This window comes from Eumetopias jubatus, unplaced genomic scaffold, assembly GCF_037043125.1.
Source record: "Eumetopias jubatus isolate StellerSeaLion01/CBP00866 unplaced genomic scaffold, mEumJub1_p1.0 scaffold_3, whole genome shotgun sequence".
Lineage (NCBI taxonomy): Eukaryota > Metazoa > Chordata > Mammalia > Carnivora > Otariidae > Eumetopias > Eumetopias jubatus.
Genome location: NW_028274809.1, coordinates 34,554,163 through 34,772,752, shown reverse-complemented (window position 1 = coordinate 34,772,752; position 218,590 = coordinate 34,554,163). Strand labels below are relative to the sequence as shown.

Here is a 218,590-nt window from a genome sequence, read left to right as displayed (position 1 = left end):
CAGCTGCAGACATGCCTCTCTGACAGCTACCTCCTACCAGTCCATCTCACTTTCTCTAGGACCCTACCCACAACAGTCTTCGGTGCCCCCGGGGCCTCTGGTTAGTCCATTGACCCTATCTGCCATCTTTCCAATGTCAACACCACCCCTCACTTCTTCCCTCCCTCTTTATCCAGCTGGAGTCCCATGTGTCATCATTGAACTCACTTTCTCATGCCCACCCTCTAAACCCTTGCCTTTCCCGCAGCCCTCATGGGACAGGATCCAAGCTCTGGTTAATCCCATATGCCTACTTACTCCCCTGTTTGTACTGGAGTTCCTGGTTGAGGCTGGTGTAAAAACATAGTGTTCCAGGCCGGTCTCATTTAAAACCAATGACCATAAACTTCAGACAGGCTTTGGGTAGTTCTCAGCAATCCTGTAACATTTCCCTGGTTATGTCACCTTCTGCTTTCTCAGTCTATTTTACACTTTGTTTTGAATTCTCTTTTGCATTTTCAGACCTCTATCATCCTCCACTCTCCTCACTTTAATTTGATGGTCTCAGTGGCTTCACTAAGGGAAGTAATCCGAAAAAGTTTCTACCTTCCACCACCGAGTCCTCTGATCCACCTGCACCCTAACCCTATTTACTGCTTTCTCGCCTGTCAACAGTGGGTGCGCCGTCCGGTCCATGCTTCTCCCAAGAGTCCGTGTTTCCATCTTGTGCAGGACTGTCCCATCCTGCTCACTCGAGGACACCACTCATGTAGCCCTTCCTCCTCTCTCCTGCTCTATTAACTGTCCCTCTCACCCAGATCATCCCCCTCAGCACACAAAAACATGCTGTAACTTCTCTTCCTTCAAAGCTAAAACTAAAACAGAACCGAAACCCCTAAATGCAGATCTTGTGTCACGTGCTCCGAGTCCAACCCCAAGAGGAGGATTCGTGTGCGAGCGATCTGTTCAGGAATTGCTCTCTATCCAAAAGGAGTAAGAAAACTGGGCTTCCATCCTCCCTCAGCCCTCCATCCTCTCCTAAGAGCTGCCCCAGGTGGGAGACCTCAAACTTCCAGGCGCTTCCCGTGGTCTTGATACGGTTTTGGAATGTAGGTGAGGTTTGGCGGGGTGAGGTCCAGAGCCGACAGCCGAGAAAGAGTTCTTGAGACATCTTTGGTGCAAAATGGTGGTTTTATTAAAGCCCGGGGTCAGGACCTGGGGGCAGAGAGAGCCGCTGCACCGGGGTCACGAGGGGTGACTGATTATGTACCTAGGAGTTGGGGGACATAAGGAAAAGGGAGGTTTTCAAAATAACTTTTGTATGCTGAAGAGGTCCTACCAGATATTCGGGGCCTTGCCGTTGTCAAGTTAAGGTGGTTTTTCCCTCTAGTAAAGCATTAACATTAAGACAGTTGGGAGTTTCCTGGAGGAATGTTCTATTCCACAGGTCCTTGTCCATAGGCTGCGGGTTATAAGGAAATTTTATTTTATTTATATTCCCTTCTACCTTTGTTCCCACATCACTGTGGATGGGTGGGTGATGTTAGGGCTCCAGGAAATTGAGTCTATGGATCTCTGGAAGTTAGGCTATGGATAAGAATGCTTTTTTCTTGTAAATTGCCAAGACATTTTGTAAACTGAGGGAGACTCCTGTCTTGCAGGACTGTGATCTCTGTCAGTTAACCATTGGTTTTTCCCTTCCCTTAGCTTTAGGGCAGCCAGGAGTGCCTGAGGAACTTCACACATGTCCCACCTGGGAGTGGGCGCGGGGGGTTGCGGGGTGTCAGTTTGTGCTGGTGCGGGGTGTCCTCAGCTTGCCTTCTGCTTCCTCATCAGTCTGACGGAGTACTCTCCTGGCACAAAGGTGTGAATCTTTGGAAGCAAAACCCCCTACAATCTGGCAAGCTGGCCAGACTGGCTGGCAGGTGGGGCTGGGGTGGGGGTAGGCAGAGGGGGATTAAAATGGATCAGAAGAGATCTGCCTGAAGCATGACTGCACCTTCTACACCCCTCTCGACCCCATACCTTATCTTATCCTCCCATCCTCAACCTCATCCAACCTGTGCAGGGCCTGGGCAACAGTATAATCTGAGGCCCATAACCTGTATGTCAAAATAGGAATACCAACAAACTGTTTTTTTTTTTATTATTATGTTATGTTAATCACCATACAGTACTTAATTAGATTCTGATGTAGTGATCCATGATTCATTGTTTTCGTATAACACCCAGTGCTCCATGCAATACGTGCCCTCCTGAATACCCACCACCGGGCTCACCCGACCCCCCACCCCCCTCCCTTCTGAAACCCTCAGTTTGTTTCCCGGGGTCCATAGTCTTTCGTGGTTTGTCTCCCCCTCCGATTTCCCCCTCTTCAGTTTTCCCTCCCTTCCCCTATGGTCCTCCATGCTCTTCCTTATGTTCCACAGATAAGTGAAACCATATGATAATTGTCTTTCTCTGCTTGACTTATTTCACTTAGCATAATGCCCTCCAGTTCCATCCATGTCGATGCAAATGGTGGGTATTCATCCTTTCTGATGGCTGAGTGATAGTCCATTGTATATATGGACCACATCTGCTTTACCCATTCGCCAACAAACTGTTGTACTCTCCTACTCTTGCTTTGGAATGACTTGAAAGGCCACGTTAGAATTTATTGTTGTTACGGTGTGTAGAGTGTCTGCCTCTGGTCCACAGCCTGTGCCTTTCTCTTCCCAGCCCTAGGTCCTTCTAGATTACCTGAAACCCTAATAGATGCAAAAGAACATGAAAAATGTCGCACACAGTCGGATCAGTGTACCCTTCAGCCCAGAATTTTGTGAAAGAATTTTTTATCTCAAACTAAAAGGTCAGAGCGCTTTCTTGGATAGGCCCACCTTTTTCTTTACTAATTCCCTATGGATCTGTCATTTGTGAATTTATCTAAGCAAAAACGCCCTTTCTCCTTTCAACAATTTAAAAACATCAAAAACAATGTTGAAAAACTAAAGAAGGAGCCACAAACTGGGATATGGTATGTACCACATATATAACCGACAAGGGATATATAAATACATATAAATGTACGTAAGTATATATATTCTGCAATCCTATAAAATAAACAGTCCAGTTAGATGGGCAAAGAAAAGGAATACAAATGAGCAATAAACAAATGGGAACATAATCTGCTAAATAATCGGAGAACTGCAAAACTGAAGCCACAGTGAGTTACCATTTTGCACCCATCATATCGACAACATTTAAAAACCTGTCAGTAGCAAGTACGGGTGAGGATATAGATCAAAGGCGAGTCGATTATGCTGCTCAGAGAAATGTAAATCAACACGATCACTTTAGAGAACAACTTGGCAATATCTATAAAGGTTGAATATGTACACATATTCATATTCATATTCATTGTGAAAATATTTCCTGAGAGGCAGGGGGCAAGCCTATATGAGTAGTATGAACCAGCAATTCCATGTCTGGGTCCCTGCCCCAAAAGAAACTCTTGCACCTGTGCGGGGAGACACGGAGGAGAATTTTCAGAGCATTATTGCTTGTGAGAGAGAAGAGAGAGGGGAAAAAAAAAAGGAAGCAGCTGAAGCAACCAAAATACCCATCGATAGGAGGTTAGATGAATTGGGGTATAGTCACACAGAGGAGTACCACCAAACAGTGAAACAAAATGAATTGGGATTATTAGGTTGAACCATTGAAATTGCCATTGCCTAGGTCAGACACAAGTATTGGCAACTTTGTATGGGTCAGTCATACACATGCACTGCAGCACGATGCTTTCCGGAACTGAGCAGTGGTGGATGGGAACATTGTGAATGTACTAAATGCCACTGAACTATTCACTTTAAATTGTTCAAATGGTAAATGAAATTAAAAGTCTATCAAAAAAAGAGCATATGCAATATGATATAACTTATACAGAGTTAAAAACCCACATGACAGTCCTCTAGGTTGCTTATACATTCATATCCATGAATACAATAATATGTGTGGGGGTGATAAATAAATTTTGGCTGTTACCTGGGGTGGGTCTGGGATTTGGGGAAAGGGGGGAATAATGCAGGGGCTTCAGCTGCACTGGCCATGTTTATTTCTTCGTCTGGGTGCTGGATCTGTGGGTCTTCTCTTCTAAAATCATTTTGTGTTGCCCCCACACTTCCACCCAGGGTCAGGCTTCTCTGCTCAGCAGGGAGTCTGCTTCTCCCTCTCCCTCTGCCCCTCCCTTCCGCTCATGCTTTCTCTCTCTCTCAAATAAATAAAAAATCTTAAAAAAAATAAAAATAAAAAATAAAATCTTTTTGTGTGGTCGATGCTGGTTAATGTAATTTGGCCACCAGACAGGGCGATCTCTCAGCTTGCCGCACTGTGAATATTTGGCCAGCTCAGGTGCACAGGGTGGTTTTGCCCTCTTGGTTGGGGCAGACCGAGTTTCTTCCACTCTGTACCTGTCTGTATTTTTGGTGGTAGTTATTTCTGTGGCGGCGATATAACTCATGTTGCCAAGGCAGGCATGAGGGGCATGGGCTCACTTCTTAGAATCATCATTGCTGCATGTTTAGTCTGGAGCAGGAAGCAAGCTGCAGATGAGAAACCCCCTTGTGATGCCTCTGAGTGCCCCACACCTGTTCTCATAAAATCAGCTTCAAATGCAGACTCAACCCTCTTCATCTGTGACCCCCATTCCCACCCCAGTTGCTGCTGACATTTTTCCACCCCCAGGGGCATGCACAATCAGAAGCTCAGGACTACATCTGATCATCCTACATTTCTGCTTATTCTACCACTTGAAAGCACCGTTGTCCCTCTCCTCATGTCTGCCTGGCTCTCCAGCTCTGGCGACCCTTCAGGGAGATGGTGAGCCGCTTTCAGCGAGGTACTTCTTGCTGTTACCAACTTAGCAACTTCAGCCCTTGGGTCTAGTCGCTTGCCAATGTTGAAAATGATTACTCTGTGAGCATGACAGAGAAGTGTTACTGTGCCCATTTTATGGATCAGAAAATCAAGGCTCAGGAAAGCTAAATAAGAAACAAGGTCACATGACTAGAAATGGGGAAGAACCAAACTTGAACTCCATTTGGCTGACCTCCACGTCCAGGGGCCTGTCCTTCCTCTCTGTACCACACTGTTCTTGTGAAAATATTTCCTGAAAGGCAGGGGGCAAGCCTATATGAGTAGTTTGCGCCCCGTCTTGGGGCTTGGAGACGGGAGACTGTCCTCTCTGCTTGAGTTATCACCCTGAAAAGTCCTGGAGAAGCCAATTTTATCAACAGTTTCAGGCTGGTAAAAAAAAAAAAAAAGGGCTTGGCCTAAGTTAAAGATTGTGATCAAATATTAAAATAGTTCTATCACTTACAAGAAAGATGATTGATTCTGCCAGTAATCGAAAGCACATGTGTATGCAGAAGTTAGGCGGGCCCACCCTCCTCAGGTTCCTGGCACTGTTCCTGTAGGTCTGGGATCCCTCTATGTGACCAGTCCACTCAGCCAGGTGCCCCCTTTCTTGCTCTATGTTCGGGAGGAGGTTATAACTTCTGGGAAGGACAAGGAAGTGAATTCAGTGGCTGTCAGAGAACACGTATCGGGGCCTGAACAGATCTCAACAACTTCCTTGCCTCGGCCGGCCTTTGCTCAGATGACTCGACCCGGCACAGGCCGGGCGGTAGCTGCTGTCAGTCTTTTCCAGAGGCTTGCTCCTCTGGCCATCTGCCAGCCGTGGGACCTGCCATCAGCCTTGTGCCGAGCCCCAGAGCAAGACGTGTACCTGGCCCCTTGCTGGCGCCACCTTTCCGTTTTGGAGCCGTGGAGTTTAGAATTCCGAACTTGTCACGCTTCTTCCCTGTTTCTCACACTTTTGTTTCATGTGTCTATGTGTCTATCTCATTTCATCTTTTAAGAATTCCTGTATTCCGGCGCCTGGGCGGCTCGGTTGGTGAAGCGTCTGCCTTCGGCTCAGGTCATGATTCCAGGGTCCTGGGATCGAGCCCCACATCGGGCTCCCTGCTCAATCTGCTTCTCCTTCTCCTGCTCCCCTGCTTGTGCCCCACCCCCTCTGTCAAATAAATAAATAAAATCTTAAAAAAAAAATCCTATTTTCTTTATTTGGGAATATACTACAAGCATCTGGTAAAACATTTAAATAGTGCCAAAGGATACACAGGGAAAAGTAGGTTTCACACGGATCCCCATCCCCCAAATCTCCAGTTCCTTCCACAGAGGAAATTGTTGTTGTTTTTAAATTTTTAAGTAACCTTTACACCCAATGTGGGGGCTCCGACCCAGAACCCTGAGATCAACAGGCGCATGCTCTTCCGACAGAGCCAGCCAGGTGCCCCCAGAAGTAATTATTGTTTCCAGTATGTTGAATATGCTTCAGAGATATTTTTTCTTATACAAACACATATGTGTCTGTGTCTTCCTCTCGTTTTTCCCTTCCCAAATGCTAGCAGACTGTTCTGCGCTTGGGTTTTTAAATTCAAGAGATCCCAGAGAGCCAGTTCTATATCAGAACCTCTAGGTCTCCCTGATCCTTTCCACGGTGGCCTGTGTTCCATCACATGCATGTGTCATGGTGGTCTCACGAGCCTCCTGCTGATGGGCACTCAGGGATTGCAGACTTCATGAGGGTAGGAACCAGGTCTTACCCCTCCTGTTTCCTATGCTCCAACCTAAAACAGTGCTCTGCCAGAATCATTTAGTAGTCAATACACAAATACAAACCACAAACACGTTCATTCATGCAAACTGGGGAACAGCTCTTATTTTTTCTTAGCCCTGAGTTCTGCATCTGCTGTTTGCTGCTCTGAAAATGAGCTAGTTCTCACTCAGCTTTCTCATCAGCCACACCATCAACCAACAGGTACTCAGCTCTGCCAGGTGTCAGGCAGTTAGAGAACGGATGGATGCCAAAAATGTCCCTGCCCTCTGGGAAATTATAATCTGGTTGGGGAGAGAAGAAAGGTGGTTTTTGGCAAAAGTGACATAACGACATGATCAAGAAAGGATGGATGGTGTTAGGACAATTGATTCTCCACCATCAAGAAAAAAAATAAAGTTAGATGCCTACCTCAGACTATACACAAAACTCCAAAACACACAAAACTCCTAAAATATAAATGTTAAAACAAAACTATAAAGGCATTAAGAGAAATATAGGTAATAAAAGACCAGAGAAGGCTTCCCTGAGCACCACACAGAAGCTAGAAGTCACAAAGGAAAAGACAGATACATTTGACTACATAAAAGTGTCAATCTTCTGTGTGATCAAAGCTACAAAACTGCGTTAAAAAGAGAGGCAATGACATTTGGGAAGACGAAAAAGATGCCCATCATATCTTGATAACTAAAAAGAAAGCAAACTGTAAGCCATGTATATATTGATATAGATACTCAAGAGTCCAGTGTGAGACGGAAACCACACCTGTAATTTGAAATGGAAAATTTAACAGGAAGCATTATTAACCAGTAAAAGAAAGTTAACTACTGAAAGTAAAATCCCTTTAGGGCTGAAAGAGAGTACCCTTGGAAGGAAGACTTTTGGAAGACTCCTCCCCAGCCCGCCAAGGTTGGGAGTCAGCCCTGTTGAAGAAGATGTGGCCGTGCCCACTGACGGTAGAGAAGTTCACGGGCATGTCACGGGTCAGAGGTCGGCAGCAGCATGCAAATGGAGGCTGGTGAGCAGGCTTCCTGCTGGCACGCTGACAAAATTCTCTGGAGTGTGAGCCCTACTAGGTCTTTTGCAAGTGGCTAGCAGCTGTGCCTTAGAAGCAGGAAGAAAATTGCGCTGAACTTGGAAGAGAAGCCCTTCCTCGGCTCTGCCTTGTGCTCTCCAGCGTGCTCTAGGAACAAAACCGAAAACTGTACCGGTGGGCAATGGAGAAATTGTCACTGGGTGTAGCTACAGGGTCGCCAAGCAGGTGGTAGGAGAGGGGATTTGGAGCTGAGAGGCAGTGCTGAGTGGATTGATTCTCATAGTAGACTGAGCCTGCTTTTGCAAACAAAATAGTATATGGGATGTATGTGCATATTCACACTTCTTAGGTATTCACTCTGTACACCAGGAGCTGTTCTAACTCTTGCATGTATTAACTCATTTGATTTTCACAATAACCCTCAAATTCCTCAAAGGAATTAATATTAACATTAATATTAATGTCAGGACATGGAAGTGCCAAGCTGTGAAGTGACTTGCCCAAGGTCACACGACTGGTACGTGGCAGAGCAAGAATCGTGAAGGCTTCATAGGCACAGGTGTAGACGGAAAGAATCAAAGTAACAGTGGGATCTCCGAAGTCCGTATCGAAGAGGTCACGGAAGAGGCTTTTATTTTAATTTATTTTTTAAAATCAGTGCTTCAATACACAACTACAATGGTAAACGACTGCTTTTTATTTTGTTTTTGTATATGTGGGTGGGCTTTTTCGGGGAGCGGGTTATTTTCCAAAGAAACAAGAAGAATTGATAAATGACACCTGTCTGTGCTGGGTGGTAAGAACCAAGTGTCCCGAGAGCACGAGAGAGCTCTCGGTGGGAGGAGGGCATTCCTGGAGGGAAGGGCAGGGGCCTGAGCAAAGGTTTAGAAGAGGGTGAGTCACCCAGTCCCAGCCACAGGCTGTCGGGTCTGATCCGTGGCCGGTTATCCACCCTGAGCTGTCTGCCCTCCTCAGCCCGACAACTTCAGGGAAAAAGGTGGCCAGTGGCTGCCTGAGGGAAGCGGGAGGGCAAAGGAATGAGCAGCACTTCCAAGCATCTGCTCTGTGAGGTAATACATGCAAACGCCACAGATACTGCTTTACTTATCCCTCGCAACACGCAGCAACCTCAGAGAAGTCATCAGTATTGCGACTTCCCACAGGACGAGATCCAGGCTGAGTGAAGCAGAGAAAGGTATCTGGATCCTCAGCAAAAGGCAGAGTCCGGGCTGGAATCCAGATCCGGTCTGATTCCCAAGTCCAGGCTCAGTCCACCACACGCAGCGGCTTTCCAGATGGTGAAACACCAGGCTCCTTTCCCTAACGGCCCGCTTCAGGAATGCTGCCCCTGGTGGCCGGTCAGCAACTTCAGATCCTTCCCCAGAGACAGAGGGCTACAGGTCAAAGGGTCAGTGGAGAGCCCAGGCGAAGGGCGGGTATTGGCTTTCAACTCATCTCTCCTTCTAGGAGTGGCCCCCCCGGGCTACACCCACTTTCAGACTGTAGGGCTGGGCCTGGGCAGCCGAAACGCAGTTGGCACTTGAAACTTGGGACCACTGAGATGAGCCTGGAATTTCCAAGATGGGCTTAAGAGAAGTGGTGGGCACTGCTGCCTGAGGGGCTGACTGAGAAAGGTGCTAGTTGGGACCTACCCACTGTCTGTTTCATTAGGAGTCCACTATTGTTACCTACGGGCTGGGTATGCATGGAGGGGGCGCTCTTTAGCCACATTCTTGATACCGGGGCCGATGAGCTCATGCAATGTTCCCTTCTAGCCTGGGGCCTACTGGTGATACTGGGCAGTGTGTAGTCATTATGCATTAAACAAGAGTGGATCACATAGTGAAAAGTCATTCTCTTTATAATTCTCTTAACATCAGGGGGAAAAAATCCACTGTCAGTGCTAATCTATCTTTAACATATTTCAAAACATGCTAACTTCCCTTTTTGACAAAGGAGAGAGGGGTCAATAATATCTAGCTAGAAACTTAGTTATAGCAACGTTTTCATTTTATTTACTCTTATAGTTCCTCTTCTGTAGCAAATGTAATGCTTTTCCATTTATGGTAGTGATATAAAACTTCCTTTTTTTTAAAAGATTTATTTATTTCTTTGAGAGAGCGAGAATGAGAGAGAGAGAGTACATGGGGGGGGAGGGTCAGAGGGAGAAGCAGGCTCCTCACTGAGCAGGGAGCCCGATGTGGGACTCGATCCCAGGACTCCGGGACCGTGACCTGAGCCAAAGGCAGTCGCTCAACCAACTGAGCCACCCAGGTGCCCAAAACTTCCCTTTTAATAATAGTTATTTATGTAAATTTTTATTTAAGGAAAGAAAGTGAGTTAAAAATTACATGAGTAAGAGAATAAATAAACAGGGACTATGACAAAAATTGTCAAAGTCATTTAGAAATGACTGAAGGGAGCAACTTGGTGCCATTCATGATGAAGGCCAGCCTGCTGTGACAGACAGCATCTAAACTGCCCAAGTGGTGATTCAGCTACAGAAGCCCAGACTCTTGAGGGGAAGTTCTAGAATAAGCCTTGTGTAGAGATCAGTGATTTTAGGATAATATTAAGGAGTTCTTTCATATCTGTGTCTCTCGCTGCCCATGTGCTTTCTCAATCTGGGGAAATTGAGAAGTGTGGAATGGACCAGACTATGAAAAAGTGGCAGGAAGTTGGTGGTTTTTCTAGTTGGACACAAGGAGTGGGAATTAGCAGATGTCTTAGCTGTTCGCGAAGAGAAGGACACAGCAGCATCTGTTCACCAGTGGGACATCCCACAGTCCCCACCTTCCAGCCCTTCTCCCTGTGGTATCACCTTTGGACGCTTACACTTGTTTTTCTGGTATTTAATTCCACATTTCTATGTAACATGCTTATCCTTCTAGCTTTTGATTAATCAGTTTTGTCATTTAGGTCAAGATGGTTAATTGCGTGATTCAAGTTGCCTCTTCCTCTGTCTTGTCAGTTACTGAGAGACGCACAGATACCTCCTGCTACAATCATGGAATGACTCTCATTTTAGTTCTGACACTTTGTTCTAGGTCTGCTTGGTTTGGTATTAGTATAATGATACCAGATTTCCATCCTTATATTTTCAGGATTTCATGTGTCTTTATATTTGAAATGGGTCTGTTGTAAACAGTTGTAGGGGAGGAAAATTTTTCCCTTTTTTCCTTGTAGGTTCTCTGACTGGCTTAATAATTAAAGTGATACAGGACAGACTAACAGAAGAAAAACAAAGTCAATTTTGTATGTACAGGAGCTCACAAAAATATCACACTCAACGGCGTAACCAAAACAGACAGCTTTTATACCTTTTAGACAAGGAAACAATAAGTTTGTGAAGAACTGACAAAACAAAGAAGTTTGGGGTTGAGGTAGCAGATTAGTGAGAAAGTGGCAAGGTTTGTTTATATGCTCTTTTTGGCCCTGAATTCTCTATTTCCATAGTGATAAGGACGTCTCTCTACCTGCTGGTACAGGGAGGGTACCTTTCACATCAGAGATTTATTTTCTGCTGTCAGCGGGACAAAGGAGGGTCAGGGGGTCTTTCTTGCACTGGTTGTTTCTTAAGTAACTTTAATTCAAAATAACCAATATGCTAAGTGGCATATTTTGGGATGGCATATTTTGCCCTTCCTCACAGTGTATTGTCAGGTTTTACAATTTTTGCTTTGTTTTTGCTTTCAAAATCCAGTCTGGTTTCTTCTTAAAGTTAAAATATTTAGTTCATTTTCATTTAATGTAATTATTGATATAATTGGGTTTAAAGCTGCCATTTTTCTAGTTGTTTTCTATTTGTGGCACGAGTTCAATTTTCTCTACTTAGATAAATTAAATAATTTTAAAAAGTCTACCCTACCCTTTTTCTAGCTTGTTAATTATCTATTCTTTTGGTTTTCTTTTCGTGGTTGCTTTCGATCTGCTTCCGAAAGTGCGGCCACTACCCACATGTTGTTTTTTAAGATTTGACTTATTTGTTAGAGTGAGAGAGAGAGAGAGAGTGAGCAAGGGGAGGGGCAGAGGGAGAAGGAGAGAAAGAATCTCAAGCAGACGCCACACCAAGCTCAGAGTCCAACTCCCTGCTTCTTATATGCATTTGGTGCTATAAATTTCCCCCTAAGAAGTGCTTTAGTGGCATCCCACAAATTTTGATACATTTTGTTTTCATTTTAATTCAGTTCAGAAATACTATACCTAATTTCCTTTTGATTTCTTTTTTGACCCATGGATTATTAGAAATATGTTACTTAATTTCCAAATATTTGGGAATTTTCCCCATATTCTTCTGTTGTCCAGGCCAATAACAAATTTCCGGCACTTGAAGTCAGAGATCCTATTCCTCAGAGGGAGGATTATACCCAAGAACCACAGGTATTTCAATATAAAACAAGTAAGAAGAAGGATGTGACATGATTTTTCAAAGAAAGAATGAATTTAGTAGAAAAAGTGTCAGTTATTTCTAGTCTCTACTTGAATCTTGAGAGCCTTTGACTTTCTTCATCAGGTTCTTAACTAGTTGGAGTTTTTTCGATGTGTCTAATTTCTTTTCTCCAGTAGAATCCTTTTCTCTATCTTTATGAAAACATCCAGCAAGGCCTAGGAGCGAAAACAGAGAATCAGGAGACGAGAAATGAGTCATGTTTTATTTTTTTAAATTTATTTTTGAAAAAGAGCGAGAGACAGAGAGAGAGAGAGAGAGAGAGAGCATGAGTGGGGTGAGGGGCAGAGGGAGAAGCAGGCTCCCCGCTAAGCAGGGAGCCCGATGCAGGGCTCGATCCCAGGACCCCGGGACCATGACCTGAGCCAAAGGCAGGCGCTTAACGACTGAGCCACCCAGGTGCCCCTTTGTTGGTTTTTTTAAATGTAAACTTTTCCTCAAAATACTCCATAAATACTGAAGATGCACAAGAGTCATAAATGTACAGCTTAAATCATTTTGATTTTTTGGCAGTTTCCGCCCCCCACTTACTTTTTTCTTCTCCAGACCTAGAGTCTCACTTTTTTCACCAAGTACATTGTTCCCCTGTTTTGTTTGGGGGACAAACTAATGCTCAGAGACCGACATTGTCTTTGCCAGTAGTTCATCTAACACAGGTTCACTGTGGGAATTTTACAAGCCCATATAGCATATAGGATAATATCTCTTAATAAGCCAATAAAGAAATAACATACTCCAAATTAATGATAGCTTATTCACACTATTGTTTCAGGCAAGAGGAGATGAAAGAGAGAAAGTCCAAATTTAGCTGGGATGTACCTTTATGCAAATTGGCAATGGGGAGAGAAGGCTTAGCCAACAGCAAGCTGACACCCGCCAGGGTGTCAAAGTCAAAGTCCCCTGTTGCTGGAGCACATTGATCGGGAATGTGCCCCAGTACTGATGGGCAAGACTGCTGCATGGTTCTCACCCCTGCAGGTAAGAATTGCCTTTACTGTAGCAGGAGCCAAAGCCCCAAGGTCTTTGGAGCACTAGCTAGATTAGCAGAATCGCCTTCCCAAGACTGAACACTCTCAGACGGTCCTCACAAGCTCTCAGTATTTAAAGTCTAAATGTCCCCTGGTCATAGTTGATTCCTCTAATTTTTTTCTTTTTTTAGAAGAGAGAGAGAGAGAGAGAGTACAGGGTGGGCAGAAGAGGGGCAGAGGGGAAAGAGGATCTTAATTAAGCAGGCTCCACGCTCGACATGTGGAGCCCGACATGGGGCTCGATCTCACCGTGACCGTGAAATCATGACCTGAGCTGGAATCAAGAATCAGTTGCTTAATCAACTGAGCCACCCACGTGCCTCTCCTCTAATGTTTTATTGCTACCGCTCAGGAGCTGAGCTATTGAGTGCTTATCAACAACAGGAAAGATGAGGGTATCCTGATACAGCTTCCTTCACTCTCATTTTTTTTATCTTTGCCATAAACAGGTGGATTTAAAATCATATCTGACCAATACAGAACATCCCCCAAGAAAGCAGGCTGCTTTGTAAAGTCATTTAGTTTATCTGTGCCTCAGTGGATAGTTCTGTCGTCCAGCTTCATCCTGCTCAGAAAGACAGAAGAGGTGAGAATGATAGTCTTCGGTTCTGTGCCATGGCCACCTCTGGGCCAGCTTTGTGGGATGGTGAAGCAGCAGCCTTAGACGTCAGGCATGACAAGGGTTAAAAGGCTAGCCTGGGGAACAATGGAAAGGGGCATTTTGCATTCTCATCAAACTGCCTGTGGGGTCCTGAAGTAATATGTGAGAAGAACTTGGACCGAAGAGACAGCCTAGGCTGGAGTGGTCCTAGAGGGCTTCCTGGAGGAAGTGAACAGTGTTGTGTGGATTCACACTTTGGAGTATCAGATGGAGAGTATTCCAAGCTGGGACAACAAATAATGGGGACAAAAGAGAGAAAGGTGGGTGGAGTAGCATGATACTACCAAGGAGCCAGTTCTGAGCTGGAGTTGAGATGTTGTAGAAGAGTCCCGAGAAGACTTCGGTTATCTTTTGGGACAAGCAGAGAAGTGGCTCTATTTGAAAACTATGCCTCGAATATGTGGGATATCACTGAAAGTTCCCCAGGGTTATTTATGAGGTAATTTCAGGGGAGAGTCACTCCCCGTTCCACACAGGGGCACTTAAACTTTTATTCTCTTTTGTCTTCTGAAATGCATTTCTCCTCAACTGTTAGGTATTGTCACCTAATTTCTTTATTTTGTTGCCTGAATTGCTTTTTTATTTTTTGGTTAATAACAGACCTTTTTCGGAGTTTGTAGACACCTTATCAGCTTACTTTTCTACCATGTTTGCTCCTTAAATCTCAGGTCTCTTGGGCTGATTGTGCTGTGGGCTAATTTGCTTTCCCTTAGTGATCACGTCTTTCTGTTTCCCTTCCCTCCTGGCTTGGCAATTTTCACTCTTTTGAAGCAAGAGACTCCTCCCGGTCCGCATGTCACTGGCAACGGGAGATCATCGCCCCATCGTCTCTGAGTTTGCTCTTGTGAAGCTCCCACTGCAGCAGAATTGTGAAGCTTTTGACCTTGTCCCTTGGTGGCTTCAGGTGCAATCTGGTACAGCATTTGCCTGTTGATAAATGAAACCAAGCTCATGACCGGACTCTCCTCTGCTTTTTTTCCCCAATACCCCTACTCTCAGAGCACTAGGGAGATTTTTGATCCCCTTTAGCCTATTTATTTGTCTCTCTTCCTTCCTGAGAGGTTAGTCTATAAATAAATGATCTCAAATTATTGCATAGATATTCCTGAAGTCCCCACGTTACTGAAGCCAGGCCCGTTTCTAGCATGTGGGAGGTAAGGCCTAGACCTGCAATGTCTCTTAAGGAAACAGACCCAACCCGGTGCAGGGATACAGAAAAGAGGTACTCTTCTCCTTCAGGCCCATTGCCTTCAAGAACAGAGAAGAATTTCAAAGCTGATTTACCGTCTCACATTATCTGTTACTTTTCTGCTTCTTCCTTTCCTCCTCTACCTCCAGAGAAACATCAGGAGTCATTCTCCCTGAGAAGAGCAGACATAAAATAACGCCTCCTGTCCTCAGTCTTATTTTACCCTGTGAAACAGCTTATGCTGGTCATCTAAGAGGGGGAAAGAAAAAAATAAAAAGAACACAGGAAAAAAATTAAGCTTATATTCTCCGTTGACCAGATAAAATATAGACTTATAGTAATGAAAAGGCTAAGAGAAGAACTACATGAACAGAAAAATGGAACAGAGTAGATAGCCCAGAAATAATCCCTAAAATATGCAAAGGTATCATAAAGGCAAAGGGGTAGCACAAATCAACAGTGAATATGGGAATACTAAGTAAGAGGTGCTAGACGACTAGTTAACCACTTGGACAACGAGTCAAGCTAGACTCTCACTTTCCATTGTACATCAAAATCAAATCATTGAACTGGATATTTAAATTTAAAATACAGGGGCGCCTGGGTGGCTCAGTCGGTTAAGTGTCTGCCTTCAGCCCAGGTCATGATCCCAGGGTCCTGGGATTGAGTCCCTGAGGCTCCCTGCTCATCGGGGAGTCTGCTTCTCCCTCTCCCTGCTGCTCCCCCTGCTTGTGCTCTCTCTCTCTCTCTGACAAATAAATAAATAAAATCTTTGGAAAAAATTTTTAAATACAAAAAAATCAATTAAAATTTTGATTGAATTTCTTATCTCTGTGTAGGTAACATCTATCTAGGCTTGAATACATTTAGAGAAATTGACAAAGGAATATAGTGAGGGGAGTGGAATACGCCATTCCAAAATGTGCCACATGTGGATTATTTCCAGCTGAAGACAATCGGGGCCCAGCGGACTCAGGAGGAACTTTTTTTTACCTCCCCGCTTAACTGCTTAAAAGAACTTAGATAGGGAGCCTGTACCAGGAAGAAAGCTAATACCAGAAATAGCTTTTTATATCAGAAAAACTTATATACTTGGCACCGCAAACATTTCTTTACCAAACATTTGCTCTGCTCATCTTCCTGTGAACGGTCTTCCTCCACTTTGAAGCTCCAGACCCCTACCTGGTTCTCCTTAGCTCAGGATGATATATAAACCTCAATTACCTGATTGCTGAGGAGTCTAATATTTTTATGGGGCTCCCATATGTAAGAAATGTGCTCCTCTAGGGACACCTGGGTGGCTCAGTCGGTTGAGCATCTCTCTTCAGCTCAGGTCATGATCTTGGGGGTCCTGGGATCAAGTCCCATGTTGGACTTCCTGCTCAGTGGGGAACCTGCTTCTCCCTCTGCTGCTCCCCCTGCTTGTGCTCTCTTGCTCGCTCTCCCTCTCTCTCAAATAAATAAATAAAATCTTAAAAAAAAGAAATGTGCTCTTCTACTGTTAATCGGTCTTATGTCAGTTTAATTATTAAGCCAGCCAAAGAACCTAAAAGGGAAGAAGGGAAAGGTTTTCTGCACCTACAATAGATATAATTTCATAAACACAAAGCATTTTGGTATACCTAAAAATCTTCATGAGTGACCAATTAGAGATCGGTACCAGAGATAAAATAAATAGGTTTCAATATCCAAAAATTTAAACTCTGTCTCTCTCACAATAAAGCAAAAGAAAACAACAAAATTGGAAAAATATATGATAATGGAAAAAAAGCTTAGTAAATCTATATTAAGAATTCATATGCCTAACAAAGCCAATACCTCACATCCATTTAATAAGTGACAAAAAAATAAGTGACAAAAATAGATGAACAGTCAATTTATATACAAGAAAATTTCTGTTGTTGAAGAAATTATAGGATACAGAAAAAGAGATTTTTTTCAACTCATTTTGTGAGGTGCACATAGCCCTGGATCTATAAGCACAATGGAAGCAATTTATTTTTAGGAAACTGAGGTAGGAAAATCCTATAATCAACATCAAACATCCTGAAAATTCTTTTTCTTGATAATTTAACACCCCTTCCTGATTAAAAAAAATGCTAGGGAGCTTAAGTTGGAAGGAAGAGTTCCTAACTTGAAAAATAACTGTCAAATCCAGATGACCAATTGACACATGAAAAGATGCTCATCATCACTCATCATCAGGGAAACACAAATCAAAACCACAATGAGATATCACCTCACACCTGTCAGAATGGCTAAAATCAACAATACAAGGAACAACAGGCATTGGTGAAGATGTGGAGAAAGGGGAGCCCTCTTGCACTGTTGGTACGAATGAAAACTGGTACAGCCACTGTGGAAAATCGTATGGAGTTTCCTCAGACACTTAAAAATAGAACTACCCTATGATCCAGTAATTGCACTACTGGGTATTTACCCAAAAGATACAGAAACCTAAGTTCAAAGGGATACATGCACCCCGAAGTTTACAGCAGCATTATTTACAATAGCTAAATTATGGAAGCAGCCCAAGTGTCCATTGACAGATGAATGGATAAAGAAGATGTGAGATATATATATATATATACACAGTGGACTATTACTCATTCATAAAAAGGATGAAATGTTGCCATTTGCAACAACATGAATCCATAACACTCTAAGGAATATAATGCTAAATGAAGTAAGTCAATCAGAAAAAGACAGATTTCACTCACATGTGGATTTTAAGAAACAAAACAAATGAGCAAAGGAAAGAGAGAGAGAGAGGGAAACCAAGAAACAGATTCTTAACTGTAGAGAACCGGTGGTTACCAGAAGGGAGGTGCGTAGGAGGATGAATCCTGGAAGAAAAGTAAGACACTGAATGAAAAAAAAAAAAAGCATATCATTATGTACTCATTAAATGTTTGGACTGAAAGTATTCTTAAAGATTGTCCAGTCTAACTCCCTAACTCCCATATTTGGGAAGGTAGACATTGGGCTGAGAGCTGAGTTATGCAGTTCGGGTACCTCACTCTCTGGTCTGTGCTCTCTCCCCTCTGCAACGTGGCCTGTCCTGCTGCCATGACATGGAAAAAGGTGTGTCTCATTTCCTTCTCAGATCCTCACCCTCTCACATTGATTTGCTGGGTCTGTTCTGCCTGCAGAAATTCCAGACGTTCACAGGGAACACTGGCCAAATATTCTTTATTAGACTTTTGTTACATTTTTGGAGGCATTTCTTGGAACACATCCCAGAAAGAAGCATCTATCTTTGCCCTCTGGTAAGAGTTCTTAAAAAAAAAAAAAGATTTTATTTATTTATTTGACAGAAAGCGAGCGGTCATGAGCAGGGGGAGTGGCAGGCAGAGGCAAAGGGCAGAAGCTGACTCCCTGCTGAGCAGGGAGCCCTATGCGAGACTCGATCCCAGGACACTGGGATCATGACCGGAGTCGAAGGCAGACACTGAACCCACTGAGCCACCCAGATGCCCCTTATTTAGGATTTTAGGAAGGAACCAATTTCTTCTAGAATTTTCTAGGCTGGTAACCACTGACATGTTCAGGTGATATTTTCTTTTGAACTGAATATATGTAAATTACAAGTTGCTTTTGTAACCAACTGGGTTGTCAAACCCAGTTGAGTCCTTGTAGTTTTCAGGTTGGGTGTCCTTCCTCCTGGCTCTGTCCTTTACCCTCAGCTCTACTTTCCCCCAGGGGTTGCTGGACTTCTCAGAATTCCCTTGCACAATTGATTAATCAATAACAGCTTCAATTTTTGAGGTCCAAATACCCTATTTCCTTAGTCATGGTAATTATTTCTCTTTTCCCCCCACTATTTAAATAATTAACAAGATAAAGACAAATATCCAGAACAATTGGGTTCAATTAATTTGCTAGACTGTCTCGAAGACCTCAGGGAAGCACTTTTAACTGGTTTACCAGTTAAAGGATATGATAGAGGATACAAATGAACAGCCAGATGAAGAGATTTAGAGTGAGGTCTGGGAGGGTCCCAAGCACAGGAGCTTCTGTCCTCATGGCATTGGGGTGCATCACCCTCCTGGTGTGGATGTGTTTGCCCATGTGGAAGTTCCCAGAGCCCCCACCACTGGGATTTTATGGAGGTTTCCTCAGGGCCTGATCAATTATTACTCCATTTCCAACCCCTCTCCCCTTTCTGGAGGATGAGGGAGGGGGTTAGGCAGAAAATTCCAAGTTTTTAATCACGGCTTGGTCTTTCTGGCGGCCAGCCTTCAACCAGTAGCCCCCCTAATGTCACCTCATTAGAACAAAAGATGCTCCTAATGCTCATAGCACTTGGGATTTATAAGGGGCTTAGGAGTTCTGCGCCAGGAACCAGGGTAGAGACCAACGTGTATATTTTTCTGCTATCTCATAGATGGGGACATGGCTGACTGAGGTGGCTGTGACAATGATCAAAAGTGGCAACATGATCTGTTTAGGTTTTCAGCTTGAGTGACTCTGTCAGTTAATACTCACCTCAAGGCAAGATGCAAATTTCCCCTCAGAAAATCGTTTGAAGGTTTTTCACTCTAGAGCTATGACATCAAAGGGGTTGGGATGCAGGGGAGATGTCATTATGTGTTTTCTGGTGACCACCCTGTACGTAAATGTTTATTGTTCTAGTTACACTGCTCTGCAACACCCCTTTCACTTATCAATGCATCTGGAAGATTGCTCCCTTTCCTACCATTTCTTCACCTACTATCTGGCCGGCCTTCATGCTCTGAACAGATGCTCTTAATTCTCAAACACTCCAGCTGATCAGGTTCTCCTTTATGGTTAGTACGTTTTGTATCCTATTTAAGAGCCTTCGTTTACTTCAATACCATGAAGACCTACTCCTAGGGTTTCTTATGGAAGCTTTATTGCTTTCCCTTTCTTATTTAGATTTATGATCCATGTGGATGTGAGTTTTCTTTAGGTAGGAGATAAAGGCCCATTTTATGTTTATATGGCTGGATCCAATTGATCTGTCCTTATTTATTATAAAGACTATCCTTTTTTCACTTCACAGCAGTGTCATCTTTATCTGTTAATCCAGGGATCGAGAATCTGTGAGACTTTTTTTTTTTTAAGGAATAGAATTAATTTTTTAATTTTAATTTTTTTTTTTAGGGAGGCTCCACACCCAGCATGGAGCCCAATGTGAGGCTTGAACTCATGACCCTCTGATCGAGACCTGAGCTGAGATCAAGAGTCGGACACTTAACCGACTGAGCCACCCAGGCGCCCCAAGACTTTATTTTTTAAAAAAAGTAGTTTTAGGTTTACAGAAAAATTGAGCAGAAAGTACGGAGTTCCTGTGTATCTCTCCCCCGCCTTTCTTTCTCCACACACTTTCCTCTAATACTAACGTCTGCCATTAGTGTGGTACATTTGTTACAATTGATGAACCAATATTGACACATTATTATTAACTAGAGTCCCTATTTTACATTAGGGTTCAGTCTTTGCATTCATTGTACATCTCTAGTGGTTTTGTCAAATGCAAAATGTCAAATGCATCACAGTATCATAGTTTCACTGCTCTGAAAATTCCCTGTGCTCCACCTACTTGCCCTCCTTCCCCTAAGCTCTAGCAGATGCTGATTTTTTTTTTAAAGATTTTATTTATTTATTTATTTGACAGAGAGAGAGACACAGTGAGAGGGGGAACACAAGCAGGGGGGAGTGGGAGAGGGAGAAGCAGGCTTCCCGCTGAGCAGGGAGCCTGATGCGGGGGCTCCATCCCAGGGTCTTGGGATCATGACCTGAGCAGAAGGCAGACACCCAACGACTGAGCCACCTAGGCGCCCGGATGCTGATCTTTTTTACACCAACCTCTACCCTCCAAAACTAATGTTTATTGTATTGATTGGCCTGAACTCACTGGCCTACCAATAGGAACTGCCTTTATTTTTTTCCATCACTTTCTTTCTTTCTTTCCTTTCTTTTTCTTTTTCTCTTTTTTTCTTTCTTTCATGTATAGTTGACACACAATGTTACATCTAAGTATAGTTTAATGTAAGTACAGTTGACACACAATGTTACATCTCCCGTCATTACTTTCAGTGATGGTATGAGATATCTTCTGTGACAGCGCTGACATTGGGCAGATCCCACAGCTTTCGGTTCTTTTTTGGTTATAAGAAGGATATTATTTAGTAATATTTAGTAATTATTGCTCATTTTCACCCATTAAAAATTTAGTTCAGATATTTCAAGATTTCAATCTCAACAGAAGTCAAAGGATCTCCATTACCCTCAGCTCAGGGGTGAATCCTAGCTAGGGGACCTTCAGTTGGGGAGGGGACTATTTTCTTTGTCATTTCACTCTCCACCCATGCCACGGTCTCTGGCACCCCCAGAGTGGTTCAGGGGGAGAAGGTAAACAAGCAAAAGCCCTTCTGCTTAGTTGTAGATCTCTCTTATCAGTCAATGTCTGCTATCATGATAGGTAACCAAGTTCTGACAATGTCACACACAGATGTGTGAGGAATTCCAACTTTCCACAGTTACAATGGAGTTTTTGAGAGTGAACACAGAATCCTGCTCATCACAATCAAGCTCCTAGCCCTTGGGATGAACTCCACAATATCAAGGCCCTGGGAAGCAGTTATTCTGGTTGGGATTCAACCAGAGGTTTTGAGCCAGGCAACTTTTGTCACATAAGAAAATCCTGAATTGTACCTCATTTCCTCCCTGGCTTCCTTCTGCTGAGTAGTGGTAACGTCAATAATTTTTTTTACCTTCTTCATGTTCCAAGTGGGATGTAGGCACCAGTCTACACATTCATGTTGCCCCCAGATACCAGGGATTGCAAGCGAGGCTCTCCCCAGAACTTCCTCAAAGCATTCCACTTCAATGGACTTACTATAATGGTCCTCTGAGCTTCTGTGGTTCATCAAGCTTCCTGCTAGGGAGTGAGGCACAAGTCTTATCTTTTTTTCAAGCACCCTGATCAACTTAAGTATGTAATAAAGAATTGAACTTTGCCTAAAGAGAGGGCTGAACTTTACCTTTGGCCGCCTGGAAGGTAATCTCTGTGATGTGGAATGTCCTGCTTGATAAGGTGTCTTTTTTGTCTAGAGGACTTGAACTAAGCCAGAAAGTTTAAAAATGTGATTTATGGTAGGGGTTTTGGGTATCAGCTCAACCTCCCAGAGGGACTGGAGACTGAGGTCATTCATGCAGGCTGATGGCCACAGATCCCCAGTAAAGACTCTGGACACCAAGGCTCAGACGAGCTTCCTTCATTGGCCATGCTCAGTGTATATTGTCATACCTCATTGCTGAGAGGATTTAATGCTCTCCGTGACTCCACAGGGAGGGGACAACTGGAAGCTCAGTTTTTGGAATCCTTCTGGACTCTGCCCCATCTGTCTCTTCCCTTGGCTAATTTTAATCTGTATCTTTTATAAAATACACACAACCACAACCATGTAATAATACCACAACCATGAGTATAACAGCTTTCAATGATTAAACCTGAGGGCGTTTTGGGGAACCCTCTCTACTTGCAATTAGCGTCAGAAGGGAGGGTAGTTTGTGGACAGTTCCCTAACTCTGGTGTGTGTGTGTGTGTGTGTGTGTGTGTGTGTGTGTGTGTTTCCCCACACTACCAAGCCATTTACTCAACTTTCTGTGGATACTGACTGGATGTCCCACAAATTTAACTCATTTCTGACACTATCTACCTGGAGATAGGGTCAGATTCCACAGGTGAAGGGCTCAGTTCCACAAGCCTGCTCCCTCCACCTCCCCATTTCAGATGCTTAAAGCAAGTTCTGGTTTTTACCTCTGCTTCTGACCAGTTATAAACTAGAGATTCCCATAATCCCTTCTTTGGGTTCAACTGACTTATTAGAGTGGCGTATGAAACTCAGAGAAACATTTTGCTTACTAGATTGCCAGTCTATTACAGAGGATATTAAAGGAAATAAATGAACAGCCAGATAAAGAGATACACAGGATGAAGTCCAGAAGGGTCCTAAACACCAGAGCTTCTGTCTCTGTGGAGTTTGGGGCCTGGTATATGGATGCATTCTGGCTCACCAACCTGGCATCTCTCCTAACCCCTTCCTTTTGGGTTTTTATGGAAGCTCCATTATATAGGTATAAGTGATCAGATCATTGGCCATTGGTGATCGGTCCAAACTCTAACCTCTTTCCCCTCCTCAGAGGTCAAGAGATGGGACTCAAAATTCCAACCCTGTATTCATGGTTGGTTCCCCTGGCAATCGGCTCCCCCATCCTTAGGGGATTTCCCAAAGTCACCTGATTAACATAAACTCAGTTGGGGTTGAAAGGGGCTTGTTATGAATAACAAGACACCCATTTCACCTTCATGGCTCTGAAGTAATTTCAGAACAGATGACAAAAGACCAAATATTATAACAAAATAAGCTCTTATTGCTTTTATCAGAACTTCCAAGTGTTTTGCGAGTTGTGAGCCAGGAAGAGTGAATGGAGACTAAACTAAATATTTATTGTAAATCACAACATCACATTAACTTTACACGAAGTATTCCCCCATCCCCCTCCTCACTAGGACACTGTGGAAAAGTGCGAGTCCTTTCTCTCCCACTGGACCCCCTCTTACCCACGCTTCACTTGTCCTTTGTTAACCTTAAAAACAAAACTGCCAGTTATTTTACCAGCAAAAGATGGGTTTATTTGGGAACAGCAGAGAATTGCAATCCAGAGCAAGCAAGCTGTGGCAAAACCACAGGCAAGTCCACAGAACAAAGGAGAAGAACACTCTTTTATAGAGGAAAGGGGTGGGGGGGGGGGAGTTGGGAAGGTCGTTTTAAACAAAAAATCCATTGGAATAAATTGGGAGTTTGAAGTATGGTAGCTTCTCATTGGCTGGGTTGTGACAGTCTCTCATTGGCTGGGCTGTTGCTGGGGGAGGAGGAAAGCCTTCCTTCCTCCTGCTGGGATAGTAAAGTAGTATCCTTGTGAAGATCTTCCTCTTCCCCTTGGATTTGCAGTTGACAATGAGTGGCGGGGCTGATTAGCCTCCTGACTCCACTCTAAACAAGGTTTCCTTTTATTAATTTTCACACCTTCTGCCATGATTCTCTCTCAAGGAACTTCATCTTCTGCTCCTGTAGACTATACAGAGTGGGGTTGAAAATGTTAAAAAGCCAGGGTGGCTGTCTTTGTGAAGGGTACCTGGGATTTGTTTTAGTCCGCTATAGGAAGACATGCAGACCTGCAAATGATGGTCTTGAGGGAAGAGTTTCTATTCACAGATCCCAAGAGGAGGGCCATACCACGCAGGTCCACCTGGGAGAGTACCAGCCTGCTCGAGAGGCAGAGGGAGTGAAGGGGAAATGTGGGCAAGAGCTTTTATTGGAAGGAGTGGGTAAGACAGGGTAATCAGGCTTAGGGTGGGTTAGTTTGCATAACTTCAGTGAACTAAAAGCGGATGTAGGGCTGGATGTAGGGTCTGTCCCTTCAGGATGTAGGGACCATTCCTAGTCATCTGGTACCTGGCCTCCAGTGAGTAGGGCCGAAGAATAGTGGCCTGGAGTAAGAGATCTCATGAAAGAGGTGACTGGAGGATATGGACTCTCCATTAGTTGATATGCATTTGAAAGACATGCTCATAGGCAAGTTGTTTGCTCTCTCTAGGACTTAACTAACTCTGGGAGGGGTATTCTCTCCAGGATCAGCAAAGCCTCAAAATGTCAAAGCATCAAAAGTACAAAATAAAAGACATGACTAATACACTGTCTTTGACTATTACTATGAGGATGTGTCTAGCATATCCTCTAGTATTTGGGGATACAACTGTCCTTACCAGTGAATATTTAGCTGAAAGTCTGAGCCACCAGGAAAATTTCATTTACAGCCCTTGCATAAAAGAAAGAAACAAGATGGAGAGACAATAGGCCTGGCCATGATACTTTGCCTCTCCTCTGCTCTGTCGGTGGGATGATTGTTGGCACTGTAGAGAAGGAAAAAGTTCTCTCTCCACCCTACTAAGTTCTCTCTCTGGGGCCCTGAAAATTAGACCAACAAAAGACAGATGAACAAGAGAAAAAGAGTTTATTAATGCATCAAAGCACATCAAGTAGGAGAAACCTCAGTGATTGGTAACTCAAAAGGGTGGTGAAAGCCAGGGCTTTTATAGCATCTTCGCAAAGAACAGTATGTACAGAAGTGAAGGCAAAGGCTTTTAGGCTTCCAAGAACAGCAAACTGTAGGAAGGGAACTATATGGGGCAAACTAAGCCGGTGTCAACTTTCCTTCTTTTTCATGGCCATGAAAATTCCCTGAGAGAGGGATTTATAGAAGTTCTCATTTCTCAGAAGCTTCTACTTTTAGTCAGAAAAGGGAAGCTCCAGAAGGCTTCCCTTTTGCCTCTAGCTCAAAATAATCTTTGTGCCAAACTGGCATATTTTGGGTTGGCATATTTTGGTCCCCTATATGTTGTGTCAGGTGAGAGATGACTCATTCTCTCAGAAACCAGAAGTGTGTAAAACAAATATGGTAAATCACAAAAGAGTTAATTTTATAACCTAGCTTCTATGTCTACTCATGACCTTTTCTTTTTATTTTGTGAGACAACACACAAGTACTGAGCGCTTAATCAATGTTTGTTTAACAATGAGTGAATATAACTTTTATCAACACCTCTAATATGTTATTTGGAATGACTATCATCAGGACTCTTTCATTTAATCTCCTTCTGAATAGCTTTAGAGAAAAGAAAAAGTCTAATTTGGAGAGTTCATAACATGTCCAACCCTGGTGGCAGAAGACCCATTTCTAAAATCTGGCCCTTTTGCTTACTAACCAACTGTAACTGACTGTGAAGGAATCAAACAGCCATGGTTCCCAGGGTCAGCCTCAGGGTCAACATGGCATTTTTACTCTTTAGCACTGTTATTCTAAGGCTCCCAGGTGGGCTCAAAGAGACTCTGAGTTAACTGCACGTTGTCCCAAGCAGTGTCAAACTTTAGCCTAGAAACACGGCGGTGGTAATAAAGGATTGAAATGATTCATAAGTCCTGCTGTGGAAAGAGCTATAAGATGGAGTTAGATGAAAAAATTGTAGAATGCACATCTTTATACAAATATGCAAATCATTTGCACAGAAATTAGAGTTAATGCCAGTATATGTTTACTTTTGGTTTTGTATAGAGTATCTCAAGAAAGATAAATAAGGAACTGCATTAACCCTCCTAATACAGCAGGTGAGTTGTCATTTTAGTTGAATGTCTATGCAGAGCAGGATTTGGTAGGAATAGGATATGGACTGTGAACCTGCGAGGACACCTCTGGGGGAAAGAACAGTGTCCTGTGTGGGGAAGGCACCAAATACACTTCGCCTTCTCAGCTGTCTCACCCGGGGCTTGCCGGTGCCTGCGTGCCCACTGTCCTACTGAGGACGTGTATATTGTTATTTTTACTAATCGTGTTGAGGAAAAAAAAATCATTGCCCATTTTTCTAATTGAATATTTTGTAATTGTTACTATTATAGACATTCTTGAAATCCTTCTATATGGAGAACAAGTGAAATGAATGTCCTTTATCTTTTAAGATAAAGAAAATATTGGTTTCGGAGAATAACCCACCCATCTTTTTTTAAAGAAGCAGTCCCCAGTGCTGGATGTAACTCCAGTAGCTATGAAGCCCAGTCACTGCACCTTTCTGAGCTTTGGTTTCCTAAATGTATTGGTAGCACCTGCCCTTCCAGCCTTAGACCAAGAAGTGTGGTTACTGACTAGGATCAAATGAGATAAACTAAGAAAAACGCTTTAAATGAAGAGAAATTTAAATTTAAAGGAAATGCATTGGGGCACCTGGGTGGCTCAGTCAGGTAAGCGTCTGACTCAGTTTCAGCTCAGGTCACGATCTTAGGGTTGCGAGATCGAGCCCCACATCAGGCTCCATGCTCGGCGGAGATCTGCTTGAAGATTCTCTCCCTCTCCCCCTCCTCCCACTCGTGCTCTTTATCTCTCTCAAATAAATAAATAAATCTTTTTTTTTAAATAAAGGAAACTGCATTGTGCCTAATGAATATGTTGTTATATTACTAAAAGTGGCTCCTGGATTGTGGTGATGGTTGTATAGCCATGTGAATGTACTTAACGTCACTGAACTGTACACTTAAAAATGGTTAGAATGGTAAATTTTATGTTATGCATATTTTACTATAGTAAAATAATTTTTTAAATGACTCTTGACACTTGTCTGCAGGGTTTGAGGTGCCCCATTTCTTGGGTATGTGGCCATATAGTGTAGCAAGAACATGGAGGACCCTCACCTTGTTTATGCTCAGGCCTCCAAGAAAATATGGAAAAAGTTAGGTTGGTGACATGGATATTGGCATTACACCCCAACAAATACCTCAGTTTCCTCCTTTCTAGATCAGTGGTGTGTGTTCTTGTCTGCAGTAGTTTCTTTTCAAAAAGTTGAGGAGGCAGGGATTGGCAACCAGCAAGTCAGAATATATAAACTGAAATCAGTGACTCTCAATTCTTCTGTCCATGACTGCCTGTCTAATCATCTCGATATCAAAACAAAAATCAAAAGACTTAAAATTCCAACTGTTAACAAATTTTAGATAACTAATTGAGTCCCCCCAAGGCCCAGGAGGGAATGAAATAGACTGATTGGAATGCAATCGCTTTTCTTTTCTCTTCCCACTCCCTAAAAAGAGTCTAGGGCCAGAGCCAAGGCCAGGGTCAAAGAAGGGCAGAGAGGGGTCCAATCGAATCCCCAAACCAGACCACCTGGCCTGTGGGTCAGGTATAACGACTTAATAAAGAAGCAACAAAAGCAACAAACAAAAGAATATGTGTGTTCTGGGGATTTTTGTTTCGTGGACAGTATTTGTCTTGGACTAATGTCCTCTGGTGTAAATCTAGATCAATGGGAAGGGTGTGTCACAGTTGGCTGGAAGGAGCTTTAATCCTAGACTTTCTTAGGGATATTTACAGGTTCAAACTTGCTTTTAGCAGATTAGTAGACACAAGTCTGTGGAATAGGCCTTCAGGTGGGAGCTGAGATTCAGGAGGGTGGAAAGCACTTGGCAAACAAGGCTGTCCTTACCCTGCGCTGGGCGAGGACTGGCTCCCCCAGGCCCTGTTGTGGGGGCAACGCCTTGGTCTGCCACCTCCCCTGGCACAGAGGACTGTGGACATCATTCATTTTGATACAAAACCTCACACACACATATCTCAAGATGGAAGCAAGAAACTGGTTAAAGCAAGTGAATTAATAATGATCCTTGCAGACCGCAAGAAGAATTTAACCAGCTTGAGGTTCACATTTCCCTTGTTAATTATTCATCTCCCCCCATTTTTTTTTAAAGATTTTATTTATTTATTTGACAGACAGAGACACAGCGAGAGAGGGAACACAAGCAGGGGGAGTGGGAGAGGGAGAGGCAGGCTTCCCGCCGAGCAGGGAGCCTGACGTGGGGCTCGATCCCAGGACCCCGGGATCATGACCTGAGCTGAAGGTAAACGCTTAACGACTGAGCCACCCAAGTATCTCCTTTTTTAGAAAGAGCTAAGACTGGGAGAGCCTAGGATCCATACTTTACAAATGACACAACCTGAAGCCCTTGAGACCCCTCTGTTCATTCTCAGCACAGCCCCCTGGATGCCTCCAGCAACTCATCCATTTCTGCCAGGCTGGGCCTGGGTGCAGACGGGAGAACGAGCCTCTCAAGTGAGACCTTCCTGGGTTTGTGTGCTGACTCTGCCATTTATCAGCTCTTTGACACCGAACTGTTTGCTTCCCCGTACAATATGTCTAATAATTTATAGCCATCATACAGATGTTGTAAACTTGTGTAACAATGGCAGCAAATATTTATTGACAACTGTTGAAGGCCCAGGCACTACTCTTAAGTGCTCGATCTGTTGTATCTCTTATAATTCTGCTCAGGTTGGAATTCCAAAGCTGGGTGGGTCTGAAGATTGGTATTTCTTTCAACATTCCCAGTTAGTTCTCAGATCAGTCATGTTGAGAACCGTGGTTGTGTATTAATGTGTAGACATTGACAGACAGCTTAGTTTAAATTTATTGCTCTACCATCCACATTGTTCATTTCAGATTCCCTAGGGAAGGGAGACTAGTGTGTTTCAGTGGAAAAATCCTTGTGTTTGGTCCAACAGGATTGAGTTTGAATCTGCGTATGTGTTTGAGCCTCAGTTTCCTCATCCGTAACACGGGAGACTAATCCCCCGCACTGTGAGGCAAATTAGAGATAATCCAGTTAAGGGTACAACGTACAGGAATTGTATTATTGCCAGTGTTTTGGTTCTAAAATGTGCAAGATGTGAAAGCAAAAGGACAGAAAGCCCTTAAAAACATTCAAACAGGAAACAGAGGCAGAGGGTGGGGAGGAGTTAGAGGGTGAGGGAAAGCTGGGGAGGGCCTGGGAGACAAATCTGCATGTTACCACGACGCCAGGCTCAGTGGTGGAGGAAGCACTGGTTACTACTAAACCTAAGAGCACAACCCAAGGCAAACAGTGTTGTTACCCCTACTTAGGACTGGGCCAGACCCACCCGTTTTCTTGTGCAGGATCTCCCACTTCAGCTAGAGGCCCGTTTGGACCCTAGAAGAGCCCCTGCCATATGAACCCATGGGTGGTGTGTGTGTGTGTGTCGGGGCGGGTGGTGGTCCATGGGGTCAGTGCTGAGGTTTGAGAATAGAGGACAATTCCTCTCCCCAGACCCCTTTCAAAGGAGAATGGCATTTTACTAGCCACAGGCAGTCTTTAAATTACAGGGGTTTGAAAATTACAGGGGTTATTAATATTAAGTGTAGTCAGTATAAATGCTTTCTGATAAAGCATGTCCAGCTTCCAGGTGTAGCAGGGGGGAAGCTTTTCTCTTCTTCCCTCCTAGGTTCTTTGCCTGGTTTAATCATTAAATTGACCAAAGACAGAGTAACAAGAGAATAATAAATTTAATTTCATACGTATAAGAGCTCATAGAAATATCAGATTCAAAGAAATGACTGAAGCAGTCAGCTTTTTTTTTTTAAGATTTATTTATTTATTGGGGGGGAGGCAGTGTGGGCACATGCACACACGCATGTGTGAGCAAATGGGGGGAGGGGCAGAGGGAGCTGGAGAGAATCTCAAGCCGACTTTCCCCTGAGCCCCATGCAGGGCTCCATCCGATGACCCTGAGATCATGACCTGAGCTGAAATCAAGAGTCAGAGGCTTAGGGGCGCCTGGGTGGCTCAGTTGGTTAAGCATCCGCCTTTAGCTCAGGTCATGATCCCAGGGTCCTGAGATCGAGCCCCACGAGGCACTCCCTGCTTAGCCGAGAGCATGCTTCTTCTTCCCCTCCCTACTCATGTTCTCGGTCACTATCTCTGACTTTCTCTCTCAAATAAATAAATATAATCTTTTTTTTTTTAAAGATTTTATTTATTTATTTGACAGAGAGAGAGAGAGAGCACAAGCAGGCAGAGTGGCAGGCAGAGGGAGAGGGAGAAACAGGCCCTCCACTGAGCAGGGAGCTGGATGTGGGGCTCGATCCCAGGACTCCAGGATCATGACCTGAGCCGAAGGCAGCCGCTCAACGGACTGAGCCACCCAGGTGCCCCTAAATAAATATAATCTTAAAAAGAGAGAGAGAGAGAGAGACTTAACCGACTAAGCAACACAGACGCCCCCAAGCAGGCAGCTTCTATATCTTTTAGACAAATAATAAATTTGTGAAAAATTGACAAGAGTAAAAGTATGGGCTTGGGGTAGTAAATTAGTGAGGAAGCAACAAGTTTTGCTTACACAGTCTTCTCAGCTCTAACTTCCCTATCTCTGGTTGTAAGGATATCTCTCTACCTCCTGCTAAGGGAGGGTAGCTTTCACATCAGAGATTTATTTTCTGCTTTCAGGAGGAAAAGGAGGTTCCAACTGTCCTTCTTGCACTGGTTATTTCTCAAGAAACTCTAATTAAAAATAATCCATATGCAAAGTGGTATATTTTGGGGTGGCATATTCTGCACCCCCTCACTAACCAGTTAGTTTACATGTTGACAAATTGCCGAAGTCCCTCTTCTAAATGGTTGGAAATTGGACATCTGTTCCTTTAAGAAGCATTTCTTGGTCAAGTGAGTCATCTCTGTCCTTTCGCTTTGGGAATCAAATTTATTTTCTAGATCTTTCTGTTGAGGAATTTTCTTCCTTGCTTCCTGAAGACCAGATTCTGCTCTTGTCTCTTGGGACTTTTATTTTTTTAAGCCCTGCTGAATTCACTGCTAAATTCTGAATGTGGAGAACAAGAAGTGAGTCCCCTGAGGGAAGCAGAAAGTAGAGTTACTGAAAGTAAAAGAAAACTTCCTGGAGGTGTTTCTATCCTCACCCTCCTCATCCCCACCCTCTTTCAAGGGACTTTTCTCTGGCTGGGTGGACAAGACTTAAGAGTGGGTGAAATTGGGCAGTTCAGGGGTCTTGGCACCGGGCACTCTGTGATGTCGCTGGGACAGGGTTGAGCAGGTGAGTGCCTGGTGCAGAATGGCTTTTGAATACCATGTTTCCGGGACTCATTCCATGGGCAGAGTGGGGGACACCTCAGGATCCTACCAGGGCCCCACATCTCTAAGTGGGCTTTCTCTCTGCACCACAGCCGAGGTCCTTGCTACATTTTAACTCTGAGGGATCTTCAATACTCTGCTACATTTCTCTTCTTAGTGTCTCCCCTGCTGCCTCAAATACAGACACAGTGTCTCTCTCCTGCCGGATCAGTTTGGAGATTCCAGGAGATAGCCTTTACCTACTTCATTGGTTTTCTTTTCCATTTGGGCAGAGGGTTGAGTTAATCTCTCAGATGCCGCCCACCGCCTCATTGGCACTTTCTTCCATCTCCTCCCCCCCCAACTTCCTCCCCCTCCTCCCCCGCCCCCTGCTGCCTCCCAAAAGACAGCTCTCTAAATCTTTTGGTACTAGCCCTGGATTGATCTGTATCTTTGCAAAATGTATCGTTGTTTTGTGTGAACACACTATTTTTTTTAACTATGAGCTGGAACAAGTAAGTAATTTCTCTGTGCTTCTGTTTCCTCAACATTATATGGGATTCGTACTACCTCACGAAGTGGTCCTGAGGATTTAATGAGATAATACACATTAACCACTTGCAACAGTGACTGGCGCTACTAAGTTCTCAGTAAGTACTTGCAATTATTACTATTTATTAGTATTATTTGGATTGTATTTTGCTCATTCTGCTTCTTTTTTTTAAAGGGAGCACTCTGGCACTTGAAGTTCTATGTTTTGCCAGGTCCCACTTTCTAAGCCCTATGGGGTATTATGTGCTGGACAGTCTTCACAATCATCTATAAGGACGACATAAGAACTTGCCCACCAATCCTTGGTCTGATCCCACTTGCAAACCTTGGCCAATCTGATGGGTAGAAAGTGGGTATCATGTTGCTTTATTTTGCATTTCTCAGATTATTAAAGTGTCTGAGCTTCACCTCGTACACTTTGGCTTTGTAAGCAAGTCACTGTGAAGGAACTCCATGCTCAGACCCATTGTCTCTCTACAGGCTTTCTTCTTCTCGTCGATTTGTAGGAACTGTTTGGAGGTCATAGATATTGCTCCTCCTGTGGTAGGTTCTGGGAACACAGACATGAAAGGTGTGCTCCTGCCCTTGTGAAGCTCACAGCCCAGCACAGGAACTGGTCACAAAACCGTGGAATGAATGCTGGGGGGGATGCTCTGGAAGAGCACCAGGGAATCCCTCCTGGGTTAGGATTTAACTCCTTACAGGATTTCCTTGTGTTGCTGTGTTCTCACTCAGACTTGATGGGCAGAATCAAGTGGGAGTGAAGGGCATCGATAGTACTTTACCTAGCCCTCTACAGGTGAAGAGGCACTTCCAGACACCCCCTTTAATGCTCTCAGCTCTAAGGTGGGTCTCAGCCTTCTGAAAGCTTATATTCTATTTGGGGAAAGAAAAAAGACAAATTCAAAGAAGAGCAGTGTTTGATTTTTTTTCTTTCTACTTTGAACATCAGAAAACATTTCAGTTGATTCACAGCAAAAAGGCTGGGGTAAGTGTGTTTTGTGCAGTTATATCTCCAGGGCCCAGACCATGCTGAGGACCCTAGGATTTGTTTGTCTCTTTGGTAAGGTCATCTGGGCCTTTCAGGAGAAAGGGCTTTGATTCTAGAGTTTTCCAGGCTGCTGAGGGTGGGATCTGGTGGCCTCGGGGCCACCATATTCTAGTGTAGATGGGAAACCATGAGAGTTAGCTGTGGGGGTTAGCAGACCCTCTGAGAGCCATGATGAGGACCCCACAGTTTTCAGATCTCTCAGAAGTGCTCGATCAATGTTACTGAATGAAAACATTCAAGTCTTCATAATGAACCCGGAAAAATCTGTAAATTCCTGAAATACGGAATGAAGGGACTCTTAATTACCATCCAGTCCAACTTTCTCATTTTGGAATGTGGTAAAAGAGGCCCCAAAGGTAAAATGACCCATCCAAAGTCACACAGCCAGAGCCAAAGCTCAGGTGGCCCAGTCCCTCCCCCCTCCCCCCCCAGAACAGTCTGTCCCCTGTTCCTCTCAGATTCTTGCGTTCTGGGAGGAGGTGCTACTCAGGCGCAAGCCGGCCTTACTCAGCCTAAATGAGTCAGTCGTTTCGTAAACAGGAAGTAGAGCAAGCGGTGCCTATTCTTCTTCGCCCTTCACTCTTATTTCCGTTGTGGTCCTTCACTCTTGTTTTAGTCGCTTCAGGAGAAAACAGGCCTGTGAAGAAGCTGCTGCCACTGTGAGGGTCCCAGGATTGGCTTTTTTGGTAAGGTTGGTTGGGCCTCCCGGGAGAAAGACCTTTGATTCTAGAATTTTCTAGGCTGCTGAGGGTGGGAAAACCGTAAGAATTAGTAGTCCCTCTGAGAACCGTGGTGAGAGCCCCATAGATTCCAGAGCTTAAGGCCCTGTCCAGCTTAGGTGAGGTTTTTCTGGAATGCTCCAAGTACGACTGTTTGTACAGAGACCTTATCCTTAATTAAATCGTGGCCTAAGCAGGGGTTGGGTTGGGACTCTGGAAGGCGGCGACACCATCTAAATCTGGGTTCTGGCACGTACAGCTCTGATTCGTCAGGTTCTGTGGGGTCACTCTCTCTGCCGTAGTGGATTTATTAAGAATTCCTGGTTTTGTGTTTTGGGAGTATTTTTGTATTTCAAAAAATTTTTTATATTTTAATCTTTGAAAATATTATGATTACATGTCCTTTTTTGGGGGTTAAATTCCTTCACTGGCTTCCAGCTGCAAGCAGAATGAAATCTAAATCTTTGCAGGGCCTGTCATTGAAACCTTCTAGGGAGATGCTCAAATCTGAGCCTGACACCTCTCCTACGAGCTTATTTCTAAACTGATTTTTCACAATGGTAACATGAAGACGATAATACCAGTTTCTTCAGAGACTGGTAGTAAAATAAGTCAAAAAGATATTTTTACGTTGACATAGATATAAACACCTGTATATCATAATACAAACATTTATTTATATCAAATACTTCGGGGCATAAATTTATTATTAAAAATATTAAAGATACTTATTGTATAATACAAATCTATTTATATAGAGTTATGATTTAACAGATAGCATATAATCGAAAGTGAAAGAAAACTTCCTGGCGGGATCGCGTCCCCTTCTCTTTCTTCTGCCTTGTATGCATTATATATGAAAATATTCCAATTTATATCTTTCATGTATGTATATGAACACATTTTATATAGGTCTTTACACACACACGCACACGAATATAAGTGGAAGGAAACCACTAACTGTAATAAGAGTTCCTTCTAAATGGTGAGTTTGTAAGTGATTTTTCTTTTTCTTTTTATACTTTTCTGTACTGTCTCTAAGGAATAAGTGTGACTTTTATTATTTTAGGATCAGAAAAATACAATAAATGCTCTTTTAAAAATATTACTGTAACAAAGTTTCTAGCCCATGATTTTATGCAGTAAACTTCGGTCCCAGAAAACAAGAACCATCCCACGGTCCGTGTACCCATGGATCTCAGTGCTCAGAGGCGGCCCTTTATCAAAGGTGTAAAATTCTGTTGCAGCTTATTGCTTTTCCAGGTACTATGACTAGAGAGATGTGTGACGTAAACAAACCAAGACTGAATATTATGTCCTAGTGTGTCCTGTAAAACCTGGACCAGAAAGAGGCCTTGCCAGCATTTTCCCTACTAACTCTCCATTTTTGTGTGATGCAGAAGTCATTTAGAAAGCATTTTCTAATTACTGCAAAGATAACAAAATGAATGACATGAGGCAGCTAAAGAGGACAGGAGCCAAGTGCCAGTCATGTTATAACCAAACTCATATCATCCTGGCCTTGGATTGTATTATTATTGTTGTTGTTGTTATTATTATTATTATATACTGTCAGAAAATGCTATTAAATATGTAACAAAAGACTTAAACAAGGTTTATTCCTTTGGGCTCAGTAATTACTACTTTTAGGAAATTATTCTAAGAAAATAATCAGAGGTGTACATGGAGATTTACATCTTAAGATCTTATTCTAAATATAAGCAGAAACTGGTTACATACATTATGGTTCAATCCTATGATTTCATACTTTACAAATTTTAAAATCTGTGCTGTAGAAGAAAAAAGTGACGATATCAAGATGTACTTACAATATTACCAGTGAAAATTCCACTTATACCTCAGAAATGTGGTATGATAAAATATGAGGGAAAAAATATATAAAATGCTTGGTAGGAAAGATAGTAAAATATTATTAGGTGATTATCTTTGGATGGTGGAATTATAGGTAATTTTTATTTTTCTTTTTATCTTTTCTGTACTTTCTAAAATGAATACAATAAGCATTGTTATCAGAAAAAAATATCGAGGGAAAAAGATTCCGCTTTCATTTGATTCTTTGGTTCATTTAATTCTGTAAAAGGAGATTTTAACAGAGGTTAGAACGGATTTAAAATTTTAAGGACATTGGAGCTAATGTAGTTTAGATCCTTTCCAGCTTATGAATGAAAATGGGTCTTTAAGTAATGATTTTTGGGGCACCTGGGTGGCTCAGTTGGTTAAGCGTCTGCTTTCGGCGCAGGTCATGGTCCCAGAGTCCTTGGACCGAAACCCTGCATGGGGCTCCCTGCTCGGTGGGGAGCCTGCTTCTCCCTCTGCCTCTGCCACTGCTTGTGCTCTCCTGCTCTCTGTCTTTGTCAAATAAATGAATGGAATCTTTGGAAAAAAAAAAAAAAGTAGTGATTTTCATCTACATATAAGTCCACGTAGAATAAGTAATACATGCACCTCCTAAAAATTCAAGCGGCAAGCCTCACTTTTTTGCCGCCAGGGCCGTCCACTCCACCACACGGCTTCTGGTTCCTCTCCTCCCACGCAATCACTGACATAGCTTCCTGTGTGTTGGTTCTGTTCAAAGATCTAATGTGAATACACAAATCCACGCACCTTCATAATACCTTGTATAGATCACACAAATCCAATCATGGTGGTCTTCCTATTCTTTTTAAATATATGAGTAAGGTTTCATTGAACTTCTGATACTGATAGAGTGGTTTCTGCCCCTTTGTTCTGTCAAGCAACACTGCCCTGAATAAGCTCTGTACATGTTTTTAAGTACATCACGTTTAAGCTAATGTTGGAGAAACTTGTGGAAGTTAAATTGTAGGGTCATTTTATATTTTGACGATAGGGGCCAAATTACCCATCTACCTATTTTTTTTCCACCATCTCAAAACACTGGGTATTGCAAGTTTTGTGCTTCACCAGTTTGGTAGTTGAAAAATGGTCTTTTGTAATTTCAGTTTGCCTTTTTTTTTTTTTTTTATGGTGAATGAAGTTGAACATCTTTTCAAATGTTTAAAACCATTGGTTTTAAAAAATAAAGCCACTGGTACTTACTTTTCTCTGAACTGTGTACTTAGGATCTTTACCTGTTTATGCATTGGATCATTGGTCTTTATCTCTTTTTAAAAAAAAAAATGACTTTAAGAAAAATCAGTCCTTTTTCCCCCAAGTGCAAGATTTATTTATTTTTAAATTTTGTCTGGCTTATTTTGGCAGATTATTTTAGTTATTATTTAAGGACATTTATCAACCTTTCTGTAATGGCTTCCAGGTTTTCTGTTGTACTTAGAAAGGTTCTTTACCACTGCATGATTATTTTAAACAATTCTCCAATTTTTCTTTCCTTAGTATTTTAATTTTCAGGTTTGAGGCTTTGATCCATCTGCAGCTTATTTTAATGTGAAGAGTTCAGTTATGATCCATTTCAGTTTGTTCTAGAAGTCTGCCCAATTGTTCTAACACCACGTGTGGAAAAAGCCACCTCAATGTCGATAGCCCTTTTTGTAGGTGTGTTCAGTTTGGTTATTTTTCATTGTTAACTTCTAATTAACATGTTAATTTCTAATTTCATCGTTAACTTCTAAAAGAGAATATGGACTGTACTATTTGTGCTCTTTGGAAATCTCGTATTAAGATTTTCTTTGTGGACAATTTTTGTGACTATTTGGTCTGTGTTTGAAAGGACATGTATTTGCTACTGGGAGGAAATACAGTTAGAGTTTTCACTTGGGCCACTTCAATCTTCCAGTCTTCTTCTACTAGATTTCTATTTTCTGAGAATGGTGTGTGGAAATTTCCTGCTATTTTGGGGGCATATAGGTTCTCTGAGTTCTCTTAAGTTCTTTTTTAAAGTTTAAGTTCATCTAATACCTTCTTTTCTTTTAAGGACACAAATGTAAGGGCACCTGGGGGGCTCAGTCAGTTAAGCAACCGACTCTTGATATCAGCTCAGGTCTGCATCTCAGGGTCGTGAGATTAAGGCCCCTGTTGGGCTACACGCTGGGTGCTGGAGCCTACTTAAAAAACTAAATGAAACAGGGGGCACCTGGGTGGCTCAGTCATTAAGCGTCTGCCTTTGGCTCAGGTCAGGATCCCAGGGTCCTGGGATCGAGCCCCACATCGGGCTCCCTGCTCAGCAGGAAGCCTGCTTCTCCCTCTCCCACTCCCCCTGCTTGTGTTCCCTCTCTCGCTGTGTCTCTGTCAAATAAATAAATAAAATCTTTAAAAAATAAATAAATAAAATAAAAAACCCCAACAAAAAACAAAACAAAACAAAACACAAATGTGGTTGTGTTGCTTGCTCTTCTGATCTGGTCTCCTTTCCTGGTTAATATGCCCATGGTATGTCATTTCCTGTTCCAAAGATTGTCATTTCCTGCCTCCTCCTTCATTCAGCCTCTTACACAACTTTAAACCCAAGAACACACTCAAGTATTTTAACAGTAGTTTCATTTACCTGAGAATATCTGCATACATTCTTCTTACCACATTACAGGAAAAGAGCAATTCTCTTTCCTCACTCCTTCACCCCCAAGTTCTAGTTTTCTCCTTCATTCCCCAGAAGAAACTTTTGAATTTGGTAAGTCTCTTCCCAGAACCTTTTTATTTTCTGCTTTTGCATATGTATCTGTAACCACTGAAAATCTAATTGTATTGCTTTGAGTATTTTTTAAAAAGTAGATGTATTTTTTTATATTACAATTGCTTTTTCTACTTTTTTTTTTACTGTCATAATAACGTGTCTTGGGTAACTATCGTTTTTATTTCAGAAGATGGAGGGCATTTTCTTAACTGCTGCACAATATTCTGTAGTATGACTATACCTTAGTTTATTTAGCCATTTCTATGTTGATGGACATTAGGGATGTTTCCAGTTGTTCAGGGTTACACACTGTATTGTGGTGACCGTCTGTGCACATATCCTGTTTAGCACATGTGTGTTTCTATGGAGTGTGATTTAGGGAATGAACTTGCTAGTTTGTCCCCTTATATGTCCGGTAGGTTTTGTTTGCTACATTTTGAACATATGCTGTTTGGTGCTAGCCACATATCTAAGATGTCTTTTCTAAATAAAAGTATTTTTGTGATAATTGCATTGTGAAAGATTTAGGCTCTGCAGGCTTTGGGAATCCAGTGCAAAGTGTATCTGTCCAAAACACTTCCTTCTAGTTTCCAGAGTCAAGAGAACTTGTCTAAATAATGATGTAAATTCTAGATTAAAAGGGAGAAAAAGGGTTTTGCCCCATAATTCCAATTCTAAGAGAGAAATAATCAGAGATATGCACAGGATATGTGAAAAAGCTTTGCAATACAATATTATTTTTAAGAGTAAAGAAATTGAAAATTCCTTAAAATAAATTTTGATATATCTGCATGCTGGAGATCAAGAAACATTAAAAATATGCTAAAGAAGAATATTTAATGGTGGGGTAAATGTTCATTCTAAATATTAAGTGGGGTAAAAAAAATAGGTGTATACACATGGATAAGCAGCCTGATTCTGATTTTTATATAAATGTATCTTTGCGTGTATGTGTGATGTATGATATCTTGTGTGCATGTGTGTGTGTGTATGATAACAACTGTGACCATTCTATAATTTACTATATTCTCAATTTTCACGCACACAAAAAACACTGCTTCTACAATCAGAGTGGGCTGGGGGGAGGGAAGGTGTTTTTTTTTTTTAAAGATTTATTTATTTATTTTGAGAGAGTGAGAAAGAGAGAGAGAGAGTACATGAGAGTGGAGAGGGTCAGAGGGAGAAGCAGGCCCCTCGCCAAGCAGGGAGCCCGATGCGGGACTCGATCCCGGGACTCCAGGATCATGACCTGAGCCGAAGGCAGTCGCTTAACCAACTGAGCCACCCAGGCACCCAGAGGGAAGGTGTTTTTAAAGGAAAAACTAAAAATTTCAAAGTCTTTCAAGGTACTTTGATTAAAACTTAACTTTATTGTGCAAATAAAAAATATTTCTATTTAATTAATTCATTAATTTTTAGAGAGAGAGAGAGCCATGTGCCCAGGGAATGGTGGGAGTTGGGAGGAGCAGAGGGAGAGGGAAAGAGAATCTTAAGCAGGCTCATGCCCAGTGCAGAGTCCTATGCAGGGCTCGATCTCATGACCCTGAGATCATGACCTGAGCCGGAATCAAGAGTCGAATGCTTAACCCACTGAGCCACCCAGGCGCCCCCAAAATACTTCTATTTTAACATCAGATATAGAAAATACATGGGTCCTGGTTCACTTGATCATTACCTCAAGTGATAGAATCAGGATTTGTGTTTTCATCCAAGAATGTTAGTGCAGGGAGCTTAAGGACCCAGGAACTCATCCACTTTGCTTTCAGGAGGAAAGAGGTACAAACAGGTTAAGGTCATTTGAGGTTAAGGAAAGTCCCCAGGAGCACAGAGTCTGTGAGATCAAGGAAATGGTGGAAGTGGACGGGAAGTTAAAGGTTTTCTAGTTCAAGTTTCTCAAACTGCAGACCTCCGGGACCACCTCCTAAGGTACGGGAGCATCTGAGTAAGGAGTCAACCAAGAGTTCTTCAACTTTACAGAGTTTGAAAAACACTACTTCCCAACGAGTTTTCCACTGGGGAAATGGGAAACCAGGAGGCTGAGGAAAGTACTCAAGTGCCTAGTTCCTGTTGGGTCTGCACAGCCAGAATCTGTTTCCTTCTTTTGGGTTAACCCTCATTTGTTCATTAATTGCTGACCATCACTGCACATGCCTTACAGGACTTAGTCAAACACTTTAGGGGGTGGGTGTTCTGATCCCCATGTTACAGAGGGAGCACCTAACTCTCAAAGGACCTGAGCTGCCTAGGCCTGGGGCCATTGCCCCAGACAGGTTCTACCTAAGTTTTGTCAGACCCTAGTGCCCCCTACTCTGAACCACTGCACTTCCCCCTTTCCCTGACAGTCAGCTGCAGGTGTGCTTCTTGGCGTTGACGGTGATACTGCAGCCGTCTTATGGAGCTGGGTCCCACACCTGCTCCTCTGAAGAATCCAGTACAAACCCTGCTCCGAGGGCTTGTTTTGTCACCAACATGGGCCTATCAGAGCAGAGGAGGAGGGGTGAGTCAAGGGGCTCACGGGAGGAGGAACCCCAGATTCTGGGGTGTTTGCATGAAGGTTGTCCGGGCTTCCACAAACAGTGCCCTCTCCTTTTCTATCTGCTCAAACATATAAGTGTGTGAAAATATCACGTCATCTGATTCGGAGACTGAATTGGAAGGCTGATAAAGTTGACTTGGTTTCATTTCTGCATTGGAAGGCTGATAAAGTTGACTTGGTTTCATTTCTGCATTGGAAGGCTGACAAAGTTGACTTGGTTTCATTTCCAGCTGTGGGTCCTTGGTCGGTTGTGGGGGCTGATCCCGAGGCCTTTGGGGGATGGCACTGCATCATGTTTTCCTAGCACCATTATTTCAGTCAGACCCCATCACTTCTCCAGCCTCCAGCCCTTCCAATCTATCCTCCACACTTTTTTTTTTTTTTTTGAGAAAGAGAGAGCGTGAGAGAGTGCATGAGCAGGAGGAGGGGCAGAAGGAGAAGCAGACTCCCTGAAGAGCAGGAAGCCTGACCAGGACCCTGAGATCGTGACTTGAGCCAATGGCAGACGCTTAACCCACTGAGCCACCCAGGCGCCCCTATCCGCCACACTTGAAATGTTAATCCCAAACTGGATGACATTACAGTCCTTTCTTAGTTCCTCATCACCTCTGGGACAAAACCTGAGCCCTTGCCCCCACAGTATGAGGCCCTTTGTAATGGTTCCTGGCCATGGCTTCATCCCTTTTCCCACCATTCCTCTTCCCAGAGACTTCGTGGTTACTTTATTGAGCTCCTTGTGGTTGCTTGAATTGACTTGAACATTCTCACCTCCATCTTTTGCATAAATTATTTCTCGCAAGAATTGTCCTTTCCCACCTCCTTCCCAAAGGTGCCTTCCCTCCGGGAAGCCCTTCTCCCTGGTTGAGTTAGGGCTCCTTCCTCTATATTCCTACGGAGCCCTGGTCACAACTCTCTGACTATTGGCTAATTTGTGTATCTACCTTCCAAAATAGTGAGCTAGTTGAGAGCAGAAACATGTCCTGTTTGTTTTTTTTCTTCCCTGTGTCCTCAGTAAAATGTCTAGTGTATAGTAGATAATGGCACTTAATGAAGGAACAAACTGGTAAATGGTACTTCTCTTCCTCATCTGAACATAGTATTGTATTTTGACCTAGGCTACAACAACATTCTCCTGATACTTGACCAACATGAATTTCAGCAAATGCCTCTATAATATTGGAGAGCAGCTGGACAGTGATGAGCTGGCCTCCCTCAAATTCCTTAGCATGGACTGCATCCCACAGAAAAAGCAGGAACCCATCAAGGATCCCTTGATGTTATTCCAGAGACTCCAGGAAAAGAGAATGTTGGAGGAAGGCAACCTGTCCTTCTTGAAGGAGCTGCTTTTCCGAATTAATAGACTGGATCTGCTGGTCACCTACCTGGACACCAGCAAGGAGGAGATGGAGCAGGAACTTCAGATACCAGGCAGAGCCCAGATCTCTGCCTACAGGTGGGGACAACGTCCACAGTTCAGGCACTGGGAGGTGTGGGTGCAATGGACACATCTTTGTGGGCAGGGCTGATTGCGGGTGTCTGTGCCATATGACTTTGGAAGTTCCTCGAAGATGTCCCACTAGGACCAGATTAAGAAATTTAGAGATCTTATATATAATTCAGAAAAAAGTTAAACCATAAAATAAAAAATTTGTTTCCAAAGTGAAATATGACCTATAGGTATGCTGATATTAAAACAGCCATCTTCTGAATTGTCTCTCTCCCCATTCTGTCTACTCTTCTGTTTGCCTCTGCTCTGTTGATGTCCACGTCCTGTGCTTGCTTTGCCCATTACTGGATAAAGCATCCCTGCTGCTTCTCCGAAATCCCCCACCTGCATGTGGATGACTGTGGACATTCTCAGTGGGGTTCTAGGCTTTTATTCCACCCTGAAAGACTTGCTTCATAAGGTTCTCCAATGAGGGCTGTGTGCTGCCCATCGTGCTGGGCCGGACAGGCTGGGCTCCACAAAGATTGCCGAGCCCCTGTGTGCCCAGCTGCTGCCAGGAGGACAGTGGCGACCTCAGCCGTCTGTCCGGCCGTACGCCTTGCAGCTGGGCCTCTCCCTGCCTGTGGGGCAGCGGGACCCAGGGCTGATAAGAAGCCATGTTCTCTTATGTCTTCACGAGTCGGTAACAAACTTTGTGTGTGTGTGTGTGTGTGTGCGCGCAAAAAGGTGATTTTTATTAAAACACAGGCAGAAAGAGCAGCACCGGGGTTGTGAGGGATGACTGATTATATAGGTAACAGACTTTAAAAACAGGCACACATTACCAACTTCTGTCTTTCAACATGCCCTCTTACCAGACACTCCTCAGCGTTATTTTTAGCTTCCCTTCTGAAAACTTCTACTCCAGCCTTAGCTGTGGCCCATTTCCCGGCCTCTTCTCTCTTGTCAGTAATGATGGCCAGTGTGATGGTATGTTCTCACAGCCAGGGCTGGAAGCCACTATCCCCTACTAGCCTGGCCTATTTATGAATGCCCCGGTCCTCAGTCTCAGAGACCTGAGATTCTGGCATGTTCCTTACCATATCTTTCTCTGCTCGAAGCTTGAGCATTTTGATAAGTGACAAAAGAGATATGCTGGGTGTATGAGTTTCCGAAGGCTGCTGTGACGAAGTCCCACAAACTGGGTGGCTTACCACAGTAAAGACATTCATACTCTCACAGTTCTGGGGGCTAGAAGTTTGAAATGAAGGTATCAACAGGGTTGGTTTCTTTGGAGCTCTGAGGGAGAGTCTGTTTCATGTTCCTTTCTCCCCTAGCTTCAGGTATTGGCAGGCAAGCCTTGGTCTTCCTCATCTTTTCGATGCATCTCTCCAATCTCCGCTCTGTGCCTGTTTTTCTGAATTTCCTCTTCTTGGAAAGCCACCAGTCATTGAAGTAGGGCCAACCCTGATCTAGTGTCACTTCATCTTAACAAGATTGTATCATCAAAGATCCTTTTCCCAAATAAAGTCACATTCATCCATCCAGGGTGGACATGAATTGGGGAGGAGAGTCGGGGAGAACATTATTCAATACCAGATAACTTTGTTTTAATGGGACTGTGACATCTTCCAATGATTTTCTTTTCATTAAGGTAGCAATTAATCTTAAAAAACAACAACCCTAGAACTAGGAGGGTCTTGTGCCCACCATCTTGCTCTTCTGAAGGTTGCCCTCCTTCTGTCATGTAAGCAAGGCTAAGGCAAATAGTCAACGTCAGACTGTGACCTGTACTTCTCTGGTGGAAGGCTGAGTCCCACACAAGGGAGGATCTGTTAAATTTTTTTTTCAAGATTTTATTTATTTATTTGTGAGAGAGAGAGAGAGAACACAAGCAGGGGGAACAGCAGGCAGAGGGAGAAGCATGCTCCCCGCTGAGCAAGGACCCGATGCGGCACTCAGTCCCAGGACCCCGGGATCATGACCTGAGCCAAAGGCAGACACTTCACCGACTGAGGCACCCGGGCGCCCCTGTCTGTTAAATCTTTAACACATTAGCTGGGGAACAAAAGGGTCAGCACAGATACAATCTACTGTTCATCATTGTTGGATATTAGCCAGGAAACAAAAAGTATGCTAGAGTGGCCACTTTCCATTTAGAGAAAGCACTAGACATTTTTATTTTAAAATTATAATTGCTGCCTATGAAATAAGTATCTCATAAACTACCCAGGTTTATTTCCAGACAGTGATGGTACAAGAAAGCCGGTAGGTTTTAGTAATGAGGAAAGTAAGAGGGCAAAACACCTTATAATAAAGATAAAAGGGCTGGTAACTTTTGACTGGACCCAATCTTGGCCAAACTGAGAAAACTTTGGAGAAATACTTCTAGGGTAGAGATTCCAGGAGAGGAAGGATGAAATAGATGATAATACTGAGAAACTTCTGTTTGTATACTATTTTTATTTTCAGAACTTTAATTTTCTAATTTAATTTGAAGTTAGCATGTTTTTGTGTTATTTTCCTTTACACCACAATGGTGAAAGGTTTGCTGACTTATTAAACATTCCTTTGTTCCTTCAACAGACGTATCCCAAGAACCTCTCATGGATTAGGAAATAATAATGCCTGTTGTGTATCGAACACTCAATGTGTTGCCAAAGATTGGTTTAAGCACTTCAGATAAATTTATTCATATTATTCTTAATATGTCCCAATGGTATATTTTATCCTGTACAAGTTTACAGATGAGGGGAAAAGGTGTACAACACGTCTACAGTCACACAGCTCTTAGATGATGGAACCAAAGTTCCAACGCCAGTAGCCCAGGCCCTCTGCACTTAACCTCTGCACCTCATGACCCACCGGGCTTGTGGAAACAAAAAGGGCACAGACCCTGCTCTCAGGGGACTCAGAGGGCTTCATAAGCAGACAATTATAACATGTGTGGAAACTTTCTGGCGATACAAAGGCACAGTGTGGTGAATGCAGCCTTGAGGACACTCAGGCAGTACTTGAGCTGTTAGTGGGTGAGTGTGTCTTCAGATGGGACAAGGGAATGGGGGTGTGAACAGCACAGCATACAGGGGTGGGGGCAGGGCAGCTGGGTGTGTTTGAAGAGGAGAGGCGGGCAGGTGCTGAGGAGTGGCTAGAGAAGTTGAAGAGGTAGGCTGGGCTCAGTGCACAAAGGTTTGTATTCCAGAACCAAGTGTGGGGCTTTCCTACTGAAGTTGATGGTCAGGAGAGCACTAACAAGTTTTAATTTAGGAAGTGATGATCCAGGGCACCTGGGTGACTCAGTCAGTTAAGCGTCTGCCTTCGGCTCAGTTCATGATCCTGGTGACCTGGGATCAGCCCCGCGTTGGGCTCCCTGCTCAGCGGGGAGCCTGCTTCTCCCTCTCCCTCTGCCTGCAGCTCCCCCTGCTTGAGCACACACACACTCTCTCAAATAAATAAATAAATAAATAAATCTTTAAAAAAGACCAGGAGGTGATGATCCAGTTGCATTTTGAAAAGCATAATTTCCAAAATAAAAACTTTTTTTTCCTACTGCAACAAGCTCCTGATTTTATAGTGAAGGACCAAGGAAAAACAATTCATTTAACTGAAACTAACTGAACGGCATAGTTAGTGGACCTTAACTCTGTTAAGGGTGGAGTAGCTGGGCATGAGTCAGTAGTCTGTCATGTCACTGCAGCAGTCTCTTTGCAAGGATTCAACTAACAAATTATGTCATTAGCTGTCTTTAATTTAAGGGGAGGTGACCAGAATCAAGTTTCCACTGCCACTCCTTTTATCAAATGGGAAATTATTTGAGAAACCATTTCTAAAGTGTCTCCATTTCCCACCACAGGGTCATGCTTTTTCAGATTTCAGAAGATGTAAGCAAATTGGAATTGAGGTCCTTTAAGTTTCTTTTGAGCCAGGAGATCTCCAGATGTAAACTGCATGATGATTTGGTAAGACCTGGTGTTTCACCAAGATTTGGTCCTGAGGTTGAGTTAGCCGGTGGGGATTGCTGTGACTGGAGAGTGGGCTGGTCCAGTAAAAGCAACCTGGACTCTCACTTTTCAACCAGGGGAGAAGAAAAGAGTGGCTGGACAGACAGCAGTGTTGCAGATACGATTCCTTCGTATACTGAGAAGTGCTGCTCACATTGTCAGGAGCATGGCAGGGTCAGTAGCTAGGGAAGAAGACTGGTTGTGGAGGCACAGCCCATTGCGGGACCCTGCAGAGCCAGGCAAGACAGTGGTGAGCTGGAGACATCTCCCCTCTTCTACAGGCTCTGAAACCACCTAGGACCTGGAACTCTGTGCGTGTGCGTGCGTGCGTGTGCGTGCGAGAGTGCGGACTCTGTGCGTGCATGCGTCCGGACTGGAGGTGGATCACGAACCGGAGGCAGTGTCGGGAGGGACGCAGTCCCCAGGGCTGTGACTCTGGGGACCAGGCTACAGTGTCTCAACCATGCACCTAGGCTATTTCACAGGCGTCCCCTAAAGGTGTCCCCGGTTGGTTGCAGCACAGGGCTTGGGGCCTGGGGCCTGAGTGACACCTGATGTCACTTTTCCTCTACCTTCTCATTTCTCTCTTCCTGGGCCAGAAAAGACAAAATTGCTTCTCTAGTGCTCTATTGGCTTTATAAGACCAGGATATCTTGTCAGGAGGGTTAGCTTGGGAAGCTAGGGTGGGCCCTCTCTTTGGACAAAGTGGACTTAAAAAAAAAAAGAAAATCTCATCTAAAAGCCAGTATGTCTCAATCCAGTCTTCCAACTTTATTTCTCTTCCTTCTAGAACTTGCTTGATATTTTCATAGAGATGGAGAAGAGGGTCATCCTCGGGGAAAGAAATTTGGACACCCTGAAAAGAATCTGTGACCAAATTAACAAGAGCCTGCTGAAGAAAATCACGGATTATGAAGAATTAAGCAGAGGTAGAAATAACTTGACAGCTGTGAATTAGCAAAATGTATTCTTAAATTTACAAATCCCTCTATGTTGAGATTGTTTCTAATCAAATATGTGTTTCTTTTTTAATTCAGAGCTAACAATGAGCCCTCAAAGAAGTCTAGATGAAGTTTCAAATGGTAATATGCGAAATACGTATTTAAGACTTAGTTAATTTACTATCGGATACCCTCATTGCCTCCTCTCCCCACAACCTTCTCACACAGCCACATCTTAATGGTCTTGCTCTTCTAAAATCAAGAAGGCTGCATGCCTACTTGTCACCTTCTTTACACATTGAAAGATACACACCTGCTGTCAAAAGACATAGACCTTGCAGCTCCAGGCTGACAAGTTTAAAATAGGTGAAGAGTCAGTCAGTAAAAAGATTTTTATTCTGTGGACTGCAAGGATATTATGTTCAAGGCAGTCTGTGAGTTTTCATTTTAAAGGGGACCTTATGATATCCTGGGTGCTCTGTGTTTCTTTACCAAAATCCCTTCTCTGCTATGTTTCATTCCAGATATGTCTCAGTTGCTTATAGGGGAGGAATCCCTGAGGGTACCGCCAATGTCGGACTCTCCAGGAGAACAGGACTATGAATCAGAGGTGTGTAGAAATTTGGACTTCTTATTCTCTTTAGTTGCTGATTCTAGTTCTTGCATTCCTCAGCTTTTAAGTGGTCAGATAAACTAGTAAGGGGCAGATGCTTACTGGAAATTTTGAGAACTACAGAAAATTTTCAGAAACAGATAAATTTAAAATGTGATTTTTTAAGTTTCAAAAGTAAAAAAGTGTTAAAATTTTATTTTATTTTATTTTAGATTTATTTATTTATTTGAGAGAGAGAGAGAGAGAGCGCATGTGAGCAGGGGAGGGGCAGAGGAAGAGGGAGAGAGAGAATCCCAAGCAGACTCCTCACTGAGTGCAGAGGCTGATGTGGGGCTCCACGTGGGGCTCAATCCCATGACTTGAGCACAAATCAAGAGTCAGATGTGTAACCGACGGCACCACCCAGGCACCCCTAAAATTTTATTTTATTTTATTTTATTTTATTTTAAGATTTTATTTATTTATTTGAGAGCGAGAGAGCACATGAGAGGGGGGGAAGGTCAGAGGGAGAAGCAGACTCCCTGCTGAGCAGGGAGCCTGATGCGGGACTCGATCCTGGGACTCCAGGATCATGACCTGAGCCGAAGGCAGTCGCCCAACCAACTGAGCCACCCAGGTGCCCCTAAAATTTTATTTTAAAACCAAAGACAAAGGCATTGGAATAGTTGGAGGGCCGAGAAAGCAAGAAGCCTCCTGGCAACCCTTTCAGCAGCTGCCTCAGCCGAAGTGGGAGAAAGCTTTGGGAGAAAAGTCTAGCAGACCTGGGAAAAGAAAGCCTTTTCTTTTAGGCTGACATTTCAAAACTGTTTCTCCATGGTGATTTAGGGGTAAGCAGCAAAGGATCATGATCTAGCCATCTCTATGCTCTCATCTCAATGAGCCAGTGCAAGAATTGCCTTTCTAGACAATCACTTTAGTTTATTAACCTTCAAAGATTCACCAGCCACATTCTGATTCATTAGCCTGTTCACTCCTCTCTGTTATGGGAAGCAGAGGAAACCGTGAAAGCTATCAGTCCAGTGGGAGACTTGAAATTAAGCTGAGAGAGACCAGTTACAGGTGGGCTCCTGAGCAAATTACCAGACCTCTCTAGGTCTGAAAACCAAGGATTTGCCAGTCATGTGGCACTTTGCAAATAGCAAAGCACTCTACTGAATGTCGTCCCCACTGACCAGCTAACCGTACTGAGTGCCAGAGAGATTAGGTAACTTGCACAGAGTCTTAAGGTTATTACATAGTAGAGCCAGGAATTTGAGCCCTTCGTGCAGAGCACTTTTCTCTACCTTGAGGAGCGGCATGGGTTTCCCAATAAATGCTGAGTATCTCGGCATTGAAACAGCCCCAGGAAAGTCAGGACACAGGGCCATCTCTGACTGATGCTCTCAGGTACTAGAGTCTGGATACTGTAACCTGCAACACAGCCAAGACCTGCCTGACTAGTCCATCTCTCTCCTCCAGTCACTGTGGCCCTCAGAGCCAAATTAGGTTGTCGGCTTTCAAAGTCCTGGGACCGTGCTGTGTCATGTGTGAAGGGCAGGCCCTCAGCTGTTAGCCCAGAAAAATAGATGAGTTGACTAGATGGCCAACAGAATAACAAGGTGACAGACAGGCAGCCCAAAGACAGCATGAAGACGTTCATTCATTCAGCAACTCCTAACTGAGCTCTCACAAATTAATAAATTCTAGCTCCTGCTGCAAATGTTAGCTGCCTTGAGCAGAAACAAGAACATATGAAAATATGCTATGATGACAACAGTATTAATAGATGTGCAAAGTGCTCAAGAGGCCCAAGCACTGGGACCCTGATTTTACACACTAACTGTGGGGCAGAAGTCTGGGGATCCTGTGTCAAGGGAACGGGTGGAAACTGGTTCACCAGAGAAATGACGTCAAGTTGAGCGAGGGCTGGTGAAAGGACCCTTGCATCCTAGTTTGGCTAAGGGGACAGCCCAACTTCTTACTAGGGAGTTGTTTGTTCACATCTCAAGTGTTTGACCCTCAGAGTCAGCTCCTGGGTTGGATTTTTGTCTTCCAGACATCAGAGAAAGTTTACCGAATGGAAAGCAAACCTCGAGGATATTGTTTGATCTTTAACAATTATGACTTTAGCATAGCACGGAAGGAAGTGCCCAAACTTCAGAGCATTAAGGATAGGAATGGAACAGACTTGGATGCAGGTACAGTAGAACCCTGAAAAGAAGTGAAATATTTCTAATACCTAAGTTTTTTTTATCAAAAGGGGAGAAACAAAAATTGTACCAACAGGGCTTCATGTTTCAGAAAAAAAAATGGATAAAACCACATTTCCTTGTGGAAATGAAGAACATTCTTATATATTTGCTAATTTTCTGCTTTTGTTTTTTTAAATTAATTTTTAAATCAAAGTAATGTATATAAGATAAAATATCAAATCTTACTAAAAGGCTTATAATAAAAAGCAACAACAATAAGCTTTGCTTTTAATTCAACTTAATGAATAGTGTTTCTGTAGACTGTATTAAGTATTAGGTGAAAACATTGCCTTGGGATCAAGACCACATATTGTATTTATAAAAGTTGGGCAGATGAAATTGTGAGTCTTTAATAGAAATACCATTTTCAAATATTAAACTAGCCAGAAATTCTTTTGTTCAGCCTCTTTAGAAGGAGCAACTTAAAAGAGAACTTATAAGAACTTACAAGTTAAATGAAAACTTGTGAGAACTTATAATTTAAATGAAAAAATAATTTTCAGTGTATGAACATAGAAATGGCTACTACTAAAAGTGATAGAAATAATGCAACTCATCCAATATATTTTTGAAAATGGTTTCTATGAGTCATAACATCAGGTAATGCCTTATTTTTTTAACTGAATAAAGTTTAGAAAATTAATTTAGGTTGATTTTAATCATCAAGACTCTGCTAATGGTCTCTTAACACATATTCAAGCAAATCTATTCTAAGATTTCAAAAGCCACAGAGCTTTAAGTCCATTGGCTATATCACTCATCATCATATACCTTGGTCTTGAAGAAGAGAATTCAGGCCTTTGATTTACATTCATTTATTATCAAAACTTTTTTTTTTTTTGTAGACAGAGAGCACAAGCATGGGGAGGGGTAGAGGGAGAGGAACAGAGAGAATCTTAAGCAGGCTCCACACCCAGTGCAGAGCCCATTGCGGGGCTCCATGTCGCAACCCTGGCATCATGACCTGAGCTGAAATCAAGAGTTGGACATTTATGGGGGCGCCTGGGTGGCTCAGTCATTGAGCGTTTGCCTTCAGCTCAGGTCATGATCCCAGGGTCCTGGGTTCAAGCCCCGCATCGGGCTCCCTGCTCAGCGGGAAGTTTGCTTCTCCCTCTCCCACTCCCCCTGCTTGTGTTCCCTCTCTCGCTGTGTCTCTCTTTGTCAAATAAATAAGATCTTTAAAAAAAAAAAAGAGTTGGACATTTAACTGACTGAACCACCCAAATGCCCCACTATCAAAACATTTTTATTAAAATAATATTTGATTATATTTCTGGCCTTTTGGTCAAAGGGTAGGTACAAAGTTGCAGATATGTAACTTATTTAGAGATCTAATGAATGACATAATGACTATAGTTAATAATACTGTATTGAATACTAGAAATATGCTAAGAGAGTGTATTTCAGGTGCTCTCATCACACATACACACACACAAAAGGAATTAAGTTTGTGAGGAGATATGTTATTAGCTTGACTGTGATAATCACTTCACTGTGTATATAATCAGTTTTATGCCTTAAGTATATATAATTTTTAGTTAAAAAAAAATCAGGCACCCTGAAAGTGTTGAAAGACTTTGACTAGATCTTAGAGAACTTGGAAAAAAAATAAGGTTATGCATATGGAAAACAAAGCAATGAAAAAATAATGCAATTACTAATTCCAGGAAAGACAAAAAATTTAATAAAAAAGGAAGCATAATTAAAGAATATTATGTTTACATAGTACTATTGATTCGATTAAAAGTTGTAAATAACTGTATGAGAGTATCAAATGCTCATCCTCCATAATAAGAACTCAATACAAAGTCTAAAATTTATAAGTAAATAAATAGCAAAGAGCTCAAATTCATTACAAAATGGAGGTGAATACCAAAAAATAGTTGTAAAAAGTTGAAAGTGGTTGCCTTCATGGAACATGACTGGGTAATAGGAAGAGTTAGAGAAGTGATAGCTTTTTGTAATAGGCCTTTTAATTCTACTTGATTTTTTAAACATTCATATCTTGCATTTTTCTTAAAAGATTTATTTATTTGAGCGAGCAAGTGCAAGTGGAGGGGGGAGGAGAAGAGGGAAAGGGACAAGCAGACTCCATGCTGAGCATGGAGCCTGATGTGGGGCTCGATCTTCACGACCCTGAGATCATGACTTGAGCCCAAATCAAGAGGCAGACACTCAACTGACCGAGCCACCCAGGTGCCCCTCATGTTTTGTATTTTGATAAACAAATCTGAGAGTTCAAGATAAAATAAGTATGAAGCTTCTATTAAATTTTTTTTTGCTTTTTATTTTGATTATGTAAGTAATACAATCATTATTTAGATTGGTTTGGTAGTAAGCCTAAATAATAGCTTACCCATCTTATAGACTAGTTGAGAAGACAGAAGGCCAACAGTAGCACTCTCCCCTTTCTCATTTGCCTCAGGACTGGAAGTATTTTCAGCTGGGGGCAATAAATATTAGAAAACTATGGAATTCAGCCAGTGATATAAAAGGTCTTGTTCTTCAGTTCTGGTTCAGATTCTTTGTACTCTATCATCTCTCTCTCTATCATCTATCTATCTATTAGAGAGAGAGAGAGAGAGAGAGACAGCGAGAGAGGGAACACAAGCAGGGGGAGTGGGAGAGGGAGAAGCAGGCCTCCCGCTGAGCAGGGAGCCCGATGCGGGGCTCGATCCCAGGACCCTGGGATCATGACCCGAGCCGAAGGCAGACACTTAGCGACGGAGCCACCCAGGTGCCCTCTGGTTCAGTTTCTTAATCTGATCAGTGTTCTCTCTAGCTCTGGACTGTGGTTTGGGGCTTATTGTGGTGTAATATGACTTTTCTTGTTTCACTTTTCAGATGCTTTGTGTCAGACCTTTAGTGAGCTTCATTTTGAGATTGTGCCTTTCCGAGACTCTACAGCCATGAAAATCTGTGAGGTTCTGAAATCCTACCAAAGCATGGACCACACTAGCAGGGATTGCTTTATCTGCTGTGTCCTCTCCCATGGAGACAAGGGCATCATCTATGGCTCTGATGGGCGGGAAGTCCCCATCTATGAGCTGACGTCTTACTTCACTGGCTCAAAGTGCCCTTCCCTTGCAGGCAAGCCCAAAATTTTTTTTATTCAGGCTTGTCAAGGGGATAACTACCAGAAAGGTATAGCTGTTGAGACTGACTCCGAACAGAAGGAAGCCTATTTAGAAATGGACTCGTTGTGGCAGAAGAGATATATTCCAGAAGATGCTGACTTTCTGCTGGGGATGGCCACTGTGAACAATTGTGTTTCCTACCGAAATCCCATGGAGGGGACCTGGTATATCCAGTCACTTTGCCAGAGCCTAAGAGAAAGATGTCCCAGGTAATTTTTGCCTACTCTGCCCTTCATTCGTTTCTAAATTTTTGGTTATGGATGACATAGCTGTACTTCCCAGGTCTGTCGCAAAGTGGGAGAGGGGGGCAAGTGTTAACATCGTTAGTTCATAGAGACACTTACAGCAGAGTTTCTTTTATTTAGTACCTGAAAGGACAGTTGGGGTATCATAGAGCAAGGAGTGATGGTAAAGTCAGTTCAGCTCTGTTTTTAGGCAGAAACATGACTCAGCCAACTCAACTAGTTTTGGAAGTCTTCCAACAAAGGTCAATGGTTAACATCCTCCCAACTCTGTTAAAGTTCTATCATAGCTAATCAACCCTCTTGGTGTTGCTACAAAGAATAGAAACCCTTTATATTCCCACTAGTTTGGCCTGCTGTGAAGCTACAAAATATGGGAAAATATCCCTACCTCATTTATTATACCCTATGCTTCCTTTAGTTAAATGATGGTTTTGTAGTCACAGTTCACCCAAATGCACACATAATTGACAGGTGAATAGCAAGAAATCTTCTAGCTCTATATCTCATCATGCTTTAAGTGTATGAAGAGTAAGAATTTCCCATGGCAGATCGAGGAGTGAAACATAACATCAACACCATGTTTTCCTTTTGTAACTTAGACCACGAGTCCTACAGAGGCTGGTGAGAAAGGGGTGGAGTGGTTGCAGGAGACATTGGGTTTTCCCTTGCCCAAAGTGATTGTAGATGATCACAGAAGCAGAGGATGTTTTTTGGGGGGGGGCATTGAGGTGATTATGGGGGCAAGTGGCATAGTACGTGGAAGAATAAGGTGCAAACAGATCAGGAGGGAAAGAACCCAAATCTAATGTTGACTCTGAGGTTTCTGACGATCAGTAGAGATCTTGAGTAAACCAAAGGTAAGTTATTAAGCTCTGAAACTACTCCTTTTCCTAGAAAGCTTTGACACGTCTTAGTTTAGCAACTTATGATTGATAATGCCTGGCATTTTGCGGGAAGGAACTGTCACTAACTAAGTAGAGCGAATGGAAGGGTTTGCTGGTATTGTTTCCCCACAGATGGTCACAGTGTTGTTGTTTTTCAGGGGTGAAGATATTCTCACCATCCTTACCGAGGTGAACTTTGAAGTGAGCAATAAGGATGACAGAAAAAACATGGGGAAGCAAATGCCACAACCTACTTTCACACTGAGGAAAAAACTCTTCTTCCCTCCTAATTGATGCTACTGTTTAGCTGTATAACACTATGCTTAATTTATTTGTCAGTAAAATGCTGCTTTTTTTTTTTTGGATGGCAGGAATGGGAGAGGATCGGAGTCAGGACAACCTAATTCCCATGCAAGTTTAAGCCTAAATCTCTGGCTTTGCAGTAATAGCTAGAGATTTATAGCCCTAGGTAGGATTTTAATTTTATTTTTGATTCGATGAAAACGTTTTTAAAAAACTTAGAGTAGATAAGGAAATATAGAAAGTTTAAAAAACGATGGCAGAATGAGTGTTCTTGGCACATCTCTCATCTGCTTCCAGCCTGGAATCATTTGATTCCCTTCAAATTGTTAAGCATTTAAAAAAAAGTTAAGGATATTATGCTAAAGCTTTAACCTGGAACACAGAGTTAATGGTGGTGCAGAGATTTTATAAGGCATAAGAATGGGAATGAGGAAAGCAATTTCCCACTTGAGGCCTCAGAATAAGTGAATGTTGTTCAAGTACTGGGAGACAAAGTCAAAACCATAATCCTCCTCCTTTCTGTGAAAGGGCTGATTCCTCATTCCTGGTTCTTATGAGAATTTGTCATATTTACATTCCTGCTAACTGGATGTGCTTCTGTGGAGCAGAATGTGAGGTACAATTGTTAAAAGGTACTGTTGGACTCTTTTTTTTAAGTAAACTCTATCCACTCCCCACCCCTGCCGACCCCCCACTTCACGACATGGGGCTTGAACTCTCAACACCAACGTCAAGAGTCACAAGCTCTATGAACTGAGTCAGCCAGGCACCCCTAAAAGATATTGTTAAAAAGGAGACAGGGGCACCTGGGTGGCTCAGTCATTAAGTGTCTGCCTTTGGCTCCAGCATCTGTCATGATCTCAGGGTCCTAGGCTCGAGCCCCGCCTCAGGCATCCTGCTCAGCTGGGAGCCTGCTTCTCCCTCTGCCCTTCACGCCACTTGTGTTCTCTCTCTCTCTCTCTCTGTCAAAATCTTAAAAAAAAAAGAGAGAGAGACAGCAGCTCCTAATGGAGTCACTTGTGCTAAACCCCATGTCAGCAAACCAAAACTTAATACCTAACCAAAATGCAGTTTTAATTCCCCAGGAATGTAATTTTTAAGCAGTCAACATGGAATTACCTGGTCAGCACTGGTGAAATAATCTGCCTGATAAACTCCTTCCATTCCCCTTGGGAAAGTGACCTAATGCAATTTGATCCAATCTGATCTTTAAATTTACTCAGTTGAATTTCTGCTGTTTAACGGTTTGCAGGGGGATGCCAGTGACCCTCTCTCAAAGGTCACTGAGGGAGATTTTTGTGATCTGACCTAGCTAAAAGAAAACCTCATGTGTAATGCTCCTACATCCAACCTGATGTCTTCTGATGTATGTGACAGGCAATCCCAGAAACACCTGAGCCTCCTCTCCTAAGCTACGAGGAGACCTTGTTTCAGTGGTAAAAGACACCCTAACTCTGTTTAGATTTAGATTTCACAAAATCCAGGAATTAGTTTCCTTGTTCTTATTATTTATAAATACCATTAAATCCATATTTGAAAGGACATGTTAATAGCTCATTAACTTTATCTTTTTGTACTTCCAGTCTCTCCCTTTCCAAGCCATCCTCTACACTAATTTATAACTTTCTTAAAAAAAATATGTTTCAAGATGTTATTTCTTATGTTAAAACTTTTAACAGCCTTTTCTCTTATTATTTGCTTCTATATAATCAATACTCGATTTGCTCTTTTGCTAGTGATACCATTCATGCAATTGCATTTTGTTGCTTTATGTATTTAGTTCATTCTAAATCTGCATGAATGTCTTTTTTAAAAGATGCTTTTTTAAAAGAATATTTTTTCAATAATATTTTTTAATAATATTTTTAATAGAAAATAGAATTTTAACTTACTGTTACTTAGAGATTGTTTTTGTTAGTTTTGTTTTTATTTTTTTACCATTAATGTCTTACAGTTGGAAAACATTTGGCTCATATAGTCTCTCAATGCTAGCTCACTCAGTTGTATTTTTTATTGTTATGTTAATCACCATACATCATTAGTTTTGGATGTAGTGTTCCGTGATTCATTGTTTGTGCATAACACCCAGGGCTCCATTGGGACATATTACATAAAAAACCACAATACTGGGGTGTCTGGTGGCTCAGTGGTTAAGACTCTGCCTTTGGCTCAGGTCATGGTCCCAGGGTCCTGGGATCGAGCCCTGCATCAGGTCTCTGCTCGGCAGGAAGCCTGCTTCTCCCTCTCCCACTCCCCCTGCATGTGTTCCCTTTCTTGCTGTGTCTCTGTCAAATAAATAAAGAAAATCTTAAAAAAACCCAAAAAACCCACAATACTTTCTTTTGAAAAATCAGAATATCTGACCACATCGATCCCATGCTCTTGTGTGGCAGCACTGGAATGGGTCCACCCTGCTCAATCCCCTACATTTAGGCTGCTGCCAATTACCATTGATCACCGTGCTTGTCTGTGTGGTTATTTTTCCTTATGTCCAGGCCACTTCACTTATTTATATTGCCTGCACTGTGGGGATTTGAATTCTGGTGATTATTTAGAGAAGGTGGCAAGAATCATCAGAAACTTTTCCCAAATCATAGTTACAGGAAAGATGATTGAGAAGTGGAGCAGTGGGGACACACATAAGAGAAAAGGTTTTTGGAATTGAATCAATAAATTATCATTCTTGCTAGCTAAATGCCCCTGGGGGACAAAAGCTAAACTTCAAAGTACAGTCAACATTTAATAGGGAGAAGTTCTTCAGATTAGTGTTTTCATAATGAAATACATAAATGTGGAAGAGAAAATAGTACAATGCCCAGAGAAAGCTCAGATCCAGATACAGAGAACATCACCTTTCATTGAAGAGTCTTGAAAATCTGTATAATTGAGATGAGAATTCAAACATTCCCAACCACTTAGAAGAAAGCAAATTGTGAAAAGACAAAAGTAGAACCAAGGCAACCCAGGAACTAAACTCATAATACACATTTCTCAAGAAAACCTCACCAGAGTTCTCAAAGTCTACAGAGATGGTGTTCCTACCATCTTTTGTACTGGAGAACAACTTTTCTGCTCACAATTCTTGTTTTTCATTTTTGTCATCTTCTAAAGTGTCAGAATTATCCTCATAAATAGAGGTTGATCTCCCAGATCGTTCTTCATAAATTTCTTCATTCTTGGCAATTATTTTTTGCCTATAAAGAAAGAGAAGATGTATCACTATAGACTCAAAGGGTAGAAGGGCCTCTAGGATATCTGGGGGGAGAGAAATATGGTTTCATTCCTTCACTGGGGGAAGTCGCACACATTACTTGCAGTGGTTTTAAATTTAGTGAGATATGATATTTATGTTACCAAATTCCCAGATGAGGAATATTCTTCTGAGGGGAAACAGACTATGCCACCCAAAATATGCTACCTTGCATATTGATTAGTTTGAACTACAGTTACTTAAGCCAACAGCCAGTACAAGAAAGATTCTCTGACCCTCCTTTGTCCCCCTGAAAGCAGGAAATAAAAGTACCCTCCCTATACCAGAAGGTAAAGAGACATCCTTATCACCAGAAATAGGGAATTTAGGGCTGAGGAGGCTGTGTAAACATACCTTGTTACTTCCTCCCTAATTTACTACCCCGAGCCCAAACTCCTTTGTCTTGTCAATTCTTTACAGATTTATTGTCTTTTTGTCTAAAAGGTATAAAAGCTGCCCACTTTGGTCACTTCTTTGGGTCTCATATTTTTATGTGCTCCTGTACATTCAAAATTTAATTTGTTTTTCTCCTGTTAATCTGTCTCATGCCAATTTAACTATTAGACCAAACAACCTACAAGGGAAGAAGGGAAAAGCTTTACTCTCCTATACCACCAAATCAGTGCAATGAATCACTTGCCTTTATTAAAATATTGACCAAAATTTATCTCAGTCATTTAAAAAATGCATCTTCAGGTAACAGTATAATTTCTGACCTAAAGTTGATTTCCACAGGAACTAAATGCAGCTGTATCTAAGTGTAAAGCACTGACACCTAAACCCCTAAACTCTCAGGGGACATGGTAAAAACTCGGAGCTCACATGTGTTATCATGACAGTTTCCAATCATTCATTCAACAAGTATTTATTATATATCTACTATGGACTCCACGCATAGGACATTCTGGAAAAGGCAAGACCACAGAGACACTGAAAAGATCAGTAATTGCCGGGAGTTGGGAGGGGAAGCCAAGCATGAATAGGTGGAGGGCAGAGGACTTTAGGGATTTAAAATATATTCACAGAACTGAATAAACTCAGAGACCCTCAGATAAATTTCCTGTGCCGTTCTGCATTAAAACTAAGATGTAGGTAAGAGAGAGGAGTCTAGACACATTCCCAAAACCACCTCAGATGAACTGTCTGACCTTCGCAGGTGATTTCTGTGGCCTGGCTCTGAGTATCTCCCTCCTGAAAGTCCCTGTGCCTTGACCTTATCAGGGAATACCTGGGTTCATCTTCATCTATTCCTCACCCAAACTCCCTCCCACTTTCTAAGGATAACTCAGCCATATCTTTTTGAGCAGCGTCCTTCATACCTTAGATGAATATTTTCTTCTGTCAGAAGCTGTATGGTATATTTAAACTTTTCTTCAGCTTCAGCAAGCTTGATCTGGAACATTTTCTCCAGATTTCCCACTGTAGCTTTCTGAAGGACATATAAATTTTAATAGCCGTCTTTCCTAAACCAGAGTCACCCAGAGCAGAGCTATATGGTAGAGCCGCCCAGAGACCTGGATTCCTCTGCACAACCCCCATCCCCACTCCAGCCAGGACTTGCCTCTCTCTGAAGTTCCATCTGGGTTTGGTAGAGGGTTGTGTTAAGTGTTTCTAGGATAACAGCTTGTGTATTCAATTCTTCCTCCATGACCTGTGTAAGAAGAAACTTTCAGGACAACATGACAATATCTACCCATTTATTCTCTTCTGCAGGACACCTGGACTAGAAGATGAAGCCTCAACTTTAGCAACTCTTTACACTGTTCAGTCACTTCACCCTGTTAATTCTACCTCCTGTATGTCTTGCCCATCTATACGCCCCTCTGCAGACTCACTATCACCGTCTCAGATCCAGCCCTCACTGGGGCTTGCATGGGTTGTCACAATAGCTACCAATCACTCATTCATTAAACAAATACTTATTATTGGAAAAGGCAAAACTACAGAGACAGTAAAAAGAGGAGTGATTGCCAGGGGTTGGGAGGGGAAGCAAGGGATAAATACGTGGAGGACAGAGGACATTTAGGCAAAGAAACTACTCTGTATGATATTGCAATGGTACATGGCATGCTGCATTTGATGCATTCGACAAAACCTATAGAATGTGTGACACAAAGAGTGAACCCTAATGTAAACTATGGACTTTAGTTAAAAGGGATGTATCAATAATGGTTCATCAACTGTAACAAAAGTAACACAGTAAGGTAAGATGTTAATAATAGAGAAAATTGTATGTTTGTGTTGGGGGAGGATATAAGGAATCCCTATACTTTCTGCTTAATTTTGCAGTAAACCTAACACTGCTCTAAAAAAAATAGTCTTTTAATTAGGAAAAAAAACCCTCCTGTTGTAGGCACCAGGAGTATTATGATGAACAAGAAAAATATAATTCCTACTCTTATGGATGTACATTCTAGTGAGGGGGTGGAAAAATTAAATAAAAGTTAATAATTACAATAATAAATTTAAAACAAACCAAGGATAAGATAGAAGATGCAGTGTAAGTGCAGGGAAGGGACAAATGTGGAATCTATGTTAGATAGATGCTGAAGAGACTATAAGAATGAACCAGATGGGTCTCTGCTTTCAGGTGTCAGCTCCGTTTAACTCCTACATGTCCTCAGAGCTCTTCCCATGGGATAAGCATCCTCCCAAGATGTATAGACTAGAGACGTACTATCACTTACTGCAACCACATTGTACAAAGCACTGTACCAACTCACTTAGCATTCTTTTATTTACTTATTCACTCAAAAAAATCAATTGGTAGTCACTGTATGTCTTGATGTGCCAGGCATGCTCTAGAAACTGGAGATTAGTGGTAGAGAAAACAGACAAAAATCTCTGCCTTCATTGAGTTTATCAGGTTAGACAATTATAAATCTGTAGAGAAAAATAAAACAGGGAAAAGGAAGTGTTGGGTGGGTTGTTAAGCCTTTAAATAGAGTGGCCCCTCAGAAGTGGCATCTAAGCAAAGAACAGAAAGAGGTAAGGAAGTTAGTCATGTGGATATCTGGGAAACAGCTTCCTAGGAAGAGAGAATGCCAACTGCAAAGACCTCAAAGTAGAGGATCCTGGTGTGTTAAAAAAACAGCAAGGGGTCCAGTGCCACTGGGGTAGCATGATGGAGGAGAAGATGTAGAAGGAGGTGAGGATGGGGGAAAGAACCACGAGCATGGAGCAGGTAGAACAATCCCCAGGGTCAACACAGGGCTGGGAATAGTTATATTCCCACAAGCTAGAGTACACAGGGTATTGGGCAGACTACTCAAAAGGGTATTATCTCTCTGTGTGTGGGGGATTAACCTTAGACCAAAGACTGCTTTAATTCTGCCTAACAAAGCTTAAAGGTAAGGCTTGAAAATATCAAACTGTTTCTAAGTAACTTAATGGCTTCCCAGAACAAAGTACAACTATATTTAAAGGAATACAAAGATATTCAGCACCCAAAAAGTTGAACTTCACAATGGCGGTTGTCCAATAAAAAATCACCAGGCATGCAAATAAGTGAGAAAATATGGCCACAAATGAGGAGCAAAGTCAATTAATAGAAACAGATCCAGAAAGCAATGATAGAATTAGAAGACAAGCTCAATAAAGCAGTTATTATAATACACTGGGTCTTCCTTGTTCCTTGTTTTGACCTATCCCTCTACCATGCAGGGCACTGAGGTCTGTTTACCCAATAATGATGAAGCCTTGCCTAATCTCTAAGATATCATTCCACGATTGTATAATGGCTAGTCTTTTCCCAAACATGTCCATTCTGGATCCAGGTTAAATTCTCTGTGAAAGAAAACCACAAGGGGGTTCATGGGTTTGAACCTTTTCCCTTCAGGTGTCTGCCACGTGGAAGTGCCATAATTTGTCCCAGAAGAACAGAATTCTTTGAAGAAACTGTTGGACATGAGGCACACTCAGAATTTTAAGGAGAGGCTTGGAGTTAGAGTTCCCAGAGGCAGTATTGTAATTTTTAGAGCCTAAAGGAAGAATTTGGTATTTCAGAAGTCAAGACTCTTGTGGTTTGAGCCTTACTAGAAATGGAAGGCATTTGACACTGAAGATCACAAGCATATTGCTTATATATTTCTTCAAGTCACTCTAAAAAGATGCTAAGGGCTTTGTTTTACAGATGACTTTGTATTATAGTTCTAAAGCTCTTTTTGACCTGTTGAATCCAGCAAACTCAGCTTTAGATACCCCCCCTACCCTTTTTTTTTGGTTTTGGAAAATTATTATAGATTCCATTTTATTGAGAGTACACAATTTTATTGATGCATTTGTAAGATGCTAATTCCACAGGAAAAATGAAAAAACTTACCTGTTTGGTCTTTCTTAGCTCCTCTAATTGTAAGGTATCCTTTTCATGTTGTTTCAGTAGCTCCTAAAAATAATTTTATTTGGAAAGGGTCAGCACTGCGGTTTCTAGTACTTCTTTCAGAGAATTAAGAAAGCCAGAGTAGAATTCTGGAATATCATATTCACCAAAGTTTAGATATTGGTATAATGAAGCACACATTATAAACTAATGAGATGACATGTTGAAGTTAAATTTTGAAAATCTTACTTATGTGCAACCTCGGTAGGGTTACTATTGTTGAATATTGTTGACATGGTTGAATATTCTGTTTTGCCACAGATTGATCTTTATATTCAGTACAATCCCAGTCAGAATACTTTCTTGACAAACTAATTCTGAAATTTATATAGAAATGTAAGTGATATAGGAGAGCCAAAATAACCTTGAAAAACAAGAGCAAAACTGGATTTTTACTCCCTGATTTCAAACTATAGTAATTGAGACAATGGTTGTCTTGACCTAGGTATGGACAAAGAGTTCAATGGAATAGAATGGAACAACTAGATATCTATACAGAAAAAAACGGCCTATGACCTCTACCTCACTCCATACATAAAAATTATTAAAAATGGATCATAGAGGAGTGCCTGGGTGGCTCAGTCAGTTAAGCGTCTGCCTTCGGCTCAGGTCATGATCCCAGGGTCTTGGGATCGAGCACTGTGTTGGGCTCCTTGCTCAGCAGGAAGCCTGCTTCTCCTTCTCCCTCTACCCCTCCCTCCACTCATGCATGTGCTCTCTCTCTCAAATAAATAAATAAATAAATAAATAAATAATCTTTAAAAAGAAAACAAAACAAAATGGATCATAGAATAATAAAAACTAAAATTATAAAGTTTTTTTTAGAATAGAAGATCTTTAAAAAATATAAAAATAAACAAAATAGAAGATCTTTGTATTCCTGGACTAGGCAACAATTTCATAGAAAGGACACAAAAAGCTGTAACTTTCCTGTAAAAAGGAAAAAATTAATAATTTGGTTTTCATTAAAATAAAAAACTTCTGCACATCAAAAGATAACACGAGCAGAATGAAGAGGCAAACTACAGGCTAGGAGACTGTGTTTGTGACACATGTACCTAACAAGGAACTTGTTACAGTACATAAAGTACTCCTACATATCAATAATAAAAAGATATACAATCTAAGTTTTTTCAAATGGCAAAAGACTTGAACCAGCATTTCACAAAAGAAGACATATAAGTTGTCTGATAAGCATATAAAAAATTGCCCAACATAATTAGTCACCAGGGAAACTAAAACTACAATGGAATATCACTTCATACCCATTGGAAGGGTCAAAATTAAAAGGATGCCAACACTAGTTGCTGATGATGTGGAGCAACTGGAATTCTCATGTTTAAGATGCAAGAGTAAAATGGCACAGCTACTGTGGAAAGTGGCTTGGCAATTTCTTTCTTTCTTTTTCTTTTTTTTAAAGATTTTATTTATTCATTTGAGACAGATACGGAGAAAGAGAGCATGAGCAGGGGGAGAGGCAGAGGGAGAGGGAGAAGCAGACTCTTTGCTAAGCAGGGAGCTGGACGTGGGGCTTGATCCCGGCACCCTGGAATCATGACCTGAGTTGAAGGCAGACGCTTAACCATCTGAGCCACCCAGGTGCCCTGGCTTGGCGATTTCTCATAAAGTTAAACCTATAACTACCCTAGAAACCAATAACAACACTGCTAGGTATACACCCAAAGGAAATGAAAAATTGTGTCTACAGAAATACTTGTACAAGGGTGTTTACAAAACCTTTATAAAATAGGGAGGACAACAAATGGAAACAACCTACACCTCCAAAAACAGGAGAATGGTAAACACGTTGTGGGGTATTCCTACAAAGGGATGCTAATGGGCAATAAAAAGTAAGAAATTACTGATATAAACAACAAATGGATAAATTTCACAGACATTGTGTTGAGGAAAAAGAAGCTATATACAAAAGAGCATATACGGCATGATTCCATTTATATGGAGCTTAAAAACAGGTAAAACTAATCTATGGTGGTAGGAATCAAAATAGTGGTTGTCTTGGGGCAAGTTTTGAGGGAGAGAGGGCTTAACTGGGAAGGAATACAAGAGCGATTTCGGGGTTGATAAAATGCTCTAGATCTTTACTTGGGTGTTGGTTACATAGATATGTACATTTGTCAAAACTCATCAAACTGTATACTTACGATCTGTGCATTTTGTTAATTGTAAACTATACTTTCATGAGAAAGAGAGTGAGACACAGAGCAGCATTTACAGATTTATAGTCAGCATCACTGGAGAGAAAATAGGAGAGAGGAAAGGATGCATGCAGATGATCAAATCTCTCCCCACTAGAGGAATTGCTCCTCCTTATTCAGATGTCTGAGCCCTCCAGACCCCAGAAGCGCTAGCCACACTGCATAGCATGCCCCATATCCTCATTACTGTCTTGCTCAGTTATAGTGAATGCCAGAAATGGGATTTGATTGGTGAAATTAGTGGCTTTTTAATTAGCATGATGATTGGAAATGGGCTCTTAAAAATGGAATATTCAAGGTAGATACTATTTTAGAGACACGGTCCACTTTGCAGGAAAAGAGTACAGGAATCTAAAAAACCTGTAGGCTGCGCACTCAGGAATGGCGTCTAAGACTTGACTCCTAGATGGTCCTATGTCTGCTTAGGAGGTGCCCCGGCTGCCTGAGGCTGACTCCAGGAGTTGCAGAATCCTATCCCTGTCATGCCTTTGCAGATAACTCCAATGAATCTTTCATGGACCGAAAAGTTCAGAGAGCTGGTGGTATAAGCGCTTGGGGCCTGCTTGCTAATGCAGGTTTGTTTAGTAAATGCCCATATGTCTGAGACCTGCTTTCACGATGACCTGGTAGCAGTATCAAGGTGGTGGGGGAGTGATGAACAGGAGTAGCTCACCCTCACCCCCCTCTAACTTTGAGGTAGCTCCTCTTATTTACTCAGAGCTGTACATGACCAAACTTGCTTAGTTTAGTTTGCTACACTGCCCTTTCTCTTCAGCTCCAGTCAAGGATGAGGAGGAGCATTCAGAGACTGGGGTTTTGGCAAAATAGGGAATTCCGAGTTCTGTATGTGTTTAGCATTCTATTATTCCCTGTTAGTTCAAATTTTCATTCCACCATGACCCTGTGGTAAGACTGTCTAGATAAGGACAGCAAGACTGCCGGTCCGCTTGGGTACATTTCCAGGGAAGCTGGGAAAGGAGGAATATGCCCATAAAGACAAAAAGCTCGCCTAATTACTGAGACACCCCTGGGACCCGGATGTCTCAGCAAGGCTGCACCTTCAACCCCTCACGTGCATGGGGCCTAAGTTACCTCCTTCTCTCGAATGAAGTTCTCAAAGATGGCACTGTAGGAATCATTTATTTTCTTCTTTTCTTCTATTGACTCTAACTCAAACTTTTTTGTCATTTTATGTTCTGTGGAAGTGAGAAGAAATTACACGTATGAGGAAATGTGGGGAAAGCAGATGCGAGGGAAACTCCAAATGTTTGAAGATAATAGAAATTCTGGACTGGGTCAAACTCAAGTTCCTTTCAGCCTGGCGTTCGGCTTCTGACGTTTACCTGGAGATGTGTGAGAGTCAGGTGAACATGGCACTGGTTTTCAGGGATGTCAGTCATATGGGACTTGCCCCAATGTCTCTGATTTTTCTGTGTATGTGTAATTTATTTTAGATCTCTTGATTATTATTTTGTCCATTCTCACCGCCGAAGTAACCAGTATGCTTTCTTCAATATCCTTACCTTAAAATACAGCTCTTGGCTAATGTGATGCCTCCAGCATAAATATTTATTCTGTACTTAGCCCTGGGGTAGAGATAGGCTTAAACTGTTTCTGGTGCAGGGGAGCTTGCCAACAGAGGCCCAATACCAAACAGGGGGTAGTAGGGGGTGGCTGACACGCAGCCTCATGGTGTTGGGGATGGATAGGGAGGCAACCTCTAGGCTCACAGGATGGGTCTGGGCTGAGCTATGCTGTGCACAGCTAAAATCTGCTTTTTCAAAACTGAGTGAACATCTTTTTTTTTTTTTAAAGATTTCATCTATTTATTTGACAGAGAGAAAAAGAGAGGGAAACACAAACAGGGGGAGTGGGAGAGGGAGAAGCAGGCCTCCCGCAGAGCAGGGAGCCGGACGCGGAGCTTGATCCCAGGACCCTGGGATCATGACCTGAGCTGAAGGCAGACGCTTAACGACTGAGCCACCCAGGCGCCCCCTGAGTGAACATCTTAACTTAGATTTTGACAACATGGAATGGGTATAGTATGGGAAGCTCGAAGTCTGGAAGAAGACAGGGTCCTGCCATACCAGGGTCCTAGCTAAAGCCTCAAATAGGTGCAGCTCTGCATTCCTTCCCTCAGCTTAATGCCAGGGTCTTCATGCTGCCTCTGGCAGTCAGAGTCCCCAGTGGGGTGGGAATGGCCTTGAGGATCTACTTCCCCAGGGGGTTTCTGCACTTAAATGAGTAATTTGTTGAAATCAAACAAATCTGATACAAACTGGGTTGAGGCAGGATGTGGTATAGGTTTGTAGAGGCCCTACTCCCACCTCAACCAGTCCTCTAGGTCAGGGAGCAGAGTCTCTGTAAATTCCTCTCTCCTTTTTCCATTTATGAAAATGCTCGGAGTGGGTAGAAGGCTCATCTATAAATCACTTTCTATGATCCAAACTCTGTGCTAGGTGTTGGAAATATTAAAAATATAAAGTAATATATAAATGGATCAAATCAACATGTACATTTTAAACATATGCAATGTTATATGTCAATTGTGTCTCAAAGATTGAGATCCTTTTTGGGGGGTGGTGTGGGAATCCAGAGGCTCTCAGGATAATAGATTGTGTTGTCCCTCCCCCAACAAGTGAATATTTGAAACTCTAATTCAAGAACATCTTTTCTGGAACTTTGGGGTCACTTGTATCCAGGTAACAAGTCAGCACTCCTACAGATGTCCCAGAGCTTGTTCCAGCACGTGATGGCCAAACTTGGAACGAGTGAGCTTTGGAAGGTACAGGCCTAGACCCTCAAGTGGCTGAACTTTATAAAGACTCCATCCTTGTTGTCACTTTCTTGAAAACTCCATGCACTTCTGATTCAGGAGTCCAGCCATGTGGCCGTCACCCTTAGTGGATCCAAGGCTGCCTTTCTAGTTGAGACCAAACTTAACGGCAGGTTGTTTTTGGTGCACGTGCCATCAAAAAGACAGAAATTTCTGTACTCACTTTGCTGTAGCAGGATCTTTTCCCGCTCTAACTTCTCCTCCTTTTCCCATTCTGCCTTCTTCTTCGACCACTTGTCCTCCATTTCATCATAAACGCTGTCCTGTGGAGGCACAAAGGCACCATGAAGAAAAGGGTCCTGAAAAAGGCTGCACACCAGCTCCAGGCACAGCATAGGGCCCTTTGCAGCTTCCCTCACCTGGAATGCTTGCTAGGAGTCCCTCTGTGGGTGGCTGGTGGCAGCAAATTCTAGCCCAGCCCACCTGCGAGCCTGCAGAACCCTCAAAGTCAAGGGCAAGCTCTGCCTCGTGTTTGTCCCACTGGAACTGGGTTTTCTTTGAGGACATGTAGGATTCTCCTGTCGAAGATTCACATGCCAGCTCCCTGCATCATCAATCACTCATCAGTAGTGCATGGAGAAACAAGGGAAATGCCTAGTAGTTAATTTGAACACTTAGAAAACAATGGCATGATTTTCCAGAGTGTGTTTATTTTTCCTCAGAAAATCCAGCTTCCTTTGTGGTTGAGGTTAAATAAGCCTAACCCGATGCCAGTCCTATTGGTTGGCTCAGACTTCATGGGAGTGGGACGTCAGGAGGAAGAAGGCCTAGAACCTGGATGCTGCCAGTAAGGTCTCAGGACCCTGACCCCCTTTTTTCCAGGTTAGCGGTACAATTCACACTGGGGCCAGGCATCAGAGCTCATTTGTAATTGCTTGTGGCCATTTAGATAAAGTTTCTCTCTCATCATTTTCAAGACTCGTGGGCAGATAGAGGTCAAGCTCTCTGGAGAGGTCCAGACTGAAGCAAACATTAAGGCCTACCTAGGAAATTGGGGCATCAACCTGATGCTTCTCTTAGGCTTTGCTCTATGATGTCTTCCCTGACTGTATCAAGACACATCTTGAAAAACAAGTTTTAGATAGAAGCTCAAAAGTGAAACTGTGGTAAATAGAATTTCAGAGGTGGTGCTGGTGCTTAATTTGGTTTTCTCCTTTTATAGGGTGGTTAACTGTCCTTGTTTGTTTGAGACTAATGTGTGTCCTGGGTCTCTGAACATTCAATGCTAAGATCTGGAAAGTCCCAGGCAAACCATGACCAGCTGGTCACAATAGGATGGGGGTTTGCTGCTTCAGCCTGTTCTGTCCGTTCCTCTCCTCTCCACTCTCTCACCCTCCTAGGAAGAAATCATGGCCTGTTTCCCGGCGGCTCCATCAGATTAACCAATTTAAATGAATGAGTTATATTCTGAGATGGCCAGAGCACCCCATGCTCTGCTTGTGGGGGGTGCAGTGATAGAGTCTTTTTGGATGGTAATTTGGCCAAATGTGTCAAAGGCCTTTAAAATGTTTATCCCTTTTGACCCAGCACTCCACCAAAATCAAAGGTGTTACCAAGTACAAACACGAAGAGTGGTTGTCTTGGGGTGGTGATTATTCTTTCTTTTTTGTTGCTGTTGTTGTAGTTGGTTTTTGTATTTCCATTTTCTAAAAAACAATGAGCAGGTATGACTTTTGTAATCACAAACATATTTTTCAATGGGCTTCTTTGGCGTCTGAGAGACTGACTTGTCACACATGGAAACCACCACAGTCCACAGTTCATGCTTCTCCCTGGGTGTACTCAGTGTTACCTAGGTCCAAGGATGCTGGGAATCTCAGGACATGATTTTCTGGGCAAGAGTTCTAGACTTAGCCCACTGTCATCAGCCAGGAATGAGCCTTGCCTCTCTTACTTTCATAATCCACCAAGGAGCTCTGAATCTCACCTGATACATATGAAACATATTCTTCAAATACTTATATTCCTTTTCCATCTCATCTGGACAAAAGGAAAACAACAGGGTCATCATTATTCCTCTGAATTGCATGTTTTCAAAGTCAAGTATGAGCTCTCCTGTATACCTTTTCCACCTCAAACTCATCCTCTACGTGTTAAAACCATCTTGTACCTTTGAAATCACTCTGGAAGCTTATTAGAAATCCAAATGCCTGTGCTGCCCACCCCCCACCCCGGCCAAACCTACTGAATTTTGGTCTCAGAGGCCCAATATCTGTTGATAATATGCTTTTTAGGTGATACTGATGCACACCAAATGTGAGAACTAATCCCTGGGGGGAAAAGAGGCACAAAACTTTGTAGTATGCATCTGCTTCTCTCTTTTTAAAATAATGTTTCCTAGCGTACATTGATTTTGAAAATGATAAATGTTCTCCTTAGAAAATTGGAAAATCAGCAAGCTATAAATAAAGCTATAAAGCTTTATTTAGCTATAATATGTAAGCTATAAAATATATAGCTTATAATATATAAGCTATAAAAAAAAGCTTTTAAAAATGTAAGGCAAAGGAAAGAGAGAAGATTACAGAATTTCTCCTTCTCCCTGTAGAGATTAGTCTATAACCTCAGAATTCTGAAGGATATACACTTTGCCCTTCCCAAGGGTAGCATAAATAATGGGATAAATGGCCAACACAACCCTAATGTATTATAAGGCCATACAAATCATAGTGTGTCCATTAAAATATAATGAAACACCATCATTTTACAGGTGAGGTAACTTGCTGAATTATAATAGTATATTTATAGAATTAAAAAATATATTTTAAAAAGTGCTTTCACAGTCTTTTCTCTCTGATGGAGGCAGGTATTATTGTTCTCAATTCTTAGATGGGATAAATGAGATTAAGGGACTTGCTCAGATCCCAACACTTAGTCACAGGCCAGTCTATCTCCTGGGTGTAGGAAGGACATTGGTGACATGGTTTCCCTCTTTGCAGTTTCATTCTCAGTCACTCCCCCTCCCTGAGCTTTAGAAGGACATCTGGAAAGCTTAGCACAGCCCATCCACCGCCATGGTCAGCCTCTCGCCCTTCACCAGGGTCATTCTCCCCAGTCCAGACAGTACCTAGTTTTTCTTGGGCAGCCAGCTTCTCTGCCTTCAATGATGCTTTGTAGTTGTTCTCCAACTGACTGAGCTCTGTTGCATGAGCCTCTTTGAGCTCCCTGTGTGACCCGGGGAAAAGGCTACAATCATCAATCCGTGAAAAGAAGTCCAGAGCTGAGCCGTTACATTCAGTGGATCCTACTCTCACATAGGAAGCTGTGGGCAGCCTGCAGGGCCCTCGCTTCCTCATGCGTTTCTCCTGGCATCCACCCAGAAAAAGGTGAGAAGACTGGTTTTTACCAACCATTATTTGAACGGAGCCAGGGGGCCATGACTCCCTGCTAAGAGCACAGTCTTCGTTTATGGCTGTCTTGGGAATCTGTGGGCTGTGTTAGCATCCAGGATAATTTTAGAGCCCAAAGTCTCTCTCTCTTTTTAAAGATTTACTTATTTATTTTGGGGGAGGTGCAGAGCAGTGGGAGAGGGAGAGAGAGAATCCCAAGCAGACTCCCCACTGAGCCCAGAGCTTGGAGCAGGGCTCGATCCCACCACCCCAAGAGCATGACCCCAGCTGAAAGCAAGTCAGTCGCTTAACTGATGGAGCCACCCAGGTGCCCTGGGCCCAAGGTCTCTTTAACCTCCATTCCAGGAGGCAGAAGCTGGCAGTGTTCAAGTTGAGGGGAGTGAGAGGCTATCTGAGCGGCCAAGCCAAGAGAAGACATGGAGGAACATGAGATGCATATTAGTAAGTGGCCAAAGCCAATCCACAAAGCCTACATACTGTACAACTCCAGCTATATGACATTCTGGATAAGGCACAGCTATGGAGGCAGTAAAAAGATCAGTGGTGGCCAGGGGCTACTGGGGAGGGAGGGATGAATGGGCAGAGCGCAGAGGATCTTTAGGGCAGTGAAACTACTCTGCAGGATCCAATAACGGTGGACACTGTCAATATACATTTGTCAAAACCCATAGAGTATACAACACCAAGAGTGAACCCTAATGTAAACTACGAACTTTGGGTGATAATAATGTACCCATGTAGGTTCATCAGCTGTAACAAAGGCACCAGAGGGGTGCAGGAAGATTACTCAGCTTGTGGGAGTGTGGGCTCAGCCTGTCTATGGCGATTCTTTGTACTTTATGTTCTATTTTACTATGAACCTTAAATTGCTCTGAAAAAATAATGAAATCTATTATAAAACCAAGAAGTTACTCATTATTTTTTGAAAGCAAGGCTATGACTCAACCATGTGTACTTCTTTCCACCAGGACTCCTGAGGCGGCTCCGGTGCCCAGCATGTGGGGGCTTTGTAGGTTTCCTCACCCACAAGACAATACACCTCCTTTTACTTCCCCTCGGCTTGTCTTTGTGACTCTGCTGCCCCTCCCATACCTTCTTCCCATTCTGCCCACAGCCCGGGAGCAGCCAAGGAAAGTAGAGACGACAGGCCAAAAAAAAAAAAAAAGAGAGAGAAAGAGGGGGAGGAAGTAGAGAGGCAGGGGAAATGGGAGGAGGTGCCTGGGCTGAGAACATCAGTTGTTTACCACAGAACTCTCATAGAGAACAAAAAATGGCTCTCCTCAGCAATCACCAAAAAAAAAAAAAAAAAAGGGAGATTATAATTGAAAGGAAGTGATGGGATGAGAAAGTGCAACGCCAGGAACAACCTTCTCTGGGCTACGTTTGGGTGGCTTCAAATCAAACCGTCCTGCCCATTTCCCCCACCTGTGGCCACCCAGCTCCACTTGGCACCGTCTGAAATCCCAGTGAATTGACATCCCTCCCACAGGGAAGCAGAAGCCTTAGGGCTTGTCCAGAAAGCATACTTGTTCTTGTTTTCGAAGTTCTCCTGCATCTCAGCACAGTGGAGAGCCATTTCATCGGAGAGCTGGAAACAAGGCCGGCATTAACAATATAGGATGGAGGACCCCACTCCCACGCAAGCTGCAATTTCTGAGAAGCCTTCCCATTCATGGGATATGCCCTACCCCTCTGCCTCCCCTGTTTGTGTTCGGCAGTCCCAGAGAGCACATCGCTACTGAAGGGCAGGCCTGCTGGAAAGTGACCTTCACAAGTGAGTTTCAAAAACCACAGGCAAGTGGGGCATGGGGGAGGCTGTTTTTGAGCATTGCTCAGGTTTATCACTCCAGCCCAGGCCAGCAGGCACCCCTGCTTGAGGTGGGGAAGAAGAGACTTTTATTAAACAGATGGTAAAATCTAAAGGAAGTGTCACCAAAATCCCCAGGAAACATTGAGGGTGCAAGCTGACATCAGCAGATTCCAAAGTAGGCTTTGGCAATTTTAACAGCAACGGGAAGTGGGTACTGAAGGCTTCTGGGCAGCTTTTGGACCACGGTGGATGCATTAACCGCACTGTTGCCTTGAGGAAGAGCCTTAGCACTCTCTGAAGTTTAGCCACAGCAAGCCCAAGGGGAAATGGCCGCCACCCCCTGGTGTGGTGAGTTTGTGGCAATGAACACACTGGAAGCACCTGAAGAACTCCTGGAAATTGAGTTAGCTCCCACGAGTAAAGTGCTTGGTGTCTTGCCTGGAACATAGCAGCTGATCTGAAAAAGCTGGTCTTTCCCCCACCCATAGAGATGTCGGCTAACTCAAGGATCACTCACCAATTTCTGGGCAGACAGATGGTCTCTGTTCATTTGCTCAATGATCACAGTCAGCTCTGAGATCTGCTCTTCGAGGTCAGTAATGATATCAGTCCTACAGGACAAATCATCCTTCCATCACCCACCGAGTTTCCATTCCGTGCCAGTCAGGCACCTCCTTGTCTGTGACTGTCTCTGGCAGGGAGCCAGGTGAGAGCCAGGCCATGTTCTGCACTGGCTGCATCATCATGGGGGTGGGGGCCAGGGTGGAAGGGTAGTCTGGGAGAGGGAATCGGGCAGCAGGGTGGTTGAGCCTCAGACCCAGCCCTTTTGGGTAAGCTAGCCGGAAGTGGGGGGAAGGGCAGTAGGGTGGAGGAGTGGATTGGTTACCTGTTGAATAGAAAGGAAAATGCCAGAAATCTGTGAGGGTTTGACTCTGATTCAGTAATGACAGTTGAAATGGAGGAGGAAGAATTCAGGGGATTGGGAGATGGGAAGGTGGGGGATGGGATCGAGGCTGACAGTGAACATAGACAAGGAATTGTTCAGACACAGGATGAAGAGGGGATTTCAGAGCATGGTTTCAGAATAGATAATGATTGTTCTGTGTTTCCGGGTCTGAAGCCTCTATGATGTCTGGAACTTATTTAGCTCTATTTGGTTGAGCTGGAGTGGACAGGGCAGCGGGCGGTGCTGTGTGTGGGGCAGCAGAGATGAGGTCCTCCATTCAAGAGGGCGAGGAAACAAGAGAGAGGATGAAGGAGGAGATAGGGAGGGAGGGACATGAATGAGAGATCTAGGAGTTAGAATGGAAGAAGACGTGAGAACTGACTTTCTATGGCATTGGAGGATCGAGTGGGTAGGGCCTGAATGACAGAGAGGATGGCACTGGGGGGGACTCAGCCAGAGTCTTCCACACTGTGCCTCCCAGAAGCATGAACTAAGTGATCTTTGGGCATAATGAGTAAGAGATGCATCTCAGCCCCCAGAAACCCTGACTTTACTCTGACTTTTCACCTTCCAAATTCAGACTATACTATTTTATGAATATTTCATCTGTTCATCACTCTAGGAACAATTGCTTTCCTTTAGTACAAACTATACTACACCCGGTCATTTTCCAGATCAGCTTCCTGCTTTGACCTTCATCCTGTCTCTAATGGGATCAGGCAGAGAGGTGGGCGTGGAGAGGAGCTCACGGGGATGAGGAGTGAAGTGACCTTGCACTACCTTCAGAACAGGGACTCGGTGGACTGGGCGTGGAAGTTAGGGGCTTCTCCTTGAGGCCAGGCCAAGCCCAGTGGGGATAGCTCTGAGGAGCTGGATATATAGGTCCAAGGATATTACCTGGAAATTTTGATTCTGTCCATGATCTCTGATTTCGACTGCTTTTTCTTATCAAACATTTCATCTCCCAAGGTGACGTAAATCTGCTCCCTATTTCGAATGAGGCGATAGCCAGGTGACACATTTATCACTTCCTGGGCATCAAGGTGGAAGGTGAGATAATATTGCAGACTTGGAGTGCTGAGATTCCTCTAAATCTTTCACTAGAGTGCTACTCACATCTTAAACAAAAGACGGGGGGTGGGATTCCAGAGCCCACGTCTCTCCTGCGCCCTTCCCCAGAAACCACTCACCCTCATACCTCCAGCTCAGATGTCTCTCCTGAGATCCAGTTGCAAGACTCAAGTGGCTCATGGATGTCCCCAAAGATCCCTCAAGCTTAACATGTAGAAAACTTAACTGCGGACGCCCCATTAGGCACTCTGCCCCAAGCCCTGTACCTCATCTGCATTCTCCACATGGCCAGAGGCCAGGAGGAAGTCAGGTGCCACGGAAATTGCTCAGTTTTTGGAACTAGACAGGCCTGTGTTCAAATCCTGGCTCTGCCTCCAACCACAGTTATTCAACATCTGTGTGCCTCAGTTTCCGCATCAGAAAAGGAGGATAATAACTCTTCCTCCAAGGACTTTTGTGAGGAAAACCAAAATAACATGAGAAACTGTCTAGCACAGTCATGAAAACAAACAAACAGGCCTATTTTGGTCAGTTCTTCCTCTGTTCCCCACTAGATCAAAGTCAGGAATCTGGCAGGGTTCCCAGCCGGCGGGGACCAGGGTGAGACAGTGCCTTCTCGAGGTGTGCAGGGCAGCCCTAGGCACCACTAGCCCTGTTATCTCCTAAATGTATCCCAACTTCCTCTTCTCTCCATACTCCTGTCCCTGGCAGAGCCCGAGGCCACCTTCACCTTTCTCTTTGGCTTTGGCCATACCTTCCCAGCTGGCCTCTCTGCCTTCATTCTGGCTTCCCAAAAGTTCATCATCCTCTCCATCTGGAGGGCAATTACATTTTTGTTTGTTTATTACTTTTTCCTGACTATTAAGGAACCGCATGATTTTTGTTAAAGGGGGGGGAAGAAAATAGATAAAAGCAGAAAGTAGTAAAAAGCATCAATAATATCCCATCAAATAATGTTTGTTTCTAGAAGGTAAATCTTACCTGGTGCTGGACCTGTGTCAGACCTGTGAAGGCTCCCAGACACCAGAAGGATTAGGCCCAAACTCTTTGGCAGCTATCGAGATCCTTCGGGTTTAGTCCCCATCTCTTTCTCCAGCAGGGTCCTGGCCCTGCTCCCCTTCAGCGCCCTGATGCCCCTCCCCCCCACATGTGTGGGCTCCCAAGTGCGGCAGCAGTGTGTGACGTGTGGGCATGAGCTGGACCCTAGCCTGGACCGGTTGTCAGTGCCTGGTTTCCCCGGCACACTCTCCTTGCCCTACACAAGGCAGTAGAGCGTGGTAATTAGACGCCCTCTCTCAGGTCTGGCTTTTCTGCCACTTACCAGCTACGTTATATGCAGTAATTATAGCCCCTCCTCAGAGGATCATTGCAGAGATTCAATGAGGTAGGTACGTGTAAAAGGCCTATGCCTGCACACAGCAGGCACTCAATAAATGTTAGTCCCATGGCCCTCTTGCTGTTTTTACTCACATTAGGTAATGTGTTGCTCTCCTCTTGTTTTCCTAAATCAACTGTCACTCTGCAAGAAAAAGGCATGCTCAGAAAGCACCCAGGGAGCAGGGAAACATTCAAAGCTTAGAAGCTACACCCTGATCCCACCCATCTGTAAAAAGTGACATTACCAGAATGATCTCTGAGGCCCCTTTCAGCTCTCAGAGTGTTCTACTCAGGGACTAGGGAATGTTCAATGGTCCAGGGATCATTGGCATACAGATTGTGATCAAAAGGCAGGTAGTAAAAAAGTGGGGAATTGACTAATCATGCCTATTAGAACCACTCCTAAAATAAGAGCCAGGAGACTTGGCGTGAGAATACAAAGGGCTCCCATGGCGCAAAATCTCAAATGCACACATGAGGAACATTTACATTGTCTGCACAAAAGCCTTTCTTATTTGCACCAGAAATTGGTGATATGGGACCTGAAATGGTCAGTGAAGTGAATTCAGGATAAGCAAATGGTTACTATTCTGAGATCCGGTGTTAATCCTGGTCATAATTAGTTGTTTTCAAGTGCAGAAACATGAACGTATCTGGTGTCCACATATCAAGAGTAGCTGTAAGGGAGCTAACCTGGAAGGTTGAAAGATTGGAATAAGAGTAACTAGCTTCTGATGTGCTGACAAGAATAGTTAGGCCTCTTCCCTCTGCCTCAACACACACACACACACACACACACACACACACACACACACACACCCACCACCCCTCCTTCAGGCAACTGCTGTGAAGAGAGACAACTGAAGCCTGCTTTAAGAATTCCATTTTTCCCATGATAAAACACAGTATCTTTAAGGGTCGTGGAGTGGTTACCCCGATGAGACTGTTCCCAAGTCTGCTGGGTGTCGGGTGTGGGGTTGGGAGGATTTTTCCTGGTGGAGGCAGTCCCACCTGGGTTAATAAGGTCTGGTTTTGATCCCATATCTCCCACCCTGAAAAGGGGCCTCCAGAGAAGCAGTGAAAACTCTCTTGAGAAAACCAGCCCAAGGATTTGTCTACTCCAGACCACCAACCTTTTAACTGGCAAATACATTACTCTTTGGGGTAAAAAATGGGCACGAATGCACAATATACACTAATAATACAATGGGGCTGGATGCCTGGGTGGCTCAGTCGGTTTGTCTGCCTTCAGCTCAGGTCATGATCCAGGGTCCTGGGATCGAGTCCCGAATCGGGCTCCCTGCTCAGCGGGAAGTCTGCTTCTCCCTCTCCCTCTGCCGCTCCCCCTGCTTTTGCTCTCTCTCTCTCTCACTAACAAGAAAAAAAAGGTCTAAATTAAAAAAGATAATACAATGGGACTTACATGTATTTAAAAGATTTAAATTTAAAGAATTTAAAAGAATTTTAAATTTAAACTAATTAAATTTAAAAGAATTAAAACCACTGGGGCGCCTGGGTGGCTCAGTTGGTTAAGCATCTGACTCTTGGTTTCAGCTCAGCCATGATCTTAGGGTCCTGAGATGGAGCCCTGAGTCAGGCTCCGTGCTCAGTGGGGAGTTGGCTTGGGATTCTCTCTCTCCCTCTGCCCTCCACCCCCTGTCTCTCTCTAAAATAAATAAATCTTTTTTAAAAATTAAGATTCAAGGGACACCTGAGTGGTTCAGTTGGTTAAGTGTCTGCCTTGGGCTCAGGTCATGATCTCGGGGTCCTGGGATCGAGTCCCACATTGGGATCCCAGCTCAGTGGGGAGTCTGCTTCTCCCTCTCCCTCTGCCCCTCCCCCCGGCTTGTGTGCTCTCTCTCTCTCTCAAATAAATAAATCTTTTTAAAAAAGATTTAAAACCACTTAAAATACAACTCAACTCCTATCAACCATATGCTCCCATCCATAAACCAGAAACTCTTTACAATGCAAATTTTTTTGCTTACTCTGAATTTAGGGAAGCCTTGGGGTGATGGTGGTGGGGGAATCACTGAGTACCCTGGGTCTTTAAAAAGCTGACCATGGATTGAGTTTATGTTTTTTTTTTTTGTTGGTGGTAGATCTCCTTGAGCGCAGAGACCTTCCTCAACATCGCACTCACTTCAGAACTGCTCCAAGGGTCCGAGTGTGGCTTATAGGCACTTATTTTGTTGGGATTGTATTTCACGCTCTGAAAAGTAAAAGGTGTGGTCGGTCCAGAATGACTCTTCCTTGACTCTTGTTTTTCCTTGTCAATCTACTCAGATTACTCCGATTACACGAACCAAATTTGAGACTTTATTGATGCCAGTCAAAGGGCTTCATGTTTTCTCATTTAATGAATTCATTGAGTGGTTAATGTATGCAAACCACAGTGCTCCATACCAAGAGAAATGGAATGAGATGTGACACTTTTTATTTAATAAGAGAAAAAAAAGGGGGGGCACATAAATACTGAAAATAGAAGAAGAAAAAGTTAAGTGCTATAAAAATTGCAGATAAAGCAATTTGCCAACTGTGTCTCCCAGGAGTTGAGAGCAGTCAGCGTACTGCCATTTTTCAAGGCGACTGATATATTAAAAAAAAAAAAAAAAAAAAAATTGCCGAAACAAGGTTATGACAATTGTGTCACAGTTCACATGTAAGAATGAAAACTTTTGAAATACAAAAAGTACATGGTATGTTTGCAAGAAAATTATAGGATTGGCAAAAATGACGTAATTCATAGAGCTGTGTGTTTGAGGCTGGAGGCCCAAGTTAAAAGTTGACTGGTGAACAGATTTTTCATGTTCCCATTTGTAGGTCATGTCAACGTCTACCTGAGCCCCTTCCTGAGAGTGAGGCCCTCCTGGCTTCCCCCTGCTCCATTTCCCAGCCTCACTCAGTGCTGACTCAGCAGGACTTGGAGACTGGCTGATGTGGAGCCCCAGTAGGGTCTCACTAGAAAGTTATAAATACAGTGAACAGATCTTGGAATTTTAAAAGTACCCACAAAGTGTCCCTCACCATATTGCAAAGCAGGACCAGGACAGTGTTAGCAGGGGCTAATTGGTGGGCAGAGTAGATATGAGTGAGGTCGCTCCCAACAAGAGGCACTGGGGGACTGAGGCCTTGAGCTTGACTATGAATAGGGGTCAGATAAGGCCTACAGATGTGATCATGCCAGGAGTGCTAGCTAGCACACAGAAGGCAGGCACTAGGAACCAGCTCACCTACACGGCCATTCAGTTGACCCCTTTCTATGAATGCGTCCCCCTCTCTAATCAGACTTTGTCACCTCCACCATTGAAACAATCCTCTTCACTGTCACCAGTGACCTTCAGGCCATTCACTACCCCCAGGTCGTGTGTCTGAAATGGGTCTCACTGGGCTAAAAATCAAGGTGTTGACAAGCTTATAATCCTCCCAGAGCCTCCACAGGAGGCTTCATCTACCTCACTGACCACTCCTTGTCAGTCTTCCTTTTGGGGTCTCTCCAACCTCTCAACACTGGAGTGCTCTGGGTCTCTGTTCTCCCACCTCTTCCTACTTCTGGCTCCACTCCCTGCCTTGAAGATCTCATCTGGGCCCAGGGCTCTAAGTATCCTGTATATGCTGATGACTGTCAAATGTGTATCTGCAGCCCAGACCTCTCTCCCAGACCCACATATCCAACTGCTTACTTGACATTGCCCCTTGGATAGTACGAGGCATCTGGAACTTTCTATGCTCAAACCCCTACAAATGTGCACCTCCCGCAGTCTTCCCCAGTTGCAGAAAATGGCAACTCCATCCTTCCTGTTGCTCAGCTCCAAATCTTGAAGTCATCCTTGACTCCTCCTTTTACTTAACACCCATCCCATTAGCAGATCCTACTGGATTCTACCTTCAGAATATATCTCAAAGGCAACCACTTCTCTCCACCTGTGCTATTTCCACCAGGCCTAAGCACCATCTTCTCTTGCTTGGGTCCCTAGAATTACATCTAGATAAGATGTAATTGGCCTCCCTGCTTCTGCCCTTGGTCACTGTAGTCCATTCTCAACATAGTAGCCAGAACAGTCCTTTCAAAATGCAAGTTGGATCATGTCACTCTTCTCAGAACCCTCTGATGTTTTCCCATCTACAATGGGCTGAAAATTTGTGTCCACCGAAATTTCACATGTTGCAACCCTAACCCCCAATACCTTTGAATGTGACAGTATTGAAAACAGGGCCTTTAGAGCGGGATTAAGTTAAATGAGGCCCTCAGGGTGGGCACTAATACAACCTTACTGGTGTCCTTGTAAGAGAGTCAGGACACACAGAGAGACACCAGGGATGTGCACCTGCAAAGAAAAGACCGTATGAAGAGGCAGCCAGTAGGTGGCCATCTACAAGCCAAGGAGAGAGTCCCGAGAGGGAACCAACCCTGTGGGCGCGTTGGCCTTTGACTTCCAGCCTCTAGAACTGTGAGAAAATAAATTTCTGTTGCATAAGCCACACAGTCTGTGTTTTTTTGTTTGCTTGCTTGCTTGTTTGTTTTGGTACGGCGGGCCTAGCAGCGAATACACTGTCCCTTTGGAAGTAAAAGCCAGAGTCCTTACACTGTCCAGAAAACTTTACTGTATGAGTTTCCTATTGCTGCTGCAAAAAATTACTACAAGCTCAGTGGCTTAAAACAAAACCAACTCATTACCTTACAGTTCTAGAGGCCAAAGGCTGAAATGGGTCTCACTGGGCTAAAAATCAAGGTGTTGACAAGCTTATAATCCTCCCAGAGCCTCCACAGGAGAATTTGTTTCCTCACCTTTTCCAGCTCCTAGAAGCTTCCTGTGTTCCTAGTGGCCTTTTTTCTTCCATCAAAGCCAATGACCACATCACATCTCCTCTTTCTAGCATAAGGACCTTTGTGATGACATTGGGCCCACCCAGATAATCCAGGGTGATCTGTCCATCTCAAAGTCAGCTGATTAGCAAATATCATTCCATCTGCAACCTTAATTCCCCCTTGATGAGTAACAGAACATAATCGCAGTTTCCGGGGATTAAGAGGTGGGTGTCTTTGGGGGGCCATTATTCTGCCATCGATGTTCATCCTCTCCATTGCTTCTCTGACCTCATTCCCCACCACTGTCTCCTTATGCCCTCCACTGCTGCCACATGGGTCTCTATGCTTTCCTGGAAAAGACCAAATGTGCCAAACGGGTTCCCACTTAGGGCCTTTGTACCTGCTGTTCCCTCTGCCAGGAGTGCTAGCCCCAGATATCAGCAGGCTTCTGCTGTCCCTTTTACACAAGGGTGGCCCTGCACTCCCTATATAAAATCACAACCCCACCCTCAGCATCCCCACCTCCCTTTGCTTGTGTTATTTTCTACCTAGCCCTTGATGCATTGAGTGTATGAACTTGTATAAATCTATTCTCCCCACTAGAATGTAAACTCTAGGAGCAGAGACTCTGCTGTGTTCACTGTTGTTTCCTTGCACCTGAAACAATGCCCACAAAATAATAGGGCTCAATAAATATTTTCCAAATAAATAAAGACATTGAATACAAAGATTCATGCAAAGGCCTAAAACTAAGTTATACTTCTAAGTTTACAAAATATGGATAAAAATTTAATTTTTGAGTAAAAGCAGATCTGCAATCTACAGAAAACCGTAGACATAGAAAAGTAACAAGTAAAAGGGGAGTCACCACCATAAATGCTAGGGAGTTTCCCCAAGGCTCTTTGCCTATGATGTGCATCGCATATTGTTTCCTTTTAGGGCAGGAAATAGCGGCTCTCAGGGGCACCCTAGAGAGCTCATTTGTTGTGACTTTGAAAGCTGTGGGTGCAGAGGGCCACACAGTTTACATGTAGGATCTGAGGTTTGGGGGAAATCATAGCGGATTCTGGTAATTCTTGCCCCCGTGGACATAAAAATACTCACTTTGGGGCAACAACAGGTTTTGTTGTTGGTTGAACACAACTTTGTTTTTTTGCAGCTGGAGGAAGAGGAGTTAGCCTGAAAGTGAAAAATAAATAATGGAAGAGAGAAAATTAGAAATTCAGAAACCTCTTTTAGCACTCCCAGTGCTAATCATAGATGGCCATGATTACCCAAAATTAGACTACATGTTCCAACTGCTGAAATCTTTAAAGTCAGGAAGGTCTTGGGGAGTCTCTAGCAGGAGGAGGTTTACTTGAGGCGGTTCACTTTCCAGGGGACCTGGGGTTGGCAGCATAGCTTGTCCCCCAGCTCCCAAAGCTCTTCATCCCCCATGGGGGGCTCTGGGGCCCTTTGGTTGGAAATTGCCCTTTCCTTGCTGCACTCACTCTGAGATTTCCTCATTTAAAATGACACTGAAAAAAAAAATGACACTGAGCCTAAGGAGGACTGGCAAGAGTGATGTGCTGCCAACAGTTTGGCTGGAAAAGCTGTGGAAAACTAGGCTTTCTGGTCTTCTTGGGATTTTGTTGTCTAGTCGACTGGAAATATTGTAAGAGAAAAAAGCCTACAAATGGAAACCTAGTCCCCAGGTCCATCTCCATCCTTATCCTTACTTGGGCTTCCCTACGGAGGTCTTGGTTGGTGGCCGAGGGGTCTTGATTAGCTTCCGTGGTCCCAAGTTCCAGGGGTCCCAGCAGGTGCAGTAGATGAGAGGGTTGGGGTACATGGCAGGAGGTCAGAGGCGGTCTTGGCCACTAGATCAGGAGGCTCTTGCTGAAGTGGGAAAGTAACAGCAGAGGGTTACACCATTCAGAGTCAAAGCAAAAACACTTAGAAACAAATTAGGAAGGACCCAGCAAAGGTCCAAATCACAGATGGTAGATTCTGGGAGCTGTTGATCTGGTGCAAGGTCTTGACTCTAGAATAACATCTCACCTTTTGGTACCCCGTAGACTTGACTGGAAAGCAATTTAAATTTTGCCACCATTGAGTGCTTACTGTGAGCCAGGTGCACAACAAATGATTGATTATTGTTATCCCAATTTTACAGGTGAAGATCCTGAGGCTCAGAATGATCACAGAGGTAGCAAGTTGCAGGGCTGGGAATAAGCACAAGTCTACTGGACTCCCAAGCCCTTGTTCCGTCGGGCTACACTAGCTCTCACCGAAATAAGAAGAAGTTTCTACGGTAGGTCTTGCACAGAATTTCCTAGAAAATTAACTGTTACTCAAATTACAGTGCAAGTGAATGTCTTAGTTTCTCATTCCTGTTCACCTGCCTGAATTATAGATCAAAACTCTTCCTTCTTGGCTCCGTGAAAACAAAACCAAAAAATCCCTATTATAAATGTCCGCATGGAAGACAACTATCAGATAAACAGGGAGGCTTGATCACACTTGTTTATCTTCTTTATTTTCCAGAACACCACTAAAATGATAGTATAGGATTGTGAGATACTAGAAAAAATATATATTGGTCTCTGCCCCCAGTTCCCAACACAGGTCTTCTGAAACCCTCGTGAATCCCAAGTGATAAGAACACTAGGAGCATCATTGTTCTAATGAGGCAACTCTGGGTGGGCTCCAGGACGGGGGCTGGTCACCCGAAAAACCAAGACATGATTAAAAAGTTAAGAGTTTTCAGCCTCAGTCCCTGCCCCCATGCTGCAAGGAGGGGAGAGGGCCTGGAAATGGAGTTAATAACTGATCATACCATGAGAAAGTCTCCATAAAACTCCCAGAAGTATGGGGTTCGGTGAGCTTCAGAGTTGACAAACACATTCACATTGGGAGGGTGATGCACCCAGACTCCATGAGGACAGAAGCCCCTGCGCTTGGGAGCCTCCTAGACCTCACTGCATGTACTGATTCATCTGGCTGTTCATCTATATCCTTTATCATATCCTTTAATAAACTGGTAAATGCAAGTAACTTCTTTTCCTGAGTTCTGTGAGCTGTTCTAGGTAAATTAATTGCACCTAAGGAAGGGGTCATGAGAACCTCTGATCTATAACTGATGGGTCAGAAGCACAGATGACAACATGGATTTGCAATTGGTATCTCTGGCAGATCAGGCAGGGCGTGGTGTGCAGTCTTGCGGGACTGAGTCCTTACCTGTGGGATCTGGAGCTACCTACAGGTAGAGTGTCAGAATTGAGGTAAATTATAGGACTCCCAGGTGATGTTGTAGAGAATTGCTTGGTGGGGGAAGACCCACATACATCTGGTGTCATAAGTGTTGTGAGTGTGGTAGTCGTGTGAGAGCAAAAGAGACACATAGGAGGAAGGACTGGCTTTTTTCCTAATTCAAGGATTAAAACAGGTTTAATTTGACAAGAACAGGGAGAGTGGGAGAGAAGACAGAACTGTACAAGGGTTGTCCACGTAAGTTTGACACAATAACTCCCCCACTCAGCACGCCATTGGAAGCTGAAGCCTACACGCCTGCAAAGTGGGTACAAACCAGAAGGGACTGATTCATGCATCAAAGGCCCCCGAGACTCGGGACTTGGACCTGGGGGATTGTTGGAAAATATGGACAGGCCTCTGGCAGGTCTGTTAGAGCATGTGGTAGGCCAGATGGTGAGCCCTCCCTGCAAACATGTCCATGTGTCCATCCCTGGAACCTGTGCAAAAAGAGGACTGGCAGCTATGATTAAGTTGAGGATCTTGAGAAGGGAGGTGATCCCAGATTATCCGTGTGGGCCTAAGGTAATCATAAACCTCCTTATAAGAGGGAGAGTCAGAATTAGAGAAGAAAATGTGGTGATGGAAGAGGAGGTAAGAGTGATCAAGGAAGGGCCACAAGCCAAGGAATGTGGGCATCTTTAGAAGCTGGAAAAGGCAAAGAAATGATTCTCTGCTAAAGCCTCCAGAAGGAACCAAGTCCTGCCAACACCTTGATTTTAGCCCAGTGAGACCCATTTCAGACATGTGACCTCAGAACTGCAGGGGAATAAATTGGTGTTGTTTTAAGCCACCAAATTTGTGGTCATTTGTTACAGAGCAGTTGTAATAGGAAACAGAGCAATTGAGGTGAAATTACCAATAGAAACATAGAAACCTAAGAAAATAAAAATTGCATAATGACTCCAGGTTACAAAATATTATGGAAGAAAGTAAACATGGTTATAGTAAGGTACACACTCATATATATTAATGTAAACACTTAATAGTGATTTAACCAAAAAGTGAATTGGGACTACAATTGGCAGAGAGGGGGAGGGGATGGGAGGGAGGGCATATAAGGGCCAAATCCTTGTCTACCACACCAAGAAGTCAATAGACACTGGCTCAAACTGAAAAATTAACAAATGGAGTGGGCGCAAATTATTGAGAAGTACGAAGTTAAATTCCAAAAGAAATAGCTTCAAGAGTTGAAAATAGTTGCCCCTAAGGAGGATGCCTAGGAGTAGAACTGAGAAGTGAGGGGTGGGGAGAGGAAATGCTAACTTTTCATTAATAAACTCATAACACAATTTACTTTTTAAATGATATCAGTGGATTATTTGATAGAAAATAAAAACCAATGCCCAAAAATGTTAGGAGAACCAACAGAACCACAGAGGGATTACAACGACAGCAGATTTATCTCAAATTTCTAAGTCAGTGGCTGGTTTCCAATAGCACACTGGAATAAATTTGTTTAAGAATCAACTGAAAAATGAAACAAACCTTTTTGTGTAACGTGACCAATGCTTGAGAAACCCAGTTGCATGTTTTAATGACTTTTAGAGCCAAAGGTAACCATAAGATAGAGTCCATTTTACAGATGAAGAAACAGATTCAAAATGAAGTGACTCCTGGGCTGCCTGTAAATGCTCATTTAACAACAAAAACACTGGGGCGCCTCAGATGGTTAAGCATCTGCCTTGGGCTCAGGTCATGAGCTCCGGGTCCTGGGATCGAGTGCCATGTCAGGCTCCCTGGTCAGTGGGGAGTCCGTTTCTCCCTCTCCCTGTGCCTCTCCCCCCGCTTGTGCTCTGTCTCTCTTCACTCTCTCAAATGAATGAATAGAATCTTAAAAAAAATAAATAACAGCAAAAAGACTTACAGGTTCTTGCCGTGAGGACCGTTCTAGTTGCTGCGGGATACTGCACGCTTGCACCCTGCCCTTGGGGAACTTGTGGTCAGGAGGGTAGCCATCAGAAAGGGAGCTGAGTGGGCTGTGGAGCCAGGGCAGGAGACCCGGCCCTGGGAGAAAGGCAGGATGTGCGGGTGGAGGTAGGCCTGCCGGATGGGCTGCGCCAGAGGTCTGGGCCCAGCATGCCCCCCGGCCAAGAGACTGGGTAAACAGCATGCGCCTAAAGACCGGGCGACAGGGCCCCCCACATCTAGCTGTGTTCTGTGTGCTTGGGGGCCTAGTCAGGAGATCTGAGGGAGACAGGGTCAGGGAGGCAATTGGGGTGGGGCACCCAGGTCGAGAAGGCGATGCCACAAGGGCTAGAATTCAGGTGAGAGTCTGCAAGGCGGAGGTAGCAGTGGCAAGAAGGAAGCTCTGCTGCTGCTTCAGACCTGGCATCTGCTTCCTGAGAGGACAGGAGCCAATCCTGAGCTTGGGCGACTTGGCAGGAGTCCCTGGCACAGGTGGTGAGAGGCCAAGGCCAGCTCCCAGCAACTGCCTTCTTTATTCTATTTCTTGCCTGACCAACCGCACTGTGCGGTTCTTGAAGGGCGGTACTCCACCAGGTCATTCTCTGTGTCCCCATGGAGCGTGGCCCAGTGACTTGTCCACAGTGGGTCCTGGATAAATATTTATGGCCTGACTGATAAACTGAGTGGCTGTCACCACAGGGGCCGACGTGACAAGGAGGAAGGAGATCCACAGAGGAACTGCAAAAATGTCATCATTGTTACAATGTTATAGATAATATGAAAAATTGGAGTTAAAAAACCCAAAATGATTGGTAAATTATTGCACAGTCACTCAATGGGAGTTTAACACAGATTTTAACAGATTATTTGAAAGCCTGTGGGAACATGAAGAAATGGTTAAGAACAAAGATATAAAATGGTATATATGCAATGGATACAATTATGTAAAAGTATGTACCTATATGCACAAAAGTTAGAAAAGAATATGGTAAAAAAGGAAAATTGGGTTAGAATACCAGGATTGTGGGTTTGTTTTTTTCTTCTACAACATTCTTTACTAAGATTTTCCTTGGGTTTTGGAGTCAGGTGGGCCTGACTTTGCATAATTACTCCTCTACTTAATAGCTGCAGGACCTCAAGACATTTACTTTTACTTTTCTGGGTCTCGGTTTCTTCATCTGCAAAATAGGGACATGGGAGTTCCGCCTCATTGGGAGGTCATGCACATGAGATGAGACCATGTCAGAAAAGCTCTCGGTCTGCTGCCTTGTACACATGAGGTTCTCAAAAACTGGTAACTGAGTTTAGGAATATTACAAACCCTAGTGATATTTTTGTATACAGAAGCTTTATTCCTAATATTTGGAAAGAATAGGTTTATGTGTGTGTGTGTGTGTGTGTGTGTGTTAAATTGAAATAGGCTCACTGTAAAGAAAATCATAATACAGGAAAGCCTAAGGAAGTAAAAATTATCTGAAATACTAACATGATGACCACTGGAAATATTTTGGTTAATAACTTCTAGAATTCTCTCCAGACTAAAGAAACAGATTTATATAATTTTCCATAAATGGGAAGAAACTATTCATACATTCTACATATACTTTTTATCAACAATGTCATGAGCTTCTTTTAATGTTGGTAACTATAGACGTATCATTGTTTTTTAAACTTAAGTTTACTGTGGATACATTTTTTAAATGTACAAAAGTAGGGAAGACAGTATAATGAACTCACTTGTCACCCAGCTTGGACAATTAGCAATTTGTGGCTAATCTCATTCATCTATACCCAGCCCACTCCTTTAATACCAGATTATCTGTTTAAACAAATATTTTAAAACAAATTTGAAGCAAATCCATAATTTTAATTATATTAAGGCAAATCTATAAAACAAGTCTAAGATTAGTTTCTTTATCATAACTGTATAAATTTCTATGCTACAACCGTACCCATTATATTTTTAGCCAGTTGTGTATTGATGAACATTTGGTTGTTTCTTTTTTTTTCTATTGTAAACAATGCCTTGGTGTATATTCTTTTGCTTTTAAAAAGTGAAGGCCTCTCCTGCTGAACACCGATGGGGATAAATACTCAAGATATTTAACAACTAGTAAGACAAGACTGTTGAACAATCAGAATAGACATGGACTGTAGGGCTGGAACAGGGCCCTGCAGGACTCCACTCCTACCTTTATTCCGGGCATTAAACCCTTAGTTGCTTAATCATAGGAGGTCTGGGGGACCAGAAGAGGACCTGGGCAACCAAAGTGGCAGGGAGGACATTTGATGGGCTTGGATAATCTCCCTCTCCTTCTGCCCCTCCTCCCCAATGCTCATGCGCTCTCTCTCTCAAATAAATAAATAAATCTTTTAGAAAGAATATGTGTTAATCGACTGTATGTTATGGATAAGGCTTCTGGTCAACAGTAGGCCACCAGGTCAACATTTTTAAGGGGTCTAAAGTTATACTAGGATTTTTGACCGCATAGGGGTCAATGCCCCAACCCCTGGCCTTGTTCAAGATTGTTATTCAAGGGTCAACTCTGTATACAACCAGTATGGCAATATTTCAATATTTCAATGACTACGTACCAGCTAAACATCAGCCCTCTACTTCCAGTACTCTCCATGAAGGAACCACTGTTAACAGGCTTTTATTGAGGGTATACTTCCAGATATGTTCTATGAAAATGACTACATATAATATATATAAAATCCCTAAAAATTTTTACATAAATGAGAGTATACTTTACACACTATGTCTTGGACTTGTTATATAACAGGATATCTAGTAGATATTTCCATATCAGCATAGATAGATCTATTGCATTCACAGTGGCTTGATGTTGCATTGTATGGCTTTAAGAATATAGGGGTGTGTGTGTGTGTGTGTGTGTGTGTGTGTGTACGCATGCACACTCATGTGTGATTTAGGATTCTTTCTCCCTACTCTTTTCCTTTCCTGTATTTCTCTCTGATGATTTTACCTGAGGCTCAGTGGTAAATGTGTCACTGAATGTGTCCAGTGGTGACACTGTAGTTACCAGTAAGCCAGCTGAGCCTTCAGAAAGGTCACAAGTTTGGACTAATAACCAGACAAAAAAAATTACATAAAACATCTCCTGGGTGGCTCAGTCGTTAAGCGTCTGCCTTTGGCTCACGTCATGATCCCAGGGTCCTGGGATCGAGACCCGCATCGGGCTCCCTGCTCGGCGGGAAGCCTGCTTCTCCCTCTCCCACTCCCTCTGCTTGTGTTCTCTCTCTCGCTGTGTCTTTCTTTGTCAAATAAATAAAATCTTTTTTTTTTAAAGATTTTATTTATTTATTTGAGAGAGAGAGAGAATGAGAGATAGAAAGCACGAGAGGGAAGAGGGTCAGAGGGAGAAGCAGACTCCCTGCTGAGCAGGGAGCCCAATGCAGGACTCGATCCCAGGACTCCAGGATCATGACCTGAGCTGAAGGCAGTCGCTTAACCAACTGAGCCACCCAGGCGCCCCTAAATAAATAAAATCTTAAAAAAAATAAAAAATAAAACATCTTTCCAAAGAGTTTACCTTGGACTGCTCAAAGATTTTCTCTCATGTGATTCTTTTCCAAGTCAAGAGTCTTAAAGACACCACAAGAGAAACTGTTTTTCATCAACATAAAATCAGCATTCATTTTAGATCAAATCCAGAGGTTCCAGAACCCAAGACGTTAGTGGTCATTCCAAGTGATTGAAATGCCAAAGCAGAAAATCCACAGTATGTGTAGGGCGAGGAGACAGACTTTCAGTGAATCCAATCAAAGGCTTTCACAAAGGCTGAACTGGCATGAGTACAAATTTCCCAACTAAGGACAGTCCAGGTTGAGTCCTTCAATATTGCAATGAAAGTCAAACTGAGGAGAAAGCCAGCTTACCATTCAGACTCTCTTGACTTGGGCCTTGAGTTGTGAGGTTTGTCCTTGGGAGGTGGCAGGCAAAGGTTTGTTTCTTTTATTGCTATGGAAACAGAAGGCAGCACCTCATTGGCTCAGGCCCTCTGCTCTCAAAGAGAGAAGGCTGAGAGAAGCAGCCAGTTAAATTCTCCAAGACACAAGACAAAATATGCTTAAGCTATACTTTCAGAGGAAATAGAATTAAACAGCACTCCTAAGCTTAATTGGCCTGTGACCGTAGTTGCAAGGCAGGATCTGTGGAGGATTTTAAGTTCTTTTGTCTTTGCTTACAGAAACCTAAAACCTAGAGGCAATTTCTTCCTTGAATTTCAGGCTTTGAAATCTGTAAAAGTACAAATCCCCTAGGGCAAGAATCCTTTTCAGTCACCAAGGAGTTGGACAATTTTTTCCCCCTAAGTTTTTCTAAGCAGAAAAGCTGCTTTTTCTTATTACAGAAAAAAATGCTTGCTTATGATAGGTCAGTGGCTTTCATTTTTATTCAACTGCAACTCATTATAAGAAATATATTTTACACATTTATAATAAAAAGTTGCATGAAATAATATCTTTATTACATACTATTCTCATCTATTATTTTTTCTTCTATTTAAAATGAAAGCTCATTATAAATCCACTTGGTTGATTTCATGATCCACTGATGGGTCACAACCCATAGTTTACAAAAGAATGTTATAAATTCATTCATTCATTTGACTTCACATTTATTATCTACTGTGTACCAAGCACTGTTGTGAGGTGGGGGGGATATACCTCAGTTCCTGTGCTCCATAGAGCTTAGAGACTGGTGGGGAAGCAGACAATAAATTCAATAAAAGCACAAAGAAGCTTACATTACGGGCATCACCAGATGCAGTGGGAATGGACAGCAGGGACTTCTTAAGAGTCAAAGAAAGGGATTTGACTAGTTTTGAACAGAAAGATCATTTTTCAAAAAAGATTTTATTCATTTATTTGACAGAGAGAGACAGCAAGAGAGGGAACACAAGCAGGGGGTTTGGGAGAGGGAGAAGCAGGCTTCCCACTGAGCAGAGAGCTCGATGTGGAGCTCAATCCCAGGACCTGGGATAATGACCTGAGCCGAAGGCAAACGCTTAATGACTGAGCCACCCAGGCGCCCCCAGAAAGATCATTTTGACTGCAATGTAGAGAAACAACTGGAGAGGCCAAGTCAGGAGGCAGGGAAACCAGTTAGGAATCCGTGGCAGTGGTCAAATGAGACACAGCGGTGGCCTTGGCTGGGGGAACAGCAGTAAGGATGGAGAGGAGAGGACACAAGAAGACTTGGAGATTGATCAGATGTCACAATGAAGAAAAGGAGGAGGTAATGATGATTCATGGGTTTCTAGCTCAAGCAATTAAATAGACGGCAGTGTCGTTTTATTAAGATGATGAAGTCTGGAGGATTAACAGCCTCAAAGGAGCAGATCATGACTTCAACTTGGACATGTTGAGTTTGAGGTGCCAGGGAGACACCCAAGTGGTGATGTCCATTACAGAGTTTGTTCCATGATTTGGGTTTCAAAGGAAGAGTATGGGCCAGAAATACTTTAGGAGTCTTCAGGGTAAATAATATTTAAAGGCAAGGGAGTGGATGAGATCACACAGGGGAAGGGCGTAAGAAGAGAATAGGGTCTAGAACAGAGCCCTGAGGAGCGCCACCAATATTTACAACAGTATTTCTTAAAGGGTGGACCATGTTATAGCTCAAATACATACAACCATCACTTGAATGAAAATGGCTTAAATAAAAAAGGTTCATTAGTTTCATGAAATACAAAGTCTGGAAGTAGTGCTACCAGATTGATGCAGACTCAGCAATGTCATTGGGGAATTGGTTTTTTTCCATATTTCTCTCATGCCCATCTCAGGGTGTCAACTGAGGGGAGCCTTGTGGTTACACTCTGGCTGCCCCAACTCCAGGCACCACGGGCAGACTAGATGAAGACCAACTTCAAAAACTAAAAGGGAGGCAAAAAAGTCACAAAGAGAACAATGAATAGATTTGACTAATCCAGTTAAATCCATCTCTGTCTAGAGATTGGATATTACTTGGAGTCTGTGTGAAATTTTATATCTAAATGCTTTCTCATGATTTATAAAAAGCAGGATTTGGGTCTTGTGGGGAGAGTGGCTAACAGCGAAGGTACAAAGGAGGCAGGCATTGGAAGGAGGTCACTTGACTTGGCCAAGGCTTGGCACGAATTACCACTACCTTAGGATTTTTCTTTCCACCTCTATTTAGACATGAGTACAACTTTGTCAGATCCAAAACGGCAGAGGGGAAGGAAAGGAAGGCTTTTAGGGGCCAAGTGTCAACTGCTCTTTGATTGAATTTAGGGAAACTTTGGATTGTGCAAAAGGCTTTTTCCAAAGACCCAGAAAGGGGACTGATGCTACTAACATTGTCAGTAATGTTCCCCAAAGCAATGTGCCTTAGTATTTGGCATGGAGGTGGGAGAGGTCAGATGTATAAGAGAGTAGAGGTTGAATAAGTAAAAGAGAAACTGTGACTTAACCCAATTATATCATCAAAATTAGCTTGCACATTGGATTGGGAAATGGGCACCACCTTGTGGGATGCTGTGGCCCTCAGGAAGTGACAAGTGTGATCAGCCAGTTGAGTATTTAGAAGATTTCCTTTTGGGTAAGCCTTCTGTGGCTCTCTGAGAATACTCCCGGTGTGGAAAAGACAGTGTTCTTTCGGGGAGCTTATCATTATCTCCACGTTCCTTGGTTTCCTTTGATTGCTTCTTGTCTTTGAAGATCTCACTTTAGGGTGCTCTGCTAAGTGACTGATTCAGCTCTTCCCAAATGGTCCCCCTCCAGGAAGCCACAGGAGTCATACAAACACCTACGGGGCTCAGCACTGGAACAGCAGGACCCATTACCCTAAACATCTGTTGTTCTCATCAGTAACCCCATTCAGGATCCAGGGGAATGCTTCTCCACACCTCTTACCCTTTATCTTCAAAACAAAAGATGACTGTCAAAATGCTATGAAGGTATTTGTCTTTCTCTGTCTGCCTTATTTCACTTAGCATAATACCCTCGAGGTCCATCCATATTGTCCCAGATGGCAAGATTTCATTCTATTTTTATTGCTGAGTAATCTTTCATTGAACCCCACATCTTCTTTCTCCTTTCATCTGTGGATGGACACTTGGGTTCCTTCCATATCTTGGCTCTTATAAGCAATGCTGCAATAAACATAGGGGTGCATGTATCTTTCCAAATTAGTGTTTTCATTGTCTTTGGGTAAATACCCAGTAGTAGAATTACTGGATCATACAGCATTTCTATTTTTAATTTGTTGAGGAACCTCTATACTGTTTTCCACAGTGGTTGCACCAATTTACATTCCAACCCACAGGACATGAGGTTTCCTTTTACTCCCCATCCTTGCCAACACTTATTTCTTGTCTTTTTGATAATAACCATTCTGACAAGTGGGAGGTGATATTTCATTGTGATTTTGATTTGCATTTCCCTAATGATTAGTGATGCTGAGAATCTTTTCAGAGAAAGACAAATACAATATGATTTCACTTAAATGTGGGATCCAAAAAACAAAACTTACAAAAACAGAAACAGACTCATAACTACAGAGAACAAACTGGTGGTTGCCAGAGGGGTGGAGATGGGGTATGGGCGAAATAGAGGAGGGGAATCAAGAGGTACAAACTTCCAGTAATAAAAGAAATAAGTCACGGGGATATAAAGTACAGCATAGGAAAGATAGCCAATAACATTGTGATAACCTTGTATGGTGACCACACTTCTGGTGAGCACTGTGTAATGTATAGGATTGTTGAATCACTGTGTTGCAGACCTGAGACTACCATAGCATTGTGCGTCAGCTATACTTCAAGAATACAATTTTTTTCTTAAATGCTAGGAAGGTTTCTGGGTTGTGCTGCTAAGGTCAGAGACAGACACTGCTTTGGAATTCAGGAGGAATGAGAGCAGCAGCAGCGAGGAGAGAGGAAAGGTAGCTTGTCAAAAGTTGTCAGTATGGATGCATCGATTCACGCATAATGAAATACTGTTTTCCAGTGGTGCCGAGCATCCATTTATCGCTTCTTTTAACATTTTAATTTTTTTATTTAAAGACTTTTATCTGTTTAGTGGAGAGAGGGAGCTTGCGTGCACGCGCCCGCGAGTGGGAGGAGGGGCAGAGGGAATATCAAGTGGCATTTCAAGCAGACTCTCAGCTGGGGGTGAAGTCCCATGGGTGGCTTGATCTCACCACTCTGAGATCACGACCTGAGTGAGTCAGACACTTAATCTACTGAGCCACCCAGGCGCCCCCTAATGCCACCCAGGCGCCCCCTAATGTTTTAATTTGTAATTCCACAGGTACTTATATAATGGAGTGGTACTTGCAAGACCTGCATTTTGTGGCTGAAGAATATTTTGCAATATGAATTCTGATTACCTTAAAATTTATATATATCTATGTATGAGTCTAGATGGAACATGGATGAAGCATGGCACTACTTCTTCATATTATTGTATAGAACTGTGTGTATCTAGAGAGTCCCTTGAAAGATGGTGAAATAGCTTTTTAAGTGGTAGTGGATTACACAAAATTAAAATATTTTGTAAAGTTTTCTGGCCCTTTGTTGTAATGTTTAAATATAATGTGAAAATCTTGCCTTTAAATAACTTAGTGATTTTGCTAGAAGGCAAGAAAAATAAATGTTATGGAACACTTTTTAAATTATTTGACTTTTATGTATTTTTCGCTAATATCTCACATCTTTGGTGTGTTTTACTCTCATTTCCTTAGAATAAAACTCTTCATGCCTGCCAGCCAGCAGCTGTATTTTGTCATCTTTACCAAACCTGCACAGCAACATTTGTTCATTTGAAAATTCTATGGCATTTAGGTACTTATTTTATAAAAACCAATGAAAAACAAAACTTGATACTAGCATAAGTCAAACTTAATGTAGTAAAAACTGAGATGTAAGTCAACAGAATGCCCTCAAATATTACCCTCATCAGAAGGTTTTGGGACTTAAACACATCTACTGCTGCTCTTCATTTGTGAAAGAAAACACAATTAAAGATGCTGGGAATATCACTAAATCACTAAATTTTGTATCCAAATCAAGACTAATTCATTCAAAAAACAAGTCCAATTTTAACAAATTTGCCCTAATTATTTACATAAGTTCAACAAGAATAGTGTTTGACCATAGAGACCCTTTAAAATTTGCTTTGCTGGAACTTTTCACAAGGAATCTGCAGGCTGAACTTTTAATAGACTCTTGAGGTGAGAAGCCGAACCAAATGCTTGCCATCAGACATGCCTGCAATACCTGTAGATTTGGGCAAATTGCTCTTCTCGAGGTTCCCCAGCAAATCCTGAGGTTCCTGCACCTCCCAGAAAGTGATATTCTTTACTCACCTGGTAAGGCTGCTGGGAATTCTGTAAGCAAGGTACCAGACCAACATTTCCAAGGGTCTCTATTGGCTTCATAAAGTCAACCTTAATTCCTTACAGCTGTCTGGTTATATCTGAGTCTATGCATGTCTCTCTCAAATATGACATTCCAGTTAAAACCTTGGTAATATAACCAATGTTTCCAATGGTATCTTGTTACAAGAAGAATAGATTCTCACTGGACTTATGCAAATAATTGTAATTGCCATTGAACAAAGAATACTCATTGAGAGTTTCTGAATTTCAGAGGGTTCAGGTACCATTTGTTTCAATCTTAGTTCATCCTGACCACACATAAAATTCTTTTCTAGAGCTTTCCCTTCACAGACCTACAGCTTTCTTTTGTATTCAGATTTTGTCCTAAGTCTTTTCTCTCCACATAAGTAGTCTCATTTTGGGACAAAATTACCTTCTTTTTCCCTCAACAAAAATGTATTCTCATTCCTGACACCTTTCTTACACATCTCCTACTTTCTTACATATGGAGTTGCTTTCCTTGTCATTTCCATCAGTCTTAATTACATATAGCAAAATTTTAACTTAGAACCTTAGTCTCCAGTGAAAACTAAGTAGTAACAAATTGTGAACTATTACACCAAAATTCTTTAGATTGGCAAATTTATGAACACATTTCATAATTTTTAGGCACATGCAGTTTTCAAAGTATAATCTTTCAATAAGGCACAAAGAATGTTTTCCAACAGACCCAAGTATTTTTAGTTTCTCTGCAGTAAGAAGTCAAAAGGAGACAGACCTACATCATTAACCAATGCTTTAGGAGTTTATTTGAAAATGACTTAGCTATCCAATGAATTCAATCCAACTAATCATTTAACAGCAAAACCTCAAAGTTTCAGGTTTGATAGCTATCTGCAGGATCAGAAGGCCATGAAACCTAGCAAAACACATTCTACAGATTTTGCAGAGGTCAGGATTTGGGGACAATGACATGAAGGCTCGCACGTGTGGGACTCCTGACCATTTGGAGGAATTCTGGCAAAAGAGGTCAAGCTGGAAAATAGTAAGAAAGGGTTCCATGGAGGGGCCATACCTCTTAATCTGGGAGTTTGTACTAAGGCCAGGAAACATTACATAAAAAAGATGAGACATTTTTCTCAGGCCTTGGGCATCACATTTGTTCCATTTCTTAAGAATAGCCCAAGAGTGAGTCCAAAGGAAAAGAGGGAATTTGTCCCATAGTGGGAAAGACTGGTTGCTGATTCCCAAAGGGGTATCCCACCAAAGGCAATGGAACTCCTGACTCATGGTTGCAATGTTTTCGGTCAGGGCATCCCACTGACCTGAAAAAGGACTGAACCTTATATGGGGTGACTGACTCTACTGGGGCATCCCACCAAGGGGAGGGTTGCAGCAAATGGCAATAGAAATCCCTGCTGGGACATCCTCTGCAACAGGGAAAGCTGGACACCAGGTGGCCAGACCGGGTTGGAAAAAGGAGCGGAAAGGATGCACCACTCAGAGCATAGGAATGCGTTTTGCCTATAGATGAAGATGGCAGCTGGATCCATGGGAACAAAGGAAAAGGGGAAGGAGGGAATTCCAAAAGAAGCACAATGGGAATGGAGACCTCAAAGGAGATGGAGTGGGAGAGGAAGGGAAAGGGGTCCTTTGTTGTCACGGGCACCAGCAGTCCAACCTGATCACCTTCACACCTTTAGACCACATCAGGGAGTTGCCCTGGCCAGAGATCTTCAGTTGTCTGAAAAGTACTAGGATTAGGGCGCCAGGGGGCTGAAAAGAGAAAGGAGAGGGAAGGAGGAGTCCCTCTGAAGGGCAAGAAGGAAAAATCCCTCACCCTTTCGGGCAAGGGCGGTCTGGTGGGTTCCCCCTGGGGCTTTGGATCCTCAGTTTCCCAAGGACTACTAGAGTCGGTCCACTGAGGGAAGTTCCAAGAAATTCCCAGAGAATCTGGGAAGACCAAATGTGGGGCGCTCCAGTTGGGTAGGGGCCAGCGGTGTGGGTGGTAAAATAATTCACCCAAGGCAGAACAAAAGAGAGAGAAGTTTATTGACTACACCACAAGGGAGTAGCAGGCAGGACAGCAAAGGGGAGACTGTCTGCTGAAAACAGTTTCTAAATAGCTAAGAGCATCAACAGTAAATTGTGGAGTTTAGGAAAAAAATTGCTTCACATTTTCTCAGTCTTCCCAAATTAAAGATCTGCAATGACTTTTTGCGGCTGTTATTTTGCTAAGGAAACAATATGGCAAATATAGACACTCCATCCCGTTTTGAAAAATATATCTCAGAAAATACAGTAAGATCTGTTTACTACTTATGACTACTGTTGATTTGTTTTGCATTGGTTTGGCAAAGAGAGGTTGTTTTCTCTACCAAAACCAACGTAATGGAAAGGAAAGACTCAATGCAGGATAATCTGTGAGAACTGGGACAAAAACACAGAAAGACAAATAAAAATTTAAGAAGATACTCATGTTTATTATCTGATTTACATTTGACAAAGCAAAGGTAGGTGCACAAAGAGCTATTTGACAAAGTCAAGCCCTAGATATCCAACAACAGTATTTCCCTGGCGGCCCCAGAGGGCACTGAACCACAACCCCTAGGCAGCTGTGCTCTGCAATGCAACCACCCGGGTGTGGACACTGCGGTGTTACACTTGGAGTATAGGCCTGTGGGCATCTGACATCAAACGAGTGGACCATTAAACACTTGAGAGCTCTCGTTGCAGATGTCTAAAGTCAATGTGAGCAACCAACAAGTACTAATTATGTACTAGAATGGTCAGAACAAAAGAACAGACTTTGAATACTGTATAAAATACACCTTTTCTACAGCATAAGCTCTTGTCATGAGCTGTCTCTTTATTTCCTCCCTTTGCCGAAGTCTGTTCATTCATGTCAAGCCAAGGACATAAAGCATAAAATCTTTTAAAAAACTACTCTAACGGTCATTAAGTTCTCCCTAAGACCCAAGCCTAAGGCTATTTACGTAAGATTTGGGATCATCATAATTCAGGAAAACTTGTCATTCTGAGCTCACAAAGGTATCCCTCCTATAGATAGTAGGATACTCAGAAATACCTGAGGTATAATCACTGAGAACCTTCATGAAGGAGAAAAAAAAAGATTAGAGTTTCCTATAGTGGCATAAAAGTATATACACAATTGATACTGAAAAACTAAAATGTGACAGGACGAAAGTATAACAGATAAGCTTAAGAGAAACTTCCTACAAGGCTCCAGGTCTTCTTACTATACTTTGCACAGCTTTGTTATAATAGAGATTCTCAGGCTGTACCAAAAATGATTTTAGGTGGAATCTTAAAAACAGCAAACCCCAATTTCAAACAGATTCATTTCTAGAGACAAGCATGTGCCAGGATACAATCATTATGTTTCTGGCAGAACAGTAACATCAGTCCAATTTTCAAAAACTTAAGTCTGGGTCTCTTTTAATTAGATGTGCTTATTTGGCTGTGAATATGCCCTCACCCTGCCTCCAGAATGATCATTTTAGCATCAGTTATAAAAAAAAGTACACTAATTATACAGAATACTCCAAAATCTAGCTTAGTTTATAGCTCTTTATATAAGATACACAAATCTGATAATTTAACACTTTGTACTACTCTCTGGCCCTACATTTTCCTACTTCCTGATGTTTCTTGGAAACTGGCAACAGGAAGACTACTTTCTTAGAGAATAAATAAAAAGCTTTAAGAATTGGCTAAAATAAGCACCCCAGAGTCACTTTAGGAAGTAGAAACCAAATACTATTTTTTTAAAAAGTGAATTGGAATATTCTGGAAATTTAAACATCTTTAAACAAGGAATTCTTCTGGTTAGTGCCTACCACATTCAGGGACACTTACATTCACTTATGGACCTGCTGGAATCCTTTCTGAACATGTTATGACCTCAGCATGACTGACAGAAGGGGAGAGGACACTTTCACTTTTTGTTTTTAAGAAATTTAGAAAAGTTTTATTAAGCTTCTAAAAAGCATGGTAAACTCACACATTCTTACTACTGCATTCATGTTGGTTTTTCTACCCTTTTGAGCACATAGCTTCTTCAGGTAGGAGAGGCACCTCAAGAGGGGAAAGGAAGGACCCTTCTTCAGGCATGAGAATAGGTGTATCAATGGGAACGAAAGGAGCAAAACTCTCACCAAGAATTCTTCAGAAAACTGCCTTTCAGTTAAGTCAGAAGAAATGAGCAAAACATTTGCAAATTAAGCTCCAAAAAGATCAATATGCCTTCCATTTTCAAAAACAAAATAATTAGCCCCCTCCCTCATTTCTTCTCCATCATGCCTTTCATATAATGTATAATGGTATTTTTTTCTGAACTGTACTGTGTAGAGAAAGCCATGTGATCTGAGGAACAGACCTTGATCAGCAACACTCAGCGAAACAGATCTGTTTCTTCCCAATTCACAGCCTTGTGTCACACTGCTGAACGCTGAAACCTAACCCATGAGTTTTACTTTGCCATTTCACAGAATTTGTAAAGAAAAAAAAAAAGGAATCCCAGGAAAAAAAGCAGAAGCTTTGACTTTCCCATTAAAAATGTTCATTCTCGAATTCTACAGATATCAAGAAAAAGACAGATGTTTTAATTTTACATTTAAAAAAACCACAATCTCAAAGCAAGCACCTGGGTTTTACTTTAGCTTATAATAATTTAATATGCCTGAGAATTTTTGTGCAAATACATCTCATCTTCACTGAAAAATATGCATAGCACTTTGGAAAAAGTTTAGTTGCAAGTAACTTTCCTTACAAAAAACATACAGACATAAATACGTAACATTCCCTAATTCCTATTGATTGCACTTCTGGTTTAACCCCTTCCAGCCTCCGAGGAAATTTGAAAGACATGTAATTGTGTTCATATGCCTTGGCCACTGTCCTTATCTAAAAGACATATTCTGAAAACAAGTTTCCTTGGTTCCAACTTATCCATATTTTCCTTCTTAAGTAAATCCTACCTACCCCCCAATTCATGTTGGTTTTTTGGAGGTATTGTATAAAAATACAAATTTAAAAATGAACCTTTATTAATCACAAATACAAAAGGAATGTGGGTGGTGTTTGGGCTCCCAGTGGCTCAAAGGCTTGAAAACAGAAAGCAAAAGGGAGTTTCCACTACTCTGATTTTATGAAAAAGATAAAATTCCTTGTTTGCTACTGCTGGGTACATACCATTTGATGGATATGTAATTTAAGCAGACCTTAACAGGGTAAAACATAAAAGCCTCAGTAACAGATGGGGCTTAGCCTGGCAACCCTGCAGTTCAGCTTTTTATAGGCAATGATCAAAGCTGCTCCCTTTCTCTTCCCATCTCCTAAGCTGGGTTCTTGCTGCTTTTGCTTACTAGAAGTAAATGTGCTAGCAAGTTCAGTATAACTGGTATATTTTGATATTACTGAATTTATTGTCCAGTCACTTTTTATTCTCAAGATAGGAACATCCAACTGAAGGAGTATATTAAACTTTTCTTCCTTTTCTGCCTCCAAACACTCATGACCCATTCATTTATACTTTCAATTTATTAGACTCATTCATTAGGGCCTCGTCCCAATTGTTTCCATTGTTCCACTTTCCCCTTTCCACATTCACAACCCATCTGCAACATTCCTTGTCTCTCAGTCAGACCAGACTACATATATCAGTGCAAATCTATCCTTCATGTGCTAATTTGTTTAAGAGGTCAGTTAACTGCTGAACTTCAGTCTTCCTTCAGGATATCCATTTTCCGTGAAGTTGTGCAAACTGGGGTGCCCAAGCTACCCATCATGACTGGAAGACTCTGATTCCTCCTCAGTCCACTCAATAAATTGCTACCTGAATTTAAATAAACAGCAGAGTCTGGTCTTTGAAGACCAATTTCTGCCTCTTGGCTTCTTCCATTTTCCTGTGCATCAGGGGTCTTGATCACTCTGGCTATCCCCAGTCTCTTCAGCCTGTCCACTAAGTTCATCTTCAGCTGGCCAACATCAGGAGGGTTCCGGGTAGGTCTCAAACCATACATCTCCTGGAGGAATGTTTCAGCTGGTCGGGAGGCCAAAAAATTTTCGGAGAGATGAACTCGAGGCTCAAAGGGCAAAGGAGAAGGGCAAGGTGAGTGAGATGGTGAATTTGGTGGTGTAGAAGGAATAGCCAGGGCTTTAGGGATAGGCTGGAGGAGGGGGCTCTCTGAAACTGGGCTGTGATACACTTTAGCAGAAATGCCTCGCTCTTGTAGAAGTTTGGCCAAGCTCGTGGTGCTACTGAAGGTTATAGTGGAATCTCGTCGGTTGGTAACAGATTCGCCAATGCTGAGTCTATAGGACACAGCAGGAGAACTCACCGCTGTGTTTGATGAACTGCTACCACTACTTCCACAGGATAACGAAGGGAACCCAGGGCTTTGGGGGAAAAAGAAAGAAAGAAAGAAAGAAAGAAAGAGCAGGAGAGAGTGTTAAAAATAAAAAGTAATTTCCAAGTTAGCATTTACATTAGTTATCCGTAGTAAATATAGAACAACAGGCTATACATCAGTAACTGTACTCTTTGGAAAGATTTGAACAATAAGAATTTTGATATGTTACTTCAGTGACTGGTTAATTATTTGTAATTTATAACTAAGTCACTAACTCATTGAAACATACTTCTTTTCATAGGATATGAGAAAGTTTACTCTTAGATAACTTTATTCTTAAATTATAACTCAAAATATGTGTCTTTGGGAATATGAATAAATTTTATGATAGAAATCAAAGAAAATATTACAGAAAGTAACCAGAAATTTTTATTTTTATATATTCATTCCATAAAGTGAAATACACCAAAAACAATAATCCATGAGTAAATAATTCTCCAACTTTTCTAGAAAATACAATCTTTTATATTAAACCTAAGATGTTCTTCTAAGGAGAAATTGTTTTCTTTTTAATCTTTCAATTTTATATTACCAAGAACTCATTAAAGTTGAAATTGTTAAAATTTCTATTTTCAAGAATGTTAATTCCAAACAATAGTAGTATAAGGATACCCAGGAAACCAATTTTTCTTAACCTTGACTTCAAACATGTGTTTCTGGGAACATAAAAATAATTAAAAGGGGCGCCTAAGTGACTCAGTCATTAAGCATCTGCCTTCGGCTCAGATCATGATCCCAGGGTCCTGGGATAAAGCCCCGCATCGGGCTCCTTGCTCAGCGGAAAGCCTGCTTCTCCCTCTCCCACTCTCCCTACTTGTGTTCCCTCTCTCACTGTCTCTCTCTGTCAAATACATAAAATCTTAAAAAAAAATAATTAAAAGCTTTGACAACTATTATTCTGTTTTGTTAGAAACAAACAAAAAAAATGCTAAGAACTCATGTACTCAGGGAAATGGTGATAGAGCAGAGAAGGGACTTCTTTAGCCAATTTCCCTCCCTTGGCAAATGTTACCAGTATTTAATAGATAAACTTTCACTTTAACACAAAATACTCAGTATATCAAGATAACAAAATTTTTAATGATTATGAACAAAGTTATTATTAGAACTAATAATTCATTAATAAATAAGCTTTCTAAAGCACCAACTGGTATGAAAGAAACAAAAAAGTTTGACTCCGTGGTTAAACAAATCCAACTAAGAACCTCTAATTTGATGCAGTCTATAGACTATACTCTCAGTTTCCCACCTCCCTGTTCCTACTTTACTGTAGAACTGACTGTCCTTTCCCAAACTATATACTTCATATGGTATCAACTTGTATTGAGAGTCCTCTCAAGAACCAATTTTATAAAACTTATTATCTTGTTGACATAAGAACAATGTGGAAAAACTGCAGCTATGCCTGTTCATTACAGACTTTACTAAGATCTTTATTGGATGAAACCCAATGCTTCCCTAAATAATTGATTTGCTCTTACACATACATTGTGAATCATAATCTTATTTCCTTCCACGCTGGCAGCTAGAAAGTTAAGACTCAAATACATGGTTCACATTAGCAAGTATATAAGACTTTATGTTATAATTTGTATACTAGTTTGATTCTTCTATCCATTTTATATCCTTACTCTTGATTCCTCTATGCTTCATTTTTCTTCACTACTCCTAGTTAACATTATCCCAATGTTGTATGTACCTTTGAAAACCACCTTTGATTCTTTTGCGAATTGGTAGGACAGAAATAGCAGCAATATGGCTTAATAAGATCCCTCAACTATGTGTTAGAATATGCATGTTGTAGCCTGTATAGTAAATAATTTGGCCTTGCCCAGAGGGTTCTGGCCTTTGCCCTCAGCTTCTGGGAGGTAATCTATGCCGTGTCTGATACATGTGTCTTTGTTTGGGATGAAGGCTGGCCATACTAGATCTTGGGGTGAGCTGGCCACACCCAATAGTTTTAGGATGGGGGTTAACCACGCCAGAGAGAACAACCATGTGATTTAGGGTGGGGGCTTTTAGGTCAGTGGACCTGGAGGTGAGCTCAACTATATGGGCAATCGATCAATCAATCAATCATGACTATGCACTGAAACCTCAATAAAAAATCTGGATAGTGAGGCTTGCATGAGCTTTCCTAGTTGGTAATACTCTGCATGTACTATCACACATTGATGCTAGGAAAGTAACGAATCCTAAGGAGGAGGAAAACTTTTCACATGGAACCCTCCCAGACTTTGACCTATGTTTCTTTCTTTGACTAATTTTAACCTGTATCCATTTCCTATAATAAATAGCAACCATGAGCCTAATAGCTTTCAGTGAGTTCTGTGAATCTTTCTAGCAAATTATCAAACCAGAGTGGTTTTGGGAACACCCTGAACTTGCAGAACTTGCAAGTGGTGTCAGAAGTGAGGGCAGCCTTGGGACACCTGGGTGGCTCTGCTGGTTAAGCGCCTGATTTTGGCTCCGGTCATGATCTCAGGGTCCTGGGATCTAGCCCCGCATCGGGCTCCTTGCTCAGCAGGGAGCCTACTGCTCCCCCTGCCTGTGTGCTCTCTCTTTCTCTCTGACAAATAAATAAATAAAATCTTAAAAAAAAAATCCACAAAAAAACAAGTGAGGACAGTCTTGTGTTGAGGACTGGTCCCTCAAATCTTGCAGTTTAGCTTACTCTGGGTACAGTTGCAGCTGGGTCATTTGCTACCTCTCTGCCTTTGGACCAGTTACCTAAACTATCTATGCCTCAGTTTTTCACTTACACAATACATACTCACTGCCAACTTCAAAGAGTTATAATGACCAAAAGAGAAGATACAATGTGAAAATATCCTAAAGACAAATGATCACAGAACATTAATTAAAATTCTGGGAGTTAAAATGAAGGTAATTTTTAAAATAAATTCATGAAAACATAGTTAAGGAAATAAGTTTTAGGCCTCACATTGCCCAGACCCCTTACCTGGGGGTAACCTGAGTGATATCAGAAGGATGCAATATCCTACAGGTGGTGAAGGTGAATGTCGAGTTTGTGCATGACAGACACTTGCCTGGGTTTGAGGTTGCAACTGAAGTAGAGATTTTAATGGAATCAAACAAAATTGAAAGACTAGGTTAATAATGTAAAACATTCATCACTATTTGTTAATTAAGCATTAGTAAAGGGTCTTTTGCACAAAAATCACCAAATTTGGAAATGAAATACACATAAATATTGTATTAGTATCAACTGGCTAGTATATAGCTGAATCCTTCAATACTTTAAAACTGTAATTCAAAAGGATTAAAAATAGGTTAGAAATAAGAGAAAAACATATTCTGAAAAAATATATTAATCTCCCCTCCCCCCTGCCCTGCCCCAACAAGATCTAGTCATTCAGTCTTTCTAGCCAAACTATCTATTTCAACAGTTCTCAAAGTGTGGTTTGCAGACCTTGTGGGAATCCACAGGTCACAGGTCAAAACTACTCTCATAGCAATGCTAAGATGTTATTTGCCTTTCTGACTGGGTTGGCGTTTGCACTATTGGTGCAAAAGCAATGCTGAGCAAAACTGCTGACTCCTTAGCACAAATCAAGGCAATGGCACCAACCTATACCAAGCTATGCTAATATTCTTCACTGCTGCCCACCTGCAATAGTTAAAAAAAAAAAAAAGCCAGATTCCTGACCTGTATCTTAATATTCTGTGTGATTAAATGGGAAATGGGCATTAAGCACTCTGCTGCATACCAAGATACAATGGTTATCTAAAGGAAAAGCACATGGGCCATTGAGTTGAAATTTTTTCAAGGAACACCATTTTTACTTGGAAGAACAACTAACCATGCTTATTCAGACTTGGCTATCTGGCAGAAATTTTCTTGGAAATGAAGGTAGTGAGCCTATCTCTTCAACAAAAACAGCTTACAGGATTTGCTGTCAGTGACAAAATTTTACCTTTCAAGTGAAAATTAGAGTTTTGAAGAACTCATATCCACCTTTGCGAGCTTTAAAGCCTCCTAATACTAAAAAGATTTATCTGATAAGATATGTGGTGATATTAATGTAATTTTAATATATTATATAATGGAATATGTTAACATTTGGAAGATCTGCATAACTCAGTAAACCAATATTTTCCAAATGACCAGTGCATGATGGGTAAAAGATGCATTCAAAGTGTAGGAAAGACCAACAGATTTTGTAACTAAGTATGAAAAGTTCACTGATAGGTTTTTGGATTCCATATTATAAAGCTTAAAGAAACTACCACTCACCAAGTTTTGGTGTAATATCAAAGAATTATCCACAAATACCTGAAGAGGCTATTAAAATACTCTCTCCTTTTACAACTATACCTCTGTGTGGGCCTGCATTTTCTTCATACTCTTTAAACAAAGCAACATACTATAACAGATTGAATGTAGAAGCTGTATGAAAATCCAGCCATCTTCTTTTAAGCCATAAATTAGAGACTTGTAAAAGTGTAAAACAAAACTATTCTTCTCACTACTTAAAGAAAATAGCTATTCTTCATAAAACATATTATTTGTGTTAACATGTAATTATTATTTTTAAATGAGTTAATAAATATTTTGATTATTTCTCAGTTTTGATTTCTAATATGGTAAATATCAATAGATACAACCCACAAAGACAAGCTGTCTGGAATTCTCAATGATTTTTAAGGGTATAAAGAAATCCTGAGCCCAAAAGGCTTATGAACCACTAACTGAATTGATCTTTCTCTTACGCAGGCTGGCTAAGAGGTGGGAAGAATGAGAAAGGCCACTGTCATTACAGATCTTTCTTTTCTTCAAGACTGAGTGCATCTGAGTTAGATTTAAGTGGAGGTGGTCAAGTGGCCACCCTGTAAGTCAGAATGCAGAATTACTGGACCATACCCCACCAAGCACTGTTCTTACCTGTAACTGGACCACTAGCTGAAGTAATGGCTGGAAGGAAGATTCCTATTACTGGCTTGGATACTGAAGGTTTCTGTTCCACTTGAAAAGTGATACCTTCCTCTTCATCCTCTTCTAAATCTGAGAGGTGATAGATGGCATCCTTGGGCAACTGGGTAAAGCCTTTAGTGATGACACCTGGTCGTGGGTCAAGAATGGTTCCTAAATTTGGTTGAGCAAGCTGCTGCCAGTGGTGCAAAGTTTGTGATCCTGAATGTGAAAGACCAAAAACAAAACAAAACCAAACCCCATAAGGCATGTTTTAAATTTCCCACAAATATTCAATCTTGAAACAGAGGCTAAAATTATATGTGTAAAAAAGGATAATAATAAAACTACTTATTTAGTCTTAATATTTTGGTAAAATTTATATAAAGTTCTCTGTGGAAGACTGACAAGATGCTAAAGGTATGAGCAATACTCTTTCTGTTTCAAAAGTAAAGTTTAAAAAGACATCTAAAGCAGCAGTGAAAAAGCCAAGAAAACACCCTTAATGGGAACTAGGATGCTGAGGCAGGGAGGAAAAGGAAGACATGCACCCTGGAGGTGGTGTTGTATTTTGCCAGGTGACAAAAATCAAGACTTCCTTGCTTATGAACTTTGAAGTGAAAAGCCAGGCTTCTAGATCGAAAGACACCTGAATTTCAGTGTTTTGTTTTGTTTTTTGTATTCTTCCCCACCCTGCTCATGACTCTCCATTCGCCAGGCTCTCCAGGGAGAGTACAAAAGTGAAGGAGATCCTAGAAGGAGGATATATCCCCATGGTTCTGGTCTAAGAACCCTGGTGAATTACCATCCAAGCACCTGCACCTGCAATGTCTAATTATGTCACTATAGACAATTCACCCTAGAGTGGGCAACTCTGACAAATACCTGCACTGACCATTAATGAATGAAACTAACTTATAGCATCCTTGAGTTTGAAGGGTCCTTATAGATTACCTACTCAAAATTTTGTCTAATGCAGATTCCTTTATGATAATAACAGAATCATTTGAAGGTAATCAATATTCCCTAAAACAAATTTATTTTGAATTCAAGTTCTATCCTCGGAGGGAACAGAAACTGAAAGGAAATGATCAAAACTGAAAAAAAAAAAAAAACACCAACCCAGACACACATATCTCTAAGTAAATGACACTTCCTGGGTAAAGGACTCTTTTTTAAAAAGGAAGGTAGAGATGAAGTATTACATCTATATTATTTTTATTTATTTATCATATCCCATTTATTTTACCATGAAAACTGCTGTCAATGATATATCTTAGCTGAGGACAAGAAAGGATGTTCCTCCTCTCTCACATTTATGTGAAAAAAATACTGATGGCTGATGACTTGGAGAAAGCAGATCTCTCCATTCTTTTTCCACAAAGTAAGTACCATAATGGACTGTCCCACAAATGTGGTTTGGGGTAATAAAGGTATCTCCTGCACATAGTCCTCTTATAATTAAAATACAAAGTTCAATTCCAGGAAAGGAAAGGCTAATAAGCAAAGTGGCTTAAGAATGGCCCTTATTTATTACCTTCAAGGGGCTTGACAATCTGTAATTTTTCAGGCATAAAACCTCGAAGGCAACTGGCACTGCTGAGGTCTGTGATCTCCGACTGGTCAGTGCAGAGAGAGGCAAGGCTCTCTGTGGGGGTGCCACAGCCACTAACCCCTTCTTTCTGGTCAGCCAGAACCTGGATCTTCCGCTCCCATTCTTCAGCAAAGAACTGCTTCTCACTTAAGTAGTTCTGTCGCCGCAGACTAAGGCGATGCAGTGCTGTAGCCAAATCACTATCTCCAGAGGGTCCTGGTTGACCCACCTTCTGAACGTTCCTATGGGAAAATCACTCACTGACTAGATCTGTAAAGGTGATAAGCACAACCTAGACTTCTCTTTTCTACAATGGTGAATGTTCAAGAGACTGATCTTAAAATCATAGTGTTTTTTTCCTTAGATATCAAGAATACAGAAATAATAACAATAAACTAAAATCACTAATACATCATTTTTTACAGATCATTTCAAGCAACTTCAGACAAGCCAAAATATACTTATTTTATGTTTACTAACTTTTCTATTTCATTTAATTTTTATATTGAAGTATAATTAACATACAATGTTATATTAGTTTCAGGTATATAATATACTGATTTGAGAATTGTAAATATTACTCAGTGCTCACCATGATAAGTGTAGTCACTTAATTTATGACACTATAGGTATGACTAACTATAAATTTAGTTTAGATAGCCAGAAAAGTAAACTTTATCATATTGTACTGAATCTATAATACCACTGATTACAAGAGGTACTATTATTTTATTTTATGCACTACTCAGAGAGAAAAAAATGCTACCCATTAAACTATGATATGACATTAATAATTTCAAAAATATTAAAATGTGAAAAAATTTGCTTTGGGCCATTGAATCCTCTATGAATATTGTAGAACATTTAAAAAAAACCCTAAGATTTGTAAATACTACATCTTCATAGTTCTGTGAACACATTTGTTCAGTTTTTAATATTTTTGAAATTAGAGGTTTCTTACAATTAATATCAAAAGAAAGAGTAGCAAGCCAAGCTGTAGTTGCTCCTGGCTACTAGATGTGAATTCTACAAAGATCTGTTTGTTGATCTTCTCCTAAGTTAATTGTGTACAATGACATAGTATTGACACATAAAGCTACTGTGGGTACAAACTGAAAGACAAAAGAAAACCCAGGGTGATGGATCTTTTCTTTCTTGGTTTCTTCCTTTTTTTTGGCAACACAAATATTTTTATTTTTGAACCAAACAAATGGCATCCATGGACCAAACCTGTAGTTTATAGAAATGTGACCAATACCCTCCTATGAAGTGACCATGGGCAAGTTACAAAACGATTTAAGCCTCACTTCCCTCAACTATAAATTGAAAAGATACAGTACCTACCCTACAGGGTTGTTGTTGACAGGATTAACTAAGACTTAAGCTCCTAGTTCACAATTAGTGTTCACTAATGGTAAGAATACTACTACCCCATCTACTACTGGTAACAGCTAATACTTACTGGGTATTTGGTATGTTCTAGAATAGATTTCTGCATTAGGAAAGATTTCTCTCAGATGCCAAACACCTACCTTTCCAAAAGTCTTCTGCTGACTTTCCAGGGATTCTGTTTAACTCTAGTTATATATATGTAATTCAATAAGATGAATTAATGAAAACTGGAAAAAATCTAAGTTTAAACAAATAGGAAGTTAAGAGCAAGCTACTTTTCCTCCATAGGTATTCAAGGCACCAAAGCAGCATGGGTTATGAGAAAGTGTCATCTGATGCTATGTACAACTGCCAATGACCGAACAGAGTCAAACAAATCTGACTTAGAACATGAAGATTTAGACTCAAACTTTGCCATACTAAAGAAGAAAGTAGTAAAGAATTTTATAGTTCAATGCAAGTTCCACTTTGAATATACTTAATTAAATGTAGCCTTCTCACTCTAAAAACTTTTATGAAGTCAATGATCTGTCACAAATAATGCTATAGGGCATTGTTACTGAATGTAAACTGACAGTTCTAGAACCACCTTGGAATAGTACAGAATAATGCTGGAATATAGGTATGTGAATCTGGTATGTCAATGCCATAAAAATTATAGAATCAGTGCCATGATCTATGTTTCTTACTCTGAAACCTCTTCTGAGTTGCTCTGCTGATTCAGGAGTGTTTTGTCCTCTGTTTGTTGTAAACCAGACTCAAAAGGTTTTGCTGTCATGATGACACTTGAACGGTTGGACCCTGGAATGGGTAGCAGAGCTGGGAATGGGTTGGAGCGGCCCCGGGTGTCATTGGCAACCTTGACAGTATCAAATACCCGTTTTTGTTGGGCTCTGTCAAAAGAGAAGCATTCATTATTGCCATTGCCTACCATTGGAGTGCTTTAGAAGAGACATGTATATGCAATTCATTAAAAATAAAGCCACCTTGCCTAGCCTCTAAACTTTAAGAGAAATTATTAGAAAATAAACTTCAGAACAAGAGAGTACTCTTACAAATGTGAGCACTATGAAAAAAACACTGAATACTAAGCAGATTTACAACTGAATCTCAAAATACCTACCACTTAGGACTGTGGCTTCCTTTTAATTCCATCCCAATGTTTGGGTAATAACACATGTGATCTGTACTTACTTTTGCTTAAAGAGAGAAGATTCCTCATCCAAACTCAACTTTTTACGCATGGTCCCCTCAATCTCAGCTGCCAGAGATTCCTAAGAAAAACAGTTTGAGATGCCTATAATGATTATGTAAGAAGTCTGTTAGGAGACATGAATTATCCTTAAATTAATTAACAGAGTCTCCAGAATCCAATACTTTTGGTGTTGGAATAAAAGAAAACACAAGAAAATAGTCACAGGCCAAAATGCAAGGAAAAAAGAGACATTTTGGAAATATAACTTTTAACAAGAACCAACTTCTTTTTCATGATGTATTTTTACAGAACAGTGGAAAAAACCAACATGATAAATAGAAAATATTACATATGGAGACACAAAAAAAAGGTCTGAAAGGCTATAAACCAAGATGCCAATAATGATTCTCTGGAGGTCAGGATTTGATGGTATTTCACAATTTCTTTTTGCTTTGTTTAATTACTAACTTTTCTACAATAAACATGTATAGCTTTTATAATGTAGAAAATCATTAAAGGAAAAATAAGCAAGTTTCCCCTCTCCCTGGTCAGAGATGAGGATTCAACTAGTATGGCTGCCATGCTCAGTGAAGCTGAGCTGACAATGACTAGAACTGGAGATACTGGTGTGAACTCATGTTTTCATATATATATGAACATAAATATGGGTGGAAACATAGATATTGATGTGTTTGAGTGGGTGTATGTATGAACACACATATATTTCCTAGCTCTATCTGCTGAGAGGGCCTAGACGTAATGACACTCTAGTGGCAATGGATATACAGAACTCAGATCTTGAATTCCAAGTATCATTCCTCATTAAAACTACCCAGACCTCCCTGGAGAAATGGCTTTTTCCAGGACTGGGACAGGAAAAGGCAAGATGAGATTTAAGGAGATCCCACTGGCCATATCTGGAACAATTTAAGTATCATAATCAAAAATAGTAATAACGGATTATAATCCACTGACTAAAATAGGAATCTAAGAGTCCATACAGACATAACTAAATGAACAAATGAATAAATAAATGAGGCAGAAATGGGGCACCTTGATGGCTCAGTCGGTTGAGCATCTGACTCTTGATTTCAGCTCAGGTCATGATCTCAGGGTTGTGAGATAGAGCCCTGGGTCAGGCTCCATGCTGTGTGTATAGTCTGCTTAAGATTCTATGCCTCCTCGACCCAATGAATGAATGAATGAATGAATGAATGAATGACACAGAAAGGCTCTGACAAAAGAATGTCAATTAATGTCAAAAAAACGATGGAATTAGAAAATCTCCATTTGACAATCATCATAGTAATAACTGAGTCAGATATGAACCATCACTGCATGTTAAAACTAGTGGATAAATATTTGCTGAGAAAAACAGGATATTTAAATAGTCTCAAAGTGCAGTATTTTCCCACAAAAGAGTAACTTTGACCACTTGGCTAAGGTAACATCTACCAGTTTTCATCATTGTAAAGTTAATTTGTAACATTAATTTGATTAACTATCAATTAGCATTGATTAACTTTAGAGTGGGAAAAGTTGGCAGATACTACGTTAACCTAGTGGTCAAAATTAATTAACATCATCAGTAATGAGATAAATAGACAATGTGAGCCTCCTATTACAATGTACTGAGAAGAACATGGCATTATTTCTGCCAAAAATACATTGCCTGAATTTGTAATCATGAGGAAACATCAGATAAACCCAAACTGAGGACATTCTACAAAGGTCATGAAAGGCAAGCAGAGATAGAAGAACTATCCCCAGTTGAAACAAGCAAATACAACATATCTTTCAAAGGACATTGTTGGGATCACTGGCAAAATTTAAATGGGCTCTGTGGATGAGATGGTAATATTGTATATCAATGACAATTTCCTGACTTTGATGGTTGTAGTGTGGTTACATAGGAGAGTGTCCTTATTTTTAGTAGATAGACACTGAGTTAATCGAGTGTATCTATAACTTACTGTGAAATGGTCCAGAAAAAAAATAAGAGAACGATATGACAAATGTAGTAAAATGTTAAAAACTGAGGAATCTAGATGAAGGATGAGAATTTTGTACTATTGTACTATTTTGTACTATTTTGTACTATTGTCTATTATACTATTTTGTACTGAGGAATCTAGATGAAGGATGAGAGTTTTTGTACTATTGTACTATTTTGTACTATTTTGAACTATTGTACTATTGTACTATTGTTGCAATGTTAGTCTAAGTTTAAAATTATTTCAAAATAAAAAGTTAAAAAACAAAAATCCTGCTCCCATATTCTTCAAAAAAATCTATTACAATTTATATTTTGTTTTTAAAAAAATTTCACAGTATTGCTTATAAGTATTTATGAACTAGATTGTTAAAATAATTCTTTGAACCAATATTACACATTTTGGCATAAACTCACAAGTTTTCATTAATTTCTTTAATACTATATATTGATGAATTAAACAAACATGAATCCTGCCCTCATGGCATTTACACTCTAACTGAAATTAAATATACCAAGAAACTCAAGATCTGTTGAAACGAAGTTTTAGATGTTCAGAGTTCTATTTGAATAAGTAGCATGTAGGGAAGGATGACCCAAGTTTAAGTAGCTCTATGGTACACAGATCTAAACCTAATTTCCTTAGGGTTCATCTCATATATTACAATAAATCTGGAAGGTTGTCTGTTAGAAGAAAGGCTGCAATAGAGTATTAAGATAGATGTAAATATGTAAATCAAGGCCTAAATCAATATATGAATTCCAGAAACAAGGACAAACAATATTATCTCTTCTCAAGATACTTTATACCACCAGAAACCATATCACTCTCAGAACAATCTAATCTTAAGCAAGTTTTCTTAAACAAGTAACATATTTCCCAGGAAAAACTCACCCCAGAAAAAGCTCCATATGACTGTGAGAAGTAAATATGAGCAGCAGGGCCAGACCTACTTCGAAGTTCCTTTATTTCTTCTTGGGATTCATGTAACATTCCCAGACACTCCATATTCCTGTCTTGTAACTCATGCAGCTGAAAAAAAGGATGGTAATTAGTGTACTTCATCATATTCTCAACATGACAATGGGGAAAATAAACCTCATTTGGATAAGTATTAATTTTATCCAGAGGGCTAGATAACTTTATGAATATAATTTCAATAGAAAAGCTCTAAAACAAACTAAGCAAGGAGAGTATATGTGTGTGTGTGTATATATTTCAAGTCATCAGAATTAGGGATGTTTTGGCTATCATAAACATGATTTCCTAAAAATCTGAAATGTAGCTGAAATAGCCATAACCTTTAATTCAATATTTAATGTTTCATATCCTTAAAATAAACTTATAGAGGGGGCCACCTCGTGGCTCAGTCAGTTAAGCATCTGCCTTCGACTCAGGTCAGGATCTGGGGGTCCTGGGATTGAGCCCCATGTTGGGCTCCCTGCTCAGCAGGGAGTCTGCGTCTCCCTCTCCCTCTCCCTCTGCCCCCTGCCCCTCCCCCTGCTCATGCTCCCTCCCTCTCTCAAATAAATAAATAAACAAATAAAATCTTAACAAAAAACTTATAGAGGAAGAATAATAGCTATGGGTCAAGTTAGGCTTAGCATAATGTTAGATGTGCATATTTTTAAATGTCACTCTGAAGTCTGTAAATGACAAGATCAAGTCTACAAAGTACTATATATGTTGCCAGGGTCCTCAATCATCCCAAACAAGTAGTTTCTCCTCCCTTGTTCCAGAATCTTCTTTATATAGTTAGGTATGCAAGCATGGTAAATGAGTAATAATTTTCAGAGTACATATATATTTTTAAAGATTTTATTTATTTATTTGAGAGAGAGAGGGAGCACAAGCAGTGGGGAGGGTCAGAGGCAGAGGGAGAAGCAGACTCTCCATCGAGCAGGGAGTCTGATGTGGGGCTGGATCCCAGGACCCTGGAATCATGACCTGAGCCAAAGGCAGACGCTCAACCGACTAAGCCACCCAGGCACCCTTTTCAGAGTACATTTTAACTTCAAAAATTACTTCAAGTGTGGTATGTGGACTGGATCACGCAGATTCTAAACCCTCACTGTAGAACTACTCTATTGGAAACTTTTGGGGATGGTGCCTGGGAATTTCATTTATAACTCATTTTGCCAGGTGATTCTTAGTGTATGCTAGGTGACCACTAAATTATATCTAATACATAGAATTTTTATATAGATAAAAAGTAAAGATTGTTGGTGTTTCCCGACATATCTTATTATAAGAAATTATTTTAAAAACTGTTGGGTTAAGGTAGACTGGTAAAAGGGTCACATATTCCTAAAGAATCTTATAAAAGACAAGGTTTTCTCTATTAATCAAGAAAGATTTTTCATGTTATTAATTTTAGGGACAGAATCTTTAAATTGCTTTACTTCTTAGATCTCATAATTTAATCTTACTCTTTTGTTGTTATTTAAAATCTGGCAATCACCTTTAATCATTCTTAGTCATGAAAATGAAAGAAACTATTTCCCCCCCCCCCCCCGCCATATTACACAAGATAAAGGAAGATTTGATTACCTCCATTGTCAGCTGTCTTTGGGCATCTTTGGAAGCTTGTAGGTGAAGTCTCAGTTCCTCCTTCTCAATTACATGCTAACAACATATTAAAAGAGAAAAATGAGCCTTCCCATATAAAATATGGGCTACTCTCCCTTTTTTAAAGACCCATCTTAAGAGTGTCTCTCAGGGGTAAGGTCCAGAGGCCTATAAAAAGCTAACCTTTCAAAAGCCAAATAAGAGCAATAAAATGGGCAGAATACAAAATCTTAATTAAGGTGTTCAGAGGTCAATGAGCATGAGTCACTAATCCACATCACAGTTTTCTAAGGAAAATCTAACCCCACTTGAAAGAGAGAAATAGTAACTTGAAAGAAGTTATTCATATATTTCGTGACAGTGACAGGCTATACCAGCAGTCAGACTAAAGTACTGTAAAGGGGTAGGGAGCATGCTTACTTTGCTTAATGTATCTAGCATTTAGCAGAGTGCATGTACTAGGCCAGGGCTTAACAAACATCTGCTGAATGAATGAATGAACCTACTTCTTTAACTTTGTGCTGAAGATCTACAATTTGAGACAAGAGAGAGGAGATCTCTTCTTGGTACCGGATCAGTTCATCACTCTTCCCAGATAATTCTTCAGTCATTCTGGACATCTGAGCATTTGTTTCACCTGGGAAACAAAAGAGAAATTTAAAAATTAATATAAATGTAGGATAGGGGTTGGCAAACTATGTCCTGTAGGCTAAATCCTATTTTGTAACAAGCACTGGACTATATCACAAATAGATTTGTAATATAAATTTAAAAAATAAACCCAGATAATTGAGTAGAAGAAAATAAAGGTTCTTCTGAAATAAGCTAATGCTGAGAATTGAATAGGAGGCAATGAAGCTAAAAGAGGTGACTCATAAAGGCAAGGAAGCTAAAAGTTTTGCCTCAATCTTTTTCTTTATGAAGGACAAGAAGGCTGGAAAGAGATAGGTGAATTATGTATGTTTCCAAGTACCAAGTCATCATTTCATTTGTCTTTGAGAACTCTTCAGGGACCATCAGTAATTTCCCACAAGCAATGAAAATTAAACTTAACAAATCTAAAGGAACATTTCCAAATGAAACAGTCACAATCTGTTAAAGCTATGAGATGCTTCTGTACAAGAGAGACTTGCCAGGATACCTAGCAAACTGAGCAAGGCCTCAGAAGCAATCCCTAGAGCCTACCTAGCATTCTTACATGCACATAAAATAGAACCTTTAGAATTCCACGGAGAAAGGAAACCTTGCATATAAAAACTCTGACATCAAACACAAGTGGCAAAACTATTTCTCAGTGTTATATAAAACTATTTTAAAATTGACAGAAGGTCTATATTTCAAAGGATGGCAATAAGGAGGCAGGAGACTGGGATCTAAGCTCTTGGGCAAGTCATTTCCTCTTTTGTTTTTTAAGGCATAAGAGGTGCATGATGGAGTTCTGATGGAGAAGATTCAATTGACATTCTTTCTGGTTCTCTAACATTGTTATTCTAAGCTATCACATTCTGACGCCCACAGCCCAGATGAACTGGCATGATGTTTCATATCTTCTCTTTCAACATAAAAGGTTATATATTTATAGAGAAATTAGGTATCTTTCTCTAGTGAAGCCTTTTTCTAGCTGATTTATTTTTAAAAACTATTTTTAATTAATAATATCAAACCAAAATATGTCCTGTTATAGACACATAGTTGGCACTTAATACTCATTGGATGTAAAGTTTTATGCCATCATTTAAGCCCTGGCTCTGCTACTTATCAGTTTTCTAACTTTGGCAAATCATATTCTCTATATTGTCTATAGGACTATTTCCTTATTGACAAAATGAAAGCTTCAGTTCCTTTCACTCTAACATGCTATAACTAATACAAGTCTAGGTCTTTCTTTAATGATGATGGCAATTTGAAATAAAGATATTTCTTAAAAGTACATATGATGTTTTGTTTAGAGTTGTGGGCTCAATGTGATATTCCAAGATTTTCAGTAACTATTTAAAATTGTTTCTTGTGGGGCGCCTGGGTGGCTCAGTTGTTGGGCGTCTGCCTTCGGCTCGGGTCATGATCCCGAGTCCTGGGATCAAGCCCCATGTTGGGCTCCCTGCTCCGCGGGGAGTCTGCTTCTCCCTCTGCCTGCTGCTTCCCCTTGCTTGTGTTTCCTGTCTCTCTGTTTCTCTGTCAAATAAATAAATAAAATCTTAAAAAAAATAAAATAAAATTGTTTCTTGAGATGCCTCTACTGAAACGACTGATTTAATTTCTGAGTTGGTGATATACCACCAAAGAATTGCCCAAGAAGTATAAAATAAAATGTGTTAATACATACGAAGTTCTTTAACACAGTCATTGACAAGCTGTTGTTCCTTCTCTTCATAGGTAATAGTTTCTGTCTTTATGTGACAAGCCTTCGAGAGAAAAAAAATTAGTCTGTGATAATACCTTCCAATGACTTTACAGTATTAACTTAAAAAACCTTTAATTCTCATTTGAAGGTAAAAGTTCACCAGTTGAAAAGGAAAAATAAAATCCAAAAAGCTTTATCCAAAATAAAGATATGGGAAAGGATATAACAAACATCTCCCCTTCATTCCTCTCAGGCTCTTTGCACAAGCCTACTCATCACCCTGGTGCCTCGCTAATCCCTAGCCTCAGGTACAGTGTCACTTATTTAAGTAGGACTTTGATCCTCCGCCCCCCACCCCCTATTATACAAGTTCAGGAAACCCTGTAATTTTCCAACATAGTTCTTATCACAGTTGTAATTATTTAGTTATTTGTGTAAACTCCCTAAGATATATATTCCATGCTGTGGCTTTCTCTATGTCATCTATCAGCTTGCTATTATCTACTTGTCAATGAATGGGATCTAAGCGACAAGGAAAGGCAAATACACATGCCTTGGCTGTCACCCCCTAATTGGAATGTCAATAGCAAATCCTTAGTTATGCCATATTTTACCTCAATGCTACATGGACCTAAATCTATGGCCTTTAAGGTAAAGGAAAGTGGGAATTCGTGGGAAAGTGGGAATGTACTTTGGATCGAAGAGCCATATTCTCCTCTTCCAGTTCCTTGAGTTTTTCTTGCAGCATGTCCAACTGCAGCAAACCTTGAGATAAGCTAAAGGACTCATTGAACCGGAGAGGTGTAGAACAACTGGAGTCAGTTTCACTCTCTTCAGAAGCAATAGAGACAATTCGAAGTAATTCATCTTTCTTGGACAGCTCATGCTGCAGTTGATTAACCTGCACATCAAAGGGCTCAATTTATAAGATGGCCTTTATTTTGCATTATTTCCATGTAATACTGCTTTTAATTCATGGAGCAATTGTTTCTTACCATAAAATAAAATCATAATATCAGTTGCTAGATTTTACTGACTAAAGTTTTAAAAAGAGAATAACAAACTTCAGATACTTCCTAAGATATAATGTTAGAGTGTTAACTCAACCAATATAGCTTTTTCTGTACTAGGTGAAAAGCCAATTCTTATAGTCTATATAATAGGAATGTAGGAAGAAAATTTAATATAAGATAATGATACATTCACACTTAAAAACAAAACAAAACTGAAGAACCTTCAAAGTGTCAGAATAGACCCCCTCCTTCAAAGTCTCATACTAAATAAAGGCTTATACTTTTAAGCTTCTAAGTTAAGTATAACTCTGCATGACTTCCTAACTTTAGTTTTAGAAAATAAGTATTTCCAACGCAAAGGTTCAAATGTTATTAAACATAATGCATTTATAAAATATAAATGAAACCAGATAATAACAAATTACACAAAGTTTTAAATGCAACCATTCAAGTTAATAATAAATCAGTTCTCACTAAAAAATATTTATTGCATGAAATAAATTTCTTTACCTTTTCCTTCTGTTTGGGTTTTTGAATAAAGATACCTCATTTGGGTATCTATAATTTAGGGTTATTTTTTCAAAATAAATTTAAGATAAGATCATACTGAAAGTCTACATAAAGGGATGAAGAAAAAGTGTTAGAATCTAAGCAGGGTGCCTCATGTTTGGTAGGTCCTGAACATAGGCTTTTCCACCGACTAAGGTAGAGTCCCATGAGCACTCCTCTGTACAGTAACCTTTCATTTCTCTACTGGTTAGTTCAATGGCTGCCAACAAAGTCAACATGTGCTGGTGTTATTTACCTACCTATTGTTACCACTTTAGGGGCACCCAGAAAAATAAATTTCTTCATTGCCCAGTAATTATTTCATGCTACAAATACTTGATCAAAGACTTACTTGATCAAAGGCTTGTCCCAGTTGCTCCTCCAGGGCTTCATTCTGCTCAGACAAGACATGGTTCCGTTTTAAGAGAGCCTGTCCAATTCGAGCAGCTAGCTCCAGATCACGATCTCTCTGTTAAAATACCAAACACATCTTTTGAGTACAAACAAAATTAAATGGTAGTTTAGAAATTCTCCAGTTTCCCTAAACTCAAAAGCAATGTCCTAGAAAGCATCAAGATTCATTTTAATGTTCAGATATCACAAATAAACACAGGGCCTGACACACGGGTGGTGTTTAATATATGTTGGTCAAATGGATGGCCACCATAGTTATAAAGGGGGTATTTCTTTTCAAGTGAGATTTATTGATCACCCTATTAGTTGGAATCAAACAACCCAAACTTAAAACTTATGATTTGGGGGCATTAAAAAATCAATAGGGTCTTTAAAAAATGAAGATAGGGCCTGGCACACAGTGAAAGCCCAAGAAATATTTGTTGAACGCATTTGCCTATTATGCATGGTAATGATATAGTATGTATGTTGAAAACAGTTCCAATTAGGGCAAAGTTTCTATGTATTCAGAGCCAGAGCCTTAAAGGAAAGCATAATCAAGAGCCCTACTGTCAATTGCTACAAAAATGATAATGTGAGATAAAAGAGGAGATAGAAGACTAGAAGTTTTGAGGCTACAGGTTTTGCTAAAGCATAAAGGAGTCTAAAGAAGTCAGTGGTAATGATGCAGGGAGGCCTATAGAAAAGCCAAGCAAAGCAAGAGTTACTCCTACGTAGATGGTGATACTTAGCAAGCGTGTAGGAATCGCACCTATGTGGTGGTGGTGAGGATTGTATTCTGTAGGATGAAAACTGTCAATATACATCTAGCTGCCTTATACACAAGCATGGATTCCACTTACATTAATCACTGTAAAGAAAATTAAGCTTCTATCCTTTTGTTCTATAACATATGAAAACAGGTAGATGAATTATCTCCAAATTTTCAAGGCCCACTCTCCTCATTTTCAATAGGCTAAGTGGCATACACAACATCATTCTAGGGAGCTGCGGGGAGAGGGGAGAAGGGTACTTCAAAGAGAAAGACAGTTTCTATAAGATCAACTGAAGTTGACATATAAGGAGACACCTCTAAGAATGCCAACTGGAAGAAATACACTGCACATATTAAAAATGTCATGGATGGGGCGCCTGGGTGGCTCAGTTGTTAAGCCTCTGTCTGCCTTCGGCTCAGGTCATGATCCCAGGGTCCTGGGATCGAGCCCCGCATCAGGCTCCCTGCTCAGCGGGAAGCCTGCTTCTCCCTCTCCCACTCTCCCTGCTTGTGTTCCCTCTCTCGCTGTGTCTCTGTCAAATAAATAAATAAAATCTTAAAAAAAAAATGTCATGGACAAACTCAGCTGAAATAATAGTCCAAACCAAAAGTAAAGAAGGGAAGATGCTGCAAAGTGCTGGTATTGATTTGCAATGGAGCTGCTTCTTGAATGGGTAGCTCTGCTCCAGGGTAACAGCAAGGATTTATTAAACAAAACAAAACACTTTCCTTTTTTTAACATAGCTTTTCTAGGACAGGGAAGGTTGCACCATTATAACAACAACAACAAAAATTAAACCCTCTGCAACTTCCTAACTATAAACTTCAGGAGCCATTCTACTTTGGAATGCCAGTTGGTATGCCAGGCAACTTATAACTACCTTATACAAAATAACCCAGAACAAAGACATCACTGTTTTTCATTTGATCTGCAAACTTGATAGATTTTAAATGACTGTCAAGTTTTAGTCCTGGAGAAAGAAAAGATATATATTCTTACCTCTGCCAGGAGGTGTGTAACCATGTCGATATCATTGTAAGTTTTGGTCATCTGCTCCACCCTGTCTGTGCCTAGAACTAAGACAGTTAAAAACAACTGTTTATAGTATGTAGAAATAAAAGAAAGTTTTAAATATTCATTAAGAGTTGAAAGATAACAACAACAAACTCAGGCTTTTATGAAATGCCATTCAGGAGAATAAAAATATATGTGAAAAAAGAAAAGAAATGTTTATGTATTAGACACTTGAGAAATGGACCAATTATTACAAACAAAATGTACATCATACAATGAATTAAAAAACTTATCAAATGACCATAAGGTAGCCACTTCCTGACTATCCCCACGTCCCTCAGTAAGATCAGAACTTTAGTCCACTCACACTAGAGACTGCGGGCCTGAAGAATGGATTAAATCACCTATTGTTTTAAGCCCTAATCTCAATTAAAGTTCCTGAGGGGCAAGTTAGTGAGGGGTTATGCTATTACAAATATATTTAATTAGAATTCTGTTGTGATTATCTTGAATATCTGTGATCACCTATCATGTGAGCTAATATCAATAAACAAGGAATAGGACTTGTAGAACTTTCGGTAGTTCTGTTACGAAGCATAATTAAAAACTCTTTATGAAAATCTCTACCATATCTAGGCCTCTGCTATAAGATAAACTGTATATTATACTATTATTTGCATAATTTAAGTCCAGGATTTCTGCATTAAATTCAGGAACTGTCAATGCATTGAATAATATAGCTCCAGAGGGAATGACAAGTATGACCCCAGTGATTCCACAGTCACAATAAGCAATACCCTTTTAAGCTAATGATGCATCGTAAAAGAGGGATCTTTTGATTCTGGAGTGCATTACATGAAACAGATCTGTGTTTCACTGAGACTGATTTTATAATTAGTTTGCTTTGAAGTGTGGAAAAATAAGAGGCTTTAGAAGCAGAAAAGCTGAATTCACGCTATCTGAGTGAACTTAACACTTCTGAAATTCACCTTCCTTACTTACAATATGGAGGTGATAACGCTCATCTCACAGGGTCATTAGGAGGATGAAATAGGATCATTTAATGAGCGGTATTAATCTATTGCTAAGTGTCATACAAGTGTGTATAATTACTACTCTTTAAGCACAGCTGGTATGTATGATAGAACTGATTTAAAATTCTCTGTAAATAATGCACTGTGTTGGCAGCAGATACTATGATTTAAGTCACTTGTAGGTCCTTAGTCCCATCTTCTCCTTGAGGTTGCCCAAAAGACACCATGGGACATGTTTATTTATTTATTTTTTAAGATTTTATTTATTTATTAGAGAGCGAGCGAGAGAGAGCACAAGCAGGGGGAGTGGGAGAGGGAGAAGCATGCTCCCAGCTGAGCAGGGAGCCTGATGCGGGGCTTGATCCCAGGACCCTGAGATCATGACCCAAGCCAAAGGCAGATGCTTAACTGACTGAGCCACCCAGGCACCCCGGGACATGTTTTACTTTTATTTGAGCTTTTTATTTTCCTTTCTGGTAAAACTGTTTAAAAGGAATCTGGGAATTACCTAGAACTTAATTATTAATGACATCTTATTCCTAGCTAAAAGTAAACAAAGTGCTGGATTAATAGTAATAGGAGATAGAAAACTAAAAAGATCTGGATAGGAACAATTTTACCCCAAAAGGATCTATATTTATAGGTAGAAAAAGTGGCTCCATAATTTAACCACAGGGATAAGAGAAACAGGCTTTTGGGCCAAAGGAATCTTCACAATTTACTTCCAGTGTGAGGTCTCCACTATTTCTGGCCTCAATAATGAGACAAAAAAATCAAATCATATCTATGTTCTAAATTAATTACAGAAAACCAGCCAATGGTTACAAACCTAAATGCAACCTAGGGTGGTGGGTCTCATCTCTAGAGTCTAGTTTAATTGATTTGAAGAAGCCCCAGGGCACACACAGTAAGTAAAAGATGCCCAGGTGTTCGGACATGGAGCTAGCAATGAAAACTGCCAATTCAGAAGCAACACTTGAAGCAAGAACCAGGAATCCTAGAGACTCAGTTAAAAACAGTTTTTATAAAAGTGACTGAAACAATATATAATACAGTTTATATTACATGATTGACCAGAGTTGAAGGTGAAGTGGTAAATTTATTTCAAAGTAAAACCAGTAAGTTAAGGCTATAATAAAGAGCTGAGCTACAAGTCACACATGAAAAAGGGGAAGAGAAAATAAAGGACACAGTAAGACAGAAAAGAGATGTTTAGAATAAAACATGTTTTAGTGAGGAGAAACTAATAATAGGATAATAATGAGGTGATAATAACTTCCATCTCACAAGGTCATAAAAAAAACTTGGGTTCGTGCATTCTCAGTAACGGGCTCTTTGCACCATGCTGCTGTTCCTGTCACAGTGCCACCAGGATCAGAAGGCCTTTTTCTGATGAAATAACCAGTATCCATCTGTGAATGCAGGTTATAAAAACACAGATCCCAATTTTGTTTTAAAATTGTGAGCGCATCTTATACATATGGATACAGAAGAGAGGCTGGAAGGATACACATTAAAATGTTATAGTGGTTATCTCTGGGTAGGGATTAGGCTGATCTCTTGTTTTCTTTTTAATCTTTTACTAATTTCCCAGGAAGAATAAATGTTATCTTTGCAATCAAAAAACAGCAGCTCTCGTTCAGAGAGCAAAAATGAATTTTCAAATGCTAAAACATTTTTACGGAACAATTTTGCAAGTTGGTTTTCAAAGGTTATTAATTAATGTTCAACATTTTTGGTGTAAGATTTGGAGAATCTTATGTTCCTGAAAAAATATGGGGGGGTATACTTAAGTACTTTACCAATTCTTACTTTAAGTTCTAATTCTGCATAATTTCACATAATTTCACATCGACCTCACATCGACTCAACCTCACATTTTTTGAGGATGGGAAGGGCCAATGTTAATCCATTTTGATATCTCTGTAATTTATATGAGATGGTGCTTGACAGTTCTCTCATTTTTTTAAAATTTTATTTTATTATGTTATGGTAATCACCATACATTACATCATTAGTTTTTGATGTAGTGTTCCATGATTCATTGTTTGCGTATAACACCCAGTGCTCCATTCAATACGTACCCTCTTTAATACCCATCACCAGGCTAACCCATCCCCCCACCCCCCTCCCCTCTAGAACCCTCAGTTTGTTTCTCAGAGTCCATAGTCTCTCATGGTTCGTCTCCCCCTCTGATTCCCCCCTTCATTTTTCCCTTCCTACTATCTTCTTTTTTTTTAACATATGATGTATTATTTGTCTCAGAGGTACAGGTCTGTGATTCAACAGTTCTACACAATTCACGGCGCTCACCATAGCACATACCCTCCCCAATGTCTATCACCCAGGCGCCCTGTGCCTCCCACCCCCCAGCACTCCAGCAGCCCTGTTTGTTTCCTGAGATTAAGAATCCCTCATACCAGTGAGATCTAGAGTTTTTACCACAATTACTGAAATTTAAAAAGACTTCTAATCTCTCCAACCCTCTTGCAGCATAAAATCAAAAACAAAGCAACAAAAAACAAAAATGAAAGACAAACCACCCACGTGGCATAGTCAAAGCCGCAAGAGCTCCTGGTAACTACAGACAGGTCTTATGGTTTTAATCCCAAAGAAGTGACCGCTGCTCTTGCTGCTAGAATATGGAGAATGTTTCTGCAATACAAAAAACTGCCTTCAAAAGCACTGAGAACAAAAAGAAGGTGTCTGATGATATGTACCATCTAGGACAGCCTTTCTCAACAGGGTTCCAGGGGAGAATTAAGCCCTACATATAATGATTTGAGTGAGACAATTTTCTCAATTCTCCCACAGATAATAATACTCAATAGGTGTCTTGGGGCATATGACTTAATTATTTTGTGGAATTGGTCGAGAGGAACTATAAGTATGCTAACCTCCATGATCTGACTTATGGTTACTGCTTCCTGAACATTATCAGTTATATTTCTTTTCCTGCCAGTATAGATTAATAATTTTGGAAGGCAGACCTTGAGGAAAAGTCTAAGCAGAAGTAATTATTTCTACAACTGTATTTCTCTACAAAATTGTACACCCTCCCTAATTCCTTAAATTCTCCAATGAACCTCACTATGAAATGGCCATATAGCTTTGGTTGACAATGCTTTGTACTGGTGGTTCTCAGATCTTAGTGTGCATCAGTACACTCAGGAGGACTCGTTAAAACACAGACTGCTATGCTCCACTTCCAGAATTTCTGATTCTGTAGATCTGGGGTAGGGGCCCAAGAATTTGCATTTCTAACAAGTTCCCAAGTGATGTTGAACTCCTAACTAAAACTTATAAGACTAATCACTTCCCCCCAACCCCTTTTTCTTATGCATTCTTATGCAAGGTGATCCCTTATGCCCAAATAAAAAATACCCTGAAAGGCAGATGAGGTTTCTTTCTATTTTTAGCCTATCCACAAACAAATGGTAGTTTCTGTTATGATGTGCTATGACTGCACTGCCCACCTACAGCTCACTCTGGGTCTTTCTCTTAGTAAAATTAAGGAAATACTGAAATGACTTGTTCTGCATGCAAAATATTCTTTGAGTATCTTAAATTTTATATATGGCAGGGACTAGGATGGAATTATTTTTTTGGACACACCCAGTGCTCTCAAGTGTTCTATTTTAAAAGTAAACAATCTCTTTCTGGTTTGGTGGGGCCCTCTGAGAACATCGATTTGAGGTAGGCTCCCAACCCAAAACTCTGCTCATGCTTCCTTCTAAATTTATTTTTCTTCTCACAACTCTTCCAACTTCTTTGTGTTACAAAAGAAAGAAAGTGCCTCTTCCTGTGCCACCTCTTTTTATTGGTTGTTAAAATTCATTTTAAGGAGCAGGAGTATCTACTGGTATGTGAGGGAAGTCGGGATAAGAAGAGGCTGAAGTAGTACCAGGGAGCTAAACCCTAGGATGGCCTATGAGGGTACATAATAATTATTCACAACCACAGATCTTGACATCTCAAAGGGACACAAAAGTGTTGGAAAGGCTCAGAGAATGTTTTGTATCTTGGCTTTTTAAAACATTGATCAATTTGCTAAATAAAGTAAATCACTTATCTTTTACACTCATAAGATGCAAATTCAAAATGAAGTTTATTTATATTTGAGTGAATTGTTAACCCAAAGAATTGATATCTTTAAAATAACAATGAAATTGAGGTATAATACAGAGATAAAGTATTAGTGGACCAATTATAATCGTAGCTTATTTGCTTCATGATCTTAAGTATATCATATATAGTTCAATTTTCAAATTGTTGAAATGAAAACAGTACCCTTAGACTAAAGGACTGGAACAGTTTTCTGGACCCTGGAAGTTTGGATCTGTAACATCCTATTAATCTTAAGTTTTAAATTGCTCTCTTGAACATTCTGATTTACTTTGTATGGGGTCCTGAAAACCAAGTATTTTAGAATTTGATTATTATTTATTTTCCAAAGAAGTTTATTTTTATTTAAATTCTTCCTAAAAGTAACTCCAGGAAATTATGATCTAAGACAGAATTCTAGCTACAGTTCCATCCTCTAGTGGCATATATGACAAAGAAAAAGGGGCACTTTCTGGGCTACTTTATCAAAATAATGACAGAAACTAAACTTATCCTGATGAAATTTCAATGTGAAGTTTCTTCTCACAAATCTAAAAATGCATGGAACAAAGAGAAATGGAAATAAAAAACAAGCACTTCTCAGAAAACTCAAGCAAAAAACTTCTCAAACCTGAAAGTTAAGAAAACCTTAAGAGCTTTAATTTAATATTCAGCTACTTACAAGAATTATTGAGGAAGAAATAGTTTTATTTAAGTCCCTTGATATTCTAATTCAAGTTTAAACAATGTTTACAGTTTTTTTTTTCCTGAGCAGTAAGTAACCTGGTTCTAGGAAAGCTACCATTAAAAGTTAACGATTACTATGAAAATTAGTATTTCACAACAATCACTAATGACACTGAAGCGCTCACTGGGAAAATGTCTAGGAACTGATGCAATGTCATATCTAACTCAAATGAGAAGAATTTTACAAACATATCAATGTTGAACTTATAGACTTTTATTATATATCCTAATAGCTACTATGCACACATTTTTATAGTGAATGAATAAAAAAAAGTCAGCTCAGCCTGAAGCAGATGTTTGGAATAAGGTCAAAAGCGAAAAGGTCTCCATAGTTTAATTATTAAAACTACTTATGTATCCAAAAACCATGCTTCTTAATGACTGACCTCGTTCCTGTGAGTGTTTAACAGAAAATATAAAGTAAGACAGCTGATGGCTCAGGATATCAAACCACTGGGATAATAAATGTTTTGAGATATAAAGGGATATTAAAATTTTAAATTAAAATTTTAAATTAAAATTTCAACTACTTTTTTTAAGTTCATTTCTCTACTCAGTCTGAGGAAAGTATCAAATAAAAGAAAGGAGAAATGGAAACATCTGAGTATTGCTTGTAACCCCAGACACTCAGAGTCATAAGAATGACAAACTCACTGCATTCAGACATAACACAGAATCATCTCTTTCTTGTGAAATCAGTTTGAGTTAAAGTAGGTACACAATTAACAATGCCCAGGGATGCCAAATGTTTTAAAAGTCAACACCAAGATACTTATGATCTTTATTTCAATGGACAAACTCTAAAAGGGTAAAAAAATACTCACTCATATAATGGAAAGTCTCTTCAGCAAGGACTGGAGAGAGGGCATCAGACGCATGCTGCTGCTGGTGTGGGGACTGAGTCCAGTCTTGATTTTCATATAGAAAGAGAGAGTCTACTCTTAGCTTATACTGGGGTAGCTGTTCTTCCAGCAGACTCACCAGCTCAACTTCAGGGAGATCCTCATTGGAGCAGACATCTAAAAAGGAGATTCCATGTAAATGAAGCCAATATATTCCAATTTACTAGGCTACAGAGAAAACATCAGTGAAATTAGTTTGCAAAGTAGGATAACCAAAGAAACACTAGCCAGGATAATTTCTCCAGTGATTTTTATTTTTATTTTATTTTTTCTCCTATGTGGAAATAATGCAAACATTTATTTTCTATATCAGACAAGAACACAGCTAAGTAATCCAATTCTACTGCAGCATTATAAAAATTATCCCTTCACCACAGTGTAAGATTTAAATGCATCTGCACAAGGGTGCACACTATACAAAAGGAGTAAGGTTGCTGCTGCCCTGCCAAACACTTCCGGTCCCTACCCAGGTCATACTGCAATACTGGTGGTCCCAATGGTTTTATCCAAATAAATTGTGTTTAAAAAATAAAGCATTTAAAAAGACAAGTCAAAATGCCTCAGAAACCACATCACCAACTCAAACTTCATCTATTTAAATGTTATATCTGCCTCCCACTAATAAACCTTTCACTCAAACTGAGCAATAAATCTTCCACCCTGAAGTATCTTCCTTGCCCAATTAATCCAAAGGAAAAAAACTGAAATGATTAGTAAAGAAAAATGTAGGGACTAACACACCCTTTTAATATGTTTTTAAATATTTTTAAGGTTTAAAAAGTGTTTAAAGTTTGTAATTCCTAGTAGGAAAACATTATCTGAATGAATACCCTAATGGCAAACCACTATAGAATGTTTCAGTTGCATGTGAGGCAGAGGGGTAGGGATTCTCTTCACAGCACCCCAGCTTTCTTCATGAGAAGGTCAGAGGTACACTGGTTTGTATTATTGCGACATCCATTAGGTGATCGTTGCTTTTCCTTCAGCAAGAGCTTTATTTGTCAGAAGGGCATTATGCTTGACCTCCAAATTTGGCTGACAATTTACTGATGAGATTCATAACCTTTGGATTGCTCTGATATTTTGACATATTCACTGGGTTCTGGGCCACATCCTGGAAGGCCACCATAACTTCTGGGTCCTGCATGGCTGTGAAAACCTCTGGATCACTAAGAATTTCATTGAGCCCAGGCATTCCTGCCATTCGAGGCATCCCCCCTGCCATTCCAGGCATTCCTCCAGGAAAATTACCAGGCATTCCCCCAGGAAAGCCACCTGGGAAAGAGCCATACTGAGCTCCTGATTGTCATCCGGCTTCTTCCTCCCTCTGGGCTCTCTCATGTTCTTCCCGAGCCTTCTTAACCCTTTCTATTCTTTCTTTGATCTCTCGCTCTTCATGTTTTTGCTCATACTTTCTCCAGTGTTCAGCAATTTTCTGGGCCCTCGGTTGACCTTCTTTCAGCATTGCACTAGCATCTTCATCGTAATCCAGTTTACAAGCAAGGGCAAGATCATGTGCTGCTTCTTCCCAATGGCCCAGAAGTCTGTGTGCTTTCCCTCGCCACTTATAAGGCTGAGCTGAATCAGGATTTATTTCAATAGCTCTGTCACAGTCTCAAATGGCAGCATTTGGCTTCTGTAATTTGATGAAGACACTGGCTCTCTTGGCATAGAGAATGGCCAAGCGAGGATTCAGTTTGATGGCATCTGTGAACAAGTCAATGGCTTTCTGTAGTTTGCCAACATTTAGGGCATCAGTGGCAGCCACTTTTTTATCATTTGCCTGATCCATCATTTCCTCGGTTATCTCTACATTTTCATCTCCCATTTCTTGAGGGGCATCAGTATCTGGTTCAATCACACCTTCATTGTCAATTTCTAGATCACTTTCCTCACTTGATGGTTCCTCTGTCTTTATGTTTTCCTCCGCCTTCTTACTATCTGTTTTTTCTTCCTTGATATTGTCTTCTGATTTAGTTTTATGAGTGGCAGGTGGTATTTTACCCCCATGCTCTCCACCCACTCCCGCAGGAAGCGCATTTCCTCGGTGCGCAGAACGCTCAGATCCTGCTTACACATTTTCATGAAGGCCCGAAGCTCGCTCACTTTGCAGGGCTCCATGGTCCAGAGGCGGTGGCAGGCGGCAGGCGCGGCTGAGGTTGCAGCCCGATTCCAAGCCCGTGTACTAGCTCAGCGTGATCGTGTAGAAGAGGCTCCAGTGATTTTTATTAATATATGTTGGTACTATAGTTGGTCTTTCTCTAGGTTTCTTTAATATGAAAACTTCTATGTAGAAATAATACCACAAATTTTAATTACATCCTATTTAAAAATATATTGCTTGGTGAATATAACTATGTTTTTAAAAACTAAAATGAATTTGAACAAATTTCTTATTTCCTCCTTATCAGTCTCTGCAGTGTTGCTTAAAAGAGAGTTGATCTCAAACAACATATATGCTTGGGGGGAAAAGGCAACACAAAACAATGAGCAGAAAATAACTAGTTCAAAAAGAATAAAATGACATGTTCTTTAATAACAAAATTGGTACGCTGTGGGAGGATTCTTCAAAATTTAGAAAAATTACATTTCAGTATATTTTTACAGTAGCTAGATTTCAAAAAATTAACATTTTGTGGTTAAATGTTAACTAGTAATGTTAACATTTCAGCACCGTGTTCCAGCACTAGTACTGGAATAAGTACTTTATCATTTTTATTTTGAAAGATGTGGTACATTTGAAGTCCTGAATACCTTTCACATCATACTCTCACCCACACACCTCTAGCTACCTTCTGCATACATCTCTGAACACACTTGGCTTCTCTGCCTTTATGTGTTTGCTCTTGGCTTCCTGTTCCAAATACTGCCCCTCGTATAACACTTCCCAAATTTAGCAGTTTACAGAAAAAGTAAATTTATCCCTTTTAACATGCTTAAAATAGAGAAAATACAAGATGTCATATCAACCCTCACACTTTATAAAGAGATCTGGTATTTCTTTTGTGGGTGGTATAAAGAAACATATTCTAACCCTGGCAAAGAACAACAAAGTTCATTTTAAGAAAGCATATTTTAAAAGAGTAAATTTCTACTACTTGACCTTAACAATGACACTTTAATAAATCAAATACGAGTAAACTGACAATATCACATACCCCTCTTTACCTAGGACAAGCAGTGACTTCATAATCACAAAGATGAGTTACATAATCACAGAGATAAGGTACATTAAAAATTTATTTAAAGAAGCTCTCAACCCTTAGCAGGTCTTTTCAAAAGCCCTAAAAATACAACCAAATTTTATTACTACAAATTCCATGCGATCATCCAAATTTGTCCTGCCGTAAATATATCACATACAGATTGTCAGTTTAATACTTGAAAGAAAAGAAGTTGACTATAAACACATGCCAAGCTATAAACAGGCTTGTGGGCAATTCAGGAAACGAAGAACAAAATTTAACATTCATTAAAAGAGCTTTTATTCCCTAGAAACTGTCTTTTATTTTATTGTAGAGGACAGCTCTTTTAATTGCTTAGCAAATCTTTAGTGTAAATGACATTTTAAAATCTTTACTGCAATTTCCTTCTCTGTCATCTCTTCTTCACCCCACAACGTATTTAACAAAATCGCTAACCATCTAAATTAGAAATTGTCTTTTAATACGCATTAATGAAATTCTGTGAAAATTCAAGGTTACCATTCCCTACTTCCAAAAGGTACTTTTAAAAATGCGTACAAATACATGCGGCGCCTGGGTGGCTCAGTCGGTTAAGCGGCTGCCTTTGGTTCAGGTCATGACCCTGAGGTCCTTGGATTGAGCCCCAACATCGGGCTCCCTGCTCGGCGGAGAGCCTGCTTCTCCCTCTCCCTCTGCCTGCCACTCTGCCTACTTGTGCTCTCTCTCTCTGTCAAATAAATAAATAAAATCTTAAAAAAAATAAAAAAATAAAAATGCATATACAATCAAGGTTTAGTAGATTAAATATCCTTGAGTTGTTCCCTCTATTTGCTTCTGTATTTCTTTTTTTTTTTTTAATGATTTTACTTATTTATTTGACAGAGAGAGACAGCAGGAGAGGGAACACAAGCAGGGGGAGTGGGAGAGGGAGAAGCAGGCCTCCTGCCCAGCAGGGATCACAACCTAAGGCAGACGCTTAACGACTGAGCCACACAGGAGCCCCTCCTGTATTTCTGATAATGTACTATTTACTACTCTCCTGATTATCCAGTCTTAACAACCCTCTTGCTAACATTTTATCTTCCAAATGTCCCCTCCATATGCCCACTTTTTTTTAGCCACTTTGTGTCCATTTAGATTCAAGGACTCCTTTTGTTTCTCTTGAAGAGCCTCAAAATTGGTCTGCCCTCTTACACTCAAATTTTCCTCCATATCTTCATATCCACATTATGTCACTCTCCTACACAGGCTAAAAGACGTCTGAATCTCATCTAGCCATTGGAGAAAAACCTTATGAACAGTTGGGATAATTAGTAAAGATCTTAGGAAGGCCATGCCTACTCTTAGTAGGATTAAATTAATGCTAGAATAAAGCATAGTACAGTATGATCTAAAGTGTGATCTAGAGGCCCACCAAACAAAAATTAAAAACAAGCCTCAAAAGGATGGACCTTATTAGAAAGTAACTTAAGGACCCAACAGAACAAATTTTAACAGTCTTCCAAGGAAGACAACAAAATCTAAACATCTAACAATGTAACATTCAAAATACTCAGCATTTGATAAAAGATTATTAGATATGCAAAGAATAAGTAAATTGTAATCCATTACCAGTTGGAAAATGAGCCAACAGAAACAGGCCTGGTAATGACAAAGGTGATAAAATTTGTAAACAACAATTTAAAAGCAGCTATTATTAATATGCTCAAAGATTTAAAAGGAAAATATAAACTTGATGAAAAGAGAAACAGAAGCTATATCAATCTTTATAAAACCCAAGTAGAACTAAAGTATAATATCTAAATTGAAAAACTCACTGGATAACATTAACAGATTAGACATTCTCCAAAGAAAAAAACAGTAATAGACTTGAAGGCATAGTAATGGAAACTATCTAAAATGAAGCATAAAGGAAAAAAAATAACTGGGGAAAAAATGAACAGATCATTAGTGATTTCTGTCATAGTATCAAACCATCTAACATACATGCAATTGGAGTCACAGAAGAGGAGAAAGGCAGAGCAGAAAGAATATCTGAAGAAATAATGGCTGAAATCTTGCAAATTTAATTAAAACTATAAATCTGTAGTTCAAAGAAGCTCAACTCTAAGCAGAATAACACAAAGAAAATCCAAAGAGAAAATCTTAAAAGCAGAGAGAGAGAAAAAAGGACACATTACATTTGAGGGAACAAAGACAAGAATAATCTCATCAAAAGCAAGGCAAAGTAGATGACAAGAGATGCCACTGAAGTGCATAGTCAACTCAAAACTCTGTACCAGTGAAAACACCTTTCATAAAAGGTGTAACAAAGACTTCCTTCAAACAAGCCTAAAAGTGCAACTATTCATTGCCAGCTGACCTATATTACAAGAAATGTTAAACTTCTGGAAAAAAGATACAAAATGCAAAGTTCAATCTACAAAAAGAAGTAAAAACTGACAAAACTGGCAAATCTGTAACTATATAAAACAATTTATAATTGACTGTTTAAAGTAAAAATATCAATTAATTATGTATATAACATGTAGATGTAAAAGACACAGCAACAATAATACATAGGATGATGAGGGAAACTGAAGAATACTGTTGTAAGGATGTCACTTTATGAAATAGTATAATGTTATTTGAGGATGTACTGCGATAAGTTAAAAATGCATATTGCAAACACAGAGCAACCGCCTAGAAAAATGAGAGGTATACCTACTAAGTCAATAGTGGAATTAAAATGGAATCCTAAACAAAACAAAACAAAACAAAAATCCAAAACGCAGTTCAAACGAGTGAAGGAATGGGGGAAAAACAAAGAACCACTAAGTAGAACAAAGAGAAAACAAATGATAGTACAGAGTCTACTGACTCAACCAAACTGATAATTATATTAAATGCAAATCGTCTAAACACCCCAATTATAAAGTAGAGATCGTCAAACTGAATTAAAAAAAAAACAACGATCTAACCATAAGCTCTCTATAGGAGATGTTCTTTAAATATTCAGGTAAGTTAAAAGTAAAAGGATGAAAAATGCTATCATACTAATTCTATACCAACTCTTTTCAAAAATAGAGGCAGGAATATTTTACAACTCATTTTATGAGGCCAGCATTACTGCAATACCAAAATCAAACAGACATTGCAAAAAAAAAAAGTACAAACCAATAGTTTTCATGAATGCGGCACACACACATACACACAAAACATTAATAAATCAAATCCACAATCTATCAGAAGGATAATATATCAAGGCCAAGTGTGGGTTCTCCCCACAAGGTTGGCTTAAAAATTCAAAAACAGAAAAAATTAAAAATCAACAGAATTCACATTAACAGACTAAGAAAGAAAAACCATCTCAGTAATGGAGAACAGGCATTTGACAAAATTCAATACCCATTCATGACAACAACCTCTTATCCAACTGGGAGAAGAAAAACAATTCTCCAATTTGAAAAAGGCCATTCTAAAGAAAATTAATGGTGAGACTGTAACTTTTCTCTAATACTGGAAATATGGCAAGGATGTAATGTATGGTGATTAACATAACAATAAAAAATTTAAAAAAATATACTGAGATCCTGTACTATTCAAGGCAAGGAAAAGAAATAAAACACATCCAGAATGAAAAGGAACATGCAAAACTGTCTCCATTTGTACACAACATTATGGTTTACGTAGGGAATTCTAAGGAATCCATAAGAAAGTTAATAAAACTAAGCTGGGCTACCCAGGTGGCTCAGTCAGTTAAGCATCTGACTCTTGATTTCGGCTCAGGTCATGATCTCAGGGTCATGAGATCGAGCCCCACACTGGGCTCTGTGCTAAACATGGAGACTTCTTAAGATTCTCTCTCTCTCTCCCTCTGCCCCTCCCCTACACCCCTTCCACTGGCGTGTTCTCTCTCTCTCTCTAAAAAAAATTTTTTTTTAAATAAAAAAATAAAACTAAGTAAAGTTGCAGAATACAAGGTCAATATATAATCAATTTCATTTTTATACACCAGCAGTAAACACCTGGAGAATGAAATGAAATAAAAAATGCCATTTACAGTAGCAGAAATAAATATAATTTTTAAGATTAAATTAAATAAAATGTGTAAGACCTGTAAAATAAAAACTACAAAATACTGTTAAAAGAAATTAAATAAGACCTAAATAAATGAAGAAATATATCATGTTCATGGACTGGAAGACTAAATTGTCTTAAGATGTCAATTCTCTGGAGTCTATGTAATTTACCATTCAATTGGAAATTGACAAGCTGATTCTAAAATTTATGTAAAGATGTGAAAGATCTCGAATGGCCAAAATAATTTTTGGAAAAAAAAAAAGAGCAAAGAGAGTTTATACAGTTACAGAAATCAAGACAATGTGGTATTTATGTAAAGACAGACTTAAGAATTAAAGGAACACAGTGAAATATCCAGAAATAGAACCACACATGCATATGCAAGTGATTTTTCAATGAAATTACCAAGATAGTAATTACCAAGATAGGGTGAAAGACTTTTCAATAAGTGGTGCAGAAACAACTAAACATTCAACTGAGAAAAAAATTTGGACACTAACCTCATTCCATATACAAAATTAAGTATAAAATGGACCACTCACCTAAATGTTAAAACAGAAACTATAAAACTTTTAAAAGAAAACAAAGGAGGGTGCCTGGGTGGCTCAGTTGGTTGAGCGTCTGCCTTCAGCTCAGGCAGGTCATGATCTCAGGGTCCTGGGATTGAGCCCTGTGTGGGGCTCCCTGCTGAGCAGGGAGCCTGCTTAGATTTCTCTCTCCATTCCCTCTGCCCTCCCCCTGCTCATGCTCTCTCTCACTTACTCTCTCTCTCAAATAAATAAATAAAATCTCAGGGTCCTGGGATCAAGCCCCGCCATCTGCTGGGCTCCCTCCTCAGCAGGGGGTCTGCTTCTCCTTCTCCTTCTGTGCCCTCTCTCTCTTTCAAGAAATAAATAAAAAATCTTAATAAAAAAATAAAAGAGAACAAAGGAGAATATCTTTGTGATCTTGAAGTATATGAAGATTTTTTAGAAACAACACAAAAAAACATTAAACTATTATGAAAGCAAAAATTGAAAACTAGACTCCACCAAAATTTAAAACTTTTGCTCTTCAAGAGGCATTATTAAGAAGATGATAGGGCAGGAGCCCCTGGCTGGCTCAGTTGGTAGAGCATAGGACTCTTGATCTCAGGGTTATGAGTTGGAGCCCTACACTGGATGTGGAGATTACTTAAAAACAACAATAACAAAGATGAAAAGGCAAGCAGATATGGGAGAACCCATTTATCTAACAAAGGATTTACATCTAGAATATATAATAAAGACATTTACAATTCAATGGTAAGAAAAACTTTACAATGAGCAAATTATTTGAATAGACAACTCAAAATAAGATCTAGAAATGGCCAAATAAGCACATGAATAGATGCTCAACATCATTAGTCATCAGGGAAAAATAAACCCACAAAGAGATACCAGGACATACCTACTAGAATGGCTTCAGTCAAAAACACTGACATTACCAAGTGTTGGTACGGTAGAACAGAGGTCAGCAGAGCAGGCTCTAGCCTGCTGCCTCTGTCTGATTTTATAAATCAAGTTTTATTGGACCACAATCACATTTGTTCTTTTATATATTGTCTACGGCTGTTTTTCTGCTGCAACAGCAGAGTAGCTGGCATTTCAGCAATAAAAATGACTGAACTACTGATACATACCACAATGTGAATAAATCTCAAAAATATTTTGCTGTACAAAAAAGCCAGACATGAAAGACACAGATTAATTTATATGAAATTCTAGAACGAGCAAATTTTTTCTATGGTGACAGAGAGCAGATCAATGGTTGCCAGGGGCCAGTGGTTGAGAGAGGGGGGCTGTGGGTACAAGGGAACTTTTGGCGGCACAATAAAAATGTTCTACAACTTGACTGTACTAGTAGTTACATGAGTGTATTATATATTTGTCAAAACCAAACTGTGCACTTAAAATGGGCACATTTTATTGTATCTTAATGAAGAGATTACAATAAAGCTGAATAAAAAATGGAAAAAACTTTGGGTTTGGATGGATTTCAGAATTTTTTGGAGTTTTAGAAAAGTAATGCTATGTGTGTACTGTATGATATATAACAACTCCAACTGGTTTTGTAGCAGCACCCCATATTTAAATACATCAATACACTGTCAGCAAACAAATATTCACACTAAGTGAAATAAGTCTAGAAATAGCTACAAAGGTCAGGTTTTGTGCACCAGTGAATTTTAGAACCAAAGTTTAGAAATAACTTTGGGTGTTCAGTTTTTTTGATTTGGTCTTACAGATAAGGGCTTATGGGACTATAGCTGCATATGAATACCTGTACGTCCTGAGAGCTTCTGAAGTGTCACAGACTGTTGTCAGGTGTTTGCAGGGTATATAAAAAAGCAACTCTGTCCTTGTGGAAGATACGAATAGAAAGACAAGAAGGGAAGGTAAGTATGATGCAGGTCCCGCTGACCAGGGCTCACACGTTACAGAAGAATCCGACATAGACAACATATAACACATAACGCAGGTTTTGATAATTCAGTAGGAGACCAGGAGGAGGAATGATTAATTCAGTCGGTCTCTCAGGAGATCAGGCTGGAAAGTGAGGCCAGGGTTTCATCATGGCAGATTTTACATGCCAGGAATAGCTCTTCAATATTTATTAAACTGGACTTACCAGTGATACTCTCTGAGTCTCTGTGATTGATATTCATGAGGTTTTCTTCACCTATTGGTGATGTAAAAATGGCATTCTGTGATTGACTCATGCAGGATCCTTTCTTGCTTTGGTTGACAAGGACAGCTTTGGTATGAATCAGAGTTAAGGAAATCCATTAAGCCATTCAATAACAAAATGGATCTGGTTGTACAGATATTTTCTTTTAAACAGCTTTTTTCTGATGAGTCAAATGACATCTGCAGCAATGAGTGCTCTCATGTGATTATCATACCCTGGAGAGTCATGACCTAAAACAAAGAACACATCAAGTGACTTTAGAATTCAGCATACTCTTTAATAACTGCAGTCCAATTACCTGGAATCTCTGTCATTAAGAATGTTTTCCTAGTGATACATACAACATGGATAAATCTCAAAATAATGATGTTGGATGAAGGAAGTCAGACAAGAAGAAAATATATATGATTCCATCTACATAGAATTCTAAAAATATACACCTACCTACAGTAACAGAAAGCCGATCAGTGGCTTCCTGGGGCTGGGGAAGGGATTACAAAGGGGCAGGAGAAAAGTTTTGGGGATGATGAATATATTCATTATTGTGGTGTATGGTGGGGTTTCACAATTATATACACATGTCAAAACATATCAAATTGTTCATTTGAAATACGTGCAATCTAATAATAAATTATATTAATGTTTAAAAAATTTAAAGATAATCAACTGTTTAAAGTAAAATAATAATAATAATAATAATAATAATGTATTATGGGGTCTACAACATATGCAGAAGTAAAATGTATTACAATAATAGCACAAAGACCAGGAAGAGAAAAATGGAAATATACTGTTAAAAGGCTTTTATATTATACAAGAAAAAGTAAAATATCTCTTGAAGGTAAACTGTGATAAGTTAAAGCTGTACACTATAAGCCCTAAAGTAACCAATAAAATAACTCAAGATTTACAGATAATAAAACCAACAAGGGAGATCATATAGAATAATATATAGAGTTTCTCAACTCTGACACTACTGATATTTGGGGATAATACTTGGTCATGTGCTTTGCAGGATGTTTAGCAGTATGCCAGCAAAATTCTCTCCCCAGACCCTCTCCCAGTAAAACCAAAAACGTCTCCAGACATGGCCAAATCTCCCCTGGTAGGCAAAATCATTCCCAGTTGAAAAGTACTGATATAAAAGATGCTCAACTTCACAACTAAATCAAAATGTAAACAAACTATTTTTCACCTATTAGATTAGCAAACATTGTTTTATTATATTCATTGTTGGAGAGGGTGGAAAAGCAGCACTCATAATGTTGATAAAAGTGCAAACTGGTACAAGCTTTCTGAAAGGCTATTTGGCAATGTCTATCAAACTTTTAAGTGCACATACACCATAATTCAACAATTCTACCACTAGGAATTTATAATATGGATATACTCATTAAGTATGACAAAATATAGGCACAAGAATGCCCATATGGTATTTTTTTAAAGCATAAACACACGACTGGAATGAAAATATCCATAAAGAAATGCATTAATAATGGTACACAAACGAATGTAATGCATTAAATATGTGTGTGTACTTGTTATCAGTTAGGAAAACTGTTCAATACCAATTATAAGCCTGGCTTTATATCAAAAGACAGTCTCTACCAAATAGTCTCTACTTAGCAACTTGCAGCTTCTATTTGTGGCTAATTCATTCTCATGCATACTATTTTTAGGCATTGTAAACACTCAGTGTTTTATAAGAGTTACCCCCCAAAATGGAAAGGAACAAAATAAAGGCATTAAAAGAGACTGAAAAATGGTCACTGAGGTAGAACAGAAAAGCACTCTTAGTAGATACTAGGAAAGAGAGTTTCAGAGATGAAATGGACAACAGAATTAAACATTACAGAAAAGGCAAAGGAGAGATTTGGTTTAAAAAAGGGGTACTAGGACCATAAAATCAGTATTAACCTTCTAGAAACCAGTTCAGCCAAGAAGTTAGGCCCAAAGCTAGGCTGCAAGGAGTAAGGAAGTGAGGTGGTAAGAATGGAATTTACTGAGTACAGACCAGGATTTCCATTACCAACTTTCAGGTGTACATGGACCAGTAAAATTTCAAAAACTTTTGTGGTTATTGGCATAGGGTTGCCTTTTTGAAAAATACACTTTGTAAGGAAAAAAGATAAAATGGAATAAACAGTTCTTCCTAAAAAAGGAGTTTATAATTTTATGTTGATATAACAAAAATTTAATTTTTCTATATTTGAATTCAGAAAATTTTAATAAATAAAAATTTTTAAATTCTATACTAAAAGGCAACTTAAGGAATAGGAGAAGATATTTGCAAATGACATATCTGATAAAGGGTTAATAGCCAAAATATATAAAGGACTTATAAAACTCAATACTCAAAAAAAAAATAATCCAATTAAAAAGTGGGCAGACATTTTTCCAAAGAAGGCATACAGATGGTCAGTAGACACATGAACGGATGCTCAACAACACTCATCATCAGGTAAATGCAAACCAAAATTATAAGGAGATATCACCTCACACCTATCAAAATGGCTAAAATCAACAACACAAGAAACAACAGGTGTTAGCAAAGATGTGGAGAGAAAGGAACTTTCTTGCACTGTTGGTGGGAATACAAACTGGTGTGGCCACTGTGGAAAACAGTATGGAGGTTCCTTGAAAAGTTAAAAATCTTATGATCCAGCAATTGCCTTACTAGGTATTTACCCAAAGACTACAAAAATATTAATTCAAAGGGATACATGCACCCCGATGTTTATAGCAGCATTATGTACAATAGCCAAATTATGGACACAGCCTAAGTGTCCATCAACGGACTGATGATTGGATAAAGAAGATGTGGTACACACACACACACACACACACTGTAATATTACTCAGCCATAAAAAAGACTGAGATCTTGTCATTTGCAATGACATGGATGGATCTAGAGCATTATGCTGAGCAAAATACATCAGAGAAAGACAAATACCATATGATTTCATTTATATGTGGAATTTAAGAAACAAAACAAATGAACAATGGGGAAAAGAGAGAGAGGCAAACCAAGAAACAGACTCTTAACTATAGAGAACAAACTGATGGTTACCAGAGGGGAGTGGGGTGGGGGGAATGTGTGAAATAGGTGTTGGGGATTAAGGAGCGCACTAGTAATGAACACGGGGTGTTGTATGGAAGTGTTGAATCACTATATTGTACATCTGAAACTAATATAACACTGTATGTTAACTAACTAGAATATAAATAAAAACTTTTTAAAAATTCTATTCTATATGTAACTGTTTTCTTGAACTATGTCTGTCAATACAGCAGTTTACACTAGCCCGTGCAAAATGAAGTTAATACTCAAAAGTATTTTTTTAGGTACTTTAACTCCAGTTGTCAAAAATTCATTTTCATATCCAGGATCAGTCTACTGTATGCAATTGAATTCTTCCCCGTGTACCTTATTGCCCAAATTGCCATTCTTAAATCAACCACTGCAAGGGGAATGGAACTAAAATTGGATAAAATCAATAAAGATTTATCTGCCCACCCCCACACCCAGAAATTGGGAGGAGGAAGAAAACAACCTCCCCTGAAGTATATGACCACCAGGTATTTGAACAAAATCTCAACTAGGGGTTCCGCCATCAAAGAAGTGAGGGAGGAGACCACCTAAGTCTTTAGGTCACATATGATCTTTACCAAGGTCTTTTAAATTATAATACTCCAGAGACCCCGATTTATAGATTATAAACCCAGCAGTATATTTTTAAAAATAGAACGGCAATACAAATATAAGAATAAACATGGTAGTGTATAAGAGGCCTAGTGCATGGTCAGCAAACTACTGCCTGAAAGCTGAATTTGGCCTGCCACCTGTTTCTGTATAACCTGTGGGCTAAGAATAGTTTTTATATCTTTAAATAGTTGAAAAAAATCTAAGTTAAAATGTTTCATAATATGTGATAATTATATGAAATTCAAATTTCAGTGTCATAAATAAAGTTTTACTGAAACACAGCCAGACTCATTTGTTGGTACACTGTCAACTTGGTTTTTTCATGCTACAATGGCTGAGCTTAGTAATTTAATAGAGAACTTACAGTCAGGCAAAGCCTAACATATTTACTATCTGACCCTTTATAGAAAAAGTTTGCCAACTGATCTAGTAGTAAAATAATTCAAGCATCAAATAATCATCTGTCCAAAGCAATGATTTCCTAGATCAACTTCTTAAACAGGGAATACACTACATTTAGATACTTATAATTAGATCACTACCTCTAGAAGAATTTCAGTAATGAACAGACTTCTACTTTCCACACTTACAAGTGTATTTAAAGTTATTTCAATTTCTAAGAAAGCATTTTTTAAAACATAGTAAGTTACAAATTTGCTTGTGAAGAAAGAAGTAGAGAGAGGAAGATAAGGAAGAAAGAAGAGAGGGAGGAGGAAGGGGATGAAAAGGGAGAGAACAGAAGCAAGTGCTTCTCGTACTGGTCCAAGCTGGTTTTTAAACAGAACTCTGGTTCTTAACCATATTTTAATCAAAGACCATTGTGAAAATCTAATGATAACCTTGGGACATTCTGCCTGCCAGCCACTTACCCACTAGCTGGTTTAATCTTTAATATTTACATTAGCATTCATATTTTTTCTTTTTGTAAATTTATATGTATTACACAAACAGAAAATAAACTGTGTAACTTTCAACTATGGACTCTAGATCTTTGTTCTAGAGGATTGCTTTTTAATTAGTTTTGGAGGTAGTGCTAATTGTTTAGTATTAACTCTGAATACAAAAATAAAGAAAACCAAGTTGAATACAGAACTAAGTCCATCTTCAGAGTCATGCAGGAAGAATCTAGACCTCCAGGGTAATCCAGGAACCTGCCTAACATGAAGAGTGTGCACCAGGTCAGGGATGATTCATTTGCAAATGATATGTTCTTCCCAATGGGTATGCCTTGGTCTAGATCTGAGCTCCTCGGTAGGATTAGTGTGGAGTAGCAATGCTGAGTATAAAACAATGTATGCACCTTGGCATTAGACAAGCCTGAATTTTCATCTTATTTACTGGTTTTCTGACTCTGGCACATTATTTAACAGTTCTTCATTGTAAAGGTGAGAGTGATAATTAACTACTCTTTATAGGGAGGGTCAGGTATGAGAACTAAATAAAAAAAAGATGCCTAGTTTGGTACTTGACATACAGTAGACACTAACATGCTCATTCCCTTCAGCTTCCCCCTTTTGTTTGGGCCTGAAGAAAAGATGATGTCTTCTGCCTAATATTAAATTTCTGGCTCAACAGTCAACCCTAAGCTCAGAATAGCTACCCTGTTTATGTAATAGATACAGTTTAAAGATTGAATAGTCTTCATATAGAAAGAAAAAAGGACTAAGCAATAAAGTAACCAGTGCCTTATAAAGCAAGAAAACTACTGAGGGAGATTACTACTGAAGCTCATTTCTTCAAGGATTCTGGGGGAGGGCTGTTATAATAAAAGCCTTAACTATAGTGCATTTATTCATAGCACAGTAGCTATATTAGTTTCCTATTGCTGTTGCAACAAATTACCACAAATTTAGTGGTTTAAACCGGCACCAATTCATTATCTTACAGTTCTGGACATCAAAGGATGGAGTGATTTCAATGGACCAAAACCAAGGTATTGGCAGGACTGTGCTTCCTCTGAAGGCTCTAGGGAAGAATCCGTTTCCTTGTCTCTTCTAGCTTCTAAGGCTGCATTCCTTGGCTCAGGGACCCTTCCTTCACCTTCAAAGCCCGTAGCACAGCATCTTCAAATCTCTCTGCTTCCATTGCTACATAACCTTCTTCTGACAAATCACCCTCTACCTCCCTCATATAAAGACACCTATGATTACATTTAAGGCCCAACTAGATAATCCAGGATAATCTCCCCATCTCAAAATCCCTTCTGCAAAATCTCTTATGCCATATAAGGTAATATTCATAGGTTCCAGGGGATTAGGATCTGGGTGTCTTCAGCAGCCATTAGTTAGCCTACTACAGTGGTTAAGAACATGGATACTGGAGCTAGACTGCTTATAGTTGAGTCCCAGTTCCACCACTTACTAGTTGTAGGATGGACAAATTACTTAGTCTTGTTTTTTCATCTGCAAAACGGGCCTAATAACAAGGTCTACTTATTTGGTTGCTACGGGGATTAAGTGAGTTATGAGAGGATAATAGGAACACCTATTACAAGAGGGAATTACAAGAGTTAACACATGTAAAGCTCTTAGAACAATGCCTTAGATTACAGTAAATGCTATGCAAATATTAATTTTTATTTCTATCATCACCAAATAGTACTATTTTATTGTCTTTACTGTTACTGTGCCTTATACAAAGTTGGGAACAATGTAAACCCTACTCTTGACCACTAAATGGCATCTTCTCTTAACATAAGAAATCCTATTGACTTCCTGCCCTGTAACAAGTGATGTTAGTTTAGTGCCATTAATCATTTTTCTTTCTACCTCTGGATGTATGAATAAAACAGAAAGTTTGCAGAGCCAGAGTCTTAAATGTAGTAGAGACTTCTGGCTAACTCTGGCAAGCACAAACAGCACATTTTCAGTGCCCTTCCTAGTTTTTACAACATATTCTTAGTACTTCCTTGAGCACCAACTATTTTCTATGCTCGATCTTTATTCATTCTTTTCAGGAACAACTTCACGGCTTTTCTTCAATCAACCAAGCATGCGTTATTTAACAAGAAGCCAGCCTTTCTAATTCATGCACATGTAGGAGAAAATAGAGTAAAACAGCCAAGTGACTTATTTAAACAAGAATAAGACTTAAAAAGAACAACCAAAACATGTCATTGATAGAAATATTGCTGAAGAAAACAACACGGCTAATGATTTAGTTTAGCCTAGCCATGGAAACAAAATGGTCAACAGTGTATACCAAAATATAGGTCCTGTGCCTTAAAAAAAAATCTTAACTACTTCCTTAAAACAGCCAAAAAAGCCTTATAGAAAAGGCTAAAACAATTCAGAGAAACTTCATCTTAACAGAAGCACAGAGCCTAGAATTAAAGTAAACATAAAAGACTTTTTAAAAAGATTTTATTTATCTGTGAGAGAGAGAGCGAGCACAAGCAGGGGGAGTGGCAAGCAGAGGGGGAAGTAGGCTCCCTGCTGAGCAAGGAGCCCGATGTGGGACTTGATCCCAGGACCCTGGGATCATGACCTGAGCTGAAGGCAGATGCTTAACCAACTGAGCCACCCAGGTGTCCCTAAATAAAATCTTAAAAAAAAAAAAAAGAGTTGGAAAAAAAGGGGGGGGTGTCACCACCAAAATCTAACCTGAGGAGTGAACAGCAGAGCTCACAACGGCAGAGACCACATACCAACACCAAGTCTAGCTGCACTAATATACCCGGGTATATTATATTGGCTATATTCGGCACAGCTGTTCTACCAGCAGTTATAAAGTTCACCCTTAGGAAATAGGAATTGTGCCCCGCAAATACTTTGTCCCTTTTTTTAGTGATCTTTTTTAGATTTAAAGATCAGTAGGGTTGGGGCAGCCTGGGTGGCTCAGTTGGTTAAGCATCTGCCTTCCGCTCAGGTCATGATCTCAGGGGCATGAGATCAACCCGCTGGCCTCCATGATCAGCGTGGCATCTGCTTGAGGTTCTCTCTCCCTCTGTCCCTCCTCCCTGCTCTCTAACACATACATACATATATACATACACCTTTAAAAAAAAGATCAGTAGGGTTTCAGAATATGAAATATATGGAGGCAACTCTACTTACAAACAGACTGGATTCCAAAAGGCTGTTAAATCCATTAGTTTCAAAGTCCAAAACCATGAGTGAGATTTAGGCTTACGGGCTCCGCATTGCCTCCTAACTATATAGTTTGAGCATTTTCAAAAACTGTCCAGTTTTGTTTACAATGAACATTTGCTGAGCAAGGCAACCCCTCCCTGCCACAATCTCTACCAACATGAGAAGGGAGTGAACCTCTGGCAGCTAAGGAATCCACACCAGAGCTTCACCTGCAGATTAGGAAAAACAGTGAACCCATGGTGCCATCTGTGGTTTTTGATAAGTTTCCACAACAGCACTTGCATTCACCATGCTTAGTCTTTAAATTCTTGAACTCCTAACTTTAACTGAATCTTTGACTAAACAGGCATCCCACTTTAACAATGACCCTCTGCCAAAACCATTTCAAACATTCACATTTCTTCACCTTCGGCTGTCAATTGCACAGGTACATTGTTTTTCATGGCCTTCATAATCACTTATTGTCTAATCATATATTTAACATGTGTCATTTTCTCACTTTCAATTTTTTACACTATGTCTCCTTTTGTGTCCATTAATCAATCACTAGCATTTCTTTTAGGGACAAAATGGGGTTTGTAATATTTATAAAATACCTCAAAACTATATATAGATATAAGACAAACATGCTACAAATAACAGTAATGGCTGAGTTGAAAATGACCATCTGATGACGATCAGCAGAGCTGAATCTGCTCTGGAGCATACTCTGTCTCTAGCCAGAAAGTTCCTAAATTATACATTTTAAGCAGATGAGTTTGCATTTAAAAAGATTTATAAGAAAGTAAACCTACCGTGCAAGAACAGGGCTTTTTATCCTATACATTTAGGATATAATTTTAGATGTCTTGTGCTTGACATTTCATTTCAAGCCAAATATTAAAGGTCTAAAGAAAATTTCAGCCCGATGTCTTGTTTGCAAAGGATAATGAATTTACATTCATCCAGCCTAAAGTAATCTAGCCCAAACTACTGAAGTGGAAAGGGACACTGTTTCTCTGTACTTTTCTCAACAAATAGTGAGTAGCAAGAGAATGTGTGACAGCTAATAAGTATTTGTGATTCATCAGGGTCTTCAAATCACTAAGAACTAAAACCACCACAGCCAATACTGAAGAAGGTTTTCTAGATAAGGAACCACTTGTGAGTCAATGATCAATTTTACAGAAGAGCAGCCACATTATACAACTGTAGCTGCACATTCCCTACTTTACCTTTTATAAAGTTAGGCAAATAATCCAAAAGCAAAAAAATATTACAGACTTTTTCAAGAAAGCAGGGTCTAGTCATTATCAAAAGCCATTTTGTTTCATATTTCACATTTATATCCTCATCAAAGTATAATGACAGTAAACAAAACAGTACCCCAATTATGAGGAAAATGTTAAATCATACTTCCATAACTACTCTTTAAGAAGTTATGAAAACAGGATTTAAAAGAAAATATCAAAAGATAAATTTTACCCATCTGGAAAATCACACATCCAATGTGCTGGAGTACAACTATGGCATCTAATAAAAGGTTATCATTATCATTGGATTTTATTTTCAAATCTTAGAAGTGCAATATTAACAATATTAAACACGTTAGTAGATGTGTTTCCCTTTCCAATTCGACCTTACGATGAATTACATATATTGGTATTCAAAAGTTAAATAGCACATTTGTATTTGTAATGGACTATGAAGTAACACATACTATACAACTCACTTATTTTTTACAGATTCTTATTTAGTTCTCCATATTCCCTAAATAGTAATATGAAAATTGAGAAATACATCATTAGTTTTTGATGTGGTGATCCAGGATCCACTGTTTTCGTATAACATCCAGTGCTCCATGCAATATGTGCCCTCCTTAATACCCATCACCAGGCTAACCAATCCCCTCTAAACCCTGTTTGTTTCTCAGAGTCCATAGTCTCTCATGGTTCATCTCTCCCTCCGATTTCCCTCCCTTCATTTTTCCCTTCCTTCTCCTAATGTCCTCCATGCTCTTCCTTATGTTCCACAAATAAGTGTAACCATATGGTAATTGACTTTCTCTGCTTGACTTATTTCCCTTAGCATAATCTCCTCCAGTCCCATCCATGTTGATGTAAAAGTTGGGTATTCATCCTTTCTGATGGCTGAGTAATATTCCATTGTATATATGGACCACATCTTCTTTAGACATTCATCTGTTGAAGGGCATCTCGGCTCTTTCCACAGTTTGGCTATTGCAGACATTGCTGCTATGAACACTGGGATGCATATGGCCCTTCTTTTCACTACATCTGTGTCTTTGGGGTAAATACCCAGGAGTGCAATTGTTGGGTCATAGGGTAGTTGTTATTTTTAAATTTTTGAGGAAGCTCCACACTGTTTTCCAAAGTGGCTGTACCAACTTGCATTCCCACCAACAGTGTGAGAGGGTTCTCCTTTCTCCACAACCTCTCCAACTTTGTTTTCTTTCCCTGTCCATTTTTGCCATTCTAACTGGTGTAAGGTGGTATCTCAATGTGGTTTTGAGCTGAATTTCCCTGATGGCTAATGATGATGAACAATTTTTCATGTGTCTGTTAGCCATTTGTATGTCTTCTTCAGAGAAGTGTCTTTTCATATCTTCTGCCCATTTTTTGACTTGATTATTTGTTTTTTGGGTGTTGAGTTTGAGAAGTTCTTTATAGATCTTGGATACCAGCCCTTTATCTGTAGTGTCATTTGCAAATATCTTCTCCCATTCTGTGGGTTGCCTCTTTGTTTTGTTGAGTGTTCCTCTTTGCTGTGCAGAAGCTTTTTATCTTGATGAAGTTCCAAAAGTTCATTTTTGCTTTTGTTTCACTAGCTTTTGGAGATGTATCTTGAAAGAAGTTGCTGTGGGCGATGTCAAAGAGGTTACTGCCTATGTTCTCCTCTAGGATTTTGATGGATTCCTGTCTCACATTGAGATCTTTCATCCATTTTGAGTTTATCTTTGTGTATGGTGTTAGAGAATGGTCGAGTTTCATTCTTCTGCATGTGGCTGTCCAATTTTCCCAGCACCATTTATTGAAGAGACCGTCTTTTTTCCATTGCATGTTTTTTCCTACTATGTCAAAGATTATTTGACCATAAAGTTGAGGGTCCATATCTGGGCTCTCTATTTTGTTCCATTGGTCTATATGTCTGTTTTTGTGCCAGTACCATGCTGTCTTGGTGATCACAGCTTTGTAATATAGCTTGAAATAGGGCAACGTGATGCCCCCAGCTTTTTCTTTTTCAATATTTCCTTGGCAATTCAGGGTCTTTTCTGATTCCATACAAATTTTAGGACTGTTTGTTCCAGCACTTTGAAAAATGTCGTTGGAATTTTGATCGGGATGGCACTGAAGGTATAGATTGCTCTGGGTAGCATAGACATTTTAACAATGTTTATTCTTCCGATCCATGAGCATGGAATATTTTTCCATCTTTTTGTGTCTTCTTCAATTTCTTTCACGAGTGTTCTGTAGTTCCTAGAGTACAGATCCTTTACCTCTTTGGTTAGGTTTATTCCGAGGTCTCTTATGGTTTTTGATGCTGTTGTAAATGGAATCATTTCTCTAATTTCTCTTTCTACAGTTGCGTTGTTAGTGTATAAGAAAGCAACTGATTTCTGTGCATTGATTTTGTATCCTGCCACATTACTGAATTGTTGTATGAGTTCTAGTAATTTGGGGGTGGAGTCTTTTGGGTTTTCCACATAAAGTATCATGTCATCTATGAAAAGAGAGAGTTTGACTTCTTTGCCAATTTGAATACCTTTTATTTCTTTTTGTTGTCTGATAGCTGTTGCTAGGACTTCTAGTACTATGTTGAACAGTAGTGGCGAGAGTGGGCATCCTTGACGTGTTCCTGATCTTAAGGGAAAGGCTCTCAGCTTTTCCTCATTAAGGATGATATTCGCTGTTAAAAATAGGGACAATCACAGTACCTTTCTTCTAGGTTATGGGGATTAAATGAGTTAATATTTATAAAGCATATATAACAGTGCTTGAACAGTAAACATTATTTATGTGTTAAATAGAATTTAAAAGTTAAATAAAGAGGTAGAATTATAAAATACCAACAATATCAGGGTGCCTAGGTGGCTCAGTGAAGCATCTTATTCTTGATTTCAGCTCAGGTCATGATCTCAGGGTTGTAAGATCGAGTCCCGATTAGGGCTCCACGCTTAGTGGGGAGTCTGCTTGAGATTCTCGCTCTCCATCTCCCTCTGTCCCTGCCCCCTCCCTCTCTCTCTAATAAATAAATAAATTAAAAAAAATACAAACAATACCATTTCATGATACCTGGTTATCTGGACATAGAAGATTCAGAATTCAGATCAGTTCCTACCCTCCCATATTGTTAACAGCTCTACTCTCAAAAAGTACATGCTCTTATAAAAAGCATGGCTATATATCTCACCCGGAACTGCCACCTAGCAGTAACTCAGGAGTTCTAACAATTCTTCTTACCTAAAGTAATCCTTTCTTGTCACTAACTACTGGTGTTAGGGAAACTCTTTACAAAAATTTCCCCAAATAAAAAGCCCATGGTGAGAATGTATGATGGGAGTATAGCCATTCAAAGGAACCAACAGAAACTACGTAGTCATATTAAGTATATATGTCCCCTAAGATCCAGCAATTTTGCCCCTGGTAATTACCTATCTCAAAGAAATTCTCATATCACCCTATAAAGAGACATGTAGGAGACTGTCTCCTGTATTGCTGTTAGTGATAGTAAGGTGAGGGCCTACTTCCTAGAGAGCAGATTGGTAGAATGCAATGGATACATACATGGAGCAACACAGCCCCAGAAATACAGCGCTGAGTGAATAAAGCAAGAAGCAAAATTAGAAAGCTACCATATTGACATTTACACAAATTTTTTTCTGCATTAAATTTATAAGCATATTAAAATGCTTGCCTTGTGGGCTGGAAAGTGGGGGAAATTTGGAGCAAGGTATTGGATAAAAGGGAAATTTAAAAAAAAACTTATGGAAACCCTACTGTTCTTCTGGCAGACTGCTTCTCATATAATTATCATTGTGTCTCTTCAATTCTTAAAGCTTGAACATGTGCCTGAACAGGAAACATTTGCTTTATATATTACACCTACCTACTCTAAAGCAGTGTAATTAGATCTCAACTAAGGGAATATTTAAAAAAAAAAAGTGAGATTGGGTCTCAATATTGGCATTTTCAAGTGCTTGGTTATCTAGTAAAACTTTGAAGGGAAAAACGTTTAAGTTCAAAGACGATAAGAATTTAAAAGTAGTGAATAAGCTACATTTCTTAAACTTCTTTCTTATCTGATGAAAATCAGCCATAAGCCACTCTGGAAATTTCCATTCAGTTTCTCTCTCTTTAAAACACACAAACACAACACACAAAATATGCATATGTACACCTTTGTTTCTCATTATAAAGTAATATAATAATTCAAAAAAATTCCGGGCAGTAGAGAAATGTGAAGAATCAAATGAAAGCTACTTGTAATCTTTCACCATCTTTCACTGGGAGACATAATGTTAACATGCTGTTTAGCAACCTACTCATTCATCTTCCTATGTCAACATGTTATCAATCTATGCCATTATTTTAATGTGAACTACACAGTACTCAAAATATACAATTATATAAGCACTGACAGTTTCCATCAGTGACTTCCTAACAACAGGTCATTCATCCACTTTATTTATTTATTTTTTAAGGATTTATTCATTTATTTTAGAGACAATGTGCGTGAGTGTGGTGGGGGAGAGAAAGAGAGAGAATATCCTCAAGCAGACTCCCCACTGAGCATGGAGCCCGACTTGGGGCTTGATCCCAGGACCCTGAGATCATGACTTGAGCTGACATCAACAGCTGGATGCTTAACTGAGCCACCCAGGCGCTCCTATGCATCCACTTTAAAACTCAAGAATCCACAACATGGGTCAGCAAACTTTTCTGTAAAAAGCTGGTAGTAAATATTTTAGGCTTTGCAGCCATATAAGGCTTCTATCACCAATTATCTTTGTTGTTTTTTTCAACCCTTTAACAATGTAAAAACCATTTTTAGCTCGCATAACTGGCTGAATCCATAGGCTATAGTTGGTTGACCTCTGGTCTATACCTTAAATCATGGTATTTTGCACCACAGAATATAAAAAACTGCAATGACACCAAACTTTTACAGAAAATGCAATAAATAGCTGAATAAGTATTAACAACATCATCTTTTCAAAACTCTACTACTAGACAGGAATTCCACCTTTTACTTGACGTTCTAGCATGACAGTATCAGAGGAAATAGTACATATGTAAAATCCTTAAGATAGAATTGCCTACTAATTACACATCCCTAGTTTTATGCCTTTTTCTATCACCCATTTTTTTCAAACTCACTTCTATAAAAAAAATCATGATTGGCTTAGAAATATCAAAAACAAAGCAAATTATTATCTGGTAGTCAAAAATAATTTAGTGATATCATATGGTAGTTTAGTGAAAGAAAATGGGATAGAAAATACCTCAAAGATACTAAATAAACGCAAACCTCAAAAGGGTACACTTCAGTCTCACATTCACAAAATCATGTTGATTTATTTCTCCAAGAGAAAGAACAACTTGACACTTAAACTCTATCTGGAATCCTATATCCTTTTAAGAGAGCACTCTCTTCTCTGTATGATCTGGCAAAAGAGCTACATGATATTATATAGTATATTCGATTCTAATATTGAAAAAGCCTTTTCTTTCTTTTTTTTTAAGATTTTATTTATTTATTTGACAGAGAGAGAGACAGTGAGAGAGGGAACACAAGCAGGGCAAGTGGGAGAGGGAGAAGCAGGCTTCCTTTGGAGCAGGGAGCCTAATGTGGGGCTCGATCCCAGGACCCGGGGATCATGACCTGAGCCGAAGGCAGACACTTAACAACTGAGCCACCCAGGCGCCCCAAAAGCCTTTTCAAGATAGGGTTTTCTTAGAATTTCTAAAGAGTGGAGACTGAGCTTAGTGTGAGTTATTTAAGTATTTGAAAGTTTGATAAATGGAAAAAATAAGATTTACTAAAAGGATTATTATTACATTATACCTAATAAGGTACACATTTCATCATCTTAACATACCACAGCAGAGCTCCTCTTAGGAGATTTTTGTTTGGGAAAATACACAGAAAAGCCACTTGTGGAAGGTGAGGCCTGGCAGCATCAAAAGGAAGGCTAAAATGCTCTGCATAAGACTAGCGAAATAACTGCTTTTTCTTTCTCTGGAGAGGGAGAGAGAAGGCAAGGGAAAGAAGCCCCATCCAGAAGACAGGAGCTCAGAGGCCAGAAGAACATTAGCAATTTGCAGAAATCTTAGGGAGGGTTTGGTTTCCCCATGACACGAAACTGAAGGTTCAAACCAATCATTTAGCTTTTAAGGGTCTGTCTGGACACTCAGCTGACATCTGGGTTATAAACATATTAAAATATTTGTTCACAATAGCAGTTGGTGTCAAGAATTTATATTCTGGGATATTAACAAAATCACCATAGCTATTATATTTAAAAAAATTTTTTTTAAACAGAAATTTATGTCCTTTTGATTTTAAAAAAAGGAAAAAACATTATAGGTCTTCAAAAGTGAGTAATGCAGAGTAAATGGCATTACAGAGTTTGGGATTTTCTGTTCTCTTAACCAAAAATGGGGGGAAACACCTTGAGCAGAGACATTTTATACAACAGATTTCACAAAAGAATATGTACTCTATTTCTAGAACCAAATAAATCCTTCCCCAACAAATCAGAAAGTATTTTCATTCAATGTTGACTGGTAAAATTTAGGTAGTAGATTAAATCAAGAGACATCATCACCTGAAAACCTATAAAGAGTTCACAGAAGATTAAGAAACTGAACAGGTGTAATCATGCTGGCAGACTTAAGAGTATTACTGTATAATCTGCTCTTCAGAGCTTACCTTCAAGTAAAATAGCTAAGAAGACCCCCTGAAACACAACTTTAACACAGCAGTAGGATAGGTAAATACAAATTTTAAAAATTAAATAAAAGGTAGAAAACCCGTGTCTTCCTTTCTTTTTGTCCCCTCTAAAATCAAATGTCAACTTGCTTTTGGTGGCTTAAGATAATCCCAAATCCTTCAGTTATTTTAAACTTATAATACTTAAAAGCCTTCCAAAGTAGAAGTTTCAAAAAAATGCCAAAAGAAAAACTGTAAGCACTACAGCTCTTCAGATCAACAAAGTAATCAGTGGCAACAGGATGTGCAATCTTATATGACCAGGAACAGGGTGTAACTTAAAATGGGGGTGAGTGGTCAGGACAGAATATTATAAACATATTTATAAACATATATACTTCTAGAATGATTTCTTTTTTAAAAAAAGATTTTATTTATTTACTTGAGAGAGAGAGAGAGAGAGTGCACTCACAGAGGGAGAGTGAGAGGGAGAAGCTGAGCAGAGCCTGATGTGGGACTGGATCCCAGGACCTGAGATTATGACCTGAGCCGGAGGCAGACACTTAACGGACTGAACCACTCAGGTGCCCTCTAGAATGATTTCTAGAATTCTCCATATCTAGACATATAACCATTTCAGTACTGTAATTCTACGAAGAGACGTTCAAATTACATTGAGGTTTAAATATTAGTCATCGTTTTCCAAACCAGTTGTCACAACTCCAGGACTTCAAGATAAAGGGGAGAACTGACATGAAATGGATGATTCTGGTTTGCCAATGAAATTCAGGAACCAAGTAAGAACAGACCAATTTTTTGAGCTATGGCTATTATCTGCCACTCAGGAGACAATTAGAGTCTGAGCTCGATGGGCACAGTAAGTAGGCCGCTGCGAACATTTAGGAACCCTCTTTCACCACCTGCCTTATTAATAGCTAGTAGCCCCAGTTCTTCAGGATTTTATCATGGGCTCTCTCCTAAGGAATCTCATCTACCTCAAAGGCCTTAATTTCCAGTTATATCATAATTACTTCTCAAGTCTCTACCTTTATCCCAAATTGGCATATGACTTTAAACTGGAACTCTCAGTATCAGCTTGTAATCAATACCATAAATTCATCACTTTCCAAACTGAAATTATATCCTCCCATGAAATGTTTTTTCTTGCTTTACTAATTAGTTAATATTATCAAGTCACCTGATCGGCAGAGCCAAAAATCTAAGAGACATCTTTCTTCTCCTCAATACTTGCTTTCCATGTAGTCACCTATTCCTGTCCTCCAAGCTTGTTGCTATGGCCTTAGTCCAAGCCCTTCTGTCTGGCTACCTGGTCCGCCAGCCTCAGCCCTCTTCTACTCTGAGCTAGTCTCTTGGAATGCCTACTGCTACTCACCCCACTCCTCCCCATTCCCTTAGGTTACTGTTCCTTATGCTTCAGATGTCCTCCAAGTCTAAATGTGAGTGCACATGGGCACGTGCGCGCAAACACACACACACGCACACACACACACAACATTTGTTAACTTGGTTTCTCCTGAAGATTTTTCTATAAGGGAAAAATATAGTAACTATGGAAACCAAAACAGACAGTTCACTTGATTGTTCCATTGTATATTAAGAGCAGACATCCTGGCATATTGATTCTTCTTCAGTGAGTTTGCTTAGTGTGTCTTTTCCTCCAGACCTATCAACTCAAGAGTATACTGAGAAAACTTGTTTCTAGACGTGAACAATTTAACAGGAGACCTCACTGTCCTGTGAAACTTTCCCTGAGCAGAAACTACTTGATAATGAAAACAACCCAAAACTTCCTTGGTAAATTCATGACTTTACTGTAGAATATAACAAGTGAAACTAGCACTATAGAAGTTTTCTAAAATCAGTTTATAATGTTAAACAACTGATTATAATAAAGACAGAAGAACCTTCTGTGTTTCAAATGAAAAATGCATGATAAAGAAACATATTCTCAATTCTGTTCCAAATTCAGTCTTTTCTAATAATAATAGCTAACACTGACAGAGCACTTACTATGTACTAGGCACTGGAATAAATGCTTTATGCACATGATCCTTTTTAATTCTCACAACCCCAAGATGTGATTATTATTGTCATCATTTTATAGATAAGAAAACTAAAGCTTAGAGGTTGATTAACTTGCCCAAGCTAGGAAGACCCCAGAATCAAACCCACGACTATGTTTTTCCAAAGCTGGGACCTCCAACCTCTGGGCTCTACTAGCAAGAGACTAGGAGTGTGAAAGACAGTGTGTGTGTAGTTTGAGAAATTCTACATCTCCACTCCAATTCGTAAAAACACATATTAATGAATAAAGAAAAACAACAAGCCTCCAAATTTCTTTCTTAGTCTCCAATTTTTTCTTAAATGCTTTATAATTTATTTTTAGAAATAAGTTATCTGATATGTTGGCTCTATTAACAATGAAGCAGAATGATCTGTGTTTTTATGTATATCATATGCCATAAAACTCCAAATCTGAGTTTGATTTTGTCTTTTTTTTTTTAAAAGATTTTATTTATTTGAAAGAGAGAGCGTGCACACAGGAGCAGGGGGGAGAGGCAGAGGGAGAGGGAGAAGCAGACTCCCTGGTGAGCAGGGAGCTGGATGCGGGATTTGATCCTAGGATCCTAGGATCATGACCTGAGCCACCCAGGCTTTTTAAAAAAAAAGGGGGGGGGGTTGTTCTACAGTTATCAAGAAAATAATGCAGATGTATTACCATAAATGGGGAATAATTCTGTTATGTGTTCTGAGCTGCTAAAATTAGTGGAATATAGGCCAAAATAAATCCTTATTCCAATAAATTAAGTCTACCTGTACCTTAATATCTTACAAATGCCAGGTATTCAATACTTATTGAATGAATGAATCAACCTCTAGTCAAGTTACATCCTTGCAATCTATAGTAGGGAGAAAAATGAAACTACATTAGAAACCCAAGACTGTCAGAGTATTTGAAAATTGACAGCTTTCTTAGCCCAATTTATAAAAATCTATATAGGCTTCTTAAGAGTTTCTATAAGAGATGTTAGTTATGGGCAGAGCTATATCAATTAAGCCCACCAGTTACAAGGAAGTTGCAAACATTCCCTAGAGATGGGTTTGACACACTGGCAAAACCCACAAAATATTTAACAGCAACCCCCCCCGCCAAGTTTTCTTATTTTAAAAACATTGGTAGTAAGATATTTTCCCCCTAAAGTTAAGACACAGAATGAGAAAAGTCCAACTGCATGGGAGGGGGAAAAAAGTCCTTAGATAGGACAGACTGAAAAGACTCTGATGACTCAGGGTCATTACTATGACTAGCAATCACTGCATTATGACATCATGACTACAGCTATAACCTCCAGGATTATAAATTCTTAAAGAGCACTTTCTTCCTACAATAAATGGTGTGAAATGCTAATTTTTTGGAGATTTTAAGTCTACTTCTCATTTTTGTTCTCCCCCCTTACCGGGAGGCTATCAACCATTACACTTTGCTGTTGCAGTGTGCCTCTCTGCTTTCCAACCTGCTGTTGGCTGAGAAACCAGATAACCAGGTTATCAGAGAACCCAGAAGGTGTATGCATGAGACTGAACCCTAGGACCTGCTTTTCTGCCCTTGACTGGTTCCTCAAGTACCTCTTTCATCTCTCCAGCACTAGGGATTTAGTTGGCTTGCTTCTCTTCCTTTAGCAATCTTGTCAAGTGCTTTTCTCACCTGTTCTTTTTTCTCTTCCGTAGGCCGGCTATGAGAATACACTCTGTCCCTTCTTTACTGTCTCCTAAGAAAAGTATAGGTTCTTCTCTCTTTTGTGAGAATTTTAATGTTAATTGCTATAGAGAAATACAGAGTGGATTACAAACATGGGAAAAATGGTTTAGGAAATCGTAAAATTTTTCATTATGACTTACTCCTTAATCAGTATTTACTGACTCCTCATCTTGGGTGTTACCAGAAGACTATGTGCTCACTTTCTTTCTTGCTACAACATTATAAGCTCTTTAAGTGAAGGTACTTTATTTTTGTATGCCCCAAAGCTACAAGCAAAGGGGAAATAGCAGGCTCACAATACATGCCTAACTATAAGCTTAAAAATGAAAAATGTCAATAAACTGAATTACAGAAGTAATTTAATGAAAACTGACTACTAATACATTTCAGTCCAACATCAATTAAATGAATTGCCTTGAAAAATTAAGATTGAACATTTGAAAGAAAACACTGTATTTGCTTTATGAAAAACTATGAGTTTGCTGTTAAAAGGGTGCTTTATCATTTTTATAGCAATAACACAATACCCACTTTTCCTGTAAAAACTAAAAAGAACTAGTGTGTCAGTGTCATAGGAAGGCTAAATCGGAATCTTTGGCTTGTTGCTTAGTTTTATCATGTTTTCCACTGGCAGCATTTGCAGCTATTTATGGATGCATTTAAAATAAGCCCCACATCCATTTAAGAAACAAAACAGATGAACATAGGGAAAGGGAAGGAAAAATAAAATAAGATAAAAAAAGAGACAGAGAGGCAAACTTGAGACTTTTTTGTTTTCATTTATTTATTTGACAGAGAGAGAGCACAAGCTCGCTTATGAGTTCCTGAGGGGGCGTGGCGGCAGAGGGAGAGGGAGAAGGAGGCTCCCCACAGAGCAGGGGGAGCCTGATGTGGGACTTGATCCCAGGACCCCGAGATCTTGACCCAAACCAAAGGCAGTCGCTTAACCAACTGAGCCACCCAGGCGCCTCAAGAGACTCTTAACTATAGAGAACAAACTGAGGGTTGTTGGAGGGGAGGTGGGTGGGGGGATGGGCTAAATAGGTGATGGGCATTAAGGAGGGCACTTGTTGGGATGAGCACTGGGTGTCATATGTAAGTGATGAATCACTAAATTCTACTCCTGCAACCAATACTACACTATATGTTAACTAACTTGAATTTAAACAAAAACTTGGAAAAAAAATTAAGTGACAAAATAAACTAATAAAAAATAGACCCGCATCAAATGAAAATGATCAAATATCTTCTTAAAAACCTCACAACTGCTAAGTCTCCTCTGTAGTCTTCTTAATTTGTGACTAAAAATAAAACAAAGAAAAGACAGTGATTTAGCTTAGTACTAGCTAAAGAAATAAAAATATTTGAAAAAAAAATTTTAAATTGTTAAATTATGTGCTTTAGAAACAGTAGTACCATCTCAGAGACATTTTAGTTGGTTTCTAGTCTCCTCTGCTTCCTTTCTTCCTTCAGACAGAGAATACTCTTTTTTTTTTTTTTTACATTTTACAGTCTTTAATTAAGCACATAAAACTGTACTATTTAATATATTTCTCCATGAACTTTTTGTGAAATTGAGATCGCAGCATATCATTTACAAATCTTTTGTCTTTCTTCTGATCATCTACACCTTTTGCACAGTTCTTGAAAACAACATCATCATCCCACCTTCTTTTAACTTTGAAGTTGGCCTGAGGCTGGGATGGGCCAGTGAGATTAAGGAGAGGGTTTCCACTCAAAATGTTTTCCATACGTATTCTTTCTTCTTCAGCTTTCTGTTCTTGTTCCTTCCTGGCCTGCTCTTCAGCTCTTTCTTTTTTAATTTTTTCTAGTTCTGCAAGAAGAGCTGCAGTATCATCATCATCACTCTCCTCTTCAAAATCTTCATCTTCATCTTCTTCATCTGTTAGAGGATCATCTGCATCAAGGTTGGCAGCAGGAATCTGGTCTAACCGAGGCTTCTTTGACACTGACGAGGAGGTTGTATGTTCTTGTGTTGGATGATCTCTATTTTTTTCTCTTGCAGCAGCTCGCTCTCTCTCTTCCAGCTCTCTCCTGAAGTCACGGTTGCGAACCTCTTCAGGGGCATCCTGAGTAGTTTGTCTATATTTTATCTTTGTATGAGAAGGTAGGTCTCTACTTGAATACTGCTTTGAGAGTTGGCTCAAATCACCTTCTCCTTTTCCTCTCCCACCTCTCGCAGGTTCAAAAGTTGGCCTAGCTGCTGTTGTCATCTTTTATGTTCCCAGAAACCTCTGCCGAGAATGCTCTTTCTTAACCAACAAGTTTCCTTTTGTTTTGATTTATACCACTGGCCTGAATAACCTCAAAGTACCACACACAACATGCCTATGACTCAAAGCAGTAAGAATAGAAGCAGAGCTTTGGCACTTGGACCCCTAACATGTGTTTACTTAAGTGATGAATTTTTGAGAAGTTCATTTTCTAAGCTGACACGCATTTTTAAATATAAAGAAGTAGATAAGTTCTCCTGGAAAGGTCACAAAACCATGGGAAATGGGGCTGCTGTAAATTCAGTCATCACCTGTGGGCCTCACACCATAGGCATGCCCTCCATTTCCCTCTTAAATGTTCTTTTCTGAGACGTCTTTTATACTCATCTCTGTACCCCCATCTGTTCTCCATCTCTCTTACTTTTATTCCTCACATCAATAAATCCACATAATCTATAGCTAGCTTTTTCTCCAAACTCTGAGAATTAAGTATAAGCATAACCTCAATCATGTACTTGTACACTCGTTACTGTGAGCATAAATTAGCAATCCTCTTAGAAGAACTGGGTGGCTGGAAGACAGAAGGGGGAGAGAAATTTATTTTTCATCATATACCTTTCAATTTGTCTACCATATGTATATGTCCACCCAGTGAAAAAACAATGAAATATATGTTACTTAAGTCTCTACTCCTGACTTCTCTAAACTTTGCTCTACCAGTTATCTCTATCCACTAGCCACACCCTCTTCCTTGGCCTATTATAATGCTCAAAATCTTCCACTTGATTAAAAACAGGTAAAATTAAAATTTAAAAATCTCCCTTCCTCAAAATTCTGGGTTCCCCTCCAGCTATTGCCCTCTGTCCTCAGTCAAGTTTCTTCAGAGTATTTACTTTCCCTTTTCCTCAACTTTTATTCATACTTCAATCCTACTACAATCTGATTTTTCCTGAACCGACCTTCCCGTCAGTCACCAACAGGGCCTGTTAACCAATCCAATGGTACCTTCTTAGCTGTTATTTTAAGTATCTCTGGTTCAATACTGTTGACTACTCCCTACTTCAACCTTCCTATGGTTCTCCTGAAGCCTACATCTTTCAATGAATGCACTTTCTCAAATCCCTTCATTGGATCACCCAGCTCCCTTCCCTTGATCCTTAAATGTTGGTATTTCCTAAAGTTCCAACTGTGACTGTGTTCTTTATTACTGCTGTTTTTCATTTACCTTTGTGCAACACTACCACAGATTAAACTACCTCTTTACTCTTAATAACTCCCAGTCTGGCTCTTCGGACCAGACTTCTTCCAATATCCAAATTTCTCACAGGCTGATTGTAATTCTTGAATTGATCCACTAAACAGCAGATACCTCCTTTCTTTCACCTTCCACATCCAATCCATTACCAATCCTGTATAGTCTAATACCTCAAATTTACCAATTTCTCTTCATCCCCTCTTCTATCATCCCAATTCTACCCATCATTATCTCTTAGTCTACAAACCAACCTCTTAACAGGCCTCCATGCTCAATTTCTTGGTTTCTCTCTTCTCTGTAAGACAAGAAAAATGTTTTAAAAGCTAAACTCCTTAAAAAAAAAACCTAGAATAAAATCTACACATCTGGTGTAGTCTAGCCCCTACTTCTCTTTCTTCATCTTGCACCACTCTCCTTGCTCAGTCAGCCAAAGAGACACAGCCTTGTGTCAGGCTTGTTTACTTCCTCATCACACTCTCTCCTATCTCTGGATCTTTGTAACTGTTCACTGTACCTGGAATATTCTTCCCACTTGTTCTTTATATGGTAACTACTTCTCACCCTTCTAATCTCAGCTGAAAAGTTATCCTCAGGGAGAAGTTACCAGTCCACCTGATCTAACGTAGCCTCCCCTGACATCTTTATTTTCTAACTCAGCATCTAAATTGTTTCTTTCACAACATATATTACAACTTACTTCCAGGAAGGAAGGGGAAGTGCCTACCTTCTCCCTTTCTTCTTCCTTGCTGATCAGAATGAGAGTATAATGGCAGGAGCTTAAGCAACTCATTACATATTTGTTGTTAAATGAACTATTAATTGAACTGGTGGGTGAATTCTTTCACCATTAATGCATATATCAACTCTACTGTAACACAAAATAGTGTAACACTCTTAAATTAGACCCTATTTTATTTGAGCTATTCCTTCTTTATTGTCAGAAAGCTTTCTAAAGAGAAAAAACTTGAAGTTTGGCAAATACTGACAGAGGTATATGGATAAGCTTCAAAGACCTCAATGATCTTTACAACATGAATTAGTTACACCTCTATAACACGAGCATGCTCATTTTCTAGCACAAATAAATCATAATATAGCGTGGTTAAACCGGATATCCCCAAGGTTATGTGAGTCAATAGTATAGCTAGGAACATTACATATTAAGAAGGCTGTTACCTAAGAAATTTCAATAAAATGACCTGAGTTAACAACTGGTCAATCAGCTGCTTATTGGACAGTTTTCAATAAATGCCTCTTGAATTAAACTGAAAGATTGGAAAGAGATTTAAAAAAAAGTAGTATACAACAGCATACAACAGTATACAATCTGGCCTAAGGGAGGTTAAAGATCTAAGAAACCTAAGATCTATTAGGGACAGCTGTAATGAGTTCTATGATCTAGATTAAACCTAGATTTAATGGTCTAGGATATCTAAGAGAAGAAGATAACACCACCAGATAATAAATATTTAATGAGTATTAAATTATACAGTCAGGTGGAGGGAAAGTTCTTTTCTAGCTGAAGTGGTCTGGTTTCACATAGGAGTAAGATTTAAGTGGGTTCCTCAAGGATGGAAAGATTTGGATAGTGAGAAGAGGCGTATCCAGTAGGTAAAGAACAAAGAAAAAAAAGAAGCGCCAGAGCCAACAGCAGACAGAGCCAGTTTGGCAGCAGTAAACGGACCAATTTAAGTGGAGATGATTACTGGGAAAGTACTTGGAGCTTTGAATTTGACAAGTTCAGATTAAGAAGTCTGAACTTGATCCCACAGGAAACAAGTTTCTAAATGGAAAGTGACATCTGAGGGGCACCTGGCTAACTCAGTCAGGAGAGCATGCAACTCTTGATCTCAGGGTTGTAGTTCAAGCCCCAAGTTAGGTGCTTCTACTCTAAGCAGTAGAGATTACTTAAAAATAAATTTTTTTAAAAAGTGACATTTGAGAAATAAAACTGGAGTCAGAATACAGGATAAATTTCAACAATGTAAAGATTAGAGACAAAATAATTTAAAATTATCATATTATGCCTGGATAATTGTAATAAAGGCATAAAAGAGTTGAATGGAAACAAGAGGGATCTGTGAGACAGTGAAGACAGGACTTGTTAACTCACAAGTTGGGACTAGATGAGCTTTATCCTCTCCTAAAAGATAATTACATCTGGCATATACCTCAATCATTTGACTTCAAACCTCACAATTTTTGTTGCCCCTAAATCCCTAAGACCTCTCTTTCCCAGACATTTGTTGTCCCCATGACCCCCAAACTAGATTCTCCAACCACACAATATATCCCAGCCAAAACAAAGGATTGTATTTACTAGCTCCTTAAAAACACCAGGAAATTCCCAATCCTATAACTTTGTTCATGTGATTTCTTCTACCTTTAATTTCTCTCCCTCTTTCTACATATTCGAAGTGTCGCCATTCTTCACACCCCTGTTCAAGTACCACTTTTTCCCAATGCTAGATTTCCCAGAAGCCCCAACTTGAAGTAAGATTACTTCCCAATACTCTCCCTTTTCTCTAAAACATTTTTTAACCATATAATTATTCCTTATCTCCTCTGATAAACTATATACTCCCTACAGCATACATACCCAATTTATTTTTGTATTACTTCCTCCTCCTTTCATAGGTAGTTGAAGATCTTGATAAATAATATATGGCAACATATAGTATAATGGCTAGGAGCATAGACTCTGAAGACAGACTACTTGAGTTTGAATCTAACACTGCCATTAGCTATGCGACCATGGGCAAGTTACTTAACCTCTCTGTGCTTCGATACGTTTATGTATAAAATGGAAATAGTAATAGTAGATATTTCATGAGGTTGTCAAAGGACTTGGCTTAGAACAGTGTAAGCACCATAAAAGTGTCTGTTGGTGGGAAAATACTGAATATTCTGTGATAGTTGAGTAAAGCTTTATTTATTCATGGAAAGCAAAATGTCAAAAGTAAAGCCAGTTTCTAGGTACTAAGAGGTACATACAAATTCTTCCTAAATCCTCCATGTTTACCCTAAGGGTTAGCTGTGCCCTTTAAAATCTCCCTTATGTTAACAATAGTTCTGTTTTAGTTTGACATTTCAATATTCTGAGAAAATATTTAGTATAGCTTCCACCTAATTGATCTTCTTGCTTCCGTTTTATCTAGTCTTTCTAAAATCAATATTCAATGTTTTTCCTCTGCTAGAAACCCTCTCCATGCCATCCCCCAAGTTCAGCTCCTTAGCGTTTCATACAAAATTGTCCTAATATGGCCCCAGCCTAATCTCCAGCTTCATCTCTCAATGCTTCTTACCATGAAACCTAATCACCTGGCATACCTCAAAGGCTTTTTGTATGTCATTCCTTTTGCTAGAACATCCCTGAATTAGTTTGCTAGGACTGCCATAACAAAATAGCACAGATGCCATAACAAAATACCACAGACTGAGTAGCTTAAATGAGAGAAATGTATTTCCTCACAGTTCTGGAGGCTAGAAATCAAATCTCAAATAGTTGGCAGGCTTGGTTTCTCCTAGGGCTTGCAGATGCCCACCTTCTCAATGTGTTCTCACATATTTTTTTTCCTCTGTGCACACATCCTTGGTGTCTCTTTTTGTTTCTAAAGTTCTTTTTATAAGGACACAAGTCAGAATGAATTATGACCCACCCTAAATGCCGCATTTAAGTCGATCACCTCCTCAAAGGCCCCATCTCCAAATACAGTCACACTCTGAAGTTACAGGGATTAGGACTTTAACATACAAATTTTGGTGGGGCAAAATTCAGCCCCAAAAAATCCCTTTTCCTTTTCTTTGCCCAGGCTAATTCCCGTTTATTTTTCTAAGACTGGACCAAGCCTTCTCACCCTACAGGCAGAGTTCACTACCCTTTGAACCTCTGTATGCTGCATTCTGTATACTGCTATCCTATTAATACACTGTAACAATTGTGTCTTTCCCTCTTCAGACTGTGTTTCTTAAAAGCAGGGGCTAAATCCCTAGCACTTAGCACAGTCTCTGGCCCATCAAAGGTATTTAATAAAGATTTGATTATTAAGGGAAAGTAGAAGAAAGAAGAAGGGCTTTGAAGAAAGGCAAGAGTGGGTTCAAATCTTGGTTCAACCATTTACTTATCTTGCAGCTTTGGGTAGTCACCAAATGCTGAACTTACATTCTATTTAAGGTAGTTGTACTGATAAATGATCTAATTATAATAAAAACACCCAGTTGTGGGGTTGGTTCACAGTAGGTGCTCAGTAAATGTTAAAGATTCTGAGCTTGCCTGGGTTTGACACCCAGTTCCACCACTTTAGTAGATGAATGACCTTGGGTATGTTAACTTACCCTCTGCTTCAGTTGCCTATCTACCAAAACACCTCCTAGTGCTATTGTGAGAATAATATAGGTAAAACGTTAAGATAGGTATCTAACACATAGTAAGTATTACATAAATGTTTCCTATTACTACATGAACACTGCAGGTCTGAGCAAATATGACTGGAAGCCATGAATAATTTAGTCCCTTTATTTACTAAGTCATTTAAAATGTATTACCTTAATGCCTCAGATTTCTTAACAACTAAACAAGATGGCAACTAAAGAGGTTCAAAAACTTACAGATAACATAAAGAGCTCAAAGTAATCATGAAATAATATATTACTATCTGTCTCATTCCTTATATTGGTGTTTAACATATTTTGGATATTGATGTAAAATTTTTAAGAAGCTAGTTTTTCTACTCTTTGTGACTACTGATGTTAACCATGATTTCCAGTTTCCAGTGGAAAAATAATACTCTTTGGCTCATATTTTCAATTGTAGAATCACTAAACCTTGGAACTAGAAAGGACCTTTGAGATGAAAATCCAATCCTATCATGCCTTACACACGTAAACTGTGGTGGATTTGGAATGGGCTTTTGGGGTCGAAATGAGCAGCTCTGTGGGGGTACAGGAATGGCAAGCAGAGAGAACACTTTGTTCAGAAGTACTAAAGCAGGGGTTCAGAACTTCTTCTAGATATTCAAGGTGTATAAGGAACCAGTATTAGGAAATAATGCTGGAAAATAGTTTTGAATCATCCAAACTTTAAGGTAATTTCTGATGTAGGTACAACTTACCCGACCTGTAACTTTGACGCAAGGCAGATCTAGGTTTGAATCTCCACTTGTAATGTAAACAAACCCTTTGAGCCTCAGATTAGCACAACAGGGTTATTATAGTGATTGAGTGAACGTATGTAGAGCTCATGACTGGTGTGCCTGGCTGATTAAAAGTACAGCTGACTTGAACAGGCATTTGAACTGTAAGGGTCCACTTATACACAGATTTTTTTCAATACAGTACAGTAAATGTATTTTCTTTTCCTTATAATTTTCTTGACTTTTTCTTTTTTCTAGCTTACTTTATTGTAAGAATACAGCATGTAATACATATAACACAAAATATGTTAGTCAACTGTTTATGTTATCAATAATGTTTCTGGTCAAACAGGCTATTAGTACAGTTTCTAGAGTGTCAAAAATTATACACGGATTTTCAACTGTACAGGAGGGTTGGTGCCCCTAACCCCCCCCCCCCCGTTGTTCAAGGGTCACATGTACTCAAATGTTTGTTCTTTCTTATGACTCCTTCAACATATGAATAAAAAACTGTAAATTAACAAAACAGTCTTTCATACATGTGACTGCTGAATGTCTGAGACTTGTTGAACATTAATTTTAAAAATAGAAAGCTGGAAAAGCTGCTGAGATGTTAAAGTGTCTTCATCCCTGCCCTTTCCCACCACCAAATGTCCTTCACAGTTTGTTCTGAAGTGTCATGTCAACGCTATTAACGTGCTATTTGGAGATCACTGTAACTCAGACTTCCAATTCTACAGCAAAGGTATGAAGGTCAGGACAAATTTTCCCGAAATATATTTTTTAAAAAACTGGAAGAGTACATGTCATTTTATTTCTGTGGTCTATTCTAGCTTAATGAATTTCCAGTGAAAAGTTACTGCTTCGGGATTTTCTTTCTTTCTTTCTTTTCTGGCTCAGAAACTGCAGGTTTTAATATAAACTTCGTGAGCAACGAGCTGAGTTCACCATTATTATTATGACCCAGAACTCTTTTAAGTGTTTGGGAGATTATCTTTACGCTGTTACTAAAAAGGACATCTGCCAACATCTATTATTTACGCTTGAAACTAAGTTAACCGTTTCTTTTAAAGCATATGTGGTATCTGGCTCAAAATCAATCACAAGAAAAGCCCAATTCAGCACAGAAAGAGCTCTTTGCAATATCCTCTCCTTTCGCTGACATCACATATGGTGACCGAGGCTAAAGGTTCAACGTCCAGACACTAAAGCCGCTCATCGCTCAAGGATGGGGTTCCAGGTGGATGCTCTCCGGCAGAGAATGAGATACTGCAATCCTCAGAGGCGCAGCTGGGATGAACCCACAGACCAGAGCCCGGCGCCTATCACTTCGCACCCACACTTGGGAAACAAACCACTTCCCACCACGGGGCGGGAACCCGACGAAGACCCGGGCCTGCGATACCCAGCCTCCGGCTCTGATGTCCGCGCGTGACCTCCGAGGACCGGGAGGAGCTCGGGGCGGGGAGGCTCCTCCGCCTTCAGGAGAAGTTGGCCAAGGCAAATTCGAGTCACGCGCGGGAATGTTACTCACAGGCATGGCCCGACGTCCTCTGTCCTCCGCCCGCGCTCCCTCAGGGAATAGGATCCAAAGCGATGTCAGCCTGAGAGCTGCAGCCGAAGCGGCCGGCGCTGCCAGTAACCGCCCGGGCGTGGCAGGGACGTGCGGGCGACTTCACAACATCATCACTCGGCGACTTCGGTTTTGCAGCGAGGCCGGCTGTCTAGCAGCCCCACACATTGGAGAAGAGCGGAGACCCACTCTCCCAGCAGCCTCCACGGCGCCAGCGCGCGACCTGCCGGGAATTGTGGTTTCCTGTCCGCCCGCCCCCTCACCCTTCGGAGCTGTTGCGCGTTTGTCCCGCCCCCAAGCTAGAAGGCCCCGCCCCCTAGGCGCCTGGCCCTGGGGCGGGAGGCGGGGCCGCGACCCTAGGGCGAATCCACTCCGGGCGTACTGCCTGGGGCTGGGGCAGAGTTCCAGGCCCACAGCCCCAGTCCGGGTCGCGCCGCCTTGCTGCGCCCCGCGGCCCGCGCTGGGAGCGGGTCTTGTGCGCTCGAGGTGCCCCACGGCGGGCTGGGCTCCTGGGGCCCATAGGCCCCGCGCCGTTGGCCGCCTGAGGAGAGCCGCTGGTCGTGGTCGACGCCAGGGTAATGAGGGGAGGACGGGCCGGGGAGGGGGAGGTGGAGGGCTGGGTCGGGGACTTGAGGGAGTGCGGCTTGTACCGCGCACGCCTCGGGAAGCCCGAGGCTAGAACTCGTCCCCTTGCCTCGAACCCAAGCCCGGGCGGTGGAGCGGTGGCTGGAGTCCGGCGTGGCGTGGCGTGGCGAGCGGTCGCTGAGCCCCGGGCCGCCCCGTGGCGGAGGCACCTGCGTTCAGCGTAGGCGGTGGTTGCCAGGTGCGCTGGGCGCTCCTTCCCGAAGTGCTCTCTTCCCCCACCTCTCTCTCACCTTTGGCAGCGCTCCCGAGCCTGGAGGAGTTTCCGAACAGAAGACACCCTCTGGGCGAGGTTCTGGGTACCACCTTCGGCGAGTTCGCTATAGCGATCTCCCAAAGCAGGACTCGGAAATAACCTCTTACAAAATTAAATGCTCCAGCTTCGTTTTGTTCTCAGTATTTAAATTCAGCGTCGTGTTTTTTCCTCGTGGCTTTGTTGTGTCGAATACCTTTTTCCTCAGAACTTGGCCAGGATTTTGTGACACAGCGTCTGCCTAGCACAGAGTCCGTCCGGCGCACAGTAGGCACTCAGGGAATATTTTTTGAAAGCATGAGTCACGATACTAAGTTTGGAAAATCTTACGGAGTTGTGCGTCGCTATAATTTTTAAGATTTTATGGCTTCTCAAGATCTCTTTGAAAATTACAGTAATTTTAAGGCTCAGCAGAGTTAAGTCGTTTTTTGTTTTTTGGTTTTTTTTTTTTGCATTCCCTCTAACAATAGCCTCTGTTGGATGCCTAAATTAACTCAGAATCCGAGTTCTGTAAATAAATGCGCCCTATGATTTTCACAGAAATTAACCTTTGATATTAAAGCCTTTGGACGAACCATTCTATAATGGAGCAAATTTATTTATAAAGCTTTACCCTAATTAGCTTGTTAGACACAAATGCAAGGGACCACACTGATGTACTTGTAATATATTTAAAAATATAGGTCTGTAGTATGATTTAAGGAGGATTTATATTCGTATCTAGTGAAAGAGCATGCAGGAGAAAATTATGACCGCGAATCTATCCCTCCCACCCCACCACCATCTTTACCAGGCGCAGCTGCTGCCTTGATCGCAAAATGTCTTGTAAAATCATCTCTTAATCGTCTGGCATAACTAAAGCAGAAATCTGTGGGATTAAATCACCCCCGTGGGACAACTCCTTTAGTACTATCAAGTCTCATAAATCGGTCAGTTTCTTCTGAGTTTTTCTGAAATATAGATAATGGAATGGAATTTAAAGTTTTTGCTTGTTACTAAAGAACTTGCTGATATGAGGTGGAAAAAGAAAAACAAAATCCTGATAGCCAGAAAACTGCATTAATCACGACATCCCTAATCCTTCTGTCTGTGGGAATGTAAACTGCCTTGTCTGCCCTGATCATCAGTGAGTGTCCCCAGTGCCTGACCATGGTAGCCATTCATTAAACACATGTGGAATGAATACTTGGCTGCTTCAGATTAACAGTGTAATGATTTTCTACAGGTGTATGGTTTCTTCGTTTATTTAGACATTTCCTTAGATTAGATTAGGGGAGGTGAGAACTTTACTGGATCAAAAGGTGTGAGTATTTTCATGGTCATTGAAACATTGCCAACTTGCTTTCCAAATGAGCCTTACCTTTTTGAGCTGCCACCAGTAATATTTGAGTGTACCTTTCAGAGCATCCACTCAAGTTCTTATATTGGTACAGTGTTTGGTAGTTATGAGCCCTTTCAGATGAAGTATCTCATTTGATCTCAATCATCCTGGAAGGTGGGCAGGGCAGGTATTGCTTTCCCCCTTTTGTAATACAGCAAGTGACATGGCACTGCCTTAAACTGATGATAATGAATGGCAGGTGACAAAATAATCATACCCTTTCAGGTTTTTCTTCCTCCTGTTCTCTACTTTGGGTTTGTAATGAATATCCTGAATAAATCCATATCTTTCCTTAGTAAAATTGGATACTGCTCTATAACATCTATTGTTTACACAGTCTTCCCTTTCTCTTTCATTTTGCTTAGATATTTATCTTGATTAAACTTGGGGATTTCATTAAAATAACCACAATTAAGAAAGAGATGATATTGGTTAGGTATAACAAACACCCAACACTAGGAAGTTTAGAACATTGCCACCCTTTCTGTTAGGAAAAATCTGGAAAGTTTTGGTGGTGCCTTTGTAGTTTCTTGAATCTGAAGAAGTTGCTATTTTAAACTTCTGAATCTGTTGCAGCGTCTTCATAAACTATTGAGATTAATACTCTACTAATGAAAGTGGACAGGAATTATTTGTATAATCTTCATATCTTTCATACTTGTCAAATTCTAGGAAGAATAGAATTGAGAACTAAGAATCATAAGGTAAATATTCAGCCTCAAAATATTATTTTTATGTGGAACTGAAAAGAAATTTATCTTTTTTAAAAACACATGACAAGGAGGGGCACCTGGGTGGCTCAGTGGGTTAAGCGTCTGCCTTCTGCCCAGGTCATGATCCTGGGATCAAGGCCAAGTCTGGCTCCCTGCTGGGGGTGGGGTGGGGTGTCTGCTTCTCCCTCTCCCTCTACCCCTCCCCCAAGTCGTGCTCGCTTGCTCTATCTCAAATAAATAAAATCTTAAAAAAAAAATAGCAACAAGAAAATGTTATTCCTAGTGTGTTACTAATCCAGAGTCTTTCCCAAATTTGCTAGTCATGGACCCCAAATGATTTAATAGGTAATTAATGCAATCAGGGAGGTTTGGAACCTTCAACATTTCCTTATAACTGGAATCATTGGAAATTATTGGGATATATTTGTAAATGGGTCCAACATTGATTTTCTATATTGGTTTCACATTTGCTTAAGTTTCTTTAAAAAAAGTACAGAAAAGATAGGGAAGGAGAGATGCAGGTATATTGGCCTTTGGAAATACTCAGAATTGTCCTTCAACTTAACTCTGCCTTTCTGTTGTGACGTCAGATCCCAAATTGTGTTCTGTAAACAGAAATGCTCTGTAAAGACACTTTTTAGAAATGTCTCTGGTCCTTGCATCAAAGAATAACTGCCTAAATATCATATGGGTTTATAGCAACTAGTTCAGGGAACTTTTATGTAAATCTAAATTATTTTGCTTTTGTTTTTTATAATAGGATATTTCTTCATCTTGAAGATAAAGCAAAAATCTTTTTTGGAGTAGATGGATTTTTGACACTTTCTGTGAACTAAAACGATTCAATGTCTCTCTTGGTAAGTTTGTGTTAACATAGATTTAATTTCGGGGCACCTGGGTGTCACAGTTTGTTAAACCTCTGACTCCTGGTTTCAGCTCAGGTCATAATCTCAGGGTCATGAGATTGAGCTACAGGTCAGGCTCCATGCTCTGTGAGGAGTTGGCTTGGGAATCTCTCCGCCCTCCTTCTCTCCCTGTGCGCTTTGTCTCTCTCTCTCAATCTCTCTCAAAGAAGTAAGGGGCGCCCAGGTGGCTCAGTTGGTTAAGTGTCTGCCTTCAGGTCAGGTTATGATCTCAGGGTCCTGGGATCGATTCCCAGATGGGGCTCCCTGCTCAGTGGGGAGTCTGCTTCTCCCTCCCATTCTCCCTCTGTGCTCTCTCTCTATTTCTCAAATAAATAAATAAAATCTATAAAATGAAATAACATAAATCTGTTAAAAAAAAAAGCATAGGTCTAATTTTGTGCCATCAGAGTAGTTAAATGTTAGTGCAGAGCCATAATTGAAGGCATATTCTGATGGGATATTGTTATGCTGAGATGTTATTTTGACCTGAATGGCTTCAGAAAGAAATGAGTTAAATTCTCATTGAGTTTTTGTTGCTTTAAAAAAAGAGCTTCTCCTTTACTTTTCTAATATATTCATTATTCTTTTCCTTTGTCCCATACCCACTTGTTTTCATACATTTACTGTACTTATATATGCCTCTCCCATCTAGTTATCTATGCCTCATCCTTAAATCTTTCAAAAATCCCTTTTATAAATTTCCACTAGACCAAAGGCAAGCAAAATGATATTAAAAATAAGCCTCTTAACAAGACAAAAAATATTTGGATCAATGTATAATATATGTATAGAGTCTAACTTGTTTTTTGTTTATATTAGATCCATGGTATCTAGATTGAGAACCAGAAATCATATGGTAAAAAATATTCAACCTACAGAAAATATTATTTAGATCAAGTAGTTTCAAGTCTTTCATCATATCTTGTATAGAACATAATACAATATCTGACTTTATTAAAGTAATGATCTTTTAAAAAGTGATGGGTGCATTTGATGATTTGCAGTTTATAAATACTTTCATATATTATATCTCTTCCAGTCTTCAAAATTGTAAGTGATCGCAGGGCAGGTGGTTTAATCCTTATTTTGAGTTTGGCCCAAGATGGCAAAGAATTGCCAGGGCTCAAACTCATATCTGCCAAGCCAGTCCATCATTTGCCAAGTCTGAGAGGCAGAACTATGCAGTAAGAAAATACAGAATGCATTTGTTGGATTTATTGTATGATTTGTTTGGTATATGGAAAATACAGAATGCACTTACTTTATTTTTAAAGTAAGGTTTTTCTACTTGAAAGGGGAGCTTTAGGGGTACCTGGCTGGCTCAGTCAGGAGAGCATGTGACTCTTAATCTCAGGGTTGTAAGTTCAAGCCCCATGTTGGGTGTAGACATTACATAAAAATAAAACCTTAAAAAAAAGGTGAGGAGCTTTATCTCTGTGGGAAGTTGTTACGAAATACCTCCTTTGCTAACGCAGAGATGAACAAACATTTTCTATAAAGGTTCAGATAGTATTTGTGTGCTCTATGGTCCCTGTAACAAATTACTCTTCTGTTGTGTGTGAAAGCAGTCATAGACAATATGTAAACGAATAAAAATGAATGTGTTAGTGTTCAAGTAAAACCTTATTCACTAAAACAGGTGGTGGGTCAGACTGACTTGTGGACTGTAGAGTTTGTGGACCCCTGTTCTAAAGGATTACTTAAGATTAACAATTTTACATCAGTTTGTAAATTGGATGAGATGTAAAAGGGCATTTGACAGATGAAGATCCTAAGATTTAGAGGGCTGTGTGGATTCCCAGAGCTTCTGAATTTTGGAAAAAGAATATTTATTCTATTATTCTATAATTATGGGTTTTGTGAAAAAAATAGAATTTAATAATGGGTGAAATAAGTTTATTCAGTTTGCTAATAATTTTACTTTTAAATATATTCTTCCTGTAATGATGAAAGATTTGGAATTCTTTGAATATTTTCTTAAATGAGATATTTGTACAACTGAGATAAAGTTGATGTTTATACTTATGAAGGATTCCTCCCCATTCAAGTTTTACCCTCTGTTGGAGAGTTAAGAAATGGTGTTTTCAAAGGAGCAGCATAAGTAAAATATTTTCCTTTAGATTCTCTTTTAGGTATAACTGCTTTTCATTTGGCTATTATGGTAGTGGATTAAAAAAATACATTAAAAATATTTTGGGGCAGCTTCTGGATGTTTTGAAATCATTTGTGCTGCCTAAAAGACCTTAATGTGTGCATTTTTCATAAGCTGTTATTCACCAGCATCTAATTGATTCAATGTGGATATAAAAAATGTTTTGAAGGATAAGCTATGAGTGTTTTATGATTTTATAACTTGGGCAGCTAATGAACATGCTAACATTTTTTAGGAGAGGTCAGCAAAAACATTTTGCCTTATAACATTGGCTGGTTTTAGCTGTCTTCACATTAGTGATCACTTTCTTGAACTGTGAAAATTATAAAGATAATGAAATGGAGGTCTACCATATTTTATAAAGTGTTTTCTTTATTTCTATAAACCAAAAACATGGATCAATACTCTTATTTTGAGAATAAATTAGGGTCAATATAAATTTTTTAAAAATTTATTTATTTGAGAGAGAGAGAGAGAGAGAGTGTGTGTGTGTGTGTGTGTGTGTGTGTGTGTGTGTGTGTGTACACAGAGGGGGGAGGGGCAGAGGGAGAAAGAGCCCTAAGCAGACGTGAGCTGAGTTGCAGGGCTCAGTCCCACAGACGCTGAGACCACAACCTGAGCCGAAACCTGAGTTGGATGCTCAACGACTGCACCACCCTGGCGTCTCTAAAAATATGCCCAATATGTCTTAAATTAACTTTTCTTCCATCAAAAAAAAAAAGCAATGGACATTTTTCAGAAAGACTTTTTTATGTGTTTGAATATGTTTTGATAACTGTATTAGAGGTCCCCCCAAGACCACCTCCAGGTTTGATGATTTGCTAGGACTTGCAAAACTTAGTCATGTAGTCATAACTAAGATTTCTCATAGCCAAAGAACACAAAGCAAAATCAGCAAGGGAAAAGGGTATATGGAGTAAAGTTCAGAGGAAACCAGGTTCAAACTTCCAAGAATCCTCTCCCAGTGGAGTCACATAGGATGTGCTTAATTCTCCCAGGGTGATGACAACATCTGTAAATATTGCCTACCAATGAAGCTCATTAGAGGCTCATTCTCAGGCTTTTTTATGGGGATTGGTCATGTAGGTACCTTCTGCTAGCAGGTAACAAATTTCAGACTTCCAGGAAAAAAGCAGTAATTCAGCAGAAACTATATTGTTTACACAATTTAGGCACATGATCTGTTCTTATCAGGAAGGGTGAGAACCCTCCCCAAATCCAAGTTCCCAGATACCGGCCAAGAGTCAACTTTGCAAGCAAGCCTTTTCTAAGTGTAGCAGTTTTAGGCCTGCTATGTTAACTCTTCTGTACAATACCATTGTACCGAATGATTCAGAGTGAATGTTACAGAATATAGGTAAATATCAAGTACAGTATGTAAGTGACCTAACTGATGGTTATTTTCAACCACCATGAGGAACAGTGATAAGTATCTTCAAAAACTTTTCAGTGTCCATTTTATTCACTCTAGACAAACCATTAGAAACTTTGCAAAGGAAATGATTCTATAGCTATCGTGACATTGTTAGCTTCTGTTCTTCAGGGGCGAGTTTTACATAAGACAGGAGATTTAGATAAAATTATAGTGATAAGATTGATAAGGTATACAAACTGCAGGAATTCATCTTAAAATAATCAGTAATTTAGGCTGAAAAAATGACAGTGAGAAATTCTGGCATTATTTTAAATGAAAGGAAGTGTGATTACTTTTAAGTGACTACAAAGTGTTAGGTAGATATGGGTGAGCTTATTTTGAAGACTCATTTGATATTAGTACTTTACTGTTCATACACAAATAAATGTTCATGAGATGCTTCAAAAAATTTATTACAAAAGTCTCTTTCATACAATTTGTTTATACTTTCGACACACCTTTTCTTCCTAAGTAGAATAAGGTCAGCTTTGCCCCACATGATAAATCACATGGCGGTATTACATTTCTTTATTGGCAGTATGTGATAATAGGACCATGGGTTAAAATGTAGGAAAATGTAAATTGTGATAATGGAACTAAGTCTCCTACCTTTTTTTCTAAAGATTTTGTTTATTTGAGAGAGAGAGGGAGTGAGAGAGAGAGCAAGAGCAGAGGGAGAGGGAGAAGCAGACTCCCCACTGAGCAGGAGACATGGGGCTCTATCCCAAGATCCTGGGATCATGAGCTGAGCCAAAGGCAGATGCTTAATTGACTGAGCCACCCAGGCACCGCAAGACTCCTACTTTTAATTTGCTTTCCAGTTGAAGTAAGATGTTTATCACCTTAAGAAACAAAATTGGTTCCAGATACACTCATTGTGTAATTTAATGTGGATAAACATGGTTCCTACATTTAGGAAACAAAGAATCTGAGGATTAAAATAAAATTGTTTATAATGAGTACAGCAGAATAATCTTTAGCTAAATATTCAAAACAAAACTGCAAAGATGATGAAAGGGTTAAAAAGTAACACCAGCAGTGAAAGTGAATTGATATTATGACTTCCAGAGGATAGGATAAGGATCAGAGATAGCACCAAGTAAATTCTACCAGATATGAAGTTTGTCTTCTTCATACCCAGCTGCTTCTCCCTTCTTTCCCATACTGAGAACCTCCATGCTATGAATCCTGCCAATTCCATGGTTCTGCAGGCTGCCCTTTCTCTGTTCCTCACCACAGTCACCAGACCTTTGTATCCACATACTTATCTTGTGACTTATTTTTTAACTTAATTTAATGCATTTCTGAATTCCCAGGATTGTTTCTGCACTTCACGAACCCAAGTTGAATCACTCAGACCTGAAAAACAGTCTGAAACCAGTATCCATCAACACTTGGTAAGAAAATGGTTAAGTACAATTAATATTCCTCCTCTGCTTTCTGTAGTATCATAGTACAGAATGTAATTCCTGGTTCTTCCATATCTCTTTTTCTTTACAGTATCTTTTACTGTTTCTTTTTCCTCTATTTCTGTTATTCTCCAGAAGTCTACAGTTGACCTCTTCTGCCTAAATAGGCACTCCCCTAAGCAGCACCTGTTCCTAGGTTTCAGTTGCTCAAATATCAGACTGTCCTGTAGCTACCTCAGGTTTTCCTTCAGGTCATGAGGGGACTCTGGCATCAAGCAGGACTGGTGATTCTCAGATTTTTACCTATAACCCCACACTCTTTCCTGGGCACCGGAAGTGTCTGTAGAATGCCTCCAATTAGACTTTTCAAAGTCATTTCTATGCAGTTTGAGTAAAACCTTAATCTGTCAAACTTCTCTGACCCCTTGTATTCTTTTCTTTGGCTAATGAAAACCCATCTACTAAGTCACCCTAAATAGAAACTTTGAAGTTATCCTGACAGTTGCCTCTACCCCCCATATCTAGTTATACACCAAGTCTTTTGTCTCTGTCTCTGAAATGCCATTGGGTGCATACCTCCTTCACCTCATCACCGCTACTACCCAGATCTCATCATTTCTTGCCTGGACAATTGCAGGTAGACACATTGCCTCTGGTTTCCTAGGTAAACGTCCTCTCACACTCAGATCAGAATTCAACCTTGTTACCAGTACAGGCCTGTTTGTGTTACTTTCCAGCTTTAAACTTTCTTTGGTTTCCTGCAGCCTATGGGATTAAAGCTGAAACTTCTTAGCATAGTATAAGGACTCTTAATGGTGTAGAATAGGTCTAATTTTTGAGTTTCATTTCTTGCTACTGAGTCTTAGCATATATTCTTTTTTTGTGATTGAAATACCCTTTTTCTGCCTCCCAAATCCTTCCTCATTTGTGAAGAGTTGGCTCAAATATCGCATATCTGAAGCCTTTCCTCTTGTATTTTTTGTTCCATTATGCTCCTACAAATCTTAGACATTCCCAGAAAATGGTATTTATTATATTACTTCACAATGATTGATATACGTGTCTCTCTAACTATAACATGATTCCCATAAAATAGGCGTCCTGCCTTTTTCATCTGTATTTCCCCTGGGCAATGCCTGATATATTGAGTAATATTTTGAAAAACATGCTTGGGAATAAATATTTCTCTGGGGTCCTCCCTTCCTTAATCCTTACTTTATTCTTCAATTCTTACTACAAAACAGAACCTGCCTTGCAAATGCCTTGTTTCCTACAAAATAAGGTAATCCCAGTTTTTCCTGTTGATAAGTTTATCTTGATCCTCTATTCAGTTGTCTTCATTTTTCTCATTTTACTACTTACTCTCATATTCTAAAGTCGTTTAGTCTTCTGCCCTTTTGTGTAATAGAATATATTATTCAATCCTAGTTTTCATTCAAGTATTACCCTTCAGATTGAGGTAAAGTGTCTGTTGTTGTCTCCTTGCTATTGCCAAGAGAGAGGTCTTAAACTTCAGGAAACTTGCACACGTGCTGCTGTGTGTGTGTTTTTCTGTTTTGTTTTGTTTTGTTTGGCCTTCTGTTAAAATATACATAACATTTACCATCTTAGCCATTTTTAAGTGTACATTTCAGTGGCATCAAATACATTCATAGTGTTGTGCAGCTGTTACCACCATCCCTCTCTGTAACTCTTTTCATCTTGTAAAAGTGAAACTGTGTATCCATTAAACAATAACTCCCCATTCTCCCTCCCTCCCTAGCCTCTGTCAACCACCATTCTACTTTCTATGATTTTTGACTACTCTTAAGTACCTCATATAAGTGGAATCATACTGTATTTGTCTTTTTTGTGACTGAGTTATATTTCACTTAATGTTCAGGTCCATTTGTGTTGTAGCATTTTGCAGAATTTCCTTTTTTTTTTTTTTTAAGATTTTATTTATTTGAGAGAGAGTGCACACGTGTGGGTAGGGGCAGAAGGAAAGGGAGAAGCAGACTCCCTGCTGAGTAGGGGGCCCAACATGGGGCTGCATCCCAGTACCCTGGGATCATGACCTGAGGTGAAGGCAGATGCTTAACCGACTGAGCCACCCAGGCGCCCCACAGAATTTCCTTATTTTTTAAGGCCGAAAATGTTCCATTATATGTATATACCACGTTTTGCTTATCCATTCATCTGTTGATGGACACTTGGGTTGCTTTCACTTTGTGGCTATTGTGAATAATGCTGCTATGAACTTAGGTGTGCAAATATCTCAAGACTTGATTTCATTTCTTTGGGTGTACCCAGAAGTGGAATTACTGCATCATATGGTAATGATATTTTAATTTTGGGGAAAACCACCATACTGTTTCTACACTGGCTCTACCATTTTGTATTCCCACCAAGAGTGTACAAGAATTCCAGTTTCTCTACATCCTAGCCAACACCTCTCTATTTTCTGTTTTTTGATACCAGCCAACCTAATGGGTGTGAGGTGATACTGTAATTTTGATTTACATTTCCCTAATGACTAGTGATGTTGGGCATCTTTTCATGTGCTTATTGGCCACCTGTATATCTTCTGTGGAGAAATGTCTATTCAAGTCCTTTGCCCTTTTTTTAATTGGGTTTGTTTGCTTTTTTTGTTGTTGAGTTTTAAGAGTTCTGTATATTTTCTGGATATTAACACCTTACCAGATATTTACAAATGTTTCTCCCATTCTGTGGGTTGCCTTTTAACTTTGTTGGTAGTATTTTTTGATGCACAAAATTTAAAAATTTACATGAAGTCTACTTTCTTTTTCTTTTGTTTCTTATACTTTTGCTTTCATATCTGAGAAATCCTCTCTAAATCCAATGTCATAAAGCTTTTGCCCTATTTTTTCTTCCAAGAGTTTTATTGTTTTAGGTATTAAATTTAGGCCCTCGATACATTTTGAGTTAATTTTTGTATATGGTGTTTGATCAGAGTCCAACTTCATTCTTTTGCATGTGGATATACACTTTTCCTAGCACCATTTGCTGAATATACTGTCCTTTATTGAATGGTCTTTTTTTTTAATTTTATTTATTTGGAGAGAGGCACAGTGGGAGAGGGAACACAAACAGGGGGAGTAGGAGAGGGAGAAGCAGGCTTCCTGCTGAGCAGGGAGCCCGATGTGGGGCTCGATCCTAGGACCCTGGGATCATGACCTGAGCCGAAGGCAGATGTTTAACAACTGAGCCACCTAGGCGCCCATATTGAATGGTCTTGACACCCTTGTCAAATGCCATTTGACCATATATGTGACAGTTTATTTCTGGGCTCTCTATTCTCTTCCATTGGTCCATATTTCTGTCTTTATTTTGGTGCCATGTTGTTTGATTACAATTGCTTTGTAATAGGTTTCAAAATCAGGAAGAGTGAGTCCTCCAATTTTGTTGTTTTTCAAGATTATTTGAATTACTCAATGTCTTTTGAGCTTTTAACAGTATTAAGTCTTCCAGTCAATGAACGTGAAATGTGTCTCCATTTATTTACATCTTCCTAAATTTCTGTTAGCAATGTTTTATAGTTTTTATTGTACAACTCTTTCACTTCCTTGGGTTGGTTTAATTTCTAAGTATTTTATTGATGTTTTAATGATTACTTTTGCAGATTATTCATTAAGCAGGTCTTCTGAATTTTTAGGGCTAATAAAAAGTTTAACAAGAACAAGGAGTGTGCCATGAGTTTTTTTAAATTCTAGTCTATTTAAAATAAAGTGTTATATTAGTTTCAGGTGTATGGTGTAGTGATTCAGCAATTCTATACATTACTCATTGTTCATCATGATAAGTGTGCTTCTAATCCCCTTTACATATTTCACCCATCCCCACCCCCTACCCACTACCCCTCTGGTAAACACCAATCTGTTCTCTATATTTAAGTTTGGTTTTTTGTTTGTCTCTTCTTCTTTGTTCATTTCTTTCTTATATTCCACATATGAGTGAAATGATATGGTATTAATCCTTCTCTGACTTATTTCACTTAGCATCATTCCCTCCAGGTCCATCAATGTTGCAAATGGCAGGATTTCATTATTTCTTATGACTGGATAATATTGTATTGGGTATATATACCACATCTTCTTTATCCATTCATCTGTCAATGGACACTTGGGTTGCTTCCATATTTTGACTATTGTAAATAATGCTGCAATAAACATAGGGGTGCATATATCTTTTCAAATTAGTGTTTTCATACTCTTGGGTAAATACCCAGTAGTGGAATTATTGGATCGTATGGTAATTCTTTGTTAATTTTTTGAGGAAGCTCTATACTGTTTTCCACAGTGGCTGTACAGTTTGCATTCCTACCGAGAGTGCAAGAGGGTTCCTTTTTCTCCACAACCTTGTCAACACTTGTCATTTCTTGTGTTTTTGATTTTAACCATTCTGACAGATAATGAGGTGATATCTTACTGTGGTTTTGACTTGCAGTTCCCTGATGATTAGTGATGTTGAGCGTCTTTTCATGTGTCTGTTGCCCATCTTATGTCTTCTTTGGAGAAATGTCTGTTCATGTCTTCTGCCCATTTTTTAATTGGATAATTTGTTTTTTGGGTGTTGAGTTGTATAAGTTCTTTATATTTTTGGATATTAGCCCCTTAACAGATACATCTTTTGCAAATATATTTTCCCATTCGGTAGGTTGCTTTTTGTTTTGTTGATTATTACCTTTGCCATGCAGAAGCTTTTTATTTGGATGTAGTCTCAATAATTTATTGTTTTGTTTGTTTCCCTTGCCTTCTGGAGACATATGTAGAAAAATGTTGCTATGGCTGATGCCAGAGAAATTACTACCTGTGCTCCCTTCTAGGATTTTTTTGGTTTCAGGTCTTACGCTTAAGTCCTTAATCCACTTTGAGTTTGTTTTTGTGTATGGTATGAGAAAGTGGTCCAGTTTCATTCTTTTGCATGTAGCTGTCCAATTTCCCAACACTGTTGAAGAGACTGTCTTTTTCCCACTACATACGCTTGCCTCCTTTCTCATAGATTGACCATATAATTATGACTTTATTTCTAGGCTCTCTATTCTGTTTCATTGACCTATGTATCTGTTTTTATACTAGTACCATATTGTTTTGATTACTACAGCTTTGTAGTGTATCTGGATATCTGAAACTGTGATACTTCCAGTTTTGTTTTTCTTTTTCAAGATTACTTTGACTATTTGAGATCTTTTGTGTTTCCATACAGATTTTAGGATATTCTACTTCTATGAAAAATGCTATTAGAATTTTGATAGGAATTGCATTAAATCTGTAGATTCCTTTTAGTAGTATGGACATTTTAACAATATTGGTTCTCCCTGTCCATGAACATGGAATATGTTTCCATTTGTTTGTATCATCTTCAATTTCTCTCATCGGTGTTTTATAGTTTTCTGAGTATGGGTCTTTCACCTCTTTATTTCTAGGTGTTTGGTTCTTTTTGGTGCAATTGTTTATGGTGTTTTTTAAATTTCTGTCTCTGCTATGTTATTAGTGTATAGAAATGCAGCAGATTTCTCTGTATTGGTTTTGTATTCTCTGAGTTTTTTAAATTTTTTTACCAGTTCTAGTAGTTTTTTGGTGGTCTGTGGCATTTTCTATATGTAGTATCATGTCATCTGCAAATAGTGAAAGTTTATCTTTTTCCTTACCAATTTGGATACCTTTTCTTTCTTTCTTTCTTTCTTTTTTTTTAAGATTTTGACAGAGAGGGAGCACAAGCAGGGGGAGCAGAGGGAGAAGCAGACTCCCTGCTGAGCCAGAAGCCTGATGCAGGGCTTGATCCCAGTACCCTGGGATCATGACCTGAGCCGAAGGCAGACACTTAACGGACTGTGGCCACCCAGGCACCCCTGAATACCTTTTATTTCTTTTTGTCATCTGATTGCTGTGGCTAGGACTTCGGTACTATGTTGAATAAAAGTGGTGGAAGTGGACATCCTTATATTGCTCCTGATCTTATAGGAAAAACTCCCAGTCTGTCACCGTTGAATATGATGTTAGGTGTGGATTCTTAACATATGGCTTTTATTATGTTGAGGTGTTTCTCTAAAACTACTTTGTTGAGGGTTTTTATCATGAATGGATGTTGTACTTGTCAAATGCTTTTCTGCATCTTTTGAAGTGATCATATGGTTTTTATCCTTGTTCTTATTGATGGAATGTATCACATGATTGATTTGTGAATACTGAGCAACTCTTGCATCCCAGGAATAAATCCCACTTGATCGAGTGAATGATTTTTTTTAAGGTATTGTTGGATTCCATTTGCTGATATTTTGTTGATTTTTTGCATCTTACATCCAAAGATCATCAGAGATCCTGGCCTACAGTTCTCTTTTTTTTGTGGTGTCTTTATCTGGTTTTGGTATCAGGGTAATGCTGGCCTCATAGAATGAATTTGGAAGCTTTCCTTGCTCTTTTTTTTTTTTTTAAATAGTTTGAGAGAATAAGTATTAACTCTTTTTTTTTTTTTAAGATTTTATTTATTTGACAGAGAGAGACACAGCGAGAGAGAGAACACAAGCAGAGGGAGTGGGAGAGGGAGAAGCAGGCTTCCTGCCGAGCAGGGAGCCCAATGCCGGGCTCGATCCCAGGACCCTGGGATCATGACCTGAGCCAAAGGCAGATGCTTAACGACTGAGCCACCCAGGTGCCCCAGTATGAACTCTTCTTTAAATGTTTGGTAAAATTCACCTGTGAAGCCTTCTGGTCCTGGCCTTCTGTTTGTTGGGAGTTTTTTTGATTACTGATTCAATTTTATTGCTGGTAATTGGTCAGTTCAAATTTTCTATTTCTTCCTGATTAAATTTTGGTAATTGATTTGAGGAATTTATCCATTTCTTCTAGGTTCGATTTGTTAGTATATAATTTTTCATAATATCCTCTTATTGTATTTCTGTGGTTTTGGTTGGTATTTCTCTTTTTTCTTTTGAACCTGGCTAAAGCTTTATCTATTTTGTTGATCTTTTCAAAGAACCAGTCCCTGGTTTCATTGATCTGTTCTATTTCTTTAGTTTCTAATTAATTTATTTCTCCTCTAATATTTATTATTTCCTTCCTTTTACTAGCTTTGGGTTTTGTGTGTTCTTTTTATAGCTCCTTTAGGTGTAAGGTTAGGTTGTTTATTGGAGATTTTTCTTGCTGCTTGAGGTTGGCCTGTATTGCTGTATTCTTTCCTCTTAGAGCAGCTTTTGCTACATCCCAAAGATTTTGGGCCATTGTATTTTCATTTTCATTTGTCTCCATGTATATTTTCATTTCCTCTATGATTTCTTTGTTGACTCATCCATTGCTTAGTAGCATGTTAATTAACCTCCATGTATTTGGTTCTTTCCAGATTTTTTCTTGTGGTTGATTTCTAGTTTCATAGCGTTGTGGTCGGAAAGATGCATGATCTGATTTCAGTCTTTTTGAATTTGTTGAGGCATGTTTTGTGGCCTAACATGCTGTATTTTGGAGAATGTTCCATGTGCACTTGAAAAGAATGTGTATTCTATGTTAGGATGGAATGATCTGAATATATCTCTTAGAAACATCTGGTCCAGTGTGTCATTCAAAGTCACTCTTGGGGCACCTGGGTGGCTCGGTCAGTTAAGCGTCCAACTCTTGATTTCAGCTTAGGTCATGATCTCAGGTCATCATCTCAGAGCCCGTGTTGGGTTCCATGCTGGGTATAGAGCCTGCTTAAAATTCTCTCTCTCCCGGGGTGCCTGGGTGGCTCAGTCATTAAGCATCTGCCTTTGGCTCAGGTCATGATCCCAGGGTCCTGAGATCGAGCCCGGCATCAGGCTCCCTGCTCGGTGGGAAGCCTGCTTCTCCCTCTCCCACTCCCCCTGCTTGTGTTCCCTCTCTCACTGTGTCTCTCTCTGTCAAATAAATAAATAAAATCTTAAAAAAAAAATTCTCTCTCTCCCTTTCCCTCTGCCTCTCCCCACTCTCCACTCTCTTTCTCCTTCTCTTAAAACAAAATTTAAAAAAGTCACTCTTTTCATGTTGATTTTCTGTTTGGATCATCTATGTATTGAAGAAAGTGCAGTGTTAAAGTTCTCTACTATTATTGTATTGTAGTACTGTTGATTTTTTTTTCCTTTGTGTCTGTTAATAGTTGCCTTATGTATTTAAGTGTTCCCCGTTTGGGTGCATAAATATTTACAATTATATATCTTCATGTTGGATTGTTTCCTTTATTATTATGTAGTGTCCTTTGTCTCTTGTTACACTTTTTGTTTTAAAGTCTATTTTGTTTAATATAAGTATTGCTACACTAGGTTTCTTTTCACTTCTTTTTGCATGATATTTTCCCATCCCTTCACTTTCAATATGCATGTGTCTTTAGTTCTGAAATGAGTCTCTTATGGGAAGCATATAGATGGGTCTTGCTTTTTTATCCATTCAGTCACTATTTCTTTTTTTTTAAGTTTTTATTTAAATTCACATTAGTTAACACATAGTGTAATATTAGTTTCAGGTGTACAATATAGTGATTCAACAACTCCAGACATTACCCAGCGCTCATCACAACTAGTACACTCCTTAATCCCCATTACCTATTAAAGCCATCGTCCCACCCACCTCCCTTCTGGTAACCATCAGTGTATTCTCTATAGTTAAGAGTCTGTTTCTTGATTTGCCTCTCTCTTTTTTTCCCTTTGCTTGTTTTGTTTCTTAAATTCCGCGTATGAGTGAAATCATACGGTATTTATCTTTCTCTGACTAACTTATTAGCATAATACTCTCTAGCTCCATCCATATTCACTGCAAATGTCAAGATTTCATTCTTTTTTATGGCTGAGGTAACATTCCATTGTGTGTGTGTGTGTGTACACCACCATCTTCTATATCCATTCATCAGTTCATGGACACTTGGGCTGTTTCCATAATTTGGCTATTGTTGATAATGCTGCTATAAACATTGTGGTGCATGTATCCCTTTGAATTAGTATTTTTGTATCCTTTGGGTAAATACCTAATAGTGCAATTGCTGGGTCATAGGGTAGTTCTATTTTTAACTTTTTGAAAAAACCTCCGTACTGTTTTCCAGAGTGGCTGCACCAGTTTGCATTCCCACCAAGAGTGCACAAGTGTTCCTTTTTCTCCACATCCTCCCCAACACCTTGTTGTTTGTTGTTTCTTGTGTTGATTTTAGCCATTCTGACAGGTGTGAGGTGAAGCCTCATTGTAGTTTTGATTGGGCATTTCTCTTATGATTAATGACGAACATCTTTTCAATTGTGTGTTGGTCATCTATTTTCTTTAGAAAAATGTCTGTTCACGTCTTCTGCCCATTTTAAAATGAGGTTATTTGTTTTTTGGGTGTTAGGTTGTATAAATTCTTTACGTATCTTGGATACTAACCCTTTATCAGATATGTCATTTGCAAATATCTTCTCCCATTCCTTTAAATTGCCTTTTAATTTTGTTGATTGTTTCCTTCACTGTACAGAAGCTTTTTATTTTGATGTAGTCCCAATAGTGTATTTTTGCTTTTGTTTCCCTTGCTCAGGAAACATATCTAGAAAGAAGTTGTTATGGACAATGTCAGAGAAGTTACTGTGTGGTTTCTCTTCTAGGATTTTTATGGCTTCAGGTCTCACATTTAGGTCTTTCATTCGTTTTGAATTTATTTTTGTGTATGGTGTAAGAAAGTCATTCCGTTTCATTCTTTTGTATGCTGCTGTCTGGTTTTCCCAGCACCATTTGTTGAAGAGACAGTATTTTTCTCTTTGGATGTTCTTTCCTGCTTTGTCACAGATTAATTGACTGTATATTTGTGGGTTCATTTCTGGGTTTTCTATTCTGTTCTATTATTCTGTGTGTCTGTTTTTGTGCCAGTACCATACTCTTTTGATCACTACAGCTTTGTAATATAACTTGAAGTCCAGAATTGTGATGCCTCCAGCTTTGCTTTTCTTTATCAAGATTGCTTTGGCTATTTGGGATCTTTTGTGGTTCCATACAAATTTGAGGATTGTTCTAGTTTTGTGAAAAATGCTGTTGATATTTTGATAGGGATTGCATTAAATGTATAGATTGCTTTGGATAGTACAGACATTTTAACAATATTTGTTCTTCCAATCCATAATCATGGAATGTCTTTCCATTTCTTTGTGTCATCTTCAATTTCTTTCATCAGTATTTTATAGTTTTCAGAGTACAGGTCTTTCACCTCTTTGGTTAGATTTATTCCTAGGTATCTTACTGTTTTTGGTGCAATTGTAAATGGGATTCAGTCCTTAATTTCTCTTTCTGTGGCCTTATTATTGGTGTATAGAAATGCAACAGATTTCTGTATGTTGATTTTATATCCCTGCAACTTTAATGATTTCATTTATCAGTTCTACCAGTTTTTTGGTGGAGTCTTTTGGCTTTCCTATATATATCATGTCATCTGAAATAGTGAAAGTTTTATTTCTTTCTTACTGATTTGGATGCCTTTTATTTCTTTTATCTTGTCTAATTGCTGTGGCTAGGACTTCTAGTACTGTGATGAATAAAAGTGCTGAGAGTGGACATCCCTATCTTGTTCCTGACCACACAGGAAAATCTCTCAGTTTTTCCCCATTGAGGATGATATTAGCAGTGAGTCTTTATTATGGCCTTTGTTATGTTGAGGTATGTTTCCTCTGCACCTACTTTGTTGAGGATTTTTTATCATGAATGGATTTTGTACTTTGTCAAATGTTTCTTTTTGGGGGGGATAACTTAAGAGTAGTCACTAACTCTTCTTTAAATGTTTGGTAGAATTCATTTGTGAAGCCATCTGGCCCTAGACTTTTGTTTGTTGAGAGTTTTTTGGTAATTTCTTTGCTGGTAATTGGTCTGTTCAAATTTTATATTTCTTCCTGGTTTTGTTTTGGTAGGTTATATGTTTCTAGAAATTTATCCATTTCTTACAGGTTGTTCAGTTTTTTGGCATGTAGTTTTTCATATTTACTCTAGTTGTATTTCCTTGGTGTTGGTTATCATTTCTTCTCTCTCATTTGTGATTTTTTTATTTGGGTCCTTTCTCTTTTTGATAAATCTGGCTAGAGGTTTATCAATTTTGTTGACTTTTCAAAGAACCAGCTCCTGGTTTTGCTGATCTGTTCTATTATTTTTTTAGTTTCTATAGAATTATTTCTGCTCTAATCTTTATTATTTCCTTCCTTCTGCTGGATTTGGGTTTTGTTTGTTCTTTTTCTAGCTCCTTTAGGTGTAAGGTTAGGTTATTTGAGATTTTTCTTGCTTCTTGAGGTCGGCTTGTATTGCCATAAACTTCCCTCTTAGACTGCTGTTGCTGCATCCCCAAGATTTTTGACCCAGTATGTTGTCATTTTCATTTGTCTCCATGTATTTTTTTATTTCCTCTTTGATTTCCTTATTGATCCACTCATTGTTTAGTAGCATGTTAAATTAATCTCCATGTATTTGTGTTCTTTCCAGATACTTTCTTGTGCTTGACTTGTAGTTTCATAGTGTTGTGGTTAGAAAAGGTCAATGGTGTGACTTTGATCTTCTTGTATTTGTAGAAGCCTGTTTTGTGGCCTAATACGTGATCTATTCTGGAGAATGTTTCATGTGCACTTGAAAAGAATGCATATTCTGCATTCTGAGGATGGAATGTTTTGAATATATCTGTTCAGTCCAGCTGGCCAGTGTGTCATCTAAAGCCACTGTTTCCTTGTTGCTTTTCTGTTTAGATGATCTGTCCATTGATGTAAGTGGGGTGTTAAAGTTCTCTACTATTATTGTATTACTGTTAGTTAATTCCTTTGTATTATTAACTGTTTTATGTATTTGGGTGCTCCCTGTTTGCATAAATATTTACAATTGTTATATCTTCTTGTTGGAGTAACCCCCTTTATTTTTATTATGTAGTATTCTTCTTTGTCTCTTACAGTTTTTGTTTTAAAGTCTAGTGTGTCTGATACAAGTATTGCTACTCTGGCTTTCTTTTGACATTCATTTGCATGATAATTGTTTCTCCATCCCATCACTTTCTTTTTTTTTTTTTTTAAGATTTTATTTATTTATTTGAGAGAGAGAGAATGAGAGACAGCACGAGAGGGAAGAGGGTCAGAGGGAGAAGCAGACTCCCTGCTGAGCAGGGAGCCCGATGTGGGACTTGATCCCGGGACTCCAGGATCATGACCTGAGCCGAAGGCAGTTGCTTAACCAACTGAGCCACCCAGGCACCCCATCCCATCACTTTCATTCGGCAGGTGACTTTAGGTCTAATGTTAGTCTTTTGTAGGCAGCATACAGATGGGTCTTGTATTTTGGTCTATTTTGACACCCAGTGTCTTTTGATTGGAATGTTTAGTCCATTTACAGTCAAAATAATTATTGATAGATATGAATTTATTGGAATTTTATTACTTGTTTTGTGGTTGTTTCTGGAGCTTTTCTCTGATCCTTTCTTGTCTTTTTCTCTTTTGTGTTTGTTGATTTTCTGTAGTGATATATTTGGATTTCTTTCTCTTTATTCTTTGCATGTTTATTAGTGGTTTTGATATATGGTTACCATTAGGTTTATTTATAATTCTTTGGCATATAGCTGTCTATATTAAGTTGATGGTCATTTAAGTTTGAACCCATTCTTTTTTTCTTTCCTCCCCATATTTTAGGTATATGTTATTTTATATCTTTTTTGTGTGGGCTCCTTGACTGATTTTTTACAGAAATATTCATTTTTACTGCTTTTGTGTTTCCTACCTTTATATTGTCACTCTTGGTCTCTTCTTTCCACTCAAAAAGTCCCCTTTAATACTTCTTGCAGGGCTGGTTTAGTGGTCCCAAACTTTAGTTTTTGTCTGGGAAACTCCCTTCTTCTATTCTGAATGATAGCCTTGCTGGATGGAATATCTTGGCTGCAGATTTTTCCTATTCAGCACTTTGAATATGTCCTGCCACTCCCTCTGGCTTGCAAAGTTTCTGTGGAAAAATCGGCTAGCTTTATGGGTTTTCTCTTGTGAGTTACTGACTTCTTTGGTCTTGCTGCTTTTCTTTATCACTGTATTTTGTAAATTTAATTACAGTATGTCTTGGAGTTGGCTGTTTTTTGTTGATTTTGATAGGAGTTCTCTGTGCTTCCTGGATCTGGATGTCTGTTTCCTTTCCCAGATTAGGGACATTTTCAACTTTACTTCTTCAAATAAATTTTCTGCCCCCATTTCTCTCTTCTTTTGGGATTCCTATAATATGAATGTCACTGAGTTCCCTAAGTCTGTTCTTGTGTTGCATAATTCTTTCTCTCTCATCTACCTTAATTGCTTTCCATTACTTTGTCTTTTATGTCATTAATTTGTTCCTCTGCATCTTCCAGCCTGATGTTCATTGCAGCAAGCATGTTTCTAATCTCGTTTATTGCACTCTTTATCTCTGATTGATTCTTTTTTTAAAACTCTTTTATCTCTGTGGTAAGGGTCTCACTCATGTCTTCCACTCTCCTCAAGCCTAGTGAGTATCCTTATGAATGAGAATTGCTTTAAATTCTCCATCAGGCATGTTACTTATATTAGTTTTGCTTAGATCTCTGGCCATGGCCTTATCTTGTTCTTTCATTTGAGACTAATTCCTCTGTCTTCTCATTTTGTCTAAGTCTCTGCCTGCTTATGTGTGTTAGAAAAGCCAGTTATGTCTCCTGCTTCTAAAAGTAATGGCCATATGAAGGAGAGGTCATGTAGTGCCCAGACCTGGTGCTTCTGGGAGTATCTCAGGTGTGTGCTGCCTGCACTCTGCTGTTGTGTTCTGGCTGCTCTGTATTTCAGGCCAGTCTTCTGTAGAGGCTCTTCTTGTCTGCTGTGGGCAGTGTTTGGTCCTTGACCTGAATGTGGTGAGTTCTAACTAGGTGTGCCCTGGTCTGCAAGACAGAGACCTGTCACGACCTCTACCAGAACTGAGACCCTGCAAAACTCTCTGGTCCACCCTGTGTCTTTTGATAGTACCATTTAGTCCATTTACATTCAAAGTAATCACTGATAGGTATGCACTTATTGCCATTTTGTTGTTTCGTGGTTGATTTTGTAGTTCTCTGTTCCTTTCTTCTCTTGCTCTCTTCTCTCATGGTTTGATGGCTTTTTTTCTATGCTTGGATTCCTTTGTTTACTTTCTGCATATTTATTACAGGTTTTTGAATTGTCATTACTTTAGGTTTATATATAACATCTTATGCATATAGCAGTTTATATTAAGTTGATGGTTGCTTAAATTTGAACCCTTCTAAAAGCACTAAAGTTTTACTCTCCTCCTTCCTCCACCTTGTATGTATATCGTCTCATAATTTACATATTTTTATTTTGTGAATCCCTTGACTGATTTTTATAGATATACTTAATTTTACTGCTTTTGTGCTTCCTACTTTTTAAACTCTGGCTTATGGCCTTTCCTTTCTACTCAAAGAATCCCCTTTAACATTTCTGGTAAGACAGGTTTAGTGTTGATGAATTCCTTTAACTTTTGTTTGGGAAACTCTTTATTCTATTCTGAATGATAGCCTTGCTGGATAGAGTATTCCTGGTTGCAGGTTTTTTCCTTCAGCACTTAGGATATGTGCCACTTTCTTCTGGATTGCAAAGTTTCTGCTGAAAAATCAGTTCATGGTCTTATGGAGTTTCTCTCTCTTTCTCTTTCTGTTTAAAGATTTTACTTATTAGAGAGAGAGAGAGATTGTACAAGTCGGGGAAGGGGCAGAGGGAAAAGCACTCCCCACTGAGAGGAGAGCCCAACGCGGGGCTCCATGCCGGGCCTCCATGCCGGGCCTCCGGGATCATGACCTGTGTTGAAGGCAGATGCTTAACTGACTGAACCACCCAGGTGCCCCAAGTTTCTCTTGTATGTAACTGTTTTCTTGCTGCTTTTAAAATTCTCTTTTTTGGGGGACGCCTTGGTGGCTCATTCAGTTGGGCATCTGCCTTTGGCTTTGGTCATGATCCCAGGGTCGTGGGATCGAGTCCCACATCAGGCTCCTTGCTCAGTGGGGAGCCAGCTTCTCCCTCCCCCTCTGCCTGCTGCTTCCCTTGCTTGTGCTCTCTCTCCCTCTGATGAGTAAATAAAATCTTAAAAAATAAAATTCTCTTTTTTTATTTTTTATTGTTATGTTAATCACCATACATTACATCATTAGTTTTGGATGTAGTGTTCCATGATTCATTGTTTGTGCATAACACCTAGTGCTCCAGGCAGAACGTGCCCTCTTTAATACCCATCACCAGGCTAACCCATCCCCCACCCTAAAATTCTCTTTTTATCACTACCTTATGCCATTTTAATAATTATATGTCTTTGGTGTGAACCTCCTTGGATTGATTTCGTTGGGGGCTCTCTGTGCCTGCTGGATCTGGATTTCTGTTTCCTTCCCCAGATTCAGGATGTTTTCAGCTATTATTTCTTCAAATAAAATTTCTGCTTCCTTTTTCTTCTCTTTCTGGGATCCCCATAATGCAAATGTTACTGGGCTTGATGGTGTTGCTGAGTTCCCTTAACCTGTTCTCATCTTTTTGCTGTTCAGCTTGATGGTTTTTTGATTACTCTTATAGGTCACTGATCCAGTCTTCTGCTTCTTCTAGTCTACTATTTATTACCTTTGGTATATTTTTGAGTTATTGTATTCTTCATTTCTGCTTAGTTCTTGTTTATATTTTCTATGTCTTTGTTGAGGGTCTCACTGAGATCCTCCACTCTTTTCTCAAATCCAGTGAGTATCTTTATGACCATTACTTTAAATTCTCTATCAGGCATATTATCTCTGTTTTGTTTAGCTCTTTTGCTGTGATTTTGTCCTTTTTTTCATTTGAGACATATTTCTGTGTCTCCTCATTTTGTCTAACTTTCTCTGTCTATTTCCCTATGTTAGAAAAGTCAGCTACATCTGCTTTTAAAAGTAGTGGCCTTCTGAAGAAGAGCTTCTGTAGTACCATGCACTACACCAGAACCAAGTGCTTCAGGGGTGTCTCCTATGTGTGTTGTATGTGCCCTGTTGTGGCTGAGCAGTGTTTGCCTTTAGTCCAGTGATCTGCAGTGGTTCTCTTTGATGATTGTTGGCAGCTTTCGGTCCCTGTGTTGTGAATGGCCAGTTTGGGGCTGCCTTGGGCTTATGGTGGGTCAGACTAGACATTTGCCAGTGCTAGGGTCATACCCAACTGCAGTGTGCTCTCCCTGTATTGTCTCCTGAGAAGCTTTTATTGGTGGGGGGGGGGGGCACCTATAGTCAGACCAGATGTTTGCCCCCAGCCACTGCTGGGGTCAGAGTCATATTGGTGTATATGGCTATATTCCCTTCTCCCTATGGCAAGAGTCACTGTGGAGTGGTACTGGCAACTGTCTAGACTGCTTGCACAATGCCATTCTGTGACTTGCCTTGGATGGACTTCTGCTGAGGGCAGGTCTGCAGGAGAATGTGGGGGCCGGGCAATTTTGAAAATTGGGTCAGTATTTGACTATTTTCATTCTGGTTTCTCTTCTCAGTTCTACTACATCTGCAAACTTAATATTCTAGATATAATATAATATTCTAGATATAATTGTCTTTGGCCTGTAACTTTGAACCTTTTTAAAATACTTTGTTTTGGACTTCAGCTACATATTTACAATATATGTTCCCCTTCTATTTTGTTTCATTTTATTTTTAAAGATTTTATTTGAGAGAGAGCATGTGCCCATGTGCAAGTGTGGGGAGGGGCAGAGGGAGAGGAAGAGGAAAAGAATCCCAAGTAGACTCTGCGCTGAACACAGAGCCCAACACGGGGCTTGATCCCACGACCCTAAGATCATGACCTGAGCCAAAACCAAGAGTCAGATGCCCAACCAGCTGAGCCACACAGGTGCCCCACCCTTTCTACTTTAAAGAAAACTATTTCCTGGGGCACCTGGCTGGCTCAGTTGGCAGAGCATACAACTCTTAATCTCAGGGTTGTGAGCTTAAGCCCCACGTTGGGCATGGAGCCTATTTAAAAAAAAAAAAGATGACTATTTCCCTAATGGAGAAGATGGAAGCAAAGAAGAGGTTGATTAGCCTGATTTCAATCCATCATCTGGTAACCTATTCCATTTTTCTCTAGCAGTGAGCTATGAACCTCAGTTCATTGCATGCTCTAGCCTTCCTGACAGGCTTATAGGTTATCACTTGAAAATTTTAAAAAATTGTTAATATGTTCTTTTCTCTCTCTTATTTGTGTTCTTTAAATCTAATGTAATTTGAAAACTAGCTGTTTTGAAGAAATGATTTACTTAGATTTCTTTTCTTCATTGGGATTATTTCCAATTGTAATAGTAGGATTTCTTTTTACGGTCTTTCACCCCTCTTGAACAGTATTGACCTATATTCATCTTTAATTGTGAGCTTATATTTTTTCTGCTCTTTTAAAAGTTTGGGGAACATGTAGAATCAAGGATGTAAAAAGCAGCACAACTCCTACTACAGTAATGTCATTTCTAATCCCTTTCTTCCTTCTCTCTACCTTGGAGGCAGTAACAAGGTTCGTGCCACCTGCTGATTTCTTTGAAATCTCCCAAGTGTCTTTTAGAGTACAGATGTCTTTTGGGAGGTCTTCTTGGTTATCATATGACACCAGTGGTATTGGCCTCTTCTTTCTTCTGTGTGCATCTTATTTCACTGTGACTGGGATCTGGTGCAAACCTAAGACTCTGATCCTAAAGCACCCCCATGAGACCTCATATTGGCACATGGTCATTAACACATTAAGTCTGTACCCTATTTTCCCATCTCTTGAGGTTCTTCTTTCTTACCTTCCTTCTGATTCATTTCATCTTGTGAAAAACTTCAGCAATTTTAATAGGCTGCAATGTGGAAATTTTTCCTTGATTTGTTAACATCTCCACTAGCTGAGCAGGGACTTATATGTGTAATAGATATAATTGGCAACCACTTGAAGCAAGAGCAAAAGTACAGAATATTCCTCACAGGTTCATGCGTTTCTTCCCTTCATGTATTTATTAGATACCCTGAAGAATTAAGAGCTGTTTCTAGCAACTCCTAAAAATGCTTACTGGAAATAGTGCAGGAAAGTATTCTTTGCTACCTATAAATCTGCTTTTCCCATGCTGATAGCTTTACATGCTGATAGCTTTTTAGTTAACCACTTATTAGCAATTTTAAACTCTTTTTAGATCTTGAAACAGTGTTGTAAGCCACCTTCCAGTGCCTTCCTAATGAGCACTTTTGTGTTTGAAAATAAAATATCAGTATTTTATATTAGGGTAGGGGACTAAAATGGGGGACCAAAAAAGTTTATTTTGTTTTCATCTTTTTAAAATAATGTAGGTTGATGCGCCAGCCTTTTCCCACTTGCCTCCGTCCACTAGAGCCAAGGATGTGATCTGTTCCACCAATGTTTCTCACTATGAACTCCAAGTGGAAATAGGTAATTACCTGAATTGACCCTTCATCGTTAGAAATGAAATTGATGACCAAAAGATTATTTTGTGGGCAGGTCTTTTTCTGTTGTCACCTGTAGCATAAAACTAGATGTTAATTGTGTCAGACAGATTTATTAATAGCCTACACTTTGAAACATTTGCTGTGAATATTCAGAAATATCTATTAAACACTACCAACAGATACTATGTTAGGTGCTAGGGATATAAAACCATGTAAAACACTTGGGGAATCCATATTCCCTCTGAGAAGATGAACTCGTAAGGTAGTCTTGTTTATGTACTAGAGGGCACTATAGTAGAGGTGTGTTGTTATGGGAACAGAAAAGATGGAACATCTGACCATCCATCATAACTACTCTGAGAGTTAATAAAGGCCACAAAAATAAGTGGGATCCTGAAGAATGAGGAAAAGTTTGCTAAATGTTCTACTCAGGGTTTTTGTTACAACAGAAAACGATCCTGATTAACAAGAGAAGAATTTTTTGAACAGTATTGCTGACTGACACAGTTGTTGGCTAGAGAGAGAGACTTGGAAGAAACTAAGAAAAGCTATGTAACTAGAACCAGAGTCAGGGCCATGGCATAGGAACAGCCTAGTTCGTGTACTCCTGTTAGAGTACTTACATCCCAGATATTGGAACCCACTGCAGTGAGTTCTGCCTCTGCTTCTGTTTGTCACTAACTCCATCCTTCATTTGGCTAAGCTTAAGTCATTGACCTTCCCATGCCAGTGTCAAGGAGACCAAGAGAAGATAAGGATCTGACATTTCTAAATAGCACTGGTGGAAAATGCCCCCAAATTAGAAAGGACGTTCAGATGGTGTCAATTTAAAAAAAGGTTAAAAAAAATTACTTCAGTAGATGACTAAGGAAAGATGGTTAGAGGGGAACTACCCCATAGATGCTCTTTGCCTACAAGTGGGAACAGAGGGAGAGTAGGCGGTGGTAGGAGACAAATCTGGAAAGGGAAGTTTGTAACACACTGTGAAAGATTTCATATGATGTATTTAGAAGTTCATACTCTGTCATCCCTCACAACTTACCCACTTCATTTCTCAAAGCATTTAAGGCACAAGTTTGGAATTTATCCTCTCCGTGTTTGAGATCCATTGTGGAATGGTGACAGTAGTAATAGGCACTGTGCTGAATATTTCAGGTGTATGTTTTCATGTCAGCCTTTTACCACCCCCATTTGTCTGATGAGGATAGTGAGGCTCAGAATTTAAGTGACAGCCCTACAGCTAGTGATTTGAAAGCAAACCTTTCTGACTGGAGAGATGCTGCACTGTAGTACCTTTCTATTGATAAAATGCTGAATTTTATCAATAGATAACTGGCAGCAGTTCCAGGCAGCAGTCTGGAAGATATAGATCAGTGATTTACAACTGGAAGGATCATCCATATCACCTGAGTCTTTAAAAATTGCGGTGCCTATATCCCATCACAGACCTACTGAATCAAAATTTCTGGTGAGTGGGACCTAGGTATAGATTTTTAAAGTATTGTTTCCCCAGTAATTTTGGAACATGCCTTAGTTGAGAATGCAGGGCATGGTGAGGAAGTCACTGCATGCGACTAGTGACAGAGGACAGGACTTGAACTAAGGCAGTCATGCTGACGCTGGAGTGGAAGGGATGAATTTGTGATTAACTTCATTTCAAAGATAAATGGCATAATTTGGTGACTGTGGAGAGAGGGAGGGACTAACATTCATTAGGTGCCTATTGATAGATGCCACTCCAGGTGTTTTAAATTTTAAAAAATTGATGACACCAAATGCTGGTAAGTATGTTGTAGTTCTTATACATTGCATGTGTGAATAAAAATGGTTCAGCCACTTTCAAATTAGGTTAAATATGCATGACCCAGCCCTCCCATTTGTAAGTATTGGCCAAAAAGAAATGAAAACATATGTCTACTTAAAGAATGTTTTGGAAGATTTATAGTCACCAAAAACTGAAAACAACCCAAATATCTATCAACTTGTGAATGGATAAATTGTGGTATATTCATACAATGGATTGTTACTCAGCAATAAAAAGAAACTACTGAAACAACAACATGGAACAGTCTCAAAAGCAGTGGTGCCTGGGTGGCTCAGTCGTTAAGCGTCTGCCTTCGGCTCAGGTCATGATCACAGGGTCATGGGATCGAGCCCTGCATCGGGCTCCCTGCTCGGTGGGAAGCCTGTTTCTCCCTCTCCCATTCCCCCTGCTTGTGTTCCCTCTCTCGCTGTCTCTGTCAAATAAATAAACAAAACCTTAAAAAAAAAAGTCTCAAAAGCATTATGCTAAGTGAAAGAAGCCAGACACAAAGTATAGCATTTATGTGACAAACAGAAATCACATCAATGGTTCAGGGATTGCTGAATAATATTGCGTTGTTTGAATTTGTCATAATTTGTTTATCAAGTCACAATTTGAGCCATTATAATAGATATGTAATGGTATATCATTGCGGTTTTAATTTGCATTTCTCTATCTTGAGCATTTTTTCATGTGCTTATTAGACATTCCTATATCTTTTGTGGATTGCTTATTTAATCTGCATATTTTTAAATTTAGTATAGGGTTGCATAGAATTGTAAGAATTCTATAGAGTTGTAAAAATTTTTTATATATGCTGGATATAAGTCTTGTCAGATATAAGTATCATTAATGCTTTCTATTAGTGGCTTATCTTTTCATTTTCTTAACAGTGTTTCCTTGAAGAGCAGAAGGTTTAAATTTTGATGTCCAAATTATCAGTTTTTCTCTTCTTTGGTTGCTAACATGAGTTTTACATCTGATTATAGGAAGAGGATTTGACAACTTGACGACTGTCCATCTTGCCCGTCATACTCCTACAGGAACACTGGTGACTATAAAAATTACAAATCTAGAAAACTGCACTGATGAACGCCTGAAAGCTTTACAGGTAACAATATGAGAAAAATGATATATTTAACGTCTATTTGACGAGATTACATCTGTAAGAATTTTTTTTCCCCAAATTACAGTTCTTTCTGTTAGAGAAAGTTAAATTTCTTTCTTCTAATAAACATGCAATAACAGAATTGGAAATAATACTTGGAAGCCAGATCCATGAAAGAGCAAATATATTTAAACTTTGGTAACTACTATAAATTCCCTCAAATGAATATCCTATTCAAAATGCTGGTCTGGAGATTTACAATGCTCCTAGTGCAATCCCAAATAGTCATATAGGGAAATAGAAAAAAACAAAAGCAGTTTCCTTTTCATCCAGCTAAGTAAAATCAACTTCTGAATTGATAAATTTTGACAGATTTGCATTTCGGGAATATTGTAATACCATTTTCATTGTCACTAATCATTTTTGATATAAGGAGGGAAAGCATTTTGTTTTGATATTGTCCGAATTTTTAAAGTATTTACATGTGCACATGTTTTTGCACAGAAAAAAAAAAGATAGAAATTACAGTGAAGGGGTGCCTGGGTGGCTCTGTCAGTTAAAACGTCTGCCTTCGGCTCAGGTCATGATCTCAGGGTCCTGGGATTGAGCCCCGCATTGGGCTCCCTGCTCAGTGGGGAGTCTGCTTCTCCCTCTACCCTTCCCCCCTGCTCATGATCTCTCTCTCACTCTCTCTCTCAAATAAATAAGTAAAATCTTTAAAAAAAAAAAAAAAGTACAGTGAGATGTTAACAGTGGTTGTCTCTGTGATTTAGTGTTAGAAGTGCTTATCTTCATAGTTTTATGTATTTTTAAATGTTTCTGTAATAAGAACATACTATAGTTATTAAAAGTACAACCTCAGGAGTTAGACTCAGTTCAAATCTCTCTTCCACTCCTTTTATTGATTATGTGCTTTTGAACAAGCTTTCTGACTTATTTCTAAGTTTCTTATTTCCTGTTTCTCTCCTGTAAAATAGGAATGATCATATGACATACTTCCTGCCGTCGTGGTGACATTTAAAGAGATGGCAGCCCCAAGAACAGTGCTTAGTACTAATAAGCTGTGCTGAGTGTTAGCTGCCACCTCTGCTGTTATTTTCATCATAAGGGGGAAAAAGTTGTTTTTAAATGCCTTGTCTCTTGTGTGTTTATCCTAGAAAGCAGTGATTCTATCCCACTTTTTCCGGCACCCCAATATTACAACTTACTGGACTGTTTTCACTGTTGGCAGCTGGCTTTGGGTTATTTCTCCGTTTATGGCTTATGGTAAGAAAACTCATCTTAGATAAAATAACTCATAGTTTAGCCTGGAAGCTACAATTATAAGGATGAATGGGATCTTAGATTTATGAGTCCCTACTTTTAATTTATAAATCTGGTGGCCAAGTCTAGATTTCATGATAAATTTCTATATCTGGTTCATGTAGAATTTTAGTCTTTGGAAAAAGGCAGAATGGGTCTGATCATGAGTGAAACTACTGCTTCCCTAAAAAGTCCATGCCTTTGAACAAACTGCCTCTTCCCTTCAGTTTCCTGCCTCTCTATCAATGGAGAGCCACTATAGGTCTTCAAGCAGAATGTTTCTTCACCGATGCACACTATCTCTGTCCCAATTTCTCTCATTGTAAACTTATTTTACTGTATGGTAAACATCTGTGTGTGTACCTGTCTCATTTCACTGGACTTGAACTTCTTGAGGCCAGGATCATGTATTTTTCATTTTGGTGCTCATATAGTCCCTCACACAAAGTGTTCAATAAGTGTATTGAATAAATAAATTAATGGATTCTAGAGCTTTGATTTTTAGGACAACTTTTGTGAATTGCCTCTGGATTGAAAAATAAATACATCCACACAGTATTTTTTCAGTAATACTGAAAATTGTTAATTCTCTAATCTCTAGAGTATCATTAGAAAGGTCTTTTTGAAGATTCTTAAAGGAAAATTACCTTTGCATCATAGGTTAGGGGTTAGACTCTAAAACATAATGGGTGTGGGTGTGTGTGAGTTTATGGTTGAAAGAACATTTAAAACATAGCTAAAGCAAAATCACTTTCAATGTTCAATTAAAGATTTCAGGTGTTTCTTTCAGGATCAGCAAGTCAACTTTTGAAGACTTACTTTCCTGAAGGAATGAATGAAACTTTAATAAGAAACATTCTCTTTGGAGCAGTGAGAGGGTTGAGCTATCTGCATCAAAATGGCTGTATTCACAGGTATTTACTTACTTGTATTTTATAGAATGAAAGGATTTAAGTGGAAGAAATAATTTAAGGAGCTTTTAGGAAGGAGCAGTTGAGTGTTAGGAGAGACAGGAAACTCGTAAGTGAAAATTGAGGGAGGAATGGGCCAGTAGGTACAGTAATTGTTTACATTTTATGTTCATTCACCAAAAATGTTCAGACCACATCCTGTTTACCAAATGCTGTGCTCAGTGTTCTGGTGGAGCGCCTGCCCTCGTGGAACTCTAGAGTATAAGCTGTAGGTAGTGATTCTGATTGTGTCTTGTTTGTTTTTCTTTATCTGCTTTTCAGCTCTGTGTCATATTTATATCATGTACAAATTGGAACTAAACCTTTGATTTCTTAAATATTTTGTAGCACCTTAAAACTATCATATTAAATATCAGTTCTCTTATTTTTAAACTATAGATGCAGAAGTATTTGGCTGAATGTTAAAAACAACATTCTGTGATATACTGGGACTTTTTCCCTTTTAATTATTTTTAAATAAGCTTGTTTTTTTACTGTTCATTTCAATATCTTTAAAGCTTTGTTCTTACTATTCATTTTTAGGATCATTCTGGTTAACAGAGGAGTTCTAACATACTGTATTCTAATTAATCAAGGTTTTAATACAGTTAACCAGACTGTTGGCCATCCTACTTGTTAGTTTCCAAATCCAGTATTTTGGATGAAAAACAAGGCTCTTGTATAATTTATCTGACAAAGGAAATTTTTATATAAAACATCTTTGTAAATGATGTTAATACCATGAGAGGCTGCCTTTTATTGGATAATACTGCATTTAAATTTAAATTCTAACTTTATGCTTCAAATATTACTTGACTTTTTAGACTTCTCTTTGGGTATATTTCAACAGTATCCTAAAATAGTGAAATAATTTGATTCCATTCCTAGCTTGAAAAAAATATCCCTTCCAAATGTAGCTGTCAGTTGTATTTTCCCTTGTTCTAATGCTATATTAAATACTTGAAAGGATTCCTTAATTCCCTCAACTTTTCATATGTGTATGTATACATATATATGTATATATGTGTTTGTATAAGCACACTTATATATAAGTGTGCTATTTTATAATTTTATAAAGAGTATTTAATTTCCAAGAGAATACATGGATTTGTTCTGACCAGATTTTTATTCTTCCTTGGCCAATTTCCTAGTATTTAGGATTGTTTCTTTTTGTTCTAGGAGTATTAAAGCCAGCCATATCCTCATTTCTGGTGATGGCCTAGTGACCCTCTCTGGCCTGTCCCACCTGCATAGTTTGGTTAAGCACGGACAGAGGCATAGGGCTGTGTATGATTTCCCACAGTTCAGCACATCAGTGCAGCCGTGGCTGAGCCCAGAACTACTGAGACAGGTCAGGTGTGGCCTTCGTATTGGGTTGTCTGTGCATCTTGAGTGTCTTCTGAGCTTGACTAAAGGACAATTGTGCCCTTAGATTTGGATTGGTGAATGGCCTACTGCAAGACTTTTTTCCTCTTTTCTTGTCAAAATTATTATGTTAGGGATTTTAAAATGTTTATACCACATATTAGGTATATCTTGATTTCTCACTTATGAGTTTTTTCCATTATTCCCACATCCTTTCTCAAAAAAGCACATTTATATAACTTTTTAAGTTATTTTCACTAAAGGACTTCAAATTAATTGTTCTACAGGATTTACATGGATATAATGTAAAGTCAGATATTTACAGTGTTGGGATTACAGCATGCGAATTGGCCAGTGGGCAGGTACCTTTCCAGGACATGCATAGGACTCAGGTAAATGCTATTAAGAGCCCCAAACTACTTTTTTTTTCATAAGATCCCTTATATTCTAGATAATTTCTGTTAAACATCTTTGCTCTTAGAATCTTTATTGTTGTTTTAATGTTTTCTCTGAAAAGGGTTGAAGGAAATTTTTCTTTCTTTTAGATGTTGTTACAGAAACTGAAAGGTCCTCCTTATAGCCCATTGGATGTTAGTATCTTCCCTCCGTCAGAATCCAGAATGAAGAATTCCCGATCAGGTGTAGACTCTGGGATTGGAGAAAGTGTACTTGTCTCCAGTGGAACTCACACAGGAAATAGTGACAGATTGCAAACTCCATCCTCAAAAACTTTCTCTCCTGCCTTCTTTAGCTTGGTTCAGCTCTGTTTGCAACAAGATCCTGAGAAAAGGTAATATTGGCCACTTGTAAATAGCATCAAACTTACGTGTTTTATATTTTATAGAAGCTTTGTGATACTCCCTTCCCACCAAATTTAAATCTCTATCAATCTTTTGATCAAAAAATTACAGTCTAATCCAGAAAATATCAATGCTAAGAACAAGTAGAGGCAGTGAGCAAATGGGACGAGTACTGGATCTGAAGTCAGAAGACTTGGTCTCTGGTCTCAGCTGTATCCCTTCTTAACCAAGTTATTTTGTAAAAATCAGTTCCATCTTTCTGAACATTAATTACTGCATTTCTGTTAATACATTTTAGAAACTTCCAAGCAGTACAAAAATGTTCTTGCTATAATAGCATAAATTATCATAACTACATATTAGTGTTAGTATTTCAGAAATAAGGTGTATCTTATCTTTTTTTAGCCTCTTAATGCCTAGAATATTTCCTTAAAATTAGTGCCCAATAAATGTTATTTCTCAAATTAATTTTTCCCAGTAGTCAAGGCTGAAGCTAAGAATTGGGCTTCAATTTTTTAGTGTTGAATTTTATAGCTCTAAACCTAATTTCTAATATATTTTTACACCTAAAACACATTCTAACACAAGGCTCTTTTTTTCTTACAACTTTTAAAAAAATTTCAGACCATCTGCAAGCAGTTTATTGTCCCATGTTTTCTTCAAACAGGTAAGCTGATCTGTCTTCTGTTTTCTAGATGTTTTTAAATACTATTAAAAATTCATTTCATTTTGTTGGCTTAATGGGACAATTTGGTAACCAAGATTCTTAATAATGACTTTCTTACAAAGTAAAGTTAAAAACGAGAACTTTTTTGGTAGTTCAATTACAGACTTTCTAAAATATTTCCATTCTGCAAAACAAAATGAGTAAAAACAGAGTATCATTAAATGTTACTATGCCCTCAATTTATATTTTGATTAGAGACATTGTAGTTTTCTATGTTGGCTAGAGATGATGAAGGGGCAAAGTAATTCTGATAAAAATTAGTTCGTTTGGTTATTACTTCTTCCTGTTTTCAGATGATCAAGGGCATTTTTAGTGAAAATACCTAAAAACAATTTTAAACACTTTGTACATTTTAAAAAGTCATTTGTTGCTAACATAGCTAATGTATTGAATTTATGTACCAACAGCCTTATTTTGAGTTTCTTTAACAGATGAAAGAAGAAAACCAGGATTCAATACTTTCACTGTTGCCTCCTAAGCCATCAATAGCACCGTCTCCGGTGTCACCTTGGACTGAGCCGGAATGTGATTTTTCCAATGAAAAAGACTTAAACTGGGAATTCTAGGACTACCACATCCTTTATGTCCTAGACACTTGACACTTTCTCCCTGCTGCTTTTCTTCTGTATTGCTAGGTACAAATACTAGAATTATACTTGAAAATACAGTTGGTGCACTGGAGAGTCTATTTCTTAAAACCACTCTCTTCAAAGGAGCATGAGTTCATAGCCTATTTGGTTAACTCAGAGTTCTAGTGTAACTCCGGGAAAACTTTAGAATTATGAATCTAGTTACATTTAGTGTCATCTGTTCTCAATTGTTTTTCCCCAAGCTGTGACTAACTCCCCTTCTTGATCTTTCAATATAATTTTTGAGCCAGTTTTCAGCATTTTGTTGCCCTCAGGGGAATGAGCCCTCAGAGGACAGTGCTTCCAAGTACATTTTTTACTTCCAGATTCTCTAGCCTTTTTGATCAGCTGTTTTAGACCAACAGGCTAGTTTATCCTGGCATCAAAGCCCTTTTTTGATAGAAGGGAAAATGTTTATACTTTCCCATTTTATTCTGTTAATACTTATGGTAATATCAAACTGAGCCTCACATTAAATGATTCACTTGAAATATAGAGAAATTGTAATTTGCTTTGTTTTTTTCATTTTTAAGAGGCTAAAGTGACACTTTTCTACTTCTGTAGATTATAGATCCTAAATTCATGCACCCTGTGGGAGCTCAATAAAGATTTATTGAATTGAGATTATGCTTTTATTTTTCTTTGTGATTTGATAAAGCTAAAACACAGGTTCTAATTTGTTTTGCCAAGGAAAGCCCCTTCTCAAATAGATTTATTTACATAACATACATGAATTGGGGACACCCTGGTATTTATTCAATGAGGCAGAAGATCTTCTGGCCCTTTATATGATTATTCTTGCTCCTGTAGGGGATACAACATTTAAGGACATAGAGATCTTCATTAATGGTTTTACCTTATTAGCAAAAAAGAGAGATGTGTCTCAAAGAGTATATAGTGTAAACTGTGGTAAATTGGGACCTACCTCATTTAAATAAGATTAAGACAATCCATTAACATTACATTAAAAATTCAGATGATTGTCTTAAGACTAAAGAATTAAAACCAATGAGACAAATAATGCAAAAATGAATAGACAAGTTTGAAACACAAACCTTTTCATGTTTATTGGCCAGCTCTCCTCAAGAATGTTAAGTTACTCCATCAAGTAAGCCATGAAGACCTGCCAAGGTGGAAGAGAGAGGACATAAATACCAGTCGAGGCCCTGAGATCACCTGTAATGGTGGGGGCTGTAGTTCATTCCACTAACCTCCTCCTATTTCCTCTAGGTAAGAGAGGCTAACAGGAACCATAGAGCCTGGGTGGAGAGTTGATGTTAGTGCAAAAGGTGGACTCGAAGCCACAAAGCAGTGCCTCGCAGATCTCCTGTGTATTAGAGGAGTATTAGAGTTCTCCAGAGAAACAGAACCAATAGGATATTTATTATAAGGAATAATTATGGCTTATACTATTATGGAGACTAACAAGTCCCAAGATCTGCAAGGTGAGTGGGTAACCTGGAGACCCAGGAGAATTAATGATGTAGTTCCAGTCCAAAGGCAGGCAGGCTAAAGACCCAGAAAGAGCTGATGTTTGAGCCCAAAGGCAGGAAAAGGCTGATGCTCCTGTTTGAAGGCAGGCAGAAGGAATTATCTGTTACTCAAGGGAGAGTCAGCCTAGTCAATGTCTTCGTTCTATTCAGGTCTTCAACTGATGAGGCCCACCCACATCAAGGAAGGCAGTCTGCTTTATTCAGTCTATAGATTTAGTCAATTTCCTCAAAAAACTTCCTTACAGAAATAGCCACAATAATGTTTGACCAAATAAATGGACTCCCTGTGGCTCAGTTAAATTGACACATAAAATTAACCATCATGATAGATATTGATAGCTTCATCCTGAGATCACTTGCCTTAAATTTTGCACCATAGGCTCCTTGCTTGCTGTGTTAATTTTCTATCTCTGATGTAACAAATTACCACAAATTTAGTGGCATAAAACAATACAAATTTATTTTCTTACAGTTCTAAAGGTCAGAAATTTCAAATGGGTTGAGAGGGCTATATTCCTTCTAGGGACCCTAGGGAGAAATCTGCCTTTGCCAATTTCTAGAAACTACCTGCCTGCCTTTGTGGACCAATATTATTCCCGCTTCTCTTTCAGTGATCACATCTCTGACTGACCCTTCTGCCTCTCTCTTGTAAGGACTCTTGTGATTATTTGGGCCTACCCCAAAAATGCAAGATAACCTTCCCAACTCAAGATCCTTAATTCAATCACAGCTTCAAAGTCTCTTTTGCCACGTAAAGTAACATAATCACAGGTTCCGGGAATTAGGATGTGGATATATTTGGGGTGAAGGGGGAGGAGAATCATTATTCTGCCTTACCACACATGTCTAATTTCATCTTGGTGTCTGCTTTCTAAAGAACCAAACTAGTACAGTCACCTTAGCAAAATGCCCTCCTATGAGCTGCTGTAGTACTTTCCCCAAATAGCACTTACACAACTCTATATTTGTGTATTTATGTCCCCAGTAGACTGTGGACTCCTTGGGAATATTGTCTTACTCACTGCTATATTCCTAGTGTTTGGCAAAGTGTTTGGCATATTGTAGACATTTAATAAATATTTAAGGAATTCTTCCTTGAATAAAGGTTATGAGAGTTTGTTTTTTTAAAAAAAGGACTTGAAAAAATTTGAGAGATGTCTATGGTAATTTTGATTTCTATGGAAGATTTTGACGATATGTTACAATATTGCCATTTGTTACAATATTGCCTCTAGAAGTTTAGTGAGGTAAAGGGATTTCAGTTTTCATTTAGTAAATCTCTACTATAAGCTAGGTTAGTGGTTTTCCTCTTAAGTACTACTGGTAAATTGCTTGTTCTCAAATCCACTTATTCACTCTTCCCCTGCTCTGCTTCATTGGGAACTACATTTCCCATGCACCCTCACTCTCTGGTTTCCAGGGAGGCACCAGTGGAAGATCAGAATATAAGAGGAGATAGAAGAAATGTATTTCTTGCTCACCTTTTGTCCCACTTCCCTGTATTTTGTGGTGTCTCTGGCAGCAGCTGTACCTTCTTTGTCTTCTGGCTTTAGGACTCAGGTAACACCACTTCTTGCTGTCCCTTCCATCTGAGGGCTGGTTTCAGTTCTACTCTTGCTAATCTTTGGATTGCCTCACCATCCCTTTGGATTTCTTAGCCTTAGTTCCATCACCAATGAAACCAGTTCCCTGTGTTCCTTCTACTTGAAAGATCCAGAGTTACTTTCCCAATTCCCTGATTGATACACATACTGACAACCTTGAAGATTACTAGAAATTCTTGGTCTCCAAAAAAAAAAAATTACTACCTATTGATTATACCATTAAATGAATGATCAAGAATCTATTTTCCAATTCCATTTAAGCCCCATAGTCTTTATGATTTATGGTAGAAAAATTGAAACTGACCAATATTCTGTAAATTGAAGTTTTTCTCAAGAGCGAACCAAAGTCTGACAAGATCCAAATATTGTACTTGATAAGAATAGAACATATAGGAGCCTGGGAAGATGGTGGAGTAGGAGGATCCTAAGCTCAGCTTGTCCCATGGATACATCTGGATAACAGCCACATCAGTGCACCTAACCCCCAAAACAACCCAGGGTGGCAGAACAGGCCCTCCACAGTTAATTGTTGAGAGGAGGCCACAAGGAAAATGATAGGAGGGGCAGAGATGCAGTCAGTACCCAAACTCTCAGCAAGACTAACCAGAAAAGGGATGGACACCACAAGAATAGAGAAAGGAGAGGAACAGACCACACTTAAGGCACCGCAGACACGGGGTGCCTGCCCTGGGAAGATGAGTTACCACAACATCTGGCTTTGAAAAGCAATGGGGATTAACTTGAGTTTACAATCAGCAGGGCTTAACTCCTGGTACTTTAAAGATCAGTGGGCTTAGACCTAGGAGAGTGAGAGAGTGAGTTGGAACCAGACATCTAATCTGAATGCCACCACCACCCACCAATAGGTGACAACTCAAGGAAAATGCCCCACATTTTCATGCAACCCTTAACTCCAGCAAATGGGCTGAAGGCAGGCATCCGGTCCAACCCAACTATTATGCCCAACACAGCCCCAGATGGGCCCCTTAACAGCACCGGGACCAAACCCTGCCCACAACAGGCAAAGAGAGCCATTGCAGAAGGCAAATGTGACTCAATCACGACAGTGCATGCAACCACACAGAGGAAACACCCTTGAAGCTCCTCGTTCTGGTGAACAGGGGACATTGCACTACAGGACCTCTTCAAAACGCCACTACTTTGAAGATCAGGAGATGTAGCTGACTTTCCCAATACATAGACAAAATGGGGGTGGCGGGGGGGAGAGGACTATGCCCCAAATGAAGGAACAGGACAAAATCACAACCAAAGAGCTAAATGAGATGGATATAAGCAATATGCCAGATAAAGAATTCAAAGTAATGGTCATAAAGATAATTGACATGAGAAAAGAGAGGGGGATCTCAGTGAGACCCTCAAAAAAGAGGTAGAAAATATAAAAAACCAATCAGAGATGAACTCAAAAACTAAAAAATACACTAGAGGAAATAAATAGTAGACTAGAGGATGCAAAACAGATCAGCAAGTTGGGAGACAAAGTAATGGAAAGTGATAAAGCTGAATAACAAAAAGAAAATAGAAAAATGAAAATAGGTTAAGAAACTCAGCAACACCATCAAGTATAATAATGTTTGTATTGTAGGGGTCCCAGAAGGAGAAAAAGAGGGAAGAAAATTTGAAAAATTGCTGAAAACTTCCCTAATCTAGGGAAGGAAACACATCCAGAAACAGGAGGCACAATGAGCCCCCTGTAAAATCAACCCAAGGAGGTCCACACCAAGACACAATAAAATGGCAAAGTAGTTATAGAGACTTGAGAAAAGAAAAGTTATATACAAGGGAAACTCCATAAGGCTATCTTCTGATTTTTCAGCAGGAACTTCACAGGCCACAAGGGAGTGGAATGATTATTCAAAGTGCTGAAAGAAAAAAACCTGCAACCAAAAATACTCTATCCAGTAAGATTATCATTCAGAATAGAGAGATAAAGGAATTCTCACAACTAAACCAGCCTTATAAGAAATGTTAAAAGGAATTAATTCTTTCAGTGAAAAGAAAAAACCATAGACAGGAGTAAGAAAATTAGAAAAGGAAAAAAACTTCACAGGTACATACAAACATAATAAAGGTAGTAGATAAATCACTTATAAGGCCAGTACAGGGCACTTCCAGCAAAGATGGTGGAGTACGAGGGCCCTAAACTCACCTCTTCCCATGGATTCAACTAGATGACACATCAGTATAATCCAGAAAACGACCCAAAGACTGGGAGAATAACTCCACAACTAAATGTAAAGAAGAGGCCACGTTCCTACCAGAGACATGGTGGGGAGCTAAACCCTACAGGTCGGTCTGTCAGAGGTAGGGAGCTACAGGTGCAGACATGGGCAAGAAACAGATTACACACAGGGGAGGCTGCACAGAGAAGAAAAATCACCATAGCAATTGACTTTGAAAATTACCAGGGCCAAATTTTGTGAGTTCTTAAGACCAGTGAGACTTAAAACCTGCAATTTTAAAAATCAATGGCCTTAGCTCTGGGACAGTGCTGAAGGTGATAGGAAGCTGAGTCCCCACACTTAAAGTGACAGCATGACACACAGCCTTCGGAGACACAGTTTAGAAACAGTAGTTTGAAAAATGCCTGGAACATATAGGAGGGAAAGTTATTGACTAATGTCAGTCTAGGGGGGGCTTTTTCAGGAACAAAGGAGCAGGCAGGCACCCTTTCCCTCCCCTGTTCCCCAGCATAAACACACAGCCACCTGTGGGAACCAGCATTCACTACCTAAATTGCTTAAACTACATCCCCCTCCCTAGTCCTTCTGTGGATCTGCCCCTTCCACCCAGGCCTGCCTCAGCCCTGGTGTTGCTGGTGCCCTCCCCAGCAAGACCAACATGCAAACTTTGCCAACACTGTATCTCCCAACTGTGCACTTTGCAGGGCCTTCATCCTGGTGGCAGCAGCTTGTCACCTCCTCGGCAAGATGCATGTGCCTTGTTAAAACTGCACTCCCCCATGCATGCTTTATGGAGCAGCCTTGTGTGCCCCCATCTCTGCAGCAGCTGCATGTCCCCTGTGGAAGAGGATGAGTGCCATCTTGTTAAAAGTGCACACACCACCCACTCCTTTGAAGAGCAGGAGATATAGCTCAGTTTCCTACTACACAAAAACAGACACAGAGAGTTAGGCAAAATGAGGAGACAGGGGAATATGTCCCAAGGGAATAGGAAAAATCCAGCAAGAGGCCTAAGCAAAACAGATATAAGTAATATGCCTCATAGAGAATTTAAAGTAATGATCATAAAGATACTCATGGGACTTGAGAAGAGTAGAGGACATTAATGAGACCCTTAACACATATTTAAAAAAAGAGATGAAGGACACAATAATTGAAATTAAAAATATACTAAATGGAATAAATAGCAAGCTAGAAGACACAGAACAAATGAGTAACCTGGAGGACAGAGTAATGAAATCAAGCTAAGCGGGTAAGAAAAAAATTATGCAAAATGAGAACAGACTTAGGGAACTCAATGACTCTCTCAAGCATATTAACACTATAGAGATTATAATGATCCCAGAAGGAGAAGAAAGAGAAAAGGGAGCAGAAAATTTATTTAAAGAAATAATATCTGAAAACTCCTCAAATTTGGGGAAGGAAATAAATTCAGATCAAGGAGACACAGAGATGCCCAACCCAACAAAATCAACCCAAAGAAGTCCACACCAAACACATAGTAATTAAAATGGCAAAAAGCAGTGAATAAAGAATTTGAAAAGCAGCAAGAGAAAAGAAAACAGTTACATACAAGGGAAACCCCATAAGGTTATCAGTGGTTTTTCAATAGAAATTTTGCAGGCCAGAAGAGAGTGGCATGATATATTCAAAGTGCTGAAAGGAAAAAATCTGCAGCCAACAATACTCTATCCAGCAAGGCTATCATTCAGAATAGAGAGTGTCTCAGACAAACAAACGTTAAAGGAGTTCATGACCACTAAACCAGCCATTCAAGAAATGTTAAAGGGGACCTTTTGGGTGGAAAGGAAAGACCATAAGTAAGAGTAAGAAAAAAAGGAAGCACAAAGGCAGGAAAAATAATTATATCTGTAAAAATCAGTCAAGGGACTCACAAAATGAAGTATGATACCATATACCTAAAATATGGGGAGAAGAGGAGTAAAGAACAGATTCAAAGTTAAGCAACCATCTGCTTAATATAGACTGCTATATGTAGATGTGATTTACAAACCTAATGGTAACCACAAATAAACCAGATATGCAAAAGAGAAATGAATCCAAGTTAATCATTAAAGAAAGCCAACTTATGGTTAAAAGAGAGAGCAAGGGAAGAAAGGAACAAAGAAGATCCACAAAAACAAACATAAAATAACAAAATGGTAATTAATACATATCTATCAGTAATTACTTTGAATTTAAATAGACTAAGCACTCCAATCAAAAGACATAGGGTGATAAAATAGATAAAAACATAGGACCATTTATGCTGCCTACAAGACAATCACTTCATACCTAAAGACACATGCAGACTGAAAGGGGATGGAGAAACATTTATCATGCAAATGAATATGAAAAGAAAGCTGGGGTATTAATACTTATATCAGACAAAATTGACTTCAAAACAAAGACTGTAACAAGAGACAAAGGACACTATATAATCATTAAGGGGACAATCCAGCAAGAAGACATATAATTGTAAATACTTATGCAAACAACATGGGAGCACCAAAACACATAAAACAGTTAATAACAAATATAAAGGAACTGACAGTAATATAATAATAGTAGGGGACTTTAACACCCCACTTACATCAATGGACAGATCATCTCAACAGAAAATCAGCAAGGAAATAGTGGCTTTGAATGACACATTGGACAAGATAAACTTAACAGATACATTCAGAACATTTCATCCTAAAACAGCATAATACACATTCTTTCCAAGTGCACATGGAATATTCTCCAGAAAAGATCACATATAAGGTCACAAAACAAGTCTCAACAATTTCAAAAAGATCAGAGTTATACCATGCATTTTTTCTGACCATAATGCAATGAAATTAGAAAGAAACCACAAGATAAAAATCTGGAAAGAGCACAAATATATGGAGGTTAACACGCTACTAAATGATGAATAGGTCAACAAAGAAATCAGAAGGAATCAAAAAATACATGGAGGAGGAAGTCCAAGATGACAGATGAGTAGGAGACCTTAATTTTGTGTGGTCCCAGAATTCAGCTAGCTAGCTACCATACCACAGGGAACACCTGCAAACTCAACCAGAAATCAAAGAAAAGAATAGCTGCAACACTACGAATAGAAAAGTGACCACTTTCTGCAAGGTAGGACGCATGGAGAAGTGAATCCGAGGTGATATATGGGAAGATAGACCACGGGGAGGGAGCCTCCATCAGCCGGCTACCAGCAAGAGATAGAGCAGGGGAGCACAAAATCGGAACTTTGAGAAGTCTGCTCCAGTGAGGGATGTTGCTCAGGCAGCTAAGCGTGAGGGTGGAACTCTCACTGGGACACTGTGGTCTCAGGATCTTCAGGGTCACAGGAAGACTGGGGGAGCCTGAGTGCAGCAGAGCTCCCTGGTATTGGAATGCGGAAGCCGGCTGCAAAGAGTGAGCCGAGGAGTGAGTGGGCTCTCAGCTCGGGGTTACCATAAACCATGATCTGAGGCACAGTTGGGCCACTACTCTTAGAGCAGGGACACAACAAGCGGCAGAATCGAGGAGACCCCCCTCCTTCCCCAGGAGGAGCAGCGTGGGAGCATGCTGTAGGAGTCTGCTAGGTTTGGAAACTCAAAATGGGGTCATGTGCCTGAGATAGAAACATTTGGTCACAGGCCAGGTGAGCATGGAGTACAGACAGAGACCAGGGAGACAGGAGTCTGCTTCTCTCTGAGGGCTCACTGAGGAGTGGGGCCCCAAGCTTTCAGATCTGGGCCGGAGATTGGGAGGCCACCATTTTCATTCTCATCCTCTGAAGCTGCGCGGAAAGCCTTCAGGGAACAAAAGCTAGAGAGAGCAAACTGCCTGGCCTCTGCCAAGGGCTGTGCAATTCCTCCTGGAGCAAAGACACTTGGGAATCAACACAATAGGCCCCTACCCCAGGAGATCAGCAAGAACATCCAGCCAAGACCAAGTTTACCAATCAATGAGAACTGCAAAACTCCAGTGCTAGGGGAATACAGCACATAGAATTCATGGCCTTTTCCCCATGATACTTTAGTCTTTCAACTTTAATTTTTTTAAGTTTATTTTTTAAAAAATCTTTCCTTTTTCAACCAACTTATCAACTCCTTTTTTTAAAATCATTTTTTTAATTTTAATTTTTATAGTCACATTGATCCCTTCATTGTATTTAATCATATATATATATGATTAAATAAAGTTTTTCTTTAAAATTTTGGGATGCAGTTTCTTCTAACAGACCAAAATACACCTAAAATCTAGTGTATGGCTCTGTTCTATTCACCTGCCTGATCATATTCTCTTTTTTCTTACTTTTAAAATTTTGTTTTGTGTTTTTTAATTTTCATCTTTACAGTTACATTCTATCCTTTCAATGTACTTAATTTTATTTTTGTATATATAACTTTTTCTTCCTTTACAATTTTGAGATGTAGTTTCTGCTAACAAGCTGACCAAAATACACTCATGAGATAGTGTATTGCTCAGTTCTGTTCACCAATCTGTTTATATCCCTTCTTTTTGTTGTTGTTTTCTTTTGCTTTTTTTCTTGTTTCTTAATTCCATTTTACAGTTATATTCTATCCTTTCATTGTATTTAATTTTATTTTTGTACATATACAAGTTTTTCTTTCGTTACAATTTTGGGATCTGGTTTTCTAAAAAAAAAAAAAAACAGGAAAAAACATACACAGAATCCAGTGTATTGCTTTTTTCTGCTCACCTGTCTGATTTTTTAAATACTTTATTATTTTTATTTTTTCCCCAGTTTCAGGTCTCTTCTGATTTGTTTAGTGTCTATTTCCCTGGGGTCATTGTTGCCATATAAGTATTTTGTTCTCTTGTTCATCTATTCTTCTCTGGAAAGAATGACAAGATGGAAAACTCACCTCAAAAAAGAGATCAAGAGGCAGTACTAACTGCCAAGGACCTAATCAATATGGACATTAGTAAGATGTCAGAACTAGAGTTCAGAATAATGATTATAAAGATACTAGCTGGGCTTGCAAAAACCATTGAAGGCACTAGAGAATCCCCTTCTGGAGAAATAAAAGAACTAAAATCCAAGTAGAAATCAAAAAGGCTATTAATGAGAAGCAATAAAAAATGGAGGCTTTAACTGCTAGGATAAATAGGCAGAAGAGAGAATTAGTGATATAGAAGACCAAATGATGGTGAATAAAGAAGCTGAGAAAAAGAGAGATAAACAAGTACTGGATCATGAGGGGAGAATTTGAGACATAAGTGATACCATAAAGTGAAAAATTATTAGAATAATTGGGATCCCAGAAGAAGAAAGAGAGAGAAGGGCAGAAGGTATAAGTATAGCAAATTATAGCAGAGAACTTCCGTAATCTGAGGAAGGAAACAGTCATCAAAATCCAGGAGGCAGAGAGAAACCCCCCTCAAAAATCAGTAAAAATATGTCAACACCCCAACATATAACAGTGAAACTTAGAAATCTCAGAGATAAAGAATAAATCCTGAAGGCAGCTCGGGACAAGAGGCCTATAACCTATAAGGATAGAAATATTAGATTGACAGCAGACCTATCCACAGAGACCTGGCAGGCCAAAAAGGACTGGCATGATATATTAAGGGTGCTAAAGGAGAAAAATACGCATCCAAGAATACTTTATCCAGACAGGATGTCACTCAAAACAGAAGGGGTGATAAAAAGCTTCCAGGACAAACAGAAACTAAAAGAATTTGTGATCACCAAACCAGCCTTACAAGAAATATTGAAAGGGGTCCTCTAAGCAAAGAGAGAGCCCAAGAGTAACATAGAACAGAATGGAACAGAGACAATATATAGTAACACTTTACAGGTAATACAATGGCACTAAATTCATGTCTTTCAATAGATACCCTGAATGTAAATGGGCTAAATGCCCCAATCAAAAGACAAAGGGTATCAGATTGGATAAAAAAGCAAGACCCATCAATATGCTGTCTGCAAGAGACTCACTTTAGACCCAAAGACACCTCTAGATTGAAAGTGAGGGAGTGGAAAACCATTTATCATGCTAATGAACAACAAAAGAAAGCTGGGGTGGCAATCCTTATATCAGACAAATTAGATTTTAAACCAAAGACTGTAATAAGAGATGAGGAAGGACACTATACCATAATTAAAGGGTCTATCCAACAAGAAGATCTAACAATTGTTAAATATTTATGCCCCTCACATGGGAGCAGCCAATTATATAAGGAAATTAATAACAAAATCAAAGAAACATATTGATAATAATACAATAAGAGTAGAAGACTTTAACACCCCCCGTCACTGCAATGGACAGATCATCTATGCAGAAGATCAACAAGGAAATAAGGGCTTTGACTGACACCCTGGATCAGATGGACCTCACAGATATATTCAAAACATTCCATCCCAAATCTATAGAATACACATCCTTCTCTAGGGCACATGGAACATTCTCCCGAATAGATCACATCCTATATCACAAATCAGGTCTCAACTGGTACCAAAAGATTAGGATCATTCTCTGCATATTTTCTGACCACAATACTTTGAAACTGGAACTCAATCACGAAAGGAAAATTGGAAAGAACTCAAATACATGGAGGCTAAAGAGCATCCTACTAAAGAATGAATGGGTCAACCAGGAAATTAAAGAAGAATTTAAAAAATCATGGAAACAAATGAAAATGAAAACACAACTGTTCAAAATCTTTGGGATTCAGCAAGGTGGTCCTAAGAGGGAAGTATATAGCAATACAAGACTTTCTCAAGAAACAAGAAAGGTCTCAAATACACAACCTAACCCTACACCTAAAGGAGCTGGAGAAAGAACAGCAAATAAAGCCTAACCCCAACAGGAGAAGAGAAATAATAAAGATTAGAGCAGAAATCAATGAAATAGAAATCAAAAGAACAGTAGAACAGATCGACGAAACTAGGAGCTGCTGCTTTGAAAGAACTAATAAGATCAATAAACCCCTGGCCAGACTTCTCAAAAAGAGAAAGGACCCAAATTAATAAAATCATGATTGAAAGAGGAGAGATCACAACCAACACGGAAGAAACACAAACAATTACAGGAACATATTATGAGCAATTATACACCAACAAATTAAGCAATCTGAAGAAATGGATGCATTCCTAGAGACGTAAAAACTACCAAAACTGAACCAGGAAGAAATAGAAAACCTGAACAGACCCATAACCAGAAAGGAAATTGAAGCAGTAATCAAAAATCTCTCAACAAACAAGAGCCCAGGGCTGAAGGGCTTCCCAGGGGAAGTCTACCAAACATTTAAAGAATACCTATTCCTCTAAAGCTGTTTCAAAAAAACTGAAGTGGAAGGAAAACTTCCAAACTCTATGAGGCCAGCATTACCTTGATCTGAAATCCAAACAAAGACCCCAACAAAAAGGAGAATTACAGACCAATAGCCCTGATGAACATGGATGCAAAAATTCTCACCAAAATACTAGCCAATAGGATCCAACAGTACATTAAAAGGATTATTCACCACGACCAAGTGGGATGTTATCCCTGGGCTGCAAGGTTGGTTCAGCATCCGCAAATCAATCAATGTGATACACTACATAAATAAAATATTAAGATCCTCTCAATAAATGCAGAAAAAGCATTTGACAAAGTACAGCATCCTTTCTTGGTTAAAACTCTTCACAGTGTAGGGATAGAGGGTACAAACCTCAATATCATAAAAGGCATCTATGAAAAACCCAGTGAATATCATCTTCAATGGGGAAAACTGAGAGCTTTTCCCCTAAGGTCAGGAACATGGCAGAGATGTCCACTATCACCACTGCTGTTCAACATAGTACTAGAAGTCCTAGCCTCAGCAATCACAACAAAAAGAAGTAAAAGGCATCCAAACTGGCAAAGAAGAAGTCAAACTCTCACTCTTGGGGTGCCTGGGTGGCTCAGTCATTAAGCATCTGCCTGTGGCTCAGGTCATGATCTCAGGGTCCTGGGATCGAGCCCCACATTGGGCTCCCTGCTCCGTGGGAAGCCTGCTTCTCCCTCTACCAGTCCCCCTGCTTGTGTTCCCTCTCTCGCTATGTCTCTCTCTGTCAAATAAAGAAATAAAATCTTTGAAAAAAAAAAAACTCTAACTCTTTGCAGATGACATGATACTCTATATAGAAAACCCAAAATTGCTAGAACTTATATAGGAATTCAGTATAGTGGCAGGATATAAAATCAATGCACAGAAATCAGTTGCATTTCTATACACCAACAATGAGATAGAAGAAAGAGAAATTAAGGAGTCAATTCCATTTACAATTGCACCCAAAACCATAAGATAACCTTAGGAATAAACCTAACCAAAGAGGCAAAGGATCTGTACTCAGATCTATAGAATAATCATGAAAGAAATTGAGGAAGACACAAAGAAATGGAAAAACATTCCATGCTTATGGATTGGAAAATCAAATATTGTGAAAATGTCTATGCTACCTAGACAATCTACACATTCAGTGCAGTCCCCATCAAAATACCATCTACTTTTTTCACAGACCTGGAACAAATAATCCTAAAATTTATATGGTACCAGAAAAGACCCCGAATAGCCAGAGGAATGTTGAAAAAGAAAAGCAAAGCTGGTGGCATCACAATTCTGGACTTCAAGCTCTATTACAAAGCTGTAATCATCAAGACAGTATGGTACTGGTGCGAAAACAGACACACAGATCAATGGAACAGAATAGAGAACCCAGAAATGGACCCTCAACTCTGTGGTCAATGAATCTTCAACAAAGCAGGAAACAATATCCAATGGAAAAAAAGACAGTCTCTTCAACAAATGGTGTTGGGAAAATTGGACAGCCACATGCAGAAGAATGAAACTGGACCATTTCTTTACATCATACACAAAAATAGACTCAAAATGGATGAAAGACCTAAATGTAAGACAGGAATCCATCAAAATCCGTGAGGAGAACACAGGCAGGAACTTCTTCAACCTTGGCCGCAGCAACTTCTTGCTAGACACACCGCCAAAGGCAAGGGAAACAAAGGCAAAAATGAACTAGTAGGGGGGCGCCTGGGTGGCTTAGTTGTTAAGTGTCTGCCTTTGGCTCAGGTCATGATCCCAGGGTTCTGGGATCGAGCCCCGCATTGGGCTCCCTGTTCTGCGGGAAGCCTGCTTCTCCCTCTCCCACTCCCCCTGCTTGTGTTCCCTCTCTCACTGGGTCTCTGTCAAATAAATAAATAAAATCTTAAAAAAAGAAAAAAACGAACTAGTGGGACTTCATCAAGATAAAAAGCTTTTGCACAGCAAAGGAAACAGTCAACAAAACCAAAAGAGAACTGACAGATGGGAGAAGATATTTGCAAATGTCTTATCAAATAAAGGGCTAGTATCCGAAATCTATAAAGAACTTCTCAAACTCAACACC

The 218,590-nt window shown here is 39.8% G+C and overlaps 4 protein-coding genes, 1 long non-coding RNA gene and 2 pseudogenes across 12 annotated transcripts; 3 read left to right on the top strand and 4 right to left on the bottom strand.

The window, feature by feature from the left end:
- The first annotated feature begins 33,655 nt into the window (after nt 1-33,655).
- CASP8 (caspase 8) lies at nt 33,656-57,056 on the top strand. 5 transcript variants are annotated; one of them, XM_088021590.1, is made up of 9 exons: nt 33,657-33,774; nt 42,236-42,402; nt 46,229-46,334; nt 47,167-47,305; nt 47,414-47,458; nt 47,842-47,927; nt 49,966-50,107; nt 53,006-53,507; nt 54,586-57,056. In XM_088021590.1, the coding sequence occupies exons 2-9, from the start codon at nt 42,254-42,256 to the stop codon at nt 54,719-54,721; spliced, it is 1,305 nt and encodes a 434-aa protein (XP_087877716.1). In that variant the 5' UTR covers nt 33,657-33,774; nt 42,236-42,253; the 3' UTR covers nt 54,722-57,056. The 5 variants fall into 5 exon arrangements, with proteins under 5 accessions (XP_087877717.1, XP_087877716.1, XP_027978309.1 ...); XM_028122508.2 differs by having other exon boundaries at nt 42,065-42,402; XM_088021591.1 differs by lacking the exon at nt 42,236-42,402 and having other exon boundaries at nt 33,656-33,774.
- Nucleotides 56,634-89,911, bottom strand: FLACC1 (flagellum associated containing coiled-coil domains 1). The gene is made up of 15 exons (XM_088021594.1): nt 89,877-89,911; nt 82,493-82,652; nt 81,879-81,953; nt 76,023-76,106; nt 74,414-74,590; nt 73,088-73,181; nt 72,287-72,348; nt 70,478-70,575; nt 69,338-69,390; nt 67,574-67,673; nt 65,667-65,770; nt 62,302-62,364; nt 59,542-59,631; nt 59,300-59,409; nt 56,634-57,924 (listed from the first exon to the last, which is right to left on the bottom strand). The coding sequence occupies exons 2-15, from the start codon at nt 82,603-82,605 to the stop codon at nt 57,804-57,806; spliced, it is 1,344 nt and encodes a 447-aa protein (XP_087877720.1). The 5' UTR covers nt 82,606-82,652; nt 89,877-89,911; the 3' UTR covers nt 56,634-57,803.
- LOC114225977 (uncharacterized) lies at nt 72,059-92,867 on the top strand. The gene is made up of 3 exons (XR_003612654.1): nt 72,059-73,276; nt 82,930-83,067; nt 92,742-92,867. It is a non-coding gene; the product is annotated as an uncharacterized LOC114225977 (long non-coding RNA).
- A 4,935-nt stretch (nt 92,868-97,802) lies between these two features.
- Nucleotides 97,803-168,214, bottom strand: TRAK2 (trafficking kinesin protein 2). 2 transcript variants are annotated; one of them, XM_028125824.2, is made up of 16 exons: nt 167,946-168,214; nt 138,220-138,509; nt 128,246-128,440; nt 121,522-121,598; nt 119,706-119,822; nt 118,483-118,692; nt 117,774-117,852; nt 115,957-116,087; nt 115,433-115,507; nt 113,777-113,914; nt 110,888-110,967; nt 110,383-110,586; nt 108,245-108,543; nt 106,681-106,929; nt 104,737-104,842; nt 97,803-101,760 (listed from the first exon to the last, which is right to left on the bottom strand). In XM_028125824.2, exons 2-16 carry the CDS (start codon nt 138,308-138,310, stop codon nt 101,082-101,084), a joined length of 2,730 nt encoding a protein of 909 aa, XP_027981625.1. In that variant the 5' UTR covers nt 138,311-138,509; nt 167,946-168,214; the 3' UTR covers nt 97,803-101,081. The 2 variants fall into 2 exon arrangements, with proteins under 2 accessions (XP_027981625.1, XP_027981630.1); XM_028125829.2 differs by lacking the exon at nt 167,946-168,214 and adding an exon at nt 146,042-146,149.
- LOC114225950 (hsc70-interacting protein pseudogene) lies at nt 129,308-130,459 on the bottom strand (annotated as a pseudogene).
- On the bottom strand, nt 158,550-160,568 carry LOC114225959 (spliceosome-associated protein CWC15 homolog pseudogene; annotated as a pseudogene).
- A 134-nt stretch (nt 168,215-168,348) lies between the features above and the next one.
- STRADB (STE20 related adaptor beta) lies at nt 168,349-204,540 on the top strand. Of its 3 annotated transcripts, none has more exons than XM_028124769.1 (12): nt 168,349-168,559; nt 171,734-171,830; nt 176,761-176,841; nt 195,115-195,214; nt 198,025-198,146; nt 199,301-199,409; nt 200,236-200,359; nt 201,575-201,746; nt 202,048-202,152; nt 202,306-202,550; nt 203,185-203,227; nt 203,695-203,811. In XM_028124769.1, exons 2-12 carry the CDS (start codon nt 171,819-171,821, stop codon nt 203,713-203,715), a joined length of 1,134 nt encoding a protein of 377 aa, XP_027980570.1. In that variant the 5' UTR covers nt 168,349-168,559; nt 171,734-171,818; the 3' UTR covers nt 203,716-203,811. The 3 variants fall into 3 exon arrangements, with proteins under 3 accessions (XP_027980570.1, XP_027980553.1, XP_027980561.1); XM_028124752.2 differs by having other exon boundaries at nt 168,350-168,559; nt 203,719-204,540; XM_028124760.2 differs by lacking the exon at nt 168,349-168,559 and adding an exon at nt 169,722-169,808 and having other exon boundaries at nt 203,719-204,540.
- Nucleotides 204,541-218,590: the final 14,050 nt, after the last annotated feature.

Bases quoted from the DNA above. Each gene is read 5' to 3' on its own strand.
- CASP8 (XM_028122508.2), top strand. From the start codon at position 42,098: ATGAATTTCAGCAAATGCCTCTATAATATTGGAGAGCAGCTGGACAGT. The intron at 46,335-47,166 runs GTAAGACCTGGT...TCTTCCTTCTAG, and splicing joins GTAAACTGCATGATGATTTG to AACTTGCTTGATATTTTCAT. The intron at 47,459-47,841 runs GTAATATGCGAA...GTTTCATTCCAG, and splicing joins TCTAGATGAAGTTTCAAATG to ATATGTCTCAGTTGCTTATA.
- TRAK2 (XM_028125824.2), bottom strand. From the start codon at position 138,310: ATGAGTCAATCACAGAATGCCATTTTTACATCACCAATAGGTGAAGAA. The intron at 116,088-117,773 runs GTATGTATTAAC...TTTGTTTCCCAG, and splicing joins TGACTGTGTTAAAGAACTTC to GTGAAACAAATGCTCAGATG. The intron at 115,508-115,956 runs GTAGGTTCATTC...ATATGTTGTTAG, and splicing joins TTCAGCACAAAGTTAAAGAA to CATGTAATTGAGAAGGAGGA.
- FLACC1 (XM_088021594.1), bottom strand. From the start codon at position 82,605: ATGTACCCCAACCCTCTCATCTACTGCACCTGCTGGGACCCCTGGAAC. The intron at 59,632-62,301 runs GTAAGTTTTTTC...CTTCTTACACAG, and splicing joins AGCTAAGAAAGACCAAACAG to GTCATGGAGGAAGAATTGAA. The intron at 59,410-59,541 runs GCAAGTCCTGGC...TATGTCCTTCAG, and splicing joins AGATGGAACTTCAGAGAGAG to AAAGCTACAGTGGGAAATCT.
- STRADB (XM_028124752.2), top strand. The intron at 195,215-198,024 runs GTAATTACCTGA...ATCTGATTATAG, and splicing joins TGAACTCCAAGTGGAAATAG to GAAGAGGATTTGACAACTTG. The intron at 198,147-199,300 runs GTAACAATATGA...TGTTTATCCTAG, and splicing joins AACGCCTGAAAGCTTTACAG to AAAGCAGTGATTCTATCCCA.